Source organism: Carcharodon carcharias, chromosome 1 (assembly GCF_017639515.1).
Source record: "Carcharodon carcharias isolate sCarCar2 chromosome 1, sCarCar2.pri, whole genome shotgun sequence".
In the NCBI taxonomy this organism is placed as follows: Eukaryota; Metazoa; Chordata; class Chondrichthyes; order Lamniformes; family Lamnidae; genus Carcharodon; species Carcharodon carcharias.
In genome coordinates, this window is record NC_054467.1 from 200703316 (window position 1) to 200947108 (window position 243793).

At 41.5% G+C, this 243793-nt stretch overlaps 2 protein-coding genes across 9 annotated transcripts in view; one reads left to right on the plus strand and one right to left on the minus strand.

Moving 5' to 3' along the window:
- Positions 1–49809, plus strand: part of ubap2a (ubiquitin associated protein 2a) — a 156024-nt gene extending 106215 nt beyond the window's left edge. For 6 of the 7 annotated variants that reach the window (XM_041187434.1, XM_041187414.1, XM_041187405.1 and 3 more), the window contains 10 exons: positions 5924–6110; positions 13578–13669; positions 13856–13903; positions 23631–23712; positions 24093–24301; positions 31375–31471; positions 39883–39984; positions 41104–41165; positions 45227–45415; positions 49467–49809. In XM_041187434.1, the coding sequence (XP_041043368.1) occupies positions 5924–6110; positions 13578–13669; positions 13856–13903; positions 23631–23712; positions 24093–24301; positions 31375–31471; positions 39883–39984; positions 41104–41165; positions 45227–45415; positions 49467–49562 (1164 nt within the window). In that variant the 3' untranslated portion in view covers positions 49563–49809. The remainder of the gene's footprint in view (positions 1–5923; positions 6111–13577; positions 13670–13855; positions 13904–23630; positions 23713–24092; positions 24302–31374; positions 31472–39882; positions 39985–41103; positions 41166–45226; positions 45416–49466) is intronic. The other variant, XM_041187427.1, reaches the window with a different exon arrangement.
- A 24005-nt stretch (positions 49810–73814) lies between these two features.
- ube2r2 (ubiquitin-conjugating enzyme E2R 2) lies at positions 73815–240231 on the minus strand. Of its 2 annotated transcripts, XM_041196469.1 has the most exons (5): positions 239976–240230; positions 114156–114242; positions 95845–95942; positions 80682–80816; positions 73815–75043 (listed from the first exon to the last, which is right to left on the minus strand). In XM_041196469.1, the coding sequence occupies exons 1-5, from the start codon at positions 240150–240152 to the stop codon at positions 74824–74826; spliced, it is 717 nt and encodes a 238-aa protein (XP_041052403.1). In that variant the 5' UTR covers positions 240153–240230; the 3' UTR covers positions 73815–74823. The 2 variants fall into 2 exon arrangements, with proteins under 2 accessions (XP_041052403.1, XP_041052404.1); XM_041196470.1 differs by lacking the exon at positions 114156–114242 and having other exon boundaries at positions 239976–240231.
- Between the last annotated feature and the right edge of the window lie 3562 nt (positions 240232–243793).

Sequence of the window (243793 nt, forward strand, 5' to 3'; positions counted from 1 at the left end):
CTTGTCTATTTTGGCAGGAAGAATAGAGAAGCATTATTTGAATGGAAAGAGACTGCAGAACTCTACGGGTACAGAGGGTTCTGGGTGTCCTGGTACATGGATCTCAAAGTTGGTATGCAGGTGCAGCAAGTGATTTAGGAAGGCAAATGGAATGTTGGTATTTATTGCTAAGGAAAATGGTGTTGCTGATAGTGGAAGGGCTTGCCTAAACCTTCCGAACTTCCTAGATCTGGAGGAGATGCCAGATGATTGAAGAGTGGCAAAAGTGACTCATTCAGTGTGTGAAGACATTCCTGGTAACTACAGGCTAATCAGTTTAGCATCAGTGGTCATTAAGGTTTTAGAAAGTATACAAGTAGGAAGCTACAGTTGTACAGAGCATTGGTGAACCACATCTGGAGTACTGTAGACGGTTTGGTTTTTCCATACTTATGGAAGGATATCATTGCATTAGAAGCCATTCAGGTGAGGTTCACTCGATTGATTCCTGGGATGAAGGATGGTTACCTTGAGAAAAAAGGTTGAGATGGTTGGGCCAATATCCATTTGAGTTTAGAAGACTGAGATGTGACGTGACTGAAATATATAAGATCCTGCGGGGACTTGACAGGTGGATGCCAAGAGAATGTTTCCTTTGTGGGGGACTCTAGAACCAGGGGACACATTTAAATATCAGGGGCGTTTCATTTAAGACTGAGCTAAGGAGTATTTTTTGAGGGTCTGTGGAATTGTCTTCCCCAGAGAGCAGTGGAAGCTGAGTCATCGAATATATTCAAGGCAGAGTTAGATTCTTGATCATCAAAGGAGTTGAGGGTTATTGGGGAGCAGACAGAAAAGTGAAGTTGAGGTCACAATCAAATCAGCCATGATCTTATCAAATGGCAGAGCAGACTTAAGGGGCTGCATGGCCTGTTCCTAATTCTTGTGTTCTTGTGAAGTAGTAAGGTTGAGGAAGGAATCTGGTCCACATGAATTTTAAGAAATACTTTGAAGAAGGCTGAAAGGTTGGTTAACAAAATTGAAGCTCGTAGAATAGGAGGGCCATCATCAACTTGGATGAAAAATTGGCTTAAGGACAGAAAATAGTGAGTTGTGGTAAATGGTTGTTCAGACTGGAGGATTGGTAGACAGTTTTGTTCCCCAACGTTCAGTGCTAGCACCACTTTTTAGGTATATAAATGATTTGGATATTAGAATTTAAAATTTGAAAATGATACCAAACTTGGAAGGCCAAAAGGTGAGGATTACATCAAATTGACTGCAACAGGACAAAGAGATGGGCAGACAAGTGACAGACCCAGTTTAATGAAGCGAAGCATGAGCTGATGCATTTTGGTGGAATGGATAAGGAGAGACAATACAGACTTAATGACACAGTTCTAAAGAGAGCGCCAGGGCCAGAAGAAACTGAGGGGGTCACGTGCATAGGAACATAGTAATGGGAACAGGCTATTTGGCCCTTTGATTTGGCTCCACCATTCAATAAGATCATGGCTGACCTGAATGTGGTCTCAGCTCCTTTCCTGTCTGCCCTCCTTAACCCTTGACGCCCTTGGCTAACAAAAATCTAACTCTACCTTGAATAAATTCAAAGATCCAGCCTCTGCTGCTTTCTGGGGAAGAGAATTCCACACACCAGTGACCCAATAGGAGAAAGTTTCTCCTCATTCCCTGTCTTAAGAGGGAAAGCTCTTATTCTTAAACTGTGTCCCCTAGTTTTAGTCTCCCCCACAATTGGAAATATCCTCTGGGTATCCACCCTATCAAGTCCCCATATCTTATGTTTCAATAAGATCACCCCTCATATTTCTGAACTGCAGTGGGTCTAGGCCTAACCTCATAGTCAGAGTGCAGAAGAGGCCCTTCGACCCATTGAGTCTGCACCAACGTGAGAAACACCTGACTTATCTATCCACTCCCAATTACCAGCACTTGGCCCATAGTCTTGAATGTTATGACATGCCAAGTGCTCATCCAGGTACTTTTTAAAAGATGTGAGGCAACCTGCATCCCAGGCAGCGCATTCCAGATTGTCATTCCCCTCTGAGTAAAAAAAAAAGTTTTTCTTCATATCCCCCTAAACCTCCTGCCCCTCACCTTGAACTTATGTCCCCTTGTGACTGACCCTTCAACCAAAGGGAACAGCTACTTCCTATCCACCCTGTCCATTCCCCTTAATCTTATACACCTCGATCAGGTCACCCCTCAGTCTTCTCTGCTCCAACAAAAACAACCCAAGTCTATCCAACCTCTCTTCATAACTTAAATGTTTCATCCCAGGCAACATCCTGGTGAATCTCCTCTGCACCCCCTCCAGTGCAATCACATCCTTCCTATATAATGTGGCGACCAAAACTGCAGACAGTACTCCAGATGTGGCCTCACCAAGGTTCTGTACAGCTCCAAGATGATCTCCCTACTTTTGTAATCTATGCCTCGATTGATAAAGGCAAGTGTCCCATATGCCTTTTTCACCACCCCACTAACATGCCCCTCCGCCTTCAGAGATCTGTGGACGCACACGCCAAGATCCCTTTGTTCCTTAGAATTTCCTAGTGTCATGCCACTCATTGAACACTTCTTTGTCAAATTACTCCTTCCAAAGTGTATCAGCTCTCACTTTTCAGGGTTAAATTCCATCAGTCACTTATCTGCGCATTTGACCATCCCGTCTATATCTTCCTGTAGCCCAAGACGTTCAACCTCACTGTTAACCATCCGGCCAATCTTTGTGTCATCCGCAAACTTACTAATCCTACCCCCCACATAGTCATCTATGTCATTTATATAAATGACGAATAATAGCACAGATCCTTGTGGTACGCCATTGGACACTGGCTTCCAGTCACTGAAGCATCCTTCGTCATCATCCTCTGTCTCCGACAAATAAGCCAATTTTGAATCCACCTTATCAAATTACCCTGTATCCCATGTGCCTTTGCCTTCTTTATAAGTCTCTCATGTGGGACCTTGTCAAAGGCTTTGCTGAAATCCATATAAAATTGCACTACCCTCATCTACACACCTGGTCACCGCTTCAAAAAATTCAGTCAAATTTGTTAGGCATGACTTCTGACAAAGCCATGCTGACTATCCCTGATCAAACCTTGCCTCTCCGAGTGGAGATAGATTCTCTCCTTCAGAATTTTCTCCAATAGTTTCCCTACCACTGACGTGAGACTCACTGGCTTATTGTTCCCTGGCTTATCTCTACAACCCTTCTTAAATAGCGGAACCACAATAGCTGTTCTTCAGTCCTCTAGCATCTCCCCTGTGGCCAGAGAGGAATTAAAAATTTGTGTCAGAGCCCCTGTGATCTACTCCCTTGTCTCCCTCAGCAGTCTGGGGCACAAATCATCCAGACCTGGAGATTTATCCACTTTTGAGCCTGCCAACACCTCCAATACCTTGCCACTCCCTATATCAATTTGCTCAAGAACCTCACAGTCTCTCTCCCTGAGTTCCATACCTTCATCCTCATTCTCTTGGGGTGAAGATGAATGTGAAGTATTTGTTCAACAATCTAGCGATGTCCTCTGGCTCCACCCATTACTTGCCCCCTTCGTCCCTAATGGGCCCTACTTTTAACCTGTTCAACCTTTCTACATAAGACAGCCCCTTCATCCCAGGAATGAGTGCAGTGAACCTTCTCTGAACTGTTTCTAAAGCAATTATCATTGTTTAAATAAGGTGACCTGAACTGCACACAGTAGTCCGGATGTTGTCTCTTCAAGGACCTGTATAGCTGTTGTAAAACTTGCCTAGTTTCATATTCCATCCCTCTTGCAATAAACTACAACATTTCATGTGCCTTTCTAATTACTTGTACCTGCTTAGATCTTTGAAGCTGGTAAGTCATATTGAGAGATTAATTTGCAAAAATGGGATCTTAAGCTTCATAAATAGAAGCATTGAATACAACAGCAAAGTTAAATTTTTTTTTTTAAAAATCCCTGGGGAGGCCACAACTAGAGTATTGCTTCAAGTTCTGGTCACCACACATTAGGAAGAATGTGAGGGCCCTTCAGGGGGTGCAGAGTTGGTTTGCTTGAATGGAATCCATGGGTAATAGCTTTTAATTATGGTTGGGTTGGAAAAGTTGAAGTTGTTGCCCTTGAAACAAAGGAGGCTGGCCGGGGGGAGATTTGGTTGAGGTTTTCAAGTTAATGAGAGACAGGAGACTTAAATAAGATAAACCAAGAAAATCATGTTCCCATTAACTGGTGATACAAATATTGTTGCTGGATCAAAATCCTAGAGCTCCCTCCCTAATAGCACTGTGAATGTACCTGCACCACGTGGACTGCAACAGTTCAAGCTGGCAGCTCAACACCCACCTTGAGGGGAATTAGGGGTGGGCAATAAATACTGGCCTAGCCAGCGATGCCACATCCCGTAAATTTAATTTAAAAAAACTTAGAGACAGTTTAGGGCAGGAGATACAGGAGGGATGTGAAAAAGAACTTTTTCATGCAGCCAGTGGTAATGACCTGGGCCTTGCTGCCTGCAAAGATGGTGAAAGCTGAGAATCGATGCTTTCGAAAGAAAATTGCAAGGGCACTTGAGAGAAATAAACTCGGGGCTAAGGTGAATGGACTGAATATTGCTTCAGCTGGCATGGATGGGCCAATTGCCCTCCTGTGCCATAAGGAGCAAAAATGTTGCTGCACATGGAAACTAGGCTATTGGGAGTTTGAACGTGCATTTATCAATAATTTGGGGAGCAAGATTTTCCAGGGACAGATACAGAAGTAGGTCAAAGTGGCTAGGGGTGGTTGCTCTGTGAAGTTGAAGGAAGTGATTGGAATTGGCCTTGCTTGTGATTAGGATCATGGAATGGAATAGGCGAAATGTCATTTCTAATATGGATAATGGAATATATATGGAGCAGGTATTCAAAATCGTAAGTCTGGACAGCATAAATAGGGGGAAAGTGTTTCCACTCATGGAAAGATTAAGAACAAGGGGGCACCAGTTTAAGATAATTGGCAAAAGAAGCAATGGCAACATGAAAAACTGAAAGATGTTTTTACGCAGAGAGCGGTTAAGATCTGGAATGTACTGCCTGAGAGTGCGGTGAGGGCAGGCTCAGTCAAAAAAGGAATTGGACTGTTTTCTCTAAAGGATAATTATAGAGGGGTATGGGGAGAAGGTGAGGGAATGGCTATAGGGTAATTACTCCTACAGAGAGCCAGCGCAGACACAACGGGCTGAATGGCCTCCTCCTGTGCTGTAACCATTCTGATTCGGAGAGGCTTAAGGATGATATTGAAATTGATGGATGGAAGGCTGAGCAAGTGGAGATTCAAATAATCAAAGATGGGGAACTAAAAACAAAATGCTGGAAATGTTCAGTTTGGCAACATATGGAGAGAGTTAACATTTCACTTGGTGATCTTTCATCAGAAGATGCAGAATTGCATGGTGAAGAGGCTAAGGAAGGCAAGTTTGAAGGAGAAGGTACCAGAGGGAGAAACGGAAGTGGCCAACTGCCATTCTCTTTGATGGGGCAGATAGTGAAAGTAAAGCTAGTTGGTAAAACTTCAGTTACCTGTCAGTCAAGTTTCTGTCAGAACCAGGATACAATTGTCCGCAATAAGGTCATGGATGGCAAGGACTTGTAGGAATGGACTTGCTGGGGGTGGTGATTGATCATTGGTGTGCTAGGAGAAAAATTCAATAAGAGAAGAGGATTGAGCAGCTGGAATTATTCCTCGTAAGGCAGTAATGGGTGCCTCAGTCCATCCTGTAGAGGATGTCAGACTCTGAGGTTAGCTGTAGACTTATCCAAAGCATATTTCAGTTTGGAGTAGCAACAGGACAGTAGCAAGGCAAAGCAGATGGATTGGGGTGGTGGGTGTTGTGAAGGTCAGTCAGTTGGCATTAATATGATGCTGTGTTGCTTATGTTTTTTTGCTTACAGCATACAAATGTTGACAACAGTTTGCAGACTTCTGAAACTTTCTCCACTGCTTTGACATTTACTACAATCACCACGTCATCAGCCAGTGTCTCCAGTAGCCTAAGCACTACAAACAGCCTTGGACTGAGTGCTGCGAGTGTATCCATGCCAACAGCTACTACACGAGCAGTTCCTACTGTGTCTTCAGGTAGAAAGCCATTTCGTTTTAAAGCCTTCTCTATGGAAAGGGGACTTTTGTGTATTTCTTTCCCATTTTTTTCCCCTTTGTTAACTGGAATAGAGGTTCTCAGACTTAAGTCAGGACCCAACAAAATAGTCTTCGCATACTTTAGTGTCTCTTTTTCCTTAACCCCACTCTTTTTATTACTCATTCTTCCTGTTATTCTCCCTAACTTTCTAAACATTTTCCTAGTGTGACCCCATTTTAATGCCTCAGGCTTGGTGTTGGGGGGGGATTGCCAAAATAAATCAAAACAGCAGGACAATAGTCTTCAGTACTGTATCAATGTCAAAATAAAACAAAAGCAGCCTACAGCCCTCAATACTGTATTATTGAAGGGAAGAGGCAAGCAGCGAGTGGGAGAGGCCGCTCCAAGATGGTGTTGATCGAGTCACGCACGCTACATTGGCCCAAGTGCTAAATGATGCTGAGAGGAAAGGAAATGAAAAGTTCCAATGCTAAATGTGCATACTGACCTTCTATCCATGATTCTAAAACAAAACAAGGCTGAATGAGGCAACTTAGTGGGGATGTATTAAATTGCTGTCACTGTTCAGCCTCTCTGACTGCTGTGCCAAGAGGAGTTTGTGCATTTTAGGTACGCAGAGGCTACTTCCTGGCCCAACCGTCCAATTACATCGGGTCTTCCCTCCCCCACTGACTATTCCTCTAGTTGGGATTCCTGTTGAGGCTGTGATATGGGAAAAAAACACACGTGATCAGAGTCTCCTCTCCACGGCTATCATTATGGTTTCGTATGTTGTGACCCCCAAATTTCGTCCTGCAACTCCACTGGGAGCCACAACCCACATTTTGGAAAACCCTGCTCTAGTACAAATAATACAATTATAGTTTTACATTATTTACGGAATGAAGAGTTTGCTTTTTGATATAAAAACAAAATGGTGGACAAATTCATCAAGTCTCACAGAACCTGTGGAGAGAGAGAGTCCAAAGATTCGAGTGTGTATGACTCTTCAGAGCTAAAGAGAAGTAGAAGTGTCATGAATATTCTCCTGTTTTAAGAGGGCGGAACAAAATAGATCAGGGATAGGTAGGAGCTCAGGAGAGGTTGACAATGTAATGGACACGAAACAGATGGAGCGTTAATGGTAGTGTTAGGGACTAAAGGTACTGAGGATGGCATAAAGGTAAGATAGCAGAATGCATTAATAGCCAAACAAGGATCAGTGCTCTGTGAAAGCACAATATAGAAACAAGTGACAGGTGGCCCGATGGTGGGGGAGGTGGTTTGGGAAGAAAGGATAACAAAGATTTTTTAAAATGTTAAAAGTAAAAAATGAAGAATAAATAAAGATTTAAAAATTGGATTTAAAAAGGGGTAAAGGACTTAGCAGTCAATTTGTCTAGTGAAGAGTGTGTAGATAGCCTGGATCATGTTGAGATCAAAAAAGAGGAGGTATTATGCTCCTAAAGAATATTAAGGTGGATAAGTTCCCAGGACCGGATGGGATCTACCGCAGAGTACTGAGGGAGGCAAGGGAGGAGATTGTTGCGGTCTTGACAGAAATCTTTGTATCCTCACTGGCTACGGGTGAGGTCCCAGAGGACTGGAGAATGGCCAATGCTGTTCCATTGTTTAAGAACAGTAGCAGGGATAATCCAGGAAATTACAGGCCGGTGAGCCTTATGTCAGTGGTATGGAAATTATTGGAGAAGATTCTTTGTGACAGGATTTACTACCATTTGGAAGCAAATGGGCATATTAGTGAAAGGCAGCATGGTTTTGTGAAGGAGAGTCGTGTCTCACTAACTTGATTGAGTTTTTCGAGAAAGTGACAAAGCTGATCATCGATGGAAGGGCAGTGGATGTTACATACATTGATTTCAGTAAGTCCTTTGACAAGGTCCCTCATGGCAGACTGGTACAGAAGGTAAAGTCGCACGGGATCAGAGGTGAGCTGGCAAGATGGATACAAAATTGGCTTGGTCATAGAAGACAGAGGATAGCAGTGGAAGGGTGCTTTTCTGAATGGAGAGCTGTGACTAGTGGAGTTCCACAGGGATCAGTGCTGGGACCTTTGCTGTTTCTAGTATACATAAATGATTTAGAGGAAAATGTAACTGGGCTAATTAGTTAGTTTGCAGATGACACTGAGGTTGGAGGAGTTGCAGATAGTGAAAAAGATTGTCAAAGGATACAAGGGGATATAGATCGGTTGGAGACTTGGGCGGAGAAATGGCAGATGGAGTTTAATCCGGACAAATGCGAGGTAATGCATTTTGGAAGGTCTAATACAAGCAGGAATTATACAGTAAATGGCAGAACCCCTAAGTGCATTGACGGGCAGAGGGATCTGGGTGTATAGGTCCACAGGTCACTGAAAGTGGCAACGCAGGTGGATAAGGTGGTCAGGAAGGTATATGGCATGCTTGCCTTCATGGGCAGGGATATTGAGTATAAAAGCTGGGAAGTCATGCTGCAGCTGTATAGAACCTTGGTTAGGCCACACTTGGAATATTGCGTGCCCACATTATTAGAAGGATATGGAGGTGTTGGAGAGGGTGCTGAGGAGATTTACCAGGATGTTGCCTGGTCTGGAAGTTATTAGCTATGAGGAGAGGTTGGAGAAACGCGGATTGTTCTCACTAGAGCAACGGAGATTGAGGGACGACTTGATAGAAGTTTACACAATTATGAGTGGCATGGACAGAGTAGATAGAAGCTTTTTCCCAGGGTGGAAGAGTCAATTAATAGGGGACATAGATTTAAGGTGAGAGGAGAAAACTACAGAGGAGATGTGCGGGCAAGTTTTTTATACAGAGGGTAGTGAGTGTCTGGAATTCGCTGCCAGAGGAGGTGGTGGAAGCAGGTACGATAGTGGTGTTTAAGCAGCAGCTTGACAAATACATAATTAGGATGGGAATAGAGGGATATGGACCCCAGAAGTGCAAAATGTTTTAGTTGACGGGCAATATGATCGGCGCAGGCTTGGAGGGCCGAAGGGCCTGTTCCTGTGCTGTACTTTTCCTTTGTTCTTTGTTCTAAAGGTGGAGGAATGAGATCCTGGTCTGAAGTTATTGAAATCAATGTTAACTCCATAAGGCTGTAAAGTGCCTAATCGGAAGATGAGGTGCTGTTCCCCAGCTTGTGTTGGGCTTCACTGGAATATTGCAGCATGCCAAAGATAGATGCGGGCATAGGAGCAAGATGGTGTGTTAAAATGGCGAACAACAGGAAGGTCTGGGTCATGCTTGCGGACTGAACGAAGGTGTTCTGCAAAGTGATCACCCAGCCTGCGTTTAGTCTCCTCGGTGTAGAGGAGACTGCATTGGGAGCAGCGAATACAGTAGACCAGAACCTTCCTCGAACAGAGGCCCGAACAATCCCCATCCACCACTACTCTCCTCTGTCTGGCTGAACTTGTCCTCTCACAGAACAATTTCTCCTTAAACTCGTCTCACTTCCTCCAAATAAAAGGTGTGGCTGTGGGTACCCAATGGGCCCCAGCTTGGCCTATCTTTTTATGGGGTATATGGAACATTCCTTGTTCCAGTCCTACTCCGGCCCCATTCCACAACTCTTTCTCCGGTACATCGATGATTACTTCGGTGCCGCTTCATGCTCTCATCGGAACTTGGAAAAATTTATTAATTTTGCTTCCAATCTCCACCCCTCCATCATTTTCACGTGGTCCATCTCTGATACTTCCCTTCCCTTCCTTGACCTCTCTGTCTCAATTTCTGTGATGGACTGTCCACCAATATCCATTACAAGCCTACCGACTCCCGACTCGACTACAGCTCCTCACACCCTGCTTCCTGTAAGGACTCCGTCCCATTCTTTCAGTTCCTTCGCCTCCATCGCATCTGCTCTGATGATGCCACTTTTCAAAAACAGTTCCTTTGACATGCCTTTCTTCTTCCTTAACCGAGGTTTTCCACCCACAGTGGTTGACAGGGCCCTCAACTGTGTCCGACCCATCTCCCACACATCCGCTCTCACACCTTCTCCTCCCTCCCAGAAACATGATGGGGTTCCCCTTGTCCTCACTTATCACCCCACCAGCCTCTGCATTCAAAGGTTCATCCTCTGCCTTTTCCACCAACTCCAGCATGATGCCACCACCAAGCACATCTTCCCTTCACACACACACACACACACACACACACACACACACACACACACACACACACACACACCACCCCGGCGGCATTCCACAGGGATCGTTCCCTCCGGGACACCCTGGTCCACCTCCCATCACCCCCTACACCTCAACCCATCTCATGGCACCTTCTCATGCAACCACAGAAGGTGCAACACCTGCCCCTTTACTTCCCCTCTCCCCACCATCCAAGGGCCCAAACACTCCTTTCAAGTGAAGCAGCATTTCACTTGCACTTCCCTCAATTTAGTCTACTGCATTCGTCGCTCCCAATGCGGTTTCCTCTACATTGGAGAGACCAAAAGCAGACTGGGTGACCACTTTGCAGAACACCTTTGATCTGTCCGTAAGCATTACCCAGACCTCCCTGTCGCTTGCCAATTCAACACTCCACCCTGCTCTCATGCCCACATGTCCGTCTTTGGTCTGCTGCATTGTTTCAGTGAAGCTCAACACAAACTGGAGGAACAGCAACTCATCTCCCGACTAGGCATTTTACAGCCTTCCGGACTGAATATTGAGTTCAACAATTTTAGATCATGAACTCTCCTCCATTTCCACTCTCTTTCGATTTCTCCCCCCCCCCCAACCCCCCCACTTTTTTTCCAATAATTTATAGATTTTTCTTTTCCCACCTATTTCCATTATTTTTAAATGTATTTCCATCCATTGTTTTATGTCTACCTTTAAGCCTTTTTCGATTCCTTCACCCCACCCCACCCCCACTAGGGCTATCTGTACCTTGCTTGTCCTGCTTTCTACCCTTAATTAACATATTCCTTAGATATTATCACTACATTCAACACCTCTGTCCTTTTGTCTATGACATCTTTTGGCAATCTCCACCTATCACTTGTCGTCGCCCCCCCCCCCCCCCACAAAAAAAAACCAGCTTATATTTCACCTCTCTTCTATTTTTACTCAGTTCTGTTGAAGAGTCATACGGACTCGAAGCGTTAACTGTGTTCCTCTCCGCAGATGCTGCCAGACCTGCTGAGTTTTTCCAGGTATTTTTATTTTTAATACAGTAGACCAAACTGAAGGAGGTGCAAGTGAAACACTGCTTCACCTGAAAGGAGTGTTTGGGCCCTTGGGCTGTGAGGAGGGAAGAGATAAAGGGGCAGGTGCTGCAGGTTCATCAATTGCATGGGAAGGTGCAGTGGTAAGGGGATGAGGGAATTGAGGGTGATGGAGGAGTGGATCAGGGCGTCAGAGGGAACATCCCTGACAGAATGCTGACGGGAGGTGAGAGGACAATGTGTTTGGTGGGTGTTGGGTTGGAGTTGGAAGAAATGGCGGAGGATGATCCTTTGAATGTGGAGGCTGATGGGTTGGAAAGTGAGGACAAGGGAGACCCTATCATGGTTCAGGAAGGGGTGAGGACAGAGGTGTGGGAGATGGACTGGGCATGTTTGTGGGCCCTGCCAACCACCATGATGGGGATCCTCGGTTAAGCAAAAATGAAAACACGTCAGAAGCACGGTTTTAGAAGGTAGCATCATTGGAACAGATGTGGCAGAGGGACTGGGAGAATGGGATGTAGTCCTGAGAGGAAGCAGGGGGTGAGGAGCTATAGTCGAGGCAACTGTGGGAGTCGGTGGGCTGGTAATGAAAATTGGTAGATAGCCTATCACCAGAAATGGAGACAGACAAATCGCAGAAGGGAAAGGAAATGTCGGAGATGGATCATGTGAAGGTGAGAGGGGAAGCAAAATCAATAAATTTTTCCAAGCCTGGACGAGAGTATGAAGCGGCGCCAATACAGTCATTGACGTACGGAAGAAAGGGTTGTAGGAGCGGTCCTGAGTCGGACTGGAACAAGGAATGTTCCACATACTCCACAAAAAGATAGAACCAAGTTCAGCCAAACGGAGGAGAGGTGGTGGATGGGGATTGTTTGAGTCTTTGTTCAAGGAAGAAGTGGAGAGCCCTCAGACAGCCCCGGTGGGGGGTTGGAGATGTAGTGGGACTGGATGTCCATAATGAAGAGGAGACAGTTAGGACTGTATATCAATTGCCCTTTCGTTTTCCCTGAAGAAATTGCTTGCACTCGTAAATTTTTATAAAATCATAAATTGGCATGTTTTCTTTCAATAATCCCCACTGTTTGCAAGCTTGCAAATATGCCTCACTTATATGGCAATAATACTTGTCCTTATAGAGTAAATGGGAATAAAATTGTATGTAATTTTTTATCTCTTGGTTTATAAAGCTATAGTGCCTCAATCCTACACCTGGACTAAGTTATGAAACTTGGATCTGTTAATGCTTTGATCTGATTTGCTTGTCTAGTTAAGGGGCTTTTAATCAAGTAATTGAATACCTTATTACACTTTTAGATCCTATTCTTAGTAAGCTCCAGGGCAACCACTGAGTGAGCCTTTGCCTGAGTTGAGGAATAACCTTGTGTGTGCACACAATACAGTCTCACTCAGGTCAAGTAGAAACCCTCATTCCTTTATTTAGCTTGTCTAGTTTGACAGTCCCCTTCACAATCTAGCCTTTGGGATTGGTAGACTAACCACTCAGATCATGATTTAAGGTGGCCTGTCAGCGATGAAACAAGTTGTTTAAAAATAAAAAACAGTAAAAAGATCATATAGCAGGTCACAGTTGGTTATTAGAACCCTTTCAGTACAAATGACTGTTGCTAATTCTCTCAGTAATACTAAGTCTGGAGTAGCATCTTTGTTAGAGCCATCCCCATTGTTAGCCTCCGATTGATAATTCCTGCTGATGTGTCTGTGATCTACTTCCACTCCGGTATGATCAAGGATAAAAATAAAATCATATCTTTCAAAAACCAGCTGATACTGCTATGCTAAGGGTGTGTTTTTCCAACAGCCTCCTGGATGCCACTAATTAAACTTAACTACTCCAAGCGAGTAGAGTTGCCTGCATGCTATCTTGTACTAAACCTGCTTGTCTATTGCTTTATTCTGGTTGACCTCCATTGATTCTCTGTCCTTCACCTTTTTCAGTATAATTATGGTAATATTTTCTTGCTCCTTATCTTGCCAGTCTCCTCCATTCTCTCTGTTTTTCCAACACTGGTCCACTGCATGTTTTGCTCTTTCCTTTCTGTGAGGTGCGTGCCCACACTGTGTCTAGATTTCAAAAGGATGGGATGGAAGGCATTTATTTGAAAGGTGATTAACTTTTATCAGATAAAGTAATGGAGTCAGACTATCAAAATGCAGTTACCCGCTGTACTAAGTAAGTTGAAATAGTAAAGGGACATATTTCCTGAACCATGGCTTTTCTGCACAAGCTAACATATTTTAATACAGCTACTTTCTTATTACAGGGAAGGCTCCGCCAAATCTTCCTCCAGGTGTGCCTCCTATTTTACACAATCAGTACATTGTTGGACCAGGGGGACTGCTGCCTGCATACCCAGTAAGAGTGAATGCACTTATTAGTTGAATGGAAATACTAATTAACAATTGTGTTTGCAGACCAGGCAGAGAAATTGTTTTGACTTGACTATAAATGTGCTTTGTGTTTTAGTTAAAACTAGTATATTTTTTTCAAATAACATTGTTCTTTGGGAATTTGATTTTCTTTTCTTCTTTCATACAATAGATCTATGGATATGATGACCTTCAGGTACTTCAGTCCAGGCTTCCTATGGTTCGTATTTTTTTTGGCAAACTGAAGGTTCAAAACTAATTGATTTTGCCATAGTTTATACAGGTATAATGTCTCAAAACCAGCAATCTCAGGACCGAGCCTGTGCCAGATTTCAGATCTTGTAGGTTTTTGGGTTGGGTGGTTCGGGCTGAGTGGGCTCAAGGGTCACTTGGAGTGCAGGAAAACGTAGGCGTGCAAAGCTGATAACTAACTAGTCATTGTGTCAATGCAGCACCTAGCCCCAAAGCCAATAAGTTATTTTGCTCATCTAATAATAATTCATGCCAGCTTAAAAACACAGTTTTCGAATAGCAGGATTTGAGATGCTGAACTTGTATCGCGTATTTTTAGCGAGGACAGTTACACTTGGGCTCTTGAAGCAGGCCATAGATTTTATAGACTCCACAGGGTGTATTTTTAACACTCGTGTAATCTGAGATGCAATAGATGAATGGAAGCCTTCAAAATCTCTTTAATATTGACTCACCTCTTCTGTTAAACTCCATTCTTGTGAGCAAACTACCAAAAGTATTATTATCACATGTGTGAATTAAGATGCGGTGGCCTGCTTGGCTTTACAGAATTGAATCACGGAATTGTTATGATGCAGAAGGAGGCCATTCACCCATCAAGTCTGACTTAGTGCCATTCTCCTGCCTTTTCCTTGTGACCCTGCACATTGTTTCTATTTAAATAATCACCTAATGCCCTCTTGAATGCCTCGATTGAACGTGCCTCCACCGTGCTTCCAGGCAGTGCATTCCAGACCCAAACCATTCCGTGTGAAAAAGTTTTTTCTTGCAAGAATGGATACAGAGAGAATGTTTGTTCTTGGTGGAGGATAACTAGAGGCTATCAATATAAGATAGTCATCAAGAAATCCAATAGGGAATTCAAAAGAAGCTTCTCCACCCTGAGTGGTGAGAATGTGGAACTCACTACCACAGGGATTGGTTGAAGCGAATGGTACACATGTGTTTTAGGGGAAACTAGATGAACGTATGAAGGAGAAAGCCTTCCATCCGTCATTGGGAAAATGCTAGAATCCATTTCTAAGGAAGAAATAGGACATTTAGAAAAGTGTAATGCACACAAACAGTCAACATGGTTTTGTGAAAGGGAAATTATGTTTGATTAATTTGCTAGAGCTCTTTGAGGATATAACAAGCAAGAGCTGATAAAGAGGAACCGGTAGATGTAGTGTATTTGGATTTCCAGAATGCATTCACTAAGGTGCCATATAAAAGGTTGTTGCACAAAATAGGGTAATGTATTAGCATGGATTTAGGATTGGTTAACACACAGAAGGCAGAGTCAGGACCAATGGGTCTTTTTCAGCTTGGAAACATGTAACTATTGGAGTGCTACAAGGATCAGTCCTAGGGCTTCAATTATTTACTATCTATATTAATGACATGGAGGAGGGGGCAGAGTGTATTGTATCCAAATTTGCTGACGTTACAAAAATAGTTGGGAGGGCATGTTGTGATGAGGACATAAGGAATCTGCAAGAGGATATAGACAGGTTGAGTGAGTGGGCAAAAACTTGGCAGTTTGTTGTAGGAAAGCGTGAGATCATGCACTATGGTAGGAAGTGCAGCACAGAGGGATCTGGGTGTTCGTGTGCATGAAACAGACGGTTAGCACGCAGGTGCAGCAAGTAATTAAGACAGCAAATTGAATTTAGGCCTGTATTGCTAGGGAGTTGGAGTTTAAAAATAGGGAAGTCTTGTTACAACTCTACAGGCTGTTGGTGAGGCTGCTTTGGTCTCCGTATTCGAGAGGATATACTGGCATTGGAGGCAGTTCAAAAGAGATTCATTCAGCTGATTCCTGGGATGAAGGGATTGACTTATCAAGGGCAGCTAAACAGGTTAGGTCTTTATTCACTGGAATTTAGAAGAATGAGGGGTGATCTCATTGAAATGTACAAGATTCTGAGGGGGCTTGACAGAGTAGATGTTGAGATGATATTTCCACTAGTGGAGGAATCTCGAACTAGATAACGTAGTTGCAGACTAAGGGGACACAGATTTAAAACTGAGGTGTGAAGGAATTTCTTCTGAGGGTAATGAATGTCTGAAATTCTCTGCTCCAGAGACTTGTGGAAGCTAGCTCACTCAAAAACATTTCAAGAGGAGGTAGATAGATTTTTGAAATATCAGGGAGTTGAGGGCTATGAGTAGCTGGCACAAAAGAGTTGAGGCCTGGGGCAGATCAGCCATCATCTTATTGAATGACGGGGCAGGCTTGAGGGACCGAATGGCCGACTCCTCCTATTTCTTATGTAGAACAAGGAAATGGCAGAGCAGTTAAACAACTACTTTTGTCTTCATTGAAGAAGACACAAATAACTTCGCAGAATTGAGGGAACCAAGGATCTAGTAAGCAGGAGGAATTGGAAGAAATTAGTATTAGTGAAAAAGAAATAGTCCTGGAAGGAATTAATGGGACTGAAAGCTGATAAATTCCCAGGGCCTAATAATCTGCACCCCAGGGTACTAAAGGAGGTGGCCATGGAAATAGTGGATGCGTTGGTTGTCATCCAAAATTCTGTAGATTCTGGGGTGGTCTTGGCACATTGAGGGTGACAAATGTAACCCCACTATTAAAAAAGGAAGGAGGGAGAAAACTGAATTACAGACCAGTTAGCCTCACATCAGTGTTTAGTTGAGATAGTTCTAAGTAAGTTTTATGTGTATTTGTGTTAAGAATAAGCTGTAGCTTTAAGTTTAATTTATATTTTTTCTGTTTGTAGGTTTAAAAAGGTGAAACGTGGGATCTAGTTTCATTTTAGAGTGGAGACAGCAAGTCTAGGCTCTGTTTGTATACCTGCATTTTTAGTGAGGTTTATGACCCTTCATGTTATCAAGGGAGGTAGTGGTTTAGGCAAGTTAAAACAACGTAGAAAAGACTGCTGTCGCCTAGCAATAGGAAACCTACAAAGCGATACAGAAAATGAGTTTTAGCTCAGTTGAAGCCAGGAGAAGGAATTGTAGAAGACAGATTCTCCATAAGAATAGGAGAAGGTCCCAGAAATTGGAGACCACCACTTAGTCAAAGGAAGAGCAGGGATCTTGAAAATGTCCTGTAATGTAAAGTTGGGTGAGGAGCAGAGAGAGGCTTAAACGGAGAAAGCTGCAGGACACAGACTTAAAGCAAAATAGGCTTGTAAGAAACCAGAAGACCCATGGAGACAGCCAAAGGTCTGTAACTCTTTACTGTGGGCATGTGAAACAGTGGTGTTCTGTTGGCATGGCTGAGCCTGAGAGAGTGCATGGAAGGCAAAGCTTGATTACACGTGGCAATCCAGTGGAGAGGAACGTTGAAAGGAGAGTTTGGAGCCCTGGAGGTGGACCCTTGTGGAAGGCATCCAAGAGAAAACGTTGTTTGTGGAAGATTCCAAAACAGGTTCTTCGGGTGGAGATTGGAAACCCTCGTGAGAAAGAGGGTGTGCAATGAGACCGGTTAGCCCACAGTGTTACAACCGCCTGGGGGGAGTTGATGAGGGATCCATAGCGTCTGTTTGGAACGGCATCTATCACTTGGTTTCGGAGAGTGGTGTGTCTAACCACAGGTCACCTATTGGTTTACATGGACTGTGTACTTACTGTGAACATGAGAGTATAAGATAGCTTTTTTAACTTGTGTTAACCTTGCAAATCTGTATATATCTGTAAAGGTATAATTGTGGATGAAAGAAGGATGGGAAGTGAGGAAAAGGTGGAGGGGTGGCTCTGTTAGTTAATGATGGTATTAACACATTAGAGAGGGATGACCTAAATTCAGGAAACCAGGATGCGGAAACTGTTCAGGTAGAGCTGAGAAATGGTGAAGGCAAGAAGTTGCTTGTCAGAGTCATGTACAGGCCAGGTCCCCTAATAGTAACCACATGGTAGGATGGAGCATAAAGGAAAAAATAATAAGAACTTGTCAGAAAGGCACAGTGTTAAACATGGGAGATTTTAATCTACATTAATCTGTAAACTGGAAAAGTCAGATGGGTAGTGGTAGCCTAGATGAGTTCATAGAATGTTGCTGGGATAGTTTCTTAGAACAGCATGTTCTGGAGCCAACCAGAGAGCAAGCTATACTAGACCTGGTATTGTGCAATGAGATAGGATTAATTAATGACCTCCGTGAAGACACCCCTCGAGTAGCAGCGATCATATGATTGAAGTTTACATTCAGTTTGAAGGAGAGAGGAGTGTGTCTAAGATGTATTTCTAAACTTAAATAAGGGCACTTATATAAAACAGAGCTGGCCAAAGTGAATTGGCGAATTAGGTTAAGGGATGGTTCAATAGAGATGCAGTGGCAAATATTTAAGGGGTTATTTCAGAATACACAATAGGTACGTTCCAAGAAAAAGTTCAGGGGACGGACACACCATCCGTGGTTAACTAGAAATGTTAAAGATAGTATCAGACTTAAAGAGAAAGTATATAATTGTGGAAAGTCAGAAGATTGAACAGAATATAAGGAACAGCAAAGGATGACTAAAAGATGAATAAGGAGGGAAAAATTAGAGTATGAGAGAAAGCGCGCCAGAAATATGAAAACAAAGTTTCTATAAATACTTTTAAAAAGAAACTTAAAAAGTAAGCGTTGGTCCATAGAAAGTGAATCTTGAGAATTGATCATGAAAAACAGGGAAATTGCAGATGAATTGAACAGGTATTTTGCATCAGTCTTCACTATAAGACCATAAGACGTGGGAGCAGAAATTAAGCCATTCGGCCCATTGAGGATACAAATAACATCCCAGAAGGATGGAAATGGAAGGGAGGGAGGAACTCAGGAAAATTACCATTACCAGAGAAGTGGTACCGAGTAAATTGTTGGAGCTGTGGGTTGATGAGTGCCTGGCTCCTGTTGGACTTCATCCTAGGGTCTTAAAAGAAATAGCTAATGATATATTTGGTGCGTTGGAGCTTTAGAAAATGAAAACTCTAAATTTGGGAAAGGTCCCATTAGATTGGAAGATAGCAAATGTAACCCCAATATTCAAAAAGGGAGGGAGACAAAGCAGGAAAACACAGGCCGGTTAGCTTTACATCTGTCCATAGGGAAAATGTTAGAAGCTATTATTAAAGAACTATAGCAGGGTACTTGGATAAGTTCAAGGTAATCAGGCAGAGTCGACATGGCTTTGTGAAAGGGGAATCATGGTTAACCAAATTATTGTAGTTCTTTGAGAAAGTAGCAAGAGCTGTGAATAAAGAGAAATTGGCAGATGTACTGTAGTTGGATTTTCAGAAGACATTTGATAAAGTGCCACATCAAAGGTTATTTCGGAAAATAAATTTATTCATTTTAAAGGGGTAACATATTGGCATGGATAGAAGATTGACTGGCTAACAAGAAGTAGAGAGTAGGCACAAATGGGTCTTTTACAGAGATAAAAACAAAACTGCAGATGCTGGAAATCCAAAACAAAAACAGAATTACCTGGAAAAACTCAGCAGGTCTGGCAGCATCGGCGGAGAAGAAAAGAGTTGACGTTTCGAGTCCTCATGACCCTTCGACAGAACTAGGTGAATCCCAGGAAGGGGTGAAATATAAGCTGGTTTAAGGTGGTTGGGGGAGGGTTGGGTGGGGGGAGAGAAGTGGAGGGGGGGTGTTGTGGTTGTAGGCAAAAGCAGTGATAGAAGCAGATCATCAAAAGATGTCACAGACAGCAGAACAAAAGAACACATAGGTGTCGAAGTTGGTGATATTATCTAAACGAATGTGCTAATGGATGGTAGGGCACTCAAGATATAGCTCATCCGCCCTCACGCCTTCTCCCTCCCAGAAACATGATAGGGTCCCCCTTGTCCTCACTTATCACCCCACCAGCCTCCGCATTCAAAGGATCATCCTCCGCCATTTCCGCCAACTCCAGCATGATGCCACTACCAAACACATCTTTCCTTCACCCCCACTGTCGGCATTCCGTAGGGATCGTTCCCTCCGGGACACCCTGGTCCACTCCTCCATCACCCCCTACTCCCCAACCCCCACCTATGGCACCACCCCATGCCCACGCAAAAGATGCAACACCTGCCCCTTCACCTCTTCTCTCCTCACCGTCCAAGGGCCCAAACACTCCTTTCAAGTGAAGCAACATTTCACTTGCATTTCCCCCAACTTAGTCTACTGCATTCGTTGCTCCCAATGCGGTCTCCTCTACATTGGAGAGACCAAACGTAAACTGGGCGACCGCTTTGCAGAACACCTGCGGTCTGTCCGCAAGAATGACCCAAACCTCCCTGTCGCTTGCCATTTCAACACTCCACCCTGCTCTCTTGCCCACATGTCTTTCCTTGGCTTGCTGCATTGTTCCAGTGAAGTCCAACGCAAACTGGAGGAACAACACCTCATCTTCCGACTAGGCACTTTACAGCCTTCCGGACTGAATATTGAATTCAACAACTTTAAGTCTTGACCTCCTTCCTCCATCCCCACCCCCTTTCTGTTTCTTCCCCCTTCCTTTTGTTTTTTCCAATAAATTATATAGATTTTTCTTTTTCCCACCTATTTCCATTATTTTTAAATCTTTTTAAATCTTTTATGCTCCCCCCACCCCCACTAGATCTATACCTTGAGTGCCCTACCATCCATTCTTAATTAGCACATTCGTTTAGATAATATCACCAACTTCGACACCTATGTGTTCCTTTGTTCTGCTGTCTGTGACATCTTTTGATGATCTGCTTCTATCACTGCTTTTGCCTACAACCACACCACCCCCCTCCACTTTTCTCCTCCTCCACCCCCCCCCCCCCCCCCCCCCCCCCCCCCCCAACCACCACCACCACCACCTTAAACCAGCTTATATTTCACCCCTTCCTGGGATTCACCTAGTTCTGTCGAAGGGTCATGAGGACTCGAAACGGCAACTCTTTTCTTCTCCGCCGATGCTGCCAGACTTGCTGAGTTTTTCCAGGTAATTCTGTTTTTGTTTTGGGTCTTTTACAGGCTGGCAAGATGTAATGAGTGGTGTGCCACAAGGACCAGTGCTGGGACCTCAACTGTTTACAATTTATATAAATGACTTGAATGAAGGAATGGATGGGATGGTTGCCAAATTTGCTGATGACACAAAGATATGTAGGAAAGTAAGTTGTGATGAAGACATAAGACCACAAAAAGATATAGATTGAGTGGGCAAAGATCTGGTAAATGGAGTATAGTGGGAAAATTTGATTTTGTTCATTTTTGGCAGGCAGAATGAAAGAGAAACATATCTAAATGGTGAGCGATTGCAGAGCTCTGAGATGCAGAGGGATCTGGGTGTCTTAGCACCTGAATCGCAAAAGGCTAGTATACAGGTACAGCAAGTAATTAGGAAAGCTAATGGAATGTTATCATTTATTGTGAGGGGAATTGAATATAAAAGTAGGGAGATTATGCTTTAGTTGTGCAGAGCAGTTGAGAGACCGTGTCTGGAATACTATGTACATTATTGGTAACCTTATTTTAAGGAAGGATATAAATGCGTTGGAAGCAGACTAATACCTACAATGGGTGGGTTTCCTTATGAGTAAAGGTTGGACAGGCTTGTATCCGCTGGAGTTTAGAAGTGCAAGAGGCGACTTGATTGAAACATAAGATCCTGAGGGGTCTTGACAGGGCAGGTTTTGAGAGGATGTTTCCTATTGTGGAAGAATCTCGAACTATGAGTCACCCTTTAAAAATAAAGGGTCGCTCATTTAAAATGGAGAAGAGGCAAAAAAAAATTTCTGATTGTCGTGCTTCTTTGGAGCTCTTTCAGAGGAGGTGGTGGATGCAGAGTCTTTGAATGTTTTTAAGGTAAAGGTGGATAGATTCTTAGTAAGCAAGGGCGTGATAGGTTATCGGGGGTAGGCGAGATGCAGATTTGAGGTTATCAGATCGGCCATGACCTTATTAAATGACAGAGCAGGCTCGAGGGGCTGAGTGGCCTGCTCCTTGTTCATATGTTCATATTTTCTTGTTTGATAAATGTTTTATTGTTTTGTTAAAAGTTCCACAGCTGACTTCTGTGACTCTGTTCAGTAGCCGTCCTCCGCATTTCCTAACAAAAAATAAGTAAGCATCTATCAAGCCAGGTTTCACCCTGGGATCTGACTTGTCCAATACTAACATCAGCTGGGATCATTACACCAGTAGCAGGGAAAATGCTACAGTCTATTATAAAGGATGTGATAACAGGACATTTGAAAAATATCAGTGGGATTAGACAAAGTCAACATGGATTTATGAAAGGGAAATCATGCCTGACAAACCTACTGGTGTTTTTTGAGGACGTAACTAATAGGTGGATGTGGTGATTTTGGATTTTCAGAAAGCTTTTGATAAAGTTTAGAAGATAAAGAATAAGAAGTTAGTGTGCAAAATTAAAGCACATGGGATTCGTTTTAATATGTTGGCATGGATTGAGAATTGGTTAACAGACAAGAAACAGGGTAGGAATAAATGGGCCTTTTTTTGGAATGTCTGGTGGTAATTGGGTACTGCAGGGATCAGTGCTTGGGCCTCAGCTATTCACAGTATATATCAATGATTTGTATGAAGGAACCAAATGTAATATTTCCAAGTTTGCTGACAACACACAGCTAGATGGGAATGAGAGTGGTGAGGAGGATGTTAAGAGGCTTCCGGACGATTTGGAAAAGGCTGAGTGAGTGGGCAAATACATGGCAGATGCAGCATAATATGGATAAGTGAGAGGTTATCCACTTCGGTAGGAAAAACAGAATGGCAGAGTATCATAGAGCAAGCATGCAAGTGCAGCAAGCAGTTAGGAAGGCAAGTGTTGGCCTTCATTGCAAGAGGATTTGAGTAGAGGAGCAAGGATGTCTTACTGCAGCTGTACAGGACCTTGGTGAGACCACACCTGGAGTATTGTGTGCAGTTTTGGCCTCCTTACCTAAGAAAGGATATACTTGACAGAGGGAGAGCAAAAGTTCACAGTGACAGCCCTGCTATCCCAGGAATCAGTCTGATGAAGAGAGATTGGGCCAACTTGACCTTAATTCACTAGAGTTTAGAAAAATGAGAGGGGATCTCATTGAAACATTGGCAAGACTGGCTGCAGGGGTGATATTTCCTCTGGCTTGTGGAATTCTCTACCACAGAAGGCTGTGGAGGCCAAGTCACTGAATATATTTGAGAAGGAAATAGATTTCTAGACTCGAGGCAGCAAGGGCTATGGGGAGAGAGCAGGAGTATGGTGTTGAAATAGCGGATCAGCCAAGATCGTGTTGAATGGTAGAGCAGTCTTGAAGGGCTAAATGACCTTCTCCTATTTTATGTTTCTATGTAAACCACTGCTGTTGGAAGAATCAGTGTGACTGTTGAAGCTCAGATATGAGACACCAGTCCTTTGGCACTGTAGTGTCTTTCAGTTGGAGTAAAGTATGTCTTTGTGTAAGATTATTGAATTACTCCAATTCCTGTCAATGTGTGTAGCACTTAGAATATGTTCAAGTCTCTGGAAAATCAAACTAATGTTTCATGATTATCAAAACTTTCATCATTTGCTCTTTGATACCCATCAAACAGTTAAGACTATTAAATTTTTCTCTATAGTATAATACTCTTAGCTTCTTCATGTTGTGAATTATATTTGAGTAAGACCAAAACTGATGCATAATGGTTAAAAAGTCTGTATTCTATGTCCTCCCTCTCTTCCCTTCTGACCTCCCCTCCATCTCCCTGCCTTTTCTCTCTTGCCTTCGCCCATTTTTTGATCTCCCAGGATTACTATGGAATGGCATTTCCTGCTCCAGCTGCAGCACTTGCAGGCAGAGATGGAAGTCTTGCAAGCAACCCCTACTCAGGTGTGTATTTAGGTTCTTGCACTTCTCATTCCATGTGGTAAGTTTTTGCTGTTGAGAAAATGCCATCAACTCATTGTCCTCTACCCCACTTTAATCCTGCAAGGAAAAGTGAGGTTTATACACCATTGCTAAACATGCTAATCTTAATTTTGTTCAATATATTTTAAACTTAAATGGGAAATCAAAATATATTCTGCGTTTAACTTGTATTCTTAAAAGGTTTTAAATTTGTGTGTTCAACTGTTGCAATCAGTTATTCCTAAGCCATGGACAAATAGAAGCATTTCCAATGGAACAATGGTAACAAATTAGTAGCCGTCTAACAACAGAGAAAATGTTTTACTGAGCCATATTAAATAGTATATAATCCTGTATTTCAGGTGACCTAGCAAAGTTTGGCAGGGGTGACTCTGCTTCACCTGCACCAGCAACCACTCTAGCCCAGCCTCAACAAAATCAGACTCATCACACCACTCAGCAGGCCTTCTTAAACCCAGCTTTGCCACCAGGCTACAGTTACACAGGATTGCCATACTATGCTGGTATGCCTGGAGTACCCAGCACATTCCAGTATGGACCTGCCATGTTTGTAAGTAATTTGTACTATTATTTATGTATCTGTTTGTGATCAATACTGTAAAATTATCGAGCTTGCTTAATGTGTCCTGGGGAAATTAAGAAGCACTCCACCACTGACTACATTTGAAATAGACCATTAAGTATCTGTTGTTACAAAAAAAATGAATTACTTGTTGCTGTTGTTTCCTGATATGCAAGTCAAGGTACCAAGAGAATAATTTGCTCATCAAATAATCCAATGGAAAATTTAAGGTTCAATTTAAAAGAGATTGCCTCACTTGTTGTTCTTACAAATTTCTTTTGTTGATTTATTTTAATGCAGTATCATTTGGCTATAAGTTATCAACACTGCGAAAGATTTTTTAATTCCTAATTCAGATGCTATAAAGCTAGTAAGGGAACTGATTTCTGAAAACCTAAACTAATAGCAGAATAAGCTGGAAAATATAATAGAATTTGCCTTAGTTAAGATACGAATGTTAAATGCAAGAAATTTCAGACAGAGTGGAAGAAACCTTTTTTACGTGAGTTGAGGCTGTGAAATGCAGTTCCAGTGTTAGAAATTGATGCACAGATTTGTCATCTAATAAATGAGGCGATTGAAGGAAAGAGGAGTTCAGGGAAATGGGAATGAGGCACATAAGTTTAGAACTTGTGGGGAGTGAATATCAACATAGATTAGTTCATAGAATAGTTACAGTAGAGAAGGCAGCCATTTGGCCTGTCATGTCTGTGCCAGCTCCCTGCATAAGTAACTAACCTAGCCTTGTTCCCCTACCTTTTCCTTATAGCCCTGCAATTTACTTCTCTTCGGATAATGATCTAATTCTCTTTTGAAAACCACAATTCAGACTGCCTCCACCGCTTTCTCGGGCAGCACATTCCAGATCCAAACAACTCGTTGCTGTTGCTTCTTTTGTCATTCGCTTTAAATCGGTGCCCTCCGTTTTTTAATTCTTCCACCAGTGGGAGCAGTTTCTTGCGACCTACACTGTCCAGACCTCATGATTTTGAATGTCTCTATCAACTCTCCCCTTAATCTTCTCTTCTCCATGGAGAATAGTCCCAGCTTCTCCAATCTATCTACATAACTCCAGTCCCTCATTCCTGGAACCTTCTCAGGAATTTATTCTGCACCTTCACATTCTTCCGACAGTGCAATGCCCTGAACTCAAAGCAATATTCCAGTTGAGGCTGAACTAGTGTTTTGTACAGGGTTATCATAATTTCCTTGCTTTTGTTAATGTGGGACTGAGTATAGTACTGCCCACATTACCTACACCCAGGGTCAGTTGAGTGTTGGACAGACCCACGTGTGGAGACAGCTGCTAACTTAGTTAACCTCCTGCAGACTACAAAGACTTCATTAAAACCTACCGAGATGTAACCAACACCCTACTACAACATGGTAGAAGCTTGTAGAAAAACCCAAGACCTCAAAAAATGCAGTAAAAAACTGAAATGGTGGAAGACTGAGGAAAAAATTCAGCAAAGCAGTTATACCTGAAAAGCCCTTCGTACCGGGTATCAGCCAAGGGAACCTTCTCTAAACTGCCTCCAATCTAAGGTGACCTAAACTATACACAATACTCTAGGTTGCAGTCTCACCCTCATTTGCAGTAAAGGCCAACATTCTGTTTGCCTTCCTAATTACCTTCTGTATCTGCATGTTTATTTATGATTCATGTACAATGTCACCCAAATCCCTCTACTGCAGCATTTTGCAGTGTCTCTCTATTTAAATAATTTCCTTTTATATTCTGCCAACGTGGACAACCTCCTGTTTTCCCACATTATTCTCCATCTGCCAAATTTTTTTCCCATGCACTATCTATTCCCCTTTGCAGACTCTATTCTCACAGAATCACAGTGCATATGAGGCCCTTTGGCCCATCGAGTCTGCACCGACACGTGAGAAACACCTGACCTACTTACCTAATCCCATTTACCAGCACTTGGCCCATAGCCTTGAATGTTATGACGTGCCAAGTGCTCATCCAGGTACGTTTTAAAGGATGTGAGGCAACCTGCCTCCACCACCCTCCCCGGCAGTTCATTCCAGACTGTCACCACCCTCTGGGTAAAAAAGATTTTCCTCACATCACCCCCTAAACATCCTGTCCCTCACCTTGAACCTATGCCCCCCTTGTGACTGACCCGTCAACTAAGGGGAACAGCTGCTCCCTATCCACCCTGTGCATGCCCCTCTCAATCTTGTACACCTTGATCAGGTCACCCCTCAGTCTTCTCTGTTCCAACGAAAATAACCCAAGTCTATGCAACCTCTCTTCGTAACTTAAACGTTTCATCCCAGGCAACCCCCTGCACCCCTTCCAGTGCAATCACATCCTTCCTATAATGTGGCGACTAGAACTGCACACAGTACTTCAGCTGTGGCCTCACGAAGGTTCTATACAACTCCAACATGACCTCCCTACTTTTGTAATTTGTGCCTCGATTGATAAAGGCAAGTGTCCCCTATACCTTTTTCACCACCCCACCAACGTGCCCCTCCGCCTTCAGAGATCTATGAACACACACGCCAAGGTCCCTTTGTTCCTCAGAACTTCCTAGTGCCATGCCATTAATTGAGTACTTCCTTGTCAAATTACTCCTTCCAAAGTGTAACACCTCTCACTTCTCAGGGGTTAAATTCCATCTGCCACTTCTCTGCCTGTTTGACCATCCCGTCTATATCTTCCTGTAGCCCAAGACACTCAACCTCACTGTTAACCACCCAGCCAATCTTTGTGTCATCCACAAACTTACTAATCCTACCCACCCCCCCCCCACAGCGTCATCTAATGTGGTTTATATAAATGATGAATAATAGGGGACTGAGCACAGATCCCTGTGGTATGTCACTGGACACTGGCTTCCAGTCACTAAAGCATCCTTCTGTCATCATCCTCTGCCTCCTACAACTAAGCCAATTTTGAATCCACCTTATCAAATTACCCTGTATCCCATGTGTATTTGCCTTCTTTATAAGTCTCCCATGTGGGACCTTGTCAAAGGCTTTGCTGAATCCATATAAACTACACCAACTGCACTACTGTCATCTACACACCTGGTCACCACCTCAAAAACTTCAATCAAATTTGTTAGGCATGACCTCCCTCTGACAAAGCCATGCTGACTATCTCTGATCAAACCTTGTCTCTCCAAGTGGAGATAGATACTCTCCTTCAGAATTTTCTCCAATAGTTTCCCTACCACAGACGTGAGACTCACTGGTCTGTAGTTCCCTGGCTTATCTCTACAACCCTTCTTAAATAGCAGAACCACATTAGCTATTCTCCAGTCCCCTGGCACCTCCCCTGTGGCCAGAGAGGAATTAAAAATTTGGGTCTCCTCCCTTGCCTCCCTCAGCAGTCTGGGACACAAATCATCCAGATCTGGAGAGTTGTCAACATTTGAGCTTGCTAACATCTCCAATACCTTGTAACTCCCTATATCAATTTGCTTAAGAACCTCGCAGCGCCCCTCCCCAAGTTCAATACCTATACCCTCATTCTCTTGGGTGAAGACAGATGTGAAGTATTCATTCAACACTCTAACGATGTCCTCTGGCTCCACCCATAGATTGCCCCCTTGATCCATTATGGACACTACTTTTTCCCTGGTTATCCTCTTCCCATTGATATACTTATAGAATATCTTGGGATTTTCTCTACTTTTACCAGCCAGAGCTTTCTCATATCTCCTCTTTGCTTTCCTAATTGCTTTCTTAAGCTCCACCCTGCACTGTCTTTACTCCACTAATGCCTCTGCTGATTTGCTTCCCTTATACCTGCTAAAAGCCTCTCTTTTCCTTCTCATTGTAACCTGAATATCTCTGGTCATCCATGGTTCTCTGGGCTTGTTACTCCTTCCTGTCACCCTAGAGGGAACATGTTGAGCCTGTACCCTTCCCATTTCCTTTTTGAACACCCCCCACTGTTCCCCTGTAGATTTCCCCACAAGTAACTGTTCTCAGTCTACCTTGGCCAGATCCTGCCTTATTTTACTAAAATACACTCTTCCCCCAATCCAAAACATTTTTTTGCAATTTGTCTATCTCTTTGTCCATAACAAACTTAAACTGTACCATGTTGTGGTCGCTATCACTAAAATGCTCACCCACCACCACCTCAGCCACCTGTCTGGCTTCATTCCCCAGAATTAGGTCCAGCAATGCAGAGTCCCTTGTTCGGCCCTCTACATATTGACCTAAAAAGTTCTCCTGTACACATTTCAAGAAATCCACTCCATCCAAGCCTTTAACACCAAGTCTATCCCAATTAATGTTGGGAAAGTACAACTTGCTTTCCTACCTATCTTCATATCGTCAGCAAGTTTGGATACAATAAAGCTTGTCCCTTCATCCAAGTCATTGATGCCAGTCATAAATAGTTTTGTTCTGTGAGGCACTCCTCTGGTTACAGTTTGCCATCCTGAAAATGACCCATTTATCCTGACTCTGTTTTCTGTTCATTAGTTAGTCCTCCATCCATGCTAATATCACCCCAACACCATATAATCTTGTCTAGTAACCTTTTATCTGGCACTTTGTCGAATGCCTTTTGGAAATCCAAATCTTCGTGCCAAATCTGCTTCCCCTGCTGCGTACCTCATACTTCAATACTCGCAAGTTTTGTGTTGTCGCAAATTTTGAAATTGTGCTCTGTACACCCAAGTCTAGGTTATTAATGCATATCAAGAAAAGCAGAGGTCCTAACACCCACCCCGGGTAACACTGTTATAAACCTTCCTCCAGTCTGAAAACAATTCACAACTACTTTATTTTCCCATTACTCAGCCAATTTCATATCCTTGCTGCCTTTGTCCCTTTATTTCCAAGAGCTGCAAGTTTGCTGACAAGCCTATTATGTAACACTTCTTCAAGTGCCCTTTGGAAGTCCATGTACACCACATCAACTGCATTATCCTCATCACCTTATCAAAAAAACTCAAGTCACTTACAGGGCTTTCCCTTAAATCCTTGCTGGCTCTCATTACACCACATTTGCCCAAGTGACTATTAATTTTGTCAAGGATTATCATTTTCTAAATTTTTTCCCACCACCAAGTTTAAACTGACTGCCCTATAGTTGCTAGGCTTATCCTTGCACCTCTTTTTGTTTTTGAACAAAGGTGTAACATTTGCAATTCTTCAGCCCTGTGGCACCACCCCTGTATCTAAGGAGTGGAAAATTATGACCAGTGCCTCTGCAATTTCCACCCTTATTTCCTCCTTGGATGCGTCTCATCTGGTCCTGATGACTTATCAACTTTTAACTACCAGCTTATTTAGTCCTTCCTTTTTATCGATTTTTAACCCACCTAGTGTCTCAACTATCTCCTCTTTGATTGTGACTTGGGCAGCAGCATCTTCAGTAAAGAGAGATGTAAAGTACTCAGGACCTGAACCATGCTCTCTGCCCCGTGCAGAAATCCCTTTATGGCCCTTAATCGGTCCCGCTCCTTCTTTTGCCATCGTTTTACTGTTTCCTATCGATCATCTTTGGATTCCCTTTTACATTAGCTGCCATTCTCTTCTCATACTCTTTGCTTCTCTTATTTTTTATTATTCCCTCTGAAACATCTATGTTGAGCCTGATTCTCAGTTGCATTATCCTCCTGACAGGTGTCGTATGCATCCTTTTTCTGCTTCATCTTTCTCTTCTGTTATCCAGGGAGCTCTCGGTTTGTTTGCCCTACCTTTTCCCTTCATGCGAATGCAACCAACACCTCTTTAAAGGCGTTCCACTGCAGTTTTGCCTGCCAGTTTTTGATTCCAATTTACCTCGGTCAATACTTGTTACCCCTTTGCCCTCTTGCAATTAATTATTCTTACTCTGGATTGCTCCTTTTCCAAAGTTAATATAATATAATGGGACACAATGATCACTGTCCCAGCAAGTAGGGCTTTATTTAATGTCTTATTCAAAAGACTCCCTTATTATAGTAAGTTTGGTACTGAAATGTCAATCTGGATTGCATGCTGAATGTAGAGAAGTTTTGAACCCAAGACATTTTGATTTCAAAGGATAGTGCTGCCTTGGACACTTTGGAATAAATGTTCTGGGATTGCTATAATAGTTATGACTCATCTTTACAAATCTCTGTAAATTTGGCTGGCTGAGTTCATATTTATCAAGTATTCAGTCACACTGTCCCTAATAAAGGATTATAGTAAATTACGAAAAGATATGGGACTAAAGTTTATAATTTGCCATTTTTCTCGCTCCCACCTTAGTTAATGAAGTGACGTTGGCAGATTTCTAATCAATGCAGGTAGCTTCTGAATCCAGAGTTCTAGATGATAATTGTTAAAGCATCTGCCATTTCTTCACAACCACCTTTAATACCTGGTGTTGAAAACCAGGCTCTGAGATTTGTCAATGCTCAATCCCTTTATGTTCTCCATTACCATTTTTCAATGGCGCACAATTTCCTAGCAGGAAATATATTCCTGATTAGGTACAGAGAGAAGCAACAAAGATGGCTTTGGATTGTGGTAAGTTTAGTTATTCAGGAAAGTCCATTAAATTGAGTTTAGTTTGTTTAGAATAATGAAGACTTTGTGGTGACATAACTGAGGCACTCAAGGTGGAGAGTATTGACAGAATTGATCCAGGCAAATCATTCCTTATGCTATTCAGATACCAGGAGAGACATCTTTGAAAAAGTTCTGCTCAGTTTTTTTAGTTACTCCTACCGCTGTGAAGTTACTTAACATAGTTGAAGTGAATAATATAAATAGCTTCAGAGTGGGATTGAGGAATATGATGATGGATGTGTATTTGGGCCTTAATTTATATTTTGAAACTCAATATCTTTCAATATGCATAATGCTAAGAATTTCACATTTTCTTTAACACTTGTAGTATTATTGACGAGCTGTTCATTTTGTTTTCTAATTTGAGCTGCTCAAAGTATTTTAAATACTGTTGTAGTTACCTCCAGCATCTGCTAAACATTTCAATATGCATAATGCTAAGAATTTCCCATTTTCTTTAACACTTGTAGTATTATTGACGAGCTGTTCGTTTTGTTTTCTAATTTGAGCTGCTCAAAATATTTTAAATACTGTTGTAGTTACCTCCAGCATCTGCTAAACATGGAGTGAATATGAACACTGCTTCAGCAGCTTTTCAACAGGCAGGTGGCTATGGACAGCATGGATATGGGACAGGTATGTATTCAATGTATAATATATTGGTATAAAAGTATGAATTTGTTAGTCTCTTCCTGCTTGGAGCACTGCAGCTAATTTTTTCCCAGTGCCCTGCCCCCCTCTAGACCAGGAGCACTGAGATCAGTGCTGCTGCTCCCGGTTACTATCTGGTCTCACTATTGGCAATGAAATAAATAATCAGACAATCTCTAATGAAAGCAGAAAATACTAGAAGTACTCAGCAGATCTGGCAGGTTGATGACTTTTCATCAGAATTGGGGAAAAAGACTTTTATATTTAATAGGTTTAAGCAAGTACAGTGGCAGGGGAAGTGTTCAGGGGCGGAGGAAGTGTTGGTGGGGAGAACAAAAGGATGGTCTGTGATGAGGTGGAATGCAGGTGAGACTAAATGACAAAAGAATGATGGTGCAAGGCCACAAGGAGATGGTACTGGTACAAGTAAAGAAGCAAAAGATGTCTCTAGGGAAAGTGTAAAGGGGAGAAAGAATCTGTGTGAGAGAGGTTTGTAGGTAAAACGTTGAACAGTACATCAGAATAAAACTTCAAAAGCTCCGTAGGATCTTTTACATCTGCCTGAGGGGGCAGGCGGGTGGCATGCTTTAATGCTCTGTCCAATAGAGAATGCCCCTAACTCTGCAGCGTCCACCTAGAATGCTCAAGGACTGTATTGAAGAATGAATTTATGACCTTTAGTTCTAAAGGTGTGGACATCCTGTGAGAGCATACTGTGGCTTGGCAGTGATGTACTTCATAATGTACTTTCAAAAAATTCATTCAAGGGACCTGGGCATCGCTGGTTAGGCTAGCATTTATTGCCCATTCCTAATTGCCCTTGAGAAGGTGGCGGTGAGCTACCTTCTTGAACCACTGCAGTCCATGTGGTGTAGGTATACTCACAGTGCTGTTAGGGAGTTCCAGGATTTTGAGCCAGCAATAGTGAAGGAACGGCAATTATAGTTCCAATTCGGGATGGTGAGTGGCTTGGAGGGAGCTTCCAGATGGTGGTGTTCCCATCTGCTTCCCTTGTCCTTCTAGGTGGTAGCGGCCCATAGGTTTAGAAGGTTCTGTCTCAGGAGGCTAGGTGAGTTCCTGTAGTGTATCTTGTAAATGGTACACACTGCTGCCATTGTATCGGTGGTGGAGGGAGTGAATGTTTGTAGATAGGGTGCCAGTCAAGCTGGTTACATTGTCCTAGATGGTGTCAAGCTTCTTACGTTGTTGGAGCGTCACTCATCCAGGCAAGTGGAGAGTATTCCATCACACTCCTGACTTGTGCCTTGTAGATGGTGGACTGGCTTTGGGGAGTCAGACGGTGAGTTATTCATCACACTATTCCTAACCTCTGACGCCCTTGTAGCCTTAGTATTTATATGGCTAGTCCAATTCAATTTCTGGCAAATGGTAACTCCAGGATGATAGTGGGGGATTCAGTCATGGTAATGCCATTGAATGTCAAGTGGTGATGGTTGGATTCTCTCTTATTGGAGCTGGTCATTGTATGGCACAAATGTTATTTGCCATTTGTCAGCCCAAACCTGGATTTTGTCCAGATCTTGCTGCAGTTGGAGGTGGACTGCTTCAGTATCTGAGGAGTCGCAAATGCTGCTGAACATTGTTTGAACGTCCTCACTTCTGACCTTATGATGGAAGGAAGGTCATTAATGAAGATGGTTGGGCCTCGGACACTACCCTGAGGAACTCCTGCAATGATGTCCTGGGACTGAGATGATTGACCTCCAACAACCACAGCCATCTTCCTTTTTGCTAGGTATGCCTCCAACCAGCGGAGAGTTTTCCCCTGACTCCCATTGACCACGGTTTTGCTAAGGCTCCTTAATACCACACTCGGTCAAATGTTGCCTTGTTGCCAAGGGCAGTCGCTCTTGCCTCACCTTTGGAGTTCAGCTTTTTTATCCATGTTTGAACCAAGGCTATAATGAAGTCAGGAGCTGAGTGGGCATGGCAGAACCCAAACTGAACATCAGTGAGCAGGTTATTGCTAAGCAAATGCCACGTTGATAGCACTGTTGATGATCTCTTCCATCATTTTACTGATGATCAAGAGTAGACTGATGGGCCAGTAATTGGCCTGGTTGTATTTGTCCTGCTTATTCTTTGCCGGTCATGCTTGGGTAATTTCTCATGCTGGGTAAATGCCAGTGTTGTAGCTGTACTCTAACAGCTCGGCTAAGGGCTTGGCAAGTTCTGGAGCACAGTCTTCAGTACTATTGCTGGAATATTGTCAGGGCCCGTAGTCCTTGCAGTTTCCAGTGCCTTGAGCTGTTTCTTGATATCATGTGAATTGAATTGGCTGAAATCTGGCATCTATGTTGCTGAGGACTTCTGGAGGAGGCACAGATGGATTATCCACTTGGCACTTCTGGCTCAAGATTGTTGCAAATGCTTCAGCCTTATCTTTGGGCTCCCCCATCATTGAGGATGGGGCTCTTTGTGGAGCTGCTGCCTCCACAGTGTTACTTAGTTGTCCAATACCATTCATGACTGTGGCTGGAATACACAGTTTAGGTTGCTAAGCCCTGTCTAACACTTGCTGCTTATGCTGTTTGGCATGCAAATAGTCCTGTGTTGTAGCTTCACCAGGTTGATGCCTCATTTTTAGGCATGCCTGGTGCTGTTCTTGGCATGCCCTCCTGCACTCTTGATTGATCCACTGGCTTGGTGTTAATGGTAGAGTGGAAGAATATGCTGGGCCACGAGGTTAGAGTACAGTTCTGCTGCTGCTGATGGACCACAACACCTCATGGTTGCCTAGTCTTGAGTTGCTAAGTGTGTTTGAAATATATCTCATTTAGCACAGTGGTGGTAGTGCCACACAACACGGAGGGTAGCCTCAATGTGGAGATGGGACTTCATCTCCACAAGGACCGTGCAATGGTCACTCCTACTGACAGCATCGTGGTTAGATGCATATGTGGCAGGCAGATTGGTGAGGGTGAGGTCAAGTTGTCATTTCCTCTTGTTGGTTCCCTCACCACTTGCTGCATACCCAGTCTAGTAGCTATGTTCTTTAGGACCTGCCAGCTTGGTCTGTAGTGGTGCTACCAAGCCACTCTTGGTGAGGGACATTGAAGTCCTCCATCACAAGTATATCCTGCACCCTTGCTACCCTCGGTGCTTCCTCCAAGTGATGTTCAGCATGGAGGAATACTGATTCATCAGCTGAGGGGGATGTGGCATGTGGTATTCAGGTGGTTTCCTTACCCATGTCTGACCTGATGCCATGAGACTTAATGGGGCCCAGAGTCAACGTTGAGTAGTCCAGGGGCAACTCCCTCCTGACAGTGTACCTCTGTGTTGTCACTGGGCAAGATATAACCAGGGATGGTGATGGTGGTGTCTTCGGCCATTTTCTGTAAGGTATGATTCCGTGAGTACAACTATGCCAAGCTATTGCTTGACTAGTCTAAGAGACAGCTCTCCTAATCTTGGCAGATGTTAGTAAGGAGGACTTGCAGGGTCAACAGGGCTGAGTTTGCCATTGTTGTTTTTGGTGCTTTTCCTTCCAGTGCCTAGTTTTGTAGACTTTTTATTTGTTTTATGCAACTGACTGGCTTGCTAGGCCATTTCAGAGGACATTTAAGAGTCAACTACATTGCTGTGGCTCTTGGGTCAAATAAGGACAGCACGTTTCCTTCCCTAAAGGACTTTTAGTGCACGAGATGGGTTTTTCTAACAGCTTCATGGTCATCATTAGACTTTTGATTCCAGATTTTAATTGAATTCAAATTCCACCATCTGCTGTGGTGGGGTTTGAACCCAGGTCACCAGAGCATTACCCCGGGCCTCTGGATTATTAGTCCAGTGACAATATCACTATACACCACATTGCCCCCTCAATCACTGCGTAAGCTCACATGAAAAATGACCACTGGCGCCTGTATAAACATATAACAAGCACCAAAGAAAGAGAAAACCTGGACTGTCACTGACCTCATCTCCTCTGGAGCTCTTCCCTCCACAGTTTCCAACCTGATATCACCCAACCTCTGACGACCAGCTTCTACCTCCTACCCAAAATCCACAAGCAGGACTGTCCCGGCAGACCGATCGTGTCAGCCTGTTCCTGCCCCACGGAACTCATTTCTTGCTATCTTGACTAAATTCTCTCTCTCTTTGTCCATCTCTTCCCACATATATCCTTGATTCCTCTGACGCCCTACATTATATCAACAATTTCCAGTTCCCTGGCCCCAACCGCCGCCTCTTCACCATTGGACGTCCAATCCCTCTACACCTCCATCCCCCACCAGGATGATTCTTCCTCAAACAGAGGCCCGAACAATCCCCATCCACCACTACTCCTCTGTCTGGCTGAACTTGTCCTTTCACTGAACAATTTCTCCTTAAACTCGTCTCACTTCCTCCAAATATAAGGTGTGGCTATGGATACCCGCATGGGCCCCAGTTATGCCAGTCTCTCTATGGGGTATGTGGAACATTCCTTGTTCCAGTCCTATTCAGGTCCCCTCCTACAACTCTTTCTCCGGTATGTCGATGACTGCTTCGGTGCGGCTTCATGGTCTCGTTTGGATCTGGAAAAATTTATTAATTTTGCTTCCAATTTCCACCCCTCCATTTTCACATGGCCCATCACTGACACTTCCCTTCCCTTCCTTGACCTCTCTGTCTCAATTTCTGGTGATAGATTGTCAACCAATATTCATTACAAGCCTACCGACTTCCACAGCTACCTCGACTACAACTCCTCACACCCCACTTCCTGTAAGGACTCCATCCCATTCTCTCAGTTCCTTCGCCTCTGTCGCATCTGTTCTGATGATGCCACTTTCCAAAACAGTTCCTCTGACATGTCTTCCTTCTTATCTAACCAAGGTTTTCCACCCACGGTGGTTGACAGGGCCCTCAACTGTGTCCGGCCCATCTCCCATGCATCCACCCTCACACCTTCCTCTCCCTCCCAGGACCATGATAGGGCCCCCTTGTCCTCACTTACCGCCCCGCCAGCCTCCGCATTCAAAGTATCATACTCCGCCATTTCCTCCAACTCCAGCATGATGCCACCACAAAACACATCTTCCCTTCACCTCCTACACCTCAACCCTCTCCCACGGCACCTTCAAATGCAGCTGCAGAAGGTGTAACTCCTGCTCCATTACTTCCCCCTCCTCACCGCCCAAGGGCCCAAACACTCCTTTCAAATGAAGCAGCATTTCACTTGCACTTGCCTCAATTTAGTCTACTGCATTCGCTGCTCCCTATGCGGTCTCCTCTACATTGGAGAGACCAAACGCAGACTGGGTGATTGCTTTGCGGAACACCTTCGGTCTGTCCACAAGCATGACCCAGACTTCCCTGTCGCTTGCAGTTTCAACACACCACCCTGCTCTCATGCCCACATGTCTGTCCTTGGCCTGCTGCAATGTTCCAGTGAAGCTCAACGCAAACTGGAGGAACAGCACCTCATCTTCCGACTAGGCACTTTAGAGCCTTCTGGACTTAACATTGAGTTCAACAACTTCAGATCATGAACTCTCTCCTCCATCCCCACCCCCTTTCTGTTCCCCCTTTTTCCTATAATTTTTTTAATATTTTTTTCTTTTCCCACCTATATTTAAATTTTATTTCGATCTTTCGTTGAATCTCTACCTTTTAGCCCATTTCAAACCCCCCCCCACCCCCCACTAGGGCCATCTGTCACTTGCTTATCCTGCTTTCTACCCTTAATGTCAACATTAGCACATTCCTTAGATAATATCTCCACTTTTGTCCTTTTTGTCTGACATCTTTGGCAATCTCTTTGCCTCCACCTATAACTGGCCCTCTATCCTGCTCTACCTGTCTTTTCCCCCCCCCAAACCAGCTTATATTTTCATCAGAACTAAGGAAATATAGAAATGTGGTGAAATATAAGCTGGTCATATGGACTCTCAATGTTAACTGTATTCCTCTCTGCAGATGCTGTCAGACCTGCTGAGTTTTTCCAGCTATTTTTTGCTTTTGTGTGAAAACATGGATGTGTTTGGGAAAATTAGTAGAACAAACAGTTTACATTGATGTTAGCGCCTTTATCATAAAATTGACAAGGTACTTTACAAGAGCATTAAAGCAAAATTAGACAGCAAGCCACAAGGATATGAAGACAGGTAGCCAACAGCTTGGCCAAAGAGAAATTTTAGAGGAACATCTTTAAGGGATAGAGAGATATACAGCCTATCAGAGTTTTAGGGAAGAAATTCCAGAGCTTGCGGCCTAAGCAGATGAAGGCATGGCCTCCAGTGGTGGAGCAAAAAAAAACGAGAATGCTTAAGAGGCCAGAATTAGATGAGCACAGAAAAGTTTTTTTAGGTATAAGGAAAAACATTTACTAAGAATAGTATCGTGTGGCTTCAGATGTGAGATGAAATTGAAGTTTCCTTTTAATTTGTCGACGGCAGTAACTTTATAATTGCAGTTTTGCCATTGGATCATTATTGTGGGTCTGTACATCACTTTTTTTTCTGAACACCTGATCAATAAGTTGAACCCTGATAATTAGCTTTAACTAATTCATACAGTGGAATGGACTGTCTGTTTGGAGAAAATATTTAAGAGAGAAATTAATAGATTTGTATTGTAGATACTGAATTGTAATTTTTGGTACCAGCTACATAGACTGCGTAGTATTTTCTGGTCTGCTACTTCCCTCTGAAATGTAAAGTACTCATTCCTTCCTTTTAGTAGGATCTGGTTAAGTGACTTCATTTGTTATTAGAACATGACATCATGAGGAATGGATAATACCATTTAAAACTGATAAATATTTGACAAAATATAAAAGGATATAGGGAACTGGAATTACAGTAGTTAAGGCTTATCGCCGCAGAAATGATGGGCATAATGGTCAACATTTGCATGTAATTCTTTTGATTTGACTTATGATATGGCAGATGAGGTGTGTCAGGCACACCTAATCCACGAGGGAAACTTGGCCACGCTATTTCAACGGTTTTGCAATTTGTATTTATTATAAGATGTGTGCAATGAGTCCACAACCACCTTTAGAGATTTTCAAAATTAAATTAAAATATTTATTAACAAAATAAAAGATTTCTAACACAAGCATAAGACTACAATTGCTTAATACTATAACAACTCCTAAAATTCCTAATTAACCTGACTCCCAGTTACATGCACCTTTCGATTTTTAAAAAACCAGCAAGTTAGCACAGTACCCACTTGGCAGTGGAACTCCAAATGGTTTTCTGCAACTTCAGTTACTGAATGCCACAGACTTGTGCACAAATGGCTGGAGGGGGCTTCAGGGCTGTTTCACACACCACTGTTAGATCTTACATGTCCCTCACCCAACATAGCCTTTCATCCTCCTTTATATATGTTTCCCTCTTAAGTATGTAAATTCTTTGTTGCATAAATTCTTTTGTTCCATATGTCTTTGGAACTGTACCTTTTCCTGTAATATAAAAACTTTCATGTTGTTAAATATTTTCAGTAACCTTTTGGAAAAATAAGCCTTAGCCTTACTTAGCTGGCTAGTTGTAAACAAACATCCCTTTGAAATACAAACAATCTCTTCACTTACCTAAAAATACAAATTCCCATCACACCTTACATGCCAAGATCCCATCCATGTTTACTCATTAGCATTTCAAGTACATTTCTACACCTAGCTTCTTTTGATAGTTTCAAGTTTGCAGTCTACCTTACTTCAAATGTAATTAAAGCACACACAGCCACCTACACTCACCCATAAACTACTTTACAACAAACCAGAAAAATATTAAAATTATTATACTTTCATAACTACTTATTACTGGACTGTAGTTTATGCACGTTGGAACTTGAACGCGTATTGTCAGCCCAATTGAACTGGCAAGCAGGTTAGACTCTGAATAGTGTTTAAATCTCTCACCTATGGCTAGTGACGGGTAGAAGTTTTTTTGAAATTCTAAAAGTTGAAACTTTGTGAACAGAAGGAAGTTTGTCCCTTTTAGTTTCTGTTTTTTGATAACCTTGGCAAATGTGGATAGTCTGCCCTTCCCAGCTGTGCAAGCTGGAGTTATAAGTATACCCTAATTTCTGGAATGCAATTTGAGGTTTGCTAAAGCTTTCAATTTTAAAACCTTCCAGTTTCAAAATATTTTTAAATCGGTTTCTAAGTATTCTCAAATATCTTGAATGTGTATGTTCAGTGGTACTAAACATGCATACACATTGAAGTAGACTTAATTTTAATTTCGTGGCCATGTATGGTAGCATAGCAAGCCTCAGCAAGCTGACATGAAAGATACCCATGTGGCACTTAGAGGACAGCTGGTTTCTGTGGCACCTGCAGCACCACCAGAGAATAGAAAATTGTAGAAAGGCATAGTGAAAGGATGGCTGCTGTTGTAGAGATTCTATAGTCTAACTTTGTTCTTGATTGACAGGTTATGAGGATTTAAACCAAGGGGGTGGAGCTGGAGATTACAGCAAAGGTGCCTATAGTGGGTCTACTCAAGCACAAACCAAATCAGCTGGACCAGGGAAAGGTAAGGCTTGTATGCCAGTGCTGTTTAGTATAGTGAGTCTCCTAACTACTGCATGCCGTATTATCTGGTGTGCTCCACATCTATTTGGATAGTTACAGTATTGCTAATTAGAGAATTATGCAGCAGATTGTGTATTGCATTCCTAGCCAGAAGTAATGTTCATTTGACAGGCTATTTTCTGATAATTTGTGGGAAAACAAATTTGTAAGTAGACAAATGGAAGTCTTAGTTAACTTGCATCAAGCTAGGTTATTAAAGTAGATTTTTGTATCCCAGTGCGTAGTACACTGTGTGTTGTGACACTGGACCCCACAGACCAGGAATAGCATAGCTTATCTCTGTTGTCCTGTTAGCCAAACTCAAATTGGGGTGGCCGGCAGGAAGGAAGGTGGTGTTCAGCTAGCTTCTGCACCTATTGACCAAGGAAGGAGAGAATGAACCAAGGCTCTTGAAGGTATGCAGGTGACATTGCTGGACTGTTGAGGTTTGGAGATTACAAATTGTTTGGTGAAAGCATTGAAATAGACATGGACATTGTGGGACTTTAAATTTTTATACAGCTTGGTTGGTTTGTCGGGTGTGCCAGGAAAGGCCTTGATGACCCTGATTGATCTACAGGCACTGTTGGAGACTTAGTGGTTAGAGCTGATTCCTTCAATAGGGACTCAAGCAGATAATTGAATAACTTCTCAACTGTAATGGGATTTTGTTTGTGTCTCCCAATGATTGACCAGTTGGCAAAGTAGTTAAGTATAGAACAGCATTCTTCTAGACTTGTGTTAAACCTGGCTGTAACTATATCGTAAGAAGGAGCTTAACTGAAATCTGAACCCATAATGATTTGTATTCTATGTCCACATTGGGCACAAGTAAAATGATGAGACAATGCTGAGAGCTCCTATATAATGCAAGGGTATAATTAAAACATGCAAAGTGCCTTATGACCAATGGCTTCCCTACAGTCTAGGGAGAGGAAAACTATTCAATTGAAGTGGAAATACTTTATCAGCAATTGACTTGATAACTATATGAAGATATACTGTGTTCCATGAATTTGCTTCAGGATTGCTGTGATTAGTGCAGTCTTCAGTTATCACAGTGGCAACTATTTTGTTACAGGTATTTCGGTGAATTCCACTAACATCGTTCCTGATATGACTGGCTCAGTATACAAGACTCAGGTGAATGACTTTTGGTTTAGTTCACGCTAGTGATGTGGAGGTTCCCCAACTTTTTTGCTGAGCCCTCCATTGAGATTCACAACTCTTTCGGAAAAAAGTGGGGGGTGAAATTTGTATTCACCAACATAAAACGAATGACAGTGAATTTGCAGCCAATTTTACACTAATGTTCTCTACATTGAAGTCAGTGGTTGGTTGTGATGTAAAATGGACTGTCGTTCATAATGAATACATTTGTGCCACTGGCAAAGGTCATTTACATGGAACATGATCTTATTTTCTTGGATAACTTGGCTTAAAGCAGAAAGCAGCACAAATAGTACAGTTCTAGGACCATACCTGACCATAGATTGTGACATGAACTGAGTAGGAAGCTTATGGGAATTTGATGCAGAGGAGCAAGGAGGGTTTTTTGCCTCCAGTTTGAAGCAACAGTATTTAAAATTTTTTTCAGTTTTTAGCGCTTAGTCTCATTAGTTGTATACTTAACCACAAAACCCTTAAAACGGAATAAAAGGCTATTACCTTTAAACAAATGAAGGCAGAGAAACTGGGGACTAAAGATAACAAACTAAGATAAACAAACTAGGGTAACTAAATGGTAACTAAACTGGGTTTCGAATAGCGGCACCTTCCAGGGGTGACCATATGGCTGATGTAAACGGTTCTTTCTTGGACCCAGTAATGCCACAGGCCAGCAAGTTGCTAAGATATTTTTGCTCAACTGGGAGATAGTGTAGGGCTGCAAGCATGGGTGATGAGTCAACAGGACTTGGTGTGCTTCCGTATGTGCAGGAAAATTTTGATTGACCTCAAGTTTATGGCGAGTAGAACATGGGAGTCCAGCAAGGTGTGCGTTGGAATAGTTGACTCCAGAGGAAGCAAAGGCATGACTGAGGATTGCTGAAACGAGCAAAGACCAGTGATGTTATGGAAGTTAAAGTAGTTGATCTTTGTGCAAATTTTCTATTCATTCATGGGATGTGGGCATCGTTGGCCAGGCCAGCATTTATTGCTCATCCCTAATTGCCCTTGTTCAGAGGTCATTTTAATTGCTGTGGGTCTGGAGTCACATGTAGGCCAGACCAGGTAAAGTCAACAGATTTCCTTCCCTAAAAGACATTAGTGAACCAATTGGGCTTTTACAACAATCGGCAATGGCTTTCATGATCATCATTAGATTTTTAATTCCAGATTTGTTTATTGGATTCAAATTCCATCAGCTGCTCTGGTGGGATTTGAACCCAGGTTCCCAGAGCATTACCCTGGGTCTCTGGATTACTAGCCTAGCAAGCATTTTTTAAGCTTACTTTCAAACTAGGCTGTCCGGTCATATTGAGCGGCAGGTCTGATTGATACGAATTTGGACCTGTCATTAAGAATGACATGCATTTTGTTGATGTAGTCACACTTGTTAAGGATAACTGTTCCCGTCCCTTTATCAGATTTATTGATGTGTTATGCCCAAGTTGGTCTTAAGGCCTCACAAAGCTGTAAGATATTCGTGTTACATGTGAAAGTTGGACAGGTTCAGAATCCCACAATACCACTACGTCATTGCCTCCCCAGCGAATGTGAGATCTTTGTGCGAATGTGTTGGAAACTTTTTAAAATATTCATTCATAGGATGTGGGTGTCACTGGCTAGGCCAGTGAGTACACGGTCAGAGATTTGTTATGTGTTTAGTGGCATCATTAATTGTGAGAGGTTTGTTCTTGCGTGTGGTTTCAATTTTGGTGTGCCTTCATCCCAAATCAAACTGGAAGAGGCATTAGCTGAGTTTGAACTCTTCTACTCCCAACTATCCTGCCACAAAGCAGCATCCACTTAAGATGCTGAGTCCTTGAAAGCATGTCTAGCTGACCTCGGGTCTGCATATTGCAGGATCCTGAACGGCCTGTCCGACTTTCACGTGCAACACAAATATCTTAGTTTTTTGAGGCCTTAAGACCAACCCGGACATAACGCATCAGTAAACCCAATAAAGGGATGGCAATTGTCGTCCTTAACAAGCGTGACTATATCAACAAAACGCACGTCATTCTTAATGATAGGTCCAAATTCATATCCATTGGATCTGTCACTCAACATGACTGGACAGCATTGCTCTAAAGTAAGCTTAAAAATAAAACGCATGCTGGACTTCTAACAGTGATAAGCTACTGCATAACATATATGACAGGGTTTGCCTTCACGGTTCGCTACATGTCTGGGCTGCCCAAGACTCAAAAGTGATGTCCCTCCATGCCCCATCTTATCTATAACCGGATCTGTACAACTTGCATTGGCCAAATGGCTGGGCAAATTGGTGCAACAAGTTTTGACCAAGTTTTCCACATACATGGTGAAGGACTCCTTCACATTTTCAAAGGCCATACAGGACTTGCATATTGCTTGTGCCCATGTGCTGATTTGACATTGCTAGCCTATTCACCCGTGTTCCACTTAAGGAAGCCATAGTTATTTGAGCTGCGGCACCATATCATGGCAATCTAGACCTGCCACCATTGCGTGAATAGTCTTCGTTGAACTTATGAACTTGGCAACGTGCACATTTGAGTTCAGTTTTAATGACGCTATGTATGCCCAAATAGATGGTGTTCCCATGTGATCCCCTCTAGGCTCAGCTCTCGCAAACATCTTTGTTGGGTTCCATGAGAAACATGTCTGATGGAATGACACCTAACCTCTTGCCCCTCACATATTTCCGATATGTGGATGACACATTTGCTATCTTTAAATCTGCAGCTGCATATAACAATTTCCTTGTATGGGCTCCATCCTGCGCTCAAATTCACCTGTAAAATGGAGCACTCAAATGAACTGCCCTTCCTTGACTTATTACTTGAGAAACCTGCCAGGGGATTCTCTGCCATGGTCTACTGCTAGCCTACCTTCACTGGTCAGTATACATGTTGGGGTTCTTACAGTTCTACAAGCTGTAAGATTGGTCTCATTGGCAACCTTGTAAATAGGGCCCAAGCCATTAGCTCACCATGCAAGCTTGATGTTGAAGTAGGGTGCATCAAAGGCATCCTGCAAGATAAAGGCTACCCTGATCAGATCATTTTGATGTATATTTCACAATCTCATGAACAGGCCTGAGGCCATCACTTTTGGCCCTGAAAAGTGCCCAGTTTTACTTCAGATTACCCTGGAAAGGCAAGGATCTCAAAAATTTTAGCAACACGTGAAGTTAGCAGTTTCACATTGCTACTATGCAATAGCAACACGAGTGGTATCCACCACAAACAGGATGCTGCCGTCTAGCCAAAAAGGCGCTCTGCCTGTCTCTCAAATGAGTAATGTGGTATGTGAATTTCAGTGCCAGTGAGATGCTAGGAATGTGGGCTGTACATCCCAAAGACTGGCAGATCATATTAAACAGCATGTCCCAGCTGCTGTTTGCAACGGGCTGTAACCAACCAGCCCATGCTTGCAAAACTCAAATGGTCCAACATTAAATGTGATTCTGTGAATGGAGAACACTTGCTAAGTAATCCTCAATGTGCGAAGAATTTTGTTGACAATCAATTCAAGATTCAGTTGGGCTTGCAATGTGTCGTATTTGCATGTACTGGAAGCTACATATATTAATGTACAGGGCCCTGTTCTTTGTAGACAGAAAGAACATGTACACACATTGCGACTGTTTCAGCTAAACAAAATAAGTGAACTATTTGCTGACTCGTTCCTCAGGGCAATGCCTTGACCAATCAGAGTCAAGCTGCCTGGCTTAAATTTAAAACAATGTTTGGCAGTTAATTGTCAGTCACTACCAGTGGTGCATTCTTCATGGTAACACCACTTGCCAATCAATCGACACTTTGTTGTTTTCCCCCCTATGTCTCCTGATGAGTGCAAGACAAAAAGCATGGACGTGTCTTTTTTTTTCAGCAATACTTAAGTTCTGTACTACCAAAGACTGTATATTTGTTTCGTTGTGAAAGGTGAAGGTTGACAATATCCAAAATTAGCATTTCATGTTACTGATACTCTGAACTGCCAAAAACTTCCTGATTTAATTGAGAATTTCTCTTTATTTTTTTTATTTCTTGCAGTCCTTTGACAAACAGGGGTTTCATGCTGGTACACCACCTCCATTCAATCTGCCATCAGCACTTGGAGGAACCGGTACCCTAAACCCGGGTGCAGCTGCAGGATATGCCCCACCTTTTTTACATATTGTGTCAACTCACCAGCAGCCTCACTCCCAAATGCTGCATCATCACCTGCAACAGGATAATCAGGTAAACACAAAGAACACTCATAGGAAAAACAACATTTTTAAAGTGATAAAAATAATATTTTGTGTTGGAGTGGGTGTCATTTAAAAGTGTCTTCATGTATGAAAAATCCACAACAATAATCTGTAATATTGTGGCCTGGTATAACCCTCACTACCATTACCATCAAGCCAAGAGATAAACCCTGGTTCAATGAAGAGTGCAGGAGAGCATGCCTAGAAATGAGGTGTCAACCTGGTGAAGCTACAGCATGGGACGTCTTGCATGTCAAACAGCAGTGTGCAGTAGACAGCTAAGTGATCTCACAACCAACGGTTCAGATCAAAGTTCTGCAGTCCTGCCACATGCAGTTGTATATGATGATAGACAATTAAACAACTAACTCGAGGAGGAGGCTTTTCAAATATTCCCATTCCCAATGATGAGGAAGCCCTGCACATTAGTGCTAAAGGCGAGGCTGGTGCAAAAGATAAGGCTGGCGCATTTGCAACCATTTTCAGCTAGATTTACGAAGTGGATGATCCATTCTGGTCTCCCCCTGAAATCCCGAGCATCACGGATGCTAATTTTCAGCCAAATCTACTCACTCCATGTGATATTAAGAAACGGCTGAAGGCATTGGGATACTGCAAAGGCTATGGGTAATACTACTAAAGACTTGTGCTCCAGAACTAGCCGCACCCCTAGCCAAACTGTTCCAGTGCAGCTACAACACTGGCATCTACACGACAATGTGGAAAACTGCCCAGATATGTCCTGTCCACAAAAAGCAGGGCAGATTCAACCTGGTCAGTTATTGCCCCATCAGTCCACTCTTGGTCATCAGCAAAGTGATGGAAGGTGTCCTTGACAGCACTACCAAGCAGCATTTGCACTGCAATAAACTGCTTATTGATGGTCAGTTTGGACTGCACCGGGGCCCTGACCTCATTACAGCCTTAGTCCAAAGAGTTTAGACAAAAGAGCTGAACTCTAGGGGAGTGACAGCATTTGATATCAAGCCAGCATTTGAGCATGGGTGGCATCAAGCCTATGCCCATTCTCTGTAGAGCAGCCCAGTCAGTCCCATTTTCTGCAAGCACATGCCCATTCAATTTTCTTTTGAAATCATTGAGGGTAATGTAAGAGGAGAGGATCATAAGCAGCGACTTTCGGGTCATTACTGTGTAGTTTTAAAAAAAAAAATCTTCCCTAGTCCCTCTGTATCCCTTGCCCAAAATCTCAAATTTGTGTTCGTTAATCCTTGTACCAGCAGCTAATGGGAACAGCTTTTCTTTATCTACTTTATCTAAATCTGTCATAACCTTGCACACCTCTATCAAATCTTGCCTCAAACGTTTCTCCAAGAAGAACCACCCCAGCTTTTCCAACATAGAATCATAGAAAATGGGAGTAGGAGTCGGCCATTCAGCCCTTCGAGCCTGCTCCACCATTCATTATGATCATGGCTGATCATCCGACTCAATAACCTGTTCCCGCTTTCTCCCCATATCCTTTGATCCCCATTCGCCCCAAGAGCTATATCTAACTCCTTCTTGAGAACATACAATGTTTTGGTCTCAACTACTTTCTGTGGTAACGAATTCCACAGGCTCACCACTCTCTGGGTGAAGAAATTTCTCCTCATCTTAGTCCTAAATGGTCTACCCTGTATCATCAGACTGTGACTCCTGGTTCTGGACTCCCCCACCATCGGGAACATCCTTCCTTCATCCACCCTGTCTAGCCCTGTTAGAATTTTATAGGTTTCTATGAGATCTCTCCTCATGCCAGTCCTGCCATCCCAGGAATCAGTCTGGTAAATCTTTGCTGCACTCCCTCTATAGCGAGAACATCCTTCCTCAGATAAAGAGACCAAAACTGCACACAATACTCCAGGTGTTGTCTCACCAAGATCCTGTATAATTGCAGCAAGACATCCCTGCTCCTGTACTCAAATCCTCTTGCTGTGAAGGCCAACAAACCATTTACTGCCTGCTGCACCTGCATGCTTACCTTCAGCGACTGGTGTACGAGGACACATTCCTAACCATGTAGTTAAAATCCTTCACCCTGGAACTGTTGTGTTAAATCTCTTCTACATTCCTCAGGGCCCTTGATCATACTTCATAAAATTTGGTGACCAGAACTGGCTACAATATTCTATTTTTGGGCTCACCAGAGTTTTATGCAGGTTCACCATAGCTTCTCTGTTTTTGTGCTTGGGATCTTTACTTATGAATCCCATTTGCTTTGCTAACTACTCTCTCAATATGTCCTGTCACTTTCAAAGATGAATGCACCTGAACCTTCTGTCGCTGCATGTTCTTTAGGTCTGTGCTTTTTAAGTATTTACTGCATCTTCATATTTCTTCTGCCAAAAGGAGTCATCTCTCACTTTTTCTAATAAATTCCACCAGGCATTTGTCTGCCCTTTCTGCTAGCATGTTTGTGTCCTGTTGCAGTTGATTAGTATCACCCTCACTCTTTGCCAAACCTCCAAGCTTGGTATTGTTGGCATTTTGAAATTTTACTCTATTTCATTATCCAAGTCATTTAAAAATATCAAAAAGGCAATGATCCTAACACTTGATCCTTGGGGAACACCACTTTCTATCACCGTCCAGCCTGAAAAACAACCACTTATCACAGCTCACTGTTTTTTGTCCTTAAGCCATATTTTCCTCCAAGCTGACATTGACTCCTGTTCAATAGTCCTATTGTATAAAGCAGTTTGTGATACTTTGTCCATGACAAAATCCACCACATCGCCCCTCATCAACCTTCTCTGGATTATACGGAGTTAATTTGCAGATCGGCCAAGAATCTCATTGAATGATGAACAAGGTCAGGACTAAATAGCCTACTCCCTGTTTTTATGTTCCTAGTTGATATTTTTTAAAAAAAGAAAACAACCATTCTCCTTGAGTATCTGTGAACTGCTGGTGCCATGTACCCAAACAGCAATCGGCGTATTGAAAATGGCAGGGAATAAGAAACACAGATGATAGGAAGATCAGAATCTAAGTGAGCTGTTGCCACAGAGTTCAAAGAGCAGAAAGCTTCATGTTGAATCTTGCATTAAAAAGTTAACGTTACAATGAATTAAACTCCATTTTCTTGCTCACCGTTGATTCTAAGACCACATTTGCAGAACTGAAAATTAAACTGTGAGCAGACATCAGTTCATCAATAAAAGTAGTCTTTGCAAAACTTAGTGGTCATGCATTTTGTCAGCAAGGGTATTTTAAAATCAATATTACTTGGGCCTTGGTTTTTCATTTCTTTAAAAATAAATGGACTTAGTTGCTAGAAAAAAACGACCACTTTGAAATTTTGTTTTGCAAACTTGAGGGTAAAGTATGATTGGGAAGGTATGTTACAAATGTCATACCCGCCAAGTAGGGAACTGAAAAAAAAGGCTGAATTTATGACTGATGCAAAGAATGGTGCTATATTTAAAGGATTGGTATGGCACAATACATTTGTAAAATTGAGGAACCCATTTATTGACTTTTTTAAAGAATCAAACTTTTAAAAACCTTTAAGAATAGGCTGCTCCTTTAGTTGAAAGATTTGAAGCATTAATACTAAACTATTCATCAAATTACTTAAATGCTATAGGAAGTGATATTAACCAAACACAACCAAATATTTGATTTCTGGTTTCTGTTGCATTGGCTTGACTGCAGATGGAGCACCAATGAGAGCTCTGAAGTTTCTTGGTTGACCCTAGGCCAGGGAGTGTTAAACTTAGCTGGGATTCTTGCTGCATTCTAATGACTTTTACCTATAAATTATGGCTGCCAAGAGAGAATAGGTTTGGATGTAGCTGTATTTTCTGAAATATTTAAATGGATTGCTGAACCCTGCTTCTTAGACTTGCCTTAAGAATGCCCACTCGGTTAAGCTAATTGGTTGACAGTGACTGTGGAATGGTTATTCTGTAGAATGTAGTGTCTTTGGATGAGGGAAATTGAGACAATGGGAATATGACTGGATGAAGAAAATGAACAAATATTGACTGCACATTTTAATATGGTCATTTTTCTAACTGGTGCATTTTGACTTGCAGGGCGGATCTGGACAGCGCAATCAGCAGAGCAGCATACCACAGAAGTCTCAGGTTAACAAACCCAACTATGGCAGCTCTCCATACTGGGGGAATTAAGCTGAAAGCTGTTGCCTACTTCTTTTTGTAAAAGGAGGAAGAAAACTGGTTGGCCAAATGTCTATGTTAGGGGGTGGGGGGAAAGAAAATCTTAACGTACCTTAAATGTGACAGTTGCCTGCTTTGATTTGCTGTTGTATGTAATATATTTATGTATGTATTTGTATATGTAATAGAGCCTAGATGTGGTTTCTGCACTTGAAGCCTTTCTTCATAGGGGAAGATTAATAAACTCTCAGTAACAATGCATATTTGTTTGAGCTCTGTGGGCTTTATAAATGGACAGTGTTTTGCAGTATTGGAAATGGGGTTCTCGTTTTTTTTTTCAATTAGTTTATGGAAAACCCCAGGAAGAGGCGGGGGGGAACATTGTAGAAATCCAGATCCTGTGCATTACTCTTTTTTTATGACTATCCTATCAATTTTTTATCGAACAAACTTGGACAGTCTTAATTTTAAGTTTTCCATCTGATTCTTTGAATGATTTTCAAAAAGCTATTCATGAGCAAAAGATTTTTTAAAATCATTGTCCTGATAAAAAACTGTATTTATCTTTGGAGATATTTATTTAATATTTAAAAATGCACAGCCACCAGTATGTCAAACCATATACATTTATTTGATATATTTCCCTTCTTGCCTATGGTAACCAGAGCTAGTAGTTTTGTAGATATTCACTTCCAAGATAACGTCCCATTCAGTAATTCTATTCTTAATACTCTGAGCCAATATTTTAGTTTAATTTCCTTTTAACCCCAATACAACCTAATAAAAGCTCTGACCGATAAAACCATGTTTGGACTTTTTGTTGCTGGTGCAGTTTATTTCACTTTAGATTCTAGAAGTTAATTTTTTGCCATTTACCATGGGGGCAAATGAATTAAATAAAAAATATAGAGGCAAAAGTGCATGAAATGGCACTTGTGAATAAAGACAATTTTCCTTAAAACTTCGGGAGGTATATGATTAAACTAATGCTAAAATCATGAACATGGAATTTGTTGCAGGGAGATGAAAGGTTCCTTATTAAGCGTATCAAGTAGAGGGTAAGATTACTTGAGGCTGAAGGTTATAGGATCACTCATATGAAAGGTGAGATACAATTGTGGAGGACAAAGATATGGAGATGGCAAATTGTATGCCTTGTTTTATAAATAGTGGAGGTAAAACTGCAGGTATACTGTAAGGTATGATAAATTTGTTGAAGGAAAGGGAATTATGTAAAGTATTTATGTCCACCTCAAACATGACCATCAATGCTTTCTTCATCCTCCAGACTGTTCAAACCTCTGTTGGCCAGCCCTCTTGTGCACCCATTGTAAATTGCAACTCATGCAACATCCTGGTGTCCACTTGAGCATTCTGTCATCTTTTACAATAGTTGAAATCTTGAAGCACAACAAAGGTTCTGGAATTGTTGACGGTCAAATCTGTCTCAGACTTGATTTATTACAGACTGCAGCCTCAGGATCTGGCTGGAAAGTTAAGAGGCAGTCACATTGTTGGCAATTATTAACCATGTATTGCCTGTACTATTGGTTCCTTTAGGAGTTAATGTATATTTTATGGTTTCAGGATTCACTTACTGTAGTAATCTTTCACATTGAGTAGCTGTTCTGATTTATCAGTAGATGCGTTCCTGTCTGACCTCAATATACAATTTGATATATATTAAATAGATTATAGTCTGGAAACAAAATTAGACAAGTTGATGGCCAGGTCCATAGGATTTCTTTTATAGTGGTAAAGCTTTAATTGTGTACCTAAAGTTTGCATTACCTTTTGAAATATTGGCTCATATTTTGCAGCCAACAGCGAAGGAATGCTGCTTGTTGCTGACTGTTTAAAAAACTGCCCACAAACTTTAGTGGGCTCTGAGTTTTGATTTTCCCCTATTTTAATGTGAATTTGAATCTGGTGCCATCTAAAGGTAATCTGTGCTATCTAGCAACCCAGGAACAATGAAGTCATCAAGTAAACTGATCAGCCTATCAGATTGAAGAATTCTCAGATAGCAAACCAAAAGTACAAAGCATGGAAATGGCTCCACACTCGTAAAAATGTTTTTCAGGGTCAGAGAGAGGCTATTATTTTGCCAACTCCTTTTGAAAGTCCATACATACAAACATCTATTACTTTTGTCTCCCCAAGTCTTCTCTGCATGTTGTTTCAACCTGTGCTCATCCTCTAAACCAATAGTTAACCTTCTGTGGGGGCATTGAGGTGCATCCCTGTTCACTTTGAACAGATTTCAATGTCCTCGGAACCTGATGGTTGGAGAAATGGTATAGGAGGAAGGACATGTCTTAACCTGCTTTACTATTCTGTTCCTATTACCTCTAGTGGCATATGGTAGTGATAAGCTAGAGATTGCTACCTTTGAGGCCCTGCTCTTTAAATTCCTCCTGAGTTTCTGGAATTCTGACTAGACTTCAACTGTTTTCTTTCCTACATCATTAGTGGGTCACAACTTCTGGCTGTTACCCTTCCTCCATCAAAGTATTCTACACCCTCTACCCTGGCATCAGGTAGGCTTTGTACCTTGTGGTGTATTGCTATCTTCGCTGGCATTCAGCATTGAAAACTGCTTTGGAAGTGCCACACTGAGAATTCTTACACTGCCTTACCTCTTCCTATCTGTGGGATGGCCACCCACTTGCTATTCTCTATCAGTGAAATGTATGCTCCAGGAAATTCTCAGCCCCTCAAGTTAAAGCAACTAGTGGCACATATGGTTACTCTGGGCATAAGGGCATCTGGAGTTTCTGCATGGTGTGGAAAATGTAAGCAATGGGTCTCAGCTGTTCCCTTCACCTCACTTCTGCAGCTACTGATTTTAACAAGCACACCCTCATCTCCACCTTTGTCCCAGTGCCCATTAAATCCATTAATTTCTTTCAGTTCTACCCTCCTCTCTGCTCCCTTAGGTTTCAAAGTATGCAGACTTGAATGGATATGGCAGATAACTGGTTTAGCTATTCACCGCCAGATCAACTTAACACCCCCCCCGCCCCAGTGACTCTCCCTACTGCAGGCCATCTTCTTAAACCCCTCTCCTTTTTCCTCCGCCATCCCCTCCAACAATGTGAGGAGATATGTTGTCTTTGTCACTAAAATTGAGACTACCTGATCAGCTGCCCTGCTGCTTCCTTTTACTACCCCCTAATCCACCAGACCTAGCTTCCTCTAAGGTTCTCTGGTGACCTAACCCTGAAATGGGATCTTTTCAAAGTCATTCAATGTGCTGTTGCTTCTCATTCATGATTATCTTTTCCAGAAGTCCATGTTAATCCCGCCAACCAGGTTTCTGCCTCAATTACATTACTGAAACCCAAGTCACAAATAAAGTTTTATGTGGCTGCAGCAAAGGTAAACTATCATTCAGTGTCTTTTTAATCTGTTGACCACCTCTTTTCAATACCTGTCCACCGTCATCCAGCTGGGTGGGACTGCACTTGCCAGGTTCATTTCTTATCCATACAGTTGTCAGAAAATCGTCATCAGGGGCATCTCATCCTGCTGCCACGTTATCGCTTATGTCCTCCAAGGATCTTAACCTCCTCGTATTTCTCATTTTCATGCTACCACTCTGTGACACCATTTGAAAACGGTGTTATCGGAGGTAGTTGGGATGCAGATTTGAGGTTCCTATCTGATCAGTCATGATCTAATTAAATGGTGCAGCAGGCTCGAGGGGTTGAATGGCCTACTCCTTATTTGTATGTGTTAGTTTCTAAATGTACTCTGCTGACACCTAGCTCTACCCCATTACCACCTCTCTCAACCCCTGCACTATCTCATTTGTCAAAACTGCTTGTCTGGCATTCAGTACTGGATAAACAGAAATTTACTCTGATGAAATATTAGGAAGACCAAAGTCATTATCTTTGATCCCTGCCACAAACTTTTCCTACCCACTGACTCCATCCTTCCCTGTGGCAACCGTCTGAGATTGAGCCAGATTGTTTGCAAACTTGGTGCCATATTTAACTCCAAGGTAAACTTCTGACTACATCTGCACTGTTACTAAGACTACCTATTTTCACCTTCATAGCATTGTCGATCTCTGCTCCCGCCTTAGCTCATCCGCTGAAACCTCATCCATGCCTTTGTTGCCTCTGTTCTGCCATATCCTCTGCTGGCCTCCTACATTCTACCCTCTTTAAACATGAGATCATCCAAAATTCTGCTGCCTGCATTCAAACTTAAATTTTCCCCCACTCCACCCCTATACTTGCTGACCTACATTGGCTCCTGTCAATCTAAACAATGCCTTAATTTTTAAATTCTCCTTGTTTTCAAAACTTTTCATGGCTTCATCACTGTCTCTATAATCTCTTTCAGTCCTACAATTTTCTTCGATATCTGTGCTCCTCCAGTTCTGTTCTCGAGCATCCCTAATTTCAGTTATTCCCCCATTAGAGACTGTGTCTTCAGCTTCCAAGGCCCAAAGCTCTGGAATTTCCTCCCTAAATTTATCGGCCTCCGTTCTTTCTAAGATGCTCTTTAAAACCTTCCTTTTGACCTAACTTTTGGCTATCTGCCCTAATATCTCCTTAAGTGGTTCAGTATCAAATTCTGTTTGGTTATGTTCCTGTGAAGCAGCTTGGAACATCTTACTACATTTAAAGATGCTATATAAATAGAAGCTATTGTCTCGTTATTTTGCTGAAACTTATTATGCAATTTGTTATACTTGTCACCTTATTCTGACTTAATTATTTCTGTATACCAGCTTTTAATTAATGCAACTTGAATCTTTTAAATGTTAGCATCCTGTACTTTTGTGATTTTGTCCCTTTAGATCTAATTGGTTAATTGTTTGTTTACTGTTACACCTTGGTTTAAAGTATTTACCACCTGCCTCTGCCCTGAATACCTATAATCATCAAATTTCCATTGTCACATTTAGCAAGCCACTCCATTTCATAAACTCCCAGCTCTTTGCATTTAATATTGGAAACTTGGAACTACTGAAAGTGTAACAAATGTTTGCAATTTGTCAGCCTGGGTAATTGAGACAAAAGTAAATGACACACTCAAAATCTGAATTGATCAAGAGTGGAGTTCAAGTGATAAAAACAAAAAAACTGCAGATGCTGGAAATCCAAAACAAAAACAGAATTACCTGGAAAAACTCATGAAGGGTCATGAGGACTCGAAACGTCAACTCTTTTCTTCTCCGCCGATGCTGCCAGACCTGCTGAGTTTTTCCAGGTAATTCTGTTTTTGTTGTGGAGTTCAAGTGGTCGGTTCTTATGTACGAATTCTTACAAAAACATACTGCAGGCATTGCTTCTTGAAAGGTTTTTGAGAACATGATTTGGATTAGAATACCAGAAAGAAACGTATGGAAGAGAATTTGTGCACAACTGAAGACCCAAATGGTCTATGCCTGTGTTTATATTCCATACCAGCTTTCTCCAACTCAAATTCTCTCTTCCCACCCTGCCCACATATCCCACTTATTCATCTGCAGATTAATGGACATATAAATAGCTAATGAATTTTAATAAAGATGTTTGGGTGTGGGCAAAACGAGGGCCCATAAATATACAATAGTCACTAATCAATCTAATATAGAATAAGGAGTACCTTCTTTACTCCGGAGTAATAAAAATGAACCTCCTACTACATGGAATTGTTAAACTTCAGTTAAGGGGAAGCTAATTAAAGGCAGAAATAGAAGGATATAATAGGGTGAGATGAAGTGAGGTTGGAACAGGCTTGTCTATAGCATAAACACACTTTCACTTTTTGGGACAAATACATGGCCTGCATCTGTGCTGTGCATGCTAAGATTGAGAAATTTAAGAAGCAAGTAGGTATTGTGAAGAGCTGGGCTACGGTTTTATTTTTTTCTCTGCTACAAGCAGGGGTCGACAATATAGAGTTCAAAGGCCAAATAAGCAGGATCAGGATAAGTTTTTAATCCCAAGAAGAGCAGTGAATGGGCGAAAGCAGTACTGGTGGGAATTAGCAAGGATATGCAGCACCTGAGCAAAGAGACACTAGACAAATAGAGTACTCAAGTAACTAGTTGGTTAGATAAGTATGACGGATAAGAGGGCAGAAGTGCATAGGGAACAGCGAGTAGGAAGTGGAGCATGGTGATTTGAGTGGATATTTTGGTGTAAACCCACAACTTGAGCAGGTTTCCACAGGGTTGAAAATGGCAATTTTGCCCATGAAAGGTGGCAAGTAAGCTGGGCAAGAAAAGCTGCAGTTAAAAGTCCTTGGAAATGGCATTTTTAGGGGATGTGGAATATTTTTCACAGTGAATGGTGAGGAGTGGTTGTGGAAGATTTCACCCAGTCTGATACCTCAGGTTTGGACATTTTAGTAGCTTTTAAAATGTAAATTTTTATAGTTTATGTTTTGAAGTTTAACACATTCTCTACAGTGATTTGGCAGCAAGTACTCCCAGAGCGAATATGCAGATTGGTGGAGGCAGGGGGAGTACAATAATGACATCTAGTGACCAGGGGCTGCAACTGTGGCAGAACCATTTTGAACTCTGGTTTTATCATGAAGTGTTGCCGTGGTGCTTTGTATTTTTGGTCATAAATGGTGATGTTAAAAGCATACAGTAATAGAAAATTACAAAGCCAGGTTTGTGGAATGGAAATGTGAACCATACACAAGACCTTTTAGTAAGGATAAATGTGTAACATTCCTGGTAATTGCATTCTGGAATTTTAGCTTTTAAGGTATATTTGGTGCTCATATACTGCTAACCATGAATGTACCACTTTGATCCACACATACATTGGGGGAAAAAAAGCAATCCCACAGTAAGTAAATTATTGACAAATACGTGCTGCACAACTCTCAACAGATGTTTGATGGCCAGTGATTAATCTCTTGTTACATTATACTTAAACTGACATTCTTCATGGAAACCTCAACAGTTCATGTCAACAACAACTTGCATTTCCAATATATAATGCCATTAAATGAAGAAAAACATCTCAAAGTGCTTCACAGAAATGCATCTTTAAAAATGGACACAGCTGAATGAAGAGGCATCAGGGAGAGTGAGCAAAAACTAGGCTAAAGAGGTGGATTTGGTGGGAGGGTGGGAGGAATGTTAAAAGAGAAAGGGCAGGAGTTGGAGAAATTTAGGAAAGGAATTCCAGATTGTAGGGCCTAATTTTTAAATTATGGCTGTCAATGGTGCAGTGATGGGTGGAGAGAATTTGCATGAGAATTAAAGGATCAAAGAAGGGCTGGAGAACATACTGAATTAATATAAGAATAATGAAAGAAATAAGGAAAAAGTAGAAGAGAATGGAATCAGACAACAATGGAATTGAGTTGAAATATCAATATATGAATGCAAAACATAAATGAAATTTGGGCTGCAGCCTATGGAAAAAATCTTGTGCCTTTCATGACCTGAGGACATTCCAAAATACTTTTTAGCCAATGTAGTACATCCGAAGTGTAGTCACTGTTGTACTAAGCAAAGCAGTTAATTTTCACACAGTATACTCTCACAAATAGCAATGTGATAATGAGGGATAAATATTGGCTTGGGGATTGTTTGGGGTGGGGGGGGGGTGGTAACTTCCCTGCCACCCTTCCAGCCTTTCAAAATAGTGCTATGGAATCTTTTACATTTGCAAGAGGGCAGATGGAGTCTCAATTTTAACATCTCATCCAAAAGATGGAACAGTTGACAGCGCAGCATTCTCGTAGTACTGCACTAAAGTGTCGGCCTTTATTTTTGTGCTCAAGTCCTGAAATGGAACTTGAACCCATAACCTTCCTGACTCAGGTGAGAATGCTAATGTTGTCATCATAAGTGCTAGCTACTATAGGGATGCATGATATCATAGTTTTGGCTTCAGAACTCGACTTTGGTCAGAATAGGACTGAGAACATAAGCTATAAAATTTTATAAGTGATCAAGGGAAGAAAGATAGCATTTCTAAATAAGGACACCAATACAGAGTCCTTCTGGATTGAATAGAGAAAATAAGATACTTTCAATAATAGTGACCATATGTTTGTTATAGACAAGAGTCCAACGCATCAATTTTAAAATTCCTTAGCTTTGTTTTCAAATCCATGTAGTCACCCTTCCCTGACTGCAATTTATTTCCGGTCCTATAATCCTCTAAGATATATGCACTCCTCCAATTCTTGCCTTTTGAGTATCTTGAAATTTAATTGCTCTACCATTGATGGCTGTGCCGTTAGCTGTCATGACCTTAACCTTTAGACTTTCCTTCTTGAGCCTCTCACTCTCCCCTCCTTTAAGATGCTCATTAAACCCTACATTTTTGACCAAGCTTTTGGGCTCCTCGATTTTGCAGTAATAATGATGGCCAAACTGTCAACAGTCACCATCATTATTCCTCCGAAACTGCCAGCAACATCTGGAATCCACATGTGCAGTTAAACACAAATCCCGAAGTTGCTGTCAGTTATCCTACACTTTGCCATAGTGGGTGCTGTTAAGGTTCCACAAGACTAGTTAATTGATAATCATTGAACTGTCAAGAACATCCATTTTTTATGGTTAGAAGTCCTGCTGTAAAAATGCTTTAAAAAATTTTACCTTATTGACTTAACAGTATACTAAGTTGATAATTACTCCTTAATAGCCTCACTGGGCCTGAAAGAGTAATTATATATTGGTTGAATGTCAATTTTTTCCATTATGATCAGAAATTCCACATATTTAAAAAAAGTTTGTTTGATATTTTTTGCTATCTGTAAAATATAAATATTGAAGGTATCCTGTGGCTTTTACTTCATGGTTTGTTGTCAGTGAGAATACTTCAATGTTGCTGCATACTCTGCTTGATGCCTGGAGATCCCCTTGATTGGCATGAAGATTCAAACTGGCTTCGGCAGAGGGAAAATTCATACCACAGAGATTGCTCGATTCTTGTTGGAAACTTTGTTCGAGGTCAGTGGCGAGCACTGCTTTACTATGGATTGTGAAATCCAGACTCCTATGTGGCTAAGTGTTGAATTTTGTTTGAAAACACTTTTGTGAAGTGCTGAAGAATATTTTATTATGTTAAAGGTGTTACAATAAATAAAAATTATTGCATAATTATATAAGTAATCAAGTTGTAATAAGACTGTAACTATACAGATATAAGTTTAGATAATTCCATTAATAGTCATCAAAATGGCCAGAGGTTCATTTAATGCATTAAAAACAATATTCAAAACAATATAAGTCCAACATGTTACAAATCCAATGAGAAAAGATGCATTGATGGAACTGATTCTGGGTAATAAACTAGGGCAGAGAAGTGGAACAAAGGTAAGGAAAAATTTAGTGGCCATGGCCACAACATAATTTGGTTTACAATAAAACAAAAGGAAGTGATTGAAGATAGTCATACCCATATAAACTTGGCAGCAAAGCTGGCAGTCAGGAAAATTTGAGATAATTAGGGTACAGACTAAATGAATTCAGAACCAGGGTAAAAAGGATTGAAGGGAAAAAGTCTAGGGATGATTTAGAATATTAAATATTAGAATATTAAATACCAAAAGCATTAAAAAAGTGAAAAGGGAGATTGAAAACATTGATACATGAACAGCATGAAAGAAGTCTGGGAGTTGTAGCAAAGAATATTTAAAAAGATGGAGCCATTTAGGGACAAAGGTAATTTTTTAAAAAAATTCATTCATGGTATATGGGCATTGCTCTCTAGGCCAACATTTATTGCCCATCCCTAATTGTCCTTGAGAAGATGGTGGTGAGCTGCCTTCTTGAACTGCTGTAGCCCATGTGCTGTTAGGGAGTGAGTTCCAGGATTTTGACCCAGGAATGGCGATGTATTTCCAATTCAGGATGGTAAGTGACTTGGAGGAGAACTTTCAGGTGATGGTGTTCCCATGTGCCTGCTGCACTTGTCCTTCTGGAGGGTAGTGTTCATGGGTTTGGAAGGTGCTGTCTAAGGAGCTTTGGTGAGTTCCTGCAGTGCATCTTTTAGATGGTACTGCTGTTACTGTGTATCAGTGGTGGAGGGAGTGAATGTTTGTGGGTAGTGTGCCAATCAAATGGGCTGCTGTTTCCTGTTTCAACTTCGAGTGCTTTTGGAGCTGCACTCATCCAGGCGACAGGCTTTGGGGAGTCATGAGGTGAGTTACTTGCCATGCGATTCCTAGCCTTTGACTTACTCTTGTTTATTGGCTAGCTCAGTTCAATATTTAGTCAAAGGTAACCTCTAGGTTGGGGGAGTGGGAGATTCAGTGATGATAATGCCATTGAATGTCAAGGGGTGATGGTTAGATTCTCTCTTGTTGGAGATGATCATTGCCTGGCACTTGTGTAGCCTGAATGTTACTTGCCGCTTGTCAGCCCAAGCCTGGATATTTTCCACGTCTTGCTGCATTTGGACGTGGACGGCTTCAATAATAAAGGAATGGCAGAGAGATGTAAATACTTTGCCCCTGTATTTAGAAGAATGTGAAGGAAGGATTGCAGGAATACAACATCTAAGAACCAGAAATATTAAAAAAGAAATAATTAGAGTGTAATGGGAATTAAAATAGATAAATCACCAAGCCAGAATACTAGGAGTATCAAACTGTTAGAAAAGGGGACCAGTAATTGGGCCACATATGAAAACTATGAGTTAGTTTTCCTGTGAAAAGGGTTGGAAGTCTTGTCCTCAGAGAACACACAATTTATCATTCAATCATTTAGATGGACATAAAGTTACGAGCTGCACATGTAGCTTCCTGATATGTGCTCTGATGAGCAAGGCTCTGCATCAGGCCACACCATTGGAAAATTTACTTGAGTATTAAAATTTCCAACAACTTAAATTTAAAACATGCCAGATCTTAAGAAAAAATTCAACAACATGATGTCAAAAAACTTGTTCAGAAAAGCATAACACAAACAATGTTTTTACTTTTAAAAATAAAATGCACCACCTCAGGCCATGGTCATATCAATTACATAATTCACTTTATAAAATTTAATATCATTTTACCATAAAACCTTGAGGTTGTATTAATGAAAAATAGTTACAGAATACCAGGTACAAGACAAAACTCTGTAAACCACTGAATACAAGCCCTCTCAAAAACCTGAGCTGCCTAACAATATGACATAAGTACCACTGTTCTGAAAATCCACTGGACCTTGTACATCAAGGGGCTTCCATTGCCTCTGCAATTTCCATTGATGTTCACTCATTTCTTATGCTAAATTCAACTTTCCCAGGTTTGGAGGATTAGCAAACACTGTTCTAATTGTTGGGAAAACAGAGCTCCCAGTCTCCAGTGTCCTAAATCCACTTATAATAGAACAGTAGTGGAGGCAGCTTACTGTCTCAAACAGCTGAAGCTAAAGAAATTTGCGTTTACTAAAAAAAAAACTGGGCCTGAGTTTCTTTTACATTGGATTACAAAATGCATAGCACACTTTGAGGGATGAATAATAAGAGCCAGAGTTGAACATTGGGCCATGTATTGGACATCAGTGGTCTACATGTTATATTTAGGGAAGTTAATGATGAACTAGCAAAAATGCTAATAATTAACAAAATTTCTTGGAAACTACTATTGTACCAAAGCACTGGAAAATGGTGAATGGTGCACCTAACTCAACAAAAAGAGACGTTATAATTAAAGACCAGTTAGCTTCACATTGGGAGTGTGGCTAATGATAGAGATTATGATAATAAGGACTAACAGGCAGTCAACACAGATTTCTAAAAGTCAGGTTACGCTTGCATTTCATTGAACTCTTCAGAATAATTATTAAATAGAGATATAAAGGGAGTGCAGTACCCATGGCATATTTAGAGTTTCAAAAAACCTTTATAAAGTGCTTCGTTGCTTTAATACCCAATGGATCAATAGCAAACGTCCAGCATGAGATAGAGGATGCCTGAAGTATAGTGAGAAAATTAGGAGTAAAATGGAGGCCTTTCAGTTTTGTAAGATGTAACTCAGGGTCTGTCCTTGTTCTCCATATAGATGAAAGGGCAGAGGCGCTATTAATATTTGCCAAATAGGAGGAATTGTAAACTGGAGAAGAGAGTGAAATTTTGCAGAAGTGGAGAAAACAAAATGTGGGATACAAAAAAAAAAGGATTTTTAAAAGCAAAATTGCACATGGAAAGAATCCATAAAAAGGACAATTGCAAATCTGGGTTCCATATGCAGGGCAAATGAATGAAAAAACAAAGATCAAGTGATATACAAGATGACCTGAGTAGCAGAGTGCTTTGTGAAGTTTTGAGAACCCAATTAAAGACAGGAGATTGAAGCCTTGGAAAAGGTGCAGTCTAGATTTGCTAGGATGATATCAGGGTTGAGAGGTTATAAACATGATGAGAAACGTGAAAAATTAGAATATCATTCATGAGAAGGGATGGTTAAGGAGTATCTTACACAATTTTTCACGTTTTTTTAAAAAAAGAACAAAGACAGGAAGATCAGTTTCACTGATCAGTGAATGAAAAAGAAAGAAAACCATTTGTACTGAAAATATTCAAAGGACAAAGTTTTTCAGTTATTTAGAATAAGGAATGCATTACTGCAAGTGAACAACTGATGTGTAATTAATCATAGCATTTTAGAGAATTAAATATAAAGACAAAAGGTGGAAAATGGAATTTTGAAGAAAATGGAAGATTCGATATGGAGCTGGCACAGGCACGAAGGCCAAGTTCAGCGCTGAAATTTTGATGATTGTTCTTTAATATCTTCAGAAAATGTATTCCACGAATAAATTTTTGTCTTCAGCACAAAGATGGATTTGCCTGTTACACATAGAACCTGTCTAATTTTCATTCTATTGGATGGAAGTCTACCTTTATATATTACGGCCTAAGCCCCAGTTGGAGGACTGTGTCCAATTTTGGGCGCCACTTAGAGATGGTGCAGAAGAGAATAGTACAAGGAATGTGGGGCTTCCGTTACATGGAGAGAGACTAGCAAAACTGGGATTGTGCTGACTCAGTAACAAGAGGGAACATATTTAATGTGAGTGGCAGAAGGACCAGAGACAAGATGAGATTTTTTTAAAGAGCAAGTTATTATCCAGAATTAATTGCCTGAATGGGTGGTGGAAGCAGATTCAATAACAACTTTCAAAAGGGAATTGGATGAATACTTGAAGGGAAAATATTACAAGGTTATGGTTAAAGAGCAGGGGAATGGGACTAAATGGAAATCTCTTTTAAAGGACTGGCACACAGGCAAGTTGGCCTCCTTCTGTGCTATAACATTTTATGATTCCAAGTGCAACGCCCTTCAGCAATTATTCCCACAATAACTTCTCAACTTTTTAGGTTCAGAACAGACTTTGAATAAACCTCAATTTCCAGTCCTCAGATAGTTCCTGTATTTGTTATTTAAACAATTTGCTATCTCCACACTCATTCCTTTAGGATTATGATATGCACCTCCATTTGTCCAGACGCCTTGCAGGCTTATAATTCTTTACAATTCCTTCCAACATATGTTTTATTGATCCCGAAAGAAGTGTTACAGATTTCTGAGCCCAAATCACTGGATACAAAATTTGCTCAGTTTTGATTTAGGAACAATCACAATCTGTACTTCTTTGTCAAGAATTTGAAGACAGTTTACTTAATTTTATCCATCAAAATAATTGTGGATGAGGAAAGCCATTTGACCCATTTTTATCCAGAATGATCTTAAGATCTTTTGCCATTGCACCATCCAATTGAGTTTTAAATGATTCTAAGGTTTTCAACTCTACTATATCTGGAAGTCCATTGTGCAATATTTACCCTCTGAGTGATGAAAACCTTTTGTTTCAATCCTAATCTTGTCTTCTACTAGTTTGACCCCATGACCTCTTGTCCTAGTCTTGCAATGGTAACACCAGATAAGTACCTTGTCTTTTTTTTTAATAACCACTTCATTTTGTCTGCATTAGATTTCATCTGCCATTATTCTGTTCACTAGCATTTTATCATCGAATCATAATTTACAGCATAGGAGGCTTTTCAGCTCATTATGTCTGTGCTGGCTCTCTGCAAGACAGCAACTCAACTAGTCCCATTTCCCCACCTTTTCCCCATAGCCCTGCACATTTTTTCTCTTCAGATAGTTACCCAATTTCCATTTAGAAGCCACACACTCTCAGGGAGTACATTCCAGGTCATAACCATTCACTGTGTAAAAAATGTTTTTCAAGTCACTTTTAGTCCTTTTGCTATCCACCTTAAATCAATGTTCCCTGGTTCTTGATGGCCCTTCCCCAGTGGTAGTTTCTCCCTATCTACTGTCCAGACTCCTCATGATTTTGAACATCTCTATCAGATTTCCTCCCAACCTTATCTTCTGTTAGAACAACCTCAGCTTCCCCAAGCTATGCATGTAAATTAAGCCCCTTATTGCTTGAATCATTCTCATAAATCATTTCTGCTCCCTTTCTAAAGCCTTCATATTTTTCCTAAAGCATGGTGCCCAGAATTGGACACTAGCTGAAGCCAAATTAATGTTTTATAATGGTTCACCATAACTTCCTTGTTTTTGTACTCTGTGCTTCTATCTATAAAATCCAGGATCCCATATGCCTTTCTCAACTTTCTCAGCCTGCCCTGCCATCTTCAAAGACTTGTACATATATACCCCTAAGTCCCTCTGATCCGACCCCCCCGCCCCTTAAAATTGTGCCATTTCATTTTGCCAAATCATTTTGTAATTTGAGCTTAATTCCTAATTTGATACAGTCTTACATATAAATCCTATTTTTTTGTTCATACAAATCAAAAATGGACAGGTTTATCGAATTTAATTGATTCTTCTAGTTCTTAAAACATAATTCACAAAATCACACAGTGCAGAAGAGGCCCCTCAGCCCATCGAGTCTGCACTGACACATGAGAAACACCTGACCTACCCACCTAATCCCATTTACCAGCACTTGGCCCATAGCCTTGAATGTTGTGACGTGCCAGTGCTCATCCAGGTACCTTTTAAAGGATGTGAGGCAACTCGCCTCCACCACCCTCCCAGGCAATGCATTCCAGACCATCACCACCCTCTGGGTAAAAATGTTTTTCCTCACATCCCCCTTAAACCACCTGCCCCTTACCTTGAACTTATGTCCTCTTGTGCCTGACCCTTCAACTAAGGGGAATAGCTGCTTCCTATCCACCCTGTCCATGCCCCTCATAATCTTGTACACCTCGATCAGGTCGCCCCCTCAGTCTTCTCTGCTTCAACAAAAACAACCCAAGTCTATCCAACCTCTCTTTGTAACTTAAATATTTCATCCCAGGCAACCCCCTGCACCCCTTCCAATGCAATCACATCCTTCCTATAATGTGGCGACCAGAACTGCACACAGTACTCCAGCTGTGGCCTCACTAAAATTCTGTACAACTCCAACATGACCTCCCTACTTTTGTAATCTATGCCTCGATTGATAAAGGCAAGTGTTCCCTATTGCATTTTCCATCACCCCACTAACGTGCCCGCTGCCTTCAGAGATCTATGGACACACATGCCAAGGTCCCTTTGTTCCTCAGAACTTCCTAGTGTCATGCCGTTCATTGAATACTTCCTTGTCAAATTACTCCTTCCCAAGTGCATCGTCTCACACTTTTCAGGGTTAAGTTCCATCTGCCACTTATCTGTCCATTTGACCATCCCATCTATATCTTCCTGTAGTCCAAGACACTCAGCCTCACTATTAACCACCCAGCCAATCTTTGTGTCATTCGCAAACTTACTAATCCTACCCCCCACGTAGTCATCTATGTTGTTTATATAAATGACAAATAATAGGGGACCAAGCACAGATCGCTGTGGTACATCACTGGACACTGGCTTCCAGTCACTAAAGCATCCTTCTGTCATCACCCTCTGTCTCCTACAACTAAGCCAATTTTGAACCCACCTTATCAAATTACCCTGAATCCCATGTGCATTTGCCTTCTTTATAAATCTCCCATGTGGGACCTTGTCAAAGGCTTTGCTGAAATCTATATAAACTACATCAATTGCACTACCCTCAACTAGACACCTGAATGCCTCAAAATTCAATCAAATTTGTTAGGCATGACCTCCCTCTAACAAAGCCATGCTGACTAACCCTGATCAAACCTTGTCTCTCCAGGTGGAGATAGATACTCTCCTTCAGAATTTTCTCCCAATAATTTCCCTACTACTGACATGAGACTCACTGGCCTGTAGTTCCCTGGCTTATCTCTACAACCCTTCTCAAAAAGCAAAACCACATTAGCTATTCTCTAGTCCTCTGGCACCTCCCCCGTGGCCAGAGAGGAATTAAAAATTTGGGTCAGAGCCCCTGCGATCTCCTTCCTTGCCTTGCTCAGGTGTCTGGGACACAAATCATTCAGACCTGGAGATATGTCCACTTTTAAGCCTGCCAACACATCCAATACCTTGTCACTCCCTATATCAATTTGTTTAAGAGCCTCGCAGTCTCTCTCCTCGGGGTCAATACCTTCATCCTCATTCTTGGGTGAAGACGGATGTGAAGTATTCATTCAACACTATAGCGATGTCTTCTGGCTCCACCCATAGATTGCCCCCTTGGTCCCTTATGGGCCCTACTCTTTCCCTGGTTATCCTCTTCCCATTGATATACTTATAGAATATCTTGGGATTTTCTCTACTTTTACCAGCCAGAGCTTTCTCATAGCCCCTCTTTGCTCTCCTAATTGCTTTCTTAAGCTCCACCTTGCACTTTCTGTACTCCACTATTGCCTCTGCTGATTTGCTTCCTTTGTACCTGCTAAAAGCCTCTCTTTTCCTTCTCATCGTAACCTGAATATCTCTGGTCATCCATGGTTCTCTGGGCTTGTTACTGCTTCCTAATTCCCTAGAGGGAACATGTTGAGCCTGTACCCTTCCCATTTCCTTTTTGAACACCCCCCACTGCTCCTCTGTAGATTTCCCCACAAATAGCTGTTCCCAGTCTACCTTGGCCAGATCCTGCCTTATTTTACTAAAATTCACTGTCACCCAATTCAAAACATTTTTTTGCAATTTGTCTATTTCTTTGTCCATAACAAACTTAAACTGTACCATGTTGTGATCACTGTCACTAAAATGCTGCCCCACCACCACCTCGGCCACCTGTCTGGCTTCATTCCCCAGAATTAGGTCCAGTCCAGCGCCGTCCCTTGTTGGACCCTCTACATATTGACCTAAAAAGTTCTCCTGTGCACATTTCAAGAAATCCACTCCATCCAAGTCCTTAACACTATGTCTAACCCGATTGATGTTTGGAAAGTTGAAATCACCTTACCCTAATAATTACCCTATTGTTATTGTTTTTACACACCTTCACAAATTGTGCACATAGTTGCTCCTCAATTTCCCGCTATCTGGGGGTCTATAATAAACACCTAACAATGTGGCTGCCCCTTTTTTATTCCTAAGTTCTATCCACAAAGCTTCATTCCATGCCTCCTCCAAGATATCATCTCTCCTTACTGCAGTAACTGACTCCTTAACTAATAATGCAACGCATCCTCCTCTTTTAACCCCCTCCCCTGTCTCGCCTGAAGATTCTATATCCCGGAATGTTGAGCTGCCAATCCTGCCATTCCCTCAACCACGTCTCAGTGATTACTACTATATCACAATTCCACGTGTCAATCCTCACCTTAACTCAACCGTTTTATATGTAATACTCTTGGCATTAAAATAGAGGTCATCCAGCCTTGCCTTACTCCCTTGAAGCTTAATGCAGCTGTACTCCCTCTAACTTGATTGTTTTACTGTATTCTGATGTGTCCCTATTCTGCTAACATTCTGTGTCCCCTCCCCCTGCCAAATTAGTTTAAACTCCTCCCAACAGCACTAGCAAACCCACCCGCAAGGACATTATTCCCACTCTGGCTCAGATGTAGACTGTACCGCTTGTACAGGTCCCACTTTCCCCAGAAATGGTCCCAGTGATCCAGGAATCTAAAACCCTCCCTCCTGCACCAACTCTTAAGCCACGTATTCATCTATGGTATTCTCCTATTTCTGAGCTCACTAGCATGAGGCACTGGGAGTAATCCAGAGATTACAACCCAAGAGGTCTTGCTTTTTAGTCTACTGCCTAACTCCCTGAATTCTTGATGCAAGACCTCATCCCTCTTTCTACCTATGTCATTGGTACCAACATGTACCATGACCTCTGCCTTATCACCCTCCCCCTTCAGGATGCCCTGCAGCCGTTCAGTGACATCCCAGACCCTGGCATCAGGGAGGCAACATACCATCCTGGAGTCACGTTGACAGCCACAGTAGCGCCTATCTGTTCCCGACTATAGAATTCCCTATTGCTATTGCTCTTCCTCTCCTCCTGTACACACAGGCTGCTTGTGGTGCCAGAAGTTTGGCTCTGTTCGCACTCCCTGGAGGAACCAGCGCCCTCATCAACCTCCAAAATGCAATATCTATTTGTGAGCGGGACCCCAGGGGACTCTTGAACTACCTGCCTGTTTCTCTTGGACTGCCTGGTGGTCACCCATTCCCTTCCTTCCTCAAGTCCTTTCATCTGCAGTGTGACCACCTCTCTAAATGTGCTATCCACGATGCTCTCAGACTTGCGGATGCTCCAGTGTCTCCAGCCGCTGTTCCAGCTCTGAAATCCAAGCTTCCAGGAGCTGCAGCTGGACACACTTCCTGCACACATGCTGGTCCCAGGCACTGGAAATGTCCCCAGCTTCCCACAAGGAGCACACCACGGCTTTGAGCGCTCCTGCCATGATTTATCCCTTTAAGTTAAACCTTTTAAGTCAATTACTCTAGGGCCCTTCTTTCCTGATCCTTGTTATTGTAGAATATACAAACTATAAACCACAAAAAGATCTTAAACTATAAGCGATTAAAGTAGTAAATACCTTACCTACTACTTACCAGTGATTCCTTTCCCTTGTAGCCTCTACCACGCTCTGACGATTTAAGAAGTTGGATAGCAAGGAAAAAATGCAAAGACCACCTCGTCCCCTATGCACCGAATTCCCGCTTTGCACCAAATTGCCAATACCCACTCTGGCTGTGTCCCACTCAGGATGTACTCTCTCCCCTGTTCATGTACAAACACACTGTAATTCAAATTTTTCTTCTCTTTTCTCAGGAGATTGTTACTCATGTTTAGATTTGGTTCTACAGGGCCAGAATACTTTTACTATCTTGTCCAAATGGCTATTCTTCACAACAAACCGACAAGTCACTGGCTAGGCTAACATTTATTGCCCATTAATAATTGTCCTCGAGAAACTAAGTGGTTTCATAGGCCACATTGCTGTGGACCTGGAATCACAGCAGATTTCCTTCCCTGATGGACATTAGAGAACCAGATGGATTTTTCGACAATCAACAATGGTTTCATATTCATCATTAGACTTTTAATTCCAGATTTGCTTTGAATTTAAATTCCACCATCTGCTGTGGTGGGATTTGAACCCAGGTCCCCTGGGACTCTGGTGTGCTTTGCTGTATTCACCAAGAGAATCATTGGAGAGCTCACATCAAACTTCCATTTTCTTAATTTTTAAAAATATTTTTTGTTTCTCCTTTTAAGTTCAATATGGCTTCTTCAATAGGGCTGCCTGAAAAATTCAAAGTCACATAGGAAAGTAGCTCCTGAAATCTCATCATCACAAAGCTAGGATTACATAGGGTATAAGACCATAAGATGTAGGAGCAGAAGTAGGCCATTTGGCCCATTGAGTCTGCTCCGCCATTCAGTGAGATCATGGCTGATCCAATAATTCTCAATTCCACTTTCCTGCCTTTTTTCCATGACCTTGATTCCCTTAATGATTAAAAATCTTGTCTACCTCAGCCTTGAATATACTTATCTCAGCATATACAGCCCTCTGTGGCAAAGAATTCCAAAGATTTACTACCCTCAGAAAAAATTCCTCCTCATCTCTGTCTTAAATGGGTGCCCCCTCACTCTGAGATTATACCCTCTGGTCCTAGACTCTCCCACAAGGGGAAACAACCTCTCAGCATCTACCCTGTCAAGCCACCTAAGAATCTTATATATGTTTCAGTAAGTTTGCCCCTCTTCTAAACTCCAATGAGTACAGGCCCAACCTACTCAACCTCTCCTCATAAGAAAATCTCTCCATACCCAAGATCAATATAGTGAACCTTCTCTGAACTGCGTCTCCAATGCCAGAATGTCTTTCCTTAGATAAGGGGACCAAAACCGTTCACAGTATTCTCGGTCCGGTCTAACTAGTGCCTTGTATAGTTTTAGCAAGACTTCCCTATTTTTATGCTCCATTTCCTTTGAAATAAAGGCCAACATTCCATTTGGCTTCCCTATTACCTGCATGTATGTTAGTTTTTTGAGATTCATGCACAAGGACCTCCAAATCCCTTTGTGCTGTAGCTTTCTGCAGTCTTTCTCCATTTAAATAATATTCAGCTCCTTTATTCTTCCTGCCAAAGTTCAGAACCACATATTTTCCCACATTATATTCCATCTGCCACATTTTTGCCCACTCATTTAACCTGTCTATATTCCTCTGAAGACTCTGCATATTTCTCACCACTTGCCTTCCCACCTATTTTTGTGTCATCTGCAAACTTGGCGATAATACATTCACTTCTCTCATCTATCATTAATATATATTGTAAATAATTGTGGCCCCAGCACTGATCCCTTTGACACTCCACTAGTTGCAGGTTGCCATCATGAAAATGCCCTCCTTATTCCAACTCTATCTTCTATTAGTTAGCCAGTCCTTTATCCATGCTAATATGCTAGCCCTTTGGAAATCCAAATATATTACATCTACTGATTCCCCTTTATCTATCCTGCTTGTTACCTCCTCAAAGAATTCTAATAAATTTATCAGTCATAATTTCCCCTTCATGAAGCTATGCTGACTCTGAGTATAATATGCATTTTCAAATGCTCTGCTATTACATCCTTCATAATAGATTTTAACATTTTCCCAATGATGGATGTTAAGCCAACTAGCCTATAGTTACCTGTTTTTGTCTCCCTTCCTTTTTGAATAAGGGTGTTACATTGGCAGTTTTCCAATCCTCTGGAACTTTTCCAGAATCTAAGGATTCTTGAAAGATTATTACCACTGCATCCACGATCTCTGTGGCTACTTCCTTTAATATCCTAGGGTGCAACCCATCATGTCCATTCAGCCCCATTAGTTTCCAGCAAAGTGATAGTTATTGTATTTATTTCCTCCCCTGCTTTTGCCCCTTTATTATTTAGTATTTTTGTAATGCTTCTACCATGATGCAAAATATTTATTCAACTCCTCTGCCAGTTCCTGGTTCCCCATTATTACTTCCCCAGCCTCATTCTCTAAGGGGCCTATGTTCACTTTGGCCTATCTCTTCCTTTTTATATATTTAAAGAAACTCTTGCTCTCTGTTTTTATATTACTTGCTAGTTTACCCTCAAAGTTTATTTTCTCCTTTATTAATTTTTTTGGTCATCTTTTGTTGCTTTTTAAAACTTTCCCAATCCTTTGGATTACCATTAATCTTTACCACTTTGTATGCTTTTTCTTTCAACTTGATACTATCCTTAACTTCCTTGGTTAACCATGGTTGGTTTATCCCCTTCCTAGAATCCTTCTTCCTCACTGTGATATATCTTTGTTGTGAATCATGAACTATTTTCTTCAACATCTGCCATTGTTCATCAACCGTCTTTTCTGCTAAACACCTTTCCCAGTCCATTCCAGCCAACTCTGCTCTCACTCCTTTGTAATTACCCTTATTTAAGTTTAACACAGTTAAGTTTCTGGGCAGGAATTTCAGTCGGCATTCGGGGGCGGGTCCCACACACCAATGCATAAAATGACGCGTGATGACGTTGGGCATGCGTCCTGACGTCATTGCGCTGAGTTGCGATGTTTTGTTTGGCGGGCTTGAGCCAGAGTTGGTTGCGTGCCCGCCAATATGTCGACAGCCTATTGAGGCCATTTTTGAACCAATTAAGGTCATTGTAAACGCTGCCCATCCAACCTTAAGGTTGGCGGGCAGGCAAAAAGGCCAAGCGGCCTTCACATTTTTAGGAAACCTCATCTATGAGCGGGATGAGGTTTCCTAAAGCTTTTATTAAGTAAAAAAATTGTCATAAATATAAATACGTCCTATCTCGTGACACAGTCACATGAGAGGACACATTTAAATAAATTTTTCAAACATTTATTTAATTTTTTCAACATTGATTCAATTTCCCTGAAGCAGCTCCGTGCCTCAGGGAGATTGAAGAGCTGTTCTGCGTGCATGCACAAAAGAGTGCTAGCCCCGACTCTCCTTCCTCCCGCACAAGTAGCCCTGAGCGCTACGGCTCACGTATAACACTGGGTGGGCCTTAATTAGCCCACTCTCGTAAAATGGTGGCGCAGAGCTGATAGTGGGCAACAAACAGCTCTGCAACCACCCACACTTGAGAAATTCAGGCCCCTCACACTCAAACTGAATGCTAAATTCTACCATGTTATGGTCACTGTTTCCTAGGGGATCTTTTACTCAGATCATTTATTAAACCTGCCTCATTACACATTACCAGATCTAAAATAGCCTGATCCCTGGTTGGATCCACAACATATTGTTCTAGGAAACTGTCCCAAATACGCTCTATGAATTCCTGCTTGTGGCTACCTCTGCCAATTTGATTCTGCCAATCTACATGAAGATTAAAGTCACCCATGATCATGTACTGCCTTTTTTACATGCCTTCATTAACTCCTGATTTATTCTCTGTCCTACAGTATAGCTATTGTTAGGGGGCCTACGGACTACTCCGATCAGTGTCATCTTCCCCTTGTTATTTCTTACCTCCATTATGGAGTTCACTCATCCTCGCTGCAGTCCCCACTCTTTTCCACGCAGCTTGCAAGAACCTTGTAACTGTTGGACAATTGCAGGGGCCAAGGCTCCTTGAACATTACTCCCTGGGTCCCCATACCTGCCTCACCTGCACTCACACCCTTGCGACCCTGATCACAGACCAAATTTGAATGACCTAATCTGAGGGGTGTGACCATCTCCTGGAGCAAAGTGTCCAGGTAGCTTTCGCTCTTCTTGATGTGGTGCAACGTCTGCAGCTCAGACTCCAGCTCAACTCAGCTCCAAAGTTTGAGTTGCAAACGCTTACTACAGATGTTTGCGCTCTGGATCACCTTGGTGTCCAGCAGCTACCACATGCTGCAGCAGCAACACTTCACTCATCCTGCCGTCACTTTCGTATTTTGTTTAATACAGTACAGAAACGGACCATTCGGCCCAACCAGTGGTCATGCACCATTTGACTCTCCTCTCATCTTTTCTCATCTAAATCTACCATAGCCCTCTATTCTCTTTGCTCTCATATGCTTGTCTAGCTTCCCCATAAATGCATCTACACCATCCATTTCAACCACTCCCTGCAAAATGAATTCCACATTCTCACCACTCTTTGGATAAGGAGTTTCTTCTGAATTCCCCATTGGATTTCTTGGTGACTATCTTATATTGACGGTCTCTAGTTATGCTCTTCCCCACAAGAAGAAGCATTTGCTCTGCATCCAGTCAACTTCACCTCAAAAAAACCTTTTATAATTTTAAAGACCTCTATTAGGTCGCCCCCTCAGCCTTCTTTTTCCAACAGAAAAGAGACTCAGCCTGTCAATCCTTTCCTAATATGCATTGCTGGTGTCATCCTTGTTTGTGTACTCTTACCAGTGTCTCTATATCTCCTTTTGATAATATGGTGACCAGAACTGCCTTTACTACTATAAGGATGATCTAACCATTAACCATGGTTCAATGCATGTTTAGCATAACTTATCTACTTTTCAGTTCTATCTATCTAGAAATAGAGCCTAGTGCTTGGTTTGCTATTTGTTTTAATGGTCTTACTAACCTGTGGTACAACTTTTAGTGATTGGTCTATTTGTACTCCGAGATCCCTTTGCTCGTCTACCCCACCTAGAATTGTACCTTCCAAGTAATGAGTGACCTCCCTATTCTCCCTACCTTATATTTCTCTGCGTTGAACTTCATTTGCCAACCATTTTCTCATTATACAAGTTTATTAATGTACTCCTGTTATGTTTACAAATGTCATTCAGCTTTCAATGACCCCACACCGAGCCTGTTTCACTATTCACTTAAATAATGGTTGATCTATAACTTATACCTCTTAATACCCTTATGTAGCAAAAATCTATCACTCTTAGTTTGCTCATCACTGTAACAACCCAATTGCTGAATGGGAAAATGCACTATTATTAAATGGCTAGCTTAAGGTACATTGAAAAGTAATGAAAACCCTGTATATTTCATAACAAAACCAACATTTTATTCACATTTTATTAGTAGATGCAAAGACAAAGTAATTTATAGCGCAGGAGACAACACAAAATATTCTCAATTCCTACAAGAAAGAAAAAAATTGCAGAAAAGAACCAAATAAAAATTCAAGGAATCGCAGCTGGAAATAGAGCTATGTTATTTAGTGCACTGTATTGGTTTCCAAATCTCCAATTAATAAAATTTTCCGATCCATTGCCATTGCTTTACATCATGTAAACGTGTTTATTAAGTGAAAAAATCCAGCGACTGCAAAAAGAAAAATAAATAAGCTAAGATCTAGCAAATGTCAGCGTTAATATTGGGTGTGACCATTTTTAAACCAAATTCAGGGACTTTTGACCACAATTTATAAAAAAAGAAAAATGAGAAAACTTGATCGAGCTCAGCTATTGATAGAACTTCTACAGCTACAATAAAAAAAAACTCAAAATGCAAATTGCTGGAGAATGCAGTGTACTCAAGGGTTGTAAAAACTGCCAAAGAAAAATCTAGATAGCAACATATTTAAGAATCAAAAAGCAGTAGGCTACACACTCCCCAATGTTCCCTCCCCAAAAAAAGAATATTTCACCACATAGTTAAGAAAAAATATCAAGAGGTGCACACTATGTGACAGGAGCAGCTTAACCTTGGCAGTCCATTTTACTACTGAGTGCTACAAGTCTCCATATATCCCCACTGAACCCCCCTCCCCCAACAAAATCAAATTACTGGGCGTACATAGGTCTTCCATGGCAGGAAGGAATAAGAATCGGGTGTGAACAATTGTTTTTTTTTGAAGAGAATGAGCAGATCCAGTTACATTATATAGTGGGATTATAGTCTAGTACGGAGGTTTCATAGACAGTCTGTGGAGTTAAGAGGTCCATTAAAAAGGAGCATTTCAAGACCCACACAACAGGATGCAGCAGATGGCAAGTTCTGGGCTGGGCTGTTGCTAGGTTAGTGCTGCTCCCTTTCTGGCCTGTGTACGTCACGACTCCTCATTTCCAGAGTCCTCATCGTCATAACAGTCAGCATCTTCTTCTTCTTCCTCCTCTTCATCTATATCGTCATCATATAAATCATCATAAAGCAAGTCTGAACTGTTGTCACTGGAAGGCACTTTGGTCTTGATGCAATATTCAGCCAGTGTGGTTGGAACCTTCACACCATCTTTTTCAGCTTCAGCCTTGGTTGAAAGCACTTGTTTCCTAATAAGAGGAACAATAAGATGGTAACAATAAATAATTGAACTTCACAACTGTTCTGTGCACCAAATTTCCATTTTGATCTGCAGAACAGAAAGGACCTCTCTGTGTGGAAATCAAAATTCATTATGCCTCTATGTCCAATGCATTCATGGACAGTGCTTTAAACTTACCTACCTGTTAGCCCACCAACAGTGTGTACAGACAACAACAACAACAACCATTTCCTGACTTCACTCTTAAATAGCCTGGCTCTAATTTTAAGATTGTGCCCCCTTGTTTAGGATTTCCTTATCAATGGAAATAGTTTATCTGTATCTACCCTATTGAATCCTTGCGTCATTTTAAATACTTCAATCAGTTTACTCCTCAACTTCATGAATTGTGCTGAATACATTATTTAACAGTTTCTGGTGAATTTGTACTGTATGCCTTCACTGCAGCTGTACAGGACCTTGGTAAGACCACACCTGGAGTGGTGTGTGCAGTTTTGGTCTCATTCCCCAAGAAAGGATATACTTGCCATAAAAGGAGTGCAACGAAGGTTGACCAGACTGATTCCTGGGATGGCAGGATTGTCATAAGAGGAGAGATTGGGCCAACTAGGCCTGTATTCACTAGAGTTTAGAAGAATGAGAGGGGATCTCATTGAAATGTATAAAATTCTGACAGGGCTGGAAAGACTGGATGCAGGGATGAGGTTTCCTCTGGCTGGGGGGAGATGGGGGCCTAGAACAAGGGGTCACAATCTCAAGATATGGGGTAGGCCATTTAGGATTGAGATCAGGAGAGTGTGATGAACTTGTGGAATTCTCTGCCACAGAGGGCTGTGGAGGACAAGTCACTGAATATATTTAAGGATGAAACAGATAGAATTCTAAACTCAAAAGGCATCAAGGGGTATGGGGAGAGAGTGGGAGTATGGCATTGTGATAGAGGATCAGTCATGATCATACTGAATAACAGAGCAGGCTCGAATGACATACTCCTGCTCCTATTTTCTATGTTTCTAAGTGTGTTGCCCAAAGCTGAACGCAGTACTGCAGACAGGCTTGATCAAGGTTCTGAAGCAACAACTCCTCACTTCTTTTATATTCCATCCTGCATTAATTGCCAACATTCCATTGGCCTTTTTGATTACTTTTGTAAGAATTACAATAATCCTCAAGCCATATAGTAGTTATATTAGGCAAATAAGATTTCACAGTCATCATCTCAGTACTTAACTTTTTTGTTAAAGGAGTTGGTTTAGGACTAGAGGAAATACATGTTATTCAAAATATTCCAGTATAAGATGTTGGAGTAAATTAAAAAATTATTAAATGGGATTTGATTAAAGATACACTTTCTTACCTGTGGGAAGGTTCATGCCCTTTGGTTACTCTGACAGCAAACAGCACTTCCCCATTAACAAGTATTGAACTATAACTTCATACCAAATTGACAGCTGAACCAGAGTCACTGAAACAGGTTGGGTAATCTGCGATCCCAGGATAGGTTTAGGCTGTCTCAGCCCAGTTCTGAATTCAAAACTCCCCCTCAAATTAACAAAATTCAGTCTCACCAGAAAACAATGGCCGTTTGGGGAGTGGGAAAGTTAAAAATGGTACAGGAGGGAATGGGCTACATTGTACCTGCCCACACTGACACTGGGCGAAAAGATATTCCATTCTCCAATGCTAACAGCCCTGCATCGACAAGCACAAAATTAAAGGGCTGCAAATTAGTATAAAGGCTGTAAATCTGGAAACTGGTAGTTTACACAAGACGAATTATACTGGGTTGAAGTTATGGAGAAGGAAACGGATGGACAAACACAGACTGATCAAATTGGTTGACACTTGGCAGATTAAATTCAATGCAGAAAAGAGTGAAATTATACATTTCAGACAAAAAAATAAGGAGGCATTATCATAATAACATGTAGTTTTTGTCTGAGTGGACTATTTTGATTGATTAGTTTAGGGCTCAGTCTGTTGGCAGGTTTTTTTTGGTGGGTGGTGCCTGAGTACACTAAGTAGGTGAATGTTATAATAAAGTTTTAAAATATCTAACCAACCAACTGTCAGGTGCAGAACAACAGGGTTTTGCAGAACAGCCTCACCAAACATAAGAGGGGAGGGTAGGGGGATGGGATGGGGAGGGGAGAATGCATGGAATGGTTGAGGATGATATGAGAGAGATGGAATGGGAAGACGGAATGGCATAGGATGGCGATCTTAAAAAAGTTTTGTTGAATTAAAGATACTAATTGCACATCAAATGTTTTGTGGATCTATGCTAACAAACTAAATGAAACAAATTTTAAAAGGAGTGCAGGAACAGAGACACATGGGGGTTCACATACACAAACCTTTGAAGGTGGTAGGACAAGCTGAAAAAGTTGTTAAAACATATGGGATCCCAAGCTTTATAAATTGAGGCATAGTATACGGAAGTTATGCTACACCTTTATAAACCACTGGTTCGGCCTCAGGTGAAGCACCATGTCCAATTCTGGGCACAACATTTTAGGAAGGATGTCAGACCTGAGAGAGAAAAGGTTAAAAATAGAGAAAGATTTTTTTTAAATATAGAAAGGCACATTGGAAATGATAGCTACCTGCTCATGCTGGTCTATTTCCTGTACAAACTGAGCCAAAGTTTCACCATTTATACCTAAATGAACAATCCCAAATCAGAAGTAATATTTCCCCAACTGAGTGCACTTTCTGTCAGTCCTTGAAATTCAGAAGCAAATAGCAAATTTGTTGATCGATCAATGGTATTTCGAGCTTTCAATTTTTGCAAGCTTCAAATTGGGAATTAGAAAACAGTGGCAATTAATTACATTTCCACTGCAGGGCATTCCATAGCTCTGGTTTATGATGCCTGTTCTGCAGCTTCAGCTTGTTTGTACACTAAAGCTTTTTTGCATCCGCCATTAATTTTGCTCTTAGTCACAAAGCTGAGCTTGGAGGAGAATCAGAACCTATGGGAGGAAATGTTCATCCTGTGCTAGAGTTTCAACAGAACCAGATCTACTGTACAAAAATTAAGACCCAAGTCCTGTCATATCCTTGGTAATTAAAATAGCAATCCTGCAAATCTTTAAAAAGGAACATGTTAAAAGAAACCACACAGTTTCACAAGAACATCTGTATTTTTGAAATAGTCCTTGTATTTAAACAGCCATGCAAATAGAATAGATCAAGCTTCAAGTCTAAGATCTAAGATTCCAAGACTAAATGAGACAAGGTTGATTATAGCAGGCAGCACAATAACATATCTTCCCAGCAATTTTTGGAGGGTCTTATTTTCTCGACTACAATCGGAATTTTTTTTAAACCTCCCCTCCGCATCCTCCAACAAGTGCAAGGAGTTCATTATCACTAAGACTGAGGCCAACCAATTAATTGCCTCCCTCCCTAATCCACTGAATCAATCTTCGAAAGATAACCTCCTGCACTAGCCCCTGCAACTCTCTCTGGTTTCTGTTCTATTTCCCTTTAAAATTCTCATTCTTGTTTTCAAGTCTCTCCATAGCCTTGTCCCTCCCTACCTCTATCTCCTCCAGCCCCACAACCCTCCAGGAAATCTGCACTCATCTAATTCTGGCCTCGAGTACCCCCGATTTTAATGATCCACCATTGGTAAGCATGCCTTCAGCTGCCTAGTTCCCAAGCTCTGGAATTCCCTCCTTAAACTCTCCACCTCGCTTTCCTCATTTAAGATATTCCTTAAAACCTACCTCTTTGACTGAGTTTTTGGTCACCTGGCCTAATAATTCTTTTTGTTTTATAATGTCACCTTGGGATGTTTATGATGTTAAAGGTGGTCTATAAATACATGTTGTTTTGGTTGTGTTATTCCATCACTTCTTTGTCATGAAACCCATCTCCTGCCCCCTTAACTCTACTCCCTTTAAACTACTGGTCGCCTAACTTCCCTTGCCAACTCCAATATTGGGAATATTATTATTGGCTTTCTCTCCTGATATATTGTCTGTACCAAACAATTCTTATCAAATTCACAAATGACGTCCTAGGCGGCTGAGAAAGATAAACCATACCCCTCGTCTGTTCTCGGCCTGTCTGCAGCCTTTGACTTGGTTGAGCACACTATCCTCCTCCAATGCTTCTCCACCAATGTCCAGCTGAGTGGGAGAGCTCTCACTTGGTTTCTTTCTTCCCTGTCCAGTCTGAGCCATCGAATCCCTGTAATGGCTTCTCTTCCCACTACCACACTGTTATCTCTGATGTCCCCCAAAGATTTATCCTTCAACCCCTCCCATTCCTCATCTAAATGCTGCCCCTCAGCGACATCATCTGAAAACACGTCAAGGTTCTATATCTATGCTGACGACACCAAAGTCTACCTCATCACCACCTCTCTTGACCTCTCACCCAACCAAGTGTGCTAATATCTCCTTAAATGACTCTGTGTCAAATTTAAAAAACAAAAAACTGTGGATGCTGGAAAGGGATGTGGGCAGGCAGAATTAAAGCTCATAACACATGATCTTTTCTGCGGTCAACCACAATTGGAAAGGGTGTTCTTCCAATACAATCAATATTAACAGCAAAACCTTTTTCTTACAAACACAACATAATTAATGAATTGAATCATTGGTGTCAGGTAGCCTACAATGCAATCAATGCACGGCCCTTCCTTTCCAAACAAAAAATATCTGAACACGTTCATAAAGACAGCCTTTTTTAACTGCAAATCCCTTGTACAATGCTTAAAATCTAAATGTCTACAAAAGCAGAAATTTAGTTTGGTTAATTTCTGAAACTACTCAAGTGACAACGTGCACTTGCTGATCAGCTGAGGAGCAGAGTTGTGTATAGAATTCCTCCTGATGGGACAACATGAATCAGAACAGTGGTATGAACAATATTTCTGTCATGCCCATATGTGGTGGAGGACAAAGAGGACCCAGTTTATTTGAAACTTTACAGGTTGCAGCTCGTTCTGGATTTTTACAACTCTAGTTTTTTTTCATAATCATGTTTCATAGGCTTCAATATTTATTGATTTATGCATTATGGTGTTAATAATGTTAAAGAAATATGAATTTTCCCAGAGAAGACGTTTGATGTGGAGGCTTTTAATACATTTCTAAATACAATGTAGCAACCTGATTTTAATATTTAACTAGCCTTTTGTTTCCAAGCAGGTCCAAATAATAAATAATGACTGATGGATAGCATTAAGTATGCAGTTATCTCCCTCTAATGCATTTTTGGATTACATGGTAATTCATTACATTTAAGTGAATACTTGTATACATAATATTGCAGCACATGTATTTAATTTCCATTTAAGTCAGTTTGATCAAGCAATGGAATATTTCCCTTTTAGAATCAAAATAACCATAACAACTGGATTCCTAGTTACACCCAATTTTAAGTTAGTTAAATATTCAGATAGGAACTCAAACTTTCCAAAATCTATTTGAAGGCTAAATGGTCACAAGGATGACACATGCTTCAATAGTTTAGAATTATGCACCTATCAGCCATTTATATGTTTTAGAGACAAATTCCAGTTCACAGGCAGTGGTGCAAGAGGGAGCTGGATAAAAGAGAGAGAGAGAGAGAGAGAGAGAGAAAAGCTCTATTTTAAGACTATGATTTTTTAAATCTACATTTCTTACCTGATGATTTCAGCATATTCTTTGTCTTTCCCTTTGCTATCTCTCCATTTTCTGAACATGACTGAGGCATCCACATTTGCTGGCGAGAATGTGTTTGGTTCATTCAATAAGGAGATGACACTTAAAAGTATAGTCCTGGGAAATGGGGTTAGAACAAAACAGTTAAATTATTTCCTTAATTTCCTTATTAAATTTTGCAAGGTTTGTTTAAAAAGCCATGGATCAAAAAAAATTATATATAACAGAAACATTCCCTTTTAAGAACATATAAATGGACATCAGGAAACAGCAGGACAAATGATACATCAGCAGTGAGCACAGATTATTTCACAGCCCCACATGCAGGCCAGAAAATCAACTATTAATCTCCAGCTTTTTTTTAAAACAAAATTCATCTTATCCAGGTTCTTTGCCTCAAAATTGCACGTGATATTCTCTAAGAGACAGCAGACTAGTCAGGCAATGGGACCTGCAATTGATGTCCATGTCAGCAACACGGTAGGCTAACACGGCTTGTGAGAAATGCCTGTCCTGCATTCAACAAGCCCATTGCAAGACTTCTCCCAGGGTGATCATATGGTTACCCAATTTAAATATATTTCTATTATTAAACTTGAATTAAACGTAAAATTAGCACAAATTTGAAGAAAAACTTTAGGATCAGATTTAAAGACAATACCCCCCCGCCCCCCACCCACCCCCAAGAGTCCTTTGACAGCCAAGTTGGGGCTAATAGTTAAAATTGCACATTATCTGTGGAATCAATAAAGAAATACTTGCAATTATATATTGCCTTTCACAATCTTAGTACGTCCCAAAGTGTTTTGTAGCCAAAAAAGTGATATTGAAGTGTAGTCACTGTTGTAAAGTAAGAAACTTGGCAGTCAATTTTGTTTTATTCGTTTACAGGATGTGGGCTTCACTGGCTGGGCCAGCATTTATTGTCCATCCCGAATCGCTCGAGAAGGTGATGGTGAGCTGCCTTCTTGAACTGCTGAAGTCCATGTGGTGCAGGTACACCCACTGTGCTGTTAGGAAGGGAGTTCCAGGATTTTGACCCAGCAACAGTGAAGGAATGGCAATATATTTCCATGTCAGGATGGTGAGTGACTTGGAGGGAAATTTCCAGGTGGTGGTGCTCCCATCCATCTGCTGCCCTTGTCCTTCTAGATGGTAGCGGTCGTGGGTTTGAAGGTGCTGTCGAAGGACCCTTGGAAAATTCTTGCAGTGCATCTTGTAGATGGTACACACTGCTGCTATATGCGTCGATGGTGGAGGGAGTGAATGTTTGTGGATGTGGTGCCAATCAAGCATGTTGCTTTGTCCTAGACGGTGTCAAGCTTCTTGAGTCTTGTGGAAGCTGCACTCGTCCAGGCAAGTGGGGTGTATCCAGGCAAGTGGGGTGTATTCTATCACACTCCTGACTTGTGCCTTGTAGATGGTGGGCAACTTTGGGGAGTCAGGAGGTGCGTTACTTGTCGCATGATTCCTAGTCTCTGACCTGCTCTTGTAGCCACAGTATTTATATGGCTAATCCAGTTCAATTTCTGGTCAATGGTAACCCCCAGGATGTTGATGGTGGAGGTTTCAATGATGGTATTGCCATTGAACATCAAAGGGTGATGGTTGGATTCTCTCGTTAGAGATGATAATAGTGTGGCACGAATGTTACTTGCCACTTGTCAGCCCAAGCCTGGATATTGTCCAGATCTTGTTGCATTTGGACATGAACTACTTCAGTATCTGAGGAGTCGTGAATGGTGCAGAACATTGTGCAATCATCAGCGAACATCCCTACTTCTGACCTTATGATGGAAGGAAGGTCATTGATGAAGCAGCTGAAGATGGTTGGGCCTAGGGCACTACCCTGGGGAACTCCTGCAGTGATGACCTGGAGCTCAGATGGCTGACCTCCAACAACTACAACCATCTTCCTTTGTGCTAGGTATGATTCCAACCAGCAGAGAGTTTTCCCGCCAATTCCCATTGACTCCAGTTTTGCTATTGCTCCTTGATGCCACACTCTGTCAAATGTGGCCTTGATGTCAAGGGCAGTCACTCTCACCTCACCTCGGGAGTTCAGCTCTTTTGTCCATGTTTGAACCAAGAGCTGAGCGGTCCTGGTGGAACCCAAACTGGGTGTCAATGAGCAGGTTATTGCTAAGCAAGTGCTGCTTGATAGCACTGTCGATGACCCCTTCCATTACTTTACTGATGATCGAGAGTAGACTGATGGGGCAGTAATTGGTCGGGCTGGATTTGTCCTGCTTTTTGGGTACAGGGCACACTTGGGCAATTTTCCACATAGCAGGGTAGATGCTGGTGTTGTAACTGTACTGGAACAGCTTGGCTAGGGGCGTGGCAAGTTCTGGAGCACAAGTCTTCAGTACTATTGCTGGGATATTGTCAGGGCCCATAGCCTTTGCAGTATCCAGTGTCTTCAGCTGTTTCTTGATATCACGTGGAGTGAATCGAATTGGCTGAAGAATGGAATCTCTGATGCTGGGGACCTCTGGAAGAGGCCAAGATGGATCATCCACTCGGCACTTGTGGTTGAAAATTGTAGCACTGACGTGCTGGGCTCCTCCCCCACTGAGGATGGGGATATTTGTGCACAGCGAGGTCCCACAAAAATCAACGTGATAATGGCCAGATTACCCAATTTTGGGATTTTGTTTGAGAGATAAATGTTGGTAACATTTGTGGGGGGTTGGAGGGACTGTGGGGGATTGGTGGGTGTTGCGGTGAATACTCCAACAATTCACTGAAATAATTCCATAGGATTTTTCTACATCCATGTGAGAGACAGACAAGAGCATCCCAGCTGAAAGGTGGCACTCTCTCAGTACTACACTGGATTGCCAGTCTAAATTTTGTGCTCAGGTCATTGAAGTTGGACTTAAACTCCCAACCTTTGGCTCAGAGGCAAGAGTGGACCATACAGCCAAGGCTAATACCATCAGACTTGACAAACCAAATAACATTTCAACAAATTAGATGAATTAATAGCACAGATAGAAATTAATAGGTTTGATTTAATGGAATGGCACAGCAAAGGCTATGGGCCCCAATAACATCCCGGATATAATACTGAAGACAACTTTTTCAGAGCTAGCTGTGCCCCTAACTGTTCCACTACAGCTAGAACACTGGCATCTACCCGGCAATGTGGGAAATTACACAGGTATGTATTGTCCCCAAAAAGCAGGACAAATTGAATTTGATCAATTACTGCCACATCAATCTACTCTCAATCATCAGCAAAGTAATGGAAGGTGTCTGTCACTGGCAGTTCCAACAAGCAATAACCTATTCATCGATGCCTGGGTCTGCCTGGGGCACTCAGCTCCAGTCGTCATTACAGCCTTCATCCAAAAAGGGACAAAAGAATTGAATTTTAAGTGGTGAAGTGACAGTGACTGCCCTTGACATTAAGGCAACATTTGACTGAGTGTGGCATCAAGGAGCCCTAGCAAAATTGAAGTTGGGGGAAATCTCTCCACTGGTTGGAGCCATACTTGGCACGAAGGAAGATGGTTGTGATTGTTGGAGGTCAATCTTCTCATACCCAGTACACTATTACAGGAGTTCCTCAAGGTAGTGTCCTAGGCCCAATGATCTTCAGTTGCTTCATCAATGACCTTCTCTCCTTCATAACAACGATAAGGATGCCATGTCCAATTCTGGGCATGCACTTTAGGAAGGATGTGAAGGCATTAGAGAGATTCCTGTAAATGGTTTCAGGGATGAGGAACTTCAGCTATGTGAATAGATTGGAGAAGCTGGGGCTGTTCTTCTTAGAGAAGATTAAGGGGAGATTTGATAGAAGTGTTCAAAATCATGAGGGGTCTGGACAGATTAGAGGAGAAACCGTTCCTTTTGGCGGAAGAGTCGAAAACCAGAGGGCATCAATTTAAAGTGAAGCAATAGCAGCATGAAGAAAACCTTTCTTCAAAAGAGAACTGGATAATTATCCAAGTGAAAAAATGTGCAGGTTGACAGGGAAAAGGCAGGGGAGTGGGACTTAGTGAGTTGCTCTTGCAAAGAGCTGGCACAGAAATGATGGGCAGAACGGCTTCCTTCTGTGTTTTAACCATTCTACGATTCTATAATAAACCAAATACCATTCTGTTTTGGAACTATATCACCATTACTTCACCGTTGCTGGGTCAAAAACTTGGAACTCCCTTCCTAACAGCACCACCTGGGCTGCATGGTTCAAGGTGGTGGCTCACTGCCACCCTCTCAAAGGTAGTTAGAGTTGGGCAATAAATGCTAAACTGTGATGCTCATATCCCATGAACAAGTAAAAAGCAATAATGGAAACGTGGTTGTAAAGTGATCAAAGTTGGAAACGAAATATTCCAAGATACTTACTTTCAGATGAGACAGGAAAACGGAAAATTAAGAGGGATAGCGCTGATAATAAAGGATGGGATAAGGAGATTAGAGAGAAAGGATGAAAGAAGAGAGAAAGAGAACTCAGAAAATCAAGACATAGAACCAATTTAGGTGAAGCCAAGAAACAGCAAGGGGCAGAAAAAACATAGGTAGGATTTTTTTTATCGTTCCCTCTAATAGGTGTAGAGTAAGGCAATAAACAGGAAAATTAATAATAATTCTGGGGTCCTTGTTGTTTGAGTATATCTGAACAGTAAGTGATTTCATCATCTTCTGTGGGTCCTCTGATGTCTATAGAGTCCAATGAGGGATGGGCATTATGCCTAGAGAACTGGCAGTTAATTTTGTTGCTTTTGGTGCTTAGGGGAACTTCTGCAGCAGCTTCTGGTCTTCCTCAGGCGCATTGGATGTTGCAAGTTTGATGTAGATGGTTCTCAAAGCATGCTGAACCAAGTTTCAGCACTCATCTCCACGTAAGCCAGTCGATTGCAGTGCTTTCCCAAGAGAGGTGGTAACGCAGATGTTAGATAGGCTCTTTTTTAGGGTGCCCTTATATCATTTATACTGACCACCTTGATTTTGTTTGCCTTGCAACAGTTCCGCATAGAAGATCTGCTTGGGATGTCATCCATGTGGGAGACATAAGAGAAATATTCTAGAGCTTTGATGTGGCATCTATAGCAGATCTATGATCCTATATCATACAGCAGGATGGTCAGGGCAATGGTCTGGTAGAGTTTGATTTTAGTCTTCAGCTTAATGTCATGCTGCTTCCAGACACAATCACAGAGTTGGTCATAGGCAGAACTTGCTTTCTGGATAGATGCATTGACATCTTCACCAAAGTGGCAAACCCTAGAGAGCACACGACTAAGTTATGTGAATTTTTCTTCAACCTTGAGAGTGGTGCCATCAACAGTTATGTCTGATGCTTCACAGTATATGCCTGGCTGAAGGACAGAATCTATTTGGTTCGAGCAAAGGAACAAAAAAAATGCAAATACATTACTAGGTGTAGTCTATAGGCCACCAACTAGTGGGAAAGATACAGAGGAATACATTTGCAAGGAAATTACAGAAGAGCAGGAAACATAGCGCAGTTATAATCGGAAACTTTAATTATCCGAATATAGACTGGGATAGTAGTGGTGTAAAGAGCAGTGGGGGACCAAAGTTCCTATAGTATATTCAGGAGAATTTTCTACAGCAGTACGTTTCCAGATCAATGAGAAAGGAGGCATTGCTGGGCCAGGTTCTTGGGAATGAGGTGGGCCAAGTGGATCGAGTGTCAGCAGGGGAACATTTAAGTGCAGTGATCATTGTGTCATAAGGTTTAAATTGGTTTTGGAAAAGGACAAGGAGCAATCCAGAGTAAGAATAATTAAATGTTGAGAGCTAATGTCGATGGGGTAAGAATAGATCTGGCCCAGATAAAATGGAATCAAAGATTAGCAGCAAAACTGTAACTAAACTATAACTGAACAATGGACTGCTTTTAAAGGAGAGATAGCTCAAGTGCAGTGAAGGTATATTCCCATGAAATAGAAAGTTAGGACAAAAATCCAGAGCTCAGTGGACAACGAAAGAGATAGAGATTAAGATGAAGCTGAAAAAGTGTGCTTATGACAGGTGAAAGATGGGTAATACAATTGAGAACCATGCCAAGGTTTACAGAAGAATTGAAAAAGCAAAAACGAGAAACAAGAAAAGAGTTTGAGGAGAGGCTGTAGCTAACAAAAAGGAATCCAAAAGTCTTCTATGGGCATATAAATTGTAAAACGGTGGTAAGAGGAGGATTGCAGTGAATAGGGACCTAAAAGGGGATCTTTGCATGGAAGCAGGGGACATGGATGAGGTAGTAAGTGAATATTTTGCATCTGTCTCTATCAAGGAAAAAGATGCTGCCTGGGTTATGGTGAAAGAGGAGGTAATTCAGATACTTGAAGGACTTAAAATTGATAAGGAAGAGGTTTTGGCTAGGCTATCTGTACTTAAAGTTGAAAAGGTACCAGGACCAGATGAGATGCATTCAAGGAAGCTGAGGGAAGTGAGAGTCGAAATTGTAGAGGCACTGATTATAATTCTCCAATCTTCCTTAGACTCACGGGGTGGTGCCAGAGGACTGGAGGTTGGAAACGTTACACCTTTGTTCAAAAAAGTGTGTAAAGATAAGCCCAGACAGGCCAGTCAATTTAACTTTGGTGGTTGGGAAACTTTTAGAAACAATAATTTGGGACAAAATTAATAGTCACATGGGCAAATGTGGATTAATTAAGGAAAGCCAGCATGGATTTGTTCAGGGAAAATGGTGTTTAACTAACTTATTGGAGTTTTTTGAAGAAGTAATAGAAAGGGTTGTTGAGGATAACGTTGTTGTGATGTAATGCACATGGGCTTCCCAAAGGATAGAGTGCTGCACAACAGACCTGTTAGCAAAGTTAAGAGCTCATGGAATAAAAGGAACAATGGCAATATGGATGTAAAATTGGCTGAATGACAGGAAACAGTGGTGAATGGTTGTTTTTCAGACTGGTGGAAGATTTCCCCAGGGCTTGGTGTTAGGACTCCTGCTCTTCCTGATATGGATTAATGACCTAGACCTTGGTGTACATGGTACAATTTCAAAATTTACGGATGATACGAAACCCTAAAGCAATGTGAACCATGAGGGGATAATTGGAACTTATAAAGGGCATTGACAGGTTGGTGGAATGGGTGGAAAAGACGAAATTTCATGCAGAGAAGTGTGAAGTGATTTATTATGGTAGGAAGATCAGAGAGAGACAATATAAAATAAAGGGTACAATTCTAAAGGGTGCAGGAGCAGAGGGACCTGGGTGTATTTGTGCTTAAATCATCGAAGGTGGTAGGACAGGTTGAGGGAGTGGTTAATAAACCATACACATCCTGGGCTTTTACCAACAGGAGCATGGAGTACAAAAGCAAGGACATTATGATGAACACTGGTTTGGCCATTATGATGAACACTAGTTCTGTCGAAGGGTCATGAGGACTCGAAACTTCAACTCTTTTCTTCTCCGCCGATGCTGCCAGACCTGCTGAGTTTTTCCAGGTAATTCTGTTTTTGTACTGGTTTGGCCTCAACTGTGTATTGTGTCCAGTTCTGGCCACCACACTTTAGGAAGGATGTGAAGGCATTATAGAGGGTGCAGAAAAGATTCATGGGGATGGTTCCAGAATGAGGAAACTTCAGTTACATAGGAAGATCTGAAACTGCTTTCCTTGGAGAGGAGAAGATTGAGAATAGGTTTGCTAGAGGTATTCAAAGTCATGAAGGGTCTGGAGAGAGTAGATAGGGAGAAATTCTTTCTATTGGTGGAAGGATCACGAATTAGAGGGCACAGATTTAAGGTAACTGGCAAAAGAAGTCATGGCGACATGAGGAAAAACCTTATCATGCAGCAAGTGGTTAGGATCTGGAATGCACTAAGAATGTGATGGAAGCAGGGTCAATTGAGGCTTTCAAAAGGGAACTAAGTCATCATCTGAAAAGGAAAAATTTGCAAAGTTTTGAGGAAAAGGCAGGGGAGTGACACAAAGTGGATTGCTCTTTTAGAGGGCAAGCATGGACATGATAAGCCAAATGGTCTTCTGTGCTGTAAACATGATTATATGATATAGACTGGACAAACTAAATTTGCAGTAATAGTGTGGAGGATGAGCTCATGGCATCTGTACAATAGTTTTCCAGATCATTATGTTGAAGAACCAATTAGGAACAGGCTATTTTAGACCTAGTGTATAATGAGAAAGGGTTAAATTAATAAACTTGTAGCAAAGGAGCTAGTAGAGAAGACTGACATAATATGACAGAATTTTACATTGAGCTTGTTAGCGATTTAGTCGAGTCTGCAACTAGGATCTTAAATCTAAACAAGACAAAGTACAAAGGTGAGAGGGGTGAGTAGGCAAGGAATGGCAAGCATTTAAAGCATCAGTACATAATTTGCAACAAATGTTTGTACATTCCTTTAAGTACAAAAAATCCACAAAAGTGGTCCAATCATAGCTAACAAGAAGAATGAAATAATATCAGAGGAGGAGGATTATAACATTGCTGAAGATAGCAGTGAGCCTTAGAATTGAGAGAATTTTAGAATTCAGAAAAGGAGGACCAAGAAATTGAGAATGAAAGAGAGTATGAGAGTAGACTAGCGACAGACATAAAATAGATTGCGAACATTCTATAGTTAAGCAAGTAAGAAGAGATTAGTGAAAGCAAATATGGGTCCATTAGAGGTAGGATCAGGTCAAATTAAAATGGGGAATAAGGAAATGGTAGAGACATTAAATGGATACTTTGTATTGGTCTTTACAATAGAAGATACAAAAAAGTTCCAGAAATAATGGGGAGCCAAGGGTTTAGTGTAAATGAGGAACTTGAAGAATCAATTTAAGTTTAAAAAAAAGTACTGGAGAAATGAATGGTGTTATGCAACAACAAATCCCCTGGACCTGACAACCTGTATTCTAGGGCTTTAAAAAATGTAGCTGCAGAGATAGTAGATGCATTGGTTTGGATTTTCCAGAATTGCTTAGATTTCAAAACAATCCCCAAGGATTGGAAGGTAGAAAACATTACCTAGCATTTAAGAAGGGAAAATGACAGAAAGCAGGGCCAGTTTGCCTAATATCAGTGGTAGGCAAAATGCTAGAATCTATTGAAGACATTAACTCCGTCTTCCTCTCCACAGATACTGTCAGACCTGCTGAGTTTTTCCAGCAATTTTTGTTGTTGTTGTGCTAGAATCTATTATTAGACTCGTGGTAACAGAGCAGTTAGAAAATTATCATCTGATTAAGCAAATTCAAAACAGAGTTATGAAACTGAAATCTTTTTGACAGATGCATCATAGATTTTTTTGGGAATGTAAGAACGATAGGTCAGGAGAACCAGCAGATGTAGTGTATTTGGATTTTCAAAAAGCATGCGATAAGATGCCATACAGGGCTATCGCCATTGGGGTAATATATTAGCATGGATTGAAGATGGTTAATGCACGGAAAACAGAGTTAAACGGGACATTTTTTGGGTTGGCTGCCTGAAACTGAATCAAGGATCAGTGCTGGAGTCCAGCTATTTACAATGTATATCAGCGGTTCCGAAACTGTGGGTCGCCAGCGAATGGGGTCATATCATGGGCTCCGCCCCCAATCCTTGATTGCATTATGCACCCAAACTGAGGTCCAGGTGGTGTCCGGCCCTACCCTTTCCCTGCTCATCTCTTGATGTCTCTCTCTGGGCCATAGACTCTTGCCCAGAGCCTTTCACTGACTCTTCTGTTACCAGGGAATAAAGAGAGATTGTCTGAACCCTCAGTGGCCAGTGACTGTCACACATTATATTCAATGCTTGTATCCACTTTCCTCACAAAGCCCAGTCCAACTATGAACCCAGCAGCTATATCTCAGCTACTGCCTATCTGAGCCCAACTTGTCACCCTTGTGCCAGGGGCTTGTACCTGGGCTTCAACATCAGGCACTTCAAGAACATCGATTTATGCTTCTGCTGCTTTCTGGTCAAGGTCCATGAGCTGGAGTGGTTCAGGCGTAGTAATGGACTGATGAGTATACAAAATAACATTTTTACAAAGTAAGTTAAAAAGATTTTTTTAACATTTATGTATTATATGTTGATCTCTAATATGTGAACTCTGATAATTATATACTGAATGTTACTCTGCTGCTTTGTTTTTGTTGGCATCTGGGGTCACACTGGGCCAGAACTTCCATGGAGTGGCACTCATGGTCAGATTGCCACTCTGCTCTGATTTACTGACACCGAAATGCAGCCAACCCTTTCTCCCCCGGCCTTCCAACTCAGGCCGGGTGAGAAAGGTGCAGCGCAGCGGGTTCCTGAGTCCTTCTGTTGAGTGCAAGACAACTGGGGGTAATGAAGTCACACCCCCTTTTTTATGACACTAGCTGCCATAAGTTTAAAGGTCCAGCCATTTTGAGAAACCAGGGAAGAGATAAGTTTGTAAGGTAAATGGGTAGGAAGGGGGATGGATGGTCAATCGGGGCAAAGGTGGGAGGTGGGGGGCGCGTGGTGGGTGTAGTCAGGAAGGTCATAAGAGTAGTCCGGGGGTGGGGGTCAGGGTAGGGGTGTTATACTTACTCACGAGTTAGAAGTGGTTTTAATTCTTCCAACCTTTCTTGGGTAACTACCCCTGTAAGACAGTCAGAACCATCTGAAGACTGCAATTTAAATTGAAGTATTGGATAGTTCCCAGTGCAGGGTAACTTCCCGGGCAATTCCCATGCAGTCCTTAGGTGGGGGCTTCCAGAGGACCCCCCAACGTATCTTTGCAGTACCTCCCCGCTACAACTTCCCAGAGATCAGAGCTTATGTGCCATTAATTTTTAAGTGTCAAAGCGGGGTCGTATTGGAAAATAGTTTGGGAAACGCTGATCTATATTAATGACTTAGATGAGTGGGCTGAACATAACATATCTAAATATTCTGATGATAAAAAATTAGGTGGAAAAGTGGTGAGGAGGAAGCCAAGAGGCTGCAGATCAATAAAGACAGGTTGGGTGAGTGAACAAGAACATGACGGGTGGAATGTGGTGAAGTGTGAAGGTATCCACTTCAGCAGGGAAAATCTTAAAAAGTGGAATATTTTTTGAAGGCTGAGATACAATGAAATGTTTGCATTCTGAGGGACCTGGGTATCCTTGTACATGAATCACAGCAAGTTAACATGCAACTACAGCAAGCAATTATGAAGGCAAGTGGTATGTTAGCTTTTAATACAAAAAGTATAAGAGTAAAGAGGAGTTAAAAAAAAAATAAAGAAGAAACAATTATACAGGGCATTGGTGAGGCCACACCTGGAATGGTGTGTGTCGTTTTTGGTCTACTTGTCAAAGGAACAACATTTTGGCTTTCAAGGGAGTGCAACAAAGGTTTACTAGACAGATTCCTGGAATGAGGAGAGTAAACTAGTGGGAGAGACTGAGTAGACTAGGCCTATATTCTCTGAAGTTCAGAAGAACAAAAGGTGATCTAATTGAAATGAACAAAATTCTTAAGGGTCTTCAAAGGGTAGATTACTGAGAAACTATTTCCCCTGGCTGTGGAATCTAGAGCATAGCATCACAGTCTCAGAGTAAGAGGTTGGCCATTTAGGATGGAGGTAAAGAGAAACTTCTTTACTCAAAGGGTTGTGAATCTTTAGAATTCTTTACACCAGGGAGTTGTGGATGCTCAATTGTTGAGTATATTTAACCAGAGGTCAATAGATTTTGGTTACGAAGGTAATTAAAGGATATGGGGATAGTGCAGGGAGGTGGAATTGAGATAGAAGATCAATCGTGACCTCATTGAGATTGCGCACACTTCAAGGGCCAAATGGCCACACACAAATAGCTCCTATTTCTTAAGTTATGCTGCTTGTTCCATATTTTCAACTTTGTTAAAGCAGGTTCCATAAAGTAGAGTACAGGAAGAGCACAATAATAAGGGCAAGGCAATTCCTACAGGAAGAAAAATTAAATCTGAAGGACAGTTTTTCCATATCTAGTGGCCATATAAAAATGTTGCTAAAGACCAGAGAGCGAGCCTTCACCAAATGCAGCAAGTGACAGGAGGATAAACTAAGTTCAAACTCTGACAAGTTGCTTCTTGTGATTTAAGGAAAAATAGCAATATTTTATTGGCACAAATAAAACTGAATATTTAATTCTTGAAACATTAATTATTCAGAACATAACTGCTGTAAATAGTTACAAGGTTTCAAAATGGCACAGGTTGTGAAAGCAGACCCTATTGTGCTGTTTCCAAGCATCTGCCCTGCTTCCTGACTAAAGGTTATGTAAATTCACATTGATCCATATTGTAGGTCAGGACTGCAGGAAAACTTATTTTGACAATTCTTGTGAAAGACTAATACATGGCTCCGAATAACTATTTTAAAAAAATACATAAACCAAGTTTTAGTTAATAACTTGGAGCCAGTGTGTGTGTGTTGGAGAGTGTAGATCATCAAAGGTCTCAGTCATTTTGTTTGGCGGAGAAACAGAAATGTCAACCATGAAGAGAGTTACAATAGAAAAGTTATTGTAGAATATACAACAGAGTAAACTGAAGACTCAATCTGAAAAATTACTTCAAATTAACCAAAAGAAAAAAAACACAAGAACATAGTTCAAACTAGTAAAGGACAAATTTAGGACTGGTGTCACAAGTTCTTCTTCACAAAGAATTATCAATGTATGAAATGGACTCCTGGATAGATTAGAAGATAAAAACCTTGAAATCATTTAAAAATATCTTGAATGTGTTAGGAAATAGAGATAGTTTAAGTTTGATTTGTATTCCTATATTTGTGTGTTAAGCAAAGGAGGAGTGGAGTTTTAGTTTCACTTTAAAAGATGCCTGCATTTTAATGAAGGTTTTATGACTCTTGAAAGGATTAAACAAACACCAGGTTAAAAAGAACTGTGCTGTTGCTGAGCAACAGAGGACCAGAGAAGGAGGCCCTGTTCCCGACCCCCCCCACCCCCAAACACACACACACACACGTGGAGAAGACGAAAGCAGCTGGGAGTTCAGTTGGTCATTATGCTCTAAGTTGAAGGAAACTGTTTAAGTTTCTCTCTAGTTGACATATTAGCAGACTGCAGAGGGGAATAAATCTAAGAATCTAAGATGAGTTGCAGCCAGGATTCCAGAGAGGTTAGAAGTAGCAGAGGAACAGATATCAACTCCCAAACTGACATTGAAGCCAGCTGCCAGGGGAAGCTAGACAGGGGAGGAACCTGCAGAAGCAGGTTCCAGAAACCACAGGAGGTGGTTCCCAAATCCAAATCCAGGGGAGTGGAACAGAAAAAGTCCCAAGAGGACAGTCTAGTCAAAGGATGAGGACAGGAATCTGGTAAATGTTCTATTCTGTGGAAGTGAAAGTAAGGAGCAGAGAAGATGGCTCCAGGCTTAAAGAGAAGAAAGCTGCAGGAAGCAGATTTAAAACGAGAAGCCAGAAGATCAAAGAGGCAGCTGAAGTTCTATAACTCTTTACTGTGGGCATGTGAAGCAGTGGCACGGCTGAGTAAACGAAAGAGCGTGCATGGAAGAAAGCTTGAAAGCACTTGGCAATCCGGTGAGAGGAACATCAGAAGGTGAGTTCAAAACCCTGGAGGTGGACCCTTGCAGAAGGCATCTGAGAGAAAGTGCTGGTTTGGGGGAACATTCCAAAGCGAGTTTTTGAAGAGTGGTGATTAGAAACCCTTGTGTGAAAGACTGAGCCAGTGCAACTGGTTGGCTCATGGTGTAACAAGCATCTGGCAGGGGAGGAGTCGAGGACAGATCCACAGAATTTGTTTGGGGTGGCATCTGTCACTTGGTTTCAGAGCATGGTGTGTCTGACCAAAGGTTGTCTGGTGGTTTACACTGACGGTGTACTCACTGTTGAACATTGGAGTATAAGATAGTTTTTGTAACTTGTGTTATTCATCCGAATTTGTACATGTCTGTAAAGGTATAGTTGTGGGTGAATGGGTATTGTAATATATTTCATCTTTTCTTGTTTAATAAATGTTTTATTCTTTTGTTAAAAGTTCATCAGCTGACTTCTGTGACTCTGTTCAGTAGCCACTCTCCATGTATCTAAACAAAAAATTAATGTTAGGATCTATCAACCGGATTCCACCCTGAGATCTGGCTTATCCAGTAGTAACATCAGCTGGGATCAAAAACAAATGTTAAAATGACTGCTCTTGCAGTATTTTGACAGGAAAAAGAGGACAAGAATAGGAACAAAAATTGAAAGATCACAAAAATGTGTGCACAACTGTCTAGCTTTAACATTGGCCTAGATTTTGCTAGATTAATTACAGCAAGGCATCAACATTGCCGTTAATACAGAGCAAAACTGGCAGCAACTTCTGGCGTCCGCACATGCACAGTTAAATGACTGATATCCTGCTCCTCCATAAACTACACTGCTGTAATCTTCGCCAATGGAACCTGTACAGAAATCACAATTATAGCTTGAAATTAGGATAATTACCTACTAGTCTAATAATAAGGATGGATGAAGAAATGATGTCCTGTGCAGAGGAACTGAGCTTTTAATGGTATAGTAGGTGATAATTACTGAACAACCTCCCTTGCCATGAAAAAGTAATTTTACAGGTGTGGTGCCTCAGCAACTCAAGAAAATTAATGTAGCAGATTTCTTTAAAAAAGCTTACTTTTTTGTTTATTTTTCTTCCATATCTCTCCCACAATTCCACTGGCCCGATCTCTATTTTTCTTCCAGTATAATAATGCAATTCTAATTTATCTTTCCTGTTTTATTAATTTCATCTTTGCATATCTCATTGAGAATGTGTAAGTGTGATTGGTTGAAAAGCACTCCCCTGCTGCCTCACCAGTTCACAGATGGCACCAATTCCATGTAGAGGGTGCTGCATTGGATCAGATGCCTGATTATCAGGCATCTCCATGTACAAGACTGAAAAAAGTTTCTGGGCAACTGTATGCGAGGTGAACAACAAAATCCTGGCTACATAGGTTATGTGACAAAGCAAATGAATGTACTTTATCCTCAACAGGAAAAACAAGCAATTCAGGAATGTTTAGTTGGGCGAGGACTAATAGCTATAATGTATTTGGACAGTATGACTCAAATTAGTTCTCAATAGACAAAAATGTTTGTACAACTAGCCATACATCCACAAAGTACAGAAGAACAAATCATAATACACTTGAAATTCTTGTCAATACAGAGTAGCTTACCTGACATTTTGAGTTGGATTCCATCTTTCAGAAGGTAGTTCACCGCTCTGAGGATCATCTACTGGTGGGTGAAGGATTGAAATGCAAACATCTCCATTCTAAAAGCAAAAGACTCCAAGTTGTCAAACAAATCCTTCAAACAATGCCATAAAAACACATTTAAAACATTTATGTTTGATCATTCCTGAGTGTCAATTAATCTTGTACAATATGCAGTGACTCACTATTGTTAAACATTTCCTTTGTCTCAGTTTCTACTGTTACAAGGGCATAATGACTCAGTGACTTGTCCCAATTTTGATGTCTGTATCTCCTTCAAATTTAAATTTCAAAACAACAACAGGAAAACATCTGATTCACAGTTTCTACTCAGCCTGAAAACAGCACTTCAAATTCATTGAGATGTGCGTGTGGCAAGGCAAAGTTAATTATCCATGTTGTCCATGGATTTAGTTAAGTGGCATGATAAAACACTTCAGAGGGCAGTCAACATTAATCCTGCTGATGTGGGACTAGGGTCACAAATAGGCCAGGATGGCAAGTTTCTTTCCCCAAGTGTTAGTGAAGCAACTGGATTTTCACAGCAATATTATTTGTATTTGCTTTCCTCTTCTAACAATCCCAGTTCACAAGTAAGGTTGGCAACTCTGATTAGACATATTCCAGGAGGACCACATGGGGTCAGGGTCTCCAACTCTAAACCGAGGCTCCTACCTTTGTTACCCAACACATCCATCCTTGCAGCACACTGTCTTCTTGTGCCAATTACAAAGCAAATAGGCTTTTACCCAATTAAATGGTTCTTTACTCTCAGTCAAATGGTTTCCCAACACAACCCTCAACCAACATCACCTCAGTTTTATTCTTACTTTAAGGTGATGATTTTTCTCCCAGCAATTTGCAGCAGTGTCCAATTATCCAGTATTCAAATACCTCATTTCTAGAGCCTTTGTTAACAAACTGGAAGAACTGGCAACCCTATTCACAGGAATCCCTTTTATTTGTTTCTAGATATCTGGCTACACACAAGATGAAGACATCCACATGCCCCTGACCAGTGCTACGGCTCAGCAGGAGGTTGCCAATGTGGAGTTTCACTTCTGCAGAGGTCAAGTGAAGCAAGTGAATAACTTAAAATTACTCATTCTGTTAAATGCACCTAGTTTGACACCACATGGTCTATGAAAGATTTCTGGTCAAATATATATTTTTAGTTGTCAGTTTGCTGCTCCAATTAACTACTTTTGCACCAAGTTTAGAGAGATAAGTGAAAGGCAAACCTGTGCAGTTGAAAAAATAATTCTTAAACTAAATCCACTAGTAATGAGATTTCAGACATCCATTCTCTGTTCAGGCAGGAATTATACCGTTCTTGGTTTGGATTGTTTTCTGTCAATAATTTCTAAATCAAGGAGTAAACAAACCTAATGAAGACTTTCCAAGGGGTCAGTTCTTATGAACTGTCTTTTTTTGAAGGCTAATGACACTTCTGCATTACAGGGGTTTACTCTGATATATTTGACACGCTAATTATGTAGCCATTTCTGCATCAGGGTGTTTTCCAATTTGAAGCGCCACAGTATAACTAGGGATGCATTTACTAATTTGACAATGCAATCAAATCCAATAACTGAAGGAAGATCAACTTGAGAAGATAGCACAAAACTAAACTTGGGAACAAAGTTCAGTTGTGAAACTACTTTATTAACAAAAATTTAGGACAAGTTTATCAAGCTTCATGCAAACTACAATGATAAACTCGGGCAACGGTTACAGTTTATCGCAGGTTACACTTCCCATTTCAAGTTTGGACAGAAGAGAACACGTCATCTCTTGCAGCTTTGGTCTTCGGTCTTCAATCTTATTCTCTTCTGTTTCTCTTGACCTCTAGTTTCTAGTTCTTCTCTGCTGTGTCCATTCATGCTCATCCCCATGGTGACAATGTCCTGAATGTGGTTTTGTTAACCAATCAGGCACATTTCACATAAGCAATATTAGCCTTACAAAATTACAAAATGTTCTGCGTATTCACCACTCTATTTCCACTTACCTCACGGCTGCTAAGTCCCATGGTCATTCACCTCAGAGAGCCCTGCATTTCTGCCTTTGAGCTTACACAAGCTGCCTTCAAGGGCTTTAGCTTTTAGCTGTACTAAGTATTTTAAAGCTTGATATTATTTCCCATAACCCTTCTATATTATGTCCTATATCTACATTTTCCAAGCTTTCTAGATTACAAAAGAATTTCACAAGGTTCCATGTTAATAATCTTACAAGTTCCTCAGCACCCTAATCCCAATCATCTTCAGTTGTTTCATCAATGACCTTGATGTGGCAACATTAGCTGATGATAGATACTGTGACTATAACAGCAGGTCAGAGGCTGGGAAGTCTGTGGTGAATAACTCACCTCCAGACTCCCAAAAACATGCTCGCCATCTACAGGGCACATGTCAGGTTTGTGATGGAACGGATGAGTGCAGCTCCAATAACACAAGAAGCTTGACACCATCCAGCAAAAAGCAGCCCTCTTGATTGGCACCTCAACCACCTTAAACATTCACTCCTTCCACTACCGGTGAACAAAAGTAGCAGTGTGTAACAGCTATAAGATGCACAGCAGCAACTTGCCAAGCCTCCTTCAACAGCATCTTCCAAACCCATGACCACAAGAAGGAAAAGAGCAGCAGATGCATGATTAGATCAACACCTGCAAGTTCCCCTTCAAGTCACACATCGTTCTGATTTGCAACTATATCAGCATTACTTCTAGATGGACTGCTGTGATTCAAGGGCAATTGGGGATGGGCAACATATACCGGCCTTGCTAGTAATGCACACATCCCATGAAAGTATAAAATAAATAAGCAAATAAATAAAGGCTAGATAGATCTGGCAGGGCATGCTGTGTGCCGTAACTGCAGCTTGTGGAGATTTGTGAAAAGCATTACAATCCAGGGCAACCATACTCACAGCTCGAGGAACTTTGGCTCAAAGTTGTTAAGCTGGAGTCTGTCATGCAGACAGACATTCCATGGCATCAGAGAAAGGGCAAGTTACCTGGACACTTTGTTCCAGGAAGCAGTCACACTCCTTAGGGTAGGTAAAACTTTGGAATTGGTCAGTGGTCAGGACGGGAGGGTGTGACTGCAAGTCAGGTAAATATGGGGTCCAGCATGTAGTGAAGAAGGATCCATGGCCCTTGAAATTGACCGTGTGCAAGGTACTTACTATCTATATGGATGAAAACAACAACTTTAGAATGTATGGACAAACTGTCCTCAGTGCCATGGTGCAGGAGACCACTGACGGGATAAGCAGGTTAGAAGTGACATGGAAAAGAATGCGGTATTGAAAGGGGGCAGTATAGTCAAGGGAATAGACACTGTTCTCTGCAGCCATGACCAGGATTTCTGAAGATTGTGTTGTCTGCCCTGTGCCAGGGTTAAATACATCTCCTGATGGCTGGAGAAGAATTTGGAGTGGAAGGGGAAGGATCCAGTTGTCACGGTTCATAGAGGAACCAATGACATAGATAGAACCAGGAATGATGTGCTGCTGATTTTGAGTCTGAGGATTTTGAGTCCAAATTAAAAAGCAATTAAAATTAAAAAGTGTGATTTCTGCATTGTTCCTTGAGCTGCACATCAATTGGCATAAGGATAAGCAGGTTAGACAAGTAGTGTGGGAGGCAGTGGTTTTGATTTAGGGAGGCAGGGGTTTTGATTCAGGGAGCATTGACATCTGTACTTGGGAAACAGGGAGCTAGCTGTTTTGCTGGGATGGGCCACACATAAAACTAGGCAGTAACCAGTGTCTAGTATCTAGGACAGTAGATAGAACTTTAAAATAATAAAGGGGAGTTGGAACAGGGGTAGGAGGCTAAAGAAAAGGCAAGTTCAAAAGCAATATAAACATTCTGGAAATAATGCAGAACCTAGGGTCTAGCGAGAATTAAGAACTGAAAGAAATCAGTAGGCAGGCAGTGCAGGAATCTCCTGTGGCTATTCCCCTGCAAAACAGATATGCTGCTTTGGATACTGTTGGGGGGAATGGCCTCTGAAGAGAAAGCAGTAATAGCCAATTTCGATGCATCACGGTTGGCTTCGCTGCACACGGGAGGAGTAAAAAGTGTGGGAATGCAATAGTTATAGGGGAATCGATTGTAAGGGGAATAAATGGGCATTTCTGTGGTCATGAACGAGACTCCAGGATGGTATGTTGCCTCCCTGGTGCTAAGGTCAAGGAGGTCTCAGAGCAGCTACAGGACATTCTGAAGGGGGAGGGTAAACAGCCAGTAGTCGTGGTACACATTGGTACAAACGACATAGGTGAAAAAAGGGATGAGGTCCTAAAAGCAGAATATAGGGAGTTAGGAAGTAAGTTGAAAAGTAGGACCTCAAAGGTAGTGATCTCAGGATTACTACCAGTGCCAGTCAGAGTAGAAGTAGCAGGATATATCGGATGAATACATGACTGAAGAGATAGTGTGATGGGGAGGGTTTCAGGTTCCTGGGGAATTGGGACTTCTGGGGGAGGTGGGACCAGTACAAACTGGACGGGTTACACCTGGGCAGGACCGGGACTGATGTCCTAGGGGGAACATTTGCTAGAGTGGTTGGGGAGGGTTTAAACTAAAATGGCAGGGGGATGAGAGCCTATGCAAGGAGTCAGAGGAAGGGGAATCAAAAAGGAGAATCAAGAACAAAAGACAGAAAGCAGGATAAGAAAAGAGATAGTCAGAGAAATCAAGGGCAAGAATCAAACGAGGCCTCAGTGAAAAATAGTGGGAACGGGACAAGTAATGTTAAAAAGACAAGCCTTAAGGCTTTGTGCCTTAACGCGAGGAGCATTCGCAATAAAGTGAATGAATTAACTGCGCAAATAGATGTAAACAGATATGATATAGTTGAGATTATGGAGACATAACTGCAGGGTGACCAGGGATGGGAACTGAACATCCAGGGGCATTCAGTATTTGGGAAGGACAGGCAAAAAGGAAAAGGCGGTGGAGTTGCATTGCTGGTTAAAGAGGAAATTAACACAACAATGAGGAAAGATATTAGCTCCGACGATGTGGAATCTGTACGGGTAGAGATGAGAAACACTAAGGGGCAAAAAACATTAGTGGGGGTTGTATATTAACCCCCAAACTGTAGTGGTTATGTTGGGAATGGCATTAAACTGGAAATTAGAGATGCTTGTAATAAAGGAACATCTGTAATTATAGGTGACTTGAATATGAACATAGATTGGGCAAATCAAATTAGTAACAATACTGTAGAGGAGGAATTCCTGGAGTGTATATGGGATGTTTTTCTGGACCAATACATTGAGGAACCCAACGAGAGAGCAGGCCATCCTCGACTGGGTATTGTGTAATGAGAAAGGAATAATTGGCAATCTAGTTGTGCGAGGCCCCATAATATGATAGAATTCTTCATCAAGATGGAGAGTGACGTAGATCCAACAGAGGGCGCTGGTGAGAAGTCACCGCAGCCACTGTGACTCAGGAGGGAATTGAGAAGGACTCTTGCACTCAACAGGAGGAAGAGCATCCAACAGAGGGCGCTGGTGAGAAGTGACTGAAGCACTCTGGGAGAAGTTACCACAGACACCGCGACTCAGGAAGGAATTGAGGAGGACTCACGGTCAAAGAATGGAAGAGCCCCAAACATTACATTGCTGTAGTGTTTCCAACCCTCCCTCCTCCTCAAACCTAAAAAAAAGAGGAAGCGGCAGTGCCTTCAGGAGTGCACCAGACCTGTGAGGGACACTCTTCTGAAAGTGGATTTTAAAGAAAAAGCAGCTGATTGGTGAGTAAATCCTGGGAGCAGACTCAGCAGGAGGAGCACCAGAGCAGTGAGTATAAATCTAGCTTACCTTGGGGATTCGCGGCCTTGTCTCCAGGGAGCAGACTCGAGGGAGGAGCACCAGAGCGGTGACCTCGGGGCACAGAATAACTGAAGCCAAAACTGAAAAAGTGACATCACAGAAAAGCTGTGACTTGATTGGTTGGTAGGAAATCTGCACCAAATTTGGAAAAAAAAACACTGCAATGCTAATAAATTATTTAACTAAGTTGAGATGGCTGGGCAGGTGATCTGTTGTAGCTGTATGATGTGGGAGCTGGCAGATCCCATTGCGAGCCGCAGTGACCACATTTGCAGCAAGTGTTGGTTGCTGGAGGAACTCCGGCTCAGAATTGATGAGCTGGAGTATGAGCTCCGGATGCTGCGGCACATCCCGGTGGGGGGGGGGGGCGGGGGGGGGGGGGGGGGGGGGGGGGGGGTTACCTGGATCCTTTGTTTCAGGAGGCGGTCACACCCGGTAGATTAAGTACCTCAAGTTCAGTCAGCAGGATGTGATTGCAGGTGAGGCAGGTAGAGTGATCCTGTGTTCTGGAACGGAGGAGCCTCAGCTCTTGACCTTGTCCAACAGGTACGAGGTACTTGCTCCGTGTGGATGAGGAACAGGGCTGTAGGGAGGATGAGCCAGCTGACCACAGCAGCGTGGCACAGGAGGCCATTCAAGAGAGGGGAGCAAAAAGACAAGTGGTAGTTGTAGGGGATTCTATAATTAGCGGAATTGAGAGCATCCTTTGTAAGCAGGATCGAGAGTCCCGCATGGTATGTTGCCTGCCCAGTGCCAGGGTGAGGGATATCTCTGACCGGCTTGAAAGGATATTGGAGAGGGAAGGGGAGGATCCAGTTGTTGTGGTCCACGTCGGGACAAATAACATAGGTAAGACTAGGAAAGAGGACCTGTTTGGGGATTATCAGAAATTAGGAACTAAATTCAAGAACAGGTCCTCAAGGGTTATAATCTACGGATTACTACCCGAGCCACATACAAATTGACATAGGGACGCGAGAATAAGGGAAGTAAACACATGGCTAAAGGAGTGGTGCGGGAAAGAAGGGTTCCATTTCGTGGGGCACTAGCATCAGTACTGGAACAGGAGGGATCCGTACCGTTGGGACGCTCTCCACCTGAACCGATTTGGGACCAATATTATAGCTAAAAGGGTAAATAGGATGGTCAACAGGACTTTAAACTAGAAAGTGTGGGGGGGTCAGGGGTGGTGGTTGTGGAGGGAAGGGTAAAACTCCAAGAGGTATGACTAATGGAAACAAAGCAGCAGGTTTGTGGGGGGGTGGATTCAACTTCATGGAAAATTATGAAAACACTGAAAAGAAAGGAGAGCCCAGGAGAGGCTATTAAAGTCCCCAGAACACGAAATAGGACAGAGTGTTTGGAAAGGGCTAGGAATCTAATTTAAAGGGGACGGGAAATACAGGATTGAAGGTGTTGTATCTGAATGCACACAGTATACAAAATAAGGTAAATGAGCTTGTGGCGCAGATTGAAATTGGCAGGTATGATGTGGTGGGCATCATGGAGACATGGCTGCAAGGGGATCAGGACAGGGAGCTAAATATCCAAGGATATATGTCCTATCGAAAAGATAGGCAGGTTGGTAGAGGGGGTGGGGTTGCTTTGTTAGTAAGAAATTAAATTAAATCGATAGCAAGAAATGGCATGGGGTCAGGTGATGTAGAATCTGTGTGGGTAGAGTTGAGAAACCGCAAAGGTAAAAAAAACCATAATGGGAGTTATGTACAGGCCTCCGAACAGTAGTCAGGATGTGGGGCACAAGATACACCAGGAGACAGAAAAGGTGTGTAAGAAAGGCAAGGTTACAGTGATCATGGGGATTTCAATATGCAGGTAGACTGGAAAAATCAGGTTGGTAGTAGATTCCAAGAAAAGGAATTTGTGGAATGTCCACGAGATGGCTTTTTGGAGCAGCTTGTGGTGGAGCCCACCAGGGAACAGGCAATTCTAGATTTAGTGATGTGTAATGAGGCAGGTTTGATAAGGGAGCTTAAGGTGAAGGAACCCTTAGGAGGAAGTGACCATAATATGATAGAGTTTACCCTGCAATTTGAGGAGAAAAAGCTGGAATCAGATGTAACGGTATTATAGTTGAATAAAGGCAACTACAGAGGCATGAGGGAGGAGCTGGCCAGAATTGACTGGGAGAAGAGCCTAGATGGAAAGACAGTGGAACAGCAATGGCAGGAGTTTCTGGGAGTAATTTGGGAGACACAGCAAAAATTCACCCCTAGGAAGAAGAAGCATACTAAAGGGAGGACGAGGCAACCATGGCTGACAAGGGAAGTCAGGGACAGCATTAAAGAGAGGCAAAAGTGGACTTTGGGCCACTGGAAAATGACGCTGGAGAAGTAGTAGTGTTGAACAAAGAAATGACGGAGGAACTGAATAGGTACTTTGCGTCAGTCTTCACAATGGAAGACACGAGTAACATCTCCAAAGTTCAAGAGAGTCAGGGGGCAGAGGTGAGTATGGTGGCCATTACCAAGGAGAAGGTGCTAGGAAAACGGAAAGATCTGAAGGTGGATAAATCACCTGGACCAGATGGATTACACCCCAGAGTTCTGAAGGAGATAGCTGAAGAGATAGTGGAGGCGTTAGTGGTGATCTTTCAGGAATCACTGGAGTCAGGGAGGGTTCCAGAGGACTGGAAAATTGCTAACGAAACCCCCCTGTTTAAGAAGGGAGTGAGGCAAAAGATGGGAAATTACAGGCCGATTAGCCTGACCTCGGTCGTTGGTAAGATTTTAGAGTCCATTATTAAGGATGAGATTTCAGAATTCTTTGAAGTGCATGGTAAAATAGGGCAAAGTCAGCATGGTTTCATCAAGGGAAGGTCATGCCTGACAAATCTTTTAGAATTCTTTGAGGAAGTAACGAGTAGGTTAGACAAAGGAGAGCCAATGGATGTTACCTACTTGGACTTCCAGAAGGCCTTTGACAAGGTGCCGCACAGGAGGCTGCTCAGTAAGATAAGAGCCCATGGTGTTAGAGGCAAGGTACTAACATGGATAGAAGATTGGCTGTCTGGCAGGAGGCAGAGAGTGGGGATAAGGGGTCCTTCTCAGGATGGCGGCTGGTGACTAGTGGAGTTCTGCAGGGGTCAGTGTTGGGACCACAACTTTTCACTTTATACATTAATGATCTAGATGAAGGAACTGAGGGCATCCTGGCTAAGTGTGCAGATGATATAAAGGACAGGTAGTATTGAGGAGACAGGGAGCCTGCAGAAGGATTTGGACAGGTTAAGAGAATGGGCAAAGAAGTGGCAGATGGAATACAACGTGGGGAAGTGAGAGGTCATGCACTTTGGTAGGAATAGAGGCATGGACTATTTTCTAAATGGGGAGAGAATTCAGAAATCTGGAGTGCAAAGGGGCTTGGGAGTCCTAGTCCAGGATTCTCTTAAGGTTAACTTGCAGGTTGAGTCGGTAGTTAGGAAGGCAAATGCAATCTTGGCATTTACTTCAAGAGGACTAGAATATAAAAGCAGGGATGTGCTGCTGAGGCTTTATAAAGCTCTGGTCAGACCACATTTAGAATATTGTGAGCAATTTTGGGCCCCGTATCTCAGGAAGGATGGTCTGGCCCTGGAGAGGGTCCAGAGGAGGTTCACGAGAACGATCCCAGGAATGAAAGGCTTAATATATGAGGAACGTTTGAGGACTCTGGATCTATACTCGATGGAGTTTAGAAAGATGAGGGAGGATCTGATTGAAATTTACAGAATACTGAAAGGCCTGGACAGAGTGGAAGATGTTTCCATTAGTAGAAGAGACTAGGACCCGAGGGCACAGCCTCAGAGTAAAGGGAAGATCTTTTAGAACAGAGATGAGGAGAAACTTCTTCAGCCAGAGAGTGGTGAATCTATGGAATTCATTGCCACAGAAGGCTGTGGAGGCCAGGTCATTGAGTGTATTTAAGACTGAGAGAGATAGGTTCTTGATTGGTAAAGGGATCAAAGGTTACGGGAGAATGGGGTTGAGAAACTTATCAGCCATGATTGAATGGCAGAACAGACTTGATGGGCCGAAGGGCCTAATTTCTCCTCCTATGTCTTATGGTCTTATACAGTTGATTCTGAGATTTGGGTCCTGAATCTTAATAAGGGAAACTACGATGGTATGAGGCGCGAGGGAAACGTTACTTAAAGGGATGATGGTGGATCGGCAATGACAAACATTCAAAGAGCGCATAAGTGAACTGCAACAATTATTTATTCCTGTCTGGCGCAAAAGTAAAACAGGAAAGGTGGCCAAACCATGGCTTACAAGGGAAATTAGAGATGGTCTTTGATGCAAGGAAGAGGCATACAAATTGGCCAGAAAAAACAACAGACCTGTGGATTGGGAGCAGTTTAGAATTCAGCAAAGGAGGACCAAGGGATTGATCAAGAAGGGGAAAATAGAGTATGAGAGTAAGCTTGCAGGGAATTAAAGACCAGTCAGCCTGATGTCGGTAGTCGGGAAAATTCTAGAGTCCATCATAAAAGATTTAATAGCTGAGCACATGGAAAACAGTGGCAGAATTGGACAGAGTCAGTATGGATTTATGAACGGGAAATCATGCTTGACAAATGTAGTGGAATTTTTCCATGATGTAACTAATAGAGTTGATGAGGGGGAGCCAGTGGATGCGGTTTATTTGGACTTTCAGAAGGCTTTCGACAAAGTCCCACATAAGAGAGTGGCATGTAAAATTAAAGCGCATGGGATTGGGGCTAGTGTATTGAGATGGACAGAAAACTGGTTGGTGGATAGGAAAGAAAGAGTAGGAATAAATGGGTCTTTTTCCGAATGGCAGGCAGTGACTAGCGGGGTACCGCAGGGATCGGTGCTGGGACCCCAGTTATTCGCAATATATATTAATGATTTAGATGAGGGAATTAAATGTAATATCTCCAAATGTGCAGATGACACAAAGCTGGGTGGGAGGGTGAGCTGTGAGAAGGATGCAGAGATGCTTCAGTGTGATTTGGATAAACTGAGTGAGTGGGCAAATGCATGGCAGATGCAGCATAATGTGGACAAATGTGAGGTTATTCATTTTGGTAGCAAAAACAGGAAGGCAGATTATCTGAATGGCTATAAATTGAGAGGGGGGAATGTGCAATGAGACCTGGGTGTCATTGTACACCAGTCGCTGAAGGTAAGCAGGCAGGTGCGGCACACGGTAAAGAAGGCAAATGGTATGTTGGCCTTCATAGCCAGAGGATTCGAGTACAGGAACAGGGATATCTTGCTGCAATTGTACAGGGCCTTGGTGAGACCACACCTGGAATAGTGTGCGCAGTTTGGTCTCCTTATCTGAGGAAGTATATAGTTACTATAAAGGGAGTGCAGCGAAGGTTTACCCGACTGATTCTTGGGATGGCAGAACTGACATATGAGGAGAGATTGAGTCGATTAGGATTATATTCGCTGGAGTTCAGAAGAATGAAGGGGGATCTCATTGAAACCTATAAAATTCTAACAGGACCAGACAGAATAGATGCAGGAAGGATGTTCCCGATGGTGGGGGAGTCCAGAACCAGAGGTCACAGTCTGAGGATATGGGGAAGACCATTTAGGACTGAGATGAGGAGAAATTTCTTCATCCAGAGAGTGGTGAGCCTGTGGAATTCGTTACCACAGAAAGTAGCTGAGGCCAAAACATTGTATGCTTTCAAGAAGGAGTTAGATATATCTCTTGGGGCAAAAGGGATCAAAGGGTATGGGGAGAAAGCAGGAGCAGGCTATTGAGTTGGATGATCAGCCATGTTCATAATGAATGGTGGAGCAGGCTCTAAGGGATGAATAGCCTACTCTTGCTCCTAGTTTCTATGTATAATTAAAGAAATGGTGCTGAAGAAATGAAGGGGACTAAGTAGCGATAAACACTCTGGAACAGACAACATGCATTGGGTTTGACCTTTCAGAATTCAAAGATATCCAGCGTTCCCCTTTTTTCTCACTGATGTTCTCCCTGTATCTTCTCTCTTGATCATGCTAGATTTCTCTAAGGGCATTGAAGGAAATGATCCATGCTAGATGATGGAGGCCTAAATTTCCTTTCAGTTTTCCCCTTGCACCCTCAAAACCTTTTTCTCTGGACATTGATTTGGTCTTTTAGATTAAACATTAAGATGTAACAACACCCCCATTTGTTGAGTTCTCTGCAAACCACCTCAGAGCATTAGCTCAGGCCTCTGGATTAAGAGTTGAGTGACATTACCACTATGCCACCATTTCCCCCATACTTAACAAGAGACACGGCAACCATTTTATCATGTAGTACCTAAGAGATGATACACTCAAAGATGATTACAGCAATGACAACATTCAGCTTTTTTGTGTAAAAGCCAAACACTATGATGTATGATATAAAAGATACACAATAGCAAATGGGTGAAATGGAAGCACAAGAAAACTGCTTCCTTGAGTCACTCACCTCCAAAGAACCAGTTCACAACTGGCCATCTAGCTGCTGGTCTGAAAATTACAAGATTCAATAACTTCATACAAAAACACATCTTTCAATTTTTGTTTCAATACACTTTTTTTATTCTTTCAAAGGATGTGGGCATCACAGTATTCGTTGCCTATTCCTAATTGGCCTTAACTGAACATTTCAGAGGACAGTTCAAGAGCAAACCACATGCCTATGGGTCTGGAGTCACGTGTAGGCCAGACCAGGGTAAGGACAGCAGGTTTCCTACCCTAAAGAGCATTAGTGAACCAGATGGGCCTTTACAATAATCGATGATAGTTTCATTGTTAACATTACTGAGACTAGTTTATATTCCAGACTTATTAACTGAATTTAAATTACACCAGCTGCTATGGTGGAATTTGAACATATGCCCCCAGAGCATTAGCTTGGGCCTCTGGATTAAGAGTTGAGTGACATTACCACTATGCCACCATCTCCCCCATACTTAACAAAAGAGACACGGCAACCATTTTATCATGTAGTACCTAAGAGACGATACACTCAAAGATGATTACAGCAATGAAAACATTCAGCTTTTTTGTGTACATATTTGTGCTCAATCAAAGGTCAGTCATGTAGAATCTTCAATAATTGCCACAAGCATGGTCATCTTTATTCTCTGAATAAGATTCCCCTTTACAAAGAAAAATAAATTTCCATCACTTGAAGTGTGAGGAAAGAGAAGGATGTGCTCCTTTTGATTAAGTGACCTTTTTATACTATGCCTTTGTTATATTTGGACTCAACTAATTCAATGTTCTTCTGTTTGTCTTCATATCCACCACTCTCTATAAACTACACTTTAGGAAGAATGTAAAGACTTTAGAGAGGGTGCAGAAAAGATTTACAAGAATAGTTCCAGAAATCAGGGACATCTGTTGTGTGGATTGACTGGGGCAGCTTAGAGTGTTCTCCTTAGAGAAGGTTGAGATGAAATTTGATAGAGGTGTCCAAAATGATGAAGGGTCAAGGCAGAGTGGATAGACAGAAACTGTTCCCACTGGTGCAAGGTTCGAGAACCAAAGAACACTGAACTCCTGAGGAGTTCTGCTTTGCGATTATGAGCAGCAAAAGGTGAACGGCAAAAGAATCAGTGATGACATGAAGAAATTTTTTGTTAAATGCAGTGAGTGATCATGACTTGGAATGCACCACCTCAAGAATGTGGTCGAGGCAGATAAGATCAAGGCTTTCAAAAGGGAATTGGATAAGCACCTGAAGAGAAAAACATTTGCAAGGCATAAGAGCGGGGGAATGGGATTAGCCAAGTTGGTCTTGCATAAAGCTGGAATGCACACGATGGGCTGAATGGCTGCCTTCGGCGTTGTGACCATTCTATGATTCTATGCAAGAGGGAGGAGAAATAAAGCATTAAGATATTTTGGAAATCAGTTGTAACAAAATTAAGTAAATCTGCATTTGTTTCATTCTATTAGCTATCTCTTTAGACCAGGCACAGTAACCTGGAGTTCAAGAGTAAATCTGAGCAGTCTCAACCCATCTTGTTGAACATTTGAAATTTGCTGTAATTGTTTCGATTTTGACAGGCATGGGAAGGAGTTCTGCATGTGATTATCAAACATATTTGTATTTCATGGTCGACTCAGGTCTGAATATGCAAATCTGCTTTTTTTTTAACGTTTTGAACAAGGACATTTGAATGAGAAATTTTTTAAACAAATTTTGGCTTGTTGAGAAGGATAAAAAACAGTAAATTTGGAATAGTCATGTTAGCAGAGTTGAACTGAGCAGACTCAAATCTTCATTGAAATGTATGCAGTTTAGGCAATTTCCACACCTCATAAGGAGACAGTGGGCTGTTTGAACACACATATAAAAATATGGAAAAAACTTATTAGTTTTCCTTTTAAAAAGATGGATGTTGACAGTTCTATTGTTTAGTGAAGCAGTCAATTAAATATTAGGAGTGTCAAAAGATTCCAGATATTCAAATTGAAACATTGTTCAAAACTTCTGTTAATCATTGGTGTTTCATTTTAGCTACCTTTGAAAGCATATTGTTGAACTAGGATGCAGAAAGGAATAACAAGGATGATGCTGGGGCCTGGTCTTCTAATTTATAAGGAGAAACTGGCAGATTTAAACTGGAATGTTTTGGAGAAACAATTAAGGGAAATTAGATTTTGGAAATCCAAGTCTGCAGAGATAATCTAGGGAGTGATTGACTTGAGCCATGACAGAAAAATGTTGTGGCCAGCGGACAGAGATTGTGCCCACGAGGTGCAAATATCAGGTGATCCAATATTTATTTTTTAATTCCTAAATGCAAATGAGTATTCCAAAGATAAAAACAAAAAAACTGCGGATGCTGGAAATCCAAAACAAAAACAGAATTACCTGGAAAAACTCAGCAGGTCTGGCAGCATCGGCGGAGAAGAAAAGAGTTGACGTTTCGAGTCCTCATGACCCTTCGACAGAACTTGAGTTCGAGTCCAAGAAAGAGTTGAAATAAAAGCTGGTTTAAGGTGTGTGTGTGGGGGGGCGGAGAGATAGAGAGAGAGACAGAGGTGGGGGGGGGGTGTGGTTGTAGGGACAAACAAGCAGTGATAGAAGCAGATCATCAAAAGATGTCAACGACAATAGTACAATAGAACACATAGGTGTTAAAGTTAAAGTTGGTGGTATTATCTAAACGAATGTGCTAATTAAGAATGGATGGTAGGGCACTCAAGGTATAGCTCTAGTGGGGGTTTTTTTTATATAATGGAAATAGGTGGGAAAAGGAAAATCTTTATAATTTATTGGAAAAAAAAGGAAGGGGGAAACAGAAAGGGGGTGGGGATGGGGGAGGGAGCTCACGACCTAAAGTTGTTGAATTCAATATTCAGTCCGGAAGGCTGTAAAGTCCCTAGTCGGAAGATGAGGTGTTGTTCCTCCAGTTTACGTTGGGCTTCACTGGAACAATGCAGCAAGCCAAGGACAGACATGTGGGCAAGAGAGCAGGGTGGAGTGTTAAAATGGCAAGCGACAGGGAGGTTTGGGTCATTCTTGCGGACAGACCGCAGGTGTTCTGCAAAGCGGTCGCCCAGTTTACGTTTGGTCTCTCCAATGTCGAGGAGACCACATTGGGAGCAACGAATGCAATAGACTAAGTTGGGGGAAATGCAAGTGAAATGCTGCTTCACTTGAAAGGAGTGTTTGGGTCCTTGGACGGTGAGGAGAGAGGAAGTGAAGGGGCAGGTGTTGCATCTTTCGCGTGGGCATGGGGTGGTGCCATAGGAGGGGGTTGACGAGTAGGGGGTGATGGAGGAGTGGACCAGGGTGTCCCGGAGGGAGCGATCCCTACGGAATGCCGATAAGGGGGGTGAAGGGAAAATGTGTTTGGTGGTGGCATCATGCTGGAGTTGGCGGAAATGGCGGAGGATGATCCTTTGAATGCGGAGGCTGGTGGGGTGATAAGTGAGGACAAGGGGGACCCTATCATGTTTCTGGGAGGGAGGAGAAGGCGTGAGGGCGGATGCGCGGGAGATGGGCTGTAAGGACTCCATCCCATTCTCTCAGTTCCTTCGCCTCCGTCACATCTGTTCCGATGATGCTACATTCAAAAACAGTTACTCTGACATGTCCTCCTTCTTCCTTAACCGAGGTTTTCCACCCACGGTCGTTGACAGGGCCCTAAATCGTGTCCGGCCCATCTCCCGCGCATCCACCCTCACGCCTTCTCCTCCCTCCTAGAAACATGATAGGGTCCCCCTTTTCCTCACTTTCACCCCACCAGCCTCCGCATTCAAAGGATCATCCTCCGCCATTTCCGCCAACTCCAGCATGAAGCCACCCCAAACACATTTTCCCTTCACCCCCCTTATCGGCATTCCGTAGGGATCGCTCCCTCCGGGACACCCTGGTCCACTCTTTCATCACCCCCTACTCGTCAACCCCCTCCTATGGCACCACCCCATGCCCACGCAAAAGATGCAACACCTGCCCCTTCACTTCCTCTCTCCTCACCGTCCAAGGACCCAAACACTCCTTTCAAGTGAAGCAGCATTTCACTTGCATTTCCCCCAACTTAGTCTATTGCATTCATTGCTCCCAATGTGGTCTCCTCTACATTGGAGAGACCAAACGTAAACTGGGCGACCGCTTTGCAGAACACCTGCGGTCTGTCCGCAAGAATGACCCAAACCTCCCTGTCGCTTGCCATTTTAACACTCCACCCTGCTCTCTTGCCCACATGTCTGTCCTTGGCTTGCTGCATTGTTCCAGTGAAGCCCAACGTAAACTGGAGGAACAACACCTCATCTTCCGACTAGGGACTTTACAGCCTTCCAGACTGAATATTGAATTCAACAACTTTAGGTCGTGAGCTCCCTCCCCCATCCCCACCCCCTTTCTGTTTCCCCCTTCCTTTTTTTTCCAATAAATTATAAAGATTTTCCTTTTCCCACCTAATTCCATTATATAAAAAAAACCCCCCACTAGAGCTATACCTTGAGTGCCCTACCATCCATTCTTAATTAGCACATTCGTTTAGATAATATCACCAACTTTAACTTTAACACCTATGTGTTCTATTGTACTATTGTCGTTGACATCTTTTGATGATCTGCTTCTATCACTGCTTGTTTGTCCCTACAACCACACCCCCCACCCCCCCCACCTCTCTCTCTCTCTCTATCTCTCCGCCCCCCCACACACACACCTTAAACCAGCTTATATTTCAACTCTTTCTTGGACTCGAATTCAAGTTCTGTCGAAGGGTCATGAAGACTCGAAACGTCAACTCTTTTCTTCTCCGCCGATGCTGCCTGACCTGCTGAGTTTTTCCAGGTAATTCTGTTTTTGTTTTGAGTATTCCAAATCTGTGCAGAAGCTAGTTGATGAACACCTCCCTTTTTGGGGCAGCTTGCAGTACTCTCAAAGGATCCAAGTACTTGAGGAAAATACGGAAGTTAGAAATGGCCTATTTCAGGTGCTATGTTCACAAATGTCTTAAGCCCACAACCCTATGCCTGTTCCAGTATTCAATTAAGTAATGGTCGATTTATAACTTAACTCCATTGGCCCACCTTAGTTCTGCAGCTCTTAACACCCTTGTGTAACAAACATTTGTCAGTTCTAGTTTTGAAATTTTCAATGGACCTCGACTCAACAGCTTTTTTTGGTGGGGGGGGGGGTTCAAGATGAACAGCCCAGTATTAATCTTAAGATTATGTCCCCTGATTTTGGACTATCCCAATGGAGGAAAGTTTCTCGCCATCCATCCTACCAAACACTACAATCATTTAAACACCAATTAGAATGCCCTTTAATCTTCTTGTCTACACTATCTATCCTCATACTTTAACTCTTTTAGCCCAGTATCACTCTGGTGAATCTGTGTTGCACTTCCTCCAAAGCCAATAGATTCTACCTGAGTTGCAGTGTCCAAAACTGAATGCACTTCTCCAGATGGAATCTAATCAGAGCTTTACACAGCTGAAACATAACTTTTTAAAAATTCATTCACGGAAAGTGGGCTTCGCTGGCTGGGCCAGCATTTATTGCCCATCCCTAGCTGCCCTAACTGCTACCCCTTTGGATTGCACCCCTTGTGTGTGTGTATGTATGTATATATATATGTCAACCTTTAGTAATTTCTGAACTCGGACCCCTAAATATCTGCTCATGAACAGTGATCATCGACCTGAAATGTTAATTAAGTTTCTCTCCAGAGATGCTGCCTGACCTGCTCAGTATTTCCATCATTTTATGTTTTTATTCAAGTTTTTGAGCACTCCTGGTATTTTGTACTACTTAGGAAGGCCTTACTATTAAGTAGAGGGAAACAGCTGTCCTGGTAATAATTTAACTGGAGGGGGAGGAATATTATTTTTAAAAAATGACAAAGTTTAAGTGAAGTCAGCAGCTTATGGTGATGATTTCAAATGCTCATCTTAAAGTTTCAAGAAAAACCAAATTATAATTTCACAGAAACTTACCTCATAAATATTTGGGTGCCACATTTTTGTCAGAAATCTGAAGGTAGGTGGAGAATATGGATAATCTATTGGGAATTTCAGATGAGCCTAGGAGAAAATAGAAGGCATGGTCAAAATATGCTCCTTTTAGAATAGCTGTAGAGTTTATCAACTCAGCATAGAAACAAGATTTAAACTAAAATTATACCAAAAAAATCATCAACATAAGCAAAATAACAGTAAAAAGAAGAAAATAAGGGCACTGAAGAATGACAAATCCCCTGGACCAGATGGTTTCCATTCCTGGGATTTGAAAGGAGGTGAGAACACTGCAGATGCCCTAACAATAATCATCTAAAAGTCTCTCGGTTCATGAATCATTTCTTTAGATTGGAAAATTGCTCGTCACTCTGTTTTTTAAGAAAGATGAGGGGAAAACCAGGGAATTATTGATCAGTTAGCCTTAACATCTGTCATCAGAAATTACTGAAATGTATAATTGAGGATTGGTGACCTTGAAATTTTTCAGCTGATCACATACTGGATTTATAAAGGGTAGGTCATGTCTGACGAATCTGATGAAATTTTTTTGAAGAGGTGACTAAAGCAGGTGGGAAGGGGCATTTTCCCAGACGGAAGATAGTTAATAAAGCTCCTACTCCTATGTTCCTTAGAACTATAAAAAAAGTTACAGTACAGAAAGAGGCCATTCAGCCCATCATGTCTGCACTGGCCAAAAAAGGAAAAAAGAAACTAGCCGCTCATTTTAATCCCACTTTCCAGCACCTGGTCCATAGCCTTGCAGGTTACAGGTCCAGATGCAGATGCAGATCCAGGTCCCTTTTAAATGAGCTGAGCGTTTCAGCCTCAACTGTCAGCTTCGGCAGTGAATTCTAGACACGCACCATCCTCTGGGTAAAAAACTTATTCCTCATGGCCCCTCTAATCCTTCTACCAATCACCTTAAGTCTATGCACCCTGGTAATTGACCCCTCAGCTAGGGGAAGCTAGTCTTTCCCGTCCACCCTATCTAGGCCTTTGTAATTTTGTACGCCTCAATTAGGCCACTCCTTAGCCTCCTCCTAAAGAAAACAGCCCTAGCCTATCCAATGTCTCCTCATTGCTGCAATTTTCAAGCCATGGCAACATTCTTGTAAATCTCCTCTGCACTCTCTCCAGACCAATTATGTCCTTCCTGTAATGTGATGACCAGAACTGTACACAACATTCCAGCTGTGGCCTAACCAGTATTTTATACAGCTCCATCATTACATCCCTGCTTTTGAATTCAATACCTCATCCAAGAAAGGAAAGCATTCCATATGCTTTCTTTACCACCTTGTCCTCCTGTCCTGTCACCTTCAAGGATCTGTGGACATGCATTCCAAGGTCTCTCACTTCCTCAACCCCTCTCAATAACTTACCGTTTATTGAGTATACCCTTGCTTTGTTTGCCCTCCCCAAAAGCATTACCTCACACCTTTCGGATTGAATTCCATTTGCCACTTCTCCGCCCGCTCAACCAAACCATTTGATATCATTCTGGAGTCGACAGTTATCCTCTTCACTGTCAACTACACGGACAATTTTTGGGTTATATGCAAATTTCCCAATCATGCCTCTCACATTTAAGTTTAAATCATTAAGATATACAACAAACAGCAAGGGCCCCAACACTGAGCCCTGCGGAACACCGCTGGTAACCGTTTTCCATTCTGAAAAACATCCATTGACCATTACCCTTTGCTTTCTGTCACCGAGACAATTTTGGATCCAACCTGCTACCTTCCCCTGTATCCCATGAGATCTCAATTTCCTGGCTAGTCTGCCATGAGGGACCTTATCAAATGCCTTACTAAAATCCATGTGGACAACATCCGCTGCACTACCTACATCAATCCTCCTTGTTACTTCCTCCCTAACAAAACCATGCTGACTATCCCTGATGAATTCGTGCCTTTATAAGTGACAGTTTATTCAATCTCAGAATTGTTTCCAATAATTTGCCCACGACCAAAGTCAGACTGACCAGCCTATAATTTTCTGACCTATCCCTCACACCCTTTTTAAATAATGGTACGATGATTGCAGACCTCCAGTACTCTGGGACCTTGCCTATATCTAACGAGGGTTGGAAAATGATCCTCAGAGCATCCACTATTTCCTCCCTGGCTTCCTTCAACAGCCTGGGGTACAACTCCTCTGGCCCTTGTGATTTATCCACCTTCAAGGATTTCAGTCCCTTCAGTACTTCCTCTCCCACTATGCTTATCGTGTCTAATATTTCACCCCTCCTCTTTAACTAGAATGTCTGCATCATTCCTCCCCTTAGTGAAGACAGAGACAATGTACTCATTGAAAACGCTGCCCACATCTTCTGTATCAACTCACAAGTTACCATGTACATCTTTGATAGGTCCTATCTTTTCCTTAGTTATACTCCTGCTCTTAATGTACTCGTAAAACATCTCAGGATTTTCTTTAACTTAACCTGCCAATATTTTTTTGTATCCTCTTTGCTTTCCTAATTTCCATTTTTACTTCACTACTGTACTTTTTATACTCCAAGGCTTTCTACAGTATTAAGTCTTTTGTGACTGTCATAAGCTTTCTTTTTCTGCTTTATCTCAGCCTTTATGCTTCTGGTTAACCAGGGGGCTCTAGATTTGGCAGCACCACCCTTTTTCTTGGTGGAGACGTGTCTACACCGTGCCTGTAGAATCTCACCTTTGAATGCCTCCCACTGATTTGCGACAGTTATTCCTTCTAATAGCCGTATCCAGTCCACACTCGCCAGCTCATCTCTTAACTTTGTAAAATTTGTCTTCCCCCAATTTAGAGCTTTTACTCCTGTTCTATCTTTGTTCTTTTTCCATGATGATGTTAAATCTAACTATATTACGGGCACTATCTGCGAAATGGTTCCCCCACCACTACTTCATCCACTTGCCCAGCTTCATTTCCTAAGACTAAATCTAGAATTGCACACCCTCTCGTTAGGCTTGTTATGTGCTGGCTAAAAAAATGCAATTCAAGAATTTTGCACCCTCTGTGCCCTTCACACTGTTCGTATCCCAATTGATATTAGGATAGTTGAAGTCCCTAAAGATTAATGCCATACTGTTTTTGCACTCAGAAATCTGTCTACGTATTTGCGCTTCTAACTTCCTTCCACTATTTGTAGCAGTGTGGCTGCCCCTTTTTCATTTCTGAGCTCTGTCCATATGGCCTCATTTGATGCTTCATTTAGTGTATTATCCCTACTCACAGCTGTAATTAATCCTTTAACCAATAATGCTACACCCCAACCCTTTTTATCCCCCTCCTTATCCTGCCTGAAACCTCTAAATCCAGGGATGTTGAGCTGCCATTTTTGCCCCTCCTAAGGCCAAGCTTCCGTTATAGTGATGATATCATGCACCAATGTGTCTCTCTGTGCCCTCAGCTCATTGGCTTTATTTCCTATACTCCTTACGCTTACATATATACCTCTTAGCACTGCCAAATTCCTGTGCTGTATGCTTTAACCTGTGCTGCATCTGTCTTTCTGTGTCACTCACTAATTCTCCATCACCAGTTCCTTGCTCTGAATTTGTCCTCGCATTCCCATCCCCTTGGCAATCTAGTTTAAATGCCCCCACCCCACCCCATCCAACAGCATTTGCAAATCTCCCTGCGAGGCTTTCCATCCCATTCCTGTTTAGGTGTAGACTGTCTAGCTTGTAAAGGTCCCACCTTTCCCAGAACTGGTCTCAATGCCTCAGAAACCTGATGCCCACCCTCCTACATCAGCTTTCCAGCCACGTGTTTATTTGCTCAATTCTCCTATTTCTATGCTGGCTTGCACATGGGACTAGGAGTAATTCTGAGATTACTGCTTCAGAGGTCCTGCTTTTCAATCTCCTCCCTAGCTCCCTAAAGTCTGCTTTCTGGACCTCATCCCCTTTCTTACCCAACTCATTGGTACCAATGTGGACCACGACCTCTGGCTGATCACCATCTCCCACATAAGGCCCTTATAAGGGGCTGTTAGCTGGAGTTGAAACTCATGGAATAGAAAGTAAATTATTGAATTGGTTAGGAAATTCACTGAGTAGCAGGGGACTGGGAAGGTACTCTAATTGGTAGAATGTGACTCATGGCATCCCACAAGGATCTGTGTTGGGGCCTCAACTATTCACTGTACTTATTAACAACTTAGATAGAATAGAAAGCCATAAATCCACATTTGCCAATGATACAAAGATAGGGAGCATTGTAAGAAATGTAGATGAAAGCATACAATTAAAAAAAGATACTAATAATATGAATGGGCAAAATTGTGGCAAATGGATTTCAACACGAGGTCATCCACTTGAAGCATACAACAGGGTACTTTTTAAATGCTGAGAAGCTAGAAACAGTGGAGGTCCACAGAATCTTGGGGGTCCAGGTACAAAGATAACTGAAATATCATGAACAGATACAGGAAATAATCAAATAGGCTAATGGAATGCTGGCCTTTATACCTAGAGCACTAGAATACAAGGAGACAAAAATCAGCTTTCAGCTGTAGAGAGCCCTGATTAGGCCTGGAAGTATTGTGATCAGTCCTGGGCGCTAAAGCTTAGGAAGGATGTATTAGCCCTGGAGGTAGTGCAGCATCATTTTACCAGAATAATAGTTAAACTCCAATGGTTAAATTGCAAAGAGAGATTACACAATCGAGGGTTGTTTTCCCTGGAAAGTCAAGGGGTGATTTGACCGAAGTTTTCAAGATACTAAGGGAAACACGTTGGGTAGATAGAGACAATCTATTCTTCAATACAGAAACCTAATACAGGATTCAGGTATTAAAGGGGGAAACAAAACTGGAACCTACAGGTTTTTAACAAAAGTTGTCAGGCTAATATTAATGTTTTCCTGAAGCTAACAGCTTCATTGCCTTAACCACTCATGGTGGCAAAACATCTCATGCTCCAACAATCACAGCAACTCTGCATTAGGGAGGAGAAAATTAGCCAAAGCCCCTACTTCTGATTACTACGGGCAGAATTTTACTCCGGCGGGATTTTGCAGTCCCGCTGAAACCAATGGACTTTGAATGGTTTGCTGCATTTTACGGTCCCACCCCCGCCGCAACAGAACTGTCAAATTCCGTCCTATGTTGTGACTTCATGCTGTATTCTCCTGGCTGGTGGAGATTAACTATCAGAGTAGAAATCAAAGGTCAAACCTGAGAATTTCTAGGTCTGCATGACTCAGGAATTTACTGGATAAAATTCAGCAAAACATCAGGGAGTAAAATCTACTTTCAAAGATGCAGTACATGAAGAACAACAACTTGCATTTAAATAGCCTCTAACATAGCAAAACAACCCAAAGCACTTCACAGGTGCACCATCAACAAAATTCGAAACCAAGGTGCATAAGGAGTTATTAAGGCATATGACCAATCCTGGGTCAAGGAGGCAGGTTTTAAAGAGCGTCTTAAAGGAGGAAAGAAAGATAGAGAAGTGGAGATGTTAAGGGAGGGAATGCAAAGCTTAGGGCTTCTGTAGCTAAGGCATGGTCACCAATGATGGACCAATTTGAATCAAGGATGCTCAAAAGGCCAGAATTAGGAGCACAGATATCGCAAGAGGTTATGTGGCTTGAGGAGATTAGAGAGATAGGGAGGGGGTGAGACCATGGAGGAATTTGAAAATAAGGATGAGGATTTTAAAATTAAAGCACTGCTAAATGAGTAACCAATGAGGTCAGCGAGCACAGGGTTGATAGGTGAACAGGCCTTGGGAAAAGTTAGGATGTGGGTAGCAGAAGGGTGAAAGATTGGCCAGGATTGTGGTGGGGCAATCAAGTCCAGAGGTAACAAAGGCATAAGGGTTTCAGCTGATGAGCTGAGACAGAGGTAGATTCAAGTGATGTCATGGAGGCAGACAAAGGTGCTCTCAGCGATAGTCGGGTGTGTGGTCAGAAGTTCAGCTCAGGGTCAAATATTACACCAAGGTTGTGAGCAGTCTGGTTCAGCATCAGCCAGTTACCAGAGAGATGGGCAGAGTCCATGGCTAGGTAATGGAGCTGGCGAGGAAGACCAAAGGCAGTGGTTTTGGACTTCTCAATATTTATTTGCAGAAGATACCTTCTCAGAGACAGGGGAGGGATTGAGAGAGGTGGTGGGAGGTACATCTGGGTATCATCAGCTTACATGTGGAACCTGACATCGTTTTCAGATGATGTTGTAGAACGCTGAATGCAGATGAGAAATAGGAGGGGGGCCAATGATATATCCTTAGGGCCCACAAGAGCTAATGGTGTGGGAAGAGATACCATTGCAGGTGATTTTCTGGATACAGCTGGATAGGTAAGGAATCAGGCGAGTGCAATCATCCAATCATAGAGTTCTCCTGAGAATTTTACAATACTGATTAGATTTGATAATCAATCTTTTATGAAGTTGTGGGTCTTCAGAGCTTATTGTTTGGGAGAAGTTTTTGAATAAAAATATTACATAAACTCAGTTCTTATTTAAAGAGCCCAAAATTGAATGTTCATTAAAAGGATAAATTGCAGTTGGGGAAACATCTTATACATTTACTGTGCCTTCACAGGATTGTTTCTAACATGAGGCAATCTTATAGCAGAAGTCTGCTGCAGAGAAGAGAGATATCTGGCTCTTCAGCACTGAAAAATACATTCTGTTGATAGATTAGTTTCAGCAAGTGCCACTGCCCAGCAGAGATGACCTATTCTCATCAGATGTTCCAAGTACAGCTGTCAGAAACATCAGCTGACTTATTCTAAATGTGTACACTAACAAACTGGTCTTTCACAGCCTGTCACTACAAGAATCCTCAAAAAATACAACTGAATTATGACCTTACAAAGACACTGACTTTATATTGCAAGTACTTATAGGCATATTCCGTTCACGTTCTTCTCCAGTGTCCTCCCTTCGTCTATCTCTTCTTAAGTGATGACTCATACTCAGGTATGTTCCCATAACTGCCAGTATTGTTCTGGTATGTCAAACAACGACCATATACTTGCCTGGACAACTGCAGCTCCAATAACACTCATGAAGCTCAACACCATCTAGGACAAAACAGCCTAGATGATTGGGCATCCCATCCACCACTGGCTCACAGTGGCAGCAGAGAGAGTATGACATACAAGATGCGCTGCAGTAATTCCCCAAAGGCTCACTCTACAGTAACTTCCAAACCCGGGACCTCAGTCACCGAGAACAAGGGCAACAGATGCATCAAACACCAGTTCCCCTCCAAGTCACTCATCTTCCTGACTTGGACTGAGGGGTACTGCTGTTTTTCCTTACCTTGAAGCCTGAAGATGCTATTGCAAGGTACCTCCTTTGTTACCTCAACTGAGATGACAAACTCCATAGGCCGCAGATCAAATTTATGATCATTCAACACTTTATGATTCAGCCATGTCAAGCAGTGCATTCAACAAGAGGGGACATGCTCTGTATTTTAATATACACAGCTTAATTTGGTCATTTTATACGTTTTGGGACAGAAGACAGTGATTGCTATTTTTAGTTAACTCAGCCCACTTATGTCTGTAAAAGCAAACTGAAAAAGCACTTTTTGAAAAAAATTCAATGTGAAAGATGCTTTAGAAAGCAGAGACATAAGTTTTAAGCATACCTTAATGGGAGGATCAATTTTTATTCTTGACAACATACAGTTTACTGTCAATGTGGCATAAGCATTCAAATTGTGTTTAAAAGGAAATCATATTTTATCCTACCTAGTACTGTAAAATAAAAGAAATGTATCACTTAAACCACTAGGGGCGACACCACATTTATTGGCAGTTGTCTCTGCCTGACCGCAACTTCAGCAATCAAGGGCAGTACTAAATATGGCCTGACATAGCTAATAGATACTGCTGCCTAGCAACAGAAACTGCATTCTCATGCAGCAAAGCAAGCTGCCAAGCTATCTATTATCATAATGGCCAGCATTAAGGCAAACTATGATATGACAACCTTGGATCCTGGATGAAATGTTCACATGGAGAGCTGGGCAAAGGTTTGTTGAAAAATTCGAGGCAGGCCAGTCATGAATTCGCAAGCGAGTTGGCCATTAACTGGTATTTTCTGACGTTCACATTTACAGATTAAAGCTAAACTTTAATTTCCCAAATTCCATTGTGTCCCAGAGAAAGGATCATAGTCTAAAAACAAAGCAACAGTTGTTCCAAAGTTGATTTAAGAACTCATCAGGTCAAAAGAGAGAAAATAAGTGCTACTTTGGGTTCAACTATATCATAAACTGGCTTCTGTTTTGACTGTATTTATTCCATATTTACTTTTGAGAATTTCGAATTTGGTAGTACAGAACTTGAGTATTGCTGAAAAGACATTTTGTCGAAGCTTTTTGTCTTGCACACGTTAAGACAACCGCAAGAATACCAGTGTCAGGGGAAGCGACAACTTTATAGTGTATGAGAAGAGAATGCTGATTGGTTGGTAAATGGACCTGTTAATGGTAAAACCACAATACTGCAGATGTTGGAAATCTGAAACAAAAACAAATGCTGGCAAAGCTCAGCAGGTCTAGCAGCATCTGTGAAGAGAAAAACAGAGTTAATGTTTCGAGTCCATATGAGCCTTCTTCAGAACTGAAGAGAAGTGGAAAAGTGATGAAATTTATACTATTAAAGGGAGGTGGGGCAGGTAGAGTTGGATGGAAGGCCAGTGATAGGTGAAGACAAAGAAGGGATTGACAAAGATGTCATGAACTAAAGGACAAAGGGAGTGCTAATGGTAGTGGTTAGTGCTAAAGAAAGGTGCTGATGGTGACATGAAGGTAAGAAAGCAGAATGTGATAATAGCAGAACAAGGGTAGCATTATGTGAAAGAACATCATGGAACAACCAACAGATGGTCGTGTAGGGGATGGGGCGGCGGGAGGGGGCGGTGGTGTGGGAAAAAAAGGATAGAAAATGGTATAGAAGGGTATAAAAAGAGGGTATAAAACCACAGATAAATGAATAAAAAAATAAAAATGGATAAAAAAATAAAAATGATTGTAGAAAAAAAGGGGATTAAAAAAAGGTGAGGATGCAGGAGAGAGTTCATGGTCTGAAGTTGTTGAACTCAATGTTAAGTTCAGAAGGCTGTAAAGTGCCTAATCGGAAGATGAGGTGATGTTCTTCCAGTTTGCGTTGGGCTTCACTGGAACACAAATCTAACACACTGCTGTCATGCCGACATGTCAATCCTTGGCCTGCTGCAATGTTCCAGTGAAGCCCACCACAACAGTATAAATTTAATCAAATTTCCACTTCTCTTCAGCTCTGAAGAAGGGTCATATGGACTGGAAAGGTTAACTCTGTTTTTCTCTCTCCACAGATGCTGCCAGACCTGCTGACCTGTTAATAATGACTGACAGTTAACAGCCAAGCTTTATCTGAAATTTGAACCAGGAAGCTTGACCCTGATTGGTCAAGGCATTACCCTGAGGAATGAACCAGCAAATGGCTATCACTTATTTTGTTTAGCTGAAGCAGGCGCAATTGTGTGTACATGTTCTTTCTGTCTGCAAAGAATAGGGCTCTGTGTATTAATACATGTAGCTTCCAGTACACGCAAATGCACCACACTGAGTCTGACTGACAATCTTAAATTGGTTGTCAGTGTAAAATTCTTATCTGTGCCATTACCAATATTAGGCTCAACTTTTGAAATTACCTCGTGGTCGGCCTCCCATTCACCACAATCTGTAAACCTCGGCTCAGCTGCCGTTTCCAATCCCAAAGCAAGACCTGTTGACCCATCACGTCCTTCCTTGCTGACCTAAACTGGCCTATATTCCCTCATGCTGGGTAAACAGTTGTTTGAGTGCACTGCTTGGCTTTTCTCCAGTTCCAGAAGGAGGTTGTACATCAGTTATTCTCACTGAAGTACAAGGGAAATGACCCAATCACATTCATTGTTGGGTTGACTGACTTGCTTATTGTGGGGGAGTCTGGTGGGAAGTATCTCTTCAAGCTAAAAGTGAGAGCTTGTGCTCATTATGACGTCCCCTTGCATTCCCGTGGTTGGCTCAGAAAGAAAGAAATCTTGCATTTATATAATGTCTTTCATAGCTTCAGGACGTCCCAAAGCTTTACAGCTAACGAAGCATGAAATATGTTTGAAGTATAGTCACTGTTGTAATGTAGAAAATCAGAAAACACTGAGCTGTCTCCTTCAGAATTGCACGGTCTTGTGGTTCCCTGGACTAATATTCAGAATGACGGAATGTAGGGGCATGATGAAAATATGGGTGCCCTAACTATATTAACCCCAGCAATTTTGTATGAAATGAAATGTTGTGGAACACCACAAGGTATGATTTTTTTGTGTTTTATGAGATGGTGGTAGTGTTGAAGATTTGTTTTCACAATTCTTGCTGTTTCCCTCCTCCTTAACAAAATACTCAATCTCATCCTTGGGCAATTCACAAGTTTTCTGTCCTATCTTTGGTCATGAAAGGAGTATGGTGCACACAGCACTGGTGCACAAAGATGAGTCTCCATGAGGCTGTTGGGAGTAAGTGAAAGAAAATTCTGAAGACTTAACTCAGGTCTCCAGGGCATTACCAGGTCCTAGAGGTAGTATCTTTTCAGGATATTGTGGCACTGGTTATGCAGGGAAGGATGTAACTTGTCAGCTAACTGGTGGAGGGGCATAATCTTGTGAACTCTCTTGCCTGGCTCTGAATCCACTTGAACAGAGTCCTCCTCAGGGCCATATTGGAGAGAGGTCCAATTGATCTGGTATAATCTTCTTGGATACAAAGAACTCAAAGTTGAGAAAGTGCAGTGACAATGGTGTGTTGTTAGCTCCAAGAATGGTAACTATGCAAGGAGGTGAGCAGGGCAGTCCTGATCGCCATTGCCAGAGAGAAACACCAGCAAAGACTTCCGTCAAACGGTTTGAGAAAGTAACCTCCTCCAAATCTCGCCATGGCAGCTGGGGAATTTAAGTTCACTTAATAAATAAATCTAGAATAAAAAGCTAGCATTGGCAATAATAACCATATATCCACTGGATTGCTGTAAAACCCCATCTGGTTTACTTATGCCCTTCAGGGGAGAAAATCTGCCATCCTTACCTGGTTCAGTTTATATATGACTTGAGTGGCACACCAATGTGGCTGATTCTTAACTGCTGTCTGCAATGGTCCTGCAAGCCAGCAGATCAAGGCAATTATTGATGTGCTATAAACAGTTCCTTGCCAGTGATGCAGATGTCATTTGAATGAATTAGAAACTAAAAAGCGTCACTGTATTTTCTCCACTATTTAAGCGCTAAGTTTTATGTCCTCACTTAGAAATCATGGAAGTTGTGCAATAACCAGCTTGCCCATCCTATCTGACTTAAATTGGCCTACACTCTTTCGTGCTGGGTAACAATTGTTTGTGTTGAGTCCACTGCTTAGCATTTCTCCAGTTCCAGAAAGATGTACATCTATTACTTGTATTGAAATATGTGGGATATAACCCAATCACATTTGAAGCTAGGGTAGCTGACTTACTTATTGTGGGGGAGTGGGGTGGGAAGTACATCTTCAAGCTAAGAGCGAGAGATTGTGTTCATTGTTGGGCCCCCTTGCGTTACAGTGGGAGGGCTCTATACTTTCCAGTACTTACAGCTTTCCTTTGTTTCTAAGCTCCTAAAGTATCTCTTGCAAATGAAGGGTGGTTTGCAAGGTTAACAAGTGGCTCAAAGGAAATTGACTAAGCTGAAGAAAGTAACAGTTTCTCTGGCAATGGAGATCAGGACTGCCCTGCTCACCTCCTTGCACAGTTACCATTTTTGGAGACCCTCATGGAGCTAATAACACACCATTGAGCTGGAGGAACATCCAAGAAGATTGAAGGACTAGAGAAACTGCAGAAATGATTTACAAGAGCAGATATAACTACCAGGAAAGATTGAGCAGGCTGGGATTTGTTTCTGTTTAAGAGATTAATAGAGGCCTTTAAAATTGTGAATGGGTTTGATAAAATGAATACGGAGAAAATCCATTCACAACTGGATGTGGCAGGACTGCAGGCTTTGATCTGATCCATTGGTTGTGGAATCGCTTAGTTCTCTAACATATGCGGTTTAGAATGCATTGTAGCTTCACTTGGTTGGCACCTCATTTTTAGGACTGCCTGGTGCTGCTCTTGGCATGCTCTCCTACAGTCCACATTGAGCCAGGGCCAGTACCCAGGCTTCATGATAATGGTAGTGTGGGGGATAAGCTGGGTCATAAGATTACAGATTGTCGAGGAATACAATGTGGCTGTTGGCCCACAGTACCTCATGGAAGTCTAGTTTTGAACTGTTCTGAATTCATCCTTTAGTGTGATTGTGGCATCACACAACATGATGGAGGGAGCCCTCAGTGTGTAGTTTCTACTTGTGGCTCAATGCAGAAAAAGGAGGAATACATATAAGATAGACCTGACCAGGTCAAATAAAGCATTCAGGAGGTATTTCTTTAGAGTGATGAGAATTTTTTTTTATTGTTCATTCACGGGATGTAGACTTCACTGGCTGAGCATGCATTTATTGCCCATCCCTAGTTGCTCTTGAGAAGATGGTAGTGAGCTGCCATTTTGAACTTCTGCAGTCCACCTGGTGTAGGTACACCCAGTGCTGTTAAGAAGGGAGTTCGAGCAGCGGCAGTGAGGGAAGGGCGATATATTTCTAAGTCAGGGTGGTGAGTGGCTTGGAGGGGAACTTCCAGGTGGTGGAATTCCCATCTACCTGCTGCCCTGGTCCTTCCAGATGGTAATGGTCGTGGGTTTGGAAGGTGCTGTCGAAGGTGACTTGGTGAATTCCTACAATGTATCTTGTAAATGGTACACACTGCTGCTACTGTGCATCGGTGGTGGAGGGAGTGAGTGTTTGTGGATGTGGTGTCAATCAAGCTGACTGCTTTGTCCTGGACGGTGTCAAGCTTCTTGACCTTATGATGGAAGGAAGGTCATTGTTGAAGCAGCTGAAGATGGTTGGGCCAAGGACACTACTCTGAGGCACTCATGCAGTGATGTCCTGGAGTTGAGATGACTGACCTCCAACAACCATAACCGTCTTCCTTTGAGCTAGGTATGACTCCAACCAGAGAGCTTTCCCCCCAATTCCCACTGACTCTAGTTTTGCTAGGGCTCCTTGACGTCATACTCGGTTAAATGCAGCCTTGATGTCAAGGGCAATCACTCCCACCTCACCTCGTGAGTTCAGCTCTTTGTCCACGTTTTAACCAAGGCTGCAATGAGGTCAGGAGCTGAGTGGCCCTGGCAGAACCCAAACTGGGCGTCAGTGAGGTTATTGCTAAGCAAGTGCCACTTGATAGCACTGTTGATGACCCCTTCCATTACTTTACTGATGATCGAGAGTAGACCAATGGGGCAGTAATTGGCCAGGTTGGATTTATCCTGCTTTTTGTGTACAGGACATACCTGGGCAATTTTCCATATAGTCGGATAGATGCCAGTGTTGTAGCTGTAATGGAACAGCTTGGCTAGGGGTGCGGCAAATTCTGGAGCACAAATCTTCAGTGGTATTGCCAGACTATTGCCAGGGCCCATAGCCTTTGCAGTATTCAGTGCCTTCAGTGGTTTCTTGATATCACGTGGAGAGAATCGAATTGATTGAAGACTGGCATCTGTGATGGTGGGGATCTCCAGAGGATGTGGAACTCATTGCCGCGTGGAATGGCTGGGCAGAGCATTGATGCATTTAACAGGCCTGATGCAGTGAGAGAAGAAAATAGAAGGATAGTGGCATAGTGGATAGGAGTAATTACAGAGGAAGGAGACCCGTGTGAAATATAAATACTAACATAGACAGGTGAGCTGAATGACCTGTTTCTGTAGATTTTATGTCATTCAATAACTGGTAGCTATGAATGCTCAAAATAAAACAAAAAAATCATGTTCATCTCACTTCTTGTATTGTTATTTAAAGCTTTTATTCCCAACTCTTAAGACAATTGCTAATAACATTTTTAAAGTTTAAGTACACCAATTCACAAAAAGTTTAAGTCCAGACAATTTTCTTTTCAGTGATATGAAGTCCTAAGCTGAATACCATCGCCTTTGAGAGTGGAATATCAAAATTATGCTTATTTGAGCATATAAGCACAAGAATAAGGAAATACAGTATCTACCATATATCTTAATAATGTATTTAAAAAACATCTCCAGTAAATCTTCAGTAGTTGACATGCATTTTAAAACGGTCATCTAAGTTTTGGTGCCTAATAATAAATGTGCAACCTTTGCCAAGATTTTGTTTGCAAAGATGCTTTACCAACATTTGGCTATGTACAGAGGAAAATGGCATTAACAATGGAAACTAAAACAGTGTAGTGGGGAATATAGCCTATATTATATCAAATTTAGAGAATAAATTGTTTACTCAAGGCAAGGGAAACATGAAAACATCAAACTTCACATAATAAAACTTTCCTAGCAGTTGTTTTCTGCTTTGCAAATTGAAGTTTCTGTTCCATAAACAGTTTCTCTGAACAGCACAAGAGTTAATTACTGTAGGTAGAAGAAAATAGTGTAGCACAGACAGTTGATTCAAGCTGGAGCTAGTTTGCTTTTCTGAACTTGACAAAAGAACACCTCAGTAAATTCATTGACCAAGGAAGGGGCAGAGAGAAAGGTGAAAGAGGCTGAATGAAAAGAAAGGAGAACAGGGTACAACATATTACATCATGAAGACTGACACGTTATTATGAAGAGTCAATAATTTACTTTTGAGTACCTTGACCAAAAGTAGAATGGCTGATCAAAAACAAAAATACCTGGAAATACTCAGCAGGTCTGACAGCATCAGCGGAGAGGATTACAGTTGACGTTTCGAGTCCATATGACCCTTCATCAGAAGTTTGACAGTAAATTTCAAAAATTCAGGATGTGTTTTGTTGTGAATTTCCAACACATTATTCCATTAGAGAAATTTGGTCTAGTTGCACTATTTTTCTCAAAACAGTTTTACAGATTCAAAGCTTCCAAACAAACTACATCAATACATATTTGTGCTCACGCTTAGAAACATAAAAGAAATCAGGAATTCAGCTCTTAAACCCTGTTCCACCATTCGAATGGATCATGATTGATATGAACTTAGGACCTTGCACATATTTTAACCAACAACCCAAAACAAGAATCCCACTCTTAAGCCAATGGTCCCACTGGTTGTTTGTACACATTGTGAAGATGATCTGGTTCATGTTAATATTTGAAGTAATGCTTAGTTCTGGGAAGATCATTGTTGTGAAGATAAGGTAACTAAAATGCTGGGCATTGGAGACTGCCAGAGCACCTAAGAAAATGGCAATTCAGAAGTTATCAATGTTTATTTAATAGAGTCAGAATAGAAAAGATGGAACCATAAAACAGCAGATGGGTTTACTTAGCTGGAGAATTGGAGATGTGAAGTCCACACCGCTTGGAAAGAAGTTTTGTTTTGGAAGTTGGAGCTAAATTAGCTTAAAAGCATTCAGTGAACCCTGAAAGGCTATGTCGTCATAGAGATGGGTGGAGCTTAAGAAGGTTCTCTGGTTTAAATTTTTCTGTGTGTTTGCTGGGAGAGGGGATTGGTTGCAGTTTGGACCATGTGTGGTTTGCAGCTCAGAGAAGCCCTGGGAGCTCTTAGCAGACTCCAGGTAGTTAGGGCTCAGAAGTCCTGGGGAACTAAGAAGGGAGCTGAAGGTCATTGGTTTCGTGCCAGGCATCTAGGGCTCAAAGAAGCCCTGGGAGCCATTTTTAGCTTGTTGCAGCCAGGAGATAGAAACTTAGAGAAATCCAGGGGCAGTGCCGGCTTAGTGAAGCTCGCAGTTTGCAAGAGTTGAAATGTGTCAGTAATTAGGGGCAGGAGTGCACCGTTGTAAACACCGTGGAAGGCAGTCTCAGGAGAAGGAATTTAACCATCAGGTGGTGAGCAAGAGTTGAGGCAGTCTGAGTCGGTGCAAATTTTGAGGGAATGCAGGGGCTAGATCTTCAAAAGTGAAGAGTTGAAATCCCTTGTGAGGGAGACAGAGTTTTAACAATATTTTGTGACTCAGTGGTCATTGACATCTGGGTGGTTTGCTGAGAAAACTCTTAGCTGCAATGCCATTTAATGTGCAGTGTGGTGTTTTGACCACAGTTTGCATGTTAATTCATATTTAACTCATGTTAATTCTGAGAATGTTAGAGTATAAGGTGGATATCATAGATTGTTTTATTTTTGTGATTTTGTAAGGTAAAATTTATTTTGTTTTGTTTAAAACCGTGGAATCTTGTGGCATTATTCTCTTACTAAGTACTGGGATTTCAAACTTTGTCCACTTTAAACAGTTACTGGTCCCTAACTGGATCGTAACAACATGCAATAGTGTGTTCAAAAAGAGACAAGGCATCTCCCTCCAAAACTAGTAACAGCACCATAACTTTTCTGAGGATCTTTTTTTTTCAAGTAGGAGATAGCTACATGGAATTTCAACTTCTGGTACAGGGCTTTAGACTTTTATATATTGCACATTTAAACAATATAGCTGTAATTCTGCATTAATTTTGTAAGACAGTAGTACTTTATGCAAATTGTGTTTGGTAGTAATATGCAATTCATTGAATTGTAGGCTCTTATCCTAATTTTCTTTGTTCCCTTCACTGTCATTCTAGCAGCTGACATGTGACATCCTATGACATTGCTTGCATATGAAAAATAGCCATCTAGTGGCAGCAAGTAGCAGGGTTATCGTACCAAGCAAGTGTTGGCAACAGGGTGGTGTATCATAGTGAGGGCCAATACCAGATTAACTGTACCAAAGTGAGTGTCAATGCTTGGGGAGCCACAGCCCACAGGGCAGGCTCAGTAACTTCAGGGTTGGTTGGGGCGGGGGGGGGGCAGGTAAAATATCAAAATGCTCTTGAGCAGGATTATTCATATATTTGGGAGGAGGAACCCCCTATAAATATTGGGTATTTACATATATGCTCTCACATTAAGAGGTGTGTTCCTGACTTGTCTGACAAAATATCTATAAATGCTTAAAAATATTTTCAAAACTCAGTTGCATCACTAATGTAACAATTAATCTTTCACTTATAAAAGTGAATTTTGGACCTGAATCAAAATATCTTTAAGTAAATTATGCATGCAAAAGAATTCATGCAAAACTACAGGCTTCAGGTTTCAGCCTTGTTTCAGTGGTAGCACCCTCACCTCAGATAGAAGTTTGAAGGCTAATGCCCCATTGCAAAGACTTGATCACGTAATCAAGGCTGAAACATCAGTGCAGCAATTAAGGAGTATTATATTGTTGCAGTTGCTGTCTTCTGGATGAAGCAATAAACAGAGGCTCTGGCATCAGCCCTCTCAGGTGGGAAACGAGGAGCAGGAGAGTTATCTCAGTGTAACAGCCAACATTTATCCTTCAACCAATATCACTAAAGCAGAACGTTTGATTATTTACCTCACTGATTTTTACAGGACCTTGCAATGTACAAACTGGTAGTTGCACTTTCCTGCATTACTTAACAGTGACTACACTTCAAAAGTACTTAACTGACTATGAAGTCTTCTTTATCATATTTGCGTCTCAATGGTTTTAGCATGCTTGAAATTGGATCTTAAAAATGTAGTAGATTGATCATCAGTAGATGATGAGCAGAGGACAAGCATTCTGTATGGATAGGGCGAGGCAGATAACTTTCTCAGTTAAGTGTCTTCTACCATGGAAAAACGGAAAAGACGTTTTTATCTGTGAGCAACACCTGTGGAGGTATTTCACTCTATTAAAAGATGTTAAAATACCACATTTCACAAATAAATGTTTAGGTGATTTTGTGCACATTGTATAAAATATTTACGGGATTAGTCAAATAGGTAATCTTTAGTTGCATCTGGGTCTGAAATGCTTGAATTCTGTCTTTGCAACACCTATTTCCATTATTTTACGTATTTAATGAAGTCAGTTGCTAAAGATGCATAAATAGAAAATATTAGCAGCATGTACTTAAATTCTGCCAATGAATAGTAGTGAAGCTATCTTATTTTTTCCCCAATTGCCCTCCTGCTATTCCATTTCGCTTTACACCATCATCCCTTTCATCATTTAACCTCTTCTGCCATCCACCCTATTATAAATTTTAACTAACTGCAATACATGGGAACATTAAAAAGTTAATGCAGTACAAGCATCAAATACAATAAGTAAATTTACAAAGGCTTTCTAATATCTAAGTTACAGGGTACACAGAATCAGATCAACATATTGTTATAACTATAAGAAAAATATTGATATAATAAGAACTGTTGCACTGGTTGAAATTGCTTAAGACAAATGTTAGAGGAATTTCTAGAAGTCCTCCATTTCACAACATTTTATCTCAATACCATCTCTGTCTTTCAACTGTTAAAAATCTAGTTCATGTCCAACAGCTCAAGGTTTGAATCCTCCAATGGCCTTTGAGCTGGCTGCCTTGCCTCAATCCTTTGCAAACTTCAACTTATCTGAAACACTGCAGACCTATACAAAGACTTACTCTCCATCACTATCTCCATATTTACCTGAGTGATCAAACCCTAATGAGCCCATTTCAAAATTTTCACCTGTAGAAATTTTTTTCATGTGGTAAGCTGCTATGATCTGAAAGGGTTGTGGAAGCAGATTCAATAATTTGAAAAGGGAATTGGATAAATACTTAAAGGGCTCTGTGGAAAGAGAAAGGGAGTGGAGCTAATTGCTAGCTTTCAGTAGTTGGCACAATGTGCCAGATAGCTTCTTTCTGTCCTGTATAATTCTATAACTCAAAGGCTTTATTTAATCAAAAGGCAAGACAAATGCCTTGCCAGTGACTCCTCATGTATAACTGTACGCACAGAAGTTTAGAATTATGGCAATGAACTAGCAATAGGTTACTATAACAAATGTGAAATTGAATTCAATAAAATCTGGGAATTTATGGGCTGGCACCAGAGATGAGAAAACTGATGCAAATTCCTCAGATTGTAGTGCAAACCCAAGTGGTTCACTAATATATATCAAGGAACAGAAGCTGTCACTCCTACTCATCTGACCCCAGTAACACACTAATGCCCCCTCAGGTGACTTACCTAGTTTTCATAGAATGGTAACAGCACAGAAGGAGGCCATTCAGCCCATCATGTCTATGCTGGCTCTCTGCAAGAACTCACTGAGTCCTCTCCCATGCTTTTATCTCGTAGCACTGCAAATTTTTCTCCTCAGATAATATCCAATTCTCTTTTGATAGCCACCATTGAACCTGCCTCCACCACTCTTAGGCAATGTGTTCCAGCCTCTAATCATTTGCTGCATAAACCTGTTGCCTTTGCTTCTTTTGCCAATCATCTTAAATGGGTGTCCTCTGGTTCTTGATCTTTCCATCAATAGGAACAGTTGTTCCCTATCTGCTCCCATGAATCCTCATGATTTTGAACTCCTCCATCAAATCTCCTCTCAACCTTCTCATCTCCAATCGATTAACAAACTGAAGTCCCTCATCCTTGGAACCATTCTCACAAATTTTTCTTCACCGTCTCTATGCCTTCACATCCTTCCTGCTAAAGTGTGGTGCCTAGAACTGGATGTAATACTACAGTTCAGGCCGAACCAATGCTTTATAAAGGTTTACTCTATGCCCCTATTTATAAAGCCCCGGATCACATATGCTTTTCTTAACCACTCTCTCAGCCTGCCCTGTCACTTTCATTGATTTATGCACATATACATCCAGGTCCCTGTGCTCTTGCACCCCCTTTATAATTGTATCCTTTATTTTATATTGCTTCGCTTCATTCTTCCTACCTAATTGAATCACTTCACACTTGTCAGCACTAAACTTCATCTGCCACCTGGCCGTCAATTACACCAGCCTGCCTATGTCCTCCTGAAATTTAACATTATCCTCTTCAGTTCACAACACTTTGAAGTTTTGCATTATCTGCAAATTTTGAAATTGTGCCCTGTACACCCAGATCATTAACATGTATCAACCAAACACCAACCCCTGGGGATCTCACTACATACCTTCCTCCATCTGAAAAACAACTTTCACCACCACTATCTGTTTCCTGTCACTCAGCCAATTTTGCATCCACACTGCTACTGTCACTTGAATTCCATGGGCTTCAACTTTGCTGACAAGCCTGTAATATTCCACTTTATTAAGTGTCTTTTTGAAGTATATGTACATCACATTAACCACATTACCCACATCCACTCTCTGTCTCTCACCAAAACACTCAAGTTAGTCAGTTAAACACTATTTTCCCTTGAATCTGTGCTGGCTTTCCTTAATTAATCCATACTTGCCCAAGTCACAGAATCTCATAATTGTTACAGTGCAGGAGGCCGCCATTTGGCCCACCATGTCGGCACCAGCTCTCCAAATGAGCAACTCAACTTGTGTCATTCTCTCATCTTCTCCCCGTCACCCTACTCCCTGTAATTCTCTCTTTTCAAATGACAGTCTAATTTCCTTTTGAATTCGTCAGTTGAACCTGCCCCCACCACACATTCAGGCAGAGCATTCCAGACCTTAACCACTCACTGCATGAAAAAGTTTTTCTTCATTTCACTAATTATTTTAAACCTGTGCTCTCTCGTTCGCGATCCTTTCATGAGTGGGAACAGTTTGCCCCCATCTACTCTGTCTAGACCCTTCATGATTTTGAATAGTTCTATCAAATCTCCTCTCAGCCTTCTTTTCTCTAGGGAAAACAGTCCTAACTTCTTCAATCTATCTTCATAACAGAAGTTCCTCATCCCAGGAACCATTCTTGTGAATCTTTTCTGAAATTGTGAGTGACTGCTAATTTTGTCCCGAATTATCATTTCTAAAAGTTTTGCTGATACCAAGGTTAAACGGACTGGGCTGGTTTGACTAACTTATCCTTACACCTTTTTTGAATAAGGGTACAACATTTACAAATATTTTCAATTATTCAGTAAAAACAATTCAAATGAGAGACCCACCACCTCAATCAATGGAATAAACTCCAGACAACAAATAACTGCATGCAAGGCATCTAACTAATTCAGAAGTTGTGTGAAGTTACAAAGTTAAGTAAAAATCCAATAATATACACTCACAAGTACACAGCTTTGCTGCCAGGATCTTTGCAACTTGGAACTACGTGGTGAAAAATCCAACTTGAAAGAGATACAAAGCAATGGTACTAATGCAAAAGTTAATGTTTACAAAAATATTGATTACTTAAATAATATCTTTATTAGAGGCATTGAGTCTAATCATCATCATTTTATCAGTGAAACAATCGCTTTGGATTAAGCTTTTATCACTGACTTTTTTTTGCTATCTAAATATAGAATTGCGTGTCAACACTTATTCCACATGATGCAAACACTCAAAAAAAAAAGCTTCCCTGCCTCTGCGTACGTGTGTAGACAGTTTGCCAAGAGGCCAAATAAATACATTCCCTGAACTATAACTGGCAAAATGTTTACTGAATGTCAGAAGGGGCAAGCTTGACATTTAAAGACAGTATTCATTAAACTACAAGTACAGCTTGGCTCCAAAAATGCATTAGAAGTGACTTATTCCTCTATTTTGCTTTATTTTAATTAAAATCTTGATCAAATTAAATTTACATTCATACCACAGTAAAAAAGATTAGTTATAAAAGGTGAAAATTTAGCAATCAAATTTGCATTTAGAAAACCTTTTAAAAATTCATTTACAGGATGTGGCTGTCACTGGTTAGGCCAGCATTTATTGCCCATCCTTAACTGCCCCTTAAGAAGGTGGTGGTGAGCTGCCTTCTTGGACCGCTGCAGTCCACGTGATGCGGGTACACCCACGGTGCTGTTAGGGAGTTCCAAAATTTTGACCCTGCAACAGTGAAGGAATGGTGATATTAGGATGATGAGGGGCTTGGAGGGGAACTTCCAGATGGTGGTGTTTCCCTGTATCTGCTGCCCGTGTCCTTCTAGATGGTAGTGGTCGTGGGTTTGGAAGGTGCTGGAATAAGAATTTCTTTGACCACTATGTTAGAATAATGCAAATAAATGGGATTAGAGCTTATCGGTTTGCTCTTTCTAGCAAAATGAAAATGCATTGCATAGAAGCACATTTACAATTCTGCTAGAAATAACTGAGGAGAAGTCTTTTGGAATGTTTTTATGTTATTAATTCATGTGGGAGCCAGAGGAATTCTCACCTTAAATGATCAATGCCTCAATTGAAAAGGAACATTTTAAATGCACTTTTAGATGTCCTGTTTAGTCACTCTGAGTTAGAGGATTTGTAAGACAAGGATATTTTGCCAACTAATATTACTAGAGCTATTGAGAGCAGAAGGAAAGGGGTTTCAGGGGTTTCTCAGGACACAAGGACAGCTCCTGAAATCAGTGGGAGAGGTGTCCTTGTCTGAGAACTGGGAGAGAGTTCTCAGAGTCAGAGTGGGTCCTGCAATAACCAAGCGCTGGCAATGCAGGTCATGGGTTTGTTAAAACATAGAGCTGGCCCAGATGCTTGGAGTGGGAAGACTGAAGGTTAGCATGAATTTTGGAGTCCAGCTGGCTATAGAGATGATTTGGTGCATTTAATGGGGAGTTGTGTTAGTTGGCTGTTGGTTGTGGTTTGTGTTAATAACTGGGTGGGGAAGAGCAGAGTTTAGCTTGAGGGCTGGGATCAGGGAATTGAGCAGAAACTACTTTGTCCCCTTTAGGGTCATCAGGTACCACTCTTCCATAACCTTACTACCTATTGGCATCCTCTCCTGACACACATTCACCTGGCATGTACAGTATGCATAAAGTATGAGGAAATTACATTTCTTCAACTTGTGATTTTTCATCTATTAAAGTTAACGGATTGAAGGTAGGTAATTTTCTGATGTGCGCTTTCATGTACCTTAGCATAGGAACGGAACATTTAGCCTTCAGTGCACTATTCGTGGGTGGGACAGCTAATAGTGTTAGCTACCTTTAATAAACAAATTTCCACTAAAAGTACCTTAAAATGTTCAAACATTCCTTGTTTATGCACATGCCTAGTTTATAAAGTGAAACATTACCTTCAGTAAAGTGGATCGGAATAGATTTTTTTTAAAACCTAACTTTCTACAGAAATAGACAGGCCATTTAAAACAAAGGCCCTCTTGATAAATGATCATTGTTCTGTTCTTTCATCAACAAAGAACCCACAATCACAGGTGATGCTGCAAGGCAATCATAACAAAAATATAATCTACCCATTGATAAATTTTCTATACACCACAACTTCTGATGATACTTTTATGTCAATTGCATAGGTTGACTTTGATTTAAAATGCTTCATTGGTGGGAGAAATAAACCAGGATATAATATTCAATTAGTCTATTGTGGAGTTACCAGAAAATGATATTAGGATCAAAATGAGAAACACTAACAAATATGAACTGATCAGAAGGAGACAGCATAGATTTGTCAAGGTTAACTCATATCCACTTAATCCCATTGAATATTAAGGCCACTAAGGTAGCAAATAAGGGAGTGGCTATGCACATTACTTATATGGATTTCTACAAGGCACGTAATAAGGTTTCCATAAAGAGACCATAAGGAAAATGGAAGTACATGGTATTGGAGGCAATCTTTTGATCCGAGTGGGGAACTTGTTTAGGAGGTTGCATACAGAATTGGGTTTGTAATCAACTGGTAGGATGTGACTAGTGTTGCACACCACCAACCACACCCCTCCACTCCCAGGTATCATAGTGTAATTTTTCATTCCATTTATCAATGACTTGGAGTTAACATACAGATCAACTGTGGCCAAGCTGGATGACAAAAAAGGTTCGAAGGGCTGAATGACTTACACCTGTTCCCATGCTCCTAGAATAGAAATTCAGTCTTGCTGAAAAACAGGCTATGATTTCAAAGCTTTTCGTCTTGCACTCATCAGGACAGATGCAAGAATGCCAAATTTCAAAGGGAGCAACAATTTATACTGTATGAGAAAAGGGTGTTGATTGGCTGGCAAGTCAAATCTGATTGGCTTCAGTATTGATGTGGTTATGGGCTCTGGGCAAAGGTGAAGTTTTAGTATGGATTTCAGAAATCTTCCAGCTCTTTGCTATCTTGTATATAAAGAAACATTGCTTCATCAATGTACTTAGAAATGCCACAGGCAATTTACTAGTAATATATTTTAAAAAGTATGTGAATTGCACGTTGTGTTTAAAATTACTAAGAAAATAATCACACTTGTGTTGACCCTTTGTTTAATAATTCCCTGTAATACCAATAGGCAGCGCTGTAATAGAGCATTCACAATCCTTTGGGCTGGAGAATTCCTGAGATTCACAACCCCTTGAGAGAAGAAATTTCTCAACTCTTTGCTAAACGATTGTCCCCTTATCCTGAGACTGTGCCCCCGTATTCTAGATTACCCAGCCAGTAGAAGCAGCCTCTCAGTTTACCTTGTCAAGCCCCTTGAGAATCTTGTTTCAATGAGACCACTTTACATTGTTCTAAACTCCAGAGAATAATGGTCTGAATTTACTCAGTGTTTCATCATAGAACAACCCTTCATCCCAGGATCAATCCAGTGACCCTTCGCTGTACTGCCTCCAATGCAAGTATAACCTTGCCTTAAATATGGAGACCAAAACTGCACACAGGTGGTTGCACCAAAGCCCTGTGCAAATGTAACAAGACTTTATTCCAGTATTCCAATCCTCTCGCAGTAAAGGCCAACATGCTATTTGCCTTCTTAATTGCTTGCTGTACACGCATGCTAACGGAGTTCCTTATATGGGTCAGCATTTAAAAGTTTTGCTCCTTTTAAATATTCTGTTTTTGTGTTCGCATGACCAAGGTGAATAATCTTACACTTCCCTACATTAAACTCCATCTGTGATCTTGTTGCCTGTTCACTTAACCTATGAACTCCATGAACCCTTATCTTGCCAAACAACCTTTTGCGTGGCACCTTTACAAATGCCTTTTCGAAATCCAGGTATACAATCGTTTGGTAATACAGAACTTAAATGTTGCTGAAAAGAGAGGGGTGTTGCCGAAGTTCATGGACACTTAACTCTCCATTAATTGTTTATTTGTCCACCACTCTTCATGACTGGAATGGGCAGGACTGCAAAGTTCTGATCTGATCCGTTGGTGTGGAATTGCTTAGCTCTACCTGTAGCATGTTGTTGAGCATGCATGTAAATCCTGAGCTCTAGCCAGGTTGGAACTTCATTTTCAAAAATGAGTAGTGCTGCTCCTGCCTGGCTCTTGGACAATCCTCACCATACCTGGTGTGGTCCCCCAGCTTGATGGTAATGGTAGAGTAAGGGATATGCTGGGCCATGGATTACGTTGGGTGGAAAACAATTCTGCTGATTGCCCACAAAACTGGATATCCATGTTCTGAATCTATAAAAACAAAAAACTGCGGATGCTGGAAATCCAAAGCAAAAACAGAATTACCTGGAAAAACTCAGCAGGTCTGGCAGCATCGGCGGAGAAGAAAAGAGTTGACGTTTCGGGTCCTCATCACCCTTCAGTTCTGCTGAAGGGTCATGAGGACCCGAAACGTCAACTCTTTTCTTCTCCGCCGATGCTGCCAGACCTGCTGAGTTTTTCCAGGTAATTCTGTTTTTGTTTATGTTCTGAATCTATCCCATTTAGCACAGTGGTAGTGCCAAACACAAAGGAGGGTGTCCTTGGTGTGATGATAGGGCTTCATTGCCACAAGAACAATGCAGTGCTTATCTGTTACAGTACTGCCATGGACAGATGCACATGTGTCAGATAGATGGCCTGCTTGTATTATATGCTGTAACAAGTTGAATGAGTTCAATATATTTAAGCTGTCCCTAGCAGGCTTTAATTTTGGGCCTAATCCATTTTATCAGCTCCAAGCTGTGACTATACAAATCTGGCAGTGCTGGTTCAGACATAACAACTAGTTATCAGAAAGGGCATGTGTCCTTTGTATAGCTGGCAGGGTCAGTCAAACTAGATAAAATCCCTTAACATTCACATATACTTCTACAACAGAGATCCTTGCTACTTAAAAGAAGAGAAGCATATGGCCTTTTAAAGCTAGCCTCTGGAATCCTGCCAGTTGTGAACTCAAACCATTAACTTCAAATTAACAAGTGATCAACCACCATCCTGCAATTGTTTTTTTCTTGTTTATATTTAATTTTCAAATCAGTTTTGTAGCTCTACTTTAAAAGGTCAAAAGAACAATAAATTTGGAAAAGTAACCAAAGATTATCTGTCCGGTGTTAATGCTACTGTAATCTAGTTTAAGGTTTATCCCAAACTATTTTCTTTCTCTTCACTTTGCCCCTTTTCTTCATGCCTTACCCCTCGCTCCTCATGTTCAGTATTACTCCTTTCCTGTTCTGGCCTGCCAGGGTAATAATATGCCTGGGCATCAGCCCCAAATGTCTACCCTATTGTCTAAACTAAAAGATTTCGTGACTTTCGATGTGCAAGATCATGCTAGATTGATTAACTGTTAATAAATTTGAAGAAATGTTTTCATTTGTCTGAAATAAATCTTTTGAGAATTTAATCTGTTATTTGTTTGAAATGGAGATAAAGAAATTCTCAAAACCGGACAGGATGAGGAGATGGTAATATAAGCTGATGAGAAAGTAACATTGCTTACTGGAAAGTCATGCAAATCACTTGTGTTCATATGTGAAATAAAACTATTCATTTGAAGCAAAAGGTTGCAATGAAAAGCTTGAAACGAAAGCTTGACTGAATCAAAGTAAGTTTCACAACAGGAAATGGTCCTTCAGCATGATGTGCCAATTCCTCATCCTCAAGTACCTGTCCAATTCCCTTTTAAAATTATTTATGGAATCAGCTTCCACCAAATTTTCAGGCACAGCATTACAGATCCCAACAACCTGGGTGAAAAAAAAATCCTCAAATGCCCTCTGGATCTTCTGCCAATGATTTTAAATCCATGGCCTCTATTTATTGACCCACTCACCAGAGAGAATAGTTATTCCCTATCAACTAATTAAAACTGCTCATCACCTTGAAAACCTTCACTAGGTCACCTTCTAACCTTCTCTGTTCTAAGGACAACAGTCCTAAATTTTCCATCCTGTCTGCATTACTGAATTCCCACATCACTGGTAAATCTAAGACTTTTCTAAGGCTTTGACAACTTTCCTGGTGTCCAGAATTGTCTACAGTACTTCAGCTGAAGCTTAACTAATGATGTATAAAGTTTTAGCATTAGATCTTTGTTTTTGTGGTCCATGCTTCTATTTATAAGCCCAAATAATCCTTATGCTCTCTTTTAAATTGTGTTATCAACTTGCTGTGCCACCTTTTAAGAATGTGAACATATGGACACTTCTGCTCATTTAAACATTTCAAAACCATGTCATTAACAGTATACTGTCTTTCCATATTAGTCCTCCCAAACTGCATCACTTTGCACTATTCTGCATTGAACTCCATCTGACATGCTTCTGTCCATTTCACCAAGTTGTGTATCCCCAGGTCCAGGTCATTTATAAAAAAATGAAAGCAACGAACCTTTGGGGCACACCATTGCAAAGCACCTCCTAGCTTTAAAAACATCCATCCATCACCACCCTCTGCTCCCATTCACTGAGTCAATTTCCTATCCGTACCACCATTTTTCACTTAATGCAATGGGCCTCCATCTGAACAAGCCTCCTGTGTGGCACTTCCAATACATATATTGCACCACCTTCATCAACCTTCGCAGTTACCTCTAAGAATTTAATATGGTTAGTCAGACACAACTTAATAAATCCATGCTGGCTCTCCTCCATTAACCCAAGCCTTTCCAAATGAAAGTTTATTTTTCCCCTGATAATGGTGTCTCATAATATCGAAGTCAATCTAATAGGCTTGTAGCTTCCTAGTTCTGAAGTACTATCTTTTTCAAAGATTGGCACTAGTTCTTTGGCCTCTCTCCAATCCATAGGAACAATCACAGGCCCCAGCGGGCTGTTCAATATTAGATCAAGTGGCTTGAAGAGCACAGTTACTATTTCTTTGATCACACTTGGGTGAATGTTGTTTGCGTCAGAGCTTGATTTGTTTTGAGATCACTAATTCTAGCCAGTTCAATATTCACATCTACTCAGCAGGTCAGGCTGCATCTGTGGAGAGAAACAGAGTTAACGTTTCAGGCCAGTGACCCTCTTCATCAGATGATGAAGAAGAGTCACTGATCTGAAGTGTTAACTCTGTTTCTCTCCATATATGCTGCTTGACCTGCTGAGTATTTCCATCATTTAAAAAAAAAATTCAGATTTCCAGCATCTATTCTTTGCTTTTGTAATATCCACAACTACTTTGTCATGTTTAACTATAGCATCAAACCTATGTGGCCTTACTGGAAAGCCATCATTCATTTTCAGTAATTACAGTGATGCAGAACAGCCATTTAAAATCTGCAATATTCTGAGAGTTCACCCAAATCTGCCCAAAGGAATCCTTCAATAGTGTTATACAGTCCTTAATTGTTCTCTGATTACTAACTTAACTGAAAAAGACCTATCCACTATCCTCTTCTTCACTTTTTAAGTTGTGCTGATAGCAGCTTTTGTTGCCTTTAGCTGAGTTCGATATCTATCCCTGTTCTCCTGGGGGTTATTTTCCCAAACCTGTGAAAAGAAAGTTATGTTTTAGTTTAATTTGATCAGTTAGTCAACTTGGTTTGCTTTACCATGTCTCTCTTCTTTTAACTTTAGTGGCATGCATGGTTTCCATTTGTGTAAGGATGAAGGCATCGCATTCTCTTTAATGCTGCGATTATTTCTGTCTAATCAATCTGCCTAAGACATCTCCCTCAACCAAAATCACAAACAGATTATGTTTTATTGCTATTTGTGGGACCTTGCTGTACACAAACTGGCTGTTGTATTTTCTTATAACAGCATTTTGGGATGCTGTGAGCTCGTTAACAAGGTTCTATATAAAGACAAGTTAATCCATAAAACCTTATTATTGGCCAATGGAAATTTCAGTTATTGAACAGAAATGGTAGATTAAGAAAAGCATTTTGTACAATTCCATCAATATTAAATGTTGGCATATATAGCATAATGCAAAATTACATCAAATGCAACATTTGTGGGTAGAAGTTGAATGCCATGCACAGAAATATTTAATTTCACTTTAGATGTTTCAGAGAGAGATTAACAGTGGCTGAACCAAGCTCAGCAATTTATTTTTGCAGTGACCCCCCGAGCCATACTGGGCAAAGTAAAATCCTTGGTCTGTACTGACTGTAGGGCTGCCTCAGCACCACTCAATCAGCAAGTTTTTTTGGGGGGTTGGAAATCAATTTTTATTTTAACAATGCGAGCCAACGTTCCCATACTTATGTACTGCTTGACAACACAGGTGGAAATGCAGGTGTGCTGACTTCAGTTGTGGATAGGTTCCAGCTCAGCTTTATTACCTCCTACCCTGCTGAATAGCCTGATACTCTCACATGAACATGTGCATGATACTAGCATCTGTGGAACTGTATTCCAGCCAAGGGTACAATGCATTTGATAGAGGAAGCGGGAACAAAACTGGCAAAGATAAAAAGGAAACACCAACACACATTTTCGTCTTATTCAAGAGGATTTTGAAAATGTGCTTGTTTTAAGACAACAGCTTTTCAGCTCTCAAAATTGCAATGTAACTTAAAATCTGACCACAGAGTAGAAGTGATGCATCCTTAGCATTTTAGGTCGATGACTTTTCATCACAACTGGGAAAAGTCAGAAATGTAGTAGATTTTATGTAGATCAAATGAGGGAGGGTAGAAAAAGAATAAATGGGAAGGTCTGTGCAGAAGGCAGGAGAAATTAAGCAACAAAAGAGTTGGTAGGGCAGAGCCACAGGGAATTGTATTCGCTGCTCACAATGTGGTCTGCTCTAAAGTGGGGAGATAAAAAGCAGATTGGGTGATTGCTTTGCACCTCCATTCTACAAACGTGACTTCAAACTTCCAGCAGCCTGCTATTTTAATTGTCCACCATGATCTCGCAGACACCTGTCCCTGGCCTACTGCAGTGTTCCAATGAGACTTAACAAAAGGTCAAATCACAGCACCCCATCTTTCGAAAAGGCACTTTACAGCCTTCTGGACTCAGCATTAATTTCAACGATTTCAGACCATAATCTCTGCCTCCATTTTGTTTCCTTCTCTTCGCATGTTTCAGTTTTACTCATTTTTGCTTTTGGATAGCAGTTGTTCATTCTCCTGCCATTCACAGCTCCTCTGGACACATCTTTTGATTCTTAACTTGTGCCATTCTCCCTTTGGGTCTGCACCACCAACTCTTTTGTCATTTAATCTCTCCTATCCTATCACAGATCTTCCCTTTTCTTCTTTTTCCTCCCTCCCTCATTTGACCCACTTAAAACCTATTATATTACTAACTTCCCCAGTTCTGATGAAAGGTCACAAACGTGAAACATTAACCCTGTTTCTCTCTCCACAGATGCTGCCAAAACTACTCAATATTTCCAGCATCTTCTGTTTTTATTCCAGATTTTCAGCATCTGCAGTATCTTACTTCTGATACATGATTAACTGATCTTTATTTTTCTTCAGATTTAGCTGTGTATTGGATAGCCTTGCACATTGAAATACAAATACATATTTTATTGGAAAGGAAATAGTTTCAATTTTATAAGCTATTGATCAGAATAATGTTTCACAATCAGCGTGCACTGGTTCCAAGTAAAATGGCTTTTGAAAAAATGGCCCAGTGTTAAAAATAAGGCAAAAGTTCCGAACGCATTTTAAACTTTAAGTGTGCAAGCCAGGAAAGTTGCATGTTTTGCAATTTGTGCTCCCCAATTAGGTCTGGCGGCTTATTGTCTGACATTAAAACTCAACCACAGAAGAAGAAATTGTAATGCAGCAATGAATATCCATTTTATGTCAGCCATCCTTGCAGTCTTCTTTATGTGCTTCATGTATAAATTTTGCTTTTTGGACTTGCATCCCTAACAAGTTGATTGGAAAATTAATTTGCTTCACTTAGAAGCCAAGCAGTGAGTGATATTGATTTGGACTGGATTTGATACAAGAGGACTCCATGTCTGACATAACTTGGTCACAAAATGTATTTTCAGTTAGCAAGTAGAATTTGCACTGGTACACCAAAGAGCCCTATGCACTACAGCAGAAGTAAAAATACAATAACACTGCAGTATTGCTGAAAAAGAGGGACATTTTTTGTCAAAGCACTGGCCAGGACAATTTGCAACAAAATACCAAAATCAGGGGAAACAACATACTTATACTGTATGAGAAGAGTGTGCTGGCTGGTTGGCAAGTGGGCTCTGATTGGCAGAGGCGTTGCCATGGAGAATGCATCAGTCGATGGTGACTGACAGTTAACTGCCAAGCACTGTTTGAAACTTAAACCAGGCAGTTTGACACTGATTGGTCAAGGCATTGCCCTGGGGAACAAACCAGCGAATGGCTGTCACTTATTTTGTTTAGCTGGAGAATGCCTGGCACTTAACTTTCAGTAACTATCAGCTGGTTGCATTCTCCATGTCAATGCCTCTACCAATGGAGTCCGCTTGCCAACCAATCAGCATTCTCTTCTCATACAGTATAAATATATTGCTTCCCCTAACATTGGCATTTCCTTACAAATTGCCCTGATGGGGGCAAGATGAAAAGCTTCAACAAAAGAATATCTCCTTTTTCAGCAATACTCAAGTTCTCCACTTATAAAAAGCTAACAATAACACTAAATAAATAACAAGTAGTTTTTATAAAAACAAAACTGAAACCACAGTAAAGTGTGTTCAAATTTATGCTAATCCAACATGAGGTTTGCAACATTTGCTAACTAATAAACAAATTGCAAAATAGAGGCTTCATGTCAACTTGTCTTCAACCAGTGCTTACTTAGAGGAGCACGTCTCATCAGATAACTGAACATTCAAATATACAAAGTAAAAGCAACAAAAAAAATTGTTGCACATCTAGAACTGAACTAAAATAGTTACTTAAAACTATCTCTAATGTTAATCCGATTTGTTCTGAATATTCTTGATGCTTCTAACCTACATCTTGAGTACAAACAGTAATTTTCAGCTTACAATCCCACCAATGTTAGTTTAAAATTTGTCATACTTCGGATTCTAATTGATCAGCCTGGTATCAGATGTCCAAATACCATTCACTACAAGTTTTATAAACAAAGAAATATTGGCAGTCGCATCTCCCATTTGCCAGATTTATCCCTTGTACGTTTAGAAGGAAATGTAAGTTAGAGTTGGCGAATTCAATGTCAAATCAGGTACAGAAGAGAAAGGGAAAAAAATTGGTTTACGAGAGGACAAGAGACAGAAAAGTAAAATAAGATTTTTAAAATTTGACATTTTTTAACATTCCAATAACTGACACCTGAAGGAATGAGACCTTGCACTTGATGTAATTAATTTTCAGTGTCAGAGAGATTCATTGGTAGGAAATAATAATCACGTTAAATGGGTTCTTGAAATTACAACTTCCTGTGGCAAGTTAAGTTCATGTCTACCTTGCAAAAACAGCAACTTCACATCATTCAATAGTGAGCAAACAGCAAGATGTTGTTTTCATGAAGCTAATGATGGATTGTCCAAAACAAATAGCAACTTTTGGGTACTGGCACTTCACCATGCATCTATCTGCCATTGCCTGAAATTGTTTGACCATCTACATTTAATAACAGCAAGCACCATTAACCTCACTACTGTTAATCTGACAGAAAAATCTGGCTCCCTTGTCTATTAGCATGGTAAGCAGGCACTTATACAATGTATGAACTGGGTCAAGCAAGAGGTGAATACAATTGCTGAGGTACTGATTTCAATTCACGCCCACTTGATCCAATGTGAATGATTATTTAGTACAAACCAGGCTTACGGAAACTCAAACCACCGGATAGATTTTGACTTTCTGCAATAGTGTAAAACTGGAAGATAGAAAATTGGCAGCCCATTTTATATCTCTCCTGATTTTTAATTTGAGAGAAATAAAGAGGAATAAAGGTGAGAGGGAGATAAAAAAGAGGAAAGAGGTGATAAATTACCTCATTATTTTAACATTGCTTCAGTCATACTTTGGAATGTTCTGAGATTGTGAAAGGCACTAGGAAAATAAAATGTTTTTTTCTACTACTCTGCTCCCCATTTCTCCTATTCCTTGTAAATTTCTATCTTTTGTTTTTATCCTCTGAGCCTTCCTCCCAAAATGCATCATTCATTTTCCCACATCAAATTTCATGCAGCATTTAACTTTCCAATTTACTAATTCGCACCTTCCTGCAGTTAGAATCTAATTCACAGTTAAACTACACCCCCTCCATTCTTGTATACAAATTTTGATACTGTGCTCCCATATCCATGTCCAAACCATACACATGCAGATTTTATTTTTCAAATTATATGCATAGAAACATACATAGAAAATAGGAGTAGACCATTCAGCCCTTCGAGCCTGCTCCGCCATTCATTACGATCATGGCTGATCATGCAACTCAATAGCCTACTCCCACTTTCTCCCCATATCCCTTGACCCCTTTTGCCCCAACAGCTATATCTAACTCCTTCTTGAAAACATACAATGTTTTGGCCTCAACTACTTTCTGTGGTAGCGAATTCCACAGGCTCACCACTCTCTGGGTGAAGAAATTTCTCCTCATCTCAGTCCTAAATAGTCTACCCTGTATCCTCAGACTATAATCTACCCTGTATCCTCAGACTGTGACCCTTGGTTCTGGACTCCCACATCATCGGGAACATCGTTCCTGCATCTACCCTGTCTAGTCCTGTTAGAATTTTATAAGTTTCTAATAGATCCCCCTCATTCTTCTGAACTCCAGCGAATATAATCCTAAATGACACAATCTTGCCTTATATGCTATCCCAGGAATCAGTCTGGTAAACCTTCACTGCACTCCCTGTCTAGCAAGAACATCCTTCCTCAGATAAGGAGACCAAAACTGCACACAATATTCCAGGTGTGGTCCCACCAAGGCCCTGTATAATTGTAGCAAGACATCACTGCTCCTATACTCGAATCCTCTCGCTATGAAGCCAACATACCATTTGCCTTCTTTACCGCCTGCTGCACCTATATGCTTACCTTCAGGGACTGGTGTATGAGGACACCCAGGTCTCGTTGCACATTCCCCTCTCTCAATTTATAGCCGTGTATGTTTTTGAGAAGCAATTTTCTGAATATGGGTGCCTGGGGGAGTCCACTATTTATATCTCTTCAGCACAGAAAAAACATCAACTGTGGCTGTTTCTGTCCTTTACTCTTACTTATGTGGCCACATCCTCTTTAATATTATAAGCCTATATTTATCCAAAAGCCTCTTATGTGGCACCATATTAAAAAAAAATGAAAATCTATATGAAAGTATCAACTATATTTCCTTTATCAATGCATTTAGTTATTTCCTCAAACAGCTATTAAATTTGTCAGATATGGCATGTTCTTTATCCACAAGACCTGTCCTCAATTAGCCCATATCTTTTTAAGTACTAGTCTTATCAATTATGCCAGTTTTTACATTATCCAGAGGTTCAGCTATTTGTGCTATCGTTGACTGGTGTAGTCATCTTTCTTGAAGAGGTTTACAACAACCCTGGAGACCCCTGACAAAAACTTTCATCTCCAAAGACATTTAATAAACAAATCAGACCTTCTGTAAGCTGCTCACCGATTTACCTCAGTATTCTAAGATTTTTATTCTTTCATGGGATATGGGCTTCGCTGGCAAGGCCAGCATTTGTTGCCCATCTCCACTCCTGGTGAAGGTGGTGGTGAGCCACCTTCTTGAACTACTGCAGTCCATCAGTGCAGGTATACCCACACTGCTGCTAGGAAGAGAGTTACAGAATTTTGACTTAGTGACAATAAAATTTATAAATATAGCTCCAAGTCAGGATGGTGTGTGGTGTTACCATTGCCGTAGAGATCATAAACGTTTAAAGAGAAATTCGAACATCCAGTGATTACCTGAAAGAGCTACACCACAAGATTTCAATTTTACACAAAAACAAACTTTACTATATATAAAAATATTAAACAAAGCAAGCACTACAAACTTAAGGCTTAAGGGTATAAATCCAGTTCCCCTTTTACTTCCTAATTCCACCCAAGAGTTCCTTTATACAATACGAGATCTTGGTGGTTTATCACTTAGGCTTCTGGAACAAACCAAGTATACCCCAGCTATCAGGAATTCACTTTGGTTTTTCCTCAGTGTTCCAGCTATTCTCCAAGGTATGAAATTCTTTTGGAATCCTGCCAATAGCATTTGGTTAGACAACACTCTGACTCTTGTTTAACCTCAGAATTTTGGACTCAACTCAAACTTGGGCCTAAAACTGCCTTCTTGAATAGTGACTTAAAAAACAGAAAACCCCCAGGGTTTTGAATAGCCCTCTGTTCCTTATCCAGGCTTTGAACAGACATGGACTGCTTTCTCCCAGTCTACTCCCAGGGTAACTGTCATTCCCTGTGAGGGTTACTGCTGGTTCTTTCCTCTAGCTTAAAGCTAGGCAAATCTCCCAGCTCCTTTTCCCCTCAAGCTTCCACCCAAATTCACATGGTGAACAATAAAGTTAACATTTTCTCTGCTTAAAGTACAGGCCCGACTAATGTTTACCTCTTTTGCTCCATCAACTCAGTGAGCTGCAAACTACACAAGACCAAAGTTGCAAATTCTGTGAAATTCCTGGGTTTAGATGAAAGTGTGTCAGTTGATCCCAAAAACAACTTCCCCTAACCTCTTCTGCATGGCATTGGGAAACACCTTCGCCCTGTCTCCAATGTTATTTAGCTATCTCTGACCATAACAGCCTTTTATCTTAAGAAACAAAGGGGCAAGTTTCAGCACAACTATTTACAATCTTGATACTGGTAACAGCTTTATGGGTTTCAGGAGGCTTGAAGTCTTTTGATTGTTGGAGTTGTGATTGTCCTCAAGCATAAAATATCAGTTGCCTCCCCTTCAGTGACACAATTTAAGTCTTCCCTTTGATCGTTACTAATTACCACCCAGCTTTTCCAGTCAGGAAGACTCTAGCGTATGTCACGTGATCCCTCTCATTCACCTTAAACTTAAAGGTACATGTCTCTTACAAATCAAAAGTGCCTTGGAGGGGAATTCCAGGTGGTGGTGTTCCCATGTGTCCACTGCCTTTGTCCTCCTAGGTAGCAGAGGTTGCATGTTTGGAAGGTGCTGTTGAAGGAATCTTGGTGAGGTGCTGCATTGCATCTTATATATCGTACACATTGTTGCGCCAGTGATGGAGGGGATGAATGTTTAGGTTGGTAGGTGGAATGCTAATCAAGCAGGCTACTTTGTCCTGAATGGTGTTAAGCTCAGGTCATTATGTATAGTTGAAGACTGCACTCATCAAGGCAAGTGGAGAGTATTCCATCGCACTCCTGACTGGTGCCTTGTAGATGGTGGGCAGGCTTTGGGGAGTCACCTCAGAATTTCCAGCCTTGGGCCTGCTCCTGAAGTCACAGTATTTATTATGTTGGCCCAGTTAAGTTTCTGGTCATTGGTAGCCACCAGGGTGTCAATGGAGGGGGCTTTAGCGATGGTAATGCCATTGAATGTCAAGGGGCGATGGTCAGATTCTCTCTCGTTGGAGAGTTATTGCCTGGCACTTGCGTGGCATTCATGTTACTTGCAACTGATCAGCCCAAGCCTTAAAAGTTGTCCTGATCTCGCTGCATATGGACATGGAGTGCATTTGAGGAATCCAACTGCAATTGCTCACAATTTAAATAAAATGCTTGTTCTTGCAAGTATGTAACTCCCATGGCATGATTAACCATATGGAAGCAGTAAGAAGTGAATTCTCAATTAAAATTGGTATGAGGGAAAACTACAACAAAGTGCAGTAACCTATGCCCTACATCGTACACATATTGAAGAAAATGGCCGTGCTGTTGAGTGCTGCTAATATTATGTGTCACATACCAATGAAGACATTAATCACAAAGTAGTTTCATTAATTTTCTCCAAGAGGTTTTTAAGAAGTCTTCTTATCATACAGCTTCTCAAAGTAATGAAACTACAAGAACGCCACGAACTTTCAGGTTTCTCAATCCAGCCATATTCCAATTTTTAATCAGTTTCTGGATTTGTTGTTATTTATTTATCATTGCATATAATTTACCAGGAATTGCCCCTCTCAGTGCTCATTGCCCCTTTTGAATTTACAACAACAATTTGTATTTATTTAGCACCTTTAACAAAATAAAACAAGGCATTTCACAGAGACATTACATAACCAAATATGACACCGAGCCACATGGAGAGATATTAGGTCAGATGACCAAAAACTTACTCAGAGAGGTAGGTTTTAAGGAATGTCTTACGTCACAATTTAAGATTTCAGACTGTTATGTTTGGGATTGTGTTTTTAATTTAAGGTAAAAAGGAGTTAATAGGACCTGTTCTGAACTCTGCCTGACAACAAGCCTGGGTCAAAAACAAAAATAGCTGGAAAAACTCAGCAGGTCTAACAGCATCTGTGGAGATGACGACAGAGTTAATGTTTTGAGTCCGTATGACTCATCAGAACTAAAGAGAAATAGAAATGAGGTGAAATAAAAGCTGTTTAAGGGGGGTGGGGACAGGCGGTGTCGGATAAAGGGCCAGTGATAGGTGGAGGCAAAGGAAAGGTTGCCAAAGATGCCATAGACAAAAGGTCAAAGGGGTGTTGATGGTGGTGATATAAAGGATGTGCTAATGGTGACATTAAGGGCTGTCAACATCCCTTTGACCTTTTGTCTATGACATCTTTGGCAATCTCTCCTTTGCTTCCACCTATCACTGGCCATCTATCCAGCTCCACCTGTCCCACTTCCCTTAAACAGCTTATATTTCACCTCATTTCTATTTCTCTTCAGTTCTGATGAAGAGTCATACAGACTCTAAACGTTAACTCGGTCTCCCTCTCCACAGTTGCTGTCAGGCCTGCTGAATTTTTCCAGCTATTTTTGTTTTGTTTCAGATTTCCAACATCCACAGTATTTTGCTTTTAACAAACCTGGCTGGTTTGACTGTTAGAGATTAAAGGGGGCCCAGTTTGTTTTACTGGGAAGAAGGGGCAAGGAGACAACTGCAGCAGTCTGAGTACTAACGGTGGAAAGACTGAGTGTCTCCGCAGTCGCAGATAAGTATGTGAATGATAGCTTGTAAACAGTTGTGCTTTACACTGTCCATTTAATTCCAAGGTAAGAGAGAGTTGACATCTCAGTCTTAGCTGATCAGATTATCAACCCAGATGCAAGACCCAAGTGATTTACATTGCCACAGAGAAGGGCTTTGAGAGGAGAAGTGTTTCGAAGATGGCTGTGTTTATTTGTGCCACAACGCTACAGGGGAGCATTTCCTGCACATGCGCAGATGCAGTTTCTGTCAGTGTCAAGAGTGTCAGCTTCCTGTATAAAAACAAACAAGTTGGATTGATACAGATTAACAATAAAGTTCAAGTTACCCATTTTTAGGTCTGTGCAGTCCTTTTGCAAGTTGAAAAAATTGCAAGTTGTTATATTTTGCCTACCTATCATTTAGCAACTATTCCCACTTTAAAACATGCTTCTGACGATTCAGTAAATAATCAAGATATATAATCAGGAAATTTCCCAACTTCCAATATGGAGAATTGATTGTAACGTTTAGTTTAAATACACTTTTTGGTAAAATCAATAGTAAAAACATTATTTTGAATAAAAAGAAGAAAAAAATTATTATTCTATGTTGAATTTGAAACCATAACCCCGAGAATAAGAATCCCAATAGCTACCAACTGAGCTAGTCAGGCTGCATAGGAATGCCTTGCACAAAGTCTTTCCAAACTTGTTCACAGGCTTTCCAAGAAATATTGGCATTATATCGCTTAAAATATAACACTATCTGCTGCGATATTAATAACATGTACCACAGCATATTGAGAGCATTTAAAAATTGCATTTTATGCATATTTAATCATAAGAATAACATTGTTATGGGGGGCACAATATCAATAATTCCAGCCTTCAGTGACAGTCCAAAATCCAAATTAACTGAACTCGATTTCTTGCCTCCAAAAACAGGGGTGTAAAGCCTATTGCGCATCTTCATAGCATTTAAAAGCTGCAAAGCACAGTTCCGAATCTGCACATGTGCCAGCGGTGCAATGTGGACCAGGTTCAACATGTGCAACTGTTCCTGACCCCTTTCCTGTTGGCAGCAGGAGTTAGTGCTCTAAGATATCTCTGAAAACTCTCAGATAAGGTTGGTCTTCCAGGATCCAGGAGAGGGACAGAAGATACAGGGAGCAAGACATTGTAGTTCACCATGCAGGAATGCAGGTGGGAGTTTGCGCTCAGATTGAAAAGGCCAGTGGTCCCCTTCATGGGGAGTTGAAACAGGCTGGAAGATTTGCCCAGCTTGCACTGGAGTAAGAATCTCTGGAGGAAAAAAAATCTCACTGAGATTTAAAGTTCCCAAGTTGAGAAAAGAAAATGACAGAAGTAAGCCCCCAAAAACTAAGAATCACCATGGAATGGTTCTGGGAGAATTGAATGTCTATATAAAGGAAAGAGTAAAGTATATTTGTGAAGAGCGCTTTTGGTTGTATTAAAAGAAAAAGGTGAATTTTTTTTCACAAAATCATACAGTGCAGAAGAGGCCCTTCAGCCCATCGAGTCTGCACCAACACGAGAAACACCTGACCTACCGACCTAATCCCATTTACCAGCACTTGGCCCATAGCCTTGAATGTTATGATGTGCCAAGTACTCATCCAGGTCCTTTTTAAAGGATGTGAGGCAACCCGCCTCCACCACCCTCCCAGGTAGCACATTCTAGACCGTCACCACCCTCTGGGTAAAAAGATTTTTCCTCACATCCCCCCTAAACCTCCTGCTCACCTTGAACTTGTATCCCCTCGTGACTGACCCTTCAACTAAGGGGAATAGCTGCTCCCTATCCACCCTGCCCATGCCCCTCAAAATCTTGTATACCTCGATCTTCTGTTTTGTGGTTTAAATTATGAATTGCCTTCAAAGATCGTGCTCAGTCAATAGTCTTTTGTTATAGTAAAAGTCTCAAAACACGCAATCTCATGTCATGTTTTCAGCCATTAACTTTTAAAAAGAAATTCAAACTTCCAGTTTTCAGTCTCTGTGGAGATTGTAACATTTAAAGGAGGAAAGCGAGGGAGAGAGACAGAGAGGTGTAAGAGGAAATTCCAGAGCTTAGGGCCGAGTCAACTCAAGGCATGGCCACCAACGGTGGGGCAATGATAATTGGGAATGCTCAAGAGGCTGAATTAGAAGACCGCAAATATTCAAAAGGTTGTCGGACTGGAATGGATTACTGAGATAGGGAGGGACGAGGCCACAGAGAGGTTTGAAAACCAGGATGAGAATTTTAAAATTGAGAGGTTGCTTAAACGGGAGCCAGTGTGGGTCAGCGAGTGCAAGAGTAATGGATGAACAGCATTTGGCATGAGTTCAGAAAATGGGCAGAGTTTTCAATGATCTCAAGCTTAGGAGGATAAAATGTGGGAGGCCACCTGGGAATATAGTAGAATCGTCTGGAAATAACAAAGGCACAGATGAAGGTTTCCAGCAGCTGATGAACTGGGGTAAAAATCGGAAATGTACGATGTTACAGAAGTGGAAAATGGCAGTCTTAGTGATGGCATGGGCATACGGTTGAAACCTCATCACAGAGTCAAATATGATACAGAGGTTGCAAACAGTCTGTTTCAGCCTCAGACATTTGCCAGGAAGAGAGATGGAATCTGTGACAATTGTGGTGGAGGCTGAAAGCAGTCTTCCTAATGCTGACTTGGAGGAAGTTTCTGCTCATCCAGTACTGGATGCCAGCTAAGTTGTCTGGTAATTTAGAGACTAGGGAGGGGTCAAGAGAGGTGGTGGTGAGGTGCAGCTGGGTGTCAAAAGTGTATACATGAACACTGACATTGCACTTTATATTATCAAGGCAGCGTATCCTCGATATAGTAACAATGTAGAGGAACTTTGGCGAGAAGAGGAGTAAGGTTGCGATTATCTGAAATAGTTTTAAAGTATTTTGCTATAAAAACTTGCTCGCCTGAAGCATAGAATTTTAGTACATGCCTCAAAGCTATCTTTCAGACAGGAAGCACAAAAGGAAAATTAGAAACTACCACAATTAGCTTAGCTGGCAGAAACTCCTCAATATAATTGGTAGTGAAAATATCCAAGGACAGTATTGGAAAATGTAATAGTGGATATGAATTTAATTGCTTAAAAACCCTTGCAGCTCTCACCATTACACCGCAGCAATTAACATGGATCAGAGCAAGGTCTTATAAATTAATTTTAAAACAGGAAATATTAACTCGTTTATTCGTCAGCGATAGAAGCAGCTAAGGTGAAAACTACAGAGTCAAGAGAGGAGAATTTAACTTGAAAGAAAATGAAAGATAATGTCATACAAAAGATGACATGCAGAAAAACAATTACAGGAACAATGAACTACATATGGTTTTACTTCTGTCCACAAGTAGCTTCATAGGAGGTCAAATGGTATACCATCAATGCATTCTGTTAATACACAAGATACATCCTCCAGGCATCTATGCAGCAATGACAATTTTTAGTCCTGACATTTGTAAACCTTGCAAACTATTTTGTATCCAAATTTATTCGTAATCTATTATAATGTCCCTCTTAAAATAAATGTTTGGCTTATTGTGTAAAACTCGATTCTGAAGAGGAGTCATATTGAACATGAAATGTTAACTCTGTTCCTCTCCACAGATGCTGCCAGACCTGTTGAGTTGTTCCAGCATTTTCTGCTTGTATTTCAAATTTCTAGCATCTGCAGTATTTTACTTTTATTTTTGGGTTCACGGAGTGTCTCAAATAATGTTTCTGATCCCTTACATTTGGCAAGTCAAAAACATGCCGATAAGATTTTTATTGTCGATGAGGTTATTCCATCATTATGTGAAGGATAACCAACTAATACGGATCTAACTTGAACTCCTGCTATCTGTTTAGATGAAATGAAATTGTACGATGTTCTGTCTCAGTGGATACATTTTCTAAAAACTGAATAGTCCAGAAAAATGCTCATTGAAATCATGTTCTGTCCACCATATCACACTTGGATGTTCCTCATCAACCATCAATACTGCGAAAACAATGATTTCTGAGGAAGAAATATAAATAGAAATGTCTGTCTATATAGGTAGGAGATTACATACATTCATTTTATAATTTTAACAGATGTAATCCAAGGTTTCAAATTGAGAGAAAGCACGAGTAAGTATTCACACTTCAATCATTTTAAGGAATTCCAGTACTCAAAATGGATGCTATCTTAAGCCCAACACTTAATTATGGAGTGTATATTTTTGCATGCCTTAATCTTCCACAGTCAAGACATATGCAATATTTCAGGCTTTACTGTCCAAAATAAACTTGTGGTCTGCATGAGTGCATAAGTTTCTTCCCAAAATATAATTGGAATAAAGTATGGATAAATAAAAGAAAAATTGCAACTTCATTGCAATCATCCCAGGAATATAAAGGTAATGTGGTGTCAAAAGTTAAAATTGTGTCCGTGGTAAATTCAAGCCCAGCAGAATGCAGCTCTTAACATCAACTGCTAATCTGCTTAGATGCTGAATACGAGTGGTTCTGAAGGGTCATGAGGACTTGAAACGTCAACTCTTTTCTTCTCCGCCGATGCTGCCAAATCTGCTGAGTTTTTCCAGGCAATTCTGTTTTTGTTTCTAACATTTTCTGTTTTTGTTATAAAAAAATAAAAAAGTTAAATATATTAATTTTTAAAACAAGTATCCAGGTGTGAGCGTGATATAGGTTTATTCACACAAGCGCATGCACACAATTAATACATAGAAACAGGTCATTTGGAGCTAGGAATTTTAATCATGCTTACCCATCTGTTCCCATAGTCCTTAAAACCCCTTTTCAGTTACCCACCCATCTAATCTAATCTTAAATGTTAACATTGTTTCTACTTCAAACACTTGTTGTTTGTCCTTTGAGGCGATGACCACACTCATAGTCTGGAGTATTTGGTAGGGTTTTGGTGTGTACATAAGTGACTGTTAAGGCTGATCTGCATCCAGAAGGTACTACTACACATAGGATACTGCTGATTGAGTTTTTGATGAGCTCCTGTTTCCACAAGCTTTCTCTCTGCCTCTGATGTAAGATGGTTTTCGAAGGAGCCGCACCCTTGTTTTATTTGGCTGCGCCATGTACAGCATTCCTGGTCGAGCCTATCCCAAGGCTCAGGGTCACTAACAAAACTCCTTACCAAAGCCTTCAGTGTACTTGTAGCATTTCTTTTGCCCATCCTGAGAGTACACACCAGGCTCAAACTCTCTATTGAAGATTCACTTTGGTAAGTAAGTGTTTGGAATTGTGGCTACATGGCCAGCCCACCTCAGTTGTAACTGTCTCAAAAGGTGTGCATGCTTGGCATGCCAGCTCAGGTGTTCACCTCAGTGTCTGGTATTTTGTCCAACCATCCGATCTTCAGAAGCTTCCAGGAGTTTGCTGCGTTTATCAAAATCCATCTGGTTTAAATATTGCAATGAAGTGCAGCTCAAGTGAAAGTGGTTGAGCTTCTTGACATGATGCTGGTACACAGTGCAGGTCTCATATGCATAGAGCAGAGTGGGCAGGACTATAGCTCAATAGACTTAGTTTGGTAGACAGACCTCTTCCTCTTCATTCCCAGACTAACATTCAAAGTCTGTCGAAGGCTGTACTTGCTTTGGCAATTCTTGCGTGTGTCTCATCATCGAAGTTGGCAATACGAGAGGGTGTGCTGCTGAGAAAAGTGAATTTATCCATTGCTGGCTGGTCCTGATCATGGACTGAAACCTTGGGCATGAGATAAGCCTTTCCTGGAGTAGGCTAGTACATTAATTTGGAATTGATCAATGGTCAGGGACAGGGGTATGACTGGAAGTCAAGAAGGTGTGGAGAGCTTAGCCCTTGACTTTGTCCAACAAGTACAAGGTGCTAAAAACAAAAAACTACGGATGCTGGAAATCCAAAACAAAAACAGAATTACCTGGAAAAACTCAGCAGGTCTGGCAGCATCGGCGGAGAAGAAAAGAGTTGACGTTTCGAGTCCTCATGACCCTTCGACAGAACTAGGTGAATCCCAGGAAGGGGTGAAATATAAGCTGGTTTAAGGTGGTGGTGGTGGTGGTGTGGGGGGGGGGGGGGGGGGGGGGGGGGGGGGGTGGGGGGGGGGAAGAGAGAGAGAGAGAGAGAGAGAGAGAGAGAAGCGGAGGGGGGTGGTGTGGTTGTAGGCAAAAGCAGTGATAGAAGCAGATCATCAAAAGATGTCACAGACAGCTGAACAAAAGAACACATAGGTGTCGAAGTTGGTGATATTATCTAAACGAATGTGCTAATTAAGAATGGATGGTAGGGCACTCAAGGTATAGCTCTAGTGGGGGTGGGGGGAGCATCAAAGATTTAAAAATATTTAAAAATGGAAATAGGTGGGAAAAAGAAAAATCTATATAATTTATTGGAAAAAAACAAAAGGAAGGGGGAAGAAACAGAAAGGGGGTGGGGATGGAGGAGGGAGGTCAAGACCTAAAGTTGTTGAATTCAATATTCAGTCCGGAAGGCTGTAAAGTGCCTAGTCGGAAGATGAGGTGTTGTTCCTCCAGTTTGCGTTGGGCTTCACTGGAACAATGCAGCAAGCCAAGGACAGACAAGGTGCTTGCTACCTGTGTGGATGATAAGGAGGAATGCAGGTCGGATGAGTGGACTGACCATAGCACCATTGTGCAGGGTGCCACTCAAGTGGGGGGAATGAAAAGGAACATGGTAGTAATAGGCAACAGTACAATCAGGAGGATAGACACTTCTCTGTAGTCACGACCAGGATCTCCAAAAGTTGTGTTGCCTACCCAACTCTCCGTGGATCATTCCCTTGGTGTTGTGGAGAGGCTTGTGCACTCCACCGATCCCTTGAGTGAAGCTGACAGGCCAACCATGGTGGCAAAATCAGGGGGAGGTGCTAGACAAAGTGTGGTCCAAAAAGCCTACAATGGGAGAACAGGCGAAGAAGTACTATGGGTCGTACTGGCTGCAGAGGTGGGGAAAGGCTGGCACAGCAAGGTGGTTACGGTCATCACAGCTTAACACATGACTGAAATCTGACCACCAACCTGCCAAGCCTGTGTGGACAATGATGTCACCAGGGTCCCTGATGCTAAACAAAGCCACATGCAGGCTTCGACCAGGGTCTGTTTGTCAAGTCCTGTGGCGGTGGAGAATTGGGGAGGGAGACAGGGCTGTGAATCTGGGAATCCCTAATCAAGAACCTGCACACAGGCCACAGATGCAAGGAGGTCATTTGACACGTGTGTTGGGACAGAGGTGTCTTTGGGCAGCAATATTTGTGACTGAGCAGACCTTCAGGATGCCCTCTGCTCACCCAAATGAGGGGGCGAACCCAGATTTGCAAGCCACTCTCATCTCTTCAATTCTGCATGCAAGAGACTCTGCTTGTCCTTTAATGTTGCCTAAACAAAACTCGTACCAACCTGCACCTGGTCAGCCAAATATTCCACCCCACCATATATGCCGAAGGAGAGACTCTAGAATATGTTGAGCACTTCCCATGCCTTGGCAACCACCTCTCTCAAAAGGCCATCAGCAACTAAGAGATCCAACACCAGATCAGCTGTGTCAGCTCAAATAAACAAAAATAAACTTTACTATACAAGGTTGTTAAAGAAAGCCAGGGAGGAAATGGCAAATGCTTTGAGGATCATTTTCTAATCCTCACTAGATACAGGTTCCAGAAGATTGGAGGTCTGCGACCATTATTTAAAAAGGGTGTGAGGGGTAGGCCAGAAAATTATAGGCCGGTCAGCCTGACCGCGGTGGTGGGCAAATTATTGGAATCAATTGAGACACAGGATAAACTGTCACTTAGAAATGCATGGATTGATCATGGATCATCAGCATGGTTTTGTTGGGAGAAGGTCATGTCTTACTAATTTAATTGAATTTTTTGAGTAAGTAACAAGGAGGATTGATAAGGGTAGTGCAGTGGATATTGTCTACATGGATGTTACTAAGGCATTTGACAAGGTGTACACAAAAAGCAGGTCAAATCCAACCTGGCCAATTACTGCCCATTAGTCTACTCTCCATCATCAGTAAAGTGATGGAAGGTGTCATCAACAGTGCTATTAAGCGGCACTTACTTAGTAGCAACCTGCTCACTGACACCCAGTTTGGGTTCCGTCAGGGCCACGCAGCTCCTGATCTCATTACAGCCTTGGTCCAACCATGGACAAAAGAGCTGAACTGCGGAGGTGAGGTGAGAGTGACTGCCCTTGACATCAAGGCCGCACTTGACTGATTGTGGCATCAAGGAGTCCTAGCAGCCCAAGTAGCTTGGGCTGACAAGTGAAAAGTAACATTCGCGCCACACAAGTGTCAGGCAATGACATCTCCAACAAGAGAGAATCTAGCCATCATTCCTTCATGTACAATGACATTACCATCACTGATTTGTCAAGATTCTGTCCTCAAGATGTTAACATTAATCTATTTATAAATCTCTCTCTCCCACAATACCAGAGTCCCTCAGGCGAGAGTGATGAGCTACACACGCTACAATTGGAACCAAAATCATCCAGTGTGTGCACAGGAATATCCCAAGGTGTAGAACAGCTAATTTTGTCTGCCCTCTACAAAATAGGAAATGATTACATCCTTTTCTCAAACATGATTGAGCAGTGCGATCTATGATTACAACACAGGGCAGAAAACAATTAGAAGAGATAATCTGTTTGTGAATATGTTGGTTATGGCCCTGGTAATACTCGTTTTGCACATATACATAATGCTGATTATTATATAATACTCACATTATATGCTGTTACAGTATACTTAAGTTGAAGACTTTACGGGAATTTTGGCACCAATTGGCTAACAGTTTCAAAATTGGACTCTTCTTAATGAAAGTGTTTTAACTAGTGGAAAATTAGCTAGCCTTCCACATTTAGCACTTTCAAAACATCTTTTATTTTATACAATGTCACTTTTAGGGAATCTTTTCAACAGGTTTCTTGTTTACAACTTAACCCAAAAATACAAGTAAATAGAAAGTTATAAGGGGTGAAATTTTCTGTGGGTGGAAATGGGAAGCGACACTCCACATGACACTCATTTGTATACCCATTTTGCCATCAATTTACTCAAATTTTTGACTATACATTGGAATATAAAATTTGGCATGAACAAGAGGAAGCAAGAGTAAACAATCGTGAGGATAACATCAAATTCACACTATATATTCCTTCTTTAAGTATGAAATTTGAAGTTTCAAGCTATTTAGTCATTATTCATGCTAATTATGGACATTATGTTGAAGAACATGCAATCGTGGGTGCTTTTACATTCTTATGACTCATATTGATGTCTGAAAAATGCTTTCAAAGGAATGGAGAATACAGTGCAAGGCTTGGAGAGACTAAGTGAAAAAAATTGCTTAAAACATCAGAAAAATGACCATTTCCTGCTATGCCTAAAATTCTGGGCTTGATTTCACACACATTTTGAACCATAGTAATTTCAGAAAAAGCACGTCCATACTCTTTAGCCTGGATGAGGAAGCATTATATTGAGTTTCAGGTTAGTCCGGGTGCAAAGATGATAGCAGATCAAGAAAATTGTGATGTAGCGTTGTGTGCTCAATACACTCTGGCTCAAGATTGCTCAACCATTACAATGGGTATTTGTGTTAAATCCTCAATTCCATGCACCTCCAGGCACAAATAATCAAATTCTGCTCCTGAATGTCAAAATATTCTGAACTTTGTTACTGTTTATGCAGCAACAGACCAATGTATCACAATTAATTGCTATTACTGTACAAAGTGACACTTCTCACTAATAATACTTCTTACAAACATGTGGATAGGATATTGCTTTCTGGGTCAGGACCTCGACTTTGGGGTGCAAAGGGTGTCCCAACCTCATACTGTGTCAGGAACAGTCAGCCGACAGTGATTCTGCCCAAATCAGTCAATTGATGGCCAGAGGGTGGCTCGCTGTCCAATTAAGGATGACGAGCAAGCTCAAGTCAGAGGATCAACAGGAGATCCTTCAGCACAGGAGGAGTTGCAGCCTGCCATTGCAGCTATGGGAGATGGAGCACCTCCATCTTGAGCTGCACTCTCATTAACTTCAACAAATTGGAAATAAACATGGCCACAGCTGCCAGACCCACCACTTTGGAGGGGGAACCCCTTCATAAAGTGGCATGTGGCTGCAGCTGTAAGCAGTCAAGGAGGGCTTCAATGGCAACTTAGAGATCTGGCCCCTGATCTGCTGCTAGGAGGCCATCTACAGTCAGTTGCCATGCTCCCAATGCCACCAGAAAGTCCTTTGGTAATTGGTTTTAATTAGCCTTTATTTGGTATCTTAAACTACCCGGGGCTTGCAGGACGGTTCCTGTAAACTGTCTGGCAGCAACATTACTCATCCGCCTGACTCTTTTCTCGCCCTCATATCAGGGCGAAAATCCTGCTGTAACAGTCAAAAATTAGTCTGCATTAGTCTTCAAATTCGTGCCTAACTTGTGATCAACTGAAAGCCAACATAAATTATAGATAAGAAAGCAGACTAAGTTAACGCAAGGTGGAAACATGTAACAATTGACTTGTCTCCATGTGTCCATCTACAAGAGTGACCTTATGATAAGAGGGCAACCAGCAATAATTATTTATTCAGAGCAATCTACTCTTTTCATACTGGTTTTGGAACTTCACTGAGTTGTAGGATATTTGGATAGATAGTATACCAACTTCCATATATAGCGCACACTTGGTTTTCAACACCCTAGGATATAATTAGTGCATCCACCCTCACACCTTCTTCCTCCCAAAAACATGATAGGGTCCACCTTGTCCTCACTTATCACCCCACCAGCCTCCGCATTCAAAGGATCATCCTCCGCCATTTCCGCCAACTCCAGCATGATGACACCACCAAACACATCTTCCCATCACCCCCTCTGGTGGCATTCCATAGGTATAATTCCCTCTGTGACACCCTGGTCCACTCCTCCATCACCCTCTACACCTCAACCTCCTCCCACGGCACCTTCCCATGCAACCGCAGAAGATGCAAGACCTGCCCCTTTACTTCCCCTCTTCTCACCGTCCAAGGGCCCAAACACTCATTTAAGTGAAGCAGCATTTCACTTGCATTTCCCTCAACTTAGTCGACTGCATTCGTTGCTCCCAATGCAGTTTCCTCTACATTGGAGAGACCAAACACAGACTGGGTTCACTTCGTTCCGTTCTGTCCGCAAGCATTACTCAGACCTCCCTGTCGCTTGCCATTTCAACACTCCACCCTGCTCTCATGCCCACATGTCCGTCCTTGGCTTGCTGCATTGTTCCAGTGAAGCTCAACGCAAACTGGAGGAACAGCACCTCATCTTCTGACTAGGCACTTTACAGCCTTCTGGATTGAATATTGAGTTCTTTTAGATCATGAACTCTCTCCTCCATCCCCACCCCCTTTCCGATTTTCCCCGTCCTTTTTGTTTTTTCCAATAATTTATATAGATTTTTCTTTTCCTACCTATTTCCTTTATTTTTAAATGTATTTCCATCCATTGTTTTATCTCTATCTTTTAGCCTTTTTCGATTCCTTCACCCCACCCCACCCCCACTAGGGCAATCTGTACCTTGCTCGTCCTGCTTTCTACCCTTAATTAGCACATTCCTTTAGATAATATCACCACCTTCAACACCCCTTTGTCCGTTTGTGACATCTTTTGGTTATCTCTACCTATCACTGGCCCTCTATCCAGCTCTTCTTGTCCCAAACACCCCCCCTCTTAAACCAACTTATATTTCACCCCTATTTTTCTATTTTTCCAGAGTTCTGTTGAAGAGTCATGCGGACTCGAAACGTTAACTGTGCTCCTCTCCACGATGCTGCCAGACCTGATGAGTTTTTCCAGGTATTTTTGTTTTAGTTTTCGATTTCCAGCATCCGCAGTTTTTTGCTTTTATCTAGGATATAATTAAACTGAGGACGGTAATGTCATTGCTGCCAATACATGGAGTTCCTCCTAAGTCACAAATACAATGAAAACTGTTCTGGAGATAGATCTTGGCAAATCCTACAATTATTTTGAGTAAACTTTGAGGTAAGAAATAACAAGAGGAAGACAGCACTGGTGGGAATTGTCTATAGGCCCCCGAACAGCAGCTATGCTGTAGGACAGAGAATAAATCAAGAGATAATGAGGGCATATAAAAAAGGCAGTATATTAATCATGAGTGACTTTAATCTTCATTTAGATTGGGAAAATCAAATTGGCAGAGGTAGCCATGAGCAAGAATTCATAGTGCATTTGGGACAGATTCCTAGAACAATATGTTGTAGATCCAACCAGGGATCAGGTCATTTTGGATCAGGTAATGTGTAATGAGGCAGGTTTAATAAATGATCTCAGAGTAAAAGAGTATGAAACAGTGACCATAAAATGTTCGAATTTAGCATTCAGTTTGAGAGTGAGAAACTTAGTTCGGAAACAACTGTGCTAAACTTAAAAAAGGGTAATTACAAAGGAATGGGAGCAGAATTGGCTTGAGTGGACTGAGAAAGGAGTTTAGCAAAAAAGACAGCTGATGAACAATGGCACACCTTTAAGAAAATAGTTCATGACTCACAGCAAAGGTATATCCCAGTGAGGAAGGCGGATTCTAGGAAGGGGATATACTAACCACGGTTAACCAAGGAAGTTAAGGATAGTATTAAATTGAAAGAAAAAACCACAATGTGGCAAAGATTAGCGGTAAGCCAGGGGATTGGGAAAATTTTAAAAGCCAATTTTCCCAATGACAGATGTTAGGCTAACTGGCCTATTGTTGCCTGTTTTTTGTCTCCCTCCCTGTTCGAATAAGGGTGTGACATTGGCAATTTTCCAATCCTTTGGCCCCCCAAAAAAAGAGGAAAATAAACTTTGAGAGTAAATTAGCAAGGAATATAAAAATGGACAGTAAGAGCTTCTTTAAATATATAAAAAGGAAGAGAGAGACTGAAGTCAGTATAGGTCCCTTAGAGAATGAAGCTGGGAAAATAATAATGGGGAACCAGGAAATGGCAGAGAAGTTGAATAAATACTTTGCATCAGTCTTAATGGAAGAAAACTCTCATAGCACACTAAGGTACTAAATAATCATGAGGCAAAAGGGGGAGGGGGGGTGGACGAAATGAATATAATAACTATCAATAGAGATAAAGTAGTAGGGAAACTAATGGGGCTAAAGGCCAATAAGTCACCTGGGCCTGACGGGGCTGCATCTTAGGATATTAAAGGAAATAGGTGCAGAGATAGAGGATGCGCTGGTAGTAATCTTCCACGAATGCTTAGATTCTAGAAAAGTCCCAGAGGATTGGAAAACTGCCAATGTAACATCCGTATTCAAAAAGGGAAGGAGACAAAAAACAGGTAAGTATAGGCCAATCAGCTTAACATCTGTCATTGGGAAAATATTAGAGTCCATCATAAGGGATGTGATAGCAGAGCATTTAAAAATGCATAATATAATCAAGCAGAGTCAGCATGACTTTATGAAGGGGAAATCATGCCTGGCAAATTTATTAGAATTCTTTGAGGAGGTAACAAGCAGGATAGATAAAGGGAGCCAGTAGATGTAATATATTTGGATTTCCAAAAGGCGTTTGATAAGGTATCACACACATAAGGCTACTTAATAAGATAAGAGCCCATGGTTTTGGGGATAGTATATTAGCATGGATAGAGGATTAGCTAACTCATAGAAGACAGAGTTGGGATACGAGGGGCATTTTCAGGAGTGCCACAGGGATCAGTGCTGGGGCCACAATTATTTCCAATATATATATATATATATTAATGACTTGGACGAGGGAAATGAATGTACTATCACCAAGTTTGCCAATGACACAAAAATAGGTAGGAAAGCAAGTGGTAAGGGTAACCAAAAGTCTTCAGCGTGATATAGACAAGTTAAGCGAGTGGGCAAAAATGTGGCAGATGGAATATAATGTGGGAAAATGTGAGGTTATGCACTTTGGCAGGAAGAATAATGGAGCTGAATATTAATTAAATGGAGAAAATGTTGGCTTTTATTTCAAAGGGAATGGGGCAAAAAATAGGGAAGTCTTGCTAAAGCTATACAAGGCACTAGCTAGACCACACCTAGAATACGGTGAACAGTTTTGGTCCCCTTATCTAAGGAAAGATATGCTGGCACTGGAGGCAGTCCAGAGAAGGTTCACTACGTTGATCCTAGGTATGGAGGGATTTTCTTATGAGGAGAGGTTGAGTCGGTTGGGCCTGTATTCATTGGGGTTTAGAAGAATGAGAGGCGACCTTATTGAAACATGTATGATGCTTAGGGGCCTTGACAGGATAGATGCTGAGAGGTTGCTTCCCATTGTGGGAGAGTGGGACCAGAAAGCATAATCTCAGAGTGAAGGGTCGTCCATTTAAGACAGAGATGAGGAGGAATTTCTTCTCTAAGAGGGTAGTTAACCTGTGGTAACTACCTTGACCTTCTTTGAAATAGTGTCATGGGATCTTTTACATCCACCTCAGAGGGCAAACAGCCTTGGTTTAACATCCCGACCAAAAGATAGCACCTGAAACATTGCAGCACCCCTTTAGTACTACACTGGAATGCCAGCCTAAGTCTCTGGAGTGGGATATGAACCCACACCGTTCTGGCAATGACAACCACGAACTAAGGAGTGCAGCGAATAGAGGGAAAATCTAATGCCGGCTGTTGTCACAGGAAACTAACAGAGAAAGGGGAAGAGATTTATTTAGGAGAAATTCCTGCTATGCTGTAGGGAGTGGTTTAGACAAACAGGTTGTAACTCTTTCGAGTACAAACCCGTTTCCATCTGTTTCAGATGAAGTTACATTGTTTCATAGTTTGCCATTGTGAGATTTGAAACAGGTTGTAAGAATTGGTCAAAGGGAAAGTGGTATTAACTAGTAGCTAACTGAGTAGATCAGAACACCTGGGTAACAATTATTAGAATATGGCAGAGTTAAAGGCAAAGCATATGATGAAAGAGAGATTAATACATTGGAAAATCACCTTTAGAAAGGCAAATTTACACTTTGAGGGTACAGATTTGTGTCAATTCATTTACAAAACTTCTTAAAAACTAAAACAAACTCTTACCTAAAGCACAAATGAAAAAGGTTTTCAAGGCTAGTTTGTCCGTTTTCAAAAACAAGGACCATATCTCATACTGCCCCAGTTCAAACATACTCATACATGAATTGACTTCTTTTCGTGCAACAGTCCATAATAGAAATATGTTAGCTCTCACTTTTGCACACACGGATTCTACACACCCATCAGGAACAGGTGGTTTTAAAACCAATCATTTCAATTTACACATTCATTCACACTCTTGATTCTGCATTGGAGATGAAAACTAAAAAACAAATTGTGGGAATATACTCTGTTCCTCTCACACCCAACAGGTAGCATTTCTGCTGAGCAGGTGGAGCTGCAGACTGCTTCCAGGTCCTGTCAGAGGTGCATGACTACTCAAATACACAATGTACTAACGTATGGTATTAACATTATTCTCCACAAAACACAGCAGGCTCCATTTGGCTTCCCTGCAGCAAAGCAGCTGGGATTGGAATCTCAAATCTGCATTTTGCCGCTTTTTTGGACAGTGCATTGCAGCTCCAATGCACAGGATTACACCAATCTATTTTTCCAAATCAGTTCATTTTAGGATTAAGACAGAAGGCACAAAATATTAGATTAATTTTAACTATACCTCAACAAATGCTCTTAAAGGCAATAAGGAAAACAATACTGCACTTCAAAAGTAGGCAGTTTTCATCAGCACTGCCTTTGCTCCTATAGTAATTAAGATCATTCATCAACACAAAAATCCGGAAATTCACAACTGTGTTGTCTTACTTTTCAAAATTTTTTTTCAGAAATGTGTATGGTCAACAATGACTGTTCTAAGTCAAGAAAAATATGATGCCTCAAAACCACCCACTGCACCTCAATTTCCAATGCCCAGTCAAATTAAGTCAGTTGCTGATTGGTGAGAAAGACCAGACATTTGTTAGAAGTGGATTTCAAGTTGAATCATCAGTTGTGAACCATATTTTATTTTGGATATTCATTTGGAGAATTACATGAACACCTGTCCCTCCTCATCTTCCATAAATAAATTTAATGCTGGGTTACTTCTAACAGGTAGAACCAAGATCCAAGAACCAGTCTCCTTCTCATACCCTGGGTGGGCTTCTCACTGACAGCCCTAACAGAGCTCTAAACAGACTTTGTTGCTTTGGTTCAGCAGAAATGCCATATGTGGGAATTTCTGATGTGGCAAGAAAGATTGAGGTTCTCACATTGTGTAGAAGAATCTGCTTCCAGAATGGAGCAATTTCAAATAGAAGTTGTAACAGAAATAAGGAGGACATCAGGGAGCACTTTGATCTTTTGCATCCATAATTCCTCATACTTCTGAATTTAGCAATTGTAAAGGACTTGCTGACAAGAGATGTTGTCGCTTAGGAGTTTTTCAAAAAACTGTTTTCATGTATTCCAGCAACTGGATTAAAGCAGTATCCATGAAGTCCAACAAGCAGATTACCAATCCTCTCTGCTGCAGTTGATATGGTTCAAGAAAGAACACAGGAAACATTAACTGCAAATAGAAAACATCTGAATACTTTGTCTCACTACGATGTTTAGCTACAATACTTCAACAAATCACATTGCGTTTTTATGACTGGAAAATATCCATTATTGTTTTTACAATAGGTTTGTATTTGTAGTTACACGAAGAAAAACTGTATGCAAGATACAAATTTACTTCCCATTAGTCTAAAAGAGCAAGCTGAAAAAAACCTCCGAACTATTTTTATACTGTCCAGTCTATCTTTAAGATTTAACTAAATGAACTCAAGAGCTACTCATGGACATTTACAACACAGGAGGCCATTCGGTCCATCGTGTCCACACCAGTCAACAAAGATTTGACTACACTAATCCCATTTTCCAGCACTTGGCCCACAGCCCCGGAGGCTATGGCATCTCAAGTGAATATCCAAATACTTAAATATTACAAGAGTTTCTGACTCAACCACCCCTTCAGGCAGCGATTCCAGATCCCAACACCCTCTGGGTGAAAATATTTCTCAACTCCCCTCTTAGCTCTTACCTTAAATCTATGCCCCTCTACTACGGGAAACAGTGCCTTCCTATCCACCCTATCTATGCCCCTCAATGTTATTACGCCTCAATCAGATTCCCTCTCAAGCTTCGCTGCTCCAAGGAAAACAACCTCAGCCTATCCAATCTTTTCTCATTGCTCAGACCCTTCAGCCCAGGCAGCATCCTGGTAAATCTCCTTTGCAACCTCTCCAGTACAATCACATCCTTCCTATAATGGGGTGACCAGAACTTCACGCAGTACTCCAGTTGTGGCCTAACCAGTGTTTTATACAGTTCTAACATAACCCCCCCGATCTTGTATTCTATGCCTCGGCTAATAAAGGCAAATATCCCATATGCCTTCTTAACCGCTTTATCTACCTGCCCTGCTACCTTCAGGGATCTGTGGATGTGCACACCAAGGTCCCTCTGATCTTCAGTACTTTCCAGGGTCCTACCATTCATAGTGTAATCCCTTGCCTTGTTAGCCCTCCCCAAGTGCATTACCTCACACTTTTCTGTGTAGAATTCCATTTGCCACTGCTCTGCCCACCTGACCAGTCCACTGATATCCTCCTTCTGTTTACAGCTATCCTCCTCATTATTTACTACCCTACCAATTGTCACGTCACCCGCGAACTTCTTGATCATACCCCCTAGTTTTCAGTCCAAATCAGTTATGTACACCACAAACAGCAAGGGCCCCAGCACCGAGCCCTGCAGAACCCCATTGGGAACAGACTTCTAGTCACAGAAACATCCCTCTACCATCATCCTCTGCTTCCTGCCTCTCAGCCAATTTTGGATCCAACGTGCCACTTTGCCTTGGATCCCATGGGCTCTTACTTGTCTGACCAGTTTGCCATGAGACCCCTTATCAAAAACCTTGCTAAAGTCCATGCAGGCCACATCAAATGCATTATCCTCATCAACACTCCTGGCTACCTCTTCAAAAGATTTGATCAAATTTGTCAAACATGACCTTTCCTTAACAAATCCATGCTGACTATCCATGATTAATCCATGTCTCACCAAGTGCAGGTATATTCTGTCCCTCAAAATTCTTTCTAGCAACTTCCCCACCACTGAGGTTAGACTGACTGGCCTGTAATTTCCTGGTCTACCCTTTCTCCCTTTTCTTTAATAATAGGACAACGTTAGCAGTCCTCCAGTCCTTTGGCACTTCACCTGTGGCCAGAGAGGATTTTAAAATTACTGCCAGGGCCCCTGATATCTGTTCCGTTGCCTCTCTCAACAGCCTGGGATATAAAAACAGAATTACCTGGAAAAACTCAGCAGGTATGGCAGCATCGGCGGAGAAGAAAAGAGTTGACGTTTCGAGTCCTCATGACCCTTCGACAGAACTTGAGTTCGAGTCCAGGAAAGAGCTGAAATATAAGCTGGTTTAAGGTGTGTGTGTGGGGGGCGGAGAGATAGAGAGACAGAGAGGTGGAGGGGGTTGGTGTGGTTGTAGCGACAAACAAGCAGTGATAGAAGCAGAATATCAAAAGATGTCAACAACAATAGTACAATAGAACACATAGGTGTTAAAGATAAAGTTGGTGATATTATCTAAACGAATGTGCTAATTAAGAATGGATGGTAGGGCACTCAAGGTATAGTTCTAGTGGGTTTTTTTTTTTATTTTATATAATGGAAATAGGTGGGAAAAGGAAAATCTTTATAATTTATTGGGAAAAAAAAGAGAAGGGGGAAACAGAAAGGGGGTGAGGATGGGGGAGGGGACTCACGACCTAAAGTTGTTGAATTCAATATTCAGTCCGGAAGGCTGTAAAGTCCCTAGTCGGAAGATGAGGTGTTGTTCCTCCAGTTTGCGTTGGGCTTCACTGGAACAATGCAGCAAGCCAAGGACAGACATGTGGGCAAGAGAGCAGGGTGGAGTGTTAAAATGGCAAGCGACAGGGAGGTTTGGGTCATTCTTGCGGACAGACCGCAGGTGTTCTGCAAAGCGGTCGCCCAGTTTACGTTTGGTCTCTCCAATGTAGAGGAGACCACATTGGGAGCAACGAATGCAGTAGACTAAGTTGGGGGAAATGCAAGTGAAATGCTGCTTCACTTGAAAGGAGTGTTTGGGTCCTTGGACGGTGAGGAGAGAGGAAGTGAAGGGGCAGGTGTTGCATCTTTTGCGTGGGCAAGGGGTTGTGCCATAGGAGGGGGTTGAGGAGTAGGGGGTGATGGAGGAGTGGACCAGGGTGTCCCGGAGGGAGCGATCCCTACGGAATGCCGAGTGAAGCAGCATTTCACTTGCATTTCCCCCAACTTAGTCTACTGCATTCGTTGCTCCCAATGTGGTCTCCTCTACATTGGAGAGACCAAACGTAAACTGGGCGACCGCTTTGCAGAACACCTGCGGTCTGTCCGCAAGAATGACCCAAACCTCCCTGTCGCTTGCCATTTTAACACTCCACCCTGCTCTCTTGCCCACATGTCTGTCCTTGGCTTGCTGCATTGTTCCAGTGAAGCCCAACGCAAACTGGAGGAACAACACCTCATCTTCCGACTAGGGACTTTACAGCCTTCCGGACTGAATATTGAATTCAACAACTTTAGGTCGTGAGTCCCCTCCCCCATCCTCACCCCCTTTCTGTTTCCCCCTTCTCTTTTTTTTCCCAATAAATTATAAAGATTTTCCTTTTCCCACCTATTTCCATTATATAAAATAAAAAAAAAAAAAAAAACCCACTAGAACTATACCTTGAGTGCCCTACCATCCATTCTTAATTAGCACATTCGTTTAGATAATATCACCAACTTTATCTTTAACACCTATGTGTTCTATTGTACTATTGTTGTTGACATCTTTTGATATTCTGCTTCTATCACTGCTTGTTTGTCGCTACAACCACACCAACCCCCTCCACCTCTCTGTCTCTCTATCTCTCCGCCCCCCACACACACACCTTAAACCAGCTTATATTTCAGCTCTTTCCTGGACTCGAACTCAAGTTCTGTCGAAGGGTCATGAGGACTCGAAACGTCAACTCTTTTCTTCTCCGCCGATGCTGCCATACCTGCTGAGTTTTTCCAGGTAATTCTGTTTTTGTTTTGGATTTCCAGCATCCGCAGTTTTTTTGTTTTTATTTTTTATTTTTGTTTTTAGCCTGGGATATATCTCATCCGGGCCGGCAGAGTTATCCACTTTTAAGGCCATTAAACCTGATAGTACCTCCTCTCTCTCTCTCTCTCTCTGTTAATTTCCTCTAATATTTCACAGTCTCCACCCTGACATCTATACCTGCATCATCCTTTTCCACTGTGAAAACCGACGCAAAGTAGTCATTGAGGTCTGTACCCACGTTTTCTGGGTCCACACGCAGTTTACCTCAATGGTCCCTAATTGGCCCTACTCTTTCCCAAGTTATTCTGTTGCTCTTTATATATTTAAAAAAAACCTTTAGGTTTTGCTTCATTCTACCCACCAATGCTTTCTCATGCACTCTCATAGCTTCCTAATTTCCTTTTTAAGCTCCCTCCTGCACTTTTTATACTCCTCTGTTGTATTGTAAAGGGTTAGTATTAAATATGTAAATAGACAGTCTACATTATCAGTAAGATCACATGACAACAGAGCCTACTGAGGGATGGGTCTGTGTGAAGCCTGATGCTAAGCCTTGTCCTGTGTATAGTTTGAACAGGCTTGTCCAACCTTTCGCTTGGGAGGCCACATTTCAATTCTTTTCTTACTCAAGGTTTTGGTCAAGGTTTGGCACAATTTGGAACTGTATTTCAAAAAAAAGTTCCAAGCATTAACAAACAATTGCTGAGCAAAAATAAAACAATCTAATAGCAATAAATTGCTAAGTTATGCGACGGATCGGAGGGGGTTTAATTTAAGCATCCCTGATTTCTCCTCTCACCACCTGTCTGTAAACAGAAAGATGGTTTGATTTTGATTTCCCCCTTTATAATTGGTGGCATATTTCCCAACCCCTCAGTATTGGTGTGGTCCAATTTTTATTAATAATCCTACAGCAAACTCGAGTTAGGATTAGTTTATTCGCATACACTCAAAATGTAGGAGACGGATGTCGCTATGTAACCGTGCATTCATGCAATAAAACAGGCATAGGGAAATAACGAGTTACAGGGCAAAGACCATAGAGCAAAGACTTATTGTTTCATCTGAGTCCAGAATCAAAAGTTCAATGATGCATTCTTTCACAGAGGTTGGCAGGCTGAAAACAGGCGTTGGGTAATTCACTTTTCCAGTAGGGATGACTTCCACGATGGAATAGGTACATAGAGATGAAATAGTCTTGTAAGCGCTGGTACAGAAGTTCCAGAAGGAATGTAGATGGGGGCGAGGCATTTACCTGGACCAAGCCCTTGATCTGAGCTGCCGTTTGCTAGGTGGAAGGTTTGTTCACTCATTCCCTGTCACACACACGCAGACACACAGTGAACCTATCATCAGCAAACACAGGAGAGGATTGGCCTGTGATTGGTAGAGAAGTTGCTTGCAGGATCTTCCACTCCAACTTACCCGTTTGACCAGTGTCATGAAGAAATTAATGTCTACAATGTTATTAGAAATTACTCTTTTAAAATAGAGTTTAGTGGTGTCTGTGCGTGTATATATGTGTGTGTGTGTGTGTGTGTGTGTGTGTGTGTGTGTGTGTGTGTGTGTGCGTGTGTCTTAATTGGATTAAAGCCAGCTAGTCTGGGTGCTTTATTGGATAGAAAGTAGTTTTGAAACAGTAATTAGATAAACATGGGGAAGTTTAGAAACATGTGTGTCAAGGGGCATTTTTAAATAAACCATAGGTGAAATCTTGCACCCAGCTGAAGATGCCAAGCAAAGTGTTTATTTTTTTCAGCCTACTAATAAAATTGGTGGAATTAAAGGATGTTATAGTTAGAACAGGTAAAATTTAAAGCCTAGTGATAAAATAGAAAGTTTACATTCAAAGAGAAAGATATGTATAAAGGAAAAAGGAGAGTGTGTGTAAGACAGAGGCATTTTAAGATCCAACAAGTGTGAGAAGCCTCAAGCTGTTGTCTGCAAGGATCCAGAGCTGAAAGTAACTCATTTTGAATGTGACTATCCAGAGTGTGCTCTGCCAGAGGTCTGTTAAATCTAGGAGTTTTACTGTTGCCTTAACAGGGGTGTAACTGAGTCAGATTAATTAGGGGATTTTTGTAATTATAGTAATAATTTTGGAGACATAAGTAAGTGGTTACAATCTTTCTTGTATTAATAAATGTTTAATTTAGCTTTATAAAAACCTCGAGACTCAGTGGTCTTGTTACTACTGAATCATGGCCTGCATCTCGAAACATACAAATTGGAAAAATAGGTTATTACAGTTGCTCCAAGTTTCCCTCTGGGATTCGAACAACTCAACCTCTACCATCGGCTGTGTCATAATACTAACATTTTGAAAGCTGGCTCCAGGGGCCACATAGAATGGCTTCGGTGGGCTGTATTTGGCCCATGGGCCGCTGGTTGGACAAGCCTGAGGTAGAAGAATGTTTAATAAAAGATAAAGCTTACCAACAGCCTTGCCTCCAGCAGTCTCTATTGATCCTAATTAAGGACAACCTAAGCTAAGAGCTACAACAACGATAACAGATGATGCCAGCAGTAAAGACAATGAAAAAAGCACCAAGTAAAAATCCCAGCAAGACTGGAGACAGATGGAAAAAGCCCAGTGACTGAAAAAGCAGGACACATTCAACTGAAGGTCAAGGAACAGTTTACTACTAGACTTCAGTACCAAGAGAAATCACAGAAACTTTGTACGTCATCCAAAACCAAGAGTGTTGAACGTTTGCACAGGTCTACAACACATCATTTAACATAAATATAAAGCAGAAGAATTGGAAAGCCTAGACAAACTGAAAGGACTCAGGACTTTTCAAACTTATTTAAGGCCTTGGGAAGCTGAAAACAGCTCATCACATCAAGGCCAGATGCTACAACAGAGTATGTCCAAGGAAAACAACTATAGTCGACACATTCTCACACATTCTTGTTGAAAAGCCTGAACAAGGCGACATAAATGTTGACAAAGATGTCTAGTTCTATACTTCATTGACCACAAAATTTCTACCAGTAACAACAGAGGCCAAATGATATTTGAAAGGCAGAAAAAGTAAATGAAGAATATGCTAAAATTTAGGAGTACTGCATCAAAGGATGGCCAGAATACGTTCCAAATAATATCATCCTGAAGCAATACTTTGAACAACAAAGGCATCTCAGTCAAAAACAGAATTACCTGGAAAAACTCAGCAGGTCTGGCAGCATCGGCGGAGAAGAGTTGACGTTTCGAGTCCTCATGACCCTTCAACAGAACGTTCTGTCGAAGGGTCATGAGGACTCGAAACGTCAACTCTTTTCTTCTCCGCCGATGCTGCCAGACCTGCTGAGTTTTTTCAGGTAATTCTGTTTTTGTTTTGGATTTCCAGCATCCGCAGTTTTTTTGTTTTTATAAAGACATCTCAGTGTTGTTGACAACTTGTTGATTTATGACGAGAGATTGGTCATACCTAGAGTCCTCAGACTCAATATCCTTCACAGAATACACCTGGCCATTACAAAGTGTCATGCCAGAACGTGAAAATCATTAGAAGAAATTATTTCAAACTGCATCACCTCTGCAATTCATCACCAGGAATCAAGAGAACCACGGATGGTATCCTCATTTCCATCCATTGACGATTACTCCAGATTGATTGAGGTTAAGCATCTGCATGTGCTAAAAAAACACATTTTCTTTTAAAATGCAGAAGGACACTGCATCATCTGGTCACTTGGAAGCTGACCTGGATTGCTTTTTGTTAAAAGGATCAAAAGTTTGGACCAGGCTCAAGCATGCCTTTTCCAAGAAATCACCTGACCAACATGGTGCTTGAAGAGCTGTTTGCTTGTTTGCACTCCAATTATTTTAATGGACGAGAAAAGATTGGTTTAAAGGCAAAGGGTCGTGCTTCACTGGAAATCACATGACAGGCATGAGCTTTAAGTTTTAGACTTGGTTTTTTTGAATTCAGTTGCGAATGAACTAAGAAAGTTCAACTGACCAGCCTGCATTCTCCTTTGCCTTGCCTGAAGCAGAGTGGTTAACTGTATCCAGCTAAGAGTCCTCAAATAAGTGGAACTTGTCTGTACTTGGAAACCAGAGAGGCTGAGATGAGAAGGATTGATCAAGATCTACTTTCCTCCACTTCAAAGCTCAGTTGGTGAGAACCTCCAGGCCTCGACACGTGGTGGGGGGGGGGGAAACTCCAGACCACAGCATCAAAATCTTATCTTTTTTCTTTGATAAAGTCTATTCTCCAAAGCTCATCTCTGCAGATATCCTATCTGTCCTTAGTTTGTGTGGGCATACACATGCTGGGGAATTTTAAAAGGGATAGACAGTTTTTCTTCCAGATTACAATTGTATGTTAACCTGCTCTTGCAACTTGTTTTAAAAAAAGTCTTGTTTTACAATAAATCAATCATTCTGAGTTTATTGGAAAAAAAGCCTGGTTAAGGTCTCTTTTATTTAGGGTGTAACAGTAGCAAAGGTTAAAAAAAATTGGCCATTTAGATGTGTGAATTCAACTTTTACACTGGAGGAGTGTGATAAACTGCGCACTCCTCCCATCCCGGTCGTAACACATGGTCAGAAGCTGTCAATACGTTATTAAAAGAAAGTTTTGCCATGCACGGCATTCCAGACCTAGTAATTTCAGATAATGGCCCACAGTTTTCCAATGAATGTTTTTAGTTCGCAGAAGCCTAAGGGTTTGATTAGCTCAAGCTAATGGGGAGGCCGAAAGAGGAATAAGGACAGTCAAGGATTTGTTTAAGAAAGAATGGTAGCTCAACTTGGCCCTATTGAGCTACCATTCCACACCACTCCAGAATGGTCTGGCTCTGGCCGAACTTCTAATGGGTAGACGTCTGTGGACTCAACCGTCTGCTCTTCCACATACCCTTATGCCCTGCCTCAAAGCAACAGCTTTAGAGAAGGTGGAGGAGATGTATTGTGTACATCAAACCAGAAACTATAATCAATGCCATACAGTATGTGGCTTACCAGAACTACAGGCCCAGGGAGTCAGTGTGCATTTATGACCAGAATCGTGAAGACCAGGTTTTGGAGAAAACACATCTGCTATCTTATTTTGTGGAGATTGAAAAGTGAAGAATAAGAAAAAACACAAGCACACTCATGTTTACAAGACCTTCAATGGAAATGACCAGTTACCCAACAGATCAGGAAAGTTTTTTTCTCTCAGAGTTGAGACACTTGGAATTCTCTTCCTCAAAAAGTGGTTGAGGCAGGGTCCTTGAATATCTTTAAGGCAGAGGTAGATAGGTTCTTGATGAGCAAGGGGGTGAAAGGTTACGTAGGCAGGAATATAAGATTAAAATCAGATCAGCCATGATCTTATTGAATGGTGGAGCAGGCTTGAGGGGCCAAGTGGCCTACTCCTGCGCCCAAGTTGTATGTAGGTATGTTGCTATGTACATATGTACATCACCATGACAAGGTGGCATTCACTGAAATACAGATAAAAATTACTGTTCTGAGAATATGTGCCCATTATTAAAAAAAGCCAACTGTTGAATAGCTCCACTACAGCAGCTAATGGCCATCTGTGTTTTAACCAATGATTCCATATGACATCTATTTTAATGAAGCAGCAAAGGAGAAAGACGCACATGATCTCCAGCAAAATGCATCTTTGAAGACCTATTTTCATGTAAAAGCATTTTCACCGTTGTAACTGCCCTTAAATTTTCACTTCTACATTGTGTAGAATCCAGAAATCTTACGCTTTTATTTAACTTGATGCAAGCAGTATATTTGACTAATATAGACCCCTCAGATTATACTGTAGGAAAGCAACAGAAACACCAATGCAATTAAAAGGCTTGTCATACATGAAATGTGAAGTGTGGGACCTTTAAAGTTACCCATAAAATTACTTATTTTTAATTGTTATAAATCTCTGTAAAGAGTCCCCCACAAAGAAGCTTCCCCCTCTCTCTGGGGTAGACTAGATTTCTGCTTCAGCCTCAAAGTTGGAAATTTCACCTGTGCATGGATACTGGGATCTTTAAGCTCCTACAGACAAATTCTGTGTGAGGGATAGGTGCGTTATTGGAATTTCAGTTTTCACCCTGTTTTGACAGGAATATTGTACCAAGAACATGGTGAGCTGTTCACATAGGTGGGGGAGAAAATAAGATTAAATTATACAAAAGCTGTCACTTTTTTATTTTATTTTCTCCCCCACCTATGTGAACAGCTCACCATGTTCTTGGTACAATATTCTCGTAAAAAATTATTACTTAAATTATACAAAAGTTGATGCTTTTTTAAGTCTTAAAATAAAATTTTTGAACAGGGGGTATTTGTGATGAGGATATTTTCTATGCTGCTGAGAAAGATTAATGAGGTTTGTGCAGGTGCCAGAATGAAATGTTTATGAAGGGACATGGATGCTGACCAAAGGCACTACTGGCTGGGGTCAGCCAGCCTTGTTCATATGATGGCAAATCATAGTCTACTTCAAGTATTGGTTACTGGAAACTAGACAATGAAAAAATCTTCTAGTGTTGCTACGCCGATAGCTTCAGTAGAATTGCACTGTAGGAAGTAAAGGAGAAAATAAAAGCTATCTTTTAGAATCACGTAATGAAGAAAGGTAAGGAGCAACAAGGTATAATCCAGATCACCATCCTCAGCAAGACTCTCCTACCTGAGGAGGGTCAGCTCAAGAAAATCAGTGCAGGTTACACATGCTTTGGAGTGACTGTGGAAAAGAAGAACAGAGGCTTTGCTGTCATAAACCATAGTGTTAATAAGTTGTCTTGCCTTTCCAAGGGTGTTAATGATCATGTGAGGGCACTTAAACTCCCCATGCATAGCAACATGTAAGCAGCTCCCATCAGTGTGCATGCCCCCACCATGACAAATCCTGAAGAAGGCAGGGATAAATTAATGATGACCTCCATTCCCTGAATTCTACTTTGTCAAAGTCGGACAAGCTAATCATTCTTGGTGACTTCAACCCAAGCGTTGGTCAAGATCACTGGGTATGTAAAGGAGTCATTGGAAAAAACAGGGTTGGTTGTTGTAATATATATTTCACCTTCACCCCTCCCCTATTTGTACTTAGTTCTGTTGAAGGGTCATGAGGACTCGAAACGTCAATTGTATTCTTCTCCGCCGATGCTGCCAGACCGGCTAAGTTTTTCCAGGTATTTTTTATTTTGGATTTCCAGCATCTGCAGTTTTTTGTTTTTATCGCCTCTATAGGGTTTTCCATTAATGACAAGCATTTATTATCCAAGCACGATGTCGATCATAACATCTATAAGGCTGTCCAATGCAAGTCCAGAAGAGATTTAAGACACTTGGCTGAATCAGAAAGCAGGAAAACCTCAGTCATAATGAAAGCACAAAGGTTGGGAGAGACTCTATGATGCTCTGAAGTCTGTCTACAGGCCCCAGTCTACTGGTTCATTACCAATCCTCAGTGCCAACAGATCAACACTTCACAGAAAAAGCCAAAATTCTAGAAAGGTGAACAAAGCACTTGAACTACATCCTCAATTGGCCTTCATCCATCAGTCAACAAGCTGCCAAAGGTTGCCATCAACTGCTCTCTTAATGACCCTCCCGTGCTAATAGAAATGACAAATATAATCAAACTTCTGTCTATTGGCGAAGCTCTAGGAGCTGATGCTATCCCAGCTGAGATCTACGAGGCTGGGAGGTCAATGCCTGGTTAAGAAGTTTACTGAACTCTTTCAGTCTACATGGGAGCAAGGACTCATCCTGTAGGAATACAAAGATGCCTCCCATTGTCCACCAGTACAAGTGGAAAGGCACATGCCAATTTTGCAGCAAAGGAATCTCCAGAAAAATCTTCGCCAGAATCCTTCTGAACCGCTTATGCAACATCTTGAACAAGATCTGCCATCAGAAAATTAGTGCAGTTTCAGAAAAGGTTGAGGAATCACTGTTATGGTGTTTGCAGTTAGACAGTTCCAGGAGAAATACCAAGAACAGAACATGGACCTCAACACCACATTTGTTGACCTGACCAAGGCCTTTCACACAGTCTTTGGATGGTAATGGAGAAATTTGGCTGCCCTGAGAAATTCATCATAATGGTTCGACAGTTCCATGATGGCATGCCCGTGCATGTCCTGGGCAATGGTGAGTCTTCTGACTCACTCCCAGTCACTAATGGAGTTAAATAAGGCTGCATGCTAGCACCAACCCTCCATGTGTTTCTCTGCCTAGCTCTCCAATGCTTTCCATAATGGTGATCCTGGCATCAAAATCAGATTGAGCAGATTCCCAAGCATGCACTGAGACGACTCCAAGCAAAGACTAAAGTCTCCAAGGACATCATGATTTCATGTTTGCATGAAATGACTGCATTAGCTGCTCGTTCAGAGCTTGGATAGGCAGCGTAACATGGACTTGTTCTCGAATGCATGTAACTTCAACCTTATGATCAACATAAAGAAAACTGAAGTAATGTACCAGTCTGCTCCAGGAGAGTTTTATCTCCCAAGGTTTCAGGCCATGACCAGAACTTGTCAGCAGTGGATAAGTTCACTATCACGGCAGCACACTCGCTCTCTCCAGCTGTCTATGCTGTCCAGCTGTCTATTCCAAAATGGAAGTGTAGCCTTTGGCAGAGTTCAAGTGGAATACTCTCCACTTGCCTGGATGAGGACAGCTCCCACAACACTCAAGAAGCTTGACACCATCTAGGGCAAAGCAGCCTGCTTGATTGGCAACACATCCACAAACATTCACTCCCTCCACCACTGATGCACAGCAGCAGTGTGTACCATCGACATGATGCACTGCAGGAATTCACCAAGGCCCCTTTGGCAGCACCTTCTAAACCCACGATCATTACCATCTAGAAGGACAATGGCAGCAGATAGATGGGAGCACCACCACCTGGAAGTTCTTATCCAAGTCACTCACCATGCTGACTTGGAAAAATATCGCCGTTCCTTCACTGCCGTTGGGTCAAAATCCTGGAATCTTTACCTAACAGCATTGTGGGAATGCCTACACCACTTGGACTGCAGCGGTTTAAGGCGGCAGCTCACCACCACCGTCTCAAGGGCAAACAGGGATGGGCAATAAATGCTGGCCCAGCCAGCAAAGCCCACATCCAGAGAATGAATAAAAAAAAGTCAGTCTGGCTATGCAGAGGACTAAGTCTGCCTACCAAACTGAAAATCTGTTGACCAATTGTCACTGGGCTAATAATCCAGGCTAATGGTTGGGGGGCAAGGGTTCAAACCCCATAATGGCAGCTGGTGGAATTCCCATTCAATTAATAACTCTGGAATATAGTTAGTCTCAGTGATGGTTACCACAAAACTATATCAGATTCTTGTTAAAAACACATCTGGTTCACTCATGTCCTTTAGGGATGGAAATCTGTCATCCTTACCTGGTCTGGCCTACATATAACTCAAGACCCACAGCAATGTGGCTGACTCTTAACTGCTCTCTGAAACGGTCTAGCAAGCCACTCAGTTCAAGGGCAATTATGGATGGGCAACAAATACCGGCTTTGCCAGTGACGCACATTAAAGAATGAATAAAAAAGCCCTGCCCACTCTGCTCTACACATGCGAGATATGGGCTGTGTACCAGTGTCATGTCAAGAAGCTCAACCACTTTCACTTGAGCTACCTTCAGATGCTTCTGAAAATCAGATGGCAGAACTAAATACCAGACACAGAGGTGCTCAGCCAAGCTGGCATGCCAAGCAGCCACACCATATTGAGACAGTCACAGCTGAGGTGGTCTGGTTATGTAGCCAGAATGCCCGACACTCACCAAAGCAAATCTTCTATGCAGACCTTGAGTCTAGGGTGCGCTCTCATTGCGATCAAAGGAAGCACTACAAGGACACTCTGAATGATTCACTTAGGACTTTTGATACTGACTTCACGTCCTGGAAGAAGCTCCCCTGGGATCGCTGCACCTGACGCAACCAAACAAAAAAAGGTGCAGCCACCTTCAAAAGCAAGCACGTAGAGGAAATCCTAAGCCAGCAACTCATCCAAAACTCAGTTATCTGCATTATCCTGTCCTAGTTGCGGTGGAACTTTCCAGGGACAGATTGGCCTTAGCAGTCAGCTATGTACCCACCTGAACATGACCAACCACCGCAGATGAAGAACAAGGTCAAATTCATCCTTCGAGGCGAAGATGACTAAAACAACAGAATTGTCGACTAAGCAATGTTTAGTCATGTTGATTTTAGTTTGCTTGTTACAGTACAAGTCTTAAAATGTGAAATCTTGTCATGGGATTCTTTGTATCAGTCACTGAAAAATTCACACCACCTTTTTAAAGTTACCGGCCTCTGCAGGGATTGTAAGTACGTACAGGTGGACAGCATTGATTGGAGGTTACTTGAGCACATACAAAGAGACAATGACACAAGAGTTGAGTGGAGTCAGGAGATATATATGTTTCATGTTCCTAATCTCTCTGCAATGCAGCTTCGTTTGAAAGTTCATACATGTAGACATCAGATGAGGATAGGGCTCTGCCAAGATGCCTCCTTGGTTTATGATCATGCTGATATTCACTATTGGCTGAAGGAGTTTGCATGTTACAGCCAATGAAGGCAAGTATTGGAATACTCCCAGCAACAAATAAACTAAACATCATTATCACTCTCAGCCTACAAAAAAAAAAGTTGGAAAAAACAATAAATTAAAGATTCAAGCAGAGCACTTCGTGTAATAGTTATTCAATTATCAGGATTCAATGGATTTATTTTTGAGCAGTGAATATTTCATACCAGAGCACAAAAACATATTATGTGTGCAGAACACATGGGCCAAACAATGTGCAAAAATGTGCCAAAATGCAAAAATATTACTTTAGTCACTTCAATGATCCATCAAACAGCTCCTGCAATTTACTTAGGATACAACAGGTTGCAAGTAGCATTCTATTCATTTCAAATGGAGAAAATTTTCATTTAGTTCCTTGGCAGAAAATTCCATGCAAATAAGGGTTAATTTCAAGTTTCCTTGAAGACTAATGAGCAGTCTGAAAGCAAACACGGAACCAAAATAGGGGTTATAAGTAGGACTGAGGATAGAGATTTATAAAACTTATGCTAATGGATATCCTCTTGTACTGGTCTCTCCATATAATAAACTGTTTATATGTTGAAGCAAGATTCAATTTTAGCCAAAATTGCTTTTTCAAATCACTGGGAGCAATTGTGGTTGTTGGAGGTCAATCATCTTAGTTCCAGGACATTACTGCAGGAGTTGCTCAGGGTAGTGTCCAACCATCTTCAGCTACTTTATTAATGACCTTCCTTCCATTATATGATCAGATGTGGGTATGCTTTGATGATGATTGCACAATGTTTAGCATCAGTCGCAACTCCTCAAATACTGAAGTGCACCATATGCAAATACAGCAAGACTTGGACAATGTCCAGGCTTGGACTGACAAGTGGAAGCAACATTCAGGCCACACAAGTTTAAGTTTCAGGTTGAGATGACCTTTCAGAACAGTTCTGATGAAAGAACATCTCGACCCGAAACATCAACTTTTTCCAACATTTTTTGATTAAATTTTTATTTTCCTGCTTGGGTAAAGATCCCACAGCACTATTTGAAGAGACAGATAATTTGTTTGATGTCCTGGTCAACATTTTCCCCTCAACCAATAACACTAAAATAGATTCTTTGGTCACTTATCTGATTCCTGTTCGTGGAATCATGCTGTTCATAAACTGGTTCTGCTTTTAGCTATTTAACAGTAACTACATTTCAAAAGTATTTCATTGCCTATGAAGTGCTCTGGGAAGTCTTGAGGATCTAAGCTATGTAAATACAAATTATTTTCTTTCAAAGTCCCGTAACTTTCTCTTTTGGCCGCATGCTAAGTGACTGCCTTGAATTAGTGCCAATGCACTTTCTCAGTAGACAAATTAGTAACAGAAAACAGAATCTCTCACTCTCCCTAGTACAAGCATTAAATAATAAATCAACTTCAAACATTAATATCTCCTACAATTAAATTCAACATCCAAAAGTCAGCCAAGCCCTCATTACACTTCTACCTCAAGATGAGAAAGTTCCGCTCTTGCAAAACATAACTGCATTTGGTATAAATGGACGACAGCAACAATTCAATCCAGGTACTTAAAAAGACAGGTACAGTCAGCATTTGAGGCTTGGCCTAAATAGCCAAGTGGTTATGGCACTGGGCTTGTAACCCCAAGATCAAGAGTTCAAATCTCACAATGGCAAACTATGAAACAATGCAATTTAAGCAGTTAACCTAATACGTTTACAGTCAGCATTTGGACTCATTGAATACTTGCCACAACGGTAAACATTCTGCCTGTCTAATTCACTTGATTTATAACATAATTGAAGCCAAGTCTAGCTTAACTTTGTTGGTAAGCTAACATAGAACATAACATTCCAAAGGGTTAATATGTTTTAATATAAATTGTTACATATCCTAAGTGTAATTAGAGAAATTAATTTTTCTAGAACTTAACTCATGCCACAAGAGGATGATAACAAGTGATATACACAAAAGTGAAGCTCTTAATTGGTTGCTGGCTCACTCGCTGAAGCCTGACAGCAGGTGACTGAGACCATGTGCTTGCGTAAAATTAGCCAGCATATACATGGTAAAAGGTTAAACTTGACAAAAGTGGCAGTACTGTTGCTCTACTTGAAATAAATGTGAAACCTGGCATATTGCCACAGAATATTTACAACTTTACACCAGTGATTAAGGCATACTGCTCATTTAAAATAAAGTATTACCACAAAACCGCTTCCAGTAAGGTTTTAGCTATGTATAAGACAGGAAGCACTAATAACCATATATCCACATTAATGTCGTCAAACCATGCTTCAATCGAGGGCCATATTTGGAAATTTTAAACATCATTGAGGGTTGCACACTTACTGGGGCATTTTTGCCAAAAATATTTACTCTTGCAGCCGAATTAGCTAATCCCAACTGTGCAGCACTAAGTGGCACTTAAGCACCCTGGGTTCCTCAAATCAGGTCAACCAAAATGCATCAGTTTTTAAAAGTAGAGCACACTGCTGAAATCAACATGATATTCATTCCAAATTATTTTGCAAGATCTCAAAACTGTGCAGTATCTTGAAGTCTCCTTGAGGCTTTCTTACCTATAAACTACGAAGTCCAAGCTTACTATTGGTACAATTGTGAGGTTTATACAATTATGTTTTAGATTGTATCTTTTGGTGTTTAAGGTTACTATAGTTTGGGACTTTAGCTTTGAATGTAGGGTAGATGAAAGGGGTCATATGGCCTGTGCTGGAGTATGCCTGACAGTAAGTAAAGGGTAGTTCAATTGTCAAAAGATCTGAGGAAGACGCCAATTATTATACTGAGAGGAAGGTGCAACGTAGTTATGTTTGGAGACAATGCCAGAAGATACTGAGTATACCATGAATAAGACCCCCAAGTCTCCAGAAGTTGAGCTATTAATTTGTAAACAGTGGTGCCGTAAATTACCCCTCTACTTCTAAAGGCGAAAGGAAGTTGGTATCCAACAAAACTAATTTACATTATTGTTTATTAAGCAATGTGTTGCCTATTGCCATACAAAGAGGATGAGGAAGCCATTTTGAGATCTGGCTACAGGCTTCCCTTTAACACATTCATATCACAGACAGATAGCAGTTGCAGTTTTAGTTTTGTTTTGTGTGGTCCGCAGCCAACTAAGAAGCAGAGAGCAAGAAATAGAATCAGCCAGGCCTGTGCCTTCAGCAGAGAAACTGCTGTCTCCATCATTCACCACACAGAACACGGGTGGGAGGTTACATTCAGCTTAAAGATAGAGCTTGTGAGGAGTTTAAGGAGGCTGAAAGATTCGCCTATCTTCTTGCTAGAAGAAGGGATCAACAGCATAACCCTCACAGTGAAAGGCAGTTCTGGGATTAGGAGTTACCCTACTGGGAAAGTAAAAAGCAAGCAACCCATTGGAAGCTAGGAGCAACTGTGATCTGTTTGCTCTAAAAACTGTACTTCCGTGGACAGGGAAAAGTGACGAAACACCATTTATTTCTCTAGTTTAAAGTAGGAGTTGCCTACAACAGAAAATGTTGTTTATCCATTGTGTTTTTTAGTCATTAGATATGGTTAAAAATGTGAAATCTTGACATGTCATTCTTTCAGCTAACAACTGGAAGTTTGTATTTTTCTTTAAAAGTTATCTGTCTCTACAGAAATTGCAACACTATTCCCTAATAATCATCAACTAACTCTTTTCTCATACCTACTCTTTGCAATCTTGGTGCTGCAATGCAATATCAACCAAAGAGTACTACCTAGTTTCTGAATAAAATTGTGCTACAAGTCACTGAGGGGACACAGTTTACAAGTCAAATAAAATATACAGAAAATTGTATGACAATTAAGTTATTATTAAATTATTTAATGACACTTGAGCATTGTCCAACCCTCATCATACTAAGGGCGTTGAAACTGAGCCATGTAGCTTTTTTTTTTGAACAGCAATCCAGCAGCTTCATGATTGTTCTGATTCTAGTCAACAAATTACCATATTTTCTGAATTCAGAATTGCTAATGGCATGATTTGAATGAATTCCCTCAGGGTTACCTAAGGAGCAGGTTATCTTATCCATAATGTGGATTCATACTGAGTATGTATTTGAAATCCCAAATCTCTGTTCAACAGTGTCTTTCCATTCAATGCCTTCTCTCATTTATTATTTTCTCCCAAGGTGTAAAGCCCCATTACCTACTTTTGTCAATTCTACTAACCTATATGCATCACTGTTTGCAACACCTCCTACAGCTGTGTCACAAATGTTGCGGCTGCATTCCACAAACAAAAGCCTAAATAATTTACCAAGATAATAAAAGTTGAGCCAGCACTGATCACTTCCAACCCTTTTCCAATCTGAACATCACCAATTTACTCTTCCCCAAAATGAAGTTAAGGTTAGATCAAATGAGGATTTGAACATTAAGATTGTAAGGTTTTTGTTAGGTAAAGGTAGCAAGGGTTTTAAAACCGTTGAGGGAGGGAGATGGATGGAATTGAAATAAAGATTCAGCATGATCTAATTGAATGGAAGATCAAGTTGGTGGGCTTAGTCGCTTGCTGCTGTTCTTATGCTCTAAAGTTTCCTGTTTGCCCAACTTTCTATCCATGAATGTGGGTATTGATTAAAGAATTGTTCATGAAGTTAAATGCTCAAAAAGCTATGAAACACTAATTCTCACTGAAGGAAATAGCTATAAATGTAAATCTAAATCACACCATCTTTCTTTAAAAATAGCTAATTAGCATGGTTTATAAAAGAAAATCACATCAACATGGTTCTACTGATAGTACTCTCAACCAAGTCAAAAGTTTACGGGTTCAATCCATTAAACATATAGTCTAGGCATTACTGCATAAGTGCTACATTGTTGGAGATGCATTTTTTCATGAGGCATTAAACCAATGCTCTGGTTGCCCCATCAGGTGGATATAAAAGATCTCAGGTTAATATTCAAAGTAGCACAGGGAGCTTTCACTGGTATCCTGTCCAATATTCCACCCTCAACCATCACTACCAAAAATAAATTCATCGTTTATCTCACTGCTGTTTGTGCGATTTTTCTGTGCATAAATAGGCTACCACATTTGTATTTAAAACAAGTGTCTACACTTTAAAAATAATTCATCAGCTGTGAAATGCTTTCGGACATTCTAAGAAAAGGAGGTGCCATATAGATGCAAGGTTTTCCTTTTCATCAAAACAATACTACTGCTCCTAATCACAAGATGGTATATTTCATTGAGGTTTTAAAAAGTATGAAAAATAGATGCAAAAAGCAAATCTGGTCCATGTTTCTAGCTTATCAGCAGGTAACTGGACCATAAGCAACACACAACACCATTTTGCACCAAGAAAAAACATGCCAAGCCCAACCAAAGCGCTAACTCATAACCCATACCAGTATTACCCTAAGCCATCAGTATCGACACACCACAAGTGTTAATAGCTTTGTGTTTTCACCAAACAAATGTAATTTACAAAAAAAAGTGTTACTTTTCCAATGAAACAGTACAAAGTTGAAGTTATCGGATGTTATAAGGGCTATGGAAAAACAGGGAAGTGGAACTAATTGGAAAACACTTTTAAAGAGTTCACAGACACATGGACCAAATGACAACCTCCTGTGCTGTATGACTCTATCAAAAGCAAGTCAAATATGAAGAAAGAGAGCAATGTTTTCAATAGGGGATATGGAAAGCTGCACATCATTGTTGGGGTAAAGGAAGGTTATGATGCCTTTTTGTCTTTCCATTTAGCCTTCAAACTTTTTTTCTTTCATGGAATGTGGCCATCACTGGAAGGCTTGTATTTGTTGCCCAACCCTAACTGCCCATGAGTGTTGATGGTAAGCCATCTTCTTCAACCACTGCAATCCATCTGGTGTAGGTACATTGAGTGCTGATAAGCAGTTCCAGGATTTTGATCCCGCAACAATGAAGGAATGGTAATATAGTTGCAAGTCAGGATGGTATGTGGCTTGAAGGGGAATTTGGAGATGGTGTTCCCATTCATTTACTCACCTTGTCCTTCTAAGTGGTAGAGGTCGCTAGTTTGGAAGGTGCTGTCGAAGGAGCCTTGGGTGGGTTGCACTGCATCTTGTATATAGTACTCACTGTTGCCATTGTGCAATAGTAGTGGAGAGAGTGAATGTTTAGGTTGGTGTATGGGTGCTAATCAAGTAGGCTGCTTTGTCCTGGATCATGTCAGGCTCCTCAAGTGTTCTTGGAGCTGTATTCATCCAGGCAAGTTGAGAGTATTCCATCACACTCCTGACTTGTGCCTTGCAGATGGTGGGCAGGCTTTAGGGAGTCAGGAAGTGAGTCACTCACTGCAGAGTTCCCAGCCTCTGACCTGCTCTTGTAGCCACAGTATTTATATGGTTCATCCAGTTCAGTTCCTGGTTAATGATAACTCTCGAGGATGGGGATATTTGGGGACTCAACAATGGCAAGGCCATTGAATGTCAAGGGTAGACAGTTTGTTTCTCTCTTGTTGGAGAAGCACATTGCCTTGTACTTGCTTGGCGGGAATGTTATCTGCTACTTATCAATACAAATCTGAATGTCATGAAAATATAATAATTTTTATAAAATTATTGCAATTTGTAAAAGCGGGTAATAGTGGGGTTTGGATTAGTTTCTGTGCGTATGTGTGTGGGGGTGGAGGGGGGAAGACTTGATTGAATTAGAAACAGCTGGTCTGGAGGTTTTGAGTTATCAACAAGAAGCTAGGTTTGAAATGCTAAATACACAATCATGGCTGAAGTTTTAGAATGTGAGGTGTAAGGAAAAATTTCATTTTTAGACAAATTAGACTAGTTTGAATTTCAAAGGGATGATAAGATGTTACACATAGCCAGAAAAAGCTAAGCCAAAGTGTGTCTATTTTTCCCAAAGGTTGCTGAAAAAATTAGTACTATGAAAGGTTTGTATTATGAGAAAAGTACATTTGCAAAAACAATGGAATTTACATCAAAAAGGAGAAACATGTATAAAGGAGATGAGGCTGTGAGTAAGAGGAAATGGCATTCTAAGATCTAATACAAGTGTGAAATGCCTCCAGTCTCTGTGCATCAAGTTTCTGTCTACAGGAACTGAAGCTGAGGAAACTCACTTTGAACTCTCCTATCCAGGGTATTGTGTGGCCTAGCCTGGGTCTGTTTAAATCTAAAACAAAAACAGAAACAGAAATACCTGGAAAAACTCAGCAGGTCTGGCAGCATCGGAGAAGAGCACAGTTGATGTTTCGAGTCCTCATGACTCTTCAACAGAACTAAGTAAAAATAGGAAAGGGGTGAAATATAAGCTGGTTTAAGGTGGGGGGGGAAAAGAGTTGTTGGGACAAGCAAGCAGTGATAGGAGGAGATAACCAAAAGATGTCACAGACAAAAGAACAAAGAGGTGTTGAAGATGGTGATATTATCTAAAAGGACATGCTAATCAAGAGTGGAGAGCAGGACAAGCAAGGTACAGATAGCTCTAGTGGGGGTGGAGTGAAATAAGACTAAAAGGGCATAAAAGGTATAGATAAACAATGGGTGGAAATACATTAACAATAATGGAAATAGGTGGGAAAAGAAAAATCTATATAAATTATTGGTAAAAATAAAAAGGAGGGGGAAGAAACAGAAAGTGGGTGGAGATGGAATAGGGAGTTCAAGACCTAAAATTGTTGAACTCAATATTCAGTCCGGAAGGCTGTAAAGTGCCTAGTCAGAAGATGAGGTGCTGTTCTTCCAGTTTGCGTTGGGCTTCACTGGAACAATGCAACAAGCCAAGGACAGACATGTGGGCAAGGGAGCAGGGTGGAGTGTTAAAATGCCAAGCAACAAGAAGGTTTGGGTAATGCTTGCAGACAGACCGAAGGTGTTCTGCAAAGCGGTCACCCAGTCTGCGTTTGGTCTCTCCAATGTAGAGGAAACCGCATTGGGAGCAACGAATGCAGTAGACTAAGTTGAGGGAAGTGCAAGTGAAATGCTGTTTCACTTGAAAGGAGTATTTAGGCCCTTGGACGGTGAGGAGAGAGGAAGTGAAGGGGCAGGTATTGCATATTCCGCGTTTGCATGGGGAGGTGCCATAGGTGGGGGTTGAGGAGTAGGGCGTGATCCCTATGGAATGCCAGGGGGGTGAAGGGAAGATGTTTGGTGGTGGCATCATGCTGGAGTTGGCGGAAATGGCAGAGGATGATCCTTTGAATGCGGAGGCTGGTGGGGTGATAAGTGAGGACAAGGGGGACACTATCATGTTTCTGGGAGAGAGGAGAAGGCGTGAGGGCAGATGCGCGGGAGATGGGCCGGACATGGTTGAGGGCCCTGTCAACGACCGTGGGTGGAAAACCTCGGTTAAGGAAGAAGGAGGACATGTCAGAGGAACTGTTTTTGAAGGTAGCATCATCAGAACAGATGTGACGAAGGCGAAGGAACTGAGAGAATGGGATGGAGTCCTTACAGGAAGTGGGGTGTGAGGAGCTGTAGTCGAGGTAGCTGTGGGAGTTAGTAGGCTTGTAATGGATATTGGTGGACAATCTATCACCAGAGATTGAGACAGAGAGGTCAAGGAAGGGAAGGGAAGTGTCAGAGATGGACCATGTGAAAATGATGGAGGGGTGGAGATTGGAAGCAAAATTAATACATTTTTCCAAGTCCCGACGAGAGCATGAAGCAGCACCGAAGTAATCATCGATGTACCGGAGAAAGAATTGTGGGAGGGGGCCGGAGTAGGACTGGAACAAGGAATGTTCCACATACCCCATAAAGAGACAGGCATAGCTGGGGCCCATGCGGGGACCCATAGCCACACCTTTTATTTGGAGGAAGTGAGATGAGTTAAAGGAGAAATTGTTCAGTGTGAGAACAAGTTCTGCCAGACGGAGGAGAGTAGTGGTGGACGGGGATTGTTCGGGCCTCTGTTTGAGGAAGAAGCAGAGAGCCCTCAGACCATCCTGGTGGGGGATGGAGGTGTAGAGGGATTGGACGTCCATGGTGAAGTGAAGGCGGTTGGGGCCAGAGAATTGGAAATTGTTGATGTGACGTAAGGTGTCAGAGGAATCACGGATGTAGGTGGGAAGGGACTGGACAAGGGGAGAGAGAAGGGAGTCAATATAGCGAGAAATGAGCTCCGCGGGGCAGGAACAGGCTGACACGATCAGTCTGCCAGGACAGTCCTGTTTGTGGATTTTGGGTAGGAGGTAGAAGCCAGCCGTCTGAGGTTGGGCGACTATCAGGTTGGAAGCTGTGGAAGGAAGATCTCCAGAGGAGATGAGGTCAGTGACAGTCCTGGAAACAATGGCTTGATGTTCAGTGGTGGGGTCATGGTCCAGGGAGAGGTAGGAGGAGGTGTCTGTGAGTTGACGCTCAGCCTCCACGAGGTAGAGGTCAGTGGGCCAGACAACAACAGCACCACCCTTGTCAGCGGGTTTGATGACAATGTCAGGGTTGGACCTGAGAGAAGGGAGTGCAGTAAGTTCAGAGAGAGACAGGTTAGATTGGGTGAGAGGAGCAGAGAAATTGAGACGACTAATGTCACGCCGACAGTTCTCAATGAAAAGATCAAGAGCCAGGTAAGAATCCAGAGGGAGGGGTCCAGGTGGAGGGAGAATATTGGAGGTGGGTAAAAGGATCCATTGAATGGGGAGAGGACTCCTGCCCAAAGAAGTGAGCACGGAGATGAAGGCAGCGGAAGAAGAGTTCAGCATCGTGCCGAGCCCGAAATTCATTGATATGAGGGCAAAAGGGTATGAAACTAAGTCCTTTGCTGAGCATTGAACGTTCAGCGTTGGAGAGGGGAAGGTCAGGGGGTATAGTGAACATGCGACCGGGGCTGGGATTGGAAGATGGGGTGGGAACAGAGGGACAGGCAGGGGTGGAGGGTCCTGGAAAGGTGTTGGTGTCGATGAGTTGTTGGAGCTTGTGTTCCTTAGCACTTGAGAGAAAGAGAAAAAGTTTCTTGTTGAGGCGTCGGATGAGACGAAGAATGAAGTGAAACTGGGGGCATGATCAGCTTTGAAAAAGGGTGCAGCGGTGTTGCTGGAGGGAGAGGTCGAGTGTGTTCATATGGCGGCGTATGGCACTGAGTGTGGATCTCAGAATGCGACGGGAACAGTAGTACGAGAAACGTTTTATGTCCCAGAGATACCTGTAATCCTGGGTGGGTTTGAAACATGAGGGATGGAATTTCAGTTGAAATCCACGTGGGGTAAGCCGGAGACAGTCACTGAGAAAAGAAATATGGCTGTGAAAGCAAGTTTTAGTCAGCACCTTGTCTCTGTTTAAATCTATTTGATTTTAGTGTTGCCTTAACCGGGGTGTAACTGGAATCCAGATTAATTAGGGATTTTAGGAGTTATTATAGTAGTTATTTGTAGACCTATGTATGTGCTTGAAATCTTTTGTTAATAAATGTTTAATTTAGTTTTGTAAAAAATCTCTACGTCTTGGTGGATTTATTACTACTGAATTCAAAGCATGCATCTCGAAACAAAATACAAATTGCAAAATCATTGTGACCTCATGATCAAGATTCCCTGGTGGGTTTGATCTGCCTGGCACACATCATCTGCTGCATCATAACATGAATGTTGCCAGGTCTTGCTGCATGTAGACACAGGGTGCTTCAGTGTCTGAGGAGTCAAGAATGTTCTGCAACCGAATATGAATGGTCTCCAATATCCACAACCACCTTCATTTGTGCTAGGTATGACCCCAACCACTGGAGAGTGTTCCTCTAATTCCCACTGACTTCAAATTTACCAGGGCTCCTTGATGCCACACTCTGTAAAATGCTTCCTAGATGTCATGAGCAGACACTCTCACCTCACCTCTGGCATTCAATTATTTTGTCTACATTTGGACGAAGAGTGTAATGTGGTCAGCAACCTAGTGGCCCTGGCGGAGCCCAAGCTGAGCATCAATGAGCAGAAATTGTTGTTTAAGTGCCAATTGGTGGCACTGTCAATGACACCTTCCATCGCTTGGCTGATGTTAGAGAGGCTGTTAGGTTGGTAATGTACAGATTGGATTTGGCCTGCTTTTTGTGGACAAGACAAACAAGTGCAATTTCCACAATGTCGGGAAGATGCCTGTGTTGCTGCCATACTGGAACAGCTTGGCTCGAGGTGCGGCTAGTCCTGGAGCACAGGTCTTCAGTACAATTGCCTGAATGTTGTCAGGGCCCATAGCCTTTGTGGTATCCAGTATATTCAGCTATTTCTTGATATCACTTCCATGAGATTATCAAAGGATTAATCTTTGTATGACATATTGGAAGAAGCTTAAACAACTTGTGCCCTGCATAGCACAAACTGCTCTTTGCCTCCAGACACACAAAAACTTCCCTGTGGTTCTTTGGCCAGTTATCTTAAATCTGGTGACCAACCCACTAGCCAGTGGAAACAGTTTCTCTTCATTTATGCTACGGAAATCTCTCAATTTTGATCACCTCCTTAAACCTTCTGTGCTCAAAAAGAAAATCCCAGCTTCTTTTGTCTCTGCACATATCATGAGTCCATCAACCCTAGTGTCAATGTTCAGCCATAGATAAATTTTGGACAGGAAACAAACCTCATTCGTGTTCAGCATGAGCAAACACCATTCACCACGAAGCAGTCCTTTTCCTCAAGTTTTAAAAAATTATTTACACACCTCAAATGTTCTTTGATCAAAACATGTTTTTGCACATTATATTTGCAGTATGTAGTGTACATGGCAGTGTTATTGAGTTTTTATAAAGAGTTCGTGGAATACTCTGGGGCAGAGCAGCTTTAGGATGTACAGTTGTGCTTGAGTTGATGTCGGGCAGCTTTAGGCTACGTTGCCAAGGGTCATCAAGTTACTTATTTGTGTATAGTTATGCAAGTCCCTTCTGCACATTGTAAATGTTGTTGGGGGTTTTCCATGAGTGGCAATCAGACTTTTACAGGCCAGGCAGCAGAGATATCAAAATATCCCTGCCCAAAAGACTCAAATGGATCTGGAAGGAGGAAGCAAGGCAAGTGTATCTCCCTGGAGTGGGTCCATTAAGCAGTGGTGTGATTTTTCAGAAATTCTGCAATTGTAATATTGCGACTTTTTATGATGCATGAATACTTCGCCTTTATAATTGTATTCCGATGGCAAGAAATATCTGTAGTTGTGCTACAAATCTTGGCTCAAATGTCTTTGATGTAGCTAAAATTCAATGGACACTTTTAAGTAGTGCTACAATATTACGCAGCAACCAAAGGGCACAACCTAAAGTGACTGAACAATGAGGTTTTCCCTCTTTGCGCACATTCCAAGAAAATAGGAGAAGAGTGATATACTGCAAACAAGAATAGAACAAAATATACTCATTTTAAAACCCCATGGAATAATTTGACTTTAAATATTCAGAGACAGAGGGAGATGCTGGATAAACTGGGCAACTATTTTGGAATTCAGAAAGATCAGAAAATAGAACTCATTTATACTGGGTTCCTCGGGGGTGTGGAATGCAGATATTTAACTCTGCATCACTCTAAGTAATTAATAATAGAAAAGAAAGAGGAGCCAGTAGTCGTGGAATAAAGTGAAACAATAGAATCTGACAATGGCAGTCAGTATAGGAAACATGTAAAGAATAACTGATATTCAATGAAGCACGTTACTTTAAAAATATCACTGCTCAGATGCATTAAATTGCACAATAAACAGTAATCATAAATTATATTATCACGACTCACTGGGGAGAGTGCACATTAATATCACTGTACCCTGAGCTGCGACAAATGTGAAAAGTTTGACTAAACTACCAGATTTCCCCAATTCTACCTGTCTAATTTAGGTTAACAGAATATGAGCACCAAGTTTGTAAACTTCATAAATAAATAACTGATTATTGAACAAATTGTCTAACTAGTGGTAACAACTCTATCCCCTTCTTAAATCCACACACATGACACACAAAACATGGATTTTAAGAGTGGGGTAAAACAGTTCAATAGCACCAATCCGGAGTACAGGATTCAATGGGTTGATTTTGATTGAGGTCTTCCAAATTCCTTTCAGTTCTTGTTGATGACAGGTGGTGGTCTTCCAGCACTTTCAGTATTTAGTTCACTGGTTGAGCACTTGCCTTTCAATGCCTCTAACAGTGGTTTTCCCCTTTGCCCTTTTTACAGGGGTTTCCTCAAATAGAGAGCGGGTTATAGAAATATGAGGGAATGAGGATTTAAATGTTTTCTCTTTGCAGGCCAGGAGCTTTCTGTTGCATTGCTACTACAAAAAACCCTGGTCACATAGTTAGGTGCCAATTAAAATGCTATTGTCAGGCAGCTCCCTTGGTCAAGGACTCCTTTCTGGCACCATCATCCTGTATTTCATGGCACACTGTTCTCAGACTGCAACATTGTATATATCTCTCATCCTGTTCCAGTGGACATGTCTCTCACACTGCAGCAATTGTTCTAATTCAGTCCAACAGAAGTAAAAAGATGTGTTTCTTACAATATCTTAACTTTCACCATTAATTTATTTCTCATGAATGGTGCTATTAGTTTCAGTACCACTTCTCACAGCCAATTGATATACTGATTACTGACAATGACATAAATACATCAGTATCATGGCATTCACTTGCCAGCCATAGATCAGTGGCGATGCAGAGCAATCACTTGGGCAAAATAGTGATGTACCAGACACGATGATCAGGAATTTCTCATGTTTTCACGCCCAGATACATTTGAAATCTGGGTGCAAATCAAATACATGATTTGAAAGATTACGGATTTTTGGCATAAGTTACTTGTGTATGAAGGCTGATATCTTTTTGATCTTTTACAGTGATCTATTAATTACTATGGCTGAATGAATTTCTACCTTATAATAATTGTAACCTTGGGTTACAGAGTTGCTTAAACGAGTTTCCTCTAAATGCACTGGCTCAGAGGCCATCTTCAAATCATGACAGATTTTCTGACGCAACAGATACCCACCGGCTGGGACCTCTGGAGGCCAACTGTTCGGAAGAGCACTGAAGAGGCAGGGGGAAATGGAAAACTCAGCTGACAAAGAAGAGGGCCCAGAGAAAACAAAGATCAGTGAATCTTGCATCTTCTTCATTCTGTACCTTTACCTACAGAGACTGCCAAGTCAGAGTGAGGCTTCTGAGCCATGTTTAAGACAACCTTGACCAGCAAGGCACAACTATCATCTTACAAGATGGAAGGCTGCCTGGGAAAACTAAACATGCTTTGTCCAACACACATGAATAATTGCTGAATGAGTTAAAACTTGGATTTTGATAATTGAAGAAATATATGGTATGAGATAATTTTTACATTGTGCCACAAACACTTGTGCTGATGTACGACCATGTCATATTTGGGTGTTTGCCGGAAATCTGAGCCTAAATTGACATTGGCAGAATAAGCATGAGAATAGATGCATTTTTGGGTCTAACTTCCAGATTGCATCCATGGAAGAAATTGAAGGTCATGGACCTATATTTTAGCATCAGTCCCTACTCTCTAAGATGGAATGCAAACATTGGAAGGGAAAAAAAATCAAGTATAATGTACTGAAGCCACAACTGTAGTCATGGGTTCAACCCATACTGCCCTTCTATGCAAGCCAGTCATCTTAAGCTCCAGGTTTTCAACCTGGCTCCATGAGATCAGAGCAGCCTATGCTTCATGAGCACATTATCCCTAGCAGTCTATCGTTGGCAAATTTACTAGCACATTATGTTGCTGCCTTCTAATGAAGGGAACAGCCAAGTATTCTGGAGTGGAGCTCACAATATAATGTTTATGAATTTAAAAATGTTATTGACAATTTTGAGCTTTTCCATTACATTGCGATGGAATGGGCTTAGTAGCAGAACATGCTGACAGGTGAGCTGTCCCTATAAATGAAGTATTTGTTCGATTAGAACCTTGAAATTAGGAGCATTATTTAAAATACAGCTTTTAAAATGTATGGTTTTTAAATCATTTGGATGGGAAAAAAATTATTATTGTAAAAGCCTGAGGAAAGAAACAACCAATTTGCATTTATTCATGTTGATTTGTGCTGGGAAATGTGTACACTGAATACACTGAAATGTCATATCTCACTGCAACCAACAGCATAATAGCTCTGGGAAAACTAACAACTCCAAGCCCAGGCTGTTGAGAGGAGTAAGGGCCTGAGGAGAATTGTTAAAAACACAAGTTTAATAGGCAAGTTCAGTCACATTATTTATTAGCATATCTGGGTATTTTGAGCTTCTGAGATAGTAAAATGGCAATCCATAGAATCTTACAGTTTAGGAGGCTGTTTGGCACAGTGTGAAATAGTTACCTAATTAGTTTTATGTCCTGCCCTTTCTCCATAGCCCTGCAAAACTCCCCTCTGGTTCTTTGGCCAGTTATCTTAAATCTGGTCACCAACCCACTTATCAGTGGAAACAGTTTCTTCTCATTTATGCTACAGAAATCTCTCAATTTTAAACATCATCTTTAACCTTCTGTGCTCAAAAAGAGAAAATCCCAGTTTCTTTCGTCTCTCCACATAACAAGAGTTGATCATCCCTGGTATCATTCTGGCAAATCTGCTCTCCAACCCAACTGCCCACAGGTTTCGATATTTCTTCTGAAGTATGGTGCCCAAAATTGGACTCAACACTCTAGCTCAGGCCTAATTAATTATAAAGTTCAATTAACCAGTTAATTATAAAGGTTCAGCATAACCTCTTCACTTTTGCGCTCTTATGCTTTTATTTCTAACGCTTATCTTCCAAGTTTATTAGAAGCTGTGAAGCGATGGCATCAATGCTCTTTCTAGGCTTCTAGTGTGGTCTTTGCTCAGCTGGTCCCAGGAGCTTCCATGCTTTTCACCTTGAGTGCATGAAGTCAATTTACTCTGCTGTTTCCCACCCCCTTAGGAGGTATCTTTCAAAGAATGTTGTTGCCACATCAGGGTCTTCCTTTTCCTTGTGTTCTTCCAGGGGTTTTTAGCTGAATGAAACATTTCAGGTTGGGGGCGGGGGGAGAGACTTAATAGGTAGGTACCAAGAGGATGTTTCCTCTTTTGGGGGAAGACTAGAAATCCGGAACACAGTTTAACAATAAGAGGTCTCCCTTTTGAGGCGGAGATGCGGAGAATGTTTTTTCACTCAGAGGGTCAGTTAATCTGTGTAACTCTCTTCTCCAGAAAGCAATGGAGGCTGGGTCATTGAATTTATTCAAGGCTGAGTTCAATAGGTTTTTGATAGACAAGGGTTATGGGGGCAGACAGGAAAGTGAAATTGAGGCCACAATCAGATCAGCCATGATCATATTGAATGACAGAGCAGGTTTGAAGGGCTGCGTGGCCCAATCCTGTCCCCAATTCCTATGTTCTGGTGTCCAGCAGGGTCTGTCAGTTTGTGAAGTGGAGTAAAGTGGTTGTAGTTTTTTTGAGAGGGGTGGGGTCCGGCGGTTAATGGTTCTTTCCAAGTCTCTGCTGTAGGCATCCCAGTTGTCCTTCCGCAGATTCCAGCGTGGTTTTGGCTTTCAGTTTTTGGATCATAGTTCAAGGCTGACATGAAGGTTGGGCGATGTTGGGAATCAGGGAAAGCAGGCACACAAACATGGCAGATATCTGCCTCTGGGAAATCATGAGGATTATTTCTGGGACATTGAGACTAACACAGCTCGAATGGCTTCCCTTGCGAGCACACATTGAACCCTCCTGATGTCTGCAGAGAAAACATCCTTTTCAAACAGCACCAGTTGATAGTACTCCCACTGACATGGGAACTTAAAAAAAACCCATGCACTCATTTGAAATTCCATATCCCCTACTGAAACACACACCACACCCTACAAACTGACAGCAACTCCACCGCTCAATGGCACAGCTCCTGGATGACAGCAATCACCACCAATAGCCTGGTAACTGACCCAAGTGGTGAATTCCCAGGTTTCAACATTCGACGGAAAATCTGGACAACACTCAAACTGCTTGAGGATGGGCCAGGGAAGATGCTTGCTCCACAAGTGGAACTTGAAGAACAGCTCCAATTGCGATTGGGGCCATCTAAGTCAAACCATCACCCACATGCAGAACTTCTTGCCCCAAGAGATCCATTCCTGATGGCATCATAACCATTCACAATGTGCTAAGTCAAGTGTTCCCATACGTCTTTAAAATAATAGCTTTCTCAACTTGTTTTGTCAAAGAAATATGAAAACATTTTTGGATAAGCCAAGTAATTTATTTGGTTTATCTTTCATGACATAGCTCTGAGAGTCGGTCATTGTTGTTTTATCCCATTGATGCAACTCCATGCAATGGACAACGCTGTATCAGAATTACTCATTTATCTTGACAATATTGGGAAAATAAGCTGCAATTAAATTAACCATTATCCTGAAATTCTGTCTGTTTGTTAAGAATTTTAAAGTATAGAATTTTCAGCCACATCTGGGCCTTCTGGGGATGTGAATTTTGCAGAATGTCACTGCATACAAACTGCATCAATGGGATTTCGAAGCAAGGATGCTTCAATCTAACCTATGAGCTTGTCAGAGTTTATTAGCTTTTACCAATGGAATTTTGAACAAAACCCATCCAAATTCTCACAGCTCCCCGAAAAGTTAAATACAAATTTTGGCTCTTATGAGTCCCAAGTTCCCAGACTCCCCTGCTTTGAACAAAGCCTGTCTTCTACTTTCAAGCAGGATGCGCATCATTACTGACCTTGAAACATACAGGATATTAGGAATGGGATTCATGTGAGGGAGTTGGCAAGGTGTGCACACATGAAACAACTGTGTGACAGTTGTTCACAGTAGAGATGGATTGCGTTTGGTCAGCCCCACTCTTTCACTTTTGCACATCTGTTCTCGGTGGTGTAACAAAGCAAGACAACTGGAGATGTGGCTGACTGCAGTACATGAACTGCAGCGCTTTCTGCACCCATGCCGATGAAGTTCCTAACTGTCCACACAACTGTGCTGTGGTGCTTTCAGTACTAGCAAGGAAATTCCATTTGCTCTGTTACCATCAGTCAAGCCAGTTTTTTTTGTGCACTGTAAAAGAATGGTTGGAGATAAGCATTCTCCCTCACACCTGGACACAAGCCCACATGCTTTCACCCGGTTTGGCCTGCGAACCAATGCAGTTATCTTAGTTGGCCGGTTCTATACACAAGCAACAATATGGAGCCATAGGTGATAGCTGATTGAGCTTTGAAGACAAGGTGCGTTATTCATCCAGCTCTGAAGTAGGGTGTGCTGGCTCCTGCAGAAGGGACGACCTCTGACACACTGGTAAAAATAGAGATTTTCTATGAATCGGCATTCCATGTATCAGTGTGTATAATTCATCCTAGCTTGTTTACTTAAAGTTTTTAACATTTTGTTTGTTTACATAAGGTTTTAAAAATTGTGTACCTTTCATTCTGTAAAAGGAGAAACATCAGAAATAAGTTTTATAATAACAAAGTTATATTTCATAATTTCATTGTCCCTGGCATTCTTTTAGAAGTAAAATTTTTGCATTAAAGAAAGAAAAAGACTGGATTCATAAAGCACTTTTCACAATCTCAGGACATTCAAGAACTTTATTACCAATAAAGTGCTTAGTGGTGACTACTGCTATAAAGAAAACTTGGCACCCGATTTGCACACAGCAAGGTCTCACAAACAAGTAATAATGATTTTTTTTTTAAAGTATTATGTAAAAGCTTAAATTTGAAAGGCATACATGAATTTAAACAACGAACTTGCATTTATTTAGTGTCTTGCGTCCAGAAAAACATTTCAAAGGTTTCACAAACAATTCCTTTTAAAATATAGCTACTTATAACAGTAAATGCTGCAGCAAATTGTCAACTGCAAACTACTACGGATAGTAGATAAATGACAGTTAGCTCTTTTTTAATTACATTGGTTCAATGAGGAATGTTGACCTGGAGAATTCCTCTTCTAACAGATCCATTGACTCTTTGGCATCCACCTGAACAGGCAGAGTGCCCCAGTTTAACATCTCATTCAAAAGGCAGTACTCACTGTTCCAATGAAGCTAGGATACATTCTGAAGTTTATGTGGGGCTTGAATTAGTGACTACTGGATTCAGCACAAAGTGTGCTACAGTTGAGCTAAATTAACACATGAATTTAGCATTTAAGAACTCTCACACAGTTTCAAGTCATGTTGAAACAAAGGAGAGATGGTGTAGCCTGCACTTATATAATTGAGAGAGAAGTCTACCAACGCATGAAGCCAAATTCTTCAAATTGCACATACACAGACAGCATAGGTGTAATTTGCAAGTCTAAGGAGGTTCTAAGAATAAAGAGTCAAAATCCAAACTCTTGAAAGGACGGGGGCTTGAAACTAAAACATTAAAAAAAGTATTAAAAAGAAAGCTTAATTCAGAAATGTAAATCATATTTTTTGTTTCAAAACCTATTTTGATTTTTAGAAATTTGAGTTGCTAAGAAAAGAAAATGAGTACTTTGATTGATTTGTTGGCTAACTATCTTCTTCATAAACTTCATATAGTTTCTTTCTAATTCATTCATGGGATGTGGGTGTCGCTTGCTAGGCCAACTTTTGCCTATCCCTAATTGCCCTTGAGAAGGTGGTGGTGAGCTGCCTTCTTGAACCTCTCCAGTCCATGTGATGTAGATATCACCCACAGTGTTGTTAGGGAGGGAGTTCCAGAATTTTGACCCAGCAACAGGGAAGGAACGGTGATATATTCCCAAGTCAGGGTGGTGAGTGGCTTGGAGTGGAACTCCTAGGTGGTGGTGGTCCCACATATCTGCTGTTCGTCTTCTTCTAGATAGTAGCAGTTGTGGGTTTGGAAGGTGCTGTCTAAGGAACTTGGTGAGTTGCTGCAGTGCATTGTGGAGATGTTACAGACTGCTGCCACTGTGCGTCAGTGGTGGAGGGAGTGAATGTTTGTGGATGGGATGTCATTCAAATTGGTTTATTTGTCATGGATGGTGTCCAGCTTAGAGTATTGTTAGAGCTGCACTTGTCCAGGAAAGTTGAGAGTATCCAATCACACTCCTGTACTTTGTAGATGGTGGACAGACTTTGGGGAGTCAGGAGGTGAATTACTCACCACAGGGTTCCTAGCCTCTTAACTTTTCTTTTAGCAACAATATTTATATGGCTAGTCCAATTCAGTTTCTGATCAGTGGTAACCTCCAGGTATTGATAGTGATATCGGTAATGCCATTGAATGTCATTGGGCAATAGTTAGATTCTCTCTTGTTGAAGATGGTCATTGCCTAGTTCTTGTGTGGCACGAATGTTACTTGCCACTTATCAGCCCAAACCTGAATGTTGCCACGTCTTGCTGCATTTGGACATGGGCTGTTTCAGTATCTGAGGAGTCATGAATAGCGAACATTGCACAATCAGCAGATATCATCCCAACTTTTGACCTTATGATGGAAGGAAAGTCATTGATGAAGCAGCTGAAGATGGTTGAGCCAAAGGCACTACCCTGAGGAACTCCTGCAGTGATGTCCTGGAGCTGAAATGACTGACCTCCAACAACCACAACCATTTTCCTTTGTGCTAGGTATGACTCCAACCATTGGAGAGTTTCCCCGATCCCCAATGACTCCAGTTTTGCTCGGCTCCTTGATGCCATACTTGGTCAAATGCTGCCTTGATGTCAAGGGCAGTCACTCTCACCTCACCTCTGGAGTTCAGCTCTTTTGTCCATGTTTGAACCAAGGCTGTAATGAGGTCAGGGGCTGAGTGATCCTAGCGGAACCCAAACTGAACGTCAGTGAGCAGGTTATTTCTAAGCATGTGCCGCTTGATAGCACTGTTGATGACCCCTTCTATCACTTGACTGATGATCAAGGGTAGACTGATGGGGCGGTAATTGGCTGGGACATCCTGCTTTGTGTGTGCAGGCAATAACTGGGCAATTTTTGGCATTACCAAGTCAATGACAGTTTAGTAGCTGTACTGGAACAACTTGGCTAGGGGGTGGCATGTTCAAGGACTCAAGTCTTCAGTACTATTGCCGGAATATTATCAGGGCCCATAGCCTTTGCAGTATCCAGTGCCTTCAGCCATTTCCTGATATCACAAGGAGTTAATAGAATTGGCTGAAGACTGGCATCTGTGATGCTGGGGACCTCTGAAGGAGGTCGAGATGGATCATCCACTCAGCACTTCTGGCTGAAGATTGTAGCAAATGCTTCAGCCTTATCTTTTGCACTAATGTACTGGGCTACTCCATCATTAAGGACGAGGGTATTTGTGGAGCCTCCTCCTCTAGTGAATTGTTTAATTGTCTACCACCATTCACAATTGGATGTGGCATGACTGCAAAGCTCAGATCTGATCCGTTGGTTGTGGAATCACTTACCTTTGTCTATTGCTTGATGCTTATGCTGTTTGGCATGCAAGTAGTCCTGTGCTGCAGCTACACCAGGTTGACAACTCATTTTTAGGTATGCCTGGTGCTGCTCCTGGCATGCCCTCCTGCACTCTTCATTGACCCAGGATTGATTCCCCTGACTTGGTGGTAATGGTAGATTGCAGGATATGCCAGGCCATGAGGTTACAGATTGTAGTCGAGTGCAATTCTGCTGCTGATGTCCCACAGTGCCTCATAGATGCACAGTCTTGAGTTGCTTGATCTGTTGGAAATCTATCCCACTTACCACGGTGGTAATGCCACACAATACGATGGAGGGTGTCCACAATGTGAAGATGGGACGTCATCTGTACAAGGACTTTGCGCTGGTCACTCTTATCATTACTGTCATGGACAGATGCATCTGTAGCAGGCAGGTTGGTGAGGATGAGGCCAAGTATGCTTTTCCCTCTTGTTGGTTCACCTGCCACAGACCCAGTCAAGCAACTATGTCCTTTAGGACTCAGTCAGCGGTGCTGCTACCAAGCTACTCTTGGTAATGGGCACTTAAGTCCCCACCCAGAGAACATTCTGCACACTTGCCACCCTCAGTGCTGCCTCCAAGTGGTGTTCAACATGGATAAGTGCTGATTTATCAGCAGGAGGCAGATAGTACTTGGTAATCAGCAGGAGGTTTCCTTGCCCATGCTTGACCTGATGCCATGAGACTTCATGGGATCTGGAGTCTATGTTGAGGACTCCGAGGGACTCCTTAACCCTAACCCTCCCGAATGTATACAATTGTGCCGCCACCTTTTCTGGGTTCGTCCTGCTGTGGGACAGGACATACCCAGGGAAGGCAATGTCTGGGACATTATCTGTAAGGTATGCTTTCATGACTATGACTACACCAGGCTGTTGCTTGACCAGTTTGAGAGACAGCTCTCTCAATTTTGGCACAAGCCCCCAGAAATTAGTAAGAAGGGCTTTGCAGGGTCGACAGGGCTGAATTTTTTGCTGCCCTTCCTGATGTCAAGGTTGATGCCGCATGGTTGGCCTGGTTTCATTCCTCTTAGACTTTCTAGTGGTTTGATCAATAATGGCTTACTGGGCCATTTCAGAGGGCACTTAAGAGTCAACCACATTGCTGTGGGTCTGGAGTCACATGTCGGCCACCAGGTAAGGACGTCCCTCCCTAAAGATATTAGTGAAGCAGGTGAGTTTTTACAACAATTGACAATGGTTTCATGGTCATCATTACATTTGAAGGTCATTGAATTTTGGACATTCTTCATCCTGAGTTATTTTTAAAAGTTTGCAATATTAATTTGGGGCTGTGAATATGCCATTCTGCAAGAAATCATGGGTCAAGATAGATGCCCAGCGGGGAACACCTGGAGGGGGAAGAGGTATGTTGTATATATAAGTCAACAAAGAACTGCTGTTGCCAGGCTAAAGACTCTTGCTGATTGGTTAAAAACACCTGGCCTAAGGGAAGCATTTTCTGAACATCTTAGTCTCTAAAACTCTCAAGCAGTGTGTGGGTGCCCTAGCAGGCTGCAAGAAAAGACTCTCTCTTCCTTTATCTCTGCCCCACCTTTGTGTTAACTTTCCTCAGAAACATCTCATTCGGGTAACTCACTTTTTTTGGAAAGTTCACAAAGTTGTGATAACTAAGGGTCATCGAGGACAGTTTCACCAACAAATCCATCTGAAAGAACTTCCAGCTCTATTGCGACCAGAGTTCTGTTATATGAATAGTGTTGAGATCTTATTGAATTTTATCCTTTTAAAAGAAACGTTCCTATACACCAGCCTCCGCAGGGGGCTGTGTTTGTTTTGTCCTGTTATGAGTTAGTGTGACAGTGGTTGGAGGTTTGAATATCTGTTTTTTGTTAAAAAGGGAAAAAAACTATTATACTTCTAAACTAAAACTTGTATGTTAACCAATTTAACTTGTTTTTCAAAAAAGTGGTTTGTTTTATAATAAATCAATATTTTTTGTTTACTGAAAGAAGCCTGGTTAAAGTCTTTTTAAGCTGGAAATAACAGTATCAAAAGATAACTACTGACCAGTTTTGTGGGTGAATTAAACATTTAAACTATTGTTATGACCTGAGGGTAAGTGGGGCTAGAGTTAACTCTGCACTCCTCCCATCTCAGTCTGCAACAATTAAACCATTAATTTATTTTCATTGAACTAAAATTTTACATCTGCCATGGCTCTTGGTCTCTGGATTGCGAGTCCAGTGACAATACCACAATGCCACTGCCTTCCCTAATAGTGTGTCAATATCCTTCCTGTCCCTTTCACCTCACACACCAATACTTCCTTGGGCTCTGCTAGATGATCAACAAGCACATTTCTCTGGCCTTTGCCACCTACCAGATTATTGACAATAGTTGCTCTGACATTATGGTTTTGACACCATCTTGACCCTCACTCTGCTCCCTCCACTCTCACGTCCAACAAATGCAAGGAGCTCAATCTTCTTTGTCACCAAGATTGAGACCATCCCCATTCAGCTACCTCTGTCACATTCCTCTCTTCTCTTGCCCACTAAACCAATGTTCTGCCTGTTGTATCTCAAAATCTCTTCCCTCACCATGTGTCCCACTTCTTCCCCTCATGACCCCATTAAAGTCGACTGCTGATAGGCAACTTCCCTTGCTGGCCCCCATGCTAGGTGACACAAAATGATTCCACTTCCTCAAGTACTACCCCATAAAATCACTTATGGAGAGACACAGTTGACGTTCAGGTCAATGGCCTTTCATCAGAGCTGAAGGATGATAGAAATGTAAGAGTCTTTACGCCAGTGGGGTTGGTGGTGGTGGTGGTGGGAGGGGGGTGTGGTTTGTTGGCAGAAAGAACAAAGGAAAAGGTCTGTGATAGGGTGGAGACCAGGGGAGATTAAATAATAAAAGATTTCATGATGCACCAGCAGAGAGTGTCTGATAATGGACATAGCAAAGTGGCATGACATTGGCCGTCGCAATTTCTTTGCTCCTCTCTGTCACTCTAACCTGTCTCCCTTCTAACTTTCTGCACTCCATTCTCGAAGATCCAACCCTAATATTGCCTCTGCTGACAAGGGTGGTGCTGTTTTTGCCTGGCATACTGACCTCTACCTAGCAGAGGCCAAACACCAACTCTCTGACAGTTCTTCTTACCTGCCCCTGACCACAACCTCACTACCGAACATCAAGACATTGTGTCAGGATGGTCACTGACCTCATACCCTCTGGAGATCTTCACTCCAGTGCCTCGAACCTCATACTTCAACAGGGAATAGCCCACTTCTACCTCCTTCCCGGGATCCATAAACAGGACTGCCCTGGCTGACCCATTGTTTCAGCCTGATCCTGCCCCAATGAGTTTATTACTTCTTATCTCAACTCCATTTTTTCTTCCCTCGTAGTCTCATGCTACTTACAACCGCAGCTCTTCTGATGCCTTATGTTACCTTGACCACATCTATTACCACACACTAGCTGTGACAAGGTTGGACCAGATGTAAATATAATAAATAGGGTTAACATATGGTTACCATATTGTAAAAAGAAAATAAACATTATTTCTTAGAGGAAGTAGCTTTTTATGCAAGAATTTTAATATGCTAGATTTTTTTTAAAAGCCTCATATATACCTATATTAGTTGAACAAAAATAGTACATCAAGCCAGCATCCTCTGTTTGTCACATTTAAAAATATAAAGAGGTAAATATAGGAATTTGGAGTGGAGTGGAATTGCCACTGTATTGGCATCCAGAGAAATGCGTAAAGCAAATTCCATGCGTAAAAGATTGAACAAACTCAGTCACAAATGTACTATACACAGGCAATTACACAAGCCAGAATTTCCTCTTTCAAGTCAATCAATTCATCTTGGGCTCAGCATAATGGGTCTGCCAAAGGTTAAAAAGCTGCAACATTACGCCGAGTGGCAGGCAACTAATTTTTCTCGTATTTTATTGCCATTTTAAAAGGAGTTTTTTAAAGCATTATATTCACTGAGATCTGCACCAGTTTTATTGAATGCATTTTTATAAATATAAAGGGCCCATGAGCACATGCCCTTAAAAATACTGTATTGCACCTAACGATGGTTAACTGGATTGAAATTTGGGTTTTCATACTTCAGAAAGGAATACATGTTGTGAGCTGCACACTTTCCTCGTGCCCTGACTTCTGTTCCTATACATCAAAGTTTATGTTCCAGAAATTTACAAGTGCCAGTAAATTTGAATCTGCAAAACAGGCACACAATTTAGCATCATTTTGGATTAATTTAGCAATTATGAAATTCCAACCCACAGAGTGAAATTTTCCAGGAACAAAATTCCTCTATCAGAATATGGAGAATTCTGGCCTGCTACTTGAAAAAGTACTACATTTATTTGACAGAAATTAGATTCTATGATCTTAAAAGAAAGACACCTTCACCTTGAAGACAGATTGCTACAATATGCAATACATTGCTTACATTTCCTTATAAAACAGTGCACCATCTGATCTGCTGTGAGCAGTAGAACTGTAGCTCCCAAGTGTCACATCATAATAACGAATGTGAATCAAGTTTAAAATGCCAAATGGCCTGTACTTATCTGCTGTGCTCAAATTGGTGAGCACATTCTGATCTTTGAAGTTTTGCCCCAGGTAATAATTAAACTGAGAAATGAGCACTTCAATTTACTTAGCTATTTTGGCCTTAAAGGTAGACACTCCATCTTAGCATCATTGCTGTTATAAGATGATATGTGGGAAGACTGAACATATTTTGTCTCTCATTTCCATGCAGTATGCTAACATCTCAACTACAAATGAACATACAAATTAGGAGTAGGCCATTCAGCCCCTTGAGCATGTTCTGTCATTTAATAAGATCATGGCTGATCTGATTGTAACCTTAACTCCACATTCTCATCTAATCCCTTTAACCTTTCACCCCCTTGCTTATCAAGAATCTATCTACCTTTACCTTAAAATTATTCAGAGACTCTTTTCCTGAAAAGGCAGTGGAAGCAGAGTTCCTAAGGTTCACGATTCTCAGAAAAAAATTTCTCATCTCTGTCTGAAATGAGCAACCCCTTATTTTTAAATAGTGACCCCTAGTTCTAGATTCTCCCACAAGACGAAACATCCTCTTCATATCCACCTTGTCAAGACCCCTCAGGATCTTATATGATTCAAACAAGTCACCCCTTACTCTTCCAAACTCCAGTGGATATAAGCCTAGCCTGCCTAATCTTTCCTCAAAGACAGCCCACCAATTCCAGGTATTAGACTAGTAAACCTTCTCTAACTGCTTCCAATGCACTGCACCCTTCCTTAAATAAGGAAACCAATGCTATGCACAGTACACCAGATGCAGTCTCATCAATACTCTATATAACTGAAGTGTAACCTCCCTACTTTTGTATTCAACTCTCCTTGTAATAAACAATAACATTCTATTAGCTTTCCTAATTACTTGCTTACCTGCATACAAAGCTTTTGTGATTCGTGCATTAGGGCACCCAGATCCCTCTGCATCTCAGAGTTCTGCAACTTCTCATCATTTAGATAATATGGTTCTTTATTTTTCCTGCCAAAATGGACTATCTCATTTTTTCCCCACACAACACTCCACTTGCCAGATCTTTGCTCACCCACAACCTAACTATATCCCTTTGTAGCCTCCTTATGTTCTCTTCACATCTTACTTTCTTACCTATGTTTTGTCTCATCAGCAAATTTAGTAACCTAACCTTTGGTCCTCTCATCCAAGTCATTTATATAAATTGTGAAAAGTTGAGGCCCCAGCACTGATCCCTATGGCATACCACTTATTCTATCTTGCCTAACATAAAAATATCCTTTTTTGCCTACCCTATTTCCTGTTAGCTAGCAAATTTTCTATCCATGTCAATATGTTACCCCTATATCATGAGCTTTCATTTTTTGCAATAGCCTTTGATGTGGCACTTTATCAAATGTATTCTGGAAATCCAAGTACATTACATCCATCAGTTCCCCTTTATCCACTGCATATGTTACTTCTTCAAAGAACTCCAATAAATTGGTTACACATGATGTCCCTTTCAAAAAAACCATGTTGTCTCTACCCAGTTGCCTTGTATTTTTTTTAATAAGTGCCCTGCTATAACGTCTTTAATGATCAGTTCTAACATTTTCCCTATGACAGACTTTAAGCTAACTGGCCTTAGTTTCCTGCTTCCCGTCTCCATTCCTTTTTGAGTAAACAAGCTACATTCACTATTTCCAATTGAATGGAACCTTCCTGAATTCAGGGAATTTTGGAAAATTAAAACCAACACATCAACTATTTTACTACCCACTTCTTTCAAGACCCAAAGATGAAGTCCATCAGGATCCAGGGACTTGTCAGCCCGCAGCTCCAACAATTTGCTAATTGCTATTTCCCTGGTGATTGTAATTTTCTTGAGTTCCTCCCTCCCTTCCAATTCCTGATTTACAGCTATTTCTGGGATGTTACTGTATCCTCTATTGTGAAGACCAATGCGAAATACCTGTTCAATTTATCTGCCATCTCCTTATATTCCATTATTAATTCCCCTGACTCACTTTTTATAGGACCAATGGTCACTTTGTTAACTCTTTTTTAAAATATCTATAGAAACTCTTACTATCTATCTTTACATTTCTAGCTAGCTTTCTCTTGTACTCTAATTTTTCCTTCCTTATTAATCTTTTAGTCATTCTTTGCTGTTTTTTAAAATCTGTCCAACTGTCTGACCCGCCATCTATCATTGCGCAATTAAATCCTTTTTCTTTCAGCTTGATACCAACAGCTTGTTACCTAAGCATTGCTTAAGAAAATTAGGCATTTGTTGAAGCACTCATCAGGACAATTCGCAACAAAATACCAATGTCATGGGAAACAACATATTTATACTGTATAAGAGGTGTGTGCTGGCAAGTGGACTCTAACTGGTAGAAGCGTTGCCATGATGAACCCACCAGTTAATGGTGACTTTTAATGGTGATTTTTTAGTTAACCACGGATGATGGGTCCTCTTCTTGAAATTCTTCTTGCTCGTTGGAATGTATCTATTCTGTGTATTCTGAAATATCCTGCATCTCTGTGAATCTATCCCTTAACCTAATTTGCCAGTTCACTTTAACTAGCTCTGCTTTCATGCCCTCATAATTGCCCTTATTTAACTTTAAAATACTAGTCTTAAATCCACTCTTCACTCCCTCAAACTAAAAGTAAAATTCAATCATATTATGATCTCTGCTACTTAGGAGCACCTTCACTATGAGGTCACCAATTAATCCTATCTTGTTGCACAATACCAGGTCTAGTTTAGCCTGCTCCCTGGTTAGTACCAGAACGTGCTGTTCTAAGAAACTATCCCAAAAGTATTCTGTCAATTCCTCATATAGGCTACCTTTGACCTTTTGATTTTTCCAGTCTATATGTAGAGTAAAATCACCCATGATTATTGCATACCTTTCTGACAAGCTCCCATTATATATTCCTTTATACCCTGCCCTATCATATGTTTACTGCTAGGGACCCTGTAACTCTTTCGAGTACAAACCCGTTTCCATATGTTTCAGATGAAGTCACATTGTTTCATAGTTTGCCATTGTGAGATTTGAACTCTTGATCTTGGGGTTACAAACCCAGTACCATAACCACTTGGCGCGACTCCCACAAGTGACTTGTTGTCTTTATCATTTCTCATCTCTACCCAAACCATTTCTACATCCTGGTTACCTGAACTCAGGTCATCCTTCTCTACTGTACAAACACCATCCCTTATTAAGAGGGCCATCACTCCACCTTTTCCTAGCTTCCTGTGCTTCGTAAATGTCATGTACTCTCAGGTCTCAAATGATGCCATTCTGTAGCAATATCTCTGCAATGGCTATCAGGTCATATTTAATTATTTCTATTAGCGCCATCAGTTCATCTGTTTTGTTTCCAATGCCACATGCGCTCATAAGAGCCTTTGGTTTTGTCCTTTTATTATTTTTGTAACCTCTAGCATTATCTGATTTACTCAGATTTGCACCCTCTGTCCCTTCCTGTCACAATTTGTACTCCAGATCCCTTTCTGTCACTATCAATGGCGATCAGACATCTGTTCAAGGTGAGCAGGGGAATTGCACACCTGCTGATTATTTAGTCACACTCATGTCTGCATAAGAAATGTAAAAAAAAAAATGACATTAAGTTTAATAATGTATAACTGCTATAATTATTTTAAAATAAAAATTTCTGTAGATTCAGTGTAGAAAAAGTTGGAACAGCATCTTTGCACACTATTAAGTGTCAAAGAATTTCGGTACTATATGGCAGTAATAATATGGTGATACGGAGAAATTAATCTTGAAAATCTCACTGTTCATGATGTTCTCTCTCCCGTTTGGAAAATTACTTCAGTACTTCCAAGAAACTAATCAAACCATGCTCAGGAATTCAGGTTGGTTCAGTGTTGCTGCACTTAAGTATATCATTCAGCCCGTACCTTTTAATTTTCCAACCATAACCCCCTTTCTCCTCAGTGGTAGTATGTTTCTAGTATTTTACTCATACTGTCTTTCTGCTGCAAAGCTTCTTCTTCAAGAAGGCTTTTCAATTACAGAAGAACTGATGTATTCCCAATAAGAAAAGGACAACTATTAGACTGCATAATTAATTGCTAGTTACAGCACTGCTATGGGATGCAGCGAAGAAAACTGTACAACCAGACTAGAATGACATCATTCCTCAGATTTCACATCCCAACAAATGCAGACAGAGTCAGAAATGTACAATTTTCAGGAGAAAATGGCAATTTTGATAAATAAATCTTAAAGCAATTTTGCATGTAATAATCACTAGCATTGCAGGCACAAGGTGACATTTATTTATGCATTACATATCTAGTCTCAAACCCCAATGAACTGCTCTAAATATGGTCATTTGCAAATTTTGCATATGACAAAATGAAAAACAAAGATGAAATGCCATGTATATTTTTCAGTCTTATGATTTCAAGAATAATGTTGAAGACACAAAAAAGTTTGGATTTTCTTTAAAAAAAATCAACGAGGCTGTTTAATGTGCACCTGAACCACTGAAACAGACAGACTGTTTCTTGGTTTGAAATTTCATCCTAAAGTGGAACAGCCTTAACAATGCAGCAGTACCACAGCACTATATTCAAGCACGGAACACAGATCAAATCCACATCTTTCAGACTCTCACTTCACATTTACAACAGGGTAGAATAGTCTTCCAATTGCTTCTTTGTATGAAATTTTGCAGCCCTTGCCCAAATAAAATGTATAATTCAAAATGGTAAACTGAAGAATAACCAAATGTGTAAACTTCAATATCTGCAGCCAATTCTGGTGATGCCTGAAGACCAAACTTGTAAAATATCTTATTTAGATTATGGATGGTCAAGACATTTGTTAACTGTTCAGTCCGAGGTCTTGTCCAGACTGAAGGTGGCTAGCTGGTAAGCTTGGGGAAAAAATGGCATCTTAAACTAGTTTGTCATTATAAGCATGTGATTAAGAATTTATATCACTGAATATTAAAAAAGATAAAACAAAATTGAGTAACTTAAAAAGCACGTCTAACTCATGGTACAAAAAAACCAGTGTTTCACCATTTCAGTCTCATGTTCTTAAAACAAATATTCTGCAAAATCTGGCTTATCCAACTTAAATTAAGAATCATCTTCACTTTGATTATTAAAGACAAAATTCAAATTGTGAAAAAAATGCTGTCAAACTAAAATAGTGCACAAAGGGCAGAGACAAATGTTTTGCAAGCTTTTACTGTGAATAAGAAAACTTACTCATCCAGGATTTTTAACTTTCCTTTATTGCATTTAAAATTTGATCAAACTCAGAAGGAGACAAGTCTATAGCAAGCAGTTCCATTAAGCTGCGACTTGTATTGTAAGTTTTATGCCCTCATTTAACCAATGAAGTGTGAATTTGCCCCATCAATCTACGCAAAGTACAAGTTTAAACTTATCTGCTCCTCAAACAGAAAACTGCCAACCTTCCCCAAATACTATTTCATGAGTTACAGTGCATATTGTAAATGTGGGTGTTAGTTCAGTTCAGTTGGTAGTTTTCTTACCTGTCAGAAAGTTTTGGGTGCAAAGGCTTCAGTATAGAATCTAGCCCGGTACAGAATGAGTCAAAAGCACTGCCCTTCAAATGGGACACTAAACTAAGCACCCATTTGCTTTTTGCATTGGGTGAAGATTGTACAGCATTATCTTAAGAACAGAATGTTCTACTAATGCCCCAACCAATACATTTCTACTTCAACCAATATCAAACACAATTAACTCATTTACTGTTGGAGAAATGATGCTGGCACAGAATGGTTGTGGTATTTCTCTACTTAATAGTGCTAGAAATTCGAGGATAATTGTCTTGTGAAGTTCTTTTAAGACAAGGCATGGCACAACTCCAAGTATTTCTGGATTCATAGCTTGCATTCCATAATTTGCACAAGAGTATAGAGGGCTATGAGGCAAATATGCTGACCAGAACCACCAATGGAATTGGAGGGAAGAAGAATAATAACCATAATATATAATAAACGTGTTAAATACAAAGGCTGGAGTAGCTCAGTGGGTAGCTCTTCTGCCTCGGAGCTGGATGGCCCCGGTTTCAAGTCTTGCTAAAGGACTTGTCAGGTACAAAATATCCCAGCCAATGGTGCAGGCAAGCCAGCGTGTATTGGTGCCAGTCCCTAGCCCTGATAAATGGAGAGGGCTGGCAGCAGGAAGGGCATCCTGCTGTAAAACTATCCACATAATGGTTGAGATGAAAACGATTGTGGTGACCCCATGTAACATGGGAAAAGTTGAAAGAGGAACCATGACAAGTGTGTAAAATAAATGCTGCATATTCAATGGAGGATCTATAATATCCACAGGTCAGTGAAGCAAGGGTTATGGAAAAATGTTGAATGTCTACAGAGAATCTAGACCAAATGAAATAAATCAAGTTAATAAGGGATCAGGGTTAACATCATAAGGGTTAACCAGTGGACAGCTGACATGAATTTTTGGACATCAGCAATCCGATAGAAACATTAATGAAAAGTTAGCTGGATGTATTGAAAATTGACTTGCACCAAATCAAAACTGATGATAATTGGACAAGACTCTGTTAGGCAGGGTGGAGGAGAAAAATGTCAAGGTAGAGCTACAACTAAGAATTCCACAAGGCCTTGACACCACTCATAACTTCAAACAATTCAGATATTCCTCCTTCATCTCAAGTTTACCAATAGTCAACTGCTCCTTATCCTCAGGCTCACTTCCCTTGCATTTCAAAATTGCACCATCCCACTCTCCATCCTCTTCTATACTGTTTAACTGAACTGGTCTCCAAAGAGCCACATTCAGTTCACAGCCTTTAAAAAGTCTGATCAAACCATCCTACTTCAGCCTCTGTGATGTCACTACCTTATTGTGGTTCCATTCTCATCAGCCCCAGTGTAATTAGCAAATCTGCAACGATTGCTTCTGTCCAAGTGGTTGCAGAGTTACCTCCTGTGTTCAAACATTCCATCTTTGGTCTTCTCCTATATTTCAGTATATTCTGTATCTCTGACATTATCAATAGCACAGATATGGCATTCACAAGTATGTAAATGATGCTTAATTTTCTCAGCACCATCAATTCCACAATTCTGATTAAAAACAAAAAAACTGCGGATGCTGGAAATCCAAAACAAAAACAGAATTACCTGGAAAAACTCAGCAGGTCTGGCAGCATCGGCGGAGAAGAAAAGAGTTGACGTTTCGAGTCCTCATGACCCTTCGACAGAACAGTTCTGTCGAAGGGTCATGAGGACTCGAAACGTCAACTCTTTTCTTCTCCGCCGATGCTGCCAGACCTGCTGAGTTTTTCCAGGTAATTCTGTTTTTGTTCCACAATTCTGATTGTCTGTTGCAGAGAAGCCAGGTTTTCTTCCCCCAGAAAACTGATCCACCAGAAACTCCATATATTAGGCTGTCTCTTCCCACTTCCCAGATGTCCGCTCCGCCTAAACCTGACATTGTGCAATAGTACTGTCCTACTCGATTCTGAGTTGAATTAGCTCATCACCAAAGCCACCTCGCTCCCAAGCTAAGAAATCACTCATTTCTGTCCTCCCCTTACCAAACGACTGCTGAAAGCCCCTCTTGCAAATTACTTTTCTTTCAAAATCTGGAATTCCATTCTACCTAAACTACTCATTCACAATTTTGTCAACCACATCCTATCACACACACAAGTCCCATTTCAAGTATTGTCCTCTAGTCCCCATTCCTCAGTGCCTGTTCATTAACTTCAAGAACCTCAGCAGCTAAAGCAGTGCTTCCAAAGCTTTTTCCCCAGTGTGACCCCAGTTACTTGGTGTGACCCGAGTGTGAAAATTGGGGTGGGGGGGGGGGGGGTGGGGGGTATGACAGCCTGTGTCTGACAACTTGCGCAATCATTGTTATACAGAGCACTTGGAAGCAGATAAATATTTGCGATAACCTCATCTAAAATTTCATGCAACACTATGTACAGTAGCAGAGAATTACATACTCTTGAAATTCCACTTCTGCATCCACAGAACATGGCTATAAATTATACACAGAACCAGATTTTATAATAGTTACCACAATAAGTTTTCAGTTACACATGGCAAAAGATATCAATGTGATACAATCATCAAGGTTTCTCCTCCCCTACAAAAAATATCACAGCTCACAAAACTTTTAGTAAGCAATAATATATGCTTTTTAAAACTGCTTATGTATATCTCCCTAACATAGACTGATTTGCAAAAGTTTTTTTTTATTAATTCATGGGATGTGGGCTTCACTGGCTGGGCCAGCATTTATTGCCTACGAGAAGGTAAGCTTCCTTCTTGAACCACTGCAGTCCAAGTGGTGTAGGTACACCCACAGTGCTGTTGGGAAGGGAGTTCCAGGATTTTGACCCAACGACAGTGAATGGACGGTGATATATTTCCAAGTCAGGATGGTGAGTGACTCGGAAAGGAATTTCCAGGTGGTGGTGTTCCCATCTATCGGCTGCCCTTATCCTTCTCAATGGTCGTGGTTGTGGGTTTGGAAGGCGCTATCAAAGGAGCCTTGGTGAATTTCTGCAGTGCACCTTGTAGATGGTACACACTGCTGCAATTTTCCACATAGCTGGGTAGATGACAGTGTTGTAGCTGTACTGGAACAGCTTGACCAGGGACATGGCAAGTTCTGGAGCATAAGCCTTCAGTACTATTGTCGGAATATTGTCAGGGCCCATTGCCTTTGCACTATCCAGTGCCTTTAGCCATTTCTTGATATCACGTTGAGTGAATCGAATTGGCTGAAGACAAACAACTATGATTCTGGGGACCTCCGGAGGAGGCCGAAGGGATCATCCACTCGGCACTTCTGGCCTTATCTTTTGCACTGATGTGCTGGGCTCCTCCATCATTGAGCATGAGGGTATTTGTGGAGCCTCCTCTAGTGAATTGTTTAACTGTCTACCACCATTCACAATTGGATGTGGCAAGACTGCAGAGCTCAGATCTGATCTGTTGGTTGTGGAATCACTTACCTTCGTTTATTGCTAATGCTTATGCTGTTTGGCAGCAAGTAGTCCTGTGTTATAGCTTCACCAGGTTGGCACCTCATTTTAAAGTATGCCTGTTGCTGCTCCTGGCATGCCCTCCTGCACTCTTCATTGAACCAGGGTTGATCCCCTGGCTTGGTGGTTATGGTGGAGTGGGGGATATGCCAGGTATGCCTAAAGGTTACAGATTTGTGTTTGAGTACAATTCTGCTGCTACAGCGTCTCATGGATGCCCAGTCTTGAGTTACTAGATCTGTCTGAAATCTATTCCATTTAGCATGGTGGTGGTGCCACACAACACAATGGAGGGTATCCTCAATGTAAAGGCAGGACTTCGTCTCCACAATGACTGTGCAGTGGTCACTCCTGCCGATACTGTCATGGACAGGCAGGTTGGTGAGAATGAGGTCAAGTAGGTTTTTCCCTCTTGTTGGTTTCCTCACCAGCTACCGCAGACCCAGTCTAGCAGCAATGTCATTTAGGGCTTGGCTAACTCAGTCAGTAGTGGTGCTACCGAGCCACTTTTGGTGATGGACATTGAAGTCCCTCACCCAGAGTACATTCTGTGCCCTTACCATCCTCAGTGCTTCTTCCAAGTGGTATTCAACATGGAGGAGCACTGATTCATCAGCTGAGGGAGGGCGGTACGTGTTTATCAGCAGGAGGTTTTCTTGCCCATGTTTGACCTGATGCCATGAGACTTCTTGGGGTCAGGAGTTGATGTTGAGGACTCCCGACTGTGCTGCCACCTCTGCTGGATCCATCCTGTCAGTGGCACAGGACATACCCAGGGATGGTGATGGTGGTGCCTGGGATATTATCTGTAAGGTATGATTCTGTGAGGATAACCATATTGCTTGATTAGTCTGAGAGACTAGCCCCCAGATGTCGGTATGGAGGACCTTGCAGGATCATTTCCGTGCCTTGGCCGATGCCAGGCGGTCCATCTGGTTTTATTCCTTTTTTGTGACTTTGTAGTGGTTTGTTACAACTGAGTGGCTTGCTAGGCCATTTCAGAGGGCATGTTAGAGTCAACCACATTGCTATGGGTCTGGACCAGGTGAGGACAGCAGATTTCCTTCCCTAAAGGACAGTAGTGAACCAGTTTTCACAACAATTGACAATGGTTTCATGGTCATCATTAGATTTTTAATTCCAAGATTTTGATTGAATTCAAATTCCACCATCTGCTGTGGCAGGATTCGAACCTGGATCCCCAGAGCATTACCCTGGGTCTCTGGGTTACTAGTCCAACGACAATACCACTAAGGCATTGCCTCCCCCTAACAGTTGTAATGACAGAAGAGATAGATGTAACAGGCTCTATATCTGGATACTCAGGTTTGGGTTGATTTGGCATTGACTAATGACTTGGGGGAGTTGATGAAAAGGCAGGGTTTCTAAAATAAACACCTACTTTTTCACAGACATTTTTGCAGCAGCAATCTTGTCTCAAAGAGCAGTCCATTAGGCATGTCCATCAATGGAAAAAAGAGCAAGGATTTAAGCTATCAGAAATTAGTCCCAGTTCCATGGCAGCCATTTCTGCTTTGAAGCTCGCCACCCCAAAATCTCATCTCATGACCCCACTGGGGGATCGTTTGCGAAGCCCTGATCCAAAGATTCCTCCCAGAGCCTCATTGCATTCCATCTCTGCAACCTTCGCCAGCCTTATATTATGTTATGTTGTTAAAGGCTCTGTATAAATGCACATTATTTTTGACGGAGGTTACTTGCAATATTTTAACATTTGTTACTGGGACCAAGCAGGATGACTAGTGTAAGAGAAACATAGGATACAGAAATTTTGGCCAATTGTGAATAATTTTTATACTGATAACTATGTAGTAATGCACACTGGAATTGTAAACATGGAATGAGCATTGTGTCAGCTCAATTCTACAACGACAAGAACATAAGTAGTAGCAGGAGTGGGCCATTTGGCCTCTCAAGCCTGATCTGCCATTTAATATTATCAAGCATAATCTGATGGCGGCTTTAACTCCACTTTCCTGCCTGATTCCCCCATCCCCCCATAACCCTTGACTCCATTGTAGATCAAAAACCTATCAGGCTCATCCTTGAATATACTCAACGACCAGTCGTTACTGCTCTCTGTGGTGGAGAATACCAAAAATTAACAACACTCAGGTGAAATTCTTCCTCACTTCATGTCTTAAATGGGAGGCCCCTGATTTTTAAACTGTACCCTCTCAAATTCCCCACGAGGGGAAATGTTCTCTCAACATCTACCTTTTCAAGTCCTTTCAAGATCTTATGTTTCTACAAGCTCAGCTCTCATTCTTCTAAACTCCAATAAGTATTGGTTCAACCCTCTAAATTTTTCGTCATAAGACAGCCCCTTCATTCCAGGAATCACTCAAGTGAACCTTCTCTCAACTTCCACCAATGCACTTCCTCCTCTTAATGAGGCCAAAACTGTATGCGGTACTCTAGGTGGAGTCTCACCAATGCCCTGTACAGCTGTAGCAAGACTCCCCAGCTTTTACACACTATCTCCCTTGCAATACAGGTTAACATTCTATTTGCCTTGCTAATTACTTGCCGTACCTGCATGTTAATTTATTGTGATTCATATATGAGGGGGGCCAGGTCACACTGTACCATAGCATTCTGCTGTGTCTCTCATTTAAATAATATACTGCTTTTCTATTTTTCTCACCACTGCACAACTTCAATTTCCCACATTATACTACATCTGCCAAATTTTTGGCCACTCACTTAACAATGATTTTTTTCCATTAACTTTGGTGCCTACTACCTAAATGTTACAGATTTCAACATCAATCTGGCTGAATCTAGAAAAAAACAAATAGGAATTGGTAAATGTTGTATAGTTATTGGTATGGAAGATTGGTTACACTTTATTGCAAACCTTACTATAAAGTAATTATAGTAAACATTTATTACTGGGGACAAGCTATGTGGCAAGTGATAGTTCTGAGGGATTCAGGGATTTGGATCAATTAAGAATAATTTTAAAGTGAATAAATGTATGTAAGGTGATGCATGATGCAAATGGAAACATGACATTTATGACCCAAAGTTTTAATTCCTCTCTGGCCACAGGGGAGGTGCCAGAGGACTGGAGAACAGTTAATGTGGTTCTGCTTTTTAAGAAGGGTTATAGAGAGAAGCCAGGGAACTACAGGCCAGTGAGTCTCAAGTCAGTGGTAGGGAAACTATTGGAGAAAGTTCTGAAGGAAAGTATCTATCTCCACTTGGAGGGGCAAGGTTTGATCGGGGACAGTCAGCATGGCTTTGTCAGACGGAGGTCATGCCAAACAAATTTGATTGAATTTTTTGAGGTGATGACCAGGTGTGTAGATGAGGGTAGTGTAGTTGATGTAGTTTATATGGATTTTAGCAAAGCCTTTGACAAGGTCCCACATGGGAGACTTATAAAGAAGGCAAATGTACATGGGATACAGGGTAATTTGATAAAGTGGATTCAAAATTGGCTTAGCTGTAGGAGGCAGAGGGTGATGACAGAAGGATGCTTTAGTGACTGGAAGCGTGTCCAGTGGCGTACCACAGGGATCTGTGCTCGGTCCCCTATTATTTGTCATTTATATAAACGACATAGATGACAAAGAGGGGGGTAGGATTAGTAAGTTTGCAGATGACACAAAGATTGGTTGGGTGGTTAATAGTGAGGTTGAGAGTCTTGGGCTACAGGAAGAGATAGATGGGATTGTCAAACGGGCAGATAAGTGGCAGATGGAATTTAACCCTGAAAAGTGAGGTGATACACTTTGGAAGGAGTAATTTGATAAGGAAGTATTCAATGAATGGCATGACGCTAGGAAGTTCTGAGGAACAAAAGGACCTTGGCATGTGTGTCCATAGATCTCTGAAGGCAGAGGGGCATGTTAGTGGGGTGGTGAAAAAGGCATATGGGACACTTACCTTTATCAACCGAGGCATAGATTACAAAAGGAGGGAGGTCATGTTGGAGTTGTATAGAACCGTAGTGAGGCCACAGCTGGAGTACTGTATGCAGCTCTGGTCGCCACATTATAGGAAGGATGTGATTGCACTGGAGGGGGTGCAGAGGAGATTCACCAGGATGTTGCCTGGGACGAAACATTTAAGTTATGAAGAGAGGTTGGATAGACTTGGGTTGTTTTCATTGGAGCAGGGAAGTTTGAGGGGCAACTTGATCAAGGTGCATAGGCAGTTGAAGGGTCAGTCATGAGGGGGCATAAGTTCAAGGTGAGGGGCAGAAGGTTTAGTGGGGATGTGAGGAAAAACTTTTTTACCCAGAGGGTGGTGACAGTCTGGAATGCGCTGCCTGGAAGGGTAGTGGAGCGGGTTGCCTCACATCTTTTAAAAAGTGCCTGGATGAGCACTTGGCACATCATACCATTCAAGGCTATGGGCCAAGTGCTGGTAAATGGGATTAGATAGGTAGGTCAGGTGCTTCTCACATGTCAGTGCAGGCTCGATGTGCCTGTTCTGCTCTGTAATACTCCACCAACATAATGATACAATTGGCAATTGTTTCTTTCATTTGCAATGTTAAGAGGTATAATATTTTAGTGACTTCTACAGAGATTAGAGATATCAAAATCAGTCTGACCGAGTCTGGAAAAAACAAATGAGTTAAGTGTTGCACAGTTATGTAAACGAGAAGACTAGTTCTTGAAAATATTTAGTTACAGGCTTCAGAAAAGACAGGGTGAGTGCCCCCATTGTTATCACTCATTATCTTGCTGTGACTGTGGTTCTTACTTCTTCTGACAAATTTTCTAAGCATATTAGATTTTAAGTTGGATATTTAGGGAGCCACATCAATAGTGGCTCATTTAAAAACCCAGAAGGGCATTCAGGATATTCAGGACTTAATATTCAATTAAAGATTTTGTCATTGAAGACAATACAAACTATTAGGAATGCACAACAAACGCTGGCCTTGCTGGTGATGCTCACATCCCATGAACATAGAAACTAGGAGCAAGAGTAGGCCTTTCGGCCCTTCGAGCCTGCTGCATCATTCATTATGATCATGGCTGATTATCCAACTCAATAGCCTGCTCCCACTTTCTCTCCATACCCTTTGCCCCAAGAGCTATCTCTAACTCCTTCTTGAAAGCATACAATGTTTTGGTCTCAACAACTTTCTGTGGTAATTCCACAGGCTCACCACTTTCTGGGTGAAGAAATTTCTCATCTCAGTCCTAAATGGTCTACCCCATATCCTCAGACTGTGATCCCTGGTTCTGGACTCCCCCACCATCGGGAACATCCTTCCTGCAACTACCCTGTCTAGTCCTGTTAGAATTTTGTATTATTTTACAGCAATAAAAAGAATAACTTTACCAGACAAAAGCATGCCATATAATACACTTCATTTGAGGAATCCAGTGCATGTGCATAGGTTACTAACTTAAATTATATTGCTTTTTCTCAAGTACCAAATCAGATTGTCTCCCTGCAGGAACAGAAAATGAACACAATTAATTTGAACTGTTAAATATTAGTTTTAATATAACACACAGGCGAGCTTGAGAGCATGGGCTTGCCTTTATAGAAAACTGAATTTGATTGGGAAAATTGTTTCCAACATTCTGTTCCACTTACAATTCCAAATCTCAACCAAAGGGGTACCAGGAGAGACTGGATACATTTCCAGGAGACAGGAAATCACTTGGTTACACCATTATCCCATTGTCTTGTAAAACATAGTATAATGCAGTGACAGATAACTGCCCATTCTGTTTGATGGAGATTGCGTGCATGCAAAAGCTTTAGTCTACAATGCTGTTGTTGCCAGCACCCTTCAATATTGCAGTTAGATTGGGGTCATCTATCAAAAACACACCAATATCAGAGTTGCACGGGCTACCTCTGTAGTCAGTCGTCTTGAGTTAGCATCTGAAGAGTAAAGACAAAGTTTTGAGTTATAAGCACACAAGTGTAGCTGCTAAGGTCCTTTTGTAAATAATCAGGTTGTGTTTCTTCTAAGAACGGTCTACAGATCTTCTCTGTCTTGGTACCAACTCGGTCACCCCGAAACAAGAATGCAACCCAGATCCTTTAGTTCCTACAAACCAGGGCACTGGAGCCAACTGATATTCAAAATCAAGTGGAAAGGCAGACAAACAAACTCCAGCATCCTCAACGAAGTCAATTCCTCCAGCATCGAAACCAGCTTTGTTGATCTGGGCATTCATCCACTTGCCAAATAATCTGCTTCTGAAGCAGGTCTTCTTTTCGCAACTGAAGAATCACACCTGATCTCAAGGAGGAGAGAGAAAACATTTTAACGACATTCTTAAGGCCTCAATGAAAAGGAGACAAACTGACATCAGTGTTTAGGAGGAACTTGCCATTAACTGTGCCAAAGTTAGGCAAAAGACAGGAAATTACAGGCCGATTAGCCTGACCTCGGTCGTTGGTAAGATTTTAGAGTCCATTATTAAGGATAAGATTTCAGAATACTTAGAAGTGCATGGTAAAATAGGGCAAAGTCAGCATGGTTTCATCAAGGGGAGGTCATGCCTGACAAATCTGTTAGAATTCTTTGAGGAGGTAATAAGTAGGTTAGACAAAGGAGAGCCAATGGATGGTATCTACTTGGACTTCCAGAAGGCCTTTGACAAGGTGCTGCTCAGTAAGATAAGAGCCCATGGTGTTAGAGACAAGGTACTAGCATGGATAGAAGATTGGCTGTCTGGCAGGAGGCAGAGAGTGGGGATAAGGGGTCCTTCTCAGGATGGCGGCCGGTGACTAGTGGAGTTCCGCAGGGGTCAGTGTTGGGACCATAACTTTTCACTTTATACATTGATGATCTAGATGAAGGAACTGAGGGCACCCTGGCTAAGTTTGCAGATGATACAATTTATATAGAAAATTCAGCAACAAGCCCTAAAATTATTTGAGGGGAAAATAGTTTATTAAGATAGTCAAGGTTCCACAAATAGTTCAATGGATAAGTGCACTATGCTAAATGGCATGGTACAGAGCACAAGTCCAGCAAGTCCAGTCAGGGTAGAGCTTCTGCTTTGAGGACATTTGGAAAAAAGGATGCAATTGCACTCAAAATTATGCTAGTTTTCCAAAGTGAAGGCATGGTTCAAATTTCAGCTCAATTTCCATGAACCAGCATAATTGGCAGAATTTTAGGACATAACTTTTTTGTCCTTGCATTAAAAAATATTCCTTAATATCTGCAAGAGTGGTAACAAGATGCAGCTTCATTATTCTAGTGAAAATGGGTTTTTCCCAAAAGTAAACATTTTTAGTGAATGTCTAGTCCACCGCCATTGTACCCAGATTTTAAAACCTGACTGAAAATTACTTTAAAAAACAATGCACAATTACTTATGGATTTAATTGGTTTACACTAGTAAGTTCCACAGTGCAACAAATATTTAATATTTTAAAACTTTTAGTGCCTATTAAAGGTCAATTTTAAGTGCCTCCTTAAAATATAACCAATGGGTACAATTAATAGAAACTCAGCATACTGATTATTTCAAATAAAAGCAAAATACTGCAGATGCTGGAAATCTGAAACAAAAACAAAAATAGCTGGAAAAACTCAGCAGGTCTGACAGCATCTGTGGAAAGGAATACAGTAAACGTTTCGAGTCCGAATGACTCTTCATCAGAACTAAGGAAATATAGAAATGAGGTGAAATATAAGCTGGTGGAGGGGGGTAGGACAGGTACAGCTGGATAGAGGGCTAGTGATAGGTGGAGGCAAAGAAGAGATTGCCAAAGATGTCATAGACAAAAGAACAAAGGGGTGGTGATATCAGCTAAAGAATGTGCTAATGGTGACATTAAGGGTAGAAAGCAGGACGAGCAAGTGATAGATAGCCCTAGTGGGCGTGGGGTGGGGGAAGGGATTGAAATAGGCTAAAAGGTGGAGATAAAACAATAGATGTAAATAAATTTAAAAATAATAGAAATGGGTGAGAAAAGAAAAATATATTTTAAAATTATAAATTATTGGAAAAAGGGGGATTGGAAAGGGGGTGGGGATGGAGGAGAAAGTTCATGATCTAAAGTTTGTTGAACTCAATATTCAGTCCGGAAGGCTATAAAGTACCTAGTCAGAAGATGAGGTGCTGTTCCTCCAGTTTGCGTTGAGCTTCACTGGAACATTGCAGCAGGCCAAGGACGGACATGTGGGCATGAAAGCAGGGTGGAGTGTTGAAATGGCAAGCGACAGGGAGGTCTGGGTCATGCTTACGGACAGACCGAAGGTGTTCTGCAAAGCGGTCACCCAGTCTGCGTTTGGTCTCTCCAATGTAGAGGAAACAGCATTCGGAGCAGCGAATGCAGTAGACTAAATTGAGGGAAGTGCAAGTGAAATGCTGCTTCACTTGAAAGGAGTGTTTGGGCCCTTGGACGGTGAGGGGGGGGGAAGTAAAGGGGCAGGTGTTGCACCTTCTGTGGTTGCATGGGAAGATGCCATAGGAGGGGTTTGAGGTGTAGGGGGTAATGGAGGAGTGGACCAGGGTGTCCTGGAGGGATGATCCCTGTGGAATGCTGCCGGAGTGGTGGTGGTGGTTGGGGGGGGGGATGAAGGGAAGATGGGTTTGGCAGTGGCATCATACTGGAGTTGGCGGAAATGGTGGAGGATGATCCTTTGAATGCGGAGGCTGGTGGGGTGATAAATGAGGGCAAGGGAGACCTTATCATGGTTCTGGGAGGGAGAGGAAGGTGTGAGGGTGGATGTGCGGGAGATGGGCTGGACACGGTTGAGGACTCTGTCAACCAGCATGGGTGGAAAACCTCGGTTAAGGAAGGAAGACATGTCAGAGGAACTGTTTTGTAAAGTGTCATACGGACTCGAAATGTTAGCTGTATTCCTCTCCGCAGATGCTGTCATATCTGCTGAGTTTTTCCAGCTATTTTTGTTTTTGTTTCAGACTTCCAGCATCCGCAGTAATTTGCTATGATGCCACTTTCCAAAACAGGATGCTGCCGTCAAGCCTAAAAGACACTCTGCCTATCACATAAATCAGTAATGTGGTATATGAATTTCAGTGCCGGTGTGATGCCAGGTATGTAGGCCATTATAGCCCAAAGACTAAAAACAAAAAAACTGCGGATGCTGGAAATCCAAAACAAAAACAGAATTACCTGGAAAAACTCAGCAGGTCTGGCAGCATCGGCGGAGAAGAAAAGAGTTGACGTACTGTCGAAGGGTCATGAGGACTCGAAACGTCAACTCTTTTCTTCTCCGCCGATGCTGCCAGACCTGCTGAGTTTTTCCAGGTAATTCTGTTTTTGTTTTGGATAGCCCAAAGACTGCTGGATTGTATCAAACAGCATATCCCTTTGGCTGTTCGCAACAGGCAGGTACTACTGTGCCAACCAGCCCAAGCTTGCAAAACTTAAAACATAATATTTAACATTAGATGTGATTCCGTGCTTGGACAGCACTTGCTAAACAATCCTGATTATGCTAAGAATTACACTGACAACCAATTTATGATAATCAGCCAGTCTCAAACTATGGCTCACTTAACACATGCTAGAAGCTAGATATATATTCACACGAATGGTTCTGTCCTTGCAGGCAGAAGGAACATGTCCATGTATTGCCCCTTTATCAACTAAACAGAAGCTTAGAGGACAGCCATTCCCCACGACAATGACTTGACTCGAGTCGACCTGCCTGGTTTGAATTTAAACAAAAACTTGGCAGTTAATTGTTCCTTGGTGCATTCTCCATGACAATGCCTCCACCAGAGTCTACTTGCCAATCAATGAGTCCTTCTATCTCACGCAGTATAAATGGTTGTTCCTTTTACAATTGGTCCAAATCATTTATGTAAATACTGAACAACAGTGGTGGTGGCGGCAATCCTTGCAGGCCCTCTTATTCCAGTCTGAGTAATTAATTTTACGCTCTATTCTCCATGTTTTGTTTCTTAGCCAGCTTGTTATTCATTCTACTACTTACTCCCTGACTCCACACCTTTTGATTTTAGTCATGAGTCAGCCATGCTGTATCTTATTGAAAATTGAAATATATCTACTACATTATCCTTGTCTATCCTGTTAGGTCTTCAAATAATCCACAAAGTTTGGTCAAGCCTGAGCTTTCCCTTTGAAATCCATGTTCACTATTCTTTACTATTTTTCCACTTTCTCCCATGTTTTTCTATTATATCTTTGAGTAAGGGTTACAATGCTTTTCTTACCATCAACATTAAACTAACTAATTTTACTCCTTTGGATTTGTTCTAATTCCCTATTAAATCATATTAGCTGTCCACCAATCCTCTAGCACTATCCCCTCATATATATAATGCCTCAGCAAACTCTTCTCCAACTTCTTTCAGTATGCATGATGCAATCCATCCACACCAAGGGCTCCAATAAAAGGTCTTTGACCAGAGGTGTTAACTCTTTTTCTTTATCCACAGATGTCACCTGAATTAAGTATCTCCAGCATTTCTGCTTTTCTTTCAGATTTCCAGCATCTGCAGTATTTTAGTTTAAATTGTCTCTACATTTAGCTTAATTTATCAATTATGTCTCCTCTTTACAGATTTTCTATCTTTTTTATCATGCCCATAGATTACAAAAGTAGGGAGGTCATGTTGGAGTTGTATAGAACCTTGGTGAGGCCACTGCTGGAGTACTGTGTGCAGTTCTGGTCACCACATTATATGAAGGATGTGATTGCACTGGAGGAGATTCACCAGGACATTGCCTGGGATGAAACATTTAAGTTATGAAGAGAGGTTAGATAGACTTCGGTTGTTTTCATTGGAGCAGAGAGGTTTGAGGGGCGACTTGATCGAGGTGTACAATATTGTGAGGGGCATGGACAGTTGAAGGGTCAGTCACAAGGGGACATAAGTTCAAGGTGAGGGGCAGGAGGTTTAGGGGGGATGTGAGGGAAAGCTATTTTACCCAAAGGGTGGTGAGGGTCTGGAATGCACTGCCTTGGAGGGTGCTGGAGGCGCCTTTAAAAGGTACCTGATGAGCACTTGGCACATCATATCATTCAAGGCTATGGGCCAAGTGCTGATAAACGGGTTTAGGTAGGTAGGTCAGGTGTTTCTCACATGTCGGTGCAGACTCGATGGGTCGAACTGCCTCTTCTGCAGTGTGATTCTGTGCTCATCTTCTTGGTAAATACTGTGGCAAAGTAATTATTCAATATTCTGTCATTTTATGCAAGTTTATCATTGTGCATTCCTTTGTGGCCCTATCCCTATCTTTGTGTGTCAGCTGTTTGCCACAGGGTTATGTTATGTCAAGTGCAGTTGCATGATTCACTAGCTTACTACAAAGAGGGAGCAGAGTGCATCAATCTCTCCTGCTGGTACACAGGCCCTGCATCACCAAGGATCCTCTGTGCCTCCTCATGATGGCACACAGCAACTAGGCACCCTACAGTTCTAGGTTGCTGGGGAGGAACCCAAGCCCCCAAAGATGTGATATACAGGCCCACCATGTGGGCATGTTCTGGCATCCAACAACCAGGTCCCAGCTACAGGTCAAATAGTACCCCGTACCTGTGTGCCCTGCTCAGGAGAGTCAAAGGCATTTGAATGGAGTCCTGTAGGTGCCTGATGATCCCTTTAAGCAAGCAACAACCGGCAACTCCTGGAACTGAGTGGGCTCCAGACACAGGCCTCCACAACAACCCACTTCCTCTGGATTCAATCTAAAAGGTCAAGATGGAGATGCAGATGCTGGACAAATCTGTCTCCAAATCCTGCCCAGGCTATGCAGCCAAAAAAAATGGAGAGGACACTTCATTCTTTAGTCTTACCCAGCGAGGGGATCAATGCAGAGAATAGTGGTTTATTGGTTATAAGCCCAGCTTGATTGGTGTAAAGGAAGGGTGCCCATGGGTTTTTTCTGACAATGGGAAGGGCCATCGTATTCTACTGGTCAGTCACCACTCAGCTCTAGCTGGGCAGCCCCCAGCCAATCAATCAGGTTCTGACTAACTAGCACCTGCCTTCCTCAACAGGCATGTGATGATTAGAGATTCTATCCTGACAAGAAGACAGTAAATGGGTACCCAAGAAACAAAAGGTGAAGATTCTCCAGCTTGGAAACTGAAATGTCAAACCTGTGGGTCCTGGCATGCATGAGGCCATACAGTAAACAGACAATGTATGTGGGGTGACATTGATTGACTGTGAACCACACAAGTTCAACACTGACATCATTGCTCCCCAAGAGACTAGATTTGCCAACACTTAACATGTGAAGCCAATTATACCTTCTACCAGCATGGAAAAAAGTGCAGATGATCACCGTGAACATGGAGTAGGCTTTGTTGTCAACAACAGATTGATGCAGCTACTTGAGATACCTATCACAACTTTTGAATGCCTCATTTCTCTTTGCCTACCATCAGGTGGAGATTTTGTCACCATCATCTTCACTTAAGCACCAACTTGTGTACCAATGTCGAAAACAAAGATCACTTCTACAACACTCTGGATGATATTCTGGAGCAGCAAATACCACTCTACCTTACTTTTGTGTTTCTCAGAAAAGCATTTGACACTGACTAGGACAGGCCTTTACTGGATACTAGAGAAAATCGGCTGCCCTCCCAAACTTGGCAGTCTCATACAGTCCTTCCATGAAAACATGCACGGCACCATTCAGTTCGGCAGCTTCACCAGAGTTTTGAGATCAAGAATGGGGTGAAACAGGACTGCATCTTAGCTCCTACTGTATTTGGTATCTTTTTCTCAGTCCTATGCTTTCCCTGCCAACAAGGAAGCAGTGTACCTCCACACAAGATCAGATGAGAAACTCCTCAATCTGTCAAGACTGAAAGCAAAGACTTAAGTATGGCACGTCTGGATCAGAGACTTTTTTTTTGTTTGCTGATGCCACGCCAGTTGCTCAGACAGATGATCAGCTCCACAGGCTTATGGATTATCTGTCTTATGCTTGTGTCATGCTCTCTCTCACCTTCACCATCTTTGACAGCACCTTCCAAACCTGCGGCCTCCGTCTCCCAGAAGGTGGAGGGCAGCAGATGCATGGGCACACAACCACCCGCAAATTCCCCTCCAAGCCACACATCATCCTGACTTGGAACTATATCACCATTCCTTCACTGTCACTGGGTAAGAAAATTCTTCAACTCCCTCCCTAACAGCACTGTGGGTGTACCTACACCAAGTGGGCTGCAGTGGTTCAAGAAGGCGGTTCACCACCAACTTCTCAAGGGCAATTCGAAAAGATAATTAATGCTGGCCTAGCCAGCAATGCCCACATCCGTGAAAGAAAAAAAAAATCTTGTCGAGAAAACAGTGATTATGGAATAGAGTGTTGAATCCCACCCGTAATCAGACTCAACACACCACTGGAAGCAGTCAGCAAATTCTGCTACCCTGGAGCTCCAGGGAAAGAACCTGTCTCTTGACGAAGATCTCAGCACACAGTGCCAGACAGCCACCAACTTTGGCTGACTAACAAAATGGGAATGGAAGAACAACAAACTGACCCACAGGGCCAAGGTGCTTATCTACAAGCCCTGTATCCTCAGCACATTGCTGTATGACAGTGAAGCCTGGACTCCTACACCTACCAAGAAAAAGGCTCAATAACTTCCATCACCGGTGTCTATAAAGCATCCTTGGCATCACCAATGAAGTGGTCCTTTCTAGGGCAAACATGTCAAGCATGCTGGCGCTAATAAAAAAAAGGCGGCTTCACTGGCTTGGGCATACGCACAGGATGAAAGATGGCCACATCCCTAAGGATATGCTATTTGGGGATAGCCCATACCAAGAAACTAGTTGGGCATCCAAAGCTCCAATTCAAGGACTCTGTAGAAAGAGACACAAAAACTCTAAATATCAAATCACAACAATTGGGAAATTCCAGCTGATGATCAATGCAAATGCCAAAACCAGCTATGGGCTAGAGTTGGCCACAAGGTTCTAGCATATGGTTTCAGAAGCTCCAAAGCAGATGCCAGTCTTGCAAACAAGATGTCAACAGAGGTGATCCGCAAGATCTGGAAGGAATGACTTGACGTGTGGTAGATTTTGCCTTTCCAGAATCGGCTTGTTCATCAAAAGAAGTGCAGCAGATGATTACATGTGACCTCACCAAAGTTCTGAGGCTGCATTCCCATCATCTCTCACAGATGGAAGGATGGTAACCTTGTGTCCGCAAAATACATCACTACTACTGTGATAATTTCATTGTAGCTTCCCTTTGTTTGCCTTTTTTTTTGAGTTCTTTAATCTGGTTTCATATGTTATTTTGTCATCTTCTCCTTTGTTGTCTATGTGCTTAATCTGTCACTTTCTCCAGTTTCACTTTTGCTCTTAATTCTTTATTCATCCATGGTATTTCATTACTGCCTAGTTTGTTCTTGATTTTTGTGCGATATATTTTCTCTGGACTCTACAGAGTGCTGTTTTAGATCTTTTCCACTGCAATTTTAATATCTGTCAGCCTGTAAATTTTTCCAGTTTATTTTCCTTAGTTCCATTCTCTCCCCCTAAAAACCAGTTTTATTTCAAATTTATTTCTTGTTTAAATCAGTGCAAAAGATCAGGGATAATTGATTTGCACTGGATATAACTTGCACTTGAAGTTCTTTGATCTTTTCTGATGGTTTGGCTAATTTCAGATGGTCTACCCTGGAAAAGGCAGCACAACCTCACAGAAACTCGGCCAAGTTATGTTCAATTCCTGATGTATACAAATCATAATGAAACAAAACCCAGCTAGAACCTACAGATGTGCACAGGACCACAATCAGGCCTGGTTTTGCTGTCAACCTTCCCGTGTCACTGATGCTCAGCAGTCAAAGCTCAAAACATTAAGAGTATGCATAAAGTGCAGAACAACTTCTGTCAATAGGACTGAAATTATATCCCAGGATGAATCTCACATTCAGGAAAGCAGGAAAAGGCTTTTTTAAGTGATCTGATTGAGGGATATTAATGTTGGTGATTGGACCTCTTCCCACTTCAGGCAACTGAGTATCAATGTAAAGCTGTCTGACCAGCACAGTACAGGCAGATGCTGAGTCAACCACTCTCAAATGGATTATGTTTAAGGCCTGACCTCAGAAGATCACCTTTTACTGCACAATTGACTTCTTTCCCTTGTTATCATCCTCTAACCTAGGAACATATGACTTAAGAGCAGGAGAAGGTCATTTGGCCTCTAGAGCTTGCTCTGCCATTCATTAAGATCATGGCTGATCTGGCTGTGGCATCAACTCCACTTTCCTGTCTGTCCCCCAAACCGCTTGACTCCCTTGTCTATCAGAAGTATATCTTGAGTATATTCAATGACCCAGCCTCATCTGCTTTCTGGGGAAGAGAATTCCACATACCAACAATCCTTTGAGAGAAAAAAGTTCTCCTCATCTCAGTCTTAAAAGAGACATCTCTTTTCTTAAACTGTGTCCCCTAGTTCTAGTCTCCCGCACAAGTGAAAATATCCTCCCAGTATTAAGCCTATCCCATCCTCTCAAGGTCCTTTATATTTAAATAAGATCACCTCTCATTCTTCTAAACTCCAATGGGCATAGGCCTAACCTGTTCCTGTTCAACCTTTCTTCTTAAGCTCTTCATCCCAGGAATGAACCGTGTAAACCTTCTTGCAACTGCTTCTAATGCAATATCTTTTTTCAAATAAGAAAACCAAAACTGTACACAGTATTCCAGATGTGGTCTCACCAAAGCCCCATACCGCTGCAGTAAAACTTCTCTACTTTTATTTTCTTCTGAGTGAGATTGCCAATTAGTCCCAATTCAAATTAGCTTTGTCAAATAAATCCATGTCCAGTGGATAGGGATTGCCCAAACTCATTTCACACAGGACACCTGCAAGCAGCTTTCATTCATTCTGGATTGGACGTGAATCTCTCAAAAGTAAAATATAATATTTTGAACCTCTGCATCATCCAGGCTCTCTTGAATTCAAGATGTTATTAAAGTTGACTTCAAAACTGAAAGAGTGCTGTAAACATAAAAAGCACTACATTCTAATGGGTCACTGGATAAACCAGTATATGGTGTGGAACCAGGTTAAATCCCTGGTCTGTCCTGAATTCATCTCAGAATTCAGTCTCCACAAGTGTCCTCAGGCTTTTGGGGTCAAGGGCAAAAAAAGTGTCCATATCCAACTTGAATGGAAGTATATTTGTGTCCATCCAGCAATAGCAAACCAGTGCAGAAGTTAAAAATTTATTTTGATGAGGGTCTGCATAGAAAATATTAACCTCTGTATCTTCCACAGATGTTCCTCACGAGCTAAGGGTTTCCAGAATTTTCTGTTTTTGTTTCAGCAGAACAGGACCTGTCTCTGCTGCAATGCAATGATTGAAAAACTGCTAGGAAGGTTAAAACAAAATACATCACCCAGGATTTCGGTGTCTGGTTGCCATTCAATTATCTCAGCTGGATTTTAGGCAAGGAAAGAATAAAGTTCAGCTGTACTGTTCCTTGCAATGCTACAGTCACTCAGTCAAGGCCACTTGGGAAAGATATTGGTGGAATTGCAAATGCTTTTTTAATATTTCTATGAGGTATTGGATGCTTTTGAAGTATCCATCAGATTACAGGAATGTTATATTACGATTGCTGTAATAAAAATTATGACTCAAGAGAGGAGGTGAGGCAGTGATTGCCCTTGGTACTGAGGCAGCAGAGGCAGCATTTGGCCAAGTGTGGCATAAGGAGCCCTGGCAAAATTGAAATCAATGGGAATCAGGGAAAAACTCTCCACTGGTTGGAGTCAAACCTAGCACATGGGAAGATGGTTGTGCCTGTTGAAGGCTAATCACCTCAGTCCCAGGCCAAGTAACATTCGCACCACACAAATGGCAGCAATGACCATCACCAACAAGAGAAAATTTGACTATCTCCCCTTGACATTCAATGCCATTACCATCACTGAATCCCTCACCAACACCACCACAGGAGTTACCATTTAACAGAAACTAAACTAAACCAGCCATATAAATACTGTGGCTATAAGAGCACGTCAGAGGCTGAGAATTCTGGAGAGTAATTCACCTCTTGACACCCCAAAGACTGTCCACCATCTACAAGTCAGGAGTGTGATGGAATACTCTCCACTTGCCTGATGAGTGTAGCTCCAACAACGCTCAAGAAGTTCGACACCATCGGGACAGAGCTGCCCATTTGACTGGTACCCACTCACCAGCTTAAAGATTCACTTCCTCCACCATTGACGCAGAGTGGCAGCAGCATATACTATATGCAAGATGCAGTGTAGCAACTCACCAAGGCTCCTTAAACAGCACCTTACCATCCATGAGCTCTGCCACCTAGAAGGACAAAGATAGCAGGTGCATGGGAACACCACCACCTGCAAGTTCCACTCCAAGCCACTTACCATCCTGACTTGGAACTGTATTGTCTTCACTGTCATGGGATCAAAATCTTGGAACTCCCTTCCCAGCAGCTCTGTGGGTGTACCTGCTCCAGGTGGACTGCAGTAGTTCAAGGGCAATATAGGTTTGGGCAACAAATATTGGCCTTGCCAGTGGCACCCACATTCCATGAAAGAATTTTAAAAATTCAATTTCTGATGTAACATTTATCAAAGCAACAAAAAAAAGTATTACCATAAAGTAAACCTGCACTACAAAAGATAATTATTACATTAAATGCACAAAGTTAAGGATTTACATATGTCTGGATGTGTTTGTGCTAAGTTGCTTTGCTTCTGCATTCTATACCATGTTAAATCAGTATTACATCAGTGTTATGAGCAGAAAATAGGAAATGCAGGGCTTTTACTATAAGGCTGATAAATATTGGAACAGATTACTGGCATTAGTGATGGAACAAGATACCTTAATGGGTGTCAAGAAAGAGCCAGACAATCTGGTCATGAATTGGGATTTAGGGTTATTATAAACACAGAAGGAATACTGGACTCGTGAGGCTGGGTGAACCAACAGTATTCTCTTGCCTGAAACCGTTACTATGGTGTGTTAGTGTGGACTTTCACAGTTTACTCACATCTCATTAGGATAATGAACCATTCTAGGTAGAATCCCACTGCTGCCATTGTATGATTTGATTAGTTATGTTAAACTACACATGTTGCATTGGTGCAAAACCAGAAGTGCAGCTCTACTAAAAGAAAAGCTCAAATGCCATAACAATGACATCAGAGTAACCGGCTGTACAACTTAAAGCACTACAAATACTCAAGTTAATGAAACTTATGAGTGCCTTGTTTACAGAACAGTTATAACATATTATATTACAAAGTTTGTTGTTTTGGGGCAAAATATTTAGCGCCGTGATCAGTAGCTAGAGCTGCTGAATGTATCAGGCATCAACCATGGCTCAGTGGTAGCACTCTTGACCAAATCAGTTGATGGTGAATTAAAGTCTCACTGCCGCAGAATGTAGAATGACACCAGGGCAGTATTGAGGGAGCATTATACTTTTGGAGGTGATATCTTTTGGATGATATATTAAACCAAAGTCTCTTATCTACTTTCTCAGCTAGATGTCAAAGTATTACGGCCATTTGACCTATCAAGTCCATGCTTGCTCTCTGTAGAGCAATCCAATCTTCCCCATCTTCTATCCCCATGTCACTGCAAGCTCAAATGCCCATCCAATTTCCTTCAAAATCAGTCTGCATCTCCACCACCTGTGTAAAAAGTGAGCTCCAGGTCATTAGCACTCGTGTGAAAATATTCTTCCTCACATCCCCTATATCGCTTGCCCAAAACCTTAAATCTATGTCACCTAGCCATTGTACCATCAGCTAATTGGAACAGCTTTTGTCTGCCTCATCTGAACCTATCATAATCCTGTACATGTCTATCAAACCACCCCTAACTCTCCTTTGCTCCAGGAGAACATTTGAATAGAGACTTGGGTGTCCTCGTACACCAGTCGCCGAAGGCAAGCATGCAGGTGCAGCAGACGGTAAAGAAGGCAAACGGTATGTTGGCCTTCATAGCGAGAGGATTCGAGTACAGAAGCAGGGATGTCTTGCTGTAATTATACAGGGCCTTGGTGAGGCCACACCTGGAATACTGTGTGCAGTTTTGGTCTCCTTGTCTGAGGAAGGATCTTCTTGCTATAAAGGAAGTGCAGCGAAGGTTTACCAGACTGATTCCTGGGATGGTGGGACTGACATATTAGTAGAGATTGAGTCTGTTAAGATTATATTCGCTGGAGTTCAGAAGAATGAGGGGAGAATCTCATAGAAACCTATAAAATTCTAACAGGACTAGACAGGATGGATGCAGGAAGGATGTTCCCGATGGTGGGGGAGTCCAGAACCAGGAGTCACAGTCTGAGGATATGGGGTGGGCCATTTGGACTGAGATGAGGAGAAATTTCTTCACCCAGAAAGTGGTGAGCCTGTGGAATTCGCTACCACAGAAAGTAGTTGAGACCAAAACAATGTATGTTTTCAAGAAATTAGATATAGCTCTTGGGGTGAAAGGGATCAAAGGATATGGGGAGAAAGCGGAAAAGGTCTTTTGAGTTGCATGATCAGCCATGATCATAAAGAATGGTGGAGCAGGCTCAAAGGGCCGAGTGGCCTACTCCTGCTCCTATTTTCTAAGCTTCTATTTAAGTCTCCAAACCAATATTTATCTCTCAACCAACATCAGATTATATGCTCATCATCTCATTACTGTTTGAGATCCTGTTAATTGGCTGCTGCAATCCTTGGTGACTACACCAGCTGTAAAGTGTTTTGGTATGCCATAAGGTTGTAAAAGGCTCAATGGGACTTCAGAGCAGGAGTAGACCATTCAGCCCTTTGATATAAATTCTCTCTTGATATCTGCAGGCTGAGATGCCATAAGCTTGTGTTGCAGCTTGGAGAGTAAAGTCATACAGGTTCACACAACTCTGATAAGTGACCATAAAAGTTGACTGTATATTTAGAAAACAATGAGAAAAAATAATTGTACATTGCTCTGGGCAAACCTTTACTCACATTTATACAAAGTGACTGACACTCAAAAAAAAACTATTTGACCAAGTTATTAAAACATGCAGAATTGCTAAACATATATATTGGACACATACATGTCCTCACCCATTTGGGGACTGATCTACGGACGTTGGACTGTGGTATCTTGCCCAAATGGCCATTCTGTTAATTGATTGTTGGACAGCAAGTGTCAATGTGTTGTCAAATGTCAAAATCATAGCTGAGCCCAATTATGTTCTTATCAAGAAACCAAATAGTTATTTTTCACAGAGAACTTTATACATTAATCAAAACCTGACATCAGATTTTCAGGAGCTTGACATATAATATTCCAAACATCAGAGTTAAATCACAAAACATTCCACCTTACAATCTATTCACTATAATAGTAATGGATGAACTGATAAAGCTTGGTTTAGTGCACTACACAGGTTTTTCCAATTGGATTGGCAATACAGGGTAGCTAGATTTAGATTAGGTAGTTGAAAAGAAAAAGTTTGTTTACTTCTTAAGCAAAGGCGGTGACAAAGGTAATTATTACCCATGTCCCAGTTTACAAAGTTACATTCTTTACTCATTTGGAAACAAGGCAGTTTGCTCCTTCTCATGTGATCATTACTTTATGGATTTTAGTGACCTGTACACAATTTTATGAAGTGAACTAAAAATTGACCAAGACCCATACAATCAGAAACAGGATAGATGACAAAAGAGATAACACTCCTTTTTCATCACAACTTATAGCTCTTTTACAGCAGATGGCAAAGCACCATATGACATTTGTTTACAAGAGAGAATTTAGCAGGATTAACCAGATTGAATATATTCTGTATTTCATATCGTAGAGAAACCTCCTCTGAATTATATTAATCGATAAGAAAGATAAAATTAAGTTTCCTGATAAAAATATATTGAAATGGCCCTTATTCCCCAGGGTATTAGTGGAACATGGCAATAACGATTACAATGCATAGTGCTTTCGTAGTGACCGATTTCCAAAGTACATGGGTATAAAAAAAAGATGAATAAGCAACCCATCCCTATTAATAAGAGGTAGTGAAAGACAAGGGAATCTGCTGCAATAAGGGATACTGGGAAACTAATGCAGTTTATTACTGCGCAGATGGGTGATTCAATGCAGTCAGCGGCTTTGTACAAATCAAAACAACGAGCCTAGATAGCACAGTAAATGCATAATTGTAACATTCCCATATACCACGCAAAAATAAAACCACATTTATGAAATATAAATCTCAGAACTACGCGGGTTCATTGGCTACCCGAGCAGGGGGAATAAAGAGAAAGCGCACAAATAATCATTACCGCAAAATTTCAATTTCAACTTAAAATTGTTACTCTTCTCAAAGTACAAAGCAACAAAAATCAGGTGCTATATTCTGCTTCCTTCAATACGGCCGTTCTTCGCTACCAAAACGAGGAGGCTCAAAGATCTGTTCCTTTTTCATTGTTAAAAAGCTACTGCATATATCCTTACAGCATGATGATAAAAATCACATAAAACGTATTTACTTCAAGTCCACAAGGAAAGTGTCTCAAATTCCACTCGTTTCACATAATTAAACAAGAACAACCCCCCCCCCCCCGCCCAAACCCAAATAACTGGACGGGGTGTAACAATGAAAAAGACATCATGTCTTTTTTAAACACATATGTAAACCACAATAGAAACCATTAGGCTGATTACTTAAGGTCTATCCAACTTGAAAAGAAAATACACTACTCGGGTGTGCAGTCGAAGGCAAGCTTAAACACAGCCTCAGTGTACTGAAATACATCATTTAAAAAATAAGATTTGCACGAATAAATGCACGATTAAGACCGAGACAAAACCAACAGCAAAAGGAAGGGGTGGGAGGGGGGTTGTTTACCCACGTTAACAAAATGGTTAGCTGCTGCCCTGGGCTCTATTTTTAATTGTCTCTTTTAACATACAGGTATAAAAATGTTCCAAACCATGAACATCCTCAAGAGCAGCGATTACTTTATTAGTAACAGTAACTGAGAAAGGGTTTGAAAGGAGCCGAGATGTAAACAGGGCCTCTATCATTTACCTTGAAGTAGCCTCCCTCATAGAGCGTGTTGGGCGGCCCGAAAATCGCCACTTCCCAATTGTACAGATCGGACTCGTCCACCAGAGTGATCCTGAAACCTTCTACCGGCTCCTCCTGCAAACTCTTCAGTTCCAACATTAAGGCCTTCTGAGAGCTCGTCATCTGCTGCTGAGCCATGGTGGTGGGCGAGGAACCAGAGAGAGAGAGAAACAAGAAAGGGAAGAAAAGGAGGGGAGGAGGGGGATGGGGGGGGGGGAGGGGAGAAAAAGATAAAATAAACCAAAGGGGAGGGGGAAATAAAATAATAAAAAAACACCCACACCACACACACACACACACACAGACACACAGCCGTAGGTTGACACCAGACGATGAACTGAACGACGCTCTGGACTCTTCAGTAAGTTGAGAGAAGGGGATGGGGGGGAAAGAGAGAGAGAGAGAAAGTCCTTCTTCCTCCTTCACAACGCCAAGTCTCTTCACCAGAAAAAATAATTAAACCAATTCTCCAAACATAGGGGAAAATAAGTCGACCACGAACAGTTCATGAAGATGAGTATTTTTATATTAAAAATATGTTTATTTCGCTGCTTATTGTTACGGTTTGGTTTTATTTTTTCTCTCTCTGTAATGATTATCTTGGCCGTACGTTCCCCACACTGACAGCAATAAAATGGCCCACCAGCACCAGCTGCTGCCGCTTCTACTGCGGCTGCGCCTCAGTCCCGGCAGGCGGCCGCCGGTACCCCTCCCCCCGCGCTGTGACATCACCACCGCCCATTGTGACGCATCCTTTCCCCGCCCTCTGCCATGTGTTGGCAATGAGGATTGAACATGCGCAGAAGAACCCCCACCCTGGTTTGGCATAGGACACTCTCGAACAAGAATCCGTGAGCACCTTGTTTCACAACTGTGTCTTAAAAAGGAAAATGTTTTGGAATATTTATATATATGTTTAAGAATAAAAAAACCCATTTGCTGCACCTTTACTGTAAAGAAATATTACAACACTGAATTACATGGAATAGCATCAATGCTTTAAAACGAAATGAGTGACTCACTGGCCAATGTCATGGGTGATTCACGAATTCACTGAAAATATGACTGTTAACTTCCTGTTTGTCATACTGCTGATATGCAAACTCCTTCATAGAAGAATGACAAATCACAATAGCAATCCACTTAGAGGGAAGGTGTATAAACTCATGAGAAGGAAAGAAATAGGAAGTTAGAAGGGTAGATAACAAAGTGTTATGGGCAGTCTTGTGTGAAGCACAAACACAGGCATGGACCAGTTGGGCTGAATGGCCTGTTTCATTGTTGTAGAATCTATATAAGGCAGTTTGCAGATAGGTATAATGAAATTGGACACTAAGCCAGAGAAGTAGCTTTGGAGGTAACAGATAGCTTGGTCAAATATATGGGTTTTTGAGGATGAACCAGGAGGGAGGTATGTGAAACAAAAACAAAAATACCTGGAAAAACTCAGTAGGTCTGACAGCATTTGCCGAGAGGGATACAGTTGACGTTTCAAGTCCGTATGACCCTTCATCAGAACTAAGACATATGGAAATGAGATGAAATATAAGCTGGTAGGTATGTGGAATTTGTTTCACTCAGTGTGATATGAACTGGAATGCACTGCACTGAAAGAGTGGGCAAAGCAGATTCAAGAGTAACTTTGAAAAGGCATATGGATATACTCTTGAAAAGAAAAAACTTGCAGAGCTAGGGGAAAGAGGAGGGGAATGGGGCTAATTTTTGTTTCAAAGAGGCAATTCAGTGCCCCATTCAGAAATGTAGGATTCTCTCGCTTGTAAAGGATGAGAGCAAAGTGAAGCAGTGATTAGGTTTAAAAAGGAAATTTCAGACATTATTTGCTACATGGTTGAAAGCTCTACCATCAGTCATGTGGTGAAGAGGCTGTGATACACAAATGCTTCAAAGTCAGAGGTAAAGGGTAATTGGGGACATTCAGAACTGATTTGTAGAAATAGAGTGTGGGGAGGATTTTAACTTCAATGCCCTGGGCACAGAGCCCTGAGGAGAGTTGGTGGTGTTGTGGTAATGTCGCTGCACTGGTAATCCAGAGGCCCAGGCTAATGCTATGGGAACGTGGATTCAATTCCCACCATGGTCGCTGATGGAATTTAAATTAAATTAATAATTCTGGAATATAAAGCTAGATTCAGCAATGGTGACCATGACAACTATCATCAATTGTTGTAAAAACCCACCTGGTTCACTAGAGCCCTTTAGGGAAGGAAATCTTCCATCCTTACCTGGTCTGGCTTACATGTGACTCCAGATCCACAGTAATGTGGTTGACTCTCAAAATGTCATGTGAAACGGCCTAACAAGCCACACAGTTCAAAGGAAATTAGGGATGGGCAAAAAATGCTGGCATTGCCAGTTGCCATGAAAGAATGAAGAAAAATAAACTACATAGATCTGCAAGGACAGCAGAATAGGACTTAGTGCAGGATAAGATAGGAGATGCAGCAGAGTTTTGGACAAGTTGGGATTTATGGATGGTGTAAGATGGAAGGTCACTTTCGGGGTCATTAAATCTGAAGATGGTGAAGGCATGTCTAGGCATGATGAAGGTTGCAGTGTGCAACCTTCATCATGGGAATGGAGGAAGTAATTGTTGTGGAGTTGCAAAGAAGTGGTCTTGGTGATGCAGAAGATGTGGGTTAATATTTAAGAGTGGGGAGGTTGGCTGAGTCCAAAAATAGATGAAGATTCCACCAAGGCTGTGGATGCAAAAATCCCACCTATTTCAAAGGCAGGGCCTCATTAATATCTTGTAAATCTGCCTACCATTCATCAGTGGACTAGGACTGTAGGAGGGAACACTAGCAGCAGGAGAGATGCAGAAGAGGGAGGCCTCAGGGAGGACAAGGCCTGCAATTGGGAAAGCTGGGGAGAGACCTACGATCAAGAGGCCGAGGGAGAGGCCTGCAATCAGGAGGGCTGGAGCAAGATCTGTGATTAGGAGGGCGGTGAAAATATATGTAATTGGTAGGCCTGGGGCAAGGTCTGAGATTGGGAGGTCTGGGGAGTGGCCTGCGATCGGGTGGCCTGTGGAGTGACATGTGATCCAAAGATGGGGAAGATTCCTGAAATCCCAAGTACTGGGCATTGACCTGTAATCTGAAGGCTGGGGAGGGGCCTGCGATTGGGAGGCCTGGTGAAAGGTCGGTGAACTGAGGGCCAGGGAGAGTCCTGCGATAGATAATGAAGAGGTCATCAGTGCTCATGTGAAATCTGACCCATACCTATGGACGATATCTCTATTATAGTATAGTATTCAGTTGTAAACTGGATAGGACATCTTGAAACAACCCATTTATTGTGCATGATTGTCAAAAGGTGCCTGAATTGCAAGTATGCATTGTCAAAATGAGTGAACATTTTGTGTATCATTTCCCCTTAGCCAACATTTGCAATATGATTACTTACAAAATGTAGAAAGGGAATGGAAGGGTGGGAAGTGAATTAAGCTTTTTGCTTTGTTTTCCTTACTCCTGATAAAAACATTTATTTAAAAAACTTAATAACTTAAAACAAAAATAAATAAATCTGTGTTAAATATTAATTTTGTGCACTCTTTTTCTTTGAGTTAAATCCTCACACCTGAGGGGTTCCTTGTTGGGGGAGGGGGGAACGATCAAGATCTTGATTTTGAGATAGAGATTAGTTCATCCATGAATTAGCTGCTTAGGATACTGAGCACTGAAGTTACAAAAAGCAAGAGTATTCCAGATTCAATCTTCATTACAATTTCTACTTTCTTCCAATATTTTTTTCTTGTG

Bases quoted from the DNA above. Each gene is read 5' to 3' on its own strand.
- ube2r2 (XM_041196469.1), bottom strand. From the start codon at position 240,152: ATGGCTCAGCAGCAGATGACGAGCTCTCAGAAGGCCTTAATGTTGGAA. The intron at 95,943-114,155 runs GTAAGTTTCTGT...TTTTGCTTTTAG, and splicing joins GGCACCCAAATATTTATGAG to AATGGAGATGTTTGCATTTC. The intron at 75,044-80,681 runs GTAAGAAATGTA...TCCTCTTATTAG, and splicing joins GAATATGCTGAAATCATCAG to GAAACAAGTGCTTTCAACCA.